General features: G+C 44.2%; 1 protein-coding gene and 5 long non-coding RNA genes across 13 annotated transcripts; 3 read left to right on the top strand and 3 right to left on the bottom strand.

The window, feature by feature from the left end:
• Window positions 1-37,524: 37,524 nt before the first annotated feature.
• On the top strand, window positions 37,525-47,468 carry LOC122237605. The gene is made up of 3 exons (XR_006216184.1): window positions 37,525-37,793; window positions 45,637-45,986; window positions 47,360-47,468. It is a non-coding gene; the product is annotated as an uncharacterized LOC122237605 (long non-coding RNA).
• A 27,520-nt stretch (window positions 47,469-74,988) lies between these two features.
• Window positions 74,989-191,808, top strand: ENPP6 (ectonucleotide pyrophosphatase/phosphodiesterase 6). Of its 7 annotated transcripts, none has more exons than XR_006216487.1 (9): window positions 74,989-75,259; window positions 129,541-129,720; window positions 159,806-159,917; window positions 169,216-169,357; window positions 169,462-169,596; window positions 170,304-170,483; window positions 173,401-173,538; window positions 178,685-178,787; window positions 180,288-180,679. XR_006216487.1 is itself a non-coding variant. In XM_042982955.1 (9 exons), the coding sequence occupies exons 1-9, from the start codon at window positions 75,019-75,021 to the stop codon at window positions 191,806-191,808; spliced, it is 1,458 nt and encodes a 485-aa protein (XP_042838889.1). In that variant the 5' UTR covers window positions 74,989-75,018. The 7 variants fall into 7 exon arrangements, 5 of the variants coding, with proteins under 5 accessions (XP_042838889.1, XP_015391406.2, XP_042838892.1 ...); XR_006216488.1 differs by having other exon boundaries at window positions 180,374-180,678; XM_042982955.1 differs by lacking the exons at window positions 178,685-178,787; window positions 180,288-180,679 and adding exons at window positions 186,907-187,030; window positions 191,603-191,808.
• On the bottom strand, window positions 125,282-127,039 carry LOC122237839. The gene is made up of 2 exons (XR_006216492.1): window positions 126,624-127,039; window positions 125,282-125,446 (listed from the first exon to the last, which is right to left on the bottom strand). It is a non-coding gene; the product is annotated as an uncharacterized LOC122237839 (long non-coding RNA).
• Window positions 163,122-164,239, bottom strand: LOC122237837. The gene is made up of 2 exons (XR_006216489.1): window positions 163,516-164,239; window positions 163,122-163,326 (listed from the first exon to the last, which is right to left on the bottom strand). It is a non-coding gene; the product is annotated as an uncharacterized LOC122237837 (long non-coding RNA).
• On the bottom strand, window positions 185,261-191,608 carry LOC122237838. 2 transcript variants are annotated; one of them, XR_006216490.1, is made up of 4 exons: window positions 190,783-191,608; window positions 188,085-188,547; window positions 186,729-187,613; window positions 185,261-185,603 (listed from the first exon to the last, which is right to left on the bottom strand). It is a non-coding gene; the product is annotated as an uncharacterized LOC122237838 (long non-coding RNA). The 2 variants fall into 2 exon arrangements; XR_006216491.1 differs by having other exon boundaries at window positions 191,197-191,608.
• Window positions 191,809-250,170: 58,362 nt separating the features above from the next.
• Window positions 250,171-252,252, top strand: LOC122237836. The gene is made up of 3 exons (XR_006216486.1): window positions 250,171-250,458; window positions 250,559-250,805; window positions 251,495-252,252. It is a non-coding gene; the product is annotated as an uncharacterized LOC122237836 (long non-coding RNA).
• The last annotated feature ends 10,502 nt before the right edge of the window (window positions 252,253-262,754 follow it).

The following is a 262,754-nucleotide window of genomic DNA, read 5'->3' as shown; positions in this document are numbered from 1 at the left end:
TGAATTTTGAGAATTCTTTATATGTTCTGGATATAAGCCCTTTTTCAGATATGTGCTTTGAAAATATTTTCTCCTAGCTTGTGACTTGTCTGTTTTAATAGCATCTTTTGAAGAGCAGGTGTTTTACATTTTGATGAAGTTAAAGTTAATCAATTTGTTTTGAATGCATCGTGTTTATGGTGGTATATGTAAGAGATCTAACCCAAGGTCACAAATATTTCCTTCTAGAAGTTTTATAGTTTTAGGTTTTCCATTTAGTTGTATGATCCATAGTTTTTGTATATTGTGCAAGGTATGGATTGAGCTTTTTGTGTATGGATTACCAGTTGCATTGGCATCATTTGTTGAGATGACACAGTAGAAAATTAGGAAAGACTCATTCTCCATTTACTTGCTTTTGCATCTTTGTAAAACATTGATTCTCCATTCATGTGTGGGTCTCCTGTCCCCTGTCTCAACTTTTTCTTATGCTCCCTCACTTTATTTGTCTATCTTCATGCCAAAACTATTCTTTCTCAATGACTGTACCTTTATAGTAAGCTTTGTGATCTAGTCATATTAATCCCCTTCTTTTTAAATTCAGCTCTTTAAAAAAAAACCAAAAAACTTGTTTTGGCTATTCTAGGTCTTTTACATTTCCATAAAAATTTTAGAATCATGGGGATGCAAGCTGGTGCAGCCACTCTGGAAAATAGTATGGAGGTTTCTCAAAAAACTAAAAATAGAACTACCCTACGACCTAGCAATTGCACTACTAGGCATTTATCCATGGGATACAGGTGTGCCGTTTCGAAGGGACACATGCACCCCCATGTTTATAGCAGCACTATCGACAATAGCCAAAGTATGGAAAGAGCCCAAATGTCCATCGATGGATGAATGGATAAAGAAGATGTGGCATATATACATAATGGAGTATTACTCAGCAATCAAAAAGAATGAAATCTTGCCATTTGCAACTATGTGGATGGAACTGGAGGGTATTATGCTAAGTGAAATGAGTCAGAGAAAGACAAAAATCATATGACTTCACTCATATGAGGACTTTAGGAGACAAAACAGATGAACATAAGGGAAGGGAAACAAAAATAATAGGGAGGGGGACAAAACAGAAGAGACTCATAAATATGGAGAACAAACTGAGGGTTTCTGGAGGGGCTGTGGGAGGGGGGATGGGCTAAATGGGTAAGGGGCACTAAGGAATCTACCCTGAAATCACTGTTGCACTATATGCAACTAATTTAGATGTAAATTTTAAAAAATAAAAATTTTAGAATCAGCTTATTACTTTCCACACACATACAAACGTGCTGAGACTGATTGGAATTGCACTGGAGAGGTCAATTTCAGGGAGAATGCTCATCTTAACAATGTTGGATCAGTCCTCTTTCTAAGAACATGGTATATATCTCCTTAGTTGTTTAGACCTTCTTTAGTTTCTGTCTGCAGTATTTTATAGTTTTCAGTGGACAGATATTTTAGTTGTGTGAGATTTATTCTTAAATATTTCTGATCTTATTTTCAAAGGTGTTTTTTTCTTATAATTTCCATTTCAATGGTTTGTTGTTAGTATGTAGAAATACAATATCCATTCTTGTTAAAACAAAAAAAACAAACAAAAAAACCCAAAACTCTTAGCAAACTAGGATTACCTATTTAAGGCAATAGGGAAGGATTTTTATTGGGCTCTCATGCCAATCCAGGCAATGCTATCCGTGTGCTTTTAGCTACGTACCTCACACTGATACCTGCCTACCACATCCTGTTCAACAGAAAGGAATGTCTTTTTATCCTTTGAGAAAACATCCTTTTTGTTCTCAGTGAACATCTTCTCAAATAATAAGTCGGATTGAGAAATGAACAAAATGTGGTGTATACACATGCCATGGAATATTATCCAGCCATAAAAAGGAATAAAGTTGTAAATAAAAAGGAATAAAGGCTACAACATGGAGGGACCTTGAAAACATGTCGCCAAGTGAAAGAAGCCAGTCACAAAAGGACAAAAACCGTATGATTCTGCTTATGTAGGGTACCTGGAATAGACACATTCTTAGAGACAGTAAGTAAATCAGAAATTACTAGGGGCCTTACTGTTTAATGGGTACAGAGTTTGAAATGATGACAAAAGTCTTGGCAATGGTGGTGTTGGTGGTACAACCTTGTGAATGCACTTAATGCCACGGTATTGTAAACTTAACAATGGTTAAAATGGTAAATTTTATGTTGTGTGTATTTTACCTTGATATAAACATACCAAAATGAAAATAAAATACTGGATGCCTTGGGCCATCGAATTCCATGCAGGGCCCTTTGCTGAAAGAACAGACAAGACTATGTTTCCAAAGCTTTTCCATCCCAGATCACTTGCAAACTTCCTCTTTTAGCTGGACATCCCCTCCCCAACCATTTCTACTGACCTTACCACTCAGCTTCTAGTCTCAAACCCACCAGTGAAACTTTCTAGAATGACAGAAAGACTGGGGAATGGGTTTATTTGAAGCCATCATTTTTTGGTTTTAATCAAAAATTTTTAAATATTTTAAGAGCAAAATTGCTATATAAAGTAAGCTAAAATATAACTGCGACTTTAGGGGAACTTCATTACACATGGTATCGATTCCCAGCATGTGATCGGCCTGTTTTTATTCTCCTTTGCTCTTCTCTCAGAAAGTAAGAATAAAATGGCCTTGCTTAAATATAACAACCTAACCTCTTGTTACTTCCTTGTATTAGATGGGTTTCTAAAATCTACCTGGAGGTCTCTCAAGCTGGCTCTGTGGCTAGGATGCTTAGAGAATGGTTGTGTTCTTTATAACCACTCATATAAGGTTTGCTTTTTACGTTTCAGGAGGCAGAAAATCCCTTAAAGATTTTCTTTGTAAATAAGACCTTTTACATAGAACTGATTATATATTTCACCTAAGATGGGGAAGCTTTTGCCCAAGAGCAGTGTGCAGGGCTTGAACCTGACTCAAGGTCACCAATTAACCCATTTTTTTTTAACGTTTATTTATTATTGAGAGACAGAGAGAGACAGAGCGTGAGCATGGGAAGGGGCAGAGAGGGGGGAGACACAGAATCCGAAGCAGGCCCCAGGCTCTGAGCAGTCAGCACAGAGCCCAACGCGGGGCTCGAACCCACAAACTGCGAGATCACGACCTGAACCCAAGTGGGATGCTTAACCGACTGAGCCACCTAGGTGCCCCTCAATTAACCCATGTTTGAGAAGAACCTATGTATAATAAGAAGAAATGAATGTGGAACTGGCTGTTAACAGATGCTGATAGTTACTTTTATGTGTCCAACGTTATTCTGGATATTTCTGTGAGGGTGTTTTTGGATGTGATTAACATTGCCCTCCATGGTGTGGGTGGGCCTCATCCAAACAGTTGAAGGCCCAAACAGGACAAAAGCTGACCTCCCCCAGGCGAGAGGGAGTTCTACAGCCGACTGCTTTGGGGCTTGAACTGCATTGGCTCCTTCCCGAGTATCCAGCCTACTGGCTCACCTGCAGATTTGGGTTTGCCAGCCTCCATAGTCCCGTGGGGGTAATTCCATTGGATAAAATTCTTTCTCTGTATACACATATCCTTTTGGTTCTGCTTCTCTGGAGAATCCTGACTAAAACACAGATCTAGGCCTGAGTCCTCTGCTATATATTTGCTGAATAATTTTAGTAAGTCAGTTCACCTCTCTGAGCCTGAATTTCTTCATCTATAAAGTGAGATGTTTATATTACGTTGAAGTGTCCTGGAGAGACCGTATCCACATCACGTGACGTAGCATGGGCACTGAACAAAGGGTAGCTTTTAAGTGGGAACACTACGAACTTGAAACTAAAGAAACCATTTCTCCTCCCCTTAAGGAGCTTATACCCCTTTGCAGGAAACAGAAATAACAATGGGGGTGCTGTGTGCCAATACCAAATCAGTAGTGTTACCTGTTCAGGCTCTTGGGTATGAAGAAAACCAAGCACCCCACCCCCAAATGTGCCACCTTGGCGTAAGGATTGTCTTGAGCTAAAGGAAATTAGCTCTCTCCCCTCTCCCAGTCTAAAAGCAGAACATAAATTTCCATTTATAAAGGCGTGTCTCTTGCCCTATCAAGACAAGAACTCCAGAGAACTCTGAGCCCCAGAGGTGACTCTTATTTGCATGACAAACCTTTCTGAACAACACTATTTACTTTTCCTTCCCTTAACTTCCCATAAGTTACCGCCAGAAACCCCCAACTCCTTTTCCTTTGTCTCGCCTAAAATGATATGTGTGTATGTATACATATATACACACATATATACATATATACACACATATATACATACATACGTATACATGTGTGCGCATATGCCTCAAATACTAATTCCCTCCTTGAATCATGTCTCTTTGCGAACTCCAGTGCATTCTGATATAACGAAATCTGTTCTTGTTTTTTTTTTTTTTTTCTTGTTAATCTGTCTTCTGTCAACTTTATTTGCAGGTCCTCCAGCTATTGAATGTGGGAAGGTAGAGAAAAAGAAAGGTTTATCTCCCCTATCGTATCATTCAAAATATAGGAGATTTTGTGATTAAGGCTTGACCCCCTGAACAGATATTACCAATCTCCAGTCTTAAACCTATTCTTCTCCTCTTGAATTGATGGTATATCGACTTAGAGAAAATAATAACAAAGATATTTAGATGAGTAACACTGGCAGCTAATTAGGTAGAATAGCTGGAAAAGTCTATTTAAGAGCAAAATAGTCCAAAAAAAAAAAGTAAAGGGATCCATAATCATAGGTGGATTATAGTCAGTTTATTTTTGTTAGATGTTGAAATTAGATCTGTTGAGTTATATATTGTCTGAGCTTCAGTTTTGCTCATCTATAAAATTCGGTTAGTGGTATAGGGGGAATGCAGCGAAAGTTCGAGTCCTTGAATAATGGAAAGACAAATGGTTGACAGTCACGGAGTCAAAAACTTTACCAAACCCCAGGCTAGGTGGTCCCAAGGCAAAGACAAGTGGAATTAACAGAGAATCATATTTTATTTTTATTTTTTAGGTTGATTTATTTAAGTAATCTCTACACCCAAGGTTGCAGTCATACCCATGACCCTGAGATCAAGAGTCTCATGCTTTTCCAACTGAGCCAGCCAGGTGCCCCGAGAATTGCGTTTTAATGACAGAGATGACAGGGTAAATGGAGAAAGGAGATTGATTCTGGAAAAATGGAAAGAACATCAGAAATACTGGGAACCTCCTGATTCTGAGGGCCTGTTCAAGAATTTAATCTTCAAAATACTTTCCCAACCTCATTTTTAGTGAAGGAAGTTATATTAAAAAGAGTAATATGGAGAACTTGTGCCTCTATGAACCAGAATAAGTCTAGTTTCTACAACACTCAGGGTGACCAGTTGGTCGAGGCAAAGGAACGTGGAGACTCCTGATGTCAGTGACCTAGGGCTACTACAACTGGCCGTCCTGACCTTAAGAGGATTCTAGGTGAGCCCAGAAGACAAGATATTTTGTCAGACCCAAGTTCAACCATGTGGCCCTCATGGAGTATATAACATACTGTTTGTTGATCAGGCCAGTACCCAAGGAGGAGTCAGCTGTGTGCATGCCTCCGTGCAGGGATTCTCCAACGTCCAGTTTACAGATGAACACAGAAGGGGCCATGGAAGCCTGCAGAGTATGCGTTCCTTTTCTGCTCTTTTCCTGCACAGGTGCCAATGCATCAAAAGTGAGAGCAAAGGGGAAGCCTGTGTTTTGATTAGGTGCCGAGCAATATTTGCACTCTGATTCCTGTCCTAGACTACAGAGAAAGGGATTCTACAAACTTTTATTTGGAGAGGGGATTTCTTGTTACTCCCTAAATTCCTAACTTCAGCTCAGCTATCCCATCAGTACAGAGGGGTTTTCTTCACTGAGTCATAAAGATAACCTCCAGGCTGTCTCCAGAGGTAAGAGGAAGTTGCCTTATATTAACATTTTTAACGTATTTTTAAGAAGTACAATTCATTTAACAAAAATTTAATACACATCAATTCTTTATGTTTATTGCTATTAATTTTTGCAGAGGAAAAAAAAGGTCCCAACCCTCAAAGATTTTATAACTGGGAATCAAACATAAAATTAACTAAGGCTATACACAAAGTACACTTATATTATTGATTTTAATAAAGGAGCACTAACCTTCATGGAGGATCTCCTGTGTTCCCGGTACTGGCATAGAAACTTTCATTTACCCCTCTGATTAGGCTGCCCACCTCAGTGAGAGATACTATCTGCATTTAACAAAAGAAAGCTCTAGGCTCAGAATGGTTAAGGAACTAGGTCCTCCCACCCAGAGTTTTGATTCAAATTCCAGGAATCGTTCCACTACATCAAACGTGATGATAAATATCACAAGCTTTTATCAAGAATGATCACTGGATTTTGCTGTGTCCAAAAGCACACCATTTCCTTGGCTTCCCTGAACAGCCCCACTCCCAGCTGGACAAGTACAAGGCCTTATAAGTACAACTCGTCTGCATTCCATTGGCATAAATTCCTATCACATAGCCTTTTCCCTTCCCTATTTCCCATCCTCTGGCTTTTAAAGAGGTAGTTGCCCTTCAAGGAATTTTTTTTTTTTTTTTTTTTTTGCCACTAACAAAGCAAAGGCCCTTTCTGAAAACTTTGCTGTCCAGTAACACCTCTGTGGAATCATTCAACACATGACAATTTTGTGTGACCATATGTTCCTGTTGGTTTTGTTCTCGGAGTGGTCACAAAGCTAAGTGCAAGGCCAGGAGCGAAAAAGAAGTTAAACTGATGGTATGACTTTCTATCAGCTTTCTCTGCTGTTTTGTGGTGGGTGAGCCCTCACACATCACATATACGTACACACCTTTATGTGATATTTATAAGTGCATCTGAGAAGAATGGAAGTTTCACGTTGACCAGTTAAGGTAGACCATGACTTGGCCATTCTAAATGTCACGCAGATAATGCCCAAAAGAGCTCATCCCTAAATCACATGTTGGCTCTCAATTGATCATTTTGTTAACGTTAAGATTAGACAGGAAATGTTGTTTTTAGAGAGTCTGGAATTTTAATAAGTCTAAAGACTCCTGATGGTCTTATTTATTTTATTTGCAGGGTTCCCCAAAGGAATTTCACGGCGCACTCCACAGCCAGAAGTAAGCATCTTCTTACTTAGCAAAACAAAAGTTGATGGACACAGATGGAGAGTCCCACCCTGGTGTACCCGTGGTACAAAGATGTGAGATTGGGAACAAAGAAAGAAGCGGACCACAATGGGTGGCAGCACGTACCGATATTAAAAGGACCAGCAAATAGTGCAAAAGTAAGTTTGAGCGGGGAGGTTTTCTGTGCCTTTTGAAATGATGTAAAAAGAACACTGGAATCAGGCCAGAGGGGAGAAACGGTAGCCTCAAGGGGCTTTTGCTGGCTGCAGGACACCAGCCTGGTATCCTAGTATCATTCAAAAGCTGAACTGATTCATCCACACACATGAACATACAAACAGGAACACACACATTTAAAAAAAATGGTTCCTGGAGTGGCAGCGTGTCCTCTTTTAATTCACCCCTAGCTCAATGCCATTTAGTTAGTTTTATTACTCCTTCTAATAAACGGGCTGGGGAGGTTTGCTATGAAAGGGTTTAATGGTGAAGAACCAATATGCAAGGTCCTAGAAATATAACAACACCTGTTACAACAAAGGTCCTTAACAATACGTGCCTGCTTTCTAGAGCTTTGGGGGGAACTCGTTAAACTAAGGGACACAGACATTCGTATGTGGGCTTATGTGCCTCTGAACTTCATTACCAGGTGCTTTGTTACAATGAAAGCAAGTCTCAGACTGAATTTGGCCATAAAATAAACATTTGGAAGCCAGCAGGCATGAAAAAGTTGTACAACCAGTTCTGTAAACTCAGTGAAGTACAGTTCTCTGTCCTACTGGCTCTCAGACAAATTCCTTGCATAACAGACTCGCTTAAGGCAGATGTGACAACATTCTAACAGCAAGATTTAGCTCCACGTTCAGTCAGAGTCAGGTGAGAGAAACTTCCTACAAAGCTGTGGATACAGATCGGTTTCAAATCCTAAAACAGAGATTGCATTGGGAAGGGCATGCATTATCAACTGTTCTGTTGATACTTGTTCGTTTTGTTTTTGGGTTGTTTGTTGTTGTTGTTTGTTTTGTTTTTAAGTAGGCTCCGTGCCTAGCTCAGAGCTCAACGCGGGGCTTGAACTCATGACCTTGAGATCAAGACCTGAGCTGATATCAAGATTCAGACTCTTAGCTGACTGAGCCACCCAGGCGCCCCGATAATACCCTGTTTTAAGTAAGGTCAGGAGTGTCTGATACAGTATTTTCAACAAACTCATGTATCTTGAACATCATTAATGCCACCAATGACCATTACTTCTAAGATCCATTATGCTAAACAACAAAGCCGTTGGTTCTTATGGGGAGTGGAGACAGGGGAAGTGCTTTCTAGCAGCCTCTAGAGCATCTGATACTCCTTCAAATTCCAACAAACGTTCCCCGGAGTGTGTATTCATCCTCTGATAGAGTCTTTCAACATTACCTGCACCTGCACCAGAGACTGATCCCACACTGCCTATGCTGAAGTCCTTTGAGGGTCATTGCAGACGTTATAGCATTTCTGTTAAGACATTTTATTGTTTCTAATCAGAGCCCAGTCAGGGGATGGGGGACACAGACCTACAACTGGGCTCTGGACTTAAGAGAGCCCTCTCTCTCCTGTCTCCGTGGTCTGTAGTCTTGGACAGAATCTGCCTGTAGACAAACAGGCCTGTCTCCTCACACCTATGCCTTGGATCAGCCCTATTTCAAAGGTGATGCATTAAGAGCTTAGAGCTTGGGGGGCGCCTGGGTGGCGCAGTCGGTTAAGCGTCCGACTTCAGCCAGGTCACGATCTTGCGGTCCGTGAGTTCGAGCCCCGCGTCAGGCTCTGGGCTGATGGCTCAGAGCCTGGAGCCTGCTTCCGATTCTGTGTCTCCCTCTCTCTCTGCCCCTCCCCCGTTCATGCTCTGTCTCTCTCTGTCCCAAAAATAAATAAAACACGTTGAAAAAAAAAAAAAAATTTAAAAAAAGAGCTTAGAGCTTGGTTCCTTCACCGGCTCATCAGTGCAATCTGCCCACGGAAGTGATTTTTTGCCTCAAGTAATTCATTTGAATTCCAACATTTTCTTTCCGAAACTCTTACATGACCTGATGTTTTATGATTTGCTAGGAAAGTGCCACAGGGTCAGCTCTGTTAACACCAGCCAAAACCCCATCATAAATACTACACTCAGTGGCCTTTGGCAAAGACACTCTTCTTGACCAAACTTTAGCCAGGCCCCTCTGAGCCCTCTTTCTCAATGGGCCTCACCAGTGGGCCCTGTCTTTGGCCTTCCTAGACCAGTTGTAGCAAGAATCCTAAGTCACTTTAGTGACTTCCCCCACCCTTGATATCTGACCAGCCTGGTCTGCTGTCAGCAAGAATCCTAAGTCAATTTAGCAAGAATCCCCTACCTGTAATGTCTCCTCTTAGTAATTTTCTTGTCTTTTCTTTCTTTCTCTTTCAGACTCTTTCCTTTTTTCTTTTTCTTCCTTCTTTCTTTCTTTTCTCTTTCCTTTTCTTCCTTCCTTCCTCTTTCTTTCTTTCTTTCTTTCTTTCTTTCTTTCTTTCTTTCTTTCTTTCTTTCTTCTTTTTCTTCCTTTCTATTTATTTTTGAGAGCGAGAGGGTGCAAGTGATTGAGGGGCAGAGAGACAGAGAGAATCCCATGACAGAGAGAGAGAGAGGGAGGCAGGCTCACCTGGGGCTTGTGTTTTACCCAGAGCTAGGTTTGGGCTCACCCGAAGTGGGATTCCAACTCACAAAACTGTGAGATCATTACCTGAACTGAAGTTGGACACTCAACCAACTGAGCCCTCCAGGCGCCTCCTGATCCTTTTTCTACAGGAACTTCTCAGTCAGCTGAACCTCCCCTTCATAAATCCCTCCTGACTGTATGTTTCACCGCCACTGTGCTAATGTCTCACTGGCATGATTTTACTCGGGATAATTTGGAACTGTGGTGGCTCCCCGGACTGACTAATCTAAGACCTCTCCCTTCACATCACTTCCATTCCTCCTTCCTCTTTGTACCACTTTTGATCTTCCCTTAGCTCCCTTGAATCCTTTCATGTATCCTCCTTTAAGTCCCCTGCCTCCTTCATCCTTCTGTCCACCTTGACAGACTTTTCCTTTCCTGTTCCAGCCCCTCAGTTCCCACAGTCACTTGAACTTGAGGCCCCCTGTCCCCAGGCAGGGGCTTTCAAGGAATTTAAGGACTCCCAGAAGCAACTACATATCAGGGCAAAAGAAAATCTTAATAAAAGTTTCCTCCACAGATATTGGTGGAAAGCCTTAGCCCTCATATTAAACAGGTAACCTTGGGGGTGAGTGGGTGGCTCAGTAGGTTAAGTGTCTGAGTCTTGATTTCTGCTCAGGTCACGATCTCATGGTTCGTGAGTTCAAGCCCAGCATTGGGCTCTGTGCTTGGGATTCTCTCTCTCCCTCTGTTTCCGCCCCTCCCCTGTTCTCTCTCTCTCTCAAAATAAATAAGTAAACATTAAAAAGAAGTTTTTAAGGGGCGCCTGGGTGGCTCAGTAGGTTGAATGGCCGACTTTGGCTCAGGTCATGATTGCATGGTTTGAACCCTGCATCGGGCTCTTTGATGACACCTCAGAGCCTGGAGCCTGCTTCAGATTCTGTCTCCCTCTCATTTTGCCCCTCTCCTGCTTAAGCTCCATCTCTCTCTCTCTCTCTCTCTCTCTCTCAAAAATAAATAAACATATAAAAATTTTAATAAAATTTTTTTTAAATAAACAGGTAACCTAGGGCAATAGGGAATGATTTCCTTATTTCCAGATTAATTAATTTCCTGAGTGCCCAGGGCTTCAACTTTTCCCCGTATCCTGGAGAAATCACATTCTCTATGTCCTAAATTTTGTGTCATGAGAAAATGCTCACCTGATAACATGTTTGCAGCTGATTATATTTTGGGGTCCATGAATTTTTAAAAATGTTTATGTATTTATTTTGAGAGAAAGAGAGAGAAAGATTGAGAGAGAGAGAGAGCAAGTGAGCAAGCTGGGGAGGGGCACAGGGAGGGGGAGAGAATCCCAAGCAGACTCCTAGCTGTCAATGCAGAGCCCTAAGTGGGGCTTGAACCCAAGAACCATGAGATCATGACCTGAGCTGAAATTGAGAGTTGGAAGCTTAACCGACTAAGCCTCCCAGATGCCCCAGGGAACATGAATTTTTTTAAATAAAATTTCTACACAAATGATTATTCATTCTTTAAAAATCAGGTAATGGGGCACCTGGGTGGCTCAGTTGGTTAAGCTTCAACTCTTGATTTCAGCTCAGGTCATGATTTTAGGTTCAAGCCCCACTTGGGCTCTATGCTGACAGCAAGGAGTCTGCTTGGGATTCTCTCTCTCTCTCTCTCTCTCTCTCTGCCCCTCCCCATCTCTCTCTCTCAAAATAAATACACTTAAATAAAAAAAGATAAAACTATTTAAAGCTTTAAAACACCTATGCAGAGAATTCATTCTAGAAGAAAATGTGTATTCTAGTTCCAAGATATGGATTCTTACAGTTCTCTGGAAGTCTGATTACATGAACTGCCTTCTCCCTCTGATTTTGTTTTATCTTTAATTACAGCCTCCAACACCCTCTTCATCATTCATTCATTAACAAACATGGCAGAATTAATTATTATTTGATCAATAATTATAATTATTTTAATAAGCATATTGCAAGTGATTATTAAGTAACTAATAATATGATTAAAGTTAATGAAAAATAATTATCTGTAATAATTATAAGCAACCACTTAGTATTTAATAATGAAATAAAAAATTAATTTTTGCCTTCTTTATTCAGGATTCTCTAAAAGGTCTCCCAATAGATATTACTGCTTTGCCGGTTGGCCTTATTTTCTTGGCAACCCATGAAACTAGACTTTTAACCCCGGAAACATTTATCAGACTTGAGAGACACAATGCGGACACAAAGAATGAACGTCTCAGGAGGCTGTGCATGCCAGCTTGGCACGTATGTAATCATTATAAATCATCTCACAGAAATTTCCATGCATTCTCAGTACTAGTTGATAACTAACTTTATATGAGAATTTACAATGGAGTTTTTTGCTAGTGTTAGGTCGTTTGAGCCTCACACGGGATAGGGAGAGCAGACAGGTGAGGAAAGTGAGCTGTAGAGAATGTAAATTGCAGAGGAGATTGAACTCCAATCTTCACCCCGTAAATCCCACATGTTTCCTGCTATTCTGAGGAGTCCGTTTCTATTGCACTGGAGAGTATGGCTTCAAGAAGGAGCAGGGCACAGGGCTTTGCCACACTTCGCCGAATTAGCTGACGAAAGTTCTTCAGGGCGAAGAAGCCAATAGCACACGCAGCCCTCCGTTCACATGAAAGCTTGGATATCCTCAGCCACGGCAGAACTACGTTTCTAATTGAACAGCGAGGGTCCCACATCACGCACATGAGTGTCTAGGACAAATGGCTGGGTTCTGTCACTGGAGGTGATTATCCGGTTTTAGTCCAGAAATTAAAAATGATGTCATGGTCCAACCGGGCACACCTGGTCTTCCACATGGACGGGCTTGCCGGTTGTGAGTTATTGTGAAGGGGCGGGTCCTCAAACGGGTCTTCAGAATTCAGAAAGGGGGCCTCTGGCAGGTAAGACAAAGAATCCTGAGGCTTTTCTGAGCCTGGCTTCTTGGGTCTGAAATTGGAGGAACCAAGAAATGCTTTAAAGGATTCTAGGTGGTAGGAGTTCAGTAAGACCCCAGGGTCTGGAGGGCAGCTTGCTACTTGTACCCTGGAGATCACGGTGGTGTATCTCCTACTTCAGGATATTCGGAATTCTCCGTGCGTTCACAGAGAGCTGCCATCCCGTTCCATTAAGACATTCCAGTTCAACGGTTCCGTGTTGTGTTAGCTGTGTAAAGCGGGGAGGTTGGGTGGGTGAAGAAACAGGGAGGGAGGGTATTAGCAGAAGTGCCATATGCCTATCCTCGTGCCAGGCTGTTAAATAAGGGTGAGGCGATGGTCCCTAAAGCCCGGGCTTGCGGTCAGCAGACCTCAGGGAGCAAACCTGTGGCAGAGGGTCTGCTGCCCTTTCTCAGTCAGCATCGGAGAAGACATGGGATTTCCCAAAGCCGGCACCTTTTGGTGGTTCTGTTACTCTTTCGAGGCCAAGCAAGACAGACACGCTGTGCACCCATGTAAACAGAAGGTAACGAGTTCTTCTTTTTCTCATGGCCTCTTTCATGCCCACAGCAGGCCGAATGTTCTAGCCTTATGGGAACCACCTCCCCTCCCCCCCACCATCTTTGATTATCAGGGTCTGAATTTTTAGCCTTTGTTACTGTGGGCTGCACTTTGCAGTGTCTTCAAACACCGGGATACACGACATGAGGTCAATAGGTGCGAAATCTTCAGTCTTTGGTTGTTTTGAAATAACTTCATAGGAAAAATTCTGGAGAACTGACCCCTTAAAAATCACGAGGAGACGTTTCCTGAGAGATCAGGCTTAAATTGTTCTTTGGGGCAGCCTGCTCCCACTTAACGGGGCCCTCACCATTAACCAGATGGAACTGTGCACTGTCCTGGGGGCTCTGTCTTTGCCCCCTTTTGGCGGCACTGATGGAAGACGGTACAAAGAGAGAAGCAACGATTCTTGGCTCCGTAAGGACTTAGAGCAAGTTGCACCGAGACCTGCACTCTTGCCTGGACTGTAAGTGGCTGGGTCTTCCTCCCTCACAGTTGTAGCGTTCTCTGTGCAGTTGTTCCTAAGGGCTGGAAAGCCGATGGCGGCCCTCTGCGAGAAGGACAAGCAGACAGGATCACCACCCCATGCCGGAGGACTGGATGTCACCAGAATGGGCTTTGGCCCGGCACTCCCCAGATCGGATTCCTGGGGTCCACTGAGTAAGCATGATCCCACCAACTCTAATGCCTGTAGGGACCAGGCAACAATAGAAATTGTTAACAAGAGACCGGGTGGGATTCTGGCAGATTGGAGAACATGGGTCCCTTGGGAGGGAACAGCCGCTTCCGAGCTGGAGCTGGTTGCTGACCCGCAGTTAGAGGGGCCGAGAGCGTTGCTATGTCTTCTTATCTGAGATGAGATGGAAATCTTGATTGTTTTTTCATGTGAAATATCTCAGCTGGAATACTGATAGCAGTTCAGGTTTTTAAAAACCGCTTTGTAAGTTTATGACATTGAAGTTGAGGGTCTGTTGTCTCAACACTCTGCTGCCATACATCATCTACATATTTGTCCCTGACAACGCTAATAACATTGACCTGTAGGGCTCCAACTCTCCCTCTTCCTTCCTTTCCATCTCCCGGGGCTCAGAATACATGGCTTGCTGAATTCCCCTGAGCATCCTGTGAGGTGGGCAGGGGGGGAGAGGCTTCAACAGCTTTCTGCGGCAAAGCGGGTCCCCAGGGCCCGATGAGGGCACCCCTAGCCCTCCTAGGAGGTGGCCCTCTGGGCATGGGACAAAGCCTCCCACTGCTGCAAGGCAAGCCCTGCTGGGGTGACACAGGACATGTGGAGTCCACTGCATCAGTAACGACACTGTCCGGAGGTCTACAAGAGGAAGTGAAAGGAAAGCCCATCAAAACCCATCCAGAAGAGCAGGGAAATTCCATGTAGCCAGGGTCTACCCACACCACTGGTGGCAGCCGGGCTCCGCAGAGAGCCCCAGCTCTGTAGCTATCTTGCAGGGCCTCTGTGCACGGGCTGCCTTAATGTGCTGATGCGAATGTCAATACCGGCCCCTGTCGTAATCTAAAGGTCAGCAGATGTGTCCTCTGGCATGTGGGGCCTGCAGGGGCGCTAGGACTGGAAACACCTGCAGTGCTGAGGCTGTGCCCATCCAGGTGGCTTCTGTGGGGCCCCAGGCTGGGCTGGAACAGTGTTGGAGAAGCCCTCTGCTGATGGTTGCGGGCCCCGCCAGCGGGCTCTCCTCCCCTGCCCTGCAGGATGAGTGGTGTTAGCCAGCTTTCCCTCCTGTCCTGAGCACGGTGTTCAGGGCAACCACGTGTCCTCTGAGAGGTGATAGAAATAATGAGAACAAGACGACAGGCCCAAAATAGACTTTGCTTTGATCAGACCCCATATGTGCGTCATGCCGTGAAGGGAATGGCCCGGGATCTGGAGCCTCTCCGCTGCCTCCTGTCCCCTTTGGGGAATGGTTTCTCTGGGGAACCTTATTCTTTCAGGATCCTGTCTGCCCGCCGATTCTCCCCGATGGTCTTTATGGCCTGGTGCAATTTGGCTTTAATACACCAGAGAAACATGAATGGGAACAGAAACACAACACAGATGTCCACAGCCTCTTCCCCTGTGTCACAGAACTACGTATGTGCTTTGAGCTAGTGGTTTTGAGGAATGATGAAAAACATGTGGTTTTACCCCAACTTCCAAGAATTAGAGGCAGATTCTAGGAGGGTGGGGACTGCCTGAACTTAAAAATAGTAGCACAACACATCTGGTGAGGGGATATTACTGCCCATTAAAAGGACAAAATAGGAGTTGGTCTGTGGGGTAGTGCATATACGTTCCCAGCTTTCCCGGTGAGGCCCAGCCCTGGGGGTGCTGCCTTCCCTTGACGTTGAGGACTGATAAAGAATTCCTCCCATTTCTAATGTTCACAGAGAACAGTGAACCTCCTGGTGGTGAGCCATATCTCCCTGGAATGTATCCTCACTTTGCCAGAGAGAAGTTTCTAGAACTAAGCCTGACCATGCACGTTACTCCCCGTTTAAATGCACTCTTTGGTTCTCAGACTCAGCAGGTTGTACCAGACCCCTGATGTTCAGGCTCCCGCTTATCTCAGAGGTCCACATATAGTCCATGTTTTCTCTTGCTGTTTGGTTTCGTTCTGTTCCAATTCTCTTTCTCCGCTTGACTAACTCTTACTTCAAGATTCAGGTTATGGGAGATTTCTGGGATGACTGCCCAGCACTGCCCACCCTATCTGAGTTAAGGGCTTGGCACTCGCATAGCCCAACCGCCCATGTGTCTGACCTGGCATTAAGCATGCACTTTGAACGGTCTTTCTCATTCTCTTGTGTTTTCCATCGCATTATGCGACCTTCAAGTGCGGGGAAGCACATCTCCTCTTTGTTCTCCTGAGTACAGGTTTTTCTACCAGTAAAAATGTATGGAGCTCTCCTTACGCCTTAGTTGCTATGCTAAGCTCTACGGATGCGGTGGCAACAAACAAACAAAAAACATACAGGAATAAAGACATGATTGCCCCCCTGTATTAGTTTCCTAGGGCTGCCAGCCCTAGGGTTTCCATCCCTAGGGGTAGCCCACGGGAGAGAATCGTGGCTGGCTTTTGTGACTATTAGCTCAATCTTCACCCACTTCACTTCAAGCTCAACCCACAGACTGGGTGGCTTACGCAACAGAAATGTATTGTCTCACAGGTGTCCGCGGGGAGTAACGTGACTGGCATCAGCCTGCAGGAAGCTCACAGTCTGGGAGGAAAGCCAGACCTGCGAGCCAATCAGTAATACTGAATGACAATGGCCACACTACACACCGGAGCGGGGGCTCGGGAAGCACAGAAGCCAGTCCTCTGGGAAGCGCTGAGCAAAAAGGGAGCAAGAGTGAGAGAGGGGGCCGGTTGGGAGAAAAGCTGCTGAGTGGATTTGGCTGAAGTCCTTCTGCCTTGAGCAGAGAGGGCCCCCAGGGGAAGTGGCTCTAGATCTTTGTACAAAGGAGTTAAGAGGCTGGGACCGCACCTACCCAGCTGGGTGTACTCTTTGGCTTTTTTTTTTTGGTTGAAACGTAGAATTCATGTTTTTGTTGTTGTTCCTGGTGAGGGGATGTGGAAGAAGATTGAGCTAATAGTCACAAAAGCCAGCCAGGATTCTCTCCTGTGGGCTACCCCTAGGGATGGAAACCTGGAGGGACTCTGTTCCCAGACACAAGGTTGTAAACAAGTGAATAGAATAGAAATAATGGCAGGGGGTGTAAGAGGAGGAGAGAAGGTGACTGGAGAAGATTAGGAGGAAACAGGGGTTGGGACTGATTGCCTGAGGGAGCATATACCTCCCTGTGGAGTCCCAGGAAGGTCACCCCATGAGGAGGTGGGGTGTGACCAGGGGAGACACAAGAAGTCTGCCTAGGACTGAACACTTAGTGGATTGCACAACCTTCAGAGTGGAATGATGCTTCTTTGTGGCACGGGGGTGGGTGCATTTGCTTTTCCAGTCACCTGTCGGGCTTGGGTGCCAGCCAGAGAAGGGACCATGAGGGCTGACTCCCTGTATGTGGTTAGGAACCCTATTCAGAGTCTTTTTTTCTCACCTGTTGTTTTCCTAAACCTCATATCAGCCCCGTGAGATAGGTGTGGCCGGGATTATTGACTCTGCTGCAGGTGAGAAAACAGAGAGGCTAGGCCAGTGGCCAAGGACAACCAGGGGTGATGGAGCTGCTCCTACATCCAGGCTGTCCTCTCCTTGACCTCTTTCCCCCCAGGGGCTCACTCCTATTCCAGTCACGGTCAAGGAGACGGAGTGCCTAATCTTTTTGCAAACCGTGGAAACAGGATTGATTAAACTGGCAATAACTTTCCACTATACCCTAGGAAAACAAAATACAGAGAGCACCAAGTCTAATGGGCGGTTGTACGCAATGGAATACTTAGAAACGGCGGAATGGAGGCCCCCGGGTGGCTCAGTGGGTTAAGTGTCTGACTCTTGGTTTCGGCTCAGGTCATGAGCTCAGTTTCATGAGTTCAAGCCCCGTGTCAGGCGCCGCGCTGGTGACCTGAAGCCCGCTTGGGCTTCTCTGTCTCTCTGCCTCGCTCTCTGCCCCTCCCCGATCCACACGGTCTCTGTCTCTCTCAAAATAAATACATAAACTTAAAAAAAAAACAAAACAGTGGAATGGATGTACACGCGACAGCACGGTTGGATTTTACGAAGGCAGTGCTGAGTGAAAAGGGTAAGAAATGGCAGGAGGTACAGGACGCAGTTGGCTTTAGGTCAATTAAAGATACATGCCTACACCCACAACTTTCTTTAAATGGGCACAAACAAAAACTCATAATCAAACGCATTTCAATGGTTATCTATGGGGAAGTAAGCAGTAAAAGCTAATAAATAACCAAAGGAAAGACCTTGTCTGGACCGATAATGGCAACGTGTCATGAATTCTATATCCTCAACCTCTGTAGCCAGAGATACGAAACCCGCCAACAAATAAACAAAACCAAGACAGACCCCTCAAAAATACCGCAAAGATGTATGAACTGTGAACTTCAGCTTTGCTAAAGCCTTACGCTTTGTGGGCAGTGAGTGAAGGAGGAGGTGGGGGGGACGGGAGGGGGTGGCAGGCAAACCAGTGCCTTTCCTTCTGTGCATTCACTTCACAGAACTAACTGTTCCCGGCGTCTCCTCAATGAAATGACTTATAACATCCATCCATCCACCCCTCCCTGCATCCATTCGCCCATCCCAAACGTTTATCCAGTGTTCCTAAATGGAAGAGCCTCTGCTTTGCCCTGCAAGGGACAAAGAGGTAAGGAAATCGGATCTTCCCTGGAGAAGTGTTTTATCCGGTTTAAGTATAAGACGTCAGGGACTATGTGAATTTGGATTTTAAAACGTGCCTATACAGAGAGCTTGTAAAAATAGTACTAAAAAATCTCATTTTGGTCCACTTCCCTTAGTTACAATATAGAAGCCAGGGAGAGAGAACTCATACTTGGGATGAGATAAGTCACGTTGCTGATTTTACGATGGAAACCCCAAAGCCACTGAAAATTGTCTGCCTCTAAATGAAAGGTTAACCTTAAAAACAAAACAAAACAAAACTATTCATTGATTTATTTCACTGTGATGCCAGTTAGGGTTCTGAGCATTTTCAGTCAGGTATGAATGTATGAGGAAGGTAACTAGATTATGCCCATCTTTACAGACAGAAAACTGAGGGTGACACTGAGTAATTTACTCAAGGTCACACAGTGATGAAAAAGGGATTTGAGCCCAGGTAATTTAAAATCAAAAGTATTTTTATCCCTTACATCAGGAGGCAGTGACTTTTTTTTTTTTTTTTTTTTTTTTTCTATTTAAAGCTAGATAGTAAATACTTTAGGCTTAGGGTCACAAGTCTGTGTTGACTACTCAGCTCTGCTCTTGTACTGCAACTGAATGGGCATGACTGTGGCCAGGGTAGTCATGCTGCCTGCATTCTTTCTGGGCGGACTTTCTCACGTCCTCACAGGTATGCTCTCATTAGTGTTCCAACAAGGTCTCCAGGGGGAGTGTCTGCACGCCTCTGGAAAGCTCTCTCTGAAGGCACCAGCTGTTCTGTCCTGGAGCTCAGAATCCCATTGCTCTGCTCCAGGCAGGGGCACTGCTGGCCTCAGAATGCACATTGTATTTAACACATTGCATAGATTGTTTTAAATCAACTCTTTCAGACTACAGACTTAGCTTTTCTTCAAGCCAAGGACAATTTCCCTCCACTTTAACGGTTACTTCTTCTCCATGGACACCTTTTCCTTGTACTGGAAATTCTAACAGAGGATCACAATCCCTTATCTAAAGTATCTTTGTGTTTTTGCTTTGTTGTGTGTGTGTGTGTGTGTGTGTGTGTGTGTGCGCCTTTTGAAAAATAAATTTCCAGGGGCACCTGGGTGGCTCCATTGGTTAAGCGTCTGACTCTTGATTTTGGCTCAGGTCATGATCTCACAGTTCATAGGACTGAGCCCCAAGTTGTGTTCTGTGCTGACAGCATGGAGCCTGCTTGGGATTCTCTTGCTCTCACTCTCACTCTCGCTCTCTCCTTCTCCCTCTGCCCCTCCCCCTTTCATGCCCGCGCACGCACGCTCTCTCAAAATAAATAAACATTAAGTAAATAAATAAATAAATTTCCAGCCAACACATTTATTGGAAAAACATAACCTGAAATGAGGTGAGACTACTTTTAGTTACTAAAAAATACTAGTGTGAGGGGCGCCTGGGTGGCTCAGGTCATGATCTCATGGTTTTGTGGGTTCAAGCCAGCCAGCCAGCCCAGCTGTCGGGCTCCGTGATGTCAGCACAGAGCCTGCCTGGGATTCTCTCTCTCCCTCTCTCTCTGCCTGTCCCCAACTTGTGCTATCTCTGTCTCTCTCTCAAAAAAATACATAGACTTAAAAAAATTAAAAAAAAATACTAGTGTGTGAATATTCCATATATTTTGGTGCTGAAAATGTTTGATTTCTGAGTACTTCCCATATCCTTCTGGGGATATTATATAGTATGTACTATAACTATATAAATGTATGTAATGTAAAATGTACGTAAGAAATATATGTAATGAACATAAAAACAGAAATACATAGATACGTACAAATATATATAATATTCAGTGTTATTTCTAAAAGCTGAAACAATCTAAATTCCCAAACTTCTTCTGGCTTCGATGTTTTCAGATAAGAGACTGTAAATCCGTAATCATATGTCTACTCTCCTGGATCTACCCTCAAAGCTAGCTTTTTCCTCAGTATTCCTCAGTCTTTGCATTTTTTCTCTAAGTTTTCATCTCTTCCTCAAGTGACTGAGCCACCCAGGGGTCCCTCCACATTTTGAATGAACATTACCATGCTCGATAATAAAAGCCACTGTTTATAGAAAATTGTATTAGTTCCCTCCTGCTGCTGTGATAAATTGCCACAAACTTAGTAGCTTAAAACAACACAATTTTATTATCTTATAGTGGTCCCAGAGGTCAGGTGTGTGTTGTGGGAATAAAATCACGGTGTTGGCCAGGTTAGTTCCCTCTGGAGACTCCAGGGTGAGTCCCTCCCTTTCCTCTTCCAGCTTCTAGAAGCTGTCGGCATTCCTTGGCTTGTGGCCACATGGCTTCAGTCTCTGCCTCCATGGTCACATCACTTTCTGCTACTACTCATTCTGATCTCCTACCTCTCAGGTAAGGGTCCTTGGGATTGCACCAGGCCAGCCTAGAGAATTCAAGATAACTGCCCCATTTTAAGGGTCTTGGTGTAATTACCCCTTTAGCCATGCAGGGTAACAGTCACAGATTCCAGAGATTAGGACGTAGACATCCCAATCAACCACCAAATGCAACTGTATTCCATACATGATGCTCATTGCTCACTGACATATAGATAATGTCACAACACCCTGTAGTGTAAGTGTGACAGTCAACATAAGTGTTACATTCAGTTTGCAGGTGAGAAAACTGAGACTCAGAGATATTAAATAACAGGTGTCACACACTCTCTAAGGGGTAGAGACAGAATTCAAAGCCAAATCTGCGCTGTCAATATCTTAATAGCTGTCCATATCCCCATTTGAGAGATGAAAACCAACCATCATTGAGAACAGCCCTACACAGGTCAGGGAAGCATCAGTGACTTTATGAAATCTTCTCCCTGTTTGCACAATTCTTGCAAGTAATCCAGAAATCCGGGCCAGTATGAATAATCAATCTTCACTTCATGAGAAGAAGCGTCTCTCCAAGGCCGAGAGCATAGACATGACTATAGAACACAGTGGAACTCAGGACAGAAAATCACCACAGCGTTGAAGGAAGGAGATCTCCTCCGCTTTTCCATCTGGGGAAATACTGACGGAGTTGCGGAGGGGTTCTCTTGGTGCACCGAGTACATCCTGTAATGTCCGTGGAAAGAGCGTGGCTACGTGTCTCCATGTGTTTTGCAGTCATTCCTGTCTTCCGGTCTCAAGGACATAAGCACAGTCATTTAGTTAACTACCGGAGCCACAGACTCCCTTTTCTTTGGTAAACACTGCTGTGAGGTCTTTCTGCTTCCTTTTTGCAGCCATAGTAACCGTTGTTGGGTAATCCAGGGTTGCTAGACTCCTCAACTGGAGGGAGATTTTTTTTTAAAACCTAATGTCATATCCAGGCAGGACAAACAAGAAAGGTCCTTTTAACCATACTGGTCTCCTTTATAGCTATGGTGTTTTAGAAGAATTTTATATGCTCTAATATGCCTCTTCGTACTACGTGGGAAAGTGTAATTCACACACAGGTATCGGTCTCAATTCTGAGAATAAGTGGAAAAATAATGATTGGAGCTATTACACGTAAAATGCTTATTAGGCCAGGATCTAGTTAATCCTCACACCTGCCTTAAAGTGGGTACTAACATGACTGCCATTTTACAGAGGACAGAGTTGACGTTTAGCAGTTTGAGCCCCGCGTCAAAGCTGTGTATCGGCCAAGCTGAGGTTGGGGTTTGAACCCACAGCAGATGATTCCAGGCTAGAGTCAGGGCTGTAAAAGGAGCTCGCTAGTGCACCTTAGGTCTAGTTTACAGACCGTCTGCCATTTGTGTGCATTCCATTACCAACTAGTTTTCTAGTTCTAGAGAGAACACCATGGATAGGTTCTTCAACTCCTCATTGAGTGAGGTTTTCCCTAGAAAATACGGCCCTTCAAGAAACAAGTAAAATCAAGGCAAACTTTCTCTAATGGGGAGAAAGGGAGGATTAACTGCCAAAAGAGGGAAAAGTAAAGGGCTACAGGTCCCCCCCAGCTGGATGTGGCGGCCACATGTTCCAGCCCGTGTGACAGCAGGGACAGCCCTGGGGCCGTAAGCCGTCCCGGCTCCTCTGAAGAGTGGCCAGGCATTTGGGACCTGGGACCACCCGGCACACGTCACCTATCGATCCTTCAACAGTGAGCATCTGGAGTCTCATCACACTCAAACACAGTCTGCTGCTTTATCATGACACGATCTCAGCCACCTTTATATGTAAGGAGACAATATGGAGAATGAAGGAGGGCAGTCTTCTAAAAAGTTGTATTTATTTGTTTGAGGGGCTCTAATCTCCCAAGTGGACTTTCCCAGAGGCACCCGTCCACGGCAGAATGTTATTATACTGTAAGGAATTTACACTATTATTTATGGTTTTTATTACATTATTAGGAATTTATATTATTATATCGGTATATTAATGCATATTATATATTAAGAATATTATTTTTATTGAACTATCCTAAGCTTACTGAGTCCTCAGACATAGGTTAATATTCTTAAGGTCTGTAAAGAGTTCTTATAAATCCGTGCAGAAATAAAGAGGATTGACCCGACACAAAAATGGGAGAAATAAATAAGCCATTCACGCAAAAAGAGATATAAAATGCCCCAAATTATAAGTAGACAACCTTAACTCTCTCTCTCTTTTTTTTAGTGTTTATTTATTTTAAGAGAGAGAGAGAGAGATTGACAGTGAGACTGGGGGAGGGGCAGAGGGAGAGAGAGAAGGAATCTTAGGCTCCACACTCAGCACAGAGCCTGATGTGGGGCTTGATCCTATGACCCTGGGATCATGACCTGAGCTAAAATCAAGAGTCAGATGCTCAACCGACTGAGCCACCCAGGCACCCTGACATGCTCTTAATGAAAGCAACTTAAACTAAATAAGATGCTATATTTCCCTACCAAATTGTCAAAGAGAACAAAAACAACAGATTTAGAATTCTGTGCTATAGACCGTATGAAAAAACAGAGTTGATAGACTCTGTGATGAGAGTATACATTTGGTTCAATTATCACAGAAGGGCATTTGGGGATAAAAACAACCTTTAAAGGGACAGCATCACACATACATCAATACACAGGTACAGAAGATAGCTACAGAAATATAGACACGTACACACACGTGCACACACACACACACATACACACACACTGCATATGCTTTGACCTGGCAATGAAAGTTTGAGGAATGTGAGCAAAAATGGCCAATACACTTGACAAGATCCTTAATCTCACTAGAAATCGGGAAAATGCATATAAAACACAGTAAGATACCATGTTTAATCAGAGCGGCAACAACCCAAAGTTTTCTCAGATAAAGCGTGGGTCGGGTTGTGCACCACATACGCCCTCACTGGGTCTCTGGAGGGAGTGCTACCGTGCCGCCACGCCAGTGGGCAATTTGACGCTATCTGCACAAACAAGGCATGTGCCTCCTCGACCACCTAACAGTCCTACTGTTCTGAATCTCCTCAGAGAAACATGTGCACGTGTGTTTGAGGAAAAGATCTAACGTAGCGCTGCTGGTCTTGGCAAAAAAACTAGAAAGAGTCCAAATACCCAACAACACGGCAATAGTTCAGTAAACAGTGGTTTGTCTTTATTATGGGACCCTACACAGCAGTTACGGAGAGGGATGCTGATCGCCATGTGCTATCGCGGAAGCATCTGCAAGATACTCTGTCCAGTGAACAGAGACAGCATGAGAGCATCTGTGTACCACCCCCCGCCTCACAAATAATAATACCATGCAGCACCATATACTTTACGTGGAAATATATGTAAGCACATTGAAAAAGTGAAGGGTAGGCACCAACCAATAACAGTCGTTATCTCTGTAAGAGTGGTGGTGACTAGATGGGTCATTAATGGGGACTTTAGTCATATCTGTAATGTTTTACGTTGTTGCCAACAGTGTGTATTCATTTATTACGTGTGTGTTCTAAAACTGTTTAAAAATGGGGCGCCTGGGTGACTCAGCTGGTTACGCGACAGGTCATGATCTCGAGGTTTTTGAGTTCGAGCCCCGCATAGGGCACTGTGGGGATGGCTCAGAGCCTGGAGCCTGCTTCGGATTCTGTGTCTCCCTCTCTCTCTGCCCCACCCCTGCTTGCACTCTGGCTCTCTGTCTTTCAAAAATGAATAAACATTAAAAAAGTGTTTTAAAAAACGATTGCAAAGATTTTGTGACACTAATACTTATCAAGGTGTTAGTTGTGAAAATGTGGGACTGGCCAAAATGTCCAGCAGCAAGGAATACATCATAAGACGCCTCGTGACGTGTTATAACACAAGCATCAAAGTAATATTGGAAGTCTATTAAATAGTGGAGAGGAGATGTTCACAACAACATCAAGGAGAAAAGGCAGAATACCAAATAGTGTGTACATTATTAAATACCTGTCAACTGATGGGCCCAGAGCGGAGATGTCAGATTCCAAAATGTGAGTGGGCTAGCCAAAAAGCTTTTTAAAGGCTAATACCAAAGTCAAACAACCTCAGTGATTGCAACGATGGTCCTGCTCAGATGGCAGAACTATGGAGGCCAGAGAACTTGAGGAAGAAGGCTTGGCAAGGCAGCTAAGCGGAAAGCAGAAGCGAGCAGGGTGCTAATGGAGAGGCTGAGGGTCGGATCTGTCTCACCTCACACTGGAGCTGGCTCAGCTCTACCCGGAGCCCTCGCTGGTTCGGTCGAGCCTATGGTCGGTCTGGTCTCTTCCCTGTAGCTGCTTCAGCAGGGACTCTGTCAGAACAAGGGCGATGGCCTCCTCCAGCCAGAAGGTCTTTGCAGACTACAGTGTGATCCCCAACTGCACGGGGCACCTCTGATTTGCTGGATAGTGAACATGTATTCCAGGCTTAGCTCATTTCATTTCCCGTAAAGAGCACAGAGCACCAGGCCACATTCTGGGGGCAACGCTAGGTAGTTACTACCCGCAAGTCCCTTTTTCTTTGGCTAATGCAGGAACTGGCTCATAGTCATGAAAGCACATGGCATGCCACATAAAGTAGTGAGTCTCCCTTGAAAGTCAAGATGAATGTTAGAAAATTAAGTGAGAGTTAGAAACCCTTTAATGGAATAGCTCGATTTTACATTATGGACAAGGAACAGAGAGAAGGAAGAAAGAGGAAGAGAGAGAAGAAAATGACCAGAGGGTTCCATATTCACAAGTGACAACGTTGTTATTTCTAAGTAACTTCCTGCCCCCGGCAGCACCAGAACCTGAGTGAATTCATGCCCTTTCTCCAGGTGGAGGGTGGGAAGAACAGTAAAATAAGATATGAACTAAGATAAGACAACGGGATAAAGAGTCTAATTTGAAAACCCAGAGAGAAAATAATCTGGTTCCTAGGTCCTAGGTGGTTGTAATTAAAACAAAACAAGTTATCAGCCAAACAGATCGAAATCTCTACCTGAGCTTGGGGGCAGAGAAGCAGAAGAATAAGAGGGGGAGAGACAAGGAAAAAGCATTTCTGATCCTGGAGGTGAAAGTCGGGCACCTGGGAATGATTCCAGGAACCGTGAGCCCGAGGTCAACTCATTTGTTTCACTGTTCATTTCTCCTCTACTCTGTTTGTGTTCAACTCCCTTTGGTTCCCCTGCTTTCACACCTGCACGTTGTAGTTGCTCTTAGGGAAGGGGACGAACAATCCAGAATCCCTCATTTGTTTTATGACAAGGGGTCCCTGGCACGGGAAGGGGCAGATGGGGTGGGAGAGTCGCTGTTTCCCCACGCGCCCAGCAGAACCGCAGACGGTCAGGGTCAGGGGGAAGAGCTGGTGGGGCCCGCCGGCCAGCTTCAGAGATCTGAGCACCAGTTGTCTCCTGCGCTCAAGCTGGCAAACCTATTTAGAAGCTTTCCTGGGTGAGATGTCAGTGGATTTAAACTACACCCTTTCTCAGAGAATAGGTCTGTGCTTTTGAGCAATACTGACACCCAGTGTTTGAAATTTCAGGACTGAAAGGGAAATAAAAACGTGCCGTGAGGGGAAGAACAGATCCTAAACAGAACAGCTGTCATCTGTTGAAAAGTGGCTTCTCGTAAAGCAACGGAGGTTCAGAAAGGTGCATCGTGCCGGGCTGGCCCAGCCTCTGCCTCCACACCAGGCCTGTTCCACTCCAAAGTGAGCGTGGGCACCACTGTGAATTCGGGGGTGTGTGTGGGGGGGATCCTTTAATTTGTAGAAAAGATTATTCAAAGACGATTTGGTTTTAAAAATCAATATTCGACCTACAGAAGTTACAAACTTTAAAGACTATGCTAGTTCTTAGGTTTTAAGTTCAACTTCCAAAACTTACTCTTTTATTTAGAATTAAAATACATTCTCAGTCATAGATACTCTTTGGGAATGTCTGTCAATTAGCAACTGAAAAACTTAAGAACAAACCTGAATATTAAAAAATAAAATGAGAAAAATCCACTTAAAATGTTTAAGGGGGCTAACTGAGATTGTCATGGGACCTCTTCAAACATTGTAATTTCTTTTATAAACTTATTATAGTCGGGTATCTTTTTGACCATATCTGAATGAAAAGTTTCCCCAAATACTTTAGATAACTTTTTAAAATCAGATAAAACAAACCTATAAATAAGGCAGTTTAAGTTGCTGAAATGACCCAATATTGTTTTCCCAACTTAAAAAAATTATGTCATTATTTTTTAAATCATAAGTGTAGGGGCACCCGGGTGGCTCAGTCGGTTAAGCGTCCAACTTCGGCTCAGGTCCTGATTTCATGGCTTGTGGGTTCGAGCCCCATGTCGGGCTCTGTGCTGACAGCTCGGAGCCTGGAGCCTGCTTCGCATTCTGTTTCCCCCTCTCTCTACCCTCCCCCGCTCGTGCTCTGTCTCTCTCAAAAATAAATTAACATTGAAAGAAATCATCAAGTGTAAAAAACTCAAAACTCATTTAAATAAAACTTTGTGAGTATAGTTGACACGCACCGTTTCATTAGTTTCAGGGGTACAACATAGTGATTCTACAACTCTCGATCTTACGCTGCGCTCACAAGTGTAGTTACCATCTGTCACATACAACATTAGTACATACCCCTGGCTGTATTCCCTGTGCTATACTTTTCATCTCTGTGACTTATTCATTCCACGCTGGAAGCCAGTGTCTCCCTCTCCCCTCCACCCATTTTGCTCAACGGCCCACCCCTCAGGCAACCATCATTTTGTTCTCTGTGTTTATAGGTCTGATTCCTCTTCAAAAACGCGTTTTAAGTTGGAATCACAAGGCCCAATAGTCAGACCCTTCAATAGGGCAAATTATCTTTCACGCGATCAGTACATTAAATTCCAAGCAAACAGATTATCCTGTAACACAATACAATAGTATGAATAATGAGTTTGATTTACGTATTAATCCAAATTTTCTTGGTGTTAGAAAACACTTACCCTGTAAAGAAACCATCGTGTCAACCCAATCCAAGTCCATTCTGCTTCCTATGTTGATACTCCAAGGTTACTTGTCAGCCCACTGGGCCACAGTCCTGATCCTAACTTATGGCATTGACGGCACACGGGAGAGTGATTTAGAGGCACCATTCCATTAAGTCCATGCCTTTCAAATGGTCTGGTCTAGTAGTCCACACCTCTGGGATTGAGACATTTGGTTATTTTTCCTTCTGAACCCCCAATGAAATTGGAGATGACTTCTTTTTCTGCTATAGTTGGATTTACATTTATTTCATTCCCTTGTGTACCACCCTCAACTAATTTATGACACCATGATTACTTACCACTTAGAATTTTTATTTTAAGCTTACTGAAAGTCCTCTCTTGGACTTGTTTTTGAGAGAGAGAGAGAGAGAGAGAGAGCAAGAGAGACAGAGTACGAGTGGGGGAGGGCAGAGGGAGAGGGAGACACAGAATCTGAAGCAGGTGCCAGGCTCTGAGCTGTCAACACAGAGCCTGACGGGGGCTCGAGTTCATAGACTGGGAGATCATGACCTCAGTCGAAGTTGGATGTTTAACCGACTGACCCATCCAGGTGTCCCTTAATTATATTTTGAATATTAATCACCTTGTACATAGCCTAAAAAAGAAAGTAAATGTAGAACAAGCTGGTGAAGGCATTCCAAAAACTTCTTTATATTCAGAGCCTCTTTTTTTTTTGGAAAGTTTATTTTTGAGAGAGACAGAGACAGCGTGTGAGCAGGGTAGGGGCAGAGTGAGAGGGAAAGAGACAGAGTCTCAAGTAGGCTCCGCACGCACTGTCAGTGGAGAGCCCAATGCTGGAGTTGAACTCATGCAACTGTGAGATCATGACCTGAGCCAACATCAAGAATCTTTTTTTTTTTTAATTTTTTTTAAATGTTTACTCATTTTTGAGAGAGAGACAGAGCAGAGACAGAGCATGAGCGGGGGAAGGGCAGAGAGAAAGTGGGAGACACAGAATGTGAAGCCGGCTCCAGGCTCCGAACTGTCAGCATAGAGCCTGACGTGGGGCTCGAACTCATGGACCGCGAGATCATGACCTAAGCCGAAGTCGGATGCGTAACCGACTGAGCCACCCAGGCGCCCTCAGAGCCTAACTCTTTTGAATCACTTTTCCATTTAGCTGTTGATGTGTGCACATTTCAAAAAGTTAAAAAAAACAAGATTCTCATGCAACTACAGAATAAACAACTGTCAAAGCTTAACACCTGGTTTGGAGAATTACAGGAACAAAGGCTTTTTGAGCATTGGAAAAATATGTTGGAGTGTCTCAACTATACTCAAATTTTTAAAAATAATGAAACTGGAAAAAAAAAAAGAAAAAATATGTTGGAATAAGCTGGCTAGGTTAGAAACAAAGCTGATTAATGTCCTACAGGGTAATAAAATATACTTTCGAGATATCTTTTCTAACGGACAAAGGTCATTTGGATCTCTACCAGACAAAACGTATGAGTTAACATGTAACTCCACAAAACACAAACTTTTACCCAGTAGTAGACAGCAAGTCAAACAAAAGTGCTTCGCATTAGAAAACGAAGTGACCTACATGACATTAAACATGAGCGATGCAGCGATTTCTTAAAATAATCCACTGAAGAACCAAAACCATTGGTCTGACTCTTAAGCTGGCTTTACAGTTACGCAGCCTTGGCTAGTTTTCCTTTCCTCCTTCAGAAATGTTGCTGAACACAACTGTCTGACTCACCACTTCCTCCGCCTCCTCTTCACAGTAATTAGATTCCTACAGTTGAAAGTGTATTAGATTATTTCTAGGACTTTCCTCCAAGTCACTCCAAGTTTTGCTGTTGACTCTCATGTTCTATCATTTTTAGGCGATGGTAACTGTATCATGACTGCTACTTGGTGGACGATGATCGTGAGATGCTGTTGATTTTAAGGTGTTCTCAGTTTCAGAGATGTCAAATGATGGGGAAGAAACATGTGTCTTAGAGTTGATGAAATATGGCGTATCATAGAGTAGCTGAAGGATTAGACTGAAAGACTAGTCTATTGTGTAGCATATATGGGAGACAAATGTATGAACAATACATTTTTGGTTTTTCATAACTCTGTAAATGTCAGTTTTCCTTTCCCTCTCCCCAGTATAAAGTTTAAGTGACATATCACAGGTACATCTTCCTCCTACAGGGAGGAATGCGGGGCACCAGAGAAGAGTTTGGTCTTGGAGGGATTCCCCAATGGCCAACTTCTATAGACCGTGGGTCTCCCTTTATGTTTAGCTTTGGGGCCACATGTGATAGGGCAGGAGGAAGGTTCTGAGGTCTAACTGCTGTCGCGAGGTCATGAAAGTGTCCTTGAGAGTCTATACAAGGTAAGGCAACTTGTATCACAGTGTTCTTAGTTTTGGGGGTAATAATACTTCTATTGACACCCCAACACTTGCCAAGATCTCATTTGCTGTGCGATAGAGCTCATGGGTGCCTCCCAATCTTCATGTCATGGCACACATAGCAAATGCTAACATGTACGCAGTCATTGGGGTCAATGGAGACGCGTCTCCAGACTGGAAGTGACTGGGTTGGGGGGCGGTGGCAGCTGCCCAGCCTTACCTGACCTCCTGAAGGCTGAGGGTACTGTGACTGTACTCTGTGACCTGCTGCTCTCTCCTAACTTGGAACCTGGCATTGGTCACGGGCCTGGGAGTGGGCCAGGAGCAAAAGCCTTAAAATGAGAAATAAAGCAGGTTATGCTCTCACAGAAGAAGAGTATAATTTCTGTCTACTGCAAAAAATGAGTAACCAATCTTTCAGGTTTACTAGTCAGAATTCAACAGTAGCATGGTCACAAAACTACTGACGGATATAGCAAATGTTTCTACTTCTCTCTGGCTGATCTGATTTTCCTCATGAGCCCGTACCCACCATGGAAAAACAAACTAGACTATGTTTAGAATGATCTGGGGGGAACTCAGTCTGTTTGCAATAACATAAACTGTCCCCGTTTTTAAAAAAATGCTCAGTCCCTTTAGCAGAGATGCTCAGGCTTTCAGTTTCCACTGCCCTCCCTGGCTTCTCTCCAAGATGATACCTATATTCTGAACAGAGTGACCATTAGAATTCATCCTTCAAATGAGACACTTTTTTTTTTTTTCATTTTTACAAACACATGCCTGGGGGGGGGGGGGCGGGCGTGTCTGGGTGGCTCAGTTGGTTAAGCGCCTGACTATCGATTTCAGCTCAGGTCATGATCTCACCATTCGGGAGTTTGAACCCTGCACCGGGCTCTGTGCTGGCGATGCAGAGCCTGTTTGGGATCCTCTCTCTTCCTCTCTCTCTGCCCCTCCCCCCACCCCATGCTTTCTCTCTCTCTCTCTCAAAATAAATAAATATTTAAAAAAACATGCCTGGTACAAGCAGCCATGCATATGAAAACAGTGCAATGCTTTCCATGTCTCCGCCCAGTCCCCAGGTAACTACTGTAAACAGTGTCCTACACGTGCTGTCTGCAGATGCATAGGCACAAAGATGCCTTAGACATACAGGTGACTTATATTCCTCACTAATAAATGGAATCACTATAAGCACTTTATAATGTTTATTTTACAACGATTCATGTCAATCAATTTACAGCTTGAGAGAAGGTGAGCACTATTAATAACTATGCCATGACAACAGGCGTGAATTGTCAAGGTTGTTCACCTGGTTACGGAAGAGGCCTACGGCTCGTACGACCTCATGGCGGAGCAACCCGCTGGGTTCATTTTGTGTCCACCATTTACACACCAGACTATAGCAACAGGTGACTGGGTTGGACGGCTTTCTGCCTCGGTCCCCCTGAGGGGCTGCTGTTCTCATCCAGCCCTTTGGGGGTGAGGTGCTACAGCCCCCGTGGGAGTCTGGGGACCTGGCCATTTTTTGTGATCTTGAGGTCTAGAGTCCCAAGGCTTTGCTGGAGTGATCCCAGATCCCGGAGAGCTGATGGCTTTCTCAGCATGGCTGTGTTTCCTTCTTGGAACGCCTGGGACTATTGGCACTCCAGTATGCCACGTGCAGGCCCAGGACATCCAGAAGCCCTGCCTTGGGTTTATCTTTCACCCATTTGCCATTACTGTGCCATTTTGGATGTGGTGTTGAGCTGAAGGCTGGTGTTCTCTGAGGACCTGAAACTTCCCCTTCCAGAGAAATGGACTATCAATCTTGGGGTTCCAGGTTCCCTTCAGTGATCTGGGTGTTTCTAATGCTCCTCTCTTCCTGCTCAAGCAGGTCCTTAGACAGGAGGCGAGCCAAGACCCAGAGTCTGTCTTCCTTAATCTATCTCCTTCCTTTCCTCCTGCAGCCCCTCAGTTCCAGAAGGGATAGGCTCTGGGCTTTCCAGTTCGTTCATGTCACAGCATCCTTCTGTCTAAGAATTACAGCCTAACCAGCTTATCTGTCATCAAAGGACAGGGGGATTTTTCTCTACCTGTGTGGAAAAATGATCTGAGTCATCTAATTGGGTTTTTGACCTGTTAAAAACTTGAGAAAAATAGCTCTCCCAATAGAAATCTGCTTTCAGATGGACTACCTTACTGCAGACACAAGCAAAACTCTCATTTAATGGTCAATGTTGAGCAAAGATGTCATGGTTATGGAAGATATCTGCTTTTCCCCCCAAAGCCCTCAACCCATGTTGCTAAAGGGTAGGAGGCATGAGTAGTTATTATACAGAAATGGTAACACAAGCCTGGGTATTGTCCAGGCCTGCCACACTCTTTGACTATTTTATGGGTGACTCATTGCCCCTGGTCTCAGGGCAGAGACAGAAGGCAAGAAAAGTGAGAAAGGGGGCTCCCACCACCCACATAACCACTATCATTCCTGCTCATCAAAACAAGAGTCTAAAACAGTTGCTGGAAAGTACCTTGAATGATCCCTCATAGAAACAAGAGCAGAATAAAGTCTGTACAATAAATGCTGGGCACCAAACAAACATTCTCCCACCAATTGTCCTGTTTGTGTCCTCCCTGTACCTTGCTTCTTCCACTAGCCAAGCTTTAGGTCTCATTTCCCCTGGATTCTTCTCTTTCTCCCAGGGTTTAAGAGAACCAAGTCCTGTTCCCAGAGCTTCTGGACAGTGCTCCTGGAACACTCAAGGAGGGAACGGCAAGGCAAGGGGCTAGGCAGAGGGTGGAAGAAGCACAGGATTTGGTCCAGGTCTGAATCGCAGTTCAGCAGACATGTAACTTGCTGCACTTTACTTAATCTGAGCCTCAGTTTCTGCATCTGTAAAATGGGAATGCTATTATCAACTTAGTGGGCTGTTGTGGGAAATAAATATTCTCATGGATATGCCATCAGTTCTCTGTTGGAGAGACATATTGTATGAACAATCAAAGCATGCCTCAAACTGTGCAGCTGTCCACAGGAGCCACAGCTGGGCTCTGGGGGACACAGTGATGGCCTTTTTTCTTTTTTTAAATGTTTATTATTTTAGAGAGACAGAGCATGAGCAGGGGAGGGGCAGAGAGAGAGGGAGACACAGAATCTGAAGCAGGCTCCAGGCTCTGAGCGGTCAGCACAGAGCCCGACATGGGGCTCGAACCCACGAACCACGAGATCATGACCTGAACAGAAGTCGGACCCTTAACCGACTGAGCCACCCAGGCGCCCCAAGTGATGGCCTTTTTTTGCTGACTTTTTCCTGGCCACTGCCTGTAGGGTTTCAGAAACAGAGTTTAAATTAATTTCTGGGAGAAAAATTTTAATATGTAATTTCATATACATATTTAAAATATTTAATGGATGTGAGAAGCAACATGTTCAGCTGCCAAGAGCTCAGGACCATGAGTTCAAAAGCCAAGAAGTGTGAGTTCAAAAGTCAATGCAACAATAAAAATAATATTAATAATTTCACTGCAGCATTTCCAGGGGTATTATAGAAAAAAAAAAAATGAGGTTATCTAAACCCCGCCACTCAAAGTGAGGTCTAAGGATCAGGAACTTTGGCCATCATCTGGGAGCTAATTAGAAATGCAGAATCCTGGGCCCCACCCCAGAACTACTGAATTAGAATCTGCATTTTACCAGGATCTACAGAGGATTTCCAATGCACATTATCTAATGTGCATCTATCCAATGCACTGATCTAAAAGCCCTTGAGAAATTAATGCATTTCTGTGATGAAAGGTCACAGATTTATATTCCTCCTTAAGTAAAATAGCATCTCTTGAGAAGATGTCATTACAGGTGCAGTTAGATTCATATAGGACAGGGGTGCCTTGGTGGCTCAGTTGGTTAAGTGTCCGACTTCCGGCTCAGGTCATGATCTCACAGTTCGTGAGTTCAAGTCCAGCTGCATCAGGCTCTCTGCTGTCAGTACCGAGCCTGCTTCAGAGCCTCTGTATCCCTCTCTCTCTGCCCCCGTCACCTTGCCCCCACTCACATTCTCTCTCTCTCTCTCTCAAAAATAAAATAAACATTAAAAGAGAGATTCATATATGACAGAGACAAGTACAGGAAGACCTTCCCCTCTTCTTCCTCCCTTTTAGTACTAATGTGTAGGGTTGCAGAAATGAAAAAGCTTAGTGCTAAGGCAAAGAGAGGTTCTCTTGGGTGGGAAAGAAGAGCTCACAAGTGTGGGAAGGGAGAGAAAAAGATGAAAAAATTTGACAAAGCAGCTTCTGGGATTACTGTAATTTAATAAAGTTTTGCTGAGATGGGTGATGACTTTTCCCTCACTGCTTTTGGAGTCAAATTCTCCCTACTTCTTCTGGAATACTCCAGGACTCACATATCCTCGTTCCATAATTCAACTTCTTATGTCACCATTGTTTGCCCAGCATCGTACCAGGAAAACATAAATAATGTAAATTGTTCAAATATTATTTTACAGTTTAAAGGTACTTTAGATGTCCTAACTCCAAAAAACTCACATTACAGATGAACATCCTTCTTTAGTCTAGAGACTCAAAGTACTGGCCCAAATTCATAAAGAAGAGCCTGGCTCACATGCTGGGATATGTTCTCAACACTCATCACAAACTAAAGACAACAAAATCTGAGACACCTGACTCTTCTTCTGAAAACTTAAAAGCATTCGGTACACTGGGTCTTGTGCACAGCTCGGGAGGAAACCCTGAGCCATCTGGAAATCACCCGACTCCCATGGAAACTCCCAGTTGACACCCCATTCGTAGATACATGAAGTGGTTTTGGAGAGGGGGCAGCTAAGACTGAGCAAAGAAGCCAGCCCTGAACAATTCCTCCCCTGCAAGGTGGCCAAGAGCCCAGGAACGTGGCTTCCTTCCTCACCAGAGTCTGCTTCTTCCCCAGGGGTGGGTGCTGACCCCCACCGGGGCTGCTCCAACAGCACCAAAGCATGGTGGCCCTGGTTCCCAGCAATGTCCCCTTTCCCGGCAGCACCCAATTCTTGGGCTCTAAGAAGTGTGCTTTCTCCCAATCCCCTTCATAAACTTCTACGTCAGATGTGAAAGAGTAGGGCTTGGGTGCACTCTTTCAGTAGCCTGAACACCCATCTGGCCCAAACACTTTTTTATTTCATGCCACAGCCCAACTCTAGGCAGCTGTTATTTTTTGTCCTGGAAATGTGAAGTATAAACCCAGGAGGAAGGGCAGAGGAAGGGGCAAGTGGGGGGCAAGGGGGAGTGACTGCTGAGACTAGTGTTGGGGTTGGGACAGGGGGGACAGCAGCCAGGGTGGGGGGCAGGGGAGTATTAACAGTGACAATCACTGGGGGGGGGACGCAGCTCTGTTTGCCACAACTGACTAGTGTCAAAGGTGAACAGAGCTGGACACTAAAGTGGTAAAGACAGATTTTAATCGGTAGTACACCATCGTCATAGGGAAAAGCCCAGTGTGGACTGAACTCAACTTTGGTACAGAAATAGCCGAGCATTTTAAAGGAACGAGGCAACACGGAGGGGGCTGAGCGGGGTTCAACAGAGGCAGGGAAGTGAAAAATAACAAAAAGTGAGAAGTGCGGGTTGGTGCATGTGAAGCCCATCTGGGTTTGTCAACTGGAATTTATCAAAGTTGGGCCCCTACCCTTCCACAGAGAAGGGGGAACGAGAGCCCCACCTTCAAGTGTTGGCTTGGGAAACAGTAAATTCTTTTGGTGGCCTTGAGCTTTCTCAGACAAGCACTTTAAGCGGGGGCTTAGGCTCATCCTAGGGATGTGGCCTTGAGCCGTTAGAAACTATTTTGGTGTTTTGTTCAGGTCTTTATAGGCCAAGGTTGAGGCCTAGTTGAGAAGTGGGCTCAGGGGAGCCTGGCTAGTTTGGCCAAGTTGTCTGTCACTGGCTTGTGGTGGTTCCCTTTCATGTTGAATATCTTCAACAGTAGTTTTTAAACCAGCATTCCTTTTGATTCTGGGGGGGGGGGGGTGGCCTCACTCAACACATACAGCTGATATTTAGGGTTGTGCTGTGCTGGGCACTGACCACATGATATCTCCTCCCCGCGGGAGCATTTGGGGGAGTGACCGCCCACTTTCAGCCCATCCCCGGACGCGCCACATGCGGAGGACACCGGCCAACTCAGAGGGGCCACGGAAACAGCGCAGCTTTGGCACTGGAACTGGGTCGGAATCCCGATTCTGCCATCCGCGGTCAAGCTTCCGTTCCCTCACTTCTAAAATGAGGGAAGGGCCTCTCTCCCTTTGGGCCGCTGGATTAGATGGAGCCATTCTGTAAAGTGGGTAGCATCTAATGAACATTCAATAATGCTCATTCCTTTCCTTCTCTTTTAGAAAGAAAGTTCAGAAAAGTGCCTGATTCAATAAACAGGCTAAAGACCAAAATGCCCCTTGTAAGTGGGTTGTAACTCAGAAACAAAAATACATTATATTTACATTTCCAAGAGCGCTCACAAACACTCATTTGTGCTATAGTTCCCTACATATTTAAAACAAAGGGTGCATGAGCAAAACACATTTTTACCCAGCTGTTTCGATGTGCAAGGTGTGCACAACTGAGACAGGTCTTTCCCGAAGTAAGCCTGTGGTGAAGACTTCGCGGAGCGCAAAGCCGAAGCACTGTGCCTAACTCTTGTCACCCTCACCTGGAGTTGTCTGCAGAAAAGAACACATTTTCTTGCCAGGCAGACTGCGGGTTCACATCCTGGGTCCTCCATTCAATAACGTGTGGTGTGGGCGAGTCATTTGATTTAGCTAAACCTCAGTCCCCTGATCTGCGAAAGGGGCTAACCACAGCATGTGACCCCGAGGGTTCTTCGGGGGATCCGATGAGCAAACGCACGGTTAAGTGCTTCGTGGAGTGTCTGCTCGGGGACCATCACTGGACCCTGCGCCCCTTCGGCGTGTGCATCTCGGGGCTGCAGAAGCGCCTACACGGTAGCGGCTCCGGGCACATTTGCAGAACAAATCCACCCTGCGATGGAGAGGAAGAGGACTCCTCCGGCCAGTACGACAGCCGCGCTTTACAGCATCCACCCTTTACAGTAGCCATATTTTACGACAGCCACGCCTGATGACTTTCACTAGAGAGGGCGGGACGTGGGTCTCGGCTGAGCGGTTTCAGCATGTGGAATAAGCGTGGAGCCAGGAGGAAGAAGCCGTGTAGTCCAGTAGTGTTCCCAGGCCTGTGTGCAGATTCTGTCCGGAAACCCACGCCCAAGGCCGCGTGGGCTCCCAGGTCTCCGAGCTTGCCTCTGGGCTTAGCTGGCCGTGCTCAGAAGCGGGTCGTCCTCGAAAATAGAGATTCGCAAAGGAAGTTTTCATCTCGGTGGAGACCTATTGTTGGAGGAAGGGTGAGATTCTAGAAAATCGTTACTTATTGTTGATATCCCTGTGAGGCATCCAGAAAGCAGGGGGCTTCGGCCTGTAACCCTGGTGGGTTATAAAAATGCGATGACAACGCTCTTAGCTTCCTAGTGCGTTCGTTCATTCGTGCACCAAAGAGGACACCCACTGTGTGCCTGGCACAGTCCTAGATACAGCAGGCACAGCAGGGAACAAGGCAGAAAGAAACCCTGCCTGCCCTCAGGGGGTTGACATTCTGGCATGCACCTGTTTGGCAGAAATAATTCCAGAATATGAGGGTCAGGAAAGAATCAACGGGGCGAAGAGGAAAATAAAAAGGAGTAGAACAGCGGAAGGGGGAGACAGATGAAGGAACCCATGTCAGGGCCTGGAGGAATCCGCCACGCTTCTTCAGGGTGCCGCTGGTGTTGCCATGGTTACCGGTCCGGAAGGGCCGTAGGTGATGTTGAAAGTGCATCTCTTATTTTTGTGACATTTATATGTGGCAGTCGCAGAGCCTCTGCGTGGGTTGACTAAAACCCACTAGTGACTATCCAGTGCTGAGGAAATGACCCAGAAATTCTCAGCCTTCAGTTTGCTCCTCAGTTTTCTCTTGGGTATATCTACCAAAAATCCAGCTATCTTACACAAAGAGCAGTAAGGACTTCTTTGGACTCTGTGGTGACTGTATCAGAATACTGCTGCACAGCTGTCAAGTAGGCTCTATGTACTTAGGAAGCAGGGAATCCAGAGGTGGAAGGAGGCTGAAGGTCTGGGAAAATCTGAAACATGGGCATTGCTAGGACAGGCATCGGTGAGATACCACGATAAGATGCCCAAGTTGGCCCGAAGCCTTGAATTAGTGGGGATTAGATGCCCAAAGGTCCTGAGCAGGGCATGGCTACATGTGACAATGGTTGATTTACCCACTGTGCCATTTTTCCAGGAGTCCGCTCTACCCACCTGACGTCACAGGATTCCCCATGCCAGGCACAGAGCACCAGATGGGCTCCCATCTCCTCTCTCCCAACGTGTAAACTGACTTCTGGAATTCTCTTGGGACTGGAAAGGCCCTCCCTCCTTCCAGCATGGGAGAGCCAAGCCAGTGAGAAGGAGCTCAACCCAAGCTGCTACCCTTCCCTGCCGCCTCCCCTGTCCCCCCCTGGGTGTGCCGCATGTCCTCCCAGATCCAGCAGCCATCACGCCTGGCCTCACAGCATTTGCAGCACCTGAGCTGTTCTGGTGCAACTGTTGGAAAAGAAAAGCATCCTTTTTCTCTGATTTCGATCAAGACCATTAGGAATTTTTTTCTAAAGATTGTTCCATAGAACGAGAAGAAAAAGAGCCATAAAATTCAGGAGCTTAGAAGTGAGTGAGCATATGCCTCTCTGACAAGCATCTAAATTCTCTTCCCAGGCTGAGTTGGGCTCAGGTCACAGTCCCCAGGCCGTTGGAAACTAGACTAAGCTCTTTGCCTTTTCAAGTGAATTTAGCTGGCACCAACTGGACTTCTTTTTCTTTCAGAACCTGCCTGGAAAGTTAGAGGGATGGGAATGGGGCAGTCTTGGGGCTACGCTGTGGTTTCCATCTTCCTTTGCCCTGGTTCTGTCTGTTGGATGAGGACAGCTTGGCTCTGCCCGATTTGCCCTTCCTATTCAGAGCAGGGACTTCTGCCCTGCCACCCACTCTCACCCCCAACCCCACCCAGAATGACTGATAGCTAGATGATAGGAGACATAGCAGCTGTTTGAATACTCCTAGTAGTGATTCAGTAGAGACCTTGGAGAGAGAAGGGGGCATTGCTGGACTGGGGTCCTTAAGTAGATAAGAGGTCATGGGGTCTAGAATGCACACGAGTGAAGCACACGAGTGAAGAAGACAGGAATGTGAAGAGGGAAGGCCCGGCTGGCTGGCATGTGTTTGTAGAGGTTTTATTCTTCTAGCTTCTAGTCATGCAGTGAAATGATAAGCCTTGTCATGGGCTCGTGATGGTGGTGGAGGAGGTGTGAAGTCAGAGTGGGAGACTGGCCGCATTAGGAAAATGGCACAGAAAATACTCACTTGAGATTTATGGTCATGAATTAAGAGGGCCAGTCAGTGTGGCTTTGGGACTTCCTCCAGGCACATTGAGCTCCACAGTATGTGGAGAGCTGGATTTAAATAGGGTTGTCGTTTCGCCAAGTGAGTGACAGAGCAAAAGAAGGTGGAGGGAGCCGGAAGTTTATGCAAAGGAGGGACGGTGATGGTTTCCCATGGGATTGAAGTCTGTAGCGGGGAGGGCAGATGGACAGCCGGGTATGAAGGACAGTATAGAGAGGGCAGGACCAGTGGGTTGAAGGACCTGATGGGGTCAAGGGATTATGAGTCTGGGTTCTAGAGAGAGTAGGGAGGAAAGATCAGAGTGGTGGTCCATGAGTGGGCCAGACGGATTGAGGTTATGGAGGAGTGTCAGTTATTAGAAATGGTGTGGTTGTGCCTCAGGGTATGATCATGAAAGTGGCTGAGGCAGGTCAGGGAGCATGATCATTAGAGAAATAAGTTCCACGAACTGAGAAGACTGGTTTGGTAGAATCATCTAAATCATTGGTGGGCAAACTATGGCCCCTGGCCAAATCCAGCCTGCTCCCCAGTTTTAAAACAAAGTTTTATTGGCCAGATGCACCCATTCATCTATGTATTTTATATAACTGCTTAGCCAAAAACAATTCCTATCTGGCCCTTTGCAGGGAAGGTTTGCCCGCTTCTGATCTAAGTGGATATTGAATTCCCCACTGTTTACAATTTTAAGAGAACAAGCAATGTTCTACAACCAAAATTTAAACCAATGTAGTTTCCTATAAAAAATACTCATGGTGTGATGGTTCTAAGCCAATTGCCCTTGAAACTATGAACATGAACTTTTCAGTATTCCAGAAAAGCTCTTTGCCCTTCTTTATAAGCAGATACTCAGTTCAATTTTATAATGACAGGATACAGAATAAAGTTAAACCCATTTAACTTGAATGATATGCTAACAGTTCTGTCCATATTCACTAAAGTATCACCCTATTTCAATTATAAGATGAGGGAGAAGCTGTCTGCTCTGTTTAGCTGATTAAGGAATAAAGTGCTTTTAATTTTCATTTCTGTATTGGCTGTGAGTTCTGGTTGTGTGATATCTTTCCAACCGGGTCAATTCTGTACCTAATTAAATACTGTGAGGCCAACATATAAATGTTCTGTCCTCTCAGAGCACCTGTGCTCCAGAAGAGAAGGAACTTGTAGTTCTTTAGAGAGATCTTCCCTGGCTATTCCATCTAAGTAGGTCTCTTCCCTGCCCCATGTCTAAACCATCACCCTATTCATTTTCTTCAAAACAATTGTGCAATTATGCACCAAAACAAGTCAGAGTATTTTCACTTACTGTCAAAAATTTCACTCACGTTTCCTGATTCTTGTCAATAAGTGGGATTTTAGATAACATTTTTATTAGCAGTATGTTTTTTTCATTGTATAACTTTTCTTTGATGTATAACGTACATACTCATTTGCTCTTAATTTTGAAAGTATATTTGAGGTGCCTGGGTGGCTCAATTGAGTGTCTGACTCTTGGTTTCAGCTCAGGTCATGATCTCAGGATCCTGGGGTCTGTGCTGAGCATGGAGCCTGCTTAAGATTAATTCTCTCTCTCTCTCTCTCTCTTAAATAAAATTAAAAAATTAAAAAAAGAAAATATATTTAATACATCCTTTCAGACTTATTTCTATGATTGAATTTAAAATGTTCCTATTCCTTCCGTAGCATAACTTCTCCATTTTTGAGTTATCCCTTTTTAGACAGGGGGATGAGTGATTTTTCTATGGGTACCATTTTGTTAGCCCTTGCAGATGTGACAATACCTTTTTGTCCTTTTCTCTTATGAGTAGCAATATTAGCTTGTTGTAGAATTCTTGAGTTGTACTTGCTATGATGTTGTTCTACGGCCTTCTGGGAATTCCTGTTATGGAACAAAAGTCCAAAGCCACACTGATTTCACATTTTTCTCTACAGATAACTTTGAACTTTTATTTATTTTGTAAATTCAGGCATTTCTCAAGGAAATGTCCAGCAGCTGTACTCTTAATTTTCCTTGGAAAAGGATGAACTTTTACATTTTTAGAGTTGGGTATTGTTTGTTTCAGGAAAATATCCCTTTATCTTCATCATTTTCATTCAATTGCTGTGGTTTCTCCTTTAGAAATACCAGTCATCCAGAAAAGAGTTTTGTATTCTCAGTCATCTTTCTTATCTTTTTGATCTCTGCTGCTCCCTTTTCCTCTGCATCCCAGGAGTTTGCCCTCTGCCTCTTTTTTTTTTTTAATTTTCTTTTAATGTTTATTTTTGAGAGAGAGAGAGAGCGCAAGTGGGAGAGAGGGTCAGAGAGAGAGGGCGACACAGAATTGGAAGCAGGCTCCAGGCTCTGAGCTGTCAGCACAGAGCCCGACATGGGGCTTGAACTCACTAACTGTGAGATCATGATCTGAGCCGAAGTCAGACTTTTAACCGACTGAGCTACCCAGGCGCCCCTGCCCTCTGCCTCTTTAAACTGCCCATTCGTCTCCCTCCTACTGTCCATCATTACTTCAGTTCCAGGCACTGTTATCTCTTCCCTGAGTTGAGACCCTCTATCTTTTTGCTTCCTCTGTGGTCTCTAGTCCATTCTCTATGCAGTAGTAATTAATATATGTATTTAAATATATATGTATATATGTATGTATGTACGCAGATAAATACACATACACACACACACACACACACACACACACACACACACACACATATACATATGTATTGACACGCAGTAACTTTGTTTCATATTTAAAATCCAAAATGGTTTTCCTGGCAGTAAAGGTCCTATGTGACTGACCGGTGTTGTGTTTCCAAATTGATCTTGTACTGTTCACCACGCACACTGCTCTTTTTTAGGTTCCTCAAGCAGGCAGAATCCTTTTTTCACCTTACAGCAAGCTGCTTTCTACTTTCTCTGCCAGTAATGTTCTTTACTTGCTCTTCTCAAAGCTGGCTCAGAGTAAACACCACCCCGTTCCAGGAGCCTTCCCTGATGCCTTTATCTAAGTAGGTGCCCCCCGTTATTCCCTAAATCAGCGCCCTTTTGGTTTTCTGCATAGCAGTTATCACATGTTAAATTATTTGTTTATTATTTTATTGTCTGTGAATCTCATCAAAGTATAAGTTGCAGCAAAAGCAGGTTACGTCTGTTTCTCCTATCTCTGGGCTCTCCACTCCTAACACAGTGCTCGGCTTATGTTGGGTTCATAATTATCTGTGGAAAGTATTAGTTTATCTTGTATCACTCCATTTTCATCTCCACTTATTCTTTATGGTTTTTGTTTTTTTTTTTTTTTGCTTTTGCTAAATAGAGGTAATATCTTTTTATGTCCTATAGAGGATGCCAGTTTGTTGAATCTTGTGGATTCTGCTGTAGCTTACTTATTATTTTTAGGGCTATTATTCTACTGGATCATCAAGATGAATTCCCTTTCCTATTTTCTGTTGCTTTTTACAATTAGCTCCCCATTGTAGGGTTCCTACCCCCCGTATTTACTCATCCTTGAACGTGGTGGCATCTGTATACAGTTGGTGTCTGTTAAGAGAGAGCAAGCTGATTGTGTGTGGTCACATCTGCTTGTGTGCAGTCTCATTCTCTGAGCGCTGGCCAGAGGGACATCACAAGCTCCTGTTCCCAGTTCCCGGCTGATGTTCACCCCGAGAAGTTCTGTTTTACCACATCTCCAGCTCCTCCTAGCTGATTGGTTCTCTGATACTGTATTTGGAATCCAAGAAGTGCCTGGAAAACTTAGGTGCCTCTATCCTGCTAAACAGGTTTCTTTCCCACTCTTCTATTACTTAGTGAACTTTACTTGTGGGGACTGTTTTTCCTCCAGTGTGATGAGCTACCCTCGGTTCCTCCTCCTTTCTGCACGGTTTGGTGTTTTCTCAGTTCCTATGTCTGAATGGACCGAGACTAAAAGAAGCATGGGATGGGCAGTGGAATCACCAAGAACTCATTATCTCAAAGAGTAGCACCTGTGTGCCTCTCTGGTTGTTTCAGAGTTCGGATCCGCAGTCCTGTGGAGACATATGGGAATGGCTTCTGACCTTTTTCAGTGGCCTCAGTCTCCAGAAGTGAAACCCTGGATAAGTATGCCTTGACAAGGAGCATGTCAGTAGGCGTTTTCCCCGCCCAGCTCCCTCTGCCCTGTAGCTAATGGAGTCTGTCTGAATCTTCCATGAGGTTGTCTGTCAAGCCTGGTTTTGGTGAGGGTGTGTGATTTTGCTTTTTGTTTTCTCCTGGGAGGCTGAGAAAAGTTGCATTTTAGGGCTGCTGATCAGATCTCATGAAAACCTCCCAATTTATTATTTTCTTATGTTTCACGCTGAGATGATTTTCCTCAAAGCAGCATAAATAAGGAAGGAGTACTAAATATATGCTTTTTTCACCCCTCAATCTGTATGTTAAAACTAGCACTAAAGGGAATTACAAGAAGATTGTTATATTTTCATATTTGGTTGGGACTATTTAAAGCCTTTCTTCCTCGTAGGTACAATAGACTCTTGTTTTTGTTTTTTTGTTTTTTGCTTTCTGCCCTAATTCAGCAAGGAACATCAGCCAATGCCTATTTCTCTTTAAATTTAATCCCTCCCATTCTTTTCTATTTTCACCTCTATGTGAACAGATACGCACTAGGGAAACATAGAATTAAATACCTTGAATGGGTCAATAAAAAGGCTTTTCTGTGTGTTCAGGGTTTTCGGTGATTATTACAGGGAAAACAGCCAGAGAAATTACAAAGTATGTATCTAGCACTCAGCAACAGAGAAAATTTCAAATATGTATTTTAAAATATTTTATTATATAAAATATATTTAGCACAGTACATATAAATATATAGATATCTTATGTATAATTGGGGTTACAAAGTAGGTATTTATCACTCAACAGCAGAAAGAATTTTAAATATATAACATATGCAATTATATAGAATGCAGTAAACATATATTTTGTATATTAAAACACATTTAAATATATCTGAATATAATTACACATAAATATATATTAAGTATATTTTACATTGTATTTACATAATATAAAATATATATTTCATATGTTAGAATACATTTTAAATATATATTTAAAATCCTCTGTTGCCGAGATAAATACATGTTTTGTAACTTCTCTGTTCAGGTTTATTTTACACACACACACACACACACACACACACATCCATTGTATTTACTTTTAAGACAGTAATCGAGGGACCAAAAGGTTTAGCTCATGGGGGCACTACAGACTATAGACTTTAGATTGGCATAAAATCTGGACGGGAACCAGTGGATTTGGTGAGCAAATCCTTGCACTAAGCTGATATTTTCAACCATTTGAGCTGAAAGCCAGTTCATAGCTCAAAGATTAAGGCTTTATTTTGAAAATAGAGCTCCGCCTAGTGGTCATTCGTAGGCTGACTTTAAAGTTGAGTTCTAGGAACTTGCCAGTTTCAGGGGAACATCTACCAATTTGTCTTCTTTCTGCTTTGAATTTCTGTCCCTCTGCTTGAGGTAGATTTCAGCTTCTATTCACCCCCTGGATCAGGATCCCTTGTGATTTATTCTTCCAGCTGGATGATGATGACACACCCTTCCTAGAAAGTGATCAGATAGGATGAAGGAGCAGGGTTCACTTTGGCTGCTGTTTGATGGTTACAGAGGCAGCTGGAGGCTGGCGGTGGGAAGAACCCTGGGCTAAGACCCCCAGGACACCCAGGTCTTGGTCCTGGCTCTATCATTCACTGGTACACTTGTTTCCCACTGCAGGGCTCGGAGCCTTTATCTCTGTAACCAGAGGCCGAAGGAAGACTACTCTTCAGGGCATCATCCACTTCCAAGATTCTGTGGTCCTGGAGAGTGTTTCAGAAGGAAGGGGGATGTTAGATCCGGCACCTGGCGTTTCTCAGAGGGAAACTTCCTCCACAAGTTTGGCCCTTTCTGAAGTAGCGTCATGTGGCTGACCTGGGGCCTAGGGAGAAGAAAATCCAAGCACAAGCTGCGTGGACAGCTCCAGGCACTTCAGTCGGGGGGTGTCCACATCCTCCTCAGAGGGATTCTGCTGATGGAAGAGTTCTTGGAAGAGGTAGCCAAAGAAGATGAAACGGTTTTTAAGATGGGTAAGAACAAATGAGAGACTGTAGTTTAAATATATCAAATTAACAAGGGGCGCCTGGGTGGCTCAGTCGGTTGAGCATCTGACTTTAGCTCAGGTCATGGTCTCACGGCCGGTGAGTTCGAGCCCCGCATTGGGCTCCGTGCTGACAGCTCGGAGCCTGGAGCCTGTTTCGGATTCTATGTCTCCCTCTCTCTCTGCCCCTTTCAGGCTCATGCTCTCTCTGTCTCCGAAAAATGAATAAACCTTAAAAAAAAAATATATATATATATCAAATTAACAAATTAAAAAATTTTTTTGCTTGGTGTAGGTAAGGGTACTGTAAGATGACCAAGCTGATGGGAGTATAAACTGGTTGACCTTTGTCTGTGTGGTTTGGGCACATCAAGAGCTTTAGAAAATGATCATTATCCTCAATCTGCCATTATGTTAGAGAAAAACTAGAAACAACCTAAGGGTTTAGCTTTAGGGAGGAGGTTGAATAGTGAGGCCTCCAGTTCTCTTAGTACTTGTTTTTCCATGGAGCCTTTCTTCAAGTGGAGTATTACATGAAAGTCTCAAATGCACAAGGATTGATTCAAGTGGGGAAGGGGGTTCTGTTTCAGTCCCCCACCTGGAGGGGAGGACCCAGTCAGTCCCTACTCTCCAGGGTGACAGCCATGGCCAATGTAGGACTCCACGGCATAGCGCAAAGCCACCCACCCACTCAATCAGTCACGGGATATTGATCGCATTTCCCTCCAACGGGTGGAATTCTGGATGATTCTTTCCCCTATCATTTTACTTTTCTTTACTAGACAAATTTTTCATCATGGTCTTTTTTTTTTTTTTTGCCACTAGATATTTATGTTAAGATATTAAAAATGATGTCAGTTTATTATTTTACAGCTGTATGTATAATTGTCATAGGAACTATGTGTCAACCTGGCCAACATATTCTTTATTCTCGGCCGATCTTCGGGCTTATTAGGGAAACCTGAACAAACAGAAAAGCAGTGTTAAAAAATAAAAGCCACTCATAATCCCACCACCTAGAGAAAACTACCATTAGTATTTTTAGTGTATTTTCTTCCCGATTTTTTTCTGTGTGATAGGTGTGTGCCTATATATGTATTATTAAATACATAATAAATATAGTATGTATCTTATATATGGCATTTTATTCATTATAAAGTTTTACACCCTATTTATTTTTGTAAACATTAGATATTCCTAAAACATTTTGGAAACATCCCGTTTAATGGTTTCTCAATATTCAATTCTGTTGACAAAATATAATTTTATAACCAATGTTTTTATTATGATAGTACTCATGTGAACATATTGTATGTAAATCTTTTCCATATATCTAATTTCTTCCTTAAATTGGATTCCTAGAGAGAAGATTACTGGGCCAAAGATTATGAACGTTCCCCAGGCTGAAGAAGCATATGGCTCAATTTCCCTCCCATCAGTGATTATGACACAATGCTTAAAAAAAGTCTTCTCCAAAGTAAGTGACCAAGTGACCTTTATTTTGGTAGTGATTGATTGAGGATTAGAAATACATGTGCTATGTAGCCTGTTCATTAGGGGATAAGTCTATTTATTTAGACAATAATTATAAACCTACTAGATTTACATTTAAATGTTTTTTTATTTGTTTCAAATTGAGCTAGAAGCTGTTGAATGTTAAGGAGTCCTTTTGTCAGTTTACAGTCCATTAACGTGACACAGTTAAAGCAAATTACTGGTTTGATGTTTTGCATTACTAGCCTCAGCTAAAGCAAAGACCGACAGCATTCAGTTTTGGACTGAGAATGAAGGCACGAGCGAGCAAGCCCACAACCCCCCACACTTAGCGAATGCAGTCTTCTGCTTCACAGAACGCCTTGCTGGCCGCCCTGTTTTCTGGGGCATTCTCAGAAGCTAGCCTCTCCCGTTGTTCCACGTCTGAGGGTGCAGGCTCGGGCACACGGAGGCCCCGTTCAGCTGAGACTGAGTCCTTCTCTTGTATCCCCAGTGTCTCCTTGTTGATGGAGCGTTTCCTCTCGGTTGAGGGCTGGCATGACAAGGTCCTTACACCTGAGCACTCAGACATCACATGATGGGAGTGAGTCGTGGTTCACATAAAAACCTATATATTCTTAGTTTTTAGAAAGAGACTTAGTAGGAACTTTTCAAGGACAGGAATCCTCCAAACCTAGTACAGTGTCTGACCTGGAGGACAGGCTCCGTAGAAAAATTGTTGAACTGAGAACTGGGAATGTAAAGATGGGTAATGGTATGGGAGTATTATATATGGAACATTATTCATTTGTCTAGAATAATTCTAAAATAGGGGTGCCTGGGTGGCTCAGTCGGTTAAGCGTCTGACTCCAGCTCAGGTCACGATCTCACAGTTGGTGGGTTCGAGCCCCGCGTCGGGCTCTGTGCTGATGGCTCAGAGCCTGGAGCCTGCTTTGGATTCTGGGTCTCCCTCTCCCTCTGCCCCTCCCCCGCTCATGCTCTGTCTCTCTCTCAAAAATAAATAATAAACGTTAAAAAAATATCTCAAATTGGCGCGCCTGGGTGGCTCAGTCGGTTAAGCGTCCGGCTTCAGCTCAGGTCATGATCTCACAGTCCGTGAGTTCGAGCCCCACGTCGGGCTCTGTGTTGACAGCTCAGAGCCTGGAGCCTGCTTCGGATTCTGTGTCTCCCTCTCTCTCTGCCCCTCCCCTGCTCATGCTCTGCCTCTGTCTCAAAAATAAATAAAAACATTAAAAAAAAACCTCAAATAATTGGAAAAACTAACTTGGAGAACATTAAGCTTTTAGTCTAGAATAGTGGGGATTTTTTTTTTTTTTATTTTGAACCTCCTGAAGTATTCATATCTTTGCTCTGTCCTAATCATGAACAGGAAATTTCAAAACATAACAAAGACCCAGTTCTTGCTTCTCCCATGTTCCTGTGTGACCTATAACTGCACCTCTGTCGGCTGTATTTACTGATGCCACTACTTTTAAATGTTAGTAACATTTAAACAGCATAACAGCGATAGTGTCTTACGTTTGTAGTGTCTTACGTTTGTAGTTTCCAAGGATTCCCTCATGTATGTTACCTCATTTAATTCTCAATTAATTAATTCATTAAAGCATCTCAAATTAATGAAAGCACAAGATTGTGCATTAAGTATTAGTGCTGTTGCTATTTCTAGCTAAAGAAGTGGTATTGTGAGAGATTGAAGACCTTACTTACCTAAGTGTCCAAGTTGGGAGTCACTTTTCCCTGTACTACAAAGCCTCTAGAAATGTGAAATAAAGTTGGTTTTGTAAGTACAGCATCAGATTGTTCCCAGGCACAGGGAAGTTGTCAGAACATTTACTCCCTGGTTGTAAAAAGTCGAGAAATGGCACACCCAGAAAATTACATGAGTTCATTTAGCTCACAGGGGCAGCGTCTCCTAAGTTGTCCTTGAGCCCCACCCCCGCATCTGTTCATCAGTGAGGAACGGTTTAAAAGTTGCAGGGTCCACATAACCCAGATCCCAGGTCATGGATTGGGAGGCAGAGCCTCTCCCGTGGACCTTTCCTTTCTCCCTCTGCCTGGCTGGTCCCTAATATCATAATGTGACAGTCACCAGCATTGCAGCTATGGAGGGACGGTTGGAAATATTCTCCTAAAGGTAGGGCAGGGCTGTGATACCTTGCTGGACTTGGGCACTGTCTTAGTGGCACGCCTAGGCTGGCTCGTACTGGCAGCAAGCAATGAGTCTGCTGCTTAATGTTTCTGTAGTTTCTGGAGCCAGGTGTCAGATACAGCTGCTGTTAAATAATGCAGATTTGGACAATGTTGTCATCCCTGTAACTATATGAATATGGCTGGCACTATTGCAATCATAGCACTGAAGCTGAGAGTGTAATATGTACAAGAAAGAGAAATAGTTCAATGGTGGGTCACCTATTATATTTAATTACAATAAATTTATAGGGAAGAGAATGAGCAGTTTTCTGTTAGCAATTGAGCGGGAAAACAGTGCAACTCCATTGGTCAAATCGTGGTCGAACCTGTAGGTTGGCTAAGAATATAAGATTTTGGCAAAAACCAACAAAAGCATTCTTTGAGAATTAATTGGACAGATGGAATTTTCAACAAAGTGTAGTGTATATTACTATTTGTAGATTGCATATTACACATCCTTTGTATCAGATGTACATATGTTGTGTTATATCAGATATACACATATCAGACATACGCATATTATCTATACATATCCACACATGTATCTATATTGAGACCTGCTTTTAAACATTGATCAGCACATCACTGCTTTTGAGAATGAAAGGAAGTGCTAGTAATACAGATGTTGGAACAACAGGTGAATCAGGACTGTCCCCCCCCCCCCCCCCCCCCGCCCCAACAAAAATTTCCTAGGTTTTACACTGACTCTCTCCAGGCTGGCTTATTTTTTTAACAAACCTCCCCATCCAGAGGCTCTGCATGATCCCTCCAAAAAGGCTTTTTCTCAAACCACTTCTGGTGCTTATAGAAAAGCTATAGGAGAGTGTCTTAATATCTGGTGAACCTTAATTTTCTTACTGCAAAATAGGCCTAATGGCACCACCTCACAGGATTATAAAGGTATAAATAGTACATGTCAAGTGCTTTTATATGTTTGGCACAAAATAGAGGCTCGATGAATGGTATTATTTTTCTTATCACTCCTACTTCTTCTATTATGATTATTACTATTCTTTCTATTATGATTATTACTATTCTTGTTTGATGCTCCTGCCTCAGACTCCATGTTTTGGAAATACTTCCTTTCCCTAAAGCCTCTGGGATTTGGTGATTCTGACCCCTCTAACCCACACTATAAGCTGAGGACTGCGTCCCCCTTCCCGTACCCAGCCCTAACTCGTGGGGTGGTGGTTGCATAGAGGGGTAACCTGTGGTCACTCTCCTCATTGTCTATGAGGAGCTCTGATACTTAGTGCTGGGCCTCAGGAGACAGCTGTGGGTCCCCAGCCTGTGCCTTCCCTGAGCTACGTGATCCAGGTGTACCCAAGTTCAGCCAGTCAGACTATCTCAGCCCTGGTCCAAGTGGTCGGTCCTGAGGGCCTACCTGTGCAAGCCCGGCCAATAAGAATGCCTCCCTGGACTTCGTGAATTGGAATGAAGGGAGGATCGCAGCACTGATTGGGAACAGGAGGCCCGGGAGCTGCCCAAGACAGGTTACTTACCTAGAAGAGCCAGTGGGAGAGTCTAAAGCCAACGTCAGAGTGAAGTAGACTTGAGAGATGGTGGGAGGGTCCTGCTGGGACAGTTGTCTCTGAGGCCTAGCTGCTTCCTGTTCCCCTCTGGAGGGAGACGGCTATCTCCATGCCTCTCGAGGGTGGTCTCCACTTCACCTGAGCTCATTCAAGCCAGCTTTCCTTTGCTTGCAGCAGCAACAAAACTTCCTTTTTTTTTTTAAAGTTTATTTATTTATTTATTTTTATTTTATTTATTTATTATTTTTTTTTTAAATTTTTTTTTTTTAACATTTATTTATTTTTGAGACAGAGAGAGACAGAGCATGAACAGGGGAGGGGCAGAGAGAGAGGGAGACACAGAATCAGAAGCAGGCTCCAGGCTCCGAGCTGTCAGCACAGAGCCCGACGCGGGGCTCGAACTCACGGACCATGAGATCGTGACCTGAGCCGAAGTCGGACGCTTAACCGACCGAGCCACCCAGGCGCCCCTATTTATTTATTTTTAGAGAGAGAAAGAGAAGGAGGGAGGGGGAGAGAATCCCAAGCAGGCTCCTTGCTGTCAGAGCAGAGACTGTTGTGGAGCTCGAACTAATGAACTGTGAGATCGTGACCTGAGCTGGAATCAAGGGTCAGGCACTTAACCGACTGAGCCACCCAGCTGCCTCACAACAACAAAACTTGTAATTACTATTTCTGGAGTCCCAAGCTCCAAGGAGGGGAAATCAGATACTCTCTGCCCCTGCTCTCTGCAGAATAGGTCCCCATTTAAGGATGGGGCCACCTCTGAATGTTTTATATCAAGTGCTCAAGACAAGCCCAGCGCTTACCCCAGACAGAAGGAATGGGACACTAGTCCCATTCCCCAGTGGAACCTGGCTCTAGAGGGCTGCTGTGCCCTGGGTGGATCAGAAGCAACTCCTGTGACGTTCTTGCTTGGTCCCTGGATGTGAGCTTCCAGAAGCCCATGTGAACGACAGACTGATTGCACTGCTTTGCTCTGGAGTGGACATACAGTGTTTAATTCAGGGGGAACATGTGGCCCACGTCTGGGGTAGGCATTGCCAGTCAATCATAGCACTCTACGGTCAGGCTTGGGTGCGCCCACGAAGCCACTTCGGCTTCTGAAAGTCAAAAGTTATTACCCAGGGAAGGGGACAGTCTACTTGAAAGTTGCCCGTGAAAGGGGCTGGGCAGTAGGAATGTACAGCTGGGCTTATGGAGCAGCCTGGGTTTCCATAGAAACAAGATGCAGTCGCCTCAAGCCCACGAGTAAACTTTTCCCCACTGATTTTAAGCCTGGAATGAAGCCGGCAAAGGATATTTACCGACCGTGCAGGCAGAGTGAGATCTCAACCGCAAAGCCCTCAAAAAAGACGGCTAAAAGCAAATGGCAGAGGCTCCTCACAAAAACCATGCTGGAGCCCCAGCCCCTGCCTCATGTGCGGCTGTCGTGGTGCATAGGCCAGCTTGGGAAATAAAAGTTTCTGTAACTCATTCTGGGAACCTCCCACCCTTAAGAAACCCTTAATCAGCACAACGGTGGTGATTTGGCATCTTGGAGTTTAGTGAAATACAGTACCACACTTCGCAGGCCCAAAGCCTCCAACTTATTGGGGACTTAGTTAAGGAAGCCCAAGGTGTAATGCTGTTCTAGGGGGAAGGTTCAGCCGGAAGGCTGCCGTGCACAGTGGCCACAAACTTCGTCCCCTACTTCAGAGCCTTCGGTCCCCAGCAGCCTGTCTGGATGCAGGGCACTTGTGCTCACACTTTCCCTCGGGCAGCTTGTGTGAACTTGTGAGCCTGTGGTGGCTACCTTCCTGTGGGCTCAGGAGAAGCTGAAGGAAAGCCCTTTGTGGGGGGTGTGACTAGGGATAATGTGGAAGAACATCCACTGTTTTCTCCCCTTTTCCTCCTCACAGCAGGGAGCAGGGGTGCCCATCCAGCTAAATGGCTAGAAAAGACTTCTACCAGAAGCCCCAGCTCTTGCTCTGATGCAAGTCCGCATGGAACAGACAGAATTGCAGAAACAAAAGTATTGGTGTTACTTTATCAACCACTTGAAAAGCTGAGAACTCTAGTTCCATAGAATTTGTAGAGCTGAACGGGACCAACGAGGTTTTTTAGTCCAACCCCCTCATTCTAAGAGAAGACACCTATGGAGCTTGCTAATGTGCTCACCTCCTGGCCAGCCTTAGGGAGAATGTCAGGACCATCCCATCTCAATGTGGGAAGGAGCACTGAATAAGTGTCCTCTTTGGGGGGGTCCATGTTCTCATACCTGAATCTCAGTCAGATTTGAGTCTTCGGAGCCCATGGTACAAGGCTTAGCAGCAGGTCATTTCTGAATAGATAAATTCAAGGTCTGACGGTATTTCGCATTTCCTCCAGGAAAGAAGTTAGGGCATGTATCAGTTTCCCTTTGCTGCTGTAACAAGTTACTACCAATTTAGGGGTTTAAAACTTATACACATTTATTATCTTACAGTTTTAGATGTCAGAAATCTAAAATCTCACAGGGCTGAAGTCAAGGTGTTGGCAAGGCTGTATTCATTTCTGGAGACTCTCGGGGGGAATCCATTTCCTTGATCTTTCCAGCTTCTGGTTCCTTGACCCGTGCCCTCTTCCTCCCTCTTCAAAGCCAGAGACATTGCCTCAGGTTCTTCTAGTTCTCACAACACATCACTCTAACCTCTTTTCTATTCCCTCTCTCACATTCAAGGACCCTTATAATTTCATTGTCCAGGAAATTCCCCCTAGCAGCTTTTTAAAAACGTTTGTTTATTTATTTTGAGAGAAAGAGAGTGTGTGTGAGCAGGGGAGGCTTAGAGAGAGAGAGAGAGAGAGAGAGAGAGAGAGAGAGAGAGAGAGAAAGAGAGAATCTTAAGCAGGTTTCCTGCTGTCAGTGCAGAGCCCTGCACGGTGCTTGATCTCACGAATCCTGAGATCATGACCTGAGCTGAAATCAAGAGTCGGATGCTTTACCGACTGAGCCACCCAGGTGCCCCTCCCTAGCAACTTTAATTCCATCCACTACATTAATTCCACTTGGCCACGGAACCTACCTTACATATAGGTTCCAGGAATTAGAACAAGGACATCTTTGGGGGAGCCATTATTCTGTCTACCCCAGTGCAACCCCACTTTGTCAGGAGCAGTCCCTACAACCATAGTCTTGACCTCTGAAGATTTGAAGGTTCTTGGTTTCAACTATTTGCAAATGATAGTGAGAGTCTGCGACATATAATCATTTGCCATTTTACTTCTATGCTACTGTGCCAAAGCCACTGTCTCACCATCGAGTGAGCCTAACCTGCCTCCCAGCTGCAACATCACAACATTCCCCTGTTGATTTTATTTAATGAGCTCAGGTTAGTTCCCCTAATGACCCTTTGAAAATTGATATTATCATTCCGGGATTTATGGTGAATATGCTTATAAAATTAAATGCGATAACGATATTTCCAAATTCAAGGATTATTTACACATTCTCCACAAGAATGTAAAGGTGTTGTGTTCTTAGTGGACCCAGGCTGCGTTACGGCCCGAGTCTTTTTTAAGAAAAATCTTTGGCCACTAGAGGGAGACAACTCTTTGAAGAACTGAAGCCATTTCTCATGTCTGTGGGTGTAGATGGATGAAAACACTGTTTATATTTAAAAACGGTATCCAGGGCTGACCTACCAGGTGGACAATGAAGGGGAAATTCCCACAGTCATCCCTAGTACAGGCCTCAGTGATCAGCATTCGCCATCATCCCCTTGGCTCCCTCTTCCATAGTCACCCATACTCTCCTAAGGCAAGGGTCCTTTTTACTTACGCACTGGCAGCTTAAAATTTAAAAAAATTTTCTGTCTCTTCTCCCTGAAGGGAAACTTTGTGGACAGAATGTCCAATAAATTGTCAGAACTTACACTTACAGGGGCGCCTGGGTGGCTCAGTCGGTTAAGCATCAGACTCTTGGTTTCAGCTCAGATCATGTTCCCAGGGTCATGGGATCAAGCCTCACATCAGGCTCTTCGCTGACAGTGCTTGGGATTCTCTCTCTCCTCTCCTCCCCTTCCCAGCTTGTGCTTATGAGCTCTCTCTCTGTCTCTCAAAATAAGTTTTTTTGTTTGTTTTTGTTTTGTTTTTAAAGAACTTACACTATGTAAAGGCATCGAATCTCAAAGATTTCAAGTCTACAAGTGCTGTCATGTAGGGTCTAAAATAGTGGCCACTGCTCACCCAGACAAGCCCTGTTGCAACATTGCGTCATCTGACGATGTTGTTCTGAAATGGGAACCAAGTACATTTTCCCTGTTAGAGAGTTCTGAGTTCCCTTACTTGAGATTTGCTCCTGACATCTCATAGTTTAAAAAACGCAACTTCTGTAATAAGGAGGTTGCTTTCTGTGGGTTAAATGGCTACTATGGTCATCACATGAGCCCATTTGAGGCACTATGGAGAAATATCAGGCACAGAGATCAGAGAGTCATGTCAGAAATATAGTGACTGCAGATAGGACCCGGTAGGAATGAAACAGAATGACTTTAGCCCAAAGCTCCCTGTGATGGATTTCAGGCACTTGAGGGTTTATTAGATAATAATACATGCTTTCCTTCCCTCTCTCTCACACGTATACACAGAGATTTTTGATTCATTCCTGGAAGCATTGTTGCAAGACCACTCTTAGTGATAGGGATGTGCCATGTTGCTAATGTGTTTGAGGAGGTAGAAGGGCCTCAATTGTGATTGTAAATTTATAACAAATCTTTGAGAAGCCAGTCCTGTTATTTTTAGCCATGCCTTAGAAATAGAAAACAGGGTAGATAAATGTAAAAATATATGAGGATCAAAGGCATTGCAAACAAAATGTATATTCTTTTAAAATATTGGCTATATGGAAACAGTATCTAAGTGTGAGGCCCATCTCTTTGTCATAACAAAGAGATGCCAAAATAGAATGGTTTAAACAAAATAGAAGATAATTCTTCTTTTTCTCATTAACCTTCAAAGGGTTGGGGATGGCCGACTGGCCTTGCTTCACAAGATCATTTAGGAATTCAGGCTGGTGGGACTTTTCAGCTATGGAGCTCTTCTCTCTGGATCCACTGTGGCTGTTCCTTTCTCCTTCCATGGGAAGGTGGAAAGAAGAAGTGCAGAGTGAACAGTTTTGCCTTCAAGGAGATGTAACTTCTACTTATACCCCAAATCTAGTCACCTGGCCTCTCTTGCCTGCAATGGAGGCTGGGAAAGAGGGTCTCTAGCTAGGGAGGCACTATGCTTGCTAAAACTTTGAAGAAGAGGAGACCAGACGTCAGGGGACAGTTGAGTAGCTCCAGCTCCAGTCAACGTTTCTAGCTACGAATTTCCTCATGCCCACCCTTCTTCACACGGAGAAGAAATACACCTGTCCCCAAAGGGAAACAAACCAGAGTGCCATCCAATTCATGGTCCAGGAATTGCGGGTGATGGAGAGTCCTTTGAACAGGTCCAACTGGGTCTCCTTGTGGTCCAACAACCGAAAGACAAGTTGTCTGCCTGCCTACCTCCCCCGTGGTGGAGTAGGAACAAGACCACCACAGTACAGACTCCCATTGGATATGGCAGAAGGGAAACACACAGCAGCCATTGTATGTGGCCTTCAGGTCCTGCAGGGAGGGTTTGCACAGAGTAATCTCGCTGTCGTGATGTGCAGTGAGTTCTGTGATCAGCCCACCTGGCAACACCAGCTCTCCTCTGGGAGAAACTCCCTTGGCCACCATCCTCTCTGGCTCCAGTTCTTTCTCTGGAAGGTTCCTTCTTGTCTACTTTCCTTTTTGGCCACATTTGAAGCAGGTGTGACAAGTCTTCCCTTTTTTAGGCTGTATGGTGCTCACCACCCAATTCCTGTCTGTACATTTTCAAGGGCCTGTGGAATGATTTATGGGTTTGAATTGTCACAGGCTTTTGCCAGGTTTGTGGTTTCTTTGGCAGTATAATTCTTTTAAAAATATAAAAAGATGTCAATCTGTTTTAGTCTGTCAATGTCATGAACAAGTAACCACAGTCAAGGATCTTGACTGACATGTAATTATTTTACCTGCAGATGCTGGTCTTTAAATCATTGTCCTCAGAGCTCAGTTCATTTATTTCTCTTGCTACCAAGTAGCACTTACCTTGAGACCATCCAAAAAAAACAAACAAACAAAAAAAAACAAAAAAAAACCAACAAAAAAAAACAACTGAGCTTGAGTGGGGAGACACCCCCACTTAATTGCCTCTACCCCCCAAACTCATTGCTAGTAAGATGACATTGCTTCTAGGCCTTGTTGTGAACAGAACTATCAGTTTAAAAAATAATAATATATAAGGATTTTTATTGTCTTTTTCAAATTTTATATAGCATGGATTTTTAGCATCTTTGCTTCTGTTATAGTGTCTATTTTCTATCTGACCTCTATTATTTAATTTCTGGTATTATTATAACCTAATTTTTCCTTTTTCAGGTGGCACATAATATTACATTAGTTTCAGGGGTCTAGCATAGTGATCCGACAAGTCTATAAGTTTAGTATAGACTTTTTTTACTGTGTTTCACTGTGTTTTACTTTGTTCACCACCGGTAAGAACCAAATATTCTTGAGTCGATTTTGGTAGGTTACAAGTTTCTAAAAATGTGGCAGTTTTCTCTGTTTTCAACTTTATTGACATTAAGTTGTTCAGGACATCTTGTTTAGGTTTTGATCACTACAGGATCTGTACTTCTGTCTCTCTTTCCATTTCTATTATTGCCTAATTGTGTACATGCTCTCTTTCCCTCTCTTTTTTATTGAGCTTGCCAACTTTTGGTTTTGTTGATCTGTTTTGTGTTCATTTCTATTTCTTTAATTTTGGCTCTTTTTATTTCTTTGTTCTTGCTTTTGCTGGGGTTATTCTGTTCTAGTTCTAATTTCTCAGGTTGGGTACTTAGAGTATTCATTTTTAAACCTTCTTATTTTATAATATAAATATTTAAAGTTATAAATTTCCCTATAACTACTATTTTAGCTGCATCTGCACGTTTTATCATGTAGTATCAATATTATCATTCCAAGCTGAACATTTTATAATTCTCATAATGATTTCTTCTTTATTCATGAATTATTCAACATTTTCTTTGTGGCTAGACATGTGTAATCCGGAGTGTTATCATTAGAAAAATAATTAGAAAGTTATCTTTTTACTGTTGATTTAAAATGTAATTAGGTTGTGGCCAGATAATATGGGCTGTGTGGTATCAGATTGTGAGATTTGTTGAGTAAGTTTTTTTTGGCCCATTTTGCACAGATGTTCCACGTGTGCTTGGAAAGAATATGAATTCTCTGCTTGTTTGGTGCAGTGTTAAGTATGTGTCCATTAGGTGATTCCTGTTGACTATGCTATTCAAACATCCATCCTTAATGATTTTGAACCGTCAGTTATTTGGAGAGGTATTTTGGAATCTCCCATTGTAGAGTAGATTTTTAAATTTCTCATCGTTCTGTTAGTTATTTATATTTTTGCAGACTATATTATAAGTTATTAGAAGTTTGGCATTGATCTGTTTTCCTGGCAAACTAAATTTTTTTATTATGCAGCTTCTCTTCTCTAGTGATTTTTCCTTAAACTCTATTTTGTCTGGTTTTAATATAGCTACATCTGTTGACTTTTGTCTAGAATCTAGGTACTACCTTTTTATTTTCAACATTACTATAGCCTTATATTTTAACTGATATTCTTATAATTGGCATACAGTTATTTATTTATTCATTTATGTATGTATTTATTTATTTAAATTCAAGTTAGTTAACATGTAGTGTAGTATTGGTTTCAGGAGGAGAATTCACCGATTCATCACTTACATGTAACACCCAGTGCTCATCCCAACAAGCACCGTCCTGTCCTTAATGCCTGTCACCCATTTAGCTCATCTACCCACCCACCCTCCCCTCCAGCAACCCTCAATCTGTTCTCTGTATTTAAGAGTCTCTTACAGGGTGCCTGCGTGGCTCAGTCGGTTAAGTGTCTGACTCTTGATTTCAGCTTAGGCCGTGATCTCACGGTTCATGGGTTTGAGCCCCACATCGGGTTCCATGCTGATAGTGTGGAGCCTGCTCGGGATACTCTCTCTCCCTCTCTCTCTGCCCCTCCCCTGCTTGCTCTCTCTGTCCAAATAAATAAATAAACTTAATTTTTTTTTTAAAAAGTCTCTTATGATTTGCCTTACTCTCTTTTTATTTTACTTATCCTTCCCTTCCTCTATGTTCATCTATTTTGTTTCTTAAATTCCACATGAGTGAAATCATACGATATATGTCTTTCTCTAACTTATTTCACTTAGCACAATACACTCTAGTTCCATCCATGTTGTTGCAAATGGCAAGATTTCATTCTTTTTGATCACCAAGTAATATTCCATTGTATGTATATACCACATCTTCTTTATCCATTCATCAGTCGATGGACATTTGGGTTCTTCCCAAAATAATTTGGCTATTGTTGATAGTGCTGCTATAAACATTGGGGTATATGTGCCCCTTTGAATCAGCATTTTCATATCCTCTGGATAAATACCTAGTAGTGCAATTGCTGGGTCATAGGGTAGTTCTATTTTTAACTTTTGGAGGAACCTCCAAACCGTTTTCCAGAGTGACTGTGCCAGTTTGCATTCCTACCAACAGTGCAAAAGTATTGCCCTTTCTCCGCATCTTCACCAACATCTGTTGTTTCCTGAGTTGTTAATTTTAGCCATTCTTACAGGTGTGAGGCAGTATCTCCCTGTGGTTTTGATTTGTATTTCCCTGATGATGAGTGATGTTGAGCATTTTTTCATGTGTCTGTTAGCAACCTGGATGTCTTCTTTGAAAAAGTGTCTATTCATGTCTTCTGCCTGTTTCTTCACTGGATTATTTGTTTTTTGGGTGTTGAATTTGATAAGTTCTTTATAGATTTTGGATACTAATCCCTTATCCGGTATGTCATTCGCATACATCTTCTCCCATTGCGTTGATTGCCTTTTAGTTTTGTTGATTATTTCCTTCGCTGTGCAGAAGGATTTCAAGCTATATTACAAAGCTGTAGTCATCAAGACAGTATGGTACTGGCACAAAAACAGACCCAGTGATCAATGGAGCAGAAGAGAGAACTCAGAAATGGACCCATAAATGTACGGCCAACTAATCTTTGACAGAGCAGGAAAGGATATCCAATGGAAAAAAGACAGCTTCTTCAACAAATGGTGTTGGGAAAACTGGGATGACGACATGTGGAAGAATGAAACTGGCCCACTTTCTTACACCATACACAAAAACAAATTCAAGATGGATGAAAAACCTAAATGTAAGACAGGAAACCATCAAAATCCTAGAAGAGAACACAGGCAGAAACCTCTTTGATCTTGGCCAAAGCAACTTCTTGCTAGACATATCCCTGGAGGCGAGGGAAACAAAAGCAAAAATGAGCTATTGGGACCTCATCAAGATGGCATATAGTTATATTTTTAAAATCCAATTTGATAACCTTTGCTTTTAAAGGGAGAATTTAGTCCTAGCATTGGTCGTAAGTAATAGTCCACCTGGATTATTCTGTCACCATGTTTTCTTGCCCATGATGTTCTTATTGTTCAACATTTTTCTGTTGTTTTCTTTCCCTTTTCTTGTTTTGGATTGGTTATTTTCCCTCACTTTCCCCTCTCTCCTACTAGCTTACACTTATATATTTTAAATCCATACTTACAAAATTTAATATGACACACCCAGTTGAAAAGAAAACCAAACAAGGGTGTCTGGGTGGCTCAGTCAATTAAGTGTCCAACTCTTGGCTTCGGCTCAGATCATGATCTCATGGTTTGTGAGTTCGAGCCCCGTATCAGAATCTGTGCTGGCAGCATGGAGCCTGCTTAGGATTCTCTCTCTCTCTGCCCCTCCCCTGTTTGTGCTGTCTCTGTCTGTCTCAAAATAAATAAATAAACTTAAAAAATATTTTGTTAAAAAGGGAACCAAAGACATGGCCTTAGGTCTTCTTCAATTGATATATAATTGTTAAATTTATTTCTAATTTTGACCCCATGAGATCTTGCTATCAATACTGTTTTCTCTACCAAATTCTTTTGATTTAGGCACATATTCATTATTTCTTTTTCATTCCTTCTCACATCTTAAACCTGATTGGGCAACTTGCCCCATGTCTAAAGCACATCCTTTAGAGTTTCCTTTGATGAGAGTCTGTGAGGCAAACTCTCAGTCTTTAGTTGCCTGCAAATACTTTCCCAGAAGTGACAACCGTCAACAGCCTCTCATTATGAGCAAAAGCTCTCGTTATTGAAAGTTATTTCCCCTGATTTTAGGTTGATCGTTATTTTTTATTTGGTACCTTGATGACGTTGCTCCATTGTCTTCTGGCTTCTGTTGTTGCTGTCAGGAAGTACTTTGTTATTCTCCTTTCTGTTTGATTGGGTAATCTCTCCTTTTTACTGTGTCTGCTTTGTAACATGTCTTTGGTGCTCTGTAACTTCACTATGATCTGCCTACATGTCTATTACTCTCTTCTGCCCTTGGCTTTATGGAGGTGTAATTGACAAATAAAAACTGTATGCATTTAAAGTGTACCACGTGATGTTTTGAGATGGGTGAACATTGTGAATTGATTACCACAATCAAGCTGGTTAGCATATCCATCACATCGCGTAATAATCATGTTTGTGTGTGTGTATGGTGAAAACACTTAAGATCTATTCTCTTAACAAATTTCAGGTATACGATACAGTACTAGTAACTACAGTCACCACGCGGTACATTAGATCTTCAAAACTTACTCATCCTGTGTAACTGAAAGTTTCTTGCCTTTGACCAACATCTCCCCATATTCCCCACCCCTTAGTCCCCACCAACCCCTGTTCTACTCTTTGCTTTTATGAATTCAACTTTTTTTAGATTCCACATGTAACTGAGGTCATGCAGTATTTGTCCTTCTATGTCTGGTTTATTTCATTTAGCATAATGCCCTCTGGGTTTATCCATAAGTATTGCTTTTTATTTACCTGTTTGGAACCTACTTGGCATCGTCAGTCAGAAGGCTGTTGACAGGGGGCGCCTGGGTGGCCTGGTCGGTTAAGCCTCTGACTTCGGCTCAGGTCACGATCTCCTGGTTCATGAGTTCGAGCCCCGCGTCGGGCTCTGTGCTGACAGCTCAGGGCCCGGAGCCTGCTTTGGATTCTGTGTCTCCCTCTCTCTCTGCCCCTCCCCCGCTCATGCTCGCGCGCGCGCGCTCTCTCTCTCTCTCTCTCTCAAAAGTAAATAAATGTTGGAGCACCTGGGTGGCTCAGTTGGTTCAGCATCCGACTTCAGCTCAGGTCATGATCTCATGGTTTGTGGGTTCGAGCCTATGTCGGGCTCTGTGCTGACAGCTCAGGGCCCGGAGCCTGCTTTGGATTCTGTGTCTCCCTCTCTCTCTGCCCCTCCCCCATTCACACTCTCTCTCTCTGTCCCTCAAAAATAAATAAACATTAAAAAAAATTAAAAAAAGTAAATAAATGTAAAAGAAAAATTAAAAAAAAAAGAAGGCTGTTGACAGTTGTCACTTCTGGGAAAGTCGCCATAGTTATCTCTTCAAACATTACCCTGTCCCGTTTCCTCCTTGACCTTAGGAATTCTGCTTAAATGTTTGGTTTCCTCCAAGTCTCCTAACCATTCTTTCATATTTCCTTTCTTTTCTTCTTTCTGTGCTGCGTTCTGAATATTTTTTTCAGCTCTCTTTTCCAGCTCATTAGTGCATTATTTAGCTTTGTCTAATCTTTCATAAAACTTCCTCTAAGTTTGGAATTGTGTTTATTTTACATTTCAGTTGTGGAATTTCTATTTGGTTCTTTTTCATGTCTGCTTCTGTTATAAATCTTTTCTTACTCCCTGCTTATATTTTTCATCCCCTTTTATTTCTTAAGCATGTCAAATGTGTTTATTTTGTATTGTGTAGCTGATAATTCCAATATCTGATTTTTCTGTTTGTTGTTTCTGCTGCCTTCCAGCCAAAAGCTTGGTTTCCTTGAGGGGTGTGTGTGTGTGTGTGTGTGTGTATAGTGTGTTTACTCTAGGTTCTATTCCTGGAATAGGTGGGAATTCCTTGGGTTTCAAGTTCAAGGTGAATTTCTTCAGGGAGGATTAGCATTTACTAATTCCAGGTACCCGTGGGCACTATCAGCTTGGGGTAATTTGAAGCCACATTCTTTGCCTGGCAGTTGCTTCGGATTCTGTGTCTCCCTCTGTAATAGTGTAAATTGGGATGCAAACTCATGTAGGGGCTAGATTGTCATTAAGAATTATCATGGACTTTTCACCCACCAGAATTTCAAGAAAGGCAGTTTTCCTTTCTTGTTTTCTCAGAGTGGTGGCGATGGTTTATTTTGTTTTGTTTTTAATGATGGTCTTTCATCTGTTGCTTAGATTCCCATCTTTATGATTCTGTTAGATTCCACTTCATCTTTATCTGGCCTAGGATTTGTCTCTTGTTCCCTGCTGGGAGTGGCACTTTAAAAAGCAGATGTCCAAAGCTAATTTTGCATTCTGACCAGTCTGTCTTCTTGTGTTTACTTGGTTTTAGGCCCCAGTGAAGCTTTTCTTTCTTGTGACATTATTAATGCATTTTACAAATATCTTAAAGAAATCACTTTGTTTTTGTTTTTGTTTTTGTTTTAGTTGCTTTCATCGAGCAGGTCAGTCCTGGTATATAGTCCATCATGTTCCTAGAAATGACAGCCCATCAGGTTCTTTAAAAGTTTTACTTATTTAGGGGCACCTGGGTGGCTCAGTCAGTTGAGCGTCTAGCTTCGGCTCAGGTCATGATCTCGTGGTTCACGAGTTCAAGCCCCGTGTCGGGCTCTGTGCTGACAGCTCAGAGCCTGGACTCTGCTTCGGATTCTGTGTCTCCCTCTCTCTGCCCCTCCCCTGCTCATGCTCTGTCTTTCTCTCTCAAAAATAAATATAAAAAACATTTAAAAAGATAAATAGAAGTTCTACTTTTTTTTAATTTTTAAAAATGTTTTTAAAATTTATTTTTGACAGAGAGACAGAGTGTGAGCAGGGGAGGGGCAGAGAGAGATGGAAACACAGACTCTGAAGCAGACTCCAGGCTCTGAGGTGTCAGCACAGAGCCCGACACAGGGCTGGAACTCGTGAACCATGAGATCATGACCTGAGCTGAAGTTGGCCACCCAACCGACTGAGCCGCTCAGGCACCCCTCTACTTACTTCTGTAACCAAATTTGAAATTCATCTTCTGTCACAGGCAGCATACATTGGGTTGGAATATCCATTCTCTGTGAAATATAGATCTAGCTCTTATGTAACATAAAGAAGTGCTGCCCAAATTTTGCATAATGATAGCATTTGGTGTTCAAAATAGTCTCTGTTTTTAACAATATGAACTCTGCAATAAATGCATAGATGCAGATTGCTTCAATCCGTGTATATCTTCAGAGAAGAGCTCCCGAAAGCTGGACATTTTGGGTCAGACCCTTCAAATAAAGGGAGAGCTTAGGTCAAACCAAGCCTAAGACCTTCTGACTGGATAAACATAGGCCTAGAGAGCATACCCCTAGGTGATCTGAGCCACTTCTGGCACCACTTGAACTGGTTCAGGCAGCTACTTAATTAACATTCTTTAAAGTTTCTCAATGAGTTTCTCAAAAAGTTAAAAATAGAACTACCCTATGATCCAGCAATGGCACTATTAGGTATTTGCCCAAAGAATACAAAAATTCGAAGAGGTATATGTACCCCGATATTTATGGCAGCATTATCAATAACCAAACTATGGAAAAAGCCCAAGTGTCCCATCAACTGATGAATGATAAAGAAGAAGTAGTATATATATCCAATGGAATATTACTCAACCGTCAAAAAGAATGAAATCTTGCCATTTGCAACAGTGTGAATGGAGCTACAGTATATCATGCTAAGCAAAATAAGTCAGTCAGAGAAAGGCAAATACCATATGATTTCACTCATATGTGGACTTTAAGAAACAAAACAGATGAGCATATGGGAAAGTGAAAAAGAGAGAGAGAGGGAAACAAGCTGTAAGGGATGATTTTATTTATTTATTTTTTTTAAAGTGGGCTTCATGCCCAGCACAGAGCCTAACGAGGGGCTTGAACTCATGACCCGGAGGATCAAGACCTGGGCTGGGATCGAGAGTTGGATGCTTAACTAGCTGAGCCACCCACGCACCCTGGGAGACTCTTAATGATAGAGAACACACTGAGGGTTGATAGAGGGAGGTGGGTGTGGGATGGACTAAATGAGTGATGAATACTAAGGAGGGCACTTGTTACGATGAGCACTGGGTGTTGTATGCGAGTGATGAATCACCGAATTCTGCTCCTGAAACCGATACTGCGCTGTATGTTAACTAACTAGAATTTAAATAAGAAAGAACATTTCTCCAGGAAGGAAACTGGAAACTTCTTTCTGGACCCCACTAGTCAGACACTGGACTGGAAAGAGGTACTTTGTGTGACTTGGCAGCTAGTAGCCTTAGTGGTGGTTGTTGGTACAAAGATCAGAGTCCCACTCCGATCCCCTTATGAGAACGGGGTTCGTTGGAAGGAGACCATGGACTAGAAATGGAGCTGACAAGGATCCAAGGCAGAAGTAGGACTGGAGACATCCTGTTTCTCTTTTACGGATATACAGTATCTTCCACATCTATTTCTGCTTCTCTCTCTTCATTTGCTCCTCTCTTCCATCTTGATTCCGCTGCTCATTTATGGTTTCTTCTTCTTCTTCATGGCTTCAGCTTACATATGTCTCTGACACCAATCCAAGTGGCAGTTTCCAGAGGAAGGAAACTTATGGCCATGTTCATGGTATCCTATGAGGCCTACACAAGCTGTTAGATTAGTTGCCATTGAGTCAAGGGCCCACCCTTGACCAATAAGCTGTGGTTAGGTCACGGGACAGAGTCAACTGACACAAAAATGATTGACATAAAGGCCACCCTCCAGTAGAGGCTAGGGACTGGTCAAGGCTATGTAGAAGAGAATTCTTAGAAGGGGCGTGGTCTGTCCAAGAGAGGACAAAAGTCTTTTGCTGAGATTTAAACTAATATCCTGCAGAGCAAAGGTAAGCAAAGGTAGTTGGTGATTATATCTTTATTGACAATCACATACATGTTTGTGGCTTTCCAAATTAGCAACTCATTCCTCCCTCATGCTTGTTTCTAGGCACTTTTACCTTCTATAGCTTCTCATGGCATTGAGCATTTTATTAGGACATAGGGATGGCCTGTCCTTTCTATCTTTCTAACAATGCTCTACACTGACAAGGCCTCGCCAAGCCCCACAGACTGAGAGCAGAGTATGTATCCTTACCTAATAACACTTAGAGTTTTCTCCAAAACGTCAAGTTTATGTCCCTATCCATAATTCTGGAGTTCACAAAGTTCTGAAAACTTAAAGATTTTGATAACTTACTCAGGGAAAATCCTGATCTTACCTGAACTTGGTGGAATATATTCACCTTAATATAATGTGAAGCTACTTATGGTTTTTATTTATTTATCCCCCTTCGCATGAATGTATATACATTTTTCTTTCTCTTTGTCTTCTTTTGGCTGGGGAGACAGCGTGAGTGAGAAGGAGGGGCAGAGGGAGAGAGAGAGAGAGAGAGAGAGAGAGAGAGAGAGAGAGAGAATCTTAATCTTAAGCAGGCTCCATGCTCAGTGAGGAGCCCCACATGAGGCTCGATCCCACGACCCTGAGATCATGACATGAGTCGAAATCAACAGTTGGACGAGCAACTGACTGAGCCACCCAGGAGCCCCTACATTTTCTATAGAAATGTTAACAGACTTGGTTATTGAGTGATGCTGGAGATGCTGCAGGTATTTATATAACATACTCTATACGCCCCATGTTACCTTTTCAAATCAGAAGAACACCACAATTTCAAAACATAGCTGGCCCCAAGAGTTTTAAATAAGGGATTGTGGACCTGACCCAGTAAAAGCAGGTAATAAATATATGACAGACAAATAAACAATAAAAGGGAGTGGAGTGGAAGGAGACACAGACTAAATAAAGTGGAAATCTAAAAAGCATTAATATGGGAGATAACCCTGCCTTTATTTAGCTTTGCGTTCCTGTCGGCCAAGTCCCATTACCCAGTCGACACTCACCTCTTTCTTCTCCAAAATGAGGAAATTACAGTTGGATTATTTCTGCAGTCCCTTCTAGTTTATAGCCCTGTAATTCCGTGGTCCTAATTCCTTTTTTCAAAGCAGTCCTTCCCATCTGGCCACAGCCAAGAAGATGTGGCAACTTTTTGTCAAGGCATTTTCAGTCACATGCTACTGTATTGTCCCTTCGTATTCCACATGGTTAATGTAAACTCAAACATACTCACTGCTGTGACTAACCATTTTTCCAGTTTTCTTAACAACAACAACAACAACACTGAGCAGTTTCAATCGGCTTTAAGTGAGTGTTTACATTCGACTGTTGCATCATTATTAAATGATTCATTTTACTTCCCTCTGCATACATGATGATTTCTATTTATCCAGCAAAGACGTAAAGACGGAACATTAGGTCATTTGTACAAGAGTATTTGAGCCAGGACTCAGAACTGCTCATTCTTGATGGGTGTGCTGAGATCACTTCCCTAGTTCTATTTTGAAGATAAAGTTCCTTTGTTACCTTGGATCATGGTTTGAATTAGGTTAACTTCTCTCTTTTTTTTTTTCTGATTTATATGACGAGGTGATTGCTTAAAGATGGCAATTCCTCTACAGTACCGATCTTGACAAATGGTACCACTCTGTCATCTAAGGCAGAACTTGGGATTCATCCAGGACCCTTCCCTCTCCCTTACCACCCACATGTTCAATTAATCACCAAGACCTGCTGATTTTTTTGAAAAAAAGTTATGTTTCTGGCCTACAGAAAATCCAAGAGCATAATATAAATGACACCCACGTACCAACCTTCAGGTTTGTGAAACTGTAGCATTTTGTCACAAATATATACACTGCAGGGTTTGTTTGTTTGTTTGTTTTTGGTTTATTTTTTGAATAAATAGAACATCACAGCCCCAAGTCAGAACCCCCAGCGTCGTTCTCTCTGATTTCATTCTTCTGTCTTCTTTCCAGGGGAAACTTCAGTCCTGATTTTGGTATTTTCAAATCCCCTGATATTGGTGCTGTTATATATTGTGCTGCATGTTTTAATATTAATATTTTATACTGTTGGTATCCACCTGCAGTCTGTTTTTCCCATTCAACGTTGTTGAGCTCTATCCAACAACTAGACGTCTAAGTCTCCAGTCATCCCCCCTTACCTGCAGGAGATACGTTCCAGAACCAGCCACAGACAGTTCTGAACCCTGTGTGTACTAAGTTCTATCCTATACATACACACCTCTGATGAAGTTTAATTTATAAGTTAGGTGCAGTGAGAGATTAACAACAATAATAACGAAGTAGAACACTGATATGCTAGAATAAAAGCATATGTGACTATGGTCCCTCTCTTTCTCAAAATATCTTATTGTCCTGTATCATCCTCCTTCCCGTGATGCTGGGGGATGGCAGGATGCCTGCATGGTGGGATGAAGCAAGGTGAGTGATGTGGGTGTTGTGACACAGCGTTAGGCCAGGCTACCGCTGACCTTCTGACACCGTCAGAAGGAGGACCATCTGCATCCCGAGCACGGGTGACCACAGCTAACACATCTCGGAACGCAAGGCTGCAGATGGGTTCCAGGAGGGAACCACTGTGGTTCATTCCTTTGAACAGCTGTGGAATGTCCTGTTATACGAATATTGACATCACTTGCTCCTACCCTTGTTAGTGGACATTTGGATGGTTTCCGATTTTTTTTTTTTACCATTACTGACACTGCTGCAAGAAATATCTGTGTACCTTTATCCTCGTACAAACAGACACGTGAGCGTGTCTCCAGGGCTCGGAGGGATATAGCACCAGTGTTCGCGCGCTAGAGTCGAACAGCGCAGTGATCTCTCTTACACGCTTTTTTGGTTGCAGGGTTACAAGCTTTCTCTTATTGAAACCAGTCAAACAAATCTTTTGATGCTATGGAAAATCTTTTTTGCCTGTTTCTGTAAGGAGACTTAGGCATGTTACCACGCCAGGATGCAGAGTCAGCGTAGACGGACTGGTAGTAGTCTGCGTGTATTTGAGGTAACCTTCCCTCCCAGCTTCTAAACAAAGGGCAGCTGTTACTCTGTTGTTTTGTGTTGTCAAAAAACACTTTTCTCTTCCTGAGATTCCTGTTATTGATGACTAGGTTCCTAGTTTCAACTTAATTTTTTTAATTTTTAATTTTGAAAAGGTTTTAGACTTACCGAAAAGTTACAAAAGTAACGCAGAGTGTTCCCATAAGCCTTCACCTAACTTCCCGGAAAGTTAGCATCGTGTGTACCCAGAGTACAGTTATGCGAACTAACATTCGTACAACACTGTTACCTAAAGGACTTAATTTGGATGTTCCAATTTCCCCTTCATGTCTTTTTCTGCTCCAGGAGCCCATCCAGACCCCCATGTCATGTTGCATTTAGTTGTCATGTTGCCTCAACCACCTCTAATTTGTGATTGTGTTGGTCTTCCCTCGTTTGTCATGACCTTGACATTCTTAAGGAATACTTGACAATTATCCTGTAATCTGGGTTTGTCTGGTGTTTTGCTCATGATTAGACTGGAGCTTTGGATTTTTGGAAAGAATACCACAGAGCAAAGTATCTATCTGATCTTATGACAGGGGTACATGATGTCCACACGATATCACTGGTAATGTTAACCTTCATCACTTTGGGTAATGTCCTCTCTGGCACATTTCTCCACTGCAAAGTTATTTTTCCCTTTTCTTACTCTATTCTTTGGAAGTGAGTTTCTAGGTCTGGCCTAACTTTGATCAAGTTCCACCCCCGGACTGAGGTTATCAATGTGTATTATGTGGAATCCTTTTGTAACAAACATTTGTCATTTCTCTCTTGTTCGTTTGTTTATTTATTTAGTTAGTTAGTTATACATACTATTTATTTATTTGTTTGTTTATACTGGTATGGATTTATACGTTTATTTTATACTTTGGGTTAATATGCCAATATTGCACTGCTTAGTGTATGATTCAGATTATTCTGGCTTTGGTCATTGGGAACCCTTTCAGGTTGGCTCCTGTGTCCCTTTGACGTGCCCCATCCTTTCCTTCTTTTGAACACTTCCTTACTTTCTCCCACTAAGTTTAGCCTCCGTCAGTGGATGTTGCCTGTGACATTTATTTCCTTAGTATTATGGTGGTAATTTTCTATTTCATTTGCTCAGTTTAATCAAGGTAAATGAAAGATACTCAGGATTTATTCTCTTTTCTTTCACAAAGGCTTTGATTCTTCTTCCTAATTTCAAAAATTGAATTTTTTTCCGTCCAAAATACAAGACTATAAAAGACACCTGGACTTGAATTTCAATTCTGATGCTTCAGGCTATTTGACATTAGGGTTCTTTGAACCTCGATTTCCTTTGTATCTGAGAGGTGTAAATACCTACCTTACAAAATTATCAAAAGGTCTTAATGAATTAATGTGTTTAGCGTTCTTAATATCAAGGCGGGTGGGTATTGTCATTCTTGCTTCTACCCACACTGTTACTGTCTCCACACGGCTTCCAGAGCCTGCTTTCTAGACTGCAAACCTGGTAATGACATGACCTTGCTCACGGTCACCCACTGCTGCTTGTCATTGTCAGCATTGTTTCCCAAGCCTGGCTTTTGACCAAAAATCAGTTGAGGAACCTTAAAAGCTACATATTAATAACCCAGTCTTACTGACTGGAATTTTGGTGGGATGGGTTCAACCCTGTCTGTACTCTAGAGAGTGAGACCGGGCGTCCACCACAGTAGCTATGAGTCTGGGACTCTGTCCGAAGGCTGATAGTGGTTCCCGCTCGGTGACTGCTAACAGGAGTAAAGAGAGGGTCCCTGATCCTCACCTTGAAACAGCAGGTTGTGCCAAAGCATGAGCTGAGGGCTCAGACTAATAGTTTCTAGATATTCCACTCATATTCTTGCTTAGTTATCTGCCTTTTGTAGAGGGAGTATGTTCCTGGAGACCTTTTGCATTTAAAAAGTGGACAAAGACTACTTTTCTGGTAGGAACAAATAGAATATTGTTGTATGCACTTTCTTTAATACCACCTTTGACTCCTTTTCACCTTTAACGGTCATACTTTCCAGAATGTTCTCTGTCTCTCTCTCTCTGATTCAAAACACATATATATTACAAAATGATTACCACAATAAGGTTAGTTAACACCTCTATCACCTTACATAATTACCCTTGTGTGTGTGTGTGTGATGATAACATTGAAGATGTACATTCTCAACAGCTTTCGAGTATACAAGTAATTATAGTCACCGTATTCGTACATTAGATCCTGGAACTTACTCATCTCTTCTCATAACTGGAAATCTGTACCCTCGGACCAACATCTCACCGTTTCCCCCACCTGCCAGCCCCCAGCAACCATCACTCTACTGTTTCTATGATTTTGGGTTTTTTTAGATTCCACATACAAGTGAGAATGTACAGTTGTTTGTCTTTCTCTGTCTGACTTATTTTGCTTAGCATGATGTCCTCAAGGTCCATCCATGTTGGATGGTTGCAAATGGCAAGATTTCCTTCTTTCTCATGGCTGAATAATATTCTATTGTATATGTATATATTATGTATACATACCATGTCTTCTTTATCCTTTCATCCATTGATGGACACTTCCATATCTCGGCTATTGTAAATAATACTGCAGTGAGCGTGAGGGTACAGCTGTCTCTTTGAGACAGTGATTTTATCTCCTCCCCCACATCCTCACCCACACTTGTTATTTTTCATCTTTTCGATGCTAGCCATTCTAACAGGTGTGAGGTGATATCTCCCTGTGGTTTTGATTTGCATGCCCCTGATGATTAGTGATCATTGAGCATCTTTTAATGTGCCTGTTAGCCATCTGTTTGTCCTCTTTGGAAAAATGTCTATTCAGATCCTTAGCTGGAAAGGACCTTAAAGTTTTTGTCCCTTTTCAGAGGAGAAAACTAAAGCATGGAAAGGCCAGCTCCCCCAGAATCACACAATTGCTTAATGCCAGAATCCAGGCCACGGAATCATGTCTTCTTTCTGAAAGCCTCGGTCTCTTTTCTTCCATATCACCTGTCTCTCTCCGTGGAGGTGAGGCACCAGAGTACTGACAGATCTGGGCAGCATACTCCTGAGAACTCATGCATGTCACTAGCAACTACACAAAGCTTTCAACACAAAGGTGGTTCTAAATTCTAGAGGAGATTTTTCATTTTTCTGTATTGTCTGTGTTCAACCCCTGTGGACGATGACCATACAGCCTTGTCAATCTTTGAAAAACAAGTACCAAGCAGTTCTGTTAAGTATTAGGTGTTGATAGACACCTCCAGTAATCTCATCCAGATAACAGACATGTAAGACTTTGGACCATAAGACTTTGGGCAGTTAATATTAACCACACTTTCTCATCTATTGCCTTTTACCTTTTATTTCCAACCTTTTCCAGACCAGAACGTAGAAGACTAGGAGGAGTCCTACTGTAGGCAATGCTGGGATTTCCTTAGTTTGAATTCCATCCCATGTGTTTGTTTCTTTCTTCCTATGTGGGTATGTTTATTTAAGATGCTTATTTCCAATAAATTATTGACCTAGAACTTTAGAGAAACTGTCTAAACATTATCGTAAAGCAATAAGATCATCGTAAAACAATATAGGACACATCAGCAGTGTCCCCGCCCAGATACCTCACAGCACTGTCCGTGGAGCCTTGGGATCCTCTGGGGATCTGTGAACACTCAGGGAGCCATATTTTGGGTTGTGTCTCCTAATGGCGGCCCAGGAATGCGGATGCCCCATTTATATTCATCTTGACAATTTGGAGTCCTTAACCTTTCCCCAAGTGAGCCCCGGGGCCACCCCAAGGCAAATCACATGGGCTGACACTACTACATCCCCCCCCCGCCCCCCCCCGCCCCCCCCCCCCCCCCCAGTCCACAACCCTGGAACTGCTCAGGAACTGACAGCGCATCTAACTGTGTCTGCTGCTTCCTTGGACCCTTGGACCCTTGGACCGGAGGAAAGTCTCTTTAATGTGTGTCATCACTGCCTGCACAGACCATCAGCTCATCAGTACCTTTCCCCTTTCTTTTCTCTCTCCTTCCTTTTTTCCCCCCTCTCTTCTGTCTTTCCTGCCTGCCCACCTTCCCTCCCTCCTCCATCTCCTTTCTCTCTTTATTTCCCTTCCCTTCTCTTCTCTTCCCTTCCCTTCCCTTCCCTTCCCTTCCCTTCCCTTCCCTTCTTCTTTGTTCTGTTTAGAATAACAGTAATAACCCACAGCTCAAAGAAATAAGAATAACATTATGTTTTCAAACTAACAAACATTAAGAAAAATCTCCCCTGGTGTTCTTTTTTTTTTTAATTGTAAAAATCACTGCTTTTGTTGGAAAAATGAAGTCGGAGCCTTGTCTAAGTCAGCTGAAGCGGGAATGGTAATTGGGCCGATGTGTTTCCTCTTTTGCTGCGCAGTTTAGAAATGATCTCGTGACTCTACACGCAGTAGTACAGGAGAAGAGAAGGCACAGGCCGAGGGCAGGGGTGGGGGAGGCGTTTTAGAACTGACCGAGATCCGAGATCCGGGTGGCTGGTGGCTGGCTACCGTAGGTCCCTGTAAAGCTTTGCCCTGGGCCTTGCAGCCGAATCTGAGCAGTGTTGTAATGCTAATAAGAGCTAGCACTTGTTAAGCTCTTGCTATGGGCTAAGCACATTTAATAAGCCTTTCCATTTAATTTTCTGCCGAGTGAAAGACCCACCCTGGGGAACCCCGGCAATCTGGATGGAGGCCTAGCCCACCTGCGCCTTGCAGCCCTTCCCTGACCTCCTGGCCAGCTTCCGAGTCCCTCCTCTGCCCAGTCCTCCTTGTCATGAAGCCCACGTGGTTATATCTGCTTCTCCATCGCGGACTCTGGTCCTCCTGCTCTCTATCTCATGGCTGCTGTCTTGGGGCAGGGCTACCTCGGACCCATGTGATAGTAGCGGCTCCCTGTTGTTCAACTCTGGAACTTTTTCTCTAGTTCCACAGCTCTGCTGAGCGCCACCTCCTCCTGCATATGGGTTTGAACACCAACAACTTGAAGAATACAACAATAAGCACTTTTTTATAGATGCATAGGAAAAAGGTGGCTGAGACATTCACAAGTAATTTGTTTCTAAATGCTTGCGTGACAGAGGCACTGCTGAGAAGTTCACAAATATGCCCACCTAATTTTATCATCTCTTGTTTATATACCGAATTAGGAGGTTCGTGTTCCTAAACTGTAAGCAAAAAGGGCAGTAGGAGAGTTTAAGTGGGGCAGAGACGTGGGATAGCAGCAAATTAAAAGATTGTTCTTCTCCTTGGTTCCACCCTTTGGTTAGCCCAACTGCAAAGTTAGTGTTGACTTCTGTCATCTTCTAAAATTCTACCTATCTGTGGGTGCTTGTATTTCTGGAACACTCACCCAAAACAATAATGTTGCCTTCTCTTCCCCGGTGTTTATTCTGGGTCGTTTGGGAGACCCAAAGGAGTTAGTCTCTGGTCTTTCTAGTAAAGGGTGAGCATAGATGTTTTTTAAAGGGGGTGCTGTACCTTTAAATTCTGAAAGTGAACTTGGCTCAGGAAGGCCAGCAGTCAAGGTCCAGCCCCTAGAAGAGAGAATAGCTACAGATTCTCCATCCTCAGTCTTTGCAAGGGGACGGCTGTGCCAGCCGAGCGGGCAGGCTCCTGGCAGCATGGCAGCGAAGCTCGGGGCCCTCCTGCTGGTCCTCGCGCTCAGCCTGGTGCGGCCAGCCTCGGCTGGCCGGAAGCTCCTGGTGTTTCTGCTGGATGGTTTTCGCTCGGACTACATCAGTGATGAGGCCCTGGAGTCTTTGCCCGGTTTCAAAGAGATTGTGAGCAGGGGAGTGAAAGTGGATTACTTGACCCCAGACTTTCCCAGTCTCTCTTACCCCAATTACTACACCCTAATGACTGGTGAGTACTGTGTCCTCTTCTGGCTGGTGGAGCTCGGGGGGCGGGGGGGCAGGGAGCTGGAGTCCAACAGGGAACGGTTAGCTCCTGGCATTAATGTCTTATTTAAATGTTCAGGTTTCCCTGGTCTTTTGGGACACCAAAGTTCTTGGCTGAGACTTTTTTTTTTGTTTCCACAGTAGTGTGGTTCTCCAAAAGTTACCCCAAGGACCTGTTTTGGATTCTCCATGTGGAGAACAGAGAACCACATGAATAGAGGATTTTAAAAGTAGTTGTTTGTTTTACAAACAAAAATTCTGGTTAACTCCGTACTTTCTAAGTTCAGGCTAAAAAGTCAACAGGTCCTTGTGTGTTTGTACCAAATTCCTTCTGTCCCTTTGCTTTGCAGTCATCTGTCATCCTGGAGGTATTTTAGCTTGTTTGTCATTGTGCTAGACTCTGAAAACTATACGTGGCGTTCCAGGATTACTGGGAGAGAATTTTTAGGTTGTACATTGAAGTATTACTTAGCAATGCCGCTGGCCCCTCTTTTGTCTTCTTGGACCAGGTAAAATGACGTGGGGAAGAAAAAAAATGTTACTTAGTTGAGATTCCCACCTTTAACTTTTAGTATGTGTTAAAACAAAACAAAAGAAAACAACCCTAGTCAACCCAGAGTGCGCTTGGGTTTGGGAAAGCTGATTTTTGCCTAATTGGTCTTCATCTGGGACAGCCAGAACGCCCAATGTGATTCCACAAACTTGATCCTCTATGAGTGCAGTGGAACATACTTTCTGTTCACACAGTTGGATTCCCAGCCTCCAGTTTGTTTTTTAGCTAATCTTTGTAAGGGCCAGCGAGAGGCTCTCAGAAAGAATTTAGCAAACTGTCCAGGGAGGCTGTTAAGAATGCACTGTGATTGCTGCTTATGCAGGATTTAGCTATATGCTCTGAGCACAGGGAGAACTCTATAAATCATGTTCATGGGAAGGGGATGAGAACTCTTGTATCTCACTATGGATCTCCATGCAGCGGCAAACCCAAAGGAGTCTGGAAGACAAACTGATATCTCTGACTTCATGCGCGGGTCCTGGATGCATGTGTATATAAAAATGCCATAAAATTAAGGTGGGAAGATACTTTGGAGAGTTAGAAATGAAAGCATGGGGAGAAAAAAAAACCCAGATGACACACAAGCAAGGAATTTATTTGCTTATTTTTAATCCCCCCCCCGCCCCCGCCACAAATAACCAGCAAGTGTAAGATAAAAAGGATGAACAGAAGTCCTCTCGTCCTTGCTTGGCATGTGTCTCCCCTCGCAGGGAGTAGGTCCGCAGGCTGCTGGGTCACACATAGATGTTATTGTGTGCCACAGCCCGACCTCAGTTCTGTGCAGGGAGGCTCCCGCATGCAGGCCACCCCCACTCCCGTTGTCCTTCAGAGACTTGCTGGGAGGCCCAATTCATAAACTGCCACGTGCAGTTTTCTCAATCTGAGTGGAAAATGAACAAAATCCATTTGAGAAAGCCAGCCTCCAGTGAGTAAAAGGGGACCGTTACAGCCTCCCCAGAGAAACCAAGCCAAGGACATGGCCTTTTGTTTGTCAGACCCACAGTCCTGATATTGGCACGGGGAATAATGGTCGCGGGGCCTCAGTCACGCAGAGGCGAACCTTCTTTTCAAGCTTGGGGTGTTTCCACTTGTCCAGTCGTGACAGAAGAGCCCTTCCCGTGGTGGGATGGGCAGTGCCCGTTGGCGTTTGGCAAAATTCTCACCTTCAGTCTCCCCCGAGGAAGCCACAAGGGCTCCATACACATTACGCTTACAAAGTTTTAGATGTTGAATGCATTATTTCATTTGAAAGCCTACTCGATGCTTACACTGGCTTTCCCACTTTTATAGAAGTGATATCGTACACAGAACGTGTCTAGCAAGGCCCATGTTCACGTGCACATGTCTCTGGGTTTGATTTGTCTTGTACCTACCGGGTGAACGTGATGGCTTAGAGAAGGCACCTCTGGGAGGTGCCAGGCCATGAAGCTGGTATCATCTCCAGCGCCCTGGAAGCGACTCGTGGCTACATTTAGATTACTCCTCCCAATATCATGCTTATTGTCCCACCTGATGTTGAAAAATTCCTCTCTTTTCATTTAAGGAAGGATATATCCATTGGGAGTTGTACTTAAACATATGGTTTGAGCATTTGAGCATTTTATGAATCAACAAAAGAAGTATGCTGGATCCTTTTGGTACTAAAAGATATGCTGTTATAAGGTTCATCAGCATTCATAAGAGAGACTATGATCTCACTTCATTACATAAATTACTGCCCATAAGACATAAAGCCCTTGGTGTTCTTATTTTTGCATAATGAGGAATATTAGGGTATTGGCCTTGGAGCTGGAAAAAGTTGGTTGGAGTCCTCTTGGGGCAACTTCAGGCAACCCACTGCACTGCCCTGAGCCTGTTTCCTCGGCTTCCAGGTCCGAGTCAGGTCAGGATCTCAGGGACTGCCAGATGCAGACATGCATAGGGAATTAGCCAAAGTTAAGACTGGCACCTCTTGGGAGGTCTGACTGTAAGAAATTAAGCAAATGACTAAAACTCTGTAGAGAGGAGAATTTTTTGTGAAGCCACACGGATGGTGATGGGGCATGAAAAGTCACGGGATTTGTAAGCAATCTGGGAAATCATCTAGCCCAGTCACTGACACGAAGCTGCCGTGGCTGATTTTTTTCTCCTTCAAAATATATCTGCATCAGGACAAATGTGAACAACATTCAATAGTATCAGGAAGACCCATCAAGCCATTGATTGCAGGAGATACACAGAATCTTAAAACAGGGCCTTTCATCCAGGGAGCCTGCAGTCAGGTTGAGGAGAGACACATCAGGTACCTACTAATATTCCAAAATGCATGCAAAGGGCTTAACTGTTTCCCTCCAGAATTTATGTGTTGAAGTCCAATCCCTGGTAGCTCAGAATGTAAAGTATGTAAAGATACGGTCTTTGAAGAGGCGATTAAGTCGAAATGAGGCTGTTACCGTGGGGCCCTATCCCATCTGACTGATGCCCTCTGAACAGAGGAAGAGACACCAGGAATAAATGTACACAGAGAAAAGGCCATGTGAGGACACAATGAGAAGGCTGCCATCCGCAAGCCAAGGAGAGAGGCCTCACCAGAAACCAAACCTGCTGACACCTTGATCTTGGATTTCCAGCCTCTAGAACTGTTGTTTGGCTGCCCAGTCTGTGATGTTTTGTTATGCAGCCCTAGCAAACGAATACACAAAGGACCAGTGGGTGCTTTTCCTACTATGCGACAGAAGGCCAGAGGGGAGGAGAATTTTCTTTCAGTTGGAGTAGGATGTGAAGCATTTTGAAAGAGGTGGGCTCTGAGCTGGAATAAACAGCCACAAGCACGGCACACATATCATTATATCTTACTCTATGCGTAAGCTCTCTTTCCAAAGAGCTGTGTCTGAGTCAACTTAATCTTGGTTAAGACGCAACCACAGTGTAACTATTCTGCTTTCTGTTTTAATCTCTCTTACTGTGGATCTTTTTGGAAAGCTCTTCTCTGTGAGGCAAATCCACATTGAAGTGAAGTTTAACATAAAATCCATGGAAGAAAAGCAGTGATTTGGTCAATCCAGACCATGGGTAAGAGAAAATGCTGGGTAGTCTTAAGGCAGCATAACTTAGCATCATTTTGTCAAGGCCAATGGCAACATTTGTTTGTAATTCTTGAACACTCCTGATTAAGCACTTGGGGAAAGTAGTCCAGAAATGCTCTGAGTAGCAGGGAAACTGGTCTAGAATTTAATCTTCACTGAACATAATCTACCAAGAGACAAACATATGCTGAAATTAATTTGCTCTGCAATCTGTTATTATCAGTTCAGCATTTAAAAACTAGTAAATAAAGTACAGGGAGGTTGGGCACTTCACTCCAGACACCAAAGATTGTCAGTAGCGGGACCGAGATCAGAGAACAGGCGTCAGGGACCAGATTCTCACACAGCAATTAGCAGGGCCCTGACCCCAGTCCTGGAGTTCTCAGGAAGTTGTGCATAGGACCTGGGACCCAGGGACTGAAGTCTCCTCAAGAGCAGTCCAGGAGGCAATAAGAGCCTCAATAAATGTGCTTTATTGATCTACTGGGATCAAAGCCAAACCAAGGATGTTAACCATTAGCATTGATATTTGTGTCAACATATTTCCTATTGCACTCCTAGAAATTACACAGAAGCAAATTCTCCCCAGATATCAAGGATCCAACATTCTGGAGGAGGAGATGGCAGGTTAAAGCATGCTTTTCCCTGCCTTTGCGAAAATAGCTAATTTAAATCAAAACCGGCCGTCATTTGGACCAACGGAAATTAACGCAGAAAGTACTTGAGAAATCATGTTTTGAGAAAAGCCCACCTCCTCAGTCTTCTGGAGAATTCAGGTTTTACTTGTTGGGCTGCCTGCAGACCCCTGCACACCCACAGCATAAGCAGCGTGGACACGGCCTCCAGGGCTCCCTCTCCTCCCCTTCTCTGAAGATCGGCATCTGCTCAGGGACAGTCACCCCAGCATGTTAGCTTCCCCAGACTGAGATGCTCCTGGAATGCATGATGTCTGGTATGCCCTCGACTTCTCCTCTCATTCTCTCCTGCTCAAAACCCAATCCCACTATTGTTTTCACCAAGGGCCTCCTCGTGGTCAAGGGTCAATCCTCAGGCTTTGATTTCTGGCCCAGGAACAGTGCTTAGCTGGACCATGCTCCTCCTCTGGACGGCTTTCTTGGGTTCCTCTTGTTTTACCCACGGCTCCTTATCCCCTCCGTTGTCCCCTTGGTCCCCTCTGTTGTTCCTCCACCTCTTCCCCACCTCCCTTTCTGCCTCAGCCCGAGTAGGCTGTACTTTCAGAAAGTTGGATGGCAAAGCCTGTCCTCCTCTACCTCCATCCCTGGAGTCTGCACCCTCTGCTGCCCAGAGCTCCCCAACAGCCCCTGCTCCCTCCAACCTCTCTGCCCTACCTTCTGCCTGTCTCCACAGACGACCAGAGTAGTCCTTCTACAGCATGTATCCGATCGTGTCTCTCATCCATTCAGACTCTCCAGGAGACTCTGCTTCCACACTAAGTAAAATCTGAAGTTCTCTGAGAACCCATGTGGCCACCCCGACCCTTTCCAGCCTCGTTCCTGACTCTCTTCTCCACCTGTTCTGGGTACATGGCCACCTCAGGACACTTCAACTTGCCATTTCTTCTGGCTGGAATGCTTTTAACCAGAAAGACCCAAGGTTTGCTCCACTGGTTTTTTTCAGATTTCTTTCCTGAAGTCACTGTAGTGGATCTGCCTTTCTTGCCCTCTAACTGAAGAGCCCACATGATGCCGTCATTCTCTCCTTAATTTTCCATCTCTGCACCATGGTTTATTTATCCTGTCTTCTTCAAATAAAATTTATTATTGTGAAGCAGCATTATAATAATGATTAAGGGGCACCTGGGTGGCTCAGTTGGTTAAGCGTCAGACCTCGGCTCAGGTCACGATCTCACGGTTCATTAGTTCGAGCTCCGCCTGGTGTCTGTGCTGACAGCTCAGAACCTGGAGCCTGCTTCGGATTCTGTGTCTTCCTCTCTCTCTGCCCCTCCCCCTCCCGTGCTCTTTTTCTCTCTCAAAAATAAACATTTAAAAATTATTTAAAAAATGATTAAAACATTCAGAGTTTCAGGGAACTCGTTGATTATTCTTTTGGTTCCAGATACTCCTAAACCAATAAGGAGGAGAAAATACTGAAATTATGCTTTGCTTTAGGAAAGTAATTAACAGCCATTTAGGTGAACTGATTACTATTTGTTTCTAATAGTCTTAGGTATCTCAAAATATGTCTATCCATTCTGTTTTGAATTTTGACTGTAAGGTTGGGGCAGCAAGAGGGTTGAAAGGAGAGTCAGCCATGAAGAGGGGGCTGTGCCGAAGTAGGGAATCCAAGGCCTGGGGTGTTGAGAGGAGATTTAACCAGAACACTAGCCATCAGGAAAGCCCAAGGGAGAACCTAATTCTCGCCAAGATTGCTGAAGCCAAGAAAGCAGAGGCAACAGTGAAGCCTGAACAAGGCAAACGGTTCAGAACCACTAGAACATCTGTAAGAGGACTGGGAAGGCCAAATGTCGTGTGGTCCTGGCTGTCAGACCCTGGGACGGGTCTGGCAGGGCCATCCTTATGTTCTGAGCCCCCCATCCCAGATTGCTTAAGGAGCCAGGCTGTGAACACAGGCATCATGAGTCTCCTTAGATATCTGAAAACAGGAGATAGCACTGTGGGCTGAATTCCACAAATGTGTGTGTTGAAATCCTTACCCCCAATGCCTCATTTGGAGACGAGTGTCTTTAAAAAAGTAATTAAGTTAAAATGCGGTCATTCAGGTGGGCTCTAACCAGTATGACTGATGTCCTTGCAAGAAGAGATCAGGACACAGGCAGGCACAGAGGGAAGGCTATGTGAAGACACAGGGAGAAGACGGCCATCTAAAAGACAAGGAGAGGGGCGCCTGCATGGCTCAGTCGGTTAAGCGTCCGACTCCTGATCTCAGCTCGGATCATGATCTCACGGTTTGTGGGTTCGGGCCCTGCATTGGGCTCTGCACTAATGACGCGGAGCCTGCTTGGGATTCTGTCTTTTCTTCTCTCTGCCCCGCCCTAGCTTGTGCGCTCCCTCTTCTCCCCCCGCCCCTGCCCCCCCTCAAAATAAATGAATAAACTTAAAAAAAAAAAAAGCAGAAGAGAGAAGCCTTTAGGAGAGACCAACTCTGACAATGCCTTGATTTCAGATTTCTGGCCTCCAGAATTGTGAAAAATAAATTTCCGTTTTCTAAGCTACCTAGCCTGTGGTGCTGTGTGATGACAGCTCTTGGAAATAAATACAGATGGGATGGTGACACCAGGCTGCTGACCAGAAGAATGAAGTTATCCTTAGACAGACTTTTTCTATCCCCCACGTGCAGAGAGTTTCCGGTGGGTTCTGCCCCCAAATCGAGGTGGCCATGGTGTGCTGGTGTCCAAGGGCTGCTGTATGGGTTACAACAAACAGGGTGGCTTAAAGCAACAGTTTATTCCTTCACAACCCCGGAGGCTGGTAATCTGAAAGGAGGGTGTTGGCGAGCCTGCGCTCTCCCTAAGGGCTCTAGGGGACAGTCTCTTCCGTGCTTTTCTCTGAGCTTCTGGTGTTTCTAGCAATCCTTGGTGCTCCCTGGCTTGCATATGCATTGATGTGTCACTCTAGTCTCTGCTTCAGTCGTCACATATTGCTCTCCCTGTGTGCCTCTACGTGTGCCTCTTCTCTTCTTCCAAGGACACCGGTTATATTGGATGGGTGCCCACCCTCAGGACCTCGTCTTAACTTGAGTACATCTGTTTCCAGATAAGGTCACACTCACAGGTACCAAGGGATAGGATGTTTTGGGGGAACACAGTTCAACCCGTAAATGCATCATGGGGTGGAAAGAGCTGTCAGTTTGCTGCAGAAGACCTAGTTTCCTCTAGTCTGTCCCCTTTTAACTTTCAGAATTGGAACAGGTTCCTCTGTGTTTTAATATTATCTATCGGTAGAATGGCGAAAGTAAAACTAAGCCAGTAGGCTTGTTGGAGGACAGAAGGAGACACCTAGTGTAAAGCCACCATTACAAAAACTGTACCTGTTACACACTTTAGGACTAAGATTAAGCTAAATTATGTTGTAGTAACAAGCTGTATCAGAGGCTTACAACTAAGGTTTATCTCTCACTCATGAACATGGAGTTTAAGGATTAACTCTGCCCCACTTTCCTCTTCATTTTGAGACTCAGACAGAAAAAGCAACTTCTAGATGAGATGTGCTGTTCGTGTGGCTAAGGGAAAATGGCAGAATGACGTGGTGGTGCTTAAGACCTCTGTTCAAGGTGGCACATGTCACATCCCTCATCCCGTTGGCCAAAGCAAATTATATTGCCAGTAGGTCAAGGGTGCATAATCCTCTGACAGTGGGGGCGGGAATTATCTCGAAAACTGATGCAGTGTATTCCACACACTGAATGGATACTAGTTGGATTTTATAAGAAGCTTGTGGGTCTTACTGAAAAGGAAGGGCATAGAAATAAGTGTCTGCAACTCAGGGGAGGGAAGTATTATTGGCAGTTACAATGGACTTGAACATTTCCAGGGAGAAGGTGGATCTAGAACTAAACATTGAGAGATGAGTGGAAAGATTTTTAGTAGGAGGTGAATCTTGAGCCAGATCTGAAGGAAGAAAAGAAGAAATCTATGAAGACTGTGAGATGTGAGGGCGATAGGCACAAGCAAATCAGAGAAGCACAACCAGGCAGGTGAAGAGGGGCTGAACCCATTCACCACTTGGTTGTGGGTGGAAGGACTAGACAGAGATGATTTGTTAAAAAAAAAAAAAAACAAAAACAAAAACACATGCAGTTGATGGAAAATAATTGGAAGAACCAGTAAACTCCTCCTTTCTTCCTTTTCCACTTCAAATGTTCAAGCATCTCTTCTTCGTGATGGGCTGTTAAGTGAGGAGTTGAATTTGAAGAGCATCCTGGTGGCAAGACTTGCTGGCTGGGCGATGAGAAGGCATGGAGGAACTAAAAGGAAGGGAGCCTGAATCAGCTCCACAGGCAGGAGGTATTCGGAGTCTGGGTCTCCTGTGTGCAGACATCGGGGAAAGTTTGGAGGGCTGTCTATTTGGGGAAGTAAATTTTCACCAGAATAGAGTAGGATTGGAGTAGGATATTCACTTGGAGTTGGCCCTTCAGGGGATCAGAGAAAGTGTCTTAAAGGAGAGTTCCAGAAACATGAAGAATAACCATGGGGGTAAAAGGGAGAAATTGCTCCTGTGGATCCCAGTGGACCCACAGTAAATGGACTCCGTATCTCTCTGCCTTCCCCAAGCCTGGGGAGGATATCTCTGACAGATGCACAGTTAAATCTGTCTTCCCAGCTGCATGAGCTTTGTCTACATCTCATCACTTGCTTCCCGGGGACACTTAACCACATCTTCCCACGTTTCAACTTAAAGCTATGGTATGAGGGTGCTTGGGTGGCTCAGTCGGTTGAGGTCTGACTCGTGATTTCAGCTCAGGTCGTGATCTCACTGTTTGTGGGATTGAGCCCCATGTTGGGCTCTGTGCTGACAGTGCAGAGCTGGTTGCAATTCTCTCTCTCCCTCTCTCTGTGTCCCCCTCCCTCTCAAAAGAAATAAATTAACTTAAAAACAACCTACAGTCTGTATAAGGTGTCCTGATTACACTGCCTGAAGACACAGGCTGGCTAGGTAAAGTAGAGGGCAACAGAAGTGTGCAGAGGACTATTCGGCTCATGCTCACAGAAAAAAGTGTGTTCCAGGAATTCATAAAAATAATCTCTCCTGGCACGTCATTATTTAAGCTCCCATCAGCAGAGCTCTCTGCACCAAAGTGCCACTTTTCAAAAAGTATGTTTCTCTTGGCTTCCATGGTGATGAGAGGGAGTTCTTGTTATATGGCATTCAGCTGCTGGAACGTCACCCCCTGAAAGAAGGGAATGGTTAGGGTAGTGCGTAAAGCTTAAAAATGTGGTGAAAGCTTTTGATTATAATAACAGCAAACCCTTTTCCAGAAGGTTCACCCACACTGAGCCACTGCGGTCTTCAAACCATGGCTGGCCTCCCCCTCCCCTCCCCCGACCCCAGTGTTGATTGATAGGACCATATGCCTCCTGCCAAGGCTTCTGGGAGTTTGGCTGAACCATGCTGCTCTCAATACCTGCTTCATCATGAATGATATGCCAAAAATGGGTTAGAGGACATTTAAAATTATTTCGGAGGGAGCCTGAGTCAGCATGTTAACATTTATTTCAAAGACACTTTAAACATACTCAAGTTTCAGAGTCCCCTTCCATGAATAGGGCCGTTGTGTCCACCATTTCCCAGGCGAGGACCTGGGGCAAGTCTGGGGCTCCTCTGGATCCCGTGTGTAGCATTTGGCTCTTGTTGGATATTGTGCTTCATCATAACCGACTCCTACCTTCAGCCATTTCCACAGCAGGAAAAAAGGGTCTGGCAGACAGGTCACGGAACCATGTGGCCCAGGACTCATTTGGACAAAGGGCTGCTCGGGCTGAGATCACAAACAGACTTTTGGTCGGGGATACTACAGATATTTTACTCTTGATGAAGTCACTTCCCCGGGGGGCCTGGCTTTAAGGGCGAGAGCTTCTGTGGCTGCCAGCTGTACAGCAGGGAGATGAGTGGGGTCACCGTGAGACTGCATGTAAGTGTCTGCAGCAAGGTGTCCCAACCTGGGTGCTGTGGGCCATGAATGTGTTGTGGCTATGCCAGGAGACCAGGTTCCCTGCCCAGTCACCGGGTACGAGCAGCCTTGTGTATTCCTCCCACGTTGCCCAGCGAAAATGCCTGATGTGAAGCAGGTTGGATGGAGAGCACTGGGAGACCAGACAGAGCTCAGAAGGGAGTCAGGGTGGCATATTTCTTCTCCTGAGTGTGCCATGGCCCGCCGGGATGTTGGATAAGTCGTATCACCTTCCTAGTCCTGAGTTCCCACAGCTTTAAGACGACAGACCTGGGGAGAGAGGAGCCCTGGGGTCAGCTGGGCACTTAATGAGCACTGGGTATGTGCTGGGAATGTTCTAAGTGCTGTGTTCTAGGTGCTGGCAATAGTCATGAGGCTCAGAGGAGATTCTCAGGGGCCACGGTGGGGTGGAGGGAAAGGGTGACCTGAGGGGGGGTCTCGATGGCATTCTGCATTCTTCCCCTGTTATGGTCACAGTGAGTCCACTTTGACCTCTTTTCACATTTGAGAAAAGTAGTCTGCAGTTCATTCACCCCTTGAGCTGCTGATGGCCCCTGACAAGGACCCTGACCTGATGGAGGTGGGAGGCAGCAGACGGAGGTCCCCACATCTATGGGTGTAGTGGGTAAGCCACCCACGGAGTTTGCCTGAGGGGTCCCTCGGCCTTGGCTCTTCTTCCGTATTCCACACACAAGTCTAATATGTTAGCCCACTGGCTCTGCAGCATGTCTAGTCTTCCCTGAAAAATTATATGTCTGTATAAGGATTGGCTTTCTCAGGTGGGCTTGGGAAAACATTCTGCCTTAATGGTTGAGGGCAGAAACCTTAAACAAACCATGGGTGTTTGGGAGAAAACCTCAAATATGGGGCTTCTAGTCATTCAGTAGCAGACCATAGGCCCAGCCTAGAAAATGCTTCCCATGCCCTCCAGCCCCTGCCCCTGTAGGGGGTAAAGGTAATGGGAACCTACTCAAGGGTAGCATGTCTGGTCCACCCTCATTGGCCATGCGAATTCCATTTCTAGACTTTGGTATGTTCTCATTTGTAATGGGGGTGGGCCCTCTCTAGGGTATACCCCTGGCCTGCAAAACAACCCACCAAGAGTCCACCAAAGAGGGAAGATGTGAGGCTAGGCCACGTCAGGCCACGAGGGCACTTCAGAGAGGTCACCAGGGTCTACACTCCTGAAAAAGGCCCCTAAGTCACTCACCCTGAGATGTTACCAGAGGCCAGGCCACGTACTGTGTGTGAGTGGTCAGTTATTTTATTTTTAAAGTTTATTTATGTATTTTGGCGGGGGGGGGGGGAGAGAGAGAGAGGGAGAGAAAGAGAATGAGAGAATTCTAAGCAGGCTCTGTAGTGAGGCTCTGATGCAGGGCTCAAACTCACAAAGTGTAAGATCACCACCTGAGCCAAAGTTGGACGCTTAACCAACTGAGCCACCTATGTGCCCCCAAGGGGTCAGTTTTTTTTGAAAAAACTCTTCACACATGTCCTCCCAGTCTCTGGTCACAGGCACTCCAAGGTGTAAAGGCAACCTCTCTCCCACCCTCTATCCAGCCAGGCTCCACCAGGAGGCAGGAGACAACAAGAAGCCTCTGATGGGAGACAGCACCATTCACTGTCATTAGGGCCTAGCCAAGGACTTTTGCCAGTTAGGGGAAAAACAGGTCTTTAAAGACACATAAGAAAGTAGAACCATGGTTCCCTATTAGAGATAGATGAGAGAGAGAAACAAAGATGGGAGAGAGATGTCTTGTTACCTTTTTGAACAATATGATTTCTCTATTAAAAATATTAAATTAAAAATATATCCATATCCAGTGGAGCTTTCTCATCTCTGGTTGAGTAATCAGACATTTTAATTTAACACTAAGCTCCCTGTTTGACTCCAGGCTGCTATAGTAAAGAACCATAGGTTGGGTAGCTTACAAGCAACAGGAATTTATTTCATGCTGTTCTAGGGGCTGGAAGTCTATGATCAGCATGGCAGCCTGGTCTGATTCTGGAGAAGGTACTCTCTGGGTTGCAAATGACCATTTTCTCATTGTACCCTCACATGGCAGAAAGAAAGAAGGTGAGAGAGTTAGCTGGAGTCTGTTTAATAAGGGCTCTAATCCCATTCATGAGGGCTCCGTCCTCATGACCTAAATCACCTCCCAAAGTCCCAGCCTCCTAATGACATCACAGTGGACATCAGACTGCAGTGTAGGAATTTCTCAGGGAGACTAGCATTTGGCCCATTGCACTGCCCTTGTGATTTAGAGAAATGTATTCACATTAAGAGAGTTTTTTAAAAGATGTCTTGCAGCCTAGTGGGCATAAAGCAGTGTTGTGTGGTTTGGTCTGGTTTTCCCAGTCTGTATTGCAGGCTTACAAACAACCACCAGCCGGGGCTCAGGGGACCCATAGTCAAGGCCACTGTCGTCATCCTTCTTTGAACACTGTTGCTGCATGGGAACTGCCATGCATCTCTGAGAACCAGGACTGAGGGCAGTCTGTCAGGCCCCACCTGTGTCTGAAGTCTTTCCATTCCCCAGGTGGGTCCCTCGAGCTGCTCCTGTAGACAAAGCCAGTCCACACAGCAGTCCACCCTGCTGTTGGTCTGCACTTGCTTGAGGGCGGTGGAGTGTGGGCAGTCCCTGCCTCTGGGCCCAGTGCTTGCTCAGAAGAGACACCCGATTCATGTTTGTTGGACCTCGCTGGTTCGGCCGGTACCTGGACTTCTGTCTGACCCCACTGCAGAAGCCTTATGTTATCTATCTTTTCGGTAGACCCTAGAGTTTCGTTGCTGAACCTCACATACTAAGGTTCCACTGTCGTCTAACAAACCACCGGCACATTCCTAGGCCTGCCTTGATCTCGCTGGATTCTGGACTCCTTCTGGCCGCTCTCCATAGGCTTCTCCATTCCCTCCTTTGCCTTCACACTGGATGTGCTTCTCCTCCCCGGGCCCAGAGCAACACCACTGCCACTGTCAGCCTGTCGTCCCGCATTCCCCAGCACCTGGGGCGCCTTTTCGCTGGGCTCTGTGGGTGCATCTGATTCCGCGTTCCCGTTACTCCCAGTCTAGCCCCCTCCCCTGCAGCTTGGCCAGCTGGCCTCGTCCCAGACCAGGACACCCCTCCCTGTACATTCACAGTCCATTTTAGCATGCATTTGTCAGTGTAAAATATAGCATGAAAACTATGTGGAATGAGCTGGGGAATATGTAACAAAACCCACTGTATCCCAATCCAAAATTTCCTCCAGAGGCATTCAGCATTACAAAATGTAAAAAGCAGAAGCAGCCGTAGAAATGCTAGTGCCTTTATCGCCTCACTGCGCAGAACAGGAGACTGAGGCCTAAGCCTCAGACCCAGCTAGAAGAAGAACCTCACCAAGCACAGGTGTCCGAGGCCAGCCTCCCTCAAATTCCCAGGGACAGAAGCCCAGGCGTCCTTTGCACCCCTGCCTGCCAGCTGTCAGTCCGGTTGACGTCCCTGCCTGCATTCCCAGCTTTGCTCTGGGCCTGCCACTCACTCACCACGGGGCTTCCCTGCCTGGGGGACTTTCCCTTTTCTTCCCTCCTTGTTCACATCTCCCAGGAGGTTTCGGCGGAAATGGAAGGAGATTCAGAGAAGATTCGAATCTGTGTAGATTTCATCAAGGGTCTGATCAAGGAGGAGGTGGAACCGCCTGGAAGATGGGAGGTGGTGGTGTTCGGACTCCTCCCCACCATCCTCCCTACTTCCCGGTGCCACGGATGATCGTGGAAGTCTGGCTCCTATTCTTTAAGCTCCTTAAATAATCTCACCAAGTTCTCATGGAACAGATAAGAGAATCACGTTCCAAAGAAATCACTTAGACTGCATCAGCATGTATTGCAACATCTAGCTACAAGCTAAAATAATCAGATAAAAACAAAAATGACTCTATTTACCCAATCCCGACTGCCTGTTTGTTCTTTTGCGATGAGTCGCCAGCTGTGTGGGTGTCTTGAAAATTCACCTCAGGGGTTTCCCTCAGTGGACATCGGACTAGTTCCTACCCTTCAAACACAGGGGATGGTCAGGGGCCTGTTGGCCAGTTGTGAAACCCCTGTTGGAATGGAATTCTGGAGAATGATCTCTTCACCTCTCCCTTGTCACCTCCCTGTTTTTATTGGAGGCCTCCCTGGGAACTGCTAGTCCTTCCCTTTGCTTATACTGCTTATTACTTCTGGAAGGGCTCTTTCATCCTCCCTGGAACCCCCAGGCCTCTGCTCCAGCCCACGTGCCAGCTTCCTTCTCATCTTTCTCTCTCCCGAGCCAAAAGATGTCTCTCTTCTTTTTTATTATTTTTATTATTTTTTAATTGTTTAAGTTATTTATTTATTTATTTATTTTGAGAGAGAGAGAGAGAGAGAGAGAGAGAGAGAGAGAGAGAGAGAGAGAATGAGCAGGGGAAGGGCAGAGAGAGAGAGGGACAGAGGATCCGAAGCAGTCTCCATACTGACAGCAGAGAGCCTGATGTGGGGCTCGAGCTCATGAACGGCGAGGTCATGCCCTGAGCCGAAGCCAAATACTTAACTGACTGAACCACCCAAGCGCCCCAAGATGTCTCCCTTCTTAAAGGCCTTGACCCAGAGATAGTAACCATTCAGAGCTGAATGATGCCTTGAGAACTTACTTTCATTCATATGCTACTCCTCTACCACTTACTGTCTGAACCACGGAATTTGCTAACTGCAACAGCTTTATATGAATATAACCTATGCAAGAATATATCGAACATTTACGATTTTAAATAAGCCACGGTTCTAAATTTCTTTAAAACAATTTGTTTTAAATGTTTATTCATTTTTGAGAGAGAGAGAGAGAGAGAGAGAGCACGTGCGCACAAGTGGGGGAGGGGCAGAGAGAGAAGGAGACACAGAATCTGAAGCAGTGTCCAGGCCCTGAGTTGTCAGCACAGAGCCCGACGCGGGGCTCAAACTCACGAACTATGAGACCATGACCTGGCCGAAGTTGGACACTGAACTAACCGAGTCAGCCAGGCACCGTAGTAAGCTGCTGTTCTAAAGATGGCCGGGACACGGCCTCTGTCTTGGATGAGCGTGCAGTTAACTGGAGCAACCAAATATATGTTGAAATAAGTATAATCACAGGACAGAATAGAACAGGCACAGGGGATACAGAGGCCATTTCTGGAAGTGTGTAGTGAAGAGGAAAGGCTCGCTGGGGTGCTGATATTTAAGTAAAGCCTGAAGGTTTTGGACAGGTTGAAACCTGGAGGAAGGGCCTTGAAGATGGACATTATCACACAAGTCAAGGGACAGATGTGGAAATGAGGGGGAGCATGTGGAGAGCAGGACGGGGTTTTGGGATGATTACTCTGACATTACTGAGCAGTATGAGTCTGGGGGAGGCCATCCAGGTCTGGGGTGAGAATGAGGGGGCCTGGGAGTAAGGTCCGCAGTGCCGGAAGGAACCTGGGTTCGAGGATGTGAGAGGCTCTGTGGAGAGAGAATGGGCAAGACTGGTTGCATGTGGAGGACCAGAGAGAAAAAAAGTCTCAGTATCAGACAAGAATTCAAGCTAGTCTTATGGTAACAATGAATTCATCTGTGTATAAGGTGCATCCAAGTTCACAATCATGAATGTACAAGAAATAGTGCATTTCTTTATTTTCTTTAAAAAAAAATCTAAATCTATGGGTGAATCTGAATACATAATAAGTCAAGTAAGCCATAAACAAAACGACAAATGGGATGTGATTCCACTTACATGAGGTGCCTAGGGTAGTCAAATTCATGAGGCAGGAAGTAGAATGGTGGTTGCAAGGGGCTGGGAAGGATGGGAAGTTAGTGTTTAATGGGAAAGAGTTTTGGTTTGGGATGAGAAGAAGTTCTGGAGGTGGATGGTGGGGATGGTCGCACAAAAGTGAATGTACTTAATGCTGAGCTATACATTTAAAAATGATTAAAATGGTGAACTTTATATTATGTGTATTTAACCACAATTAAAAGAAAAAAACTAATTCTGACTCTGACTCCCATCCCACTGAGCTCAGTGGATTTTCAGTCTCAGTCACTACTGGGTGGTGGGTTGTGAGATGACTTTTCTTCCTCGTCTAGGGTTATGGGCCATGGTCCTGGGCCATATGTGGTCCTGAGGCATTGGGACAGCAGCTCTTGTCATTGGTCTACCCTGGTTCCCACCACTTGCCCACATGTCAATCCATGTGGCTCCAGAGACCAGGCTCTGCTGCTTTGAGCTAGAAAACCTTGTGCCTTGACTCCAGCCTCCCCTGTTGTGCGTCTCTTGGATGTCAGTGGTCTCCATGGAGTTCTGCCACCAAGCAGTACATCATTTTCTGTTCTCACTGGACCAGCAAATCCTTCTTATCTCTCCCTGGTCTGCAGGAAACATTTCCACCAGGACTAGTTTCATGGGTATGTGACCTATGAAGTCACACTGGGCCCCATGCTTATAGGGACCTTGTGCTTGCTTTCATGCTCTACTGTCACCATGTTGAAATTCTTAACAATTTATGAACACAGGATCCCACATTGTCATGTTGTACTAGGTCCTGCAAATTAGGTAGCCCATCCTGTTTGTCTTCCTTGCTTCCCTGAAAGGCATGTATGCCTTCCTTCCTCCTCTCCCCTTCAGAGACATGTATACAGTGTGTTCAAAGCAACTCAGTTTGAGATGATAAAAAGCCCCAGAGGAAGGCGTGTGTCCAGCAAGCAGTATCAGCTATTGTTCCAGAAACACAGACCAACTCCAAGGACAAAAGGGGCCGGATGCCTGCTTGAAACACAATGGAAGGGAATATATAGGAGGAGAACAGACTAGTTAATATTTCAGTAAATATCTCAGTGCAGTATCTAAGTCAGTTGTTTATATTCTCATACGTTGGGCACTTGCAAGATCATCTATCTGGGTGGCGATTTCTTTACTAGTCATGATGGTTTAGAGATAAAGATTTCAGAGTTGTCCTCAGAGAGGTGGGGAATTATGCAAGCATACCAGGCCCCTTGGGAAGATTATGGCAAGAGAAGGAAAAGAGGTCAATTTGAAACCCTTGAGGGACCTTACTTACATTTGGGGAGCATGATGTAGACAAAGAAACACCAAAGAAAACAAGGAAGAAGTACAGACCATTCTAGCAAAGACTCAAAATGAAAATCAGGAGTCAAAGAGGGTCAAAGTAATCAAGGAAAAACTAATTTTTTCAATAGGAGGCAGTCAGTACCATCAAGCAGAAGAATTAAGAAACAAAAGTCATTGTCTTGGGATGCCTTGTACATGGCAGTAGGGTTTGGAGACCACTGGGGAGATGGAGAGGAGGGACAGTGCTTTGTAGGTGAATTCTGCATGGAGGATTTGGGGGCTGACATTTGCCTGTGTCGCTGGGAATGTGGAAGATCTAACTCAGTCTGCATATGCTGACTTACGGATCTGTCTATCTATCTAGATGTGATCTCAGTTGATCTTTTAAAATTATTACTGATGGTTTTGCTGAGGTATACTTTACATACCATAAAATCCATGCATTTATAGCGTATAGTTGAATGATTTTGGTATCTTTACAGGGATGCGCAACTATCACCACCATATAATCTTCGAGTGTTTCCATCACCCCCCAAAAAAACCTCGTACCCTGTGGTTGCTCCTCATTGCCACCTCCAGCAACCACATTAGGCAACCACTGATCTACCTTCTTTCTCTAAAGATTTGCTTTGATCTGGACATTCTATATAAATGGAACCATAGGATGTGTGTGTGTGTGTGTGTGTGTGTGTGTGTGTGTGTGTGTGTGTGTGTGGCTTCTTTCACTAAGCATAATAATGATTTTGAGGTTCATCCGTGTTGTATCAGCACATCATTCCTTTTTACTGGCAAGAAGTATTCTGTTATACAGATAGACCACATTTTGTTTATCCATTCACCAGCTGATGAGCATTTGGGTTGTTTCCACTTGTTGGCTGTTGTGAGTAATGGCGCTGTAGACATTCACGTACAAAGTCTTTGTGTAGACATATGTTGTCATTTCTTCTGAGCAGGTACTTAGGGGTAGGATTGCTGAGTCATATTGTAATTCTATGTGTGACTTTTGGAGAAACGGCCAAACTGTTTTCCAAAGCGGCTGCCTCATTTTCCATTCCCACCAGCAGTGTATGAGGGTTCCCATTTCTCTACATCCTCAGTAACACTTGTCACTGTCTTTTTTCATCGAGGCCATTCTAGTGGGTGTCAAGTGGTATCTCACTGTGGTTTTGATTTGCATTTCCATAATGACTAATTAGTGGCTATTTGATAACTTCTTGGGAAGAATGTCTGTTCAAATTCCATTAGCCATTTTTAAAAACTGGGTTATCTATTATTAGTTGTAGGAGTTCTTTATACATTTTGGCTGTATGTGTCTTAGAGGATATACGATTTGCAAATATTTTTCTCTTAGGAGTCGGACTGTTTTTCCACTTTCTTCTTTTAATGTTTATTTACTTATTTTGAGAGAGAGAGAGAGAAAGAGCGAGCGAGCGAGCATGCTTGGAAGGGGCGGAGAAAGAAGGAGAGAGAATCACAAGCAGGTTCTGCATTGTAAGCACAGAGCCCAGTGCGGGGCTCGATTCCACCAACCGTAAGATCATCACCTGATCTGAAATCAAGAGTCAGGTGCTTAACTGACTGAGCCATCCAGGTGCCCCTTTTCACTTTCTTAATGGAGTGGCTGCAAGTGTAAAAGCATTTAATGAAGTCCTATTCATTGATTTTTTTTAATCACTTGTATTGTGTCATATGTAAGAAATAATTGCTTAAGCCAACATCATGAAGATTACTCCTGTGTTTTGTTCTGTTTTAAAAAATTTTTTTTCAAGTTTATTAGTTTTAAGAGAGAGAGAGAGTGAATGGGACAGGGACAGAGAGGGAGGGGAACAGGAGTTCTGAAGCAGGCTCTGTGTTGACAGCAGAGAGCCCAACATGGGGCTTGAACTCACAAACCATGAGATCATGACCTGAGCCGAAGGCAGAAACTTAACTGACTGAGACACCCAGGCACCCAACCTGTGTTTTCTTGTAAGAATTTTGTACTTTTAGCCCTTACATTTAGGTTTGTGATCCATCTTGAGTTAATTTTTGTGTATAGTGTGAGGTAGTCAGCTCTCTGTTGAGGAGTATTCCTTTCCCACTGAATTTTCCTGACACTTTTGTTGAAAAGCAACTGACCATAAATGTTAGAGTTTATTCCTGGGCTCTCTGTTTTATTCCATATGTCCTTCCTTAAACCAGGACCATACTGTCATGATTACTCAGCTTCGTAGTAAGTTTTGAAATCGGGATGTGTTTTTCTCCTCCACTTTGTGTTTGTTTTTGAAGATCGTTTGGGCTATTTTCAGTCACTTGTATTTCCAAATGAATTTGGGGATGAGCTTAACAACTTCTGAAAAAAGAAAAAAAAAAAAAAAAAGAAAAGAAAAATAAATCCAGCTAGTACTTTGTTAGGGATTGTTTTGAACTTCTAGAACAATTTAGGAAGCGCATCTACCTGAGCAATACATCTTCCAATTCGTAAACATGGGAGGTCTGTCCAGTTATTCGGGTTCCAAACTCTTTCAGTACTATTTTAGAGTTTTCAGTGTCTAAGTCTTGCACTTCTTTTGTTAGCTATTTCTAAGCCCTTTATTCTTTTTGATATTGTTGTGAATAGAGTTATTTTCTTAATTTCATTTTTGTGGTGTATGAAAACATGGTTGGTTTGGGGGTGTTGATCTTGCATGAATTTGTTTCATGCAACTCTGCTGAATTTGTTTATTAGTTCTAATAGTATTTGGAGATTCCATTGTATTCTTTGCATACAAGAATATACAATACCATGTTTATTGCAAACAAAGACAGTTACTCTTTCTTCCTAATCTTGACGCCTTGGATTGATCTTTATAACCACCTTGCGCATTTTTGCCCAAGAGAGAACTTCGGGGTAGAGAGGGTAAGCAGCTTGTCTGAAGTCACCTAGCCAAGGAAGTGAGTAATCAGGACCAGAACAGAGGACTTCTGCCCTCCATCCGTCACTCAGCATTTTCACCACTCCGCTTCTGGTTGGTAGAGAAGACAATGGATGGCCTCTATCTCTACAGCACTCCCATTGTCTTCCAGATTCAGTCAAGCAGGGAGCAGAATGTACATTTCCCAGATGTCTGCAGTATTTGTGTGTCTGTATACCCTGTAGCACTCAGTGCTAGGTGCTTTCCAATACTAAGTCAGTCAATCCTCATAAAACCCTGTACGGTAGGCATAGTTACCCCCATTTTACAGATGAGGAAACCAAGACTGTGAGGTAGTAAAACACTTGCCCAAGATCACAAAGCCCATAAAGAGTAGAACCATTAGTACAAAGTCCTGTGCTCTCCCGTGACATCATGCTACCTCTCCTTTCCTGCTCTCAAAGAAGTGGCTCTTAGGGCAGCTCCGTCCTGTGTGGCCATTTAAGTGTCCGTCCCTCAGACGGGGATCTCGTAGTTGTGTTATGCGCATGGCGTATGCCTGCACACACAGACACCCATAGCGCATGAGTCACTGCCCTTCCAGGCTTCCTCCAGACTAAGCAACCTCATGGGCAACCATGTTTTTAAATCCTCCTTTGTGAGTCTCAATGGACAATGTGAACAATAAACGCTTCTGGGGTTGAGTATAAAAGAGAGGATTCAGCCTCAGACACTTAGCTACTTATCTCAAATGGCCGAGGCCGAACAGTTGTGAGGGATGGTTTAAACAGACCTCTTTTGATAAGACACATCTGGCATCCTGACCCAGACCACCAAGATGCATCTCTGGACTATTGCTTCTAATCACACTTGGTTCTGGGGGCCCGGGAGGCCGTGGCGGCCCCTCAGGGGGGAGGGAGGCCGTGTTGCCCCACATCCCGCTCACGCTCTCCGACACTCGGTAGGAACTCAGTAAATGCCCCTTTGTATCTGTTTTAAAGTTACTTGGAATCCGCTTTATCTTAAACACTGGGCCAGTTTCTCTCTTCCCCATCCCACCCCCGCTCCCAACAGAAAGGGAGGCCCTGTGGCCAGGCTGTCAAGAGGGGCGTTTTCAGTCTCACAGCAGATGAAATACCCCAACAGAAGTGGCAAAGATCGCCTCGGACAGGGCTCTACGGTTCCCTTTGCCCTCTTCTCCCCTCGGCCAGTTCACACCCAACCCAGGACAGGCCCTAGAAATACAAAGCAGAAATGCGTATCATGAAGTATCTTGCAAACTCAAATATTTTCAGAGGCGAGCAGACACCCAACTTAAAACTCTTATGGTTTGCCTTTTCAGTGAATTCCAAGTGGGTGAGTAAGGCAGTGCTGTGGTGATTTAAAACGACTGCTTTTGTATTCCCCAGAGGTCTCAGGTTTGGGAGTTTAAGCCATTTATAACAGAGAATCTGGAAAAGTTCTCAGAAACAGCAGTTCCCTCAGGCGACACGGTGTGAGGTAGAAGGTATCGTGCTTTAGCCCCGCGTCGACTTCCAGGTGGTTTTGTGGTCAGCAGGAGAATAAGAATTTGTTAATAACATGAAATAAAAAGGCAATGCTTGTGCCAAAATAGGATTGCCTTGTATTTTGCTTAGCCATATTTAATATTTTTTCAGTTCATTGCCAGATCCAACCACTTCTCCCCTCACATGAGTCCCTTCCTGTCCGCAGTAATAGCCCGGTGCTGGGCGTTGGCCTAGTCACTTCTCTGTCTCTTGGAGAGATCTGTGTGGAGGGAGCCATGGGCGGGAAGCAAGGTCCTAGTCCGGGCCATGGCACTATCTTGACTTTGTGGCCTCAAAGCCTTTGTGGGTTCAAGTTTTTGTTTTGTTTTGTTTTGTTTTCTAAAGAGAGAGAGAGAGAGAGAGGGAGAGAGAGAGGGAAGGAGAGACTTGAGGGCTCTAAGGAAGTGAATCCCAATGCCCCAGCAAGGTGCTCTTTCTTATCTGTTGTCGGGATCACTTCCGGTGGGCTTCTCCCTAAACTTTCCAACCCTGGCTCCTGCCAAAGGAAAGGTGGTGCTCTTTGACCTTGTGTTCTCTCTTCACTGCCGTCGCTACTGAACCAATCCAGAACTGCAGCTTTGGTTAGCATTTGAAGCCATGTGTCCCTACATTTACTTTCCAAAGCATGAATTTCGTTTTTACACACACCATTCACCCTGTTAAGATTCGGCGTTACGATTTTAAGAAAAGGGAAAATGGCCTGGCTTGAGGTAGGATTTGGGGGATTAGAAACCCAGGCCAGAAATTTCTAGTTAAAATCACATCCTTCACTAGCAATTTCCCAGAGGAATGAAGTTTAATTCTTTTTGGGGAAACATCTAATGGACTCTATCCCCTTCTGATTTCACTGGAATAATCCCAAAGTCGAGTCATGGCGGTGAAAAGAGGGCAGCCAAGGGAAGAAATCCCCCGTGTGACCGTGAGGAACTACTCATTCTCTCAGCCCCCACGTACTTCCCCAGCGCAGCGTGCAGGCTGGCTCGGCACGCAGTGCTGCTGGGTTCCAAGCCTCAGCCCCCGAGACAGCCTGAAAGGCTGAGTGGCCACCCTGGTGGGTCACAGATGGAAAATCCAGGAAATTGAGTTTTGAAAGAATGGCAAATACATTTGTCTGCTGGATCACCTTATCTGTCCTTTTGATTCCTATCAATCTTTCTAGATTGATTTGGTTTCAAGTCCAAGTGATAATAAGGCCAGAGGTTGACTTCTGCATGGCGATCAGTACCTCTTCTATCACAGAAGGGAAAACATGAAATGCTAAAATGGCTTTATCAGTGGGCCCAGGGGATTAAGAGTGAATCTTGTGTTTGCGGTTTGATGGTTTTATTTTAAAACGTCTCCACCATTTAATTGGCAGTGTATTCTGAATCTTTTCTCATCATAATCGCTACTCCTCGGCGCCACATTGTTCATAAGTTTTCAGAGCTCTGGAGCTACATGGCCTCAGTTTTCACATGTGGCTTCTTTTGAACTCTTTTGCATCTTCCATGAGATGTCTGGGGTCCAATGTAGAGGATGCCTAGCGACCAGCAGCAAACACAGAGTGGCAAGACCAAGCTGAAGCTTGTATGGAAGGTTCTCGTCACGTACCTACTAATGACACCAGTAGAGCATGGGTTCCCACCTCTTTAGATAATATCGGGAAGAGCGAAAATGGCTGTGAATAAATGACCTTTTTCACTTGGGGCAAAAACCTCAGACAGTGTTTGATTTTGTTGAATAGAATTGGGTTGGTATTTTAAGAAAATGTTTGCTTTGTAAATCTCGGAATTTAGCTCACAGAAGCCAAGCTCAGTTAACGTTTTCATAAGGAGACACCACTGGGAAAGGCTTCAGGCACAAGGTAAACCAGTGCTTGACTTCTAGAATTAAAATATAAACTCCCGGATAAAAACAAAGACCGCTGGGCTTGTTCAACCCACGGGCCATGTTACATTCTTTCCTGGGATAGTCTCCTATAAAAGCATGTTCCTTTGAATTTTTTTTTTTTTTACATTTATTTATTTTTGAGAGACAGAGAGAGACAGAGCACAAGCGGAGGAGGGGCAGAGAGAGAGGGAGGCGCAGAATCCGAAGCAGGCTCCAGGCTCCAAGCTGTCAGCACAGAGCCTGACGTGGGGCTCGAACCCACAAACCGTGAGATCGTGACCCAAGCTGAAGTCAGCCGCTTAACCGACTGAGCCACCCAGGCACCCCTAAAAGCATGTTCCTTTAAAGTTAGCCTAAAGGAATTTATGACAAGATACCTCTGCTTTGCAAATGATCTATTAGGCTCTAGCATGCAGTCATCAATCTTTTATTTTTATTAAAAAATGTATGCTCCACAACATCAGGGACTTTGTCTTGTTCAGCGCTGTATCCCCACCTTCTGGAAAGTGCCCAACTCATTCATTTATTAATAAATATTCTCAGAGCACTTGCTACGTGGACATAAGAGGTGTTCATCATGCCCTTATCGTTCATTCAGAAAATATCCAGTGCCTTCCATGAGCCCGGAGATACACTCTTCTGAGCACTGGGGACACCCATGAACAAAGCAGGGTGAAGTTTCCACCCTCATGAAACATCTGTCCCTGTGAAGTGCCACAAATAAACCAACAACTAGGTTATAAATAATGCCAGGTGGCAGCGAATCCTCTGGAAAAAGTTAAAGAAGGTTAAGGGCACTGAGAATGATGACGGTGCCATTTTTTACACAGAGTGGTCTGGAAATGCCTGCCTGATAAGACGGAATTTGAGCAGAGACCTACAGAAAGTAAGAGCGCTGGCCACGTAGATATCTGAGGGCAAAGCATTGCAGGCAGAGTGAGTAGCAAGGACGGAAGCTCTGAGGCAGGCACACCCTGGGGATATTGGAGGCAAGTGACGGGGAGAGTGCCAGATGAGGTCTGAAAAGTGACAAATGGTGCGGCAGCCTGCTCAGATTGCCAGATTTTATAGTTAACCCCCAGGCCACCACTGTGTTGGTGCCACAGGTCCACTTCTCACAGGCCAATCCTGACCAATGACTGAGCAAGGCAGGGGTCGGAGGGCAGGCCCATTCTGCTGCTGCTGACTTTGGCTGAAGGCCCCCTCATCAGCCTGGCTCAAATTTCTTAGAATTGTGAGGGCCTTTCTACCCAACCCTTTCCTTGTCCATCTCCGTTCACAAATGTCAGTCCTTCCCAAATAAAGGAGTTTCCTGCCTACTCCCATGTCTTCCCGTATGTCTGTCACAGATGCCTCCCCCGGTATGTTTTATGTGTGTCTAACCTTGGCTCACTGTCCTTCTCAAAGGATCTGAACTGATCCGAGGCCATGTCAGGTCCCTGTGGGTCATGGTGCCTGCAGACTTTGGATCTTATCCCGAGGACAGGGAATACCTGTGGATGGTTTTGAGTAGAGGAACTTTAATTTTAGAAATAATGGAGATTAGCAATCCACTAGGGTCAGAGTAGAAGCAGGGACACTGTTCGGAGGCCTCCACTCAGACCAGGGTTGGGCAAGTAGATGAATGTGGATGTCTGCTCTTCCTAAGTTCACCCAAGACCTTCTAATAGCAAGATCCAGCGACATCTTTCAGAATCTCTGTGGTCTTTTACCTTTTGACCTTGCCCACTTTTTAGAGATTGTCTCTGTTGGCTTCTGAGTTTCCTCTCTCCTCTCAATCTCACCTTCTAGTAACTTCCACTGACCTCTTTTTTGTCAGTTCCTTCACACCGGGGCTCCTCAGAGTATTACTTGTTCCTCTTGTCCTCTCTTCTCATCTCGGTGGTCCGATCCCTCACGCACGTTTGTTGTTCACTCCCATTTGTCACTCCCCCTGCCCCAGACACCCACTAATCTACTTTATGACTTTTTAACTTTGCTTTTTATGGATGTTTCGCATAAATGGAGTCATTCAATATATGGTCTCTTGGGTCCTGCTGCTTTTACTGAGCTGAATAATTTCGAGGTTCATTCACATTGTAGCATGTTTCATGGTTTATTCCTGTTTTTTGTATTGCTGAATAGAATTCCATCCTATGGATAGTTCTCAGATTTTTATAATAAAAAATCTTAAAGCCGAAGAAATACAGAGAGTATTATGGAGTTGGGGAGTATTCATGTGCCTTCATTTGGTTCTCTGTTCACGTTTAGAACGTTTGCTTCATTCTCACTTGAGAAATACCAGTTTCTGTTTTGTTTTGTTTTGTTTTGTTTTTGAACCAGTTGGAAGTAAATTGCCAACATCGTGACACTTCACCCCTAAATAATTCAGCGTGTATAGAATCTTCTCCTATGTAACCATGATTATTTTCACATTTTCTCAATTGCCCCCAAAATATCCTTTATGACTTTTTTGAAATAAAAATTCTAATCAAGATTCAAACAGTACCTTTTGTTGCCATGATTTTTGCTCTCTATAAGACTATTATCCTTGCCTTTTCATCTTGTTTTGCTTGAATTCTCATAATGTTAACGTTCTTGAGAAGCCCAGCCAGTTATCTTATAAGCTGGCTGCATTTTGAATTTGTCTTATTTTTTTTCATGGTTAGATTCAAGTTAAACCTTTTTTGGGGAAGAATACTATTTTTTTTTTTTTAAATCCCAAATCAGGGCAAGGTATCATGTAAATTGGGAGAGGGCAATGTGTTTAAAAGGGTCTGAAGGTGTTGGTATTATTCTAGAAGAAGGTCACAAGTTTTCTCCCTGTGCTGCCCAACACACATGCTGGACCATGTGGCTGTTTGTAGCATTGGTTGGGTTGCTCCCAAAGGCTTCAACCTTGAGGTCCACGGGATGCTTTGTCACTTAGTTTTGCTGTAGATGCTATTTGCCTTTATGGGGGGATTGGGTGACATTCAAAATCTATGCAATCAGGATACTTTTGAGAATGAAAAAGGAGCTAAGAATCATTATTTTGGGACCATGGGCATAAACCATGATGATCTGGGGTAAAACTCTACCAGTGACCAATAATTCTACTCCCAGGTATATACTTTGAAGAGAGGGGTGTTCTGCATTCTCACTATGGTTTGTTTTGATATGAATTTTGGTATTACAATTTAACCTGCTTTTTTTATATGCTGTGATTACCTGAATAAATATTCATGTATTTCATCAGTTGGAAAATTATCAGCCATTATCTCTTATAATATTGATCTTTCTCCAGCCTCTCTATTCTTCCTTCTGGGTCTCTTATTAGATGTAAATTAGAACCTCTCATTCTGTTCTTCTTATCTCTTAGTCCTTGTATTGGTTTCCTAAGGTGGCCATTAAAATATTACCACAAACTAGGTGGCTTTAGCCAACAGAAATTTATTCTCTCACAGCTCTGGAGGCCAGAGTCTAAATCAAGATGTAAGCAGGGTTGGTTCCTTCTAGATGCTTCTGTGGGAAAGTCTGCCTGTGATTCGCTCCTAGCTTCTCGTGCTGCCAGAATCCCTGGGCTTGTAGATTCATCACTGATCCCTGCCATCATCTTCACTTGGACTTCTCATTTGCATGTGTCTGTGTCTTCTTCTCTTTTTAAAAAAAAATTTTTTTATGTCTGTTCACTTTTGACAGAGAGACAGAGCAGGAGTGGGGGAGGGACAGAGAGAGAGGGAGGCACAGAATCCCAAGCAGGCTCCAGGCTCCCAGCTGTCAGCATAGAGCCTGACGCTGGGCTCCAACCCACAGACCGTGAGATCATGACCTGAGCCGAAGTCAGATGCTCAACCGACTGAGCCACCTAGGCGCCCCTCTCCTCTTCTTATGAAGACCTGTGGGTGACCTAGGACGATCTTCTCTCAAGATCCTTAACTTAATTACACGTGTAAAGATCCTTTTCCCAAAAAAGGTCACATCCGCAGGTTCTAGGTAGACATATCTTTTGAGGAGCCACCATTCAAACCCTCTACAGCCTTTCTGTCATATTTTAATCTCTCTTCCTTATATGCTGACTTCTGGGTCATTCAGTTATATCTTCCAATTCACTGTCTTTTCAGCTGTGTTTATTCTGCTAGTAGCTGATCACTAAAATTTTAACTTAAATGGTTCTATTTTTAATGTCCCCAATTCCTGCCTGGTTACTTTTGATAGTCTTTTGTTCCTTGACAGTTTTGATTTTCTTACATTAAACATGTCACAAATCTCATTTTATATGCTAGATATGGTAATCCCAAACTTTGAAGCTCCTGGTGCTAGATTTGAGTTTATTGTTTTTGCTGACTCTCACAAACTGATTAGTTAGTTAAGGTCAGACTAACTGCTGCCCACTTAAACTCCAAAATCTCAGTGGTTTAACATTCTAGATCCTTTTTTTCTTACTTACATCATGTCAAGTTGGTGGACTGAGGTGGGACTTTGTTCTACACAGTCATTAAGGGACCCTGACTGAGGAAGGCTATGCCACATTTGACATGTGACCTCCAAAATCACCCTGGGCATGAACATCCCGCTAGTGGATAGGGAGAGACTGCAGAGAATCACAGGGGTAGTGTCTGTGGACCAGGCCTAGAAGTTTTTACCACTTCTGCCTTCTTCCTGTTGGCCAAAGTGCATTCGTGGCTCCATCTAAACGTAAGGGTGGCTGGAAACTGTCATTGTTGGCTGGGCATTTGCTTCCCAGCAAGAGATACTGGTTGAGAGCTACCTTCCTGTGCCACATGATTTATTTCTCTGTGTTTGGTCTTTTTTTTTTTTTTTTTTTTTTTAAGCTCATATTTGATTGAACTTAGTCTGTAGGAAATCTGAGGACTTAAATTGGAACTTTCCTTGAGAGAAGATGTTCAGTTTCTTCTTCAGGAAAGGAGACATACTACTGATCTGGGACCATCTGTGAGCTTAGCAAAATTTTAAACACTGTGTGTGTGTGTGTGTGTGTGTGTGTGTGTGTGTGTTTGGTATATCTTATCTAGCATCTGGTAATATTGTATATTGTAGTTCTATTGTAGAGGGAGAGCCCTTCAGAGTATCTAACCTGCCCAACTTCCTATCGGTTTTTCCTCATATGCCTGTCAACGGTGGAAAGTATCTGTGCTCATAATATTCACGTTTAATGTCCTCCATTGGCTGTGCGATAGCTGGCAATCTAAAATTAAAAGCTATTCACTTATTTCTACATACTCAATATCTGCCTAATAAAATTGTCTATTCTGGTTACATTCCATTAGTCTGACAATCTAGTCAGTCTAGCGCCAGGAGGAAGCATACCTCTCTCTGTGTGATAATATATACGAGCTTAACACACACATTGTACACACAAATATCGCATCATGTGTCTCTAACACCTTTCTTTCATAGAGCTGTCAAATATCTTCGTATTTATTAACTCGTGCATCCTTAGGATTTCTTAACTTGCTGTTCTCATATGGTTCTCATTGGTGCAAAGGGGTGAGATTCTTTTAGTCCCATTTTAGAGAGGAGAAAGCTGAGCCTCAGGATATAGCTGAAGAGTCTCTCAGGGCCAGATTCTATCCTCTTGCCCACATTTCCCCCACAGGTGACCATCAGGACCTGGGCAGCAAAAATGGTGTGCAGACAGCATGTTTTGAGGTTTTCATAGTCTCTATGTTAATTCTCATCACGAAATTTTCTTAACTGAGTCACCTTGAAAAAGGTTCAGTAAACTCTAACAGGTTTTTCTTTAGGCCCCAGCAGCCGGAGAGTACCCAAGGTAACATTCATCACTCACAGATCACACGTCCGTACAGTTGGTACGTAGAGCTCTGATCCTTAGCAGAGTCCTTCCCCTCCTGCCATTCCAGGCACAAGGAGATGTGCTCCCTGTGGTCCATGGAAAGGCAGCATGGACACCGCTCAGGAGCCATAACCCAAGTGAGATGGCCTCTGTGCATGCTTAGATCTGTCCCTAGTCACCTTGAGTGGGCCACTTTACTTCTCTGGGTTTCCATCTGTTCACCTAGATAAAAAGAAGATGATGATCCATCTACTTCACAGGGTTGGGGTGAGGATTAAAAACATAATACTGGGAATGCACGTTGTATCCTATTTGACATAGACTCCGTTTTTGGTGCCTGTTAGCTGGGATGGTGAGGATGACAGTTGGCACAGCCTTGCTCGGGTGGCCCCGGGGGCTGGCTCTGGAGTCAGACTCCTGGAGTTGGATTCGAACTCTGCCATTTAACAACCACCCAACCTTGGGGTATTGACTCAACCTTTCCTCGTCTGTTCTTGGAGATTCCCATTTCAGAGCTGGCTTTGATTTTCCCAGTGGTGTGAGAAAATGCCCTCCTCTGCAGCGGTAGCCCCAGATGAAGGGCTTTTCTGCCATTTGCCTTTGGCATCAACTCAGTAGTGGTGTTGAAGGGAAGAGAGCAGGGCTATCATGAAACTAATAGCCGCCTTTAATTCGGTGACTGTTATGCAATTCATTTACATGTATCTCTGTCATCCCCTGTGAGAGGAAAAAGGTAACATGTGATTTATAGTCCTCCACTGATTTTGAGGGGGGTGTAGATCCTGGTTTACTCAAGCGGAGACAGGTGTGGGTTTGCAGGTTTGGAAACTGGGACTCGTAACGAGCTGAAGGCCTCTGCCCAAGGTTAAAGAGAGAATAAGAGGCCTGGGGAGCAAGGGGACATATCTGGGTGGGAGGGAGTCAGGAACCCAAACTGAGCAGTATGGGGTCAGGGATGGGAGACAGATGGGTCCTGGGAGGTGCCAGGTGAGAAGAGAGACCGAGAAGAGAGACTAGAGCGGTACATCTGTGTCTCCTGGGGGTTTTGCATAAGTGCTGTGCACAGTGTATTGTTAGGAAATCTTCAGTAAAGGGCACATTGTTTCTTAATGCTTCTGTGGGAGTGGATTATTTCCAGTGAGTGCACAGAAGTGCAAAGTTAGCGGGGTGGGGTGCATGGACTACATTACCTTCATTTCAAAGATGAAGAAACTGGGAGGCCCCCAAGGTGACCAGCCTGGATGATTGGTGGAACTAGACTGCCGCGTGGGGCTCCGTGGACTCCAGGGCCATGCTAAGTGTCACCACCTTTTCCCCTTCATGCCCCCTGGGAAATTCCCATGGCACCTGAGGACAGGAGCAGTAAACTCAAGGGCATGTACTCCATTACAAAATAATATTTTTAAATACTCTTGGGTGCAAATTAAATCTAGATTGGTTCCCATCCTGGCAGGGGAACTTACCCAACTTACTTAACTGTCTGAGCCACAGTTCTCCCATCTGTAAACTATCTGCTCTATAAGGCTAATGTGCAGCTGCGATGAGATAATTCTGGAACTCTCTGAGCACTGTGCTTGGCACACAGTAAAAGCTTCTGTTCTCATATGGTTCTCATTGGTTGTTACTAGGTATGTTGCAGGCATATAATATCTTGTATATTTCATTAGGTTGGCATAGGATTAAAGCATTAAGATCTCTTATATTATTTTGCAATTGATAGGCTGATCGACTGATACCTTTTTTTTTTTTTTTTAAGTATTTAAGGCCTCTTCTAAGAGCTTCCTCTTTCACCATCCAGTAGAGGGGTTCTTTATATCTTGCCCTTTCCTCCTAATTTGTCCTAATTTCGAACTCAATTGTAATTGCACTAGAGTCTGAGCCTCTGTCATCTCCTTTCTTCAGAGTTAAAAGAATTATAAACTGCAGTGTCCCTCAGACTTGACCAACCAATTGTGTCCCTGGGCGGATCTCCAATACTGGGATCGTGTCCTACTGATCTAGTATTCACAGCACCTAACATTGTGTCTTGAAAACAAATACTCCAGAAATGGGTATTTAAACCAGGATGTCTCTAAGACATTCTGTGTATTCCCTCTTTGTGAACCTAGATGGACCTTAGCGATAGCTTTGACCAACAGAGCACGATAGAAATGGTGCTGTGTGACTTCTGGGTCCAGGTCATAAAGATACCAGCTATTTCCGCTTTGCTGTTTCTGGTTTCTCACTCTTGGAACCAGCAGCCACGCTTTTGAAGAAGCCAAGCAGTGATGTGGAAGGGCCACACGTGGCGTGGCAGCTGACAGGCCCAGCTCAGGTCAAAGCCGACATCAATTGCCTTCAAGTATTTCCAGCCCCCAGGTGTCAGTCACCCCCAACCTTTGAACTGCCGCTGCTCATGCCACATAGAGCAGAGGATTTGCCTTTAGAAACCCTACCCAGACTGCAGATTTGTGAGCTGAATAAATCATTGTTGTTTTTAATCACTTAAGGTTTGAGGTCATTTGTTACACAGCAGTTGATAACTGATACATCCACCCACTTGATCAGAAGGGATATGCAGGCCAAACAGAAATTCCAAAAATAACCTGTTTCCAGAAAATTGTTTCACTTAGGAAGGGAGGGATTTTGCAACCTTTTTAAAAGGAATGGGTGTAGGTGATAATCATCAGTGATTGTTGCTAAAATCAGTAGATGAAGGTTGGTGGGAAACTTGATAGTAAATGGATTAGGCTGACACCATCCAAACCCACAGATCCAGCTTATCGAAGAGTTAGATAACCAGACACTATGAGTACACAATGTGAAGTAAGAGCAAATGCCAGTCCCATCTATGTCTTGCCTTAAAAAAACCTGAACCTGAATCTAATCAGACCTCTAGATTGAAATACTAGTTTTCAAGAAATACAGGAGATAAAGGAACATGTTAATAACACCACAAGGATGTGATAGGCAAGATCTGTAATATGTGACATTTTCAGGACAAAACACCCTGTTTTCTCAATTAAAAAAAAAAGAATAAATAATAAATAAAATAGAGGAGAACTCTTGTAGGTTAAAGGAGACTAAAAGCCAAAACCAAAAAATGATATGTGGTTTTGTGTGGACCCTGATTCAAAGAAATCAACTGCACAGGCATTTTTTGAAATAATTGGGGAAAATTGAACATGGGCTGGGTTACAGATGATATTGAAGAATTATCATTTATTTTACTGGGGTGAAACAATAATGCCATTTTTTAAAAAGTTCTTAACATAGGGGTGCCTGGGTGACCCAGACTTTTGAGTGTCTGGCTCTTGATTTTGGCTCAGGTCATGATCCCAGGGTCATGGGATTGCCCCATATCAGGCTCTGTGCTGACAGTGCAGAGCCTGCTTAGGATCCTCTCTGTCCCTCTCTCTCTGCCCCTCCATTGCTTCTCTCTGTCTCTCTCTCTCAAAATAAATTAACATTAAAAAAATTTCTTCAGTATAAGAAATAGGATACAAGTATTTGAGTTAAGATACGATGTCTGGGATTTCCTTTAAAAATATTCCAGTGGGAGAGGGAAACGTAAAACCAAGGCAGAATGTTCTTTTTGTTGTTCATCCTACTGTTTTTGTACATTTGAAAATTTCCATAGAAGAGAGCTTTTAAATTTTATCTAAGGTCTTCAGAAGAGATAAACTTATATTTGGCCCATGAACACTTTTTATTTTTTAAATATAATTTATTGTCAAGTTAGTTAACATACAGTGTGCTCTTGGTTTTGGGGTTAGATTCCCATGATTCATTGCTTACATACAACACCCAGTGCTCATCCCAACAAGTGCCCTCCTCAGTGCCCATCACCCATTTTCCCCTCCCTCAGGCCCCCCCCCCCATCAACCGTCAGTTTGTTCTCTGTATTTAAGAGTCTTTTATGGGTTTGCCTCCCTGTCTGAAACTGTTTTCCCCTTCCCTTCCCCCATGTTCTTCTATTAAGTTTCTCAAATTCCACATATGCGTGAGTGAGCACTTTTTTAGAAAAATTTTTAATGTTATTTATTTTTGAGAGAGAGAGAGAGAGAGAGAAAGAGAGAAAGAGAGAGCAGGGGAGCGTCAGAGAGAGAGGGAGACACAGAATCTGAGGCGGGCTTCAGACTCTGAGCTGTCAGCACAGAGCCCAATGCAGGGCTCGAACTCACAAACCACGAGATCATGACCTGTGCCGAAGTCAGACGCTCAACCGACTGAGCCACCCAGGTGCACCAAGTGAGCACTTTTAAATTTTTTTTTTAACGTTTATTTATTTTTGAGACAGAGAGAGACAGCATGAACGGGGGAGGGGCAGAGAGAGAGGGAGACACAGAATCGGAGGCAGGCTCCAGGCTCTGAGCCATCAGCCCAGAGCCCAACGCGGGGCTCGAACTCACTGACTCACGGACCGCAAGATCTTGACCTGAGCTGAAGTCGGACGCTTAACCGACTGAGCCACCCAGGTGCCCCCCGAGTGAGCACTTTTAACGCAAACTCGACTGTGAGATTGGCCGTGGGTAAGCGGGCTTGGGGGAAGGGGCTAAGCAGCCCTGCTGGGGCCTGGTGCTCAGAGCCCGGCACCACCCAGGTCCAGGGTCTCACTCTAAAGCATCCTGAGGTGGGGCCCTCAATGGCCAGGGCCAGGGCCAGGCGCTGTGGGTTCAGAGTGAGGAGGGCCAAGTGGCCAGAAATGCACACAGAGCCTGTGTGACGACTTCAGGGAGACAATACCTGGAAATGGAAAAGGACCCAGGTGGTGGCAGTCCAAGGCTGCTGCTATAGACACAGAGAAGGCTCTGGTGGCTCCCCCTGCCCAAAGGCACATGGCAGTGGGGCTGGGAGCAGAGCTAAGGATGAAACCCTGCCAGGATTGATGTCCGCCTCCGCTGCTCCCCTCCCGTGGCCCAAACTTGCCTCTATTGCAGCCTGAGTTTCTCCTCCCAAGGAACACGTCTTTACACTGGGAACACTTCTTCCCGGCCTGGCCACCAAAAGGAATGGGTTCTCCTGCACGGGAGTGCAAGGGCAGGTGTCTGATCTGCCCAGCTTGGACCTTGGAGCACCTGTCGCTGCAGTCAGGAGTGGGGTGCTCTAGCCCAGCTTGGGATAGGCGGCCACCTCCTTCCCACTCACTGTAGTCGCACATGTCTGGCCATATAAGCTCCTGCGAGGACCGCGTGTTGTGGGGAGGCGTTTCCCAAGGGCCAGGGGTAGCTGCTCCTGGCAGGACAAAGGGGTGCTGGAGAAGTTAAATGCCCACTGCAGTGACCGTTGCAAATTGGGGTTAAAAACTCCTGACCTGAATTCACCCAAAGAGAAAGGAAGAGGAGGGTGATAAAGGGTAGGATAATAAAATACAGAGTGGAAGCAAAATTCTAAAAAGCAAAGCAAAGCAAAACAAGGAGGATGGGAGGCAGGGTGGGTGAGGACACGGAAGCACAACATGAGAACTAAAATGAGTAATGTTCAGGCAGCGCGATCTCTCCCGGTTCTGCAGATTCGATTTTGCTGTGCCGGCAACTGAAAGGGCTCCCCTGGGTGCATGGCCCCCGCGCCTCTGGCCTCGCTTCCTGCCTTGGCCCAGATTCTTAACATGTTCAGCATCTTCACAAGCAGCTTTAAGAATTCTGGGGTGCCTTCACATCGTGACCTGCAAAACCAAAATGAGAGGCTGGCACAGGCACGAGGCTCTTAGCATCACCCTGGTGTAGCTGTGGGTGGTGGAGTGTTTCATAACCGCCAGCAGAGGGCAGTGTTGGGCCAGGCATTCCCCCGCCCCCCGCCCCGCGCAGGGAAGGTGTTATCTCAGCCGTCATGAGCCCCATGGTTAGTTTCTGAATGTGAGATTTCACCCCTTCCAAACTTTGCAGAGCAAGGCATCTATATGGCAGTGCTTCTTTTCTATTTCTTCTGCCTCAGACTGTGATGTGTATAAGACGAAATAAGACTCTTCTCTACCCAGACTCTTCTCCCTAGAAGCCATTGATAACTGCATGCTGTTTGATAGCATTGCCCTTTATTTTTGTTTACTTTTTTAAATGTTTACTTATTTTTGAGACAGAGAGAGACAGAGTATGAGCAGGGGAGGAGCAGAGGGAGAGTCAGACACAGAATTGGAAGCAGGCTCCAGGTTCTGAGCTGTCAGCACAGAGACTAGGCAGGGCTTGAACTCACGAACTGCCAGATCAGGACCTGAGCGGAAGTCAGACGCTTAACCGACTGAGCCACCCAGGCGCCCCTAGATAGCATTGCCCTTTAAAGGGGGATTTAGGTGGTGTCGTGCATCTACCAAATGCCTACTATGTGCCTACTGGGTGCTAATGTTCTACCTACCCAAATTATTTAACCCTACTAGAAAGTGTGATTATCTGCATTTTTCAGATGAGGAAATGAAGGCTCATTAAAGTTAAGTGACTTGTGGGAGCTCCCCTGGCAGGGGTAAGATCCCAGCTTTGATCTGGTGGGTTCCAAAACGCTTTCCCCTAGGCCACATGCTTCCCATAGGTCCTCAGTTCCTGCCAGTTCTCATCCTGAATGAGCTTCTGTTTTTAACTCACAAAGCTCCTCTGTTCCAGGGGTATCTACTCCTCGACCTGGGACACTATCAGTACATCAAAAAGATACTGCTCACACTTAGCCGAGGGATGAACCGCTCATGTGAGTTACTCTTTCATCAGTAAGGCAAACTCTTTCAACACATTTTATGTATGCTAGGAGCACCTGAGGAAAGTTATATACACAAATCATTAGGTGAGGCATCCAAAGCCTCCCATTTACATGCTGACTGCTAGTGCTCATTGATCAGAGCAGATAAACTATGGCTACAGCGATGATCTAAACTGTTTTTCCTCCCGTGACTTGGGAAGTCGGTCTCACTTCTCTATGGCCATACCTGGCCCAGGGTAGTGAACTTGGACAGACCAACATCATACCTCACACAGCCCAGCAATGACAAACAAAGCTGACCATGTTGACAAAAATGAGTTTTCTTCCAGCTGCTTTCTACCAAAAAAAAAAAAAAAAAAAAAAAAAGGCAACGGTGGGGTGGGACGGGTTTATTTTTATAGACGGGTTGGTCCACACAAGATTGAGCCATTGACACTGCTGGTTACCTCACACCCCTGAACAGCTGAATTTGATATTCTTTACCAGTTTCTGGAATTAACGGTCGATCCAATAATATTTTGATATCTGGTCCTTGGCATCAGAGGTCACCCATTGGTCATCCCGGATTCTACACCAGTTGAAAAGCTGGATTGGAGGATGTGGGCTAGATCCAAGAACTAAATGTACCTTTGTTGTTGTTTTGTTTTGTTTTGTTTTTGTTTTTGTCTTTACTGAGTTGAACTCTCCTTCCTTACCCCCCCACCCCTGCCCCAGTCACCCCCGCCCCAACTGGAGAGCTGGAGAAACCTGATGCCCTGGCAAGAACTCCTGTCCCGGGTAAGAGGAGGGAATGCAAACAGGGGCCTCACGCTGCCTGTAGGCAGACAGTGTGAGAGGGGACTCGAGCCTGTCTTATGCCAGAGTAACCACCCCATTAGATGCGACCGATCTAATGTCACCGGGTGGGGAGACACGGAGGGCTTTATCACTAGAGAGAGGGTGGCTTCAGGATAGAGGCATTGGCTGAATTTCACTCACACATGGAAGAGTGCGAGCCAGGAATGAGAAGTTTCTCCCTCCAAACACCTGCCATCTTTAGAAGTCCCTGCAAGTACTCACTAAAATGGGAATGTACCTCAAAAGAGGTTCCGTCTTAATGCGGTAATTAATTCAGGCTTATTTCCAGCTTCGCACGGAGGTGAGGATAGATTTAATTGTTTGGAAATTTCTTTGAGCTTTGATAAAAAAATAGGTTTCCAAAAATTAAAAAAAAAATGTTTAAAATAAAGGCTCCAAAACGTACATTTTTGTCCTTACACAGGAAAAAAAAATTTCTTTTCCTGTATTCTAGTTGTTAAATAATTGCACCAAGCTAGTATGTGCCAGAAAAACAAAACTGCGTTGTTGTTTTTTTTTTTGAGTCCAGTGACCTCAAAACTATGAGTGTGAATGTCTCTAATAAAAACTATCTCTCCTTTTTAACGTTTGGGGTTATTTTTGTTGCAATCCCTACATTTCACACCATAATCAAATCAAAGCCTGTTATCTTGGTCTTGCAATATCTGTGACTCAGACTCTAATCATGACTGTGTCTAGCACATATATCAGTAGATACATTTAAAAAATGTGCAAATGTTGAGCTCTTCTTTTAACTTGATCTTGCATATTTCATTTGAAGCCCCTTCTTTAACATACCAAATTCTGTCTTAGAACAAGTTAAGAAAATAAGATGTATTTCCCAACGGAAGTTATCCTTAAAACAAGTTTCAACTTGTAAGGTGCTTTGAGGAATACATTGTTAATTCTTTCAAGTTTCTTGGGTATCAGGTAGTTTTTTGAAAGTTCACCCATCTAAATAGGGTCTAAACTATTCTCTAGAGCCTCCATATGCGTAAGGAGAGGTGCTGAGAGGTGCCTAATAGTGGAAAAGTCTGCATCATAACATTCTCAGGCTGCCTGGTTCTGAGTCAGGTATATAGTTACTTCTTGGAGCCACATCAATTTGAGGTGATGTATATACATTCAGTCTTTAAAATGTACCCATTAACTTGAGACCCCCAGATTTCAGACCTTTGGGAGCCTCTCTTTTCACAGCTGGACTTTTTCCAGAGGGGGAGGGAATGCATGATCCCTCTCTGCTTTGTGAGTATCTGTTGTCGGGCAGCATTCCCTTCTTTAGAGATATTTATGATAATGTTTATGCATGATAGTCGATTATAAAAGACAGCAGCGTCTGGCCTTCTGGAGATCCGTGCACCTCCATGTGGCTACCTTGGTGAGACTCTCAGAAGCCGGCCTGGATTATGAGGCAATTTCTGTTAAAACAACCAAGTCCTGGTAGGCTGGTAAGCAACCTCGTGGCTGGAGGGGAGCGGCTGCTGGGAAGCATGAGGGCACTGAATCAGCGGGGCCTGGCTTTGAACTGGGGCTCTGCCCTCTCACCAGCTGTGCTCCTACTTTGAGCCTTAGTTCTCCACCTGCGAATGAGGATAATAGTAGCCATCCCTTAGAGCTATGTGGGAGACTAAGATGAAAACATAAAGCACCTCATTCCAGATACACAGGAGGTGGCCCAGAACTGGCAACTAGTCTCATTACTAAGCTGATCAGTCTTATTGCTGCATTTATTACCTGTCAAATGTTCAGACCTTTGGCCTTCAGGTGCTGAGCGCTCCTGAGTCTAACTTGGCCTCTAGCCCACCCATGCATTGCCCCCATTAAAGTGTTTCCTGAATAGGCTGACCCCTGCAGCCTTATACCTGGACCGACTGGGGCCCCTGAAGCCATCCTGTGTTTGAGGGTGGAAGCTTTCCAGATTGCATAATAGCAAGCACAGCAGCAGCAGAAGCACCCTTCTCATGGACTTATTAAGTGCTGCGGATCGTACCGAGTGCTAGTTCATACGCTGGTGAACTAGCGTTAGTAGATTGTACTGATTAAGGGCGAGGACTCTGGGTCCAGGCTTCCTGAGTTGAATCCTGGCTCCACTACACTTGCTGGTGAGAGACTTCAGGAAAATTACCTCCCTGGGCCTCAGTGAATTCACCTATCAAGTGGGGTAACAATAGTACTTATCGCCTAAGTTACTGCCAGGATTAAAGGCTGTATAAGTTTCCTAGAGTGCTATAACAAAGCACCACACTCTGGGTGCCTTAGAGGAGCGTGAATTGGAAATCAAGGTGTTGGCAGGGCCACACTCGCTCTAAAAGCTCCAAGGGAGGATTCTTCCTTGCCTCTTCTAGCTTCTGGTAGCTCTTGGTGCTCCTTGGCTTGTAGACAGCCATCTTCTCCCCGTGTGTTCACAGCATCTTCTGTCTGTGTGTGTCTGAGTCCAGACTTCCCCTTAGGCCAACCCAATGACTTAATTAAAAAAATTTTTTTTAGGGGCGCCTGGGTGGCTCAGTCGGTTGAGCGTCCGACTTCAGCTCAGGTCACGATCTCGCGGTCCGTGAGTTCGAGCCCCATGTCAGGCTCTGGGCTGATGGCTCAGAGCCTGGAGCCTGCTTCCGATTCTGTGTCTCCCTCTCTCTCTGCCCCTCCCCCATTCATGCTCTGTCTCTCTCTGTCTCAAAACATAAATAAATGTTAAAAAAAAAATTAAAAAAAAATTTTTTTAGTGTTTATTTTTGAGAGAGAGAGAGAGAGAGAGAGAGAGAGAGCATGAGCAGGGGAGGGGTAGAGAGAGAGAGGGAGACACAGAATCTGAAGCAGGCTCCAGGCACTGAGCTGTCAGCACAGGTGCCCCTGACTCCATTTTAATTAGATGATTCTCTATAAAGACCCTATTTCCAAATAAGGTCACAGTTTGAGGTATTAGGGGTCAGAACTTGAGCATATCTTTTGTGGGAGGACACAGTTCAACCCATAACATATGAACTTAGAACAATACTTGGAACATAGCAAGCATTGTATATGTGTTGACAGTTTTTATCTTTAATACCACAATCCAGCCAGGGAAGTACTGTTTTTCCCATTTTAGAGATGGAAAAGTGAGGCTCTAGGAAGTTACGGATTAGCCTCAACTTCCACAGCTAGAAAGGGGGAAGACCCCTTAACCCAGACTCTGGTCTGTGTGAGTGACCACACGCTTGTCATCTTTCTGCTGTACCCATCATTTCCCAGAGGCGGACAGACTTCCCACAGCCTGGTTCAGTGTGCCTCTCATACACGGTTGTGACACAGACTTCCAGTGGGTGGCCCCAGAGGACTGCCCGCAACTCTGGACTCAGCCTCACGAGTGCTGCCTCTGGGTGAAAATGTGTATGTTTTAAAACAATCATTTCCCAGATCTGTATTAGTATTTTGTAATCTGTATTTATATCGCCACGTTTCAACTAAATTGATGTGCCTAAAATGTAACTTCATTTTTCACTTTTCAATGAGCTGTGTTTTTTAAAAAAATTTTTAACATTTATTTATTTATTTTCGAGAGAGTGAGAGAGAGACAAAGCACAAGCAGGGGAGGGGCAGAGAGAGGAGGGAGACACAGAACCCGAAGCTGACTCCAGGCTCTGAGCTGTCAGAACAGAGCCCAATGTGGGGCTCGAACCCATGAACCATAAGATCATGGCCTGAGCTGAAGTCGAACACTCAACCAGCTGAGCCACTCAGGTGCCCCGAGCTCGGTTTTTTTAATGTTTATTTATTTTTGAGAGAGAGAGAGAGAGAGAGAGAGAGAGAGAGAGAGAGAGAGAGAGAGAGAAGAGGAAGAAGAAGAAGAAGAAGAAGAAGAAGAAGAAGAAGAAGAAGAAGAAGAAGCTGCAGCAGCAGAGGGGTAGAGAGAAGGGGGAACAGAGGATCCAAAGCGGGCTCTGTGCTGTCTGTGCTGACAGCAGAAAGCCTGATGCAGGGCTCGAACTCACGAACCATGAGGTCATGACCTGAGCCAAAGTCAGACGCTTAACCTAAGACTGAGCCACCCAGGCGCCCCTCAGTGAGCTGTTTGAACATTGATTAGACATGGCCACACTCGTCTAATGAAAACACACATGGACCCCAGAAAAGTACAACGAATGACTTTAGAAATTCAAGATTAATATCACTTTGTAAAGATGATTATACATCAGAATTAAGAAAGCTTTTGTATAATAGAGAAATTCCTCTTTTGGTTCCTCATTGGCTGTGGAACCTGTGTGTTTTGTAAAGTAATAGGCTATATGGTTGTTTTCTGCATTGTATTTATAGACATAAGTAAATGGTTAAAAAAAACACAAAAAAACCAAGAGGTCCCCCTCCTGAAATCAGCATAAATGTATGTTCCAGAATACAAATATGACCACTAACTCTATTGTAGTCATGAAGAGTGAAGAGCAAAGAACATTCTGTTGACAGACAGGTAATCAGAGTTCAAGTTGCTTTTGTTCCCTTTGCGCCTACACCCATGCACCACTTATTAGCACTGTGACCTTGAGCAAAATATTCACCCCTTACACACCTAATGCATACCTAACACAGAGAGTTATTCCTTTCCTCTGAATTTGCAGGTAGAGGATTAGATCAAGAGGCCACCTGTGACCGTATGGTCCCTTTTCTAAGCTATACGTGGAACCATAAGCACTCACAAGGCCCTGTGGTGATAACATCAGACTCAGGTGGTCCCTAATATTTAGTTAAGGGCCTACTCGAGTGGTCAATGTGATTTTCTTTTCTTTATTTTTCATTTTATTTTAAGATTTATTCTTATTTTTTAAAATTTAAATTCAAGTTAGTTAACATACCGTGTAGTCTTGGCTTCAGGAGTAGAACCCAGTGATTCATCTCTTAACATGTAACATCCAGTGCTCATCCTGAAAAGTGCCCTCCCTAATGCCATCGCCCATTTAGCCCCCCCCCCGCCATCCAACACTTCTCCAGCAACCCTCAATTTATTTTCTGTATGTAAGAGTCGCTTATGGTTTGTCTCCCTTTCTGTTTTTTATCTTATATTTCCTTCCCTTCCCCTATGTTCACCTGTCAGTCAGAGAAAGATAACAATGTGATTTTTTACCAAAAAAAAAAATCTGTCTCATGGTTTCCCTTTGCTGCTGTGCTGGGTCTTCTCTGTTTGTGTTTTTGTCTGACTCTACCTCCTCTAGTGCTCCTGGGACCCCAGGAGGCTGAACTTCTGGATGGCCTCAGCTGGACAGAGGGAGGAGATTGAAGTCACGAGAGTGGTCCTGATACCCCTGCTCAGTGCTGGCCTCGCTCCTCTCCTCCTTGCTCAAGCCTGGGTGGGGGTGGGGGTGGGGGTGCTGGCTCCCCGCTACAGTAATCTTGGGTTGCTTCACCGTCTCCGGTTGGTTCTCCCGAACCCTGGCCACCCCTTTGTAAATAGTCCCTCTTCGGGGGCCTGTACCATCTGTTCATTGTGCCGGGACCTTGACTGAGTCAAGCCATGACCACCTTGAGTTGTACCAGCACATCGTGTGATTAAGAGCATCTCGCCCTGTGAGGAAAGTGAACACAGAGTGATAGTGAAATTCTGCATCTGACCTAAGAAGTATCCCCTCTCATCTCTTCATCATTTTGTGCTTGCCATCACCTCGGTGTGCATGAAAAGTCCTCCCTAGCTTTCAAATCCCAGCTGCTCTAGAAGCTTGCCCTGACTCCTCCAGGCCGACTTGGCCTGCCCTCATCCCTCCATTCCTGCTGGGCTCCACGGGTACCTCCTTTCGCGCTTCTCAGGCTTCACTGTTACTGCGAAACAGCAACAAAGAAAGGACGCCTCAGCGTGACGGTTGAGGGTTGCCAGGTAAAATATAGCATACGCAGTTACATTTGAATTTTAGGTAAACAACAAATAATGCTTTAGCACAAGTCTGTTCCATGGGGTTTTGGGGACGTACTTACAGTAAAAAAAAAAAAAATCATTGTTGTGTGAAATTCAAATTTAACTGGGAGCCTTCCGTCTTTGTCTTTTTTTTCTTTTTTTCCCCCTAAAATAAACCTGGCAACTCTAACTACAATGGCCTTCTAAAGTGGGTGTCTCCTGTTTAAAGAAACTTTTCTCTTCTCTTTTCTTTTCTTTTCTTTTCTTTTCTTTTCTTTTCTTTTCTTTTCTTTTCTTTTCTTTTCCTTCCTTCCTTCCAGCGTTCTATGAGCTAATGAGCCTGCAAATTTGGGAGTTGAGCAGGAGCTCTGGAGGGCTGAATTGCTTTTGAGAAAACTGAAGTCTGGAGAGAAATGTGGCCGGTAGGTGCTGTGGAGCAGAGGGTGGAGAAGAGGCGAATCAATGAGGTGGACAAGGCTGGGACCTTTATAGTGAGGGGACCGAGGAGGAAGCCTGGGTGGGGGAGCTGAGCGGGCTTAGGAGAACTTTGTGTCTGGTGCTCAGTTTGAAGTTCTGCACATTGTTCTCCAGCCCCCACCCCCACTCCCCTGAATCCCCAGTAAAGTTCACCCCCTTGTGAATATTTTGTGTGTGGGGTTTCTTTGTAGAAATGTAACACAATGCACTAAGAGGCTGAGCTCCATTTCTGGGGTGTTACGTATTATGGAAGCAGGCGTCTCGAGGTCGAGGTGCCTGCAGTTATGTGGGGCTCCTGGGAATTTGCAAGAATCTTGGTGGAGATAGGGTTGGAACAAACCATGTGGAGAGCTCAAGAGAAAGGAGGTTCCAGCTGATCTCTAGATTACATTTGATTCTCTACCCTAACAATAACAACATAAGTTCATGTTAACAGCGCTTACTGTGCTGTGTGTGTGTGTGTGTATACACACACACACATATGTATGTGTGTGTACATATGTCCATGTATACACAAACACACCCCTCGCTTTGTTCAGTTTGAGTAAACACAAAACTCCAGTTTCTACAGTTTAGTTAAATAATACCAGCTTCCCAGAAAGAGGATTCTAACTTGAGTTGCCCCCTATATTAACTAAAATAAATATGGCAACCTTAACTGTAGCTCTCGTAACATAAAGTGTAATTCACTCTTGGCTCCTCGGTCCACAAATCACTAGGTAAATAACAAATGTGCACCATGATCAGTGACCAATCGTATCACCTCTTTCAAAGTCTGTTGGTAATTGGTTGTTGGACATGTTGCTTAGTTCGTGCACAGACAGCAAAACATATCACTATTTTGCCTCCTCGCCTGCCGGTATAATTATAAACCCACATAATTTGACTTTAAATTAAATGCGACAGGTCACCCTGGTTCTCTTCCACCCTTGAATGAAGATGTGAACATTTCCTTTTGACTACAAAAACATTTTCAATAATCCAGCAAATCGATCAAGGAGCCATTTCAACTTTTAAAAACCTATTTTCTTAGACAAAGCTTTTGACCAGCCTATTGATGCTACAGTGGGAGATCATGAAGTTTCTTTAGCTAAGCTTTGGAAGAAATATGACCTAAAACATGCAGCTGAAAGCATCCAAGCACGATGGAAGCAAGTAACGTGAGTGCAACATGGCAGGAATGTCCTGAATTGTGCAAATGACTCTGCAGGATCTGAATCAAAAGTCGTTGGAGTCCTAGAGGAAATAGTTGATCGCGGGGATATTGACACCAGCATCACTGGGACCTGTCGCTGTGCAGCCAGAGGAACTTACTGAAGGTGAACTTACTGACATAAATGAAGAAAGCAGTTGTAATGAAGAGGTTGAAGCTGTCCTGACGTGACACCAGCAAAAATTTTCCCATTAAAAGAATTCTCAGAGATATTTCATAACATGGAAACTCAAAGGATAAAATGTTTGAAGCCGATCCAAACTGAAAGGGTAGGACAGGGGCGCATGGGTGGCTCAGTCGGGTAAGCGTCTGACTCTTGATTTTGGCTCAGGTCATGATCACAGTTTATGAGTTGGAGCCCTACATCGGGCTCTGCGCTGGCAATCCTGCTTGGGATTCTCTCTCTCCCTCTCTCTCTGCTCCACACTCTCTCAAAACAAATAAATAAACTTAAAAAAAAGGGTAGGACAATTTGCTAAGGCAAGGAAAATATGCTCACTTGTATTGTGTTATATCTTGGGAAGAAGCAGCCAAACAGTGTTCAAAACATTCTGATAAGTTTTTTGTATTTACAAAGACATAAGACTCTTTGGCTGTCGATATTTCTAATGTTTTAAATTGCAATGTGCTAGGAAGTATTAATTTTACCATTTTCTTCATTTCCCTATCGTTATTACTTACAGTAATAGTTTTTAATATTTTAAAAAAATTGTAACATTTAAATACATTAAATTTAAAAATTTTTAAATATTTTAAAAATAAATATTTAAATATTTTAAAAAAATTTAAAGGCCATGGAACAATTATAATTTTTCCCACTGATTATTAGGATAGTTTTGCATGGTTTAAGCTTGCATAGTCATTTTTAAGAATTTTAATTCCAGTTAATTAACATGCAGTGTTCTATTAGTCTCGGGTGTATGATATAGTGACTCAACAATTCTATACATTATTCAGTGCCCATCATGCTAAGTGTTTTTTTAATCCCCTTCACCTATTTCATCCCCACCCCTGTAACCATATGTTTATTAAGAGTGGTTTTTTGTTTGTGTCTTTTTTTCTTTGTTCATTTGCTTGTTTCTTAAATTCCACATATGAGTGAAATCATATGGCTTTTGTCTTTCTCTGATTGACTTATTTTGGTTAACATTATTATACCCTCTACATCTGTCCATGTTGTTGCAAATGGCAAGATTTCATTCTTTTTATGGCTGAGTAATATTCCATTGTATACATATCCCACTTCTTCTTTATCTATTCATCAATTGATAGACATTTGGGCTGCTTCCATAGTTTGGCCTTTGTAAATAATGCTGCAATAAACATAGGGGTGCAAGTATTCCTTTGAATTAGTGTTTTCATATTCTTTGGGTAAATACCCAGTAGTGGAATTACTGGATCATATAGTAATTCTATTTTTAATATTTTGAGGAACCTCTATACTGTTTTCCACAGTGGCTGCATCCGTTTGCATTCCCATCAACAATGCACAAGTGTTCCTTTTTCTCCACATCCTCACCAGCAATTGTTGTTTCTTGTCTTTGATTTTAGCCTTTCTGACAGATGTGAGGTGATATCTCATTGTGGTTTTGGTTTGCATTTCCTTGACAACGAGTGATGTTGAACATCTTTTCATGTGTGTGTTGGCCATCTGTCTTTTTCTTTGGAGAAATGTCTATTCATGTCTTCTGCTCATTTTTAATTGGATTATTTGTGTTTTTGGTATTGAGTTGTAGAAGCTCTTTATATATTTTGAATATTAACCCTTTATTGGATATGTCATTTGCAAATATCTTCTCCCATTCAGTACATTGTCTTTTAGATTGTTGCTTGTTTCCTTCACTGTGCAGAAGCTTTTAATTTTGATGTAGTCCCAATAGTTTAATTTTGCTTTTGTTTCCTTTGCCTCAGGAGACATATCTAGAAAAATGTTGCTATGGGTGATGTCAAAGAAATTACTGCCTGTGTTCTCTTCTAGGATTTTTATGGTTTCAGGTCTCACATTTAGGTCCGTAATCTATTCTGATTTTATTTTATGTGTGGTGTAAGAAAGTGCTCCAGTTTCATTCTTTTGCATGTAGCTGTACGGTTTTCCCACGCCATTTGTGGAAGACATTGTCTTTCTCCCATTGCATATTCTTTCCTCCTTTGTTGAAGATTAATTGATCATATAATTAGGGGTATATTTCTAGGCTCTTTATTCTGTTCCTTTGATCTGTGTGTCTGTTTTTGTGTCCGTACCATACTGTTTTGATTATTCAGCTTTGTCGTACATCTTGAAATCTGGGAATGTGATACCTCCAGTTTTGTTTTTCTTTTTCAAGATTGCTTTGGCTATTCAGAGTTTTTCTGTAGTTCCATACAAATTTTGGGATTGTTTGTGCTAGTTCTGTAAAAAATGCTGTTGGTATTTTGACAGGGATTGCGTTAAATGTTTAGACTGCTTTGGGTAGTATGACATTTTAACAATATCTGTTCTTCCAATCCATGAGCATGGGATATCTTTCCATTTGTTTGTGTTGTCTTCCATTTCTTTCATCACTGTTTTATAGTTCTCAGACCTCCTTGGTTAAGTTTATTCCTGGGTATTTTACTCTTTTTTGTGCAATTATAAATGGGATTATTTTCTTAATTTCTCTTTCTGCTACTTCATTATTAGTATATAGAAATACAATGGATTCCTGTATATTAATTTTGTGTCCTGCAACCTTACTGAATTCATTTATCAGTTCTTATAGCATTTTGGTGGAGTCTTTAGGGTCTTCTATATATAGTATCCTGTCATCTGCAAATAGTAGAAGTTTTACTTTTTCCTTACCAGTTTGGATGCTTTTTATTTATTTTTGTTGCCTGATGGCTGTGGCTAGGATTTCCAGTATTATGTTGAATAAAAGTGGGGAGAGTGGACAGCCTTGTCTTGTTCCTGACCTTAGGGGAAAAACTCTCAGTGTTTTACCATTGAGTGTGATGTTAGCTGTGGCTCTTTCATATGTGGCCTTTATTATGTTGAGGTATGTTCCCTCTAAACCTACTTTGATGAGGCTTTTTATCATGTTTGGATGTTGTACTTTGTCAAATGCTTTTTCTGCATCTATTGAAATGCTCATAAGGTTCTTATCCTTTCTTTTATTAATGTTATGTATCACATGGACTGATTTGCAAATATTGAACCACCCTTGTATCCTCGGAATAAATCCCACTTGATAGTGGTGAATAATTTTTTTAATAAATTGTTGAGTTCGGTTTACTAATATTTTGTTGAGGATTTTGCATCTATGTTCATCAGAGATATTGGCCTGTAGTTCTCTTTTTTTGTAGTATCTTTATCTAGTTTGGGTATTAAAGAATGAATATAGAATGATTATGGAAGTGTTTCTTCCATTTCTATTTTTTGGAATAGTTTGAGAATAATAGGTATTAACTCTTCTTAAATGTTTGGTAGAATTAATCTGTGAAGCTAGCTGGTCCAGGACTTTTGTTTGTTGGGAGTTTTTTGATTACTGATTGCTGGTAATTTGTTCAAATTTTCTGTTTCTTCCTGATTCAGTTTTGGAAGGTTATATGTTTCAAGGAATTTATCCCTTTCTTTTAGGTTGTCCAATTTGTTGATTTATAGTTTTTATAATATTCTTTTATAATCCTTTGTATTTCTGTGGTATGGGTTATTCCTCCTCTTTCATTTCTGATTTTGTTTATTTGATTCCCCCCTCCCTTTTTTGATGAGTCTTGCTTAAGGCTTATCAATTTTGTTGATCTTTTTAAAGAACCAGCTCCTGATTTCATTAATCTCTTCTACTGATTATTTTAGTTTCTATTTCATCTATTTCTGCTCTAATCATTATTGTTTTCTTCCTTCTACTGGTTTTGGGTTTTGTTTGGTCTTCTTTTTCTAGCTCCTATAGATATAAATTAGGTTGTTTATTTGAGATTTTTCTTACTTCTTAAGGTAGACCTGTATTGCTATAAACTTCCCTCTTAGAACAGCTTTTGCTGCATTCCAAAGATTTTGGATCATTGTGTTTTCATTTCCATTTGTCTCCATGTATTTTTTGATTTTCTTTTTGATTTCTTGGTTGACCCATTCATTGTTTAGTAGAATGTTATTTAACCTCCCTGCATTTGTGTTCTTTCCAGAGTTTTTCTTGTGGTTGATTTCTAGTTTCATAGCATCGTGATTCAATCTTTCTGAATTTGTTGAGACTTGTTTTGTGGCCTAATCTGTGATCTGTTCTGGAGAATGTTCTATGTGCACTGGAAAAAAAAATATGTAGGGGCACCTGGGTGGCTCAGTTGGTTAAACGTCCAACTTCAGCTCAGGTCATGATCTCACAATTCGTGAGTTCAAGCCCCACATTGGGCTCTGTGCTGACAGCTCAGAGCCTGGAGCCTGCTTCGGATTTTGTGTCTCCCTCTCTCTCTGCTCCTCCCCTGCTTGCACTCTGTCACTGTCTCAAAACTGAATAAACCTTAAAAAAATTTTTTTAAATGTGTATTCTTCTGTTTTAGGATGAAATGTTCTGAATATATTTGTTAGATCCATCTGATCCGATGTGTCATTCAAAGCCACTGTTTCCTTGTTGATTTCCTATTTGGATGGTCCATCCATTGATGTGAGTGGGGTGTTGAAGTCCACTATTATTATTGTATTACTGTCAATTACTTTCTTTATGTTTATTATTAGCACTTTATATATTTGGGTCCTGCATTGTTGGGTGCATAAATATTTATAATTGTTATATCTTTTTGTTGGATTTTTTCCCTTCATGATTATATAGTGTCCTTCTTTGTTTCTTGTTGCAGTTTTTGTTTTAAAGTCCATTTTGACCATTTGGTATAAGTATTGCTACCTCAGCTCTTTTCACTTCCATTTCCTTGATAAATGCTTTTCCATCCCTTAACATTCAATCTGCATATGCCTTCAGGTCTTAAATGGATCTCTTGTAGGCAGAAAATAGATGGGTCTTGCATTTTTATCCATTTTGTCACCCCATGTCTTTTGACTGGAGCACTTAGTACATTTACATTCAAAGTAATATTGATAGGTATGTACTTTATTGCCATTTTGTTACTTGTCTTATGGTTGTTTCCATAGTTCTTCTCTGTTCCTTTCTTCTCTTGCTCTCTTCTCTCACAGTTTGTTGACTTTCTTTAGTGATATACTTGAATTCATTTCTCTTTGTTTTTGTGCATGGTCATTTTTATGGTCCTGCACTACCTTGCAAAGGGAGAATTACATATCTATATGTATCTATCACCATAATTATTATCATGCCCATTAGATAAGAAAATTGATAAGAAAATTGATGCCTCAGAGAGTCAAAGCTACTTGTCCAAAGTCATACAGATAGTAAATAGTAGAGTTTGAATTTACACCTATGCAATCTGCCTCCAAGACTTGCCCCCTTAACCATTATGCCACACTGTTGCCCCCACCAAGCTATGAGCCCTTCAAATACAGAGGCCATAATTTGTGATCTTTAAATGCCTGGCATGTAAACATTTGATGTGGCGTGAATGAAAAAAAAATGAAATAAGAAACTATAAAAGGAATTAACATTTACTGTTTGAAAATAATGAGAAAACATTAAGACTGCTTGAAGATGAAGTCGTAGCAACAACCTTATAGATGTCCTTCAGTTATAGATAAAATGGACAGATCCACAGCTATCTCATTTGATGTGAAGGCCAGCCATTTCTGGGATGTCTGGGAACATATAACAGGTGCAGAGGATTATTCGGGTATTTGCCAAGAAACTTCTGGTGATGGTCATTATGTCAGAACACACTTGACTGAGACTTTGAGGAATAAAAAATGAAGGTTTCCTATCCTGCTCCTTTCATACAACAGTTCTAGGTGTGGAAACTGTTCCACGAGTATCCTCTGAGACAGGCAGGCAGTAGACCCCATGTTTGCCACTGGCCTGAGTAGCCACTAGCTGCTCCCAGTTAAATGCAGCAGCTCTTAAACTGAGGTGACATCTATGGATGGGCTTCAAGAGTTCACAAGTCCTTCAGGTAGCAGGTTGATTGCCACATTTTGTGTTAATAAGTTTATAAACTTTTGGGTCTTAGAGATAAAGGAGGAGAAAAGAGAAAAACATTCAACTGTATTTGGAAATTTTTCTACCAGGAGCTGCCCTCATTTTCACAGTGAGTAATACACCTTCTGGAACAAATTTTAGAGCCCTACTTAGCTGTCACTTGGGATGAGCAGCAGTAGACCTTCTTTACACCATACCCGAAAACCACCTGAGATTTGAGATTTGTGGTTTGTGTCCATGTCAGGAAAGTTTCTGTTGAAGTCTTGAGGAAAGGGTCCAAATAATGAAACTATAGCAAAGCTCTGTTTGGAAAGCCCAAACCAGAGGAAAACCAAGGAGAGTTGCAGATGTATAAAAATAGATGTGGGTCAGACAGAAATATGGAGATGAGAGCTTGTGGGCTGCAGAAGCCAGTACATTGTGTTTTGTTCTGTTCTGTTTTTATAGCCACCACATTTGCCCAGGCAATGAAAACAAAAGAGCGAGAGAGAGACAGGGTAGGTAAGGAAACCAGCTTGAGTAAGAGCGGACTCATACTGTTACAAGCACAGACTGCCAGCCTTAATATATTCATGGGAAGAAAATCAGCTCATCTGGGAGAGAAGATTCAGAGCAGACATGAGATGGGAACATACAGCCTCCTGCTGACTTCCCAGAACAAAGGGATGCCCCTGGGGACTAGCACAGCATCTATGATTGAGCCTTTGAAGAATACACCTTCTCGTTTTAACTCAAGGCCCTAAATCCACCCAAAGAATAAAACCTACTTTCTAAACAGAGGTCCGAGGATAACCTCCTTGTTGAAAGATCTCCACTGTTAACAGAAACCCATTAACTCACGTAGGGAGAACTGCTGGTCCCCGGATCTTCCTTAGGTGCCCTTCACTCATAGGAAGTGAGCAAACACCTCTGTTCCAGCACATCACTCCCAGCCTTTGGAGAAATGTTGACTTCCATGGGTCCAAGTTTCCTTTAGAATGGATGAACCACTCTGGGCCAGCCTAGACCAACCAGTGTGCTAGATGGGAGCAGGAACCAAAGGCATCCTTGGGGTCCTTGTCTTAAAGATGCCTCCCTAAAGAATGCTTTAATTATAAAGTTATTGGAGCTCCCTTGAATGAGTGGGCACCACTGATTCGACTGGTGTGTAAAAGGAGTACCAAGGCTAATGCTACATCCCATGTAATGGGGAGGAGAGAATATCCAACATGAAAAAAGCTAAAGGACTCAGATAACCACAGGAAACAAGATATCATCATTTGAAAATTTGAAATATGCCAGAACTGTGTTACCTGCACACATAGATTCCGTCTCTCCTCAGTGAGGCGCTATACATGTTTCCAAAGAAACGTGTGTAAGAGGTAGAGAATTTAATGTAACAGACATTCTCTAGAAGAATGTTCTCTCTCTGTCTATCCATCTCTGTGTCTCTCCTGCACAGACACCTTCCACCATCCGTCACATGGCAGCTCTATAATCCACAGGAGGCTCCTTATAAATTTTTACCCGGAAAGCAAAAGAAGGCAAGAGAGTTTCCACCCTTTACGGTCTAGACGGTTGAATGAGAGTGTTAAAAAAAAAGAAAAATATTTTACCAAATGATATTGTGGCATTTCTGAGATATACGATAGAGGTTATAAGTACTTTTAAACATTATTTTTTTGTTGCTTCATCCTTCTCTGCAAGTAACACCTAGTGGAAACTGAATCACATGAGGCCCCTGCTTAGATTCGGGTTTCAGGCATTTCTTCTAAAATAGTCAAAACAGTTCCAAACAAAAGCAGAGATTCCTACACCCCTCCCACTTGGTACCTGTCCCCATTATTCCCATACCTGATATCCCTAGCTTTCGCAGCCCTTTCCTGTGATTCATCTAGAAACTTCTCTTGGTTTCCTGACTTCAGTAACACTTTTGACACCCCTTTCCAATTTTGCACCCTTGCTCAGTGTCTGTGACACCAGCTCCAGATGAGATACCCCTGCCCTTAGGAGGGCATTAGAGGACATCTACAGGGGAAGACCAGAAAGGACACACTTCCCAATGAATATTGTCACGATTATCTTGCCTTGTGAAAAGGATAAGTGGGCATTAGTAGGATAATAAAAAATGTTTTAGGTACAGGATGCAAGTTTTGGGTGAAGAAAGCAGGTAAGAAATTATACTCGTGAGAGGGTTTCTCTTGATATTATTAAACTTTGATACACTAAAAACAAAAAAAGTAACGTGGTTAACCGATAATGCTCCTACTTTTAATGAGTTAGAACATACTAGGAATTATCCTCAGCAAAAGAGTGGGTGAGAATCCTTATGAGTCTTAAGTTGGCAGTTTGGTCCCCTTCTTAGTCCGGGCCCAAGGAAGCCTGTCTCTTTTATGCAAAAGGACCTCTGTTGAGTATTACATACAAGGCATTGGAGGATGGGGACCACATGAATTTATTTTGAATGTCTAAGCTTATCACAATGCAGAGCCCATAGGAACCCTGACTAAATGTTAGTTGAAGGAATAACTAACCGTTGGAGAAATTGCTTAACCACTGGAGAAATCTTAACCATTGGAGAAGTTGCTCAAAGTTTTTTACTTTATTTTTTAATTTTATCAGTCCACATGTGAAAGTTTTGGTCAGGGTCAAAAATCTAACTCTGTAGCCTTGGGTAAAAACCATTTTGTCTGGATCTCTGGGCTTTAAATTCAAAGCATGATTTGTAGAAGGCCTGGGTTTCTGTGATGAAGTAAAAGGTTTTCCTTTATAATATTTTGGGTCTCCAAATTTTCAAAATTGTATTTTATGGTTGCTCCTTGCTTTCATTCAAAAACAGTGTGTGTGTGTGTGTGTGTGTGTGTGTGTGTGTGTGTGTGTGGTGGGGTGGGGTGGGGTGGGGTAGGGGTGCTCGGGAAGAAAGAACAACAGCAAACAAACAAAAAAATCCACTTGGATTAAGCGTAGTTAGTGAGCTCGGTGAAGCATATTTCATCGTGATGCCAAATGACGCTCCTGAAATTGCAGCAGTTTCTGATGCACTTGCCAATGTTTGTGTTATTTTTACTTTAAAGATGTAGCAGATTGCTCCAAAATAAATAATTTAAGCCTAACGTTTCAAAAGAGTCCAAGCGCTTGCGTCTTTCACTTCTGGCTTCTCTTCTGGGACTAAGCCGTGCCCAACAGAAGCAATCCTCATTTCTATATAACACTCCATTTGGAGGGTTGTTTTCTTGCTTTGTTTTCCAAAGTTGAATCTATTTTTCACCATTCTGTTCCAAATGTCGTAGATCCTATCAGTGCTCTGTGCTGAAGCGATAACTCCTCTTATCCAGGGAAACAAGGGAATAAACCCCCCAGCATCTAGATTCGTGACTGTGTGGGAGCAGAGCTTCGGAGGGGTGCTCTGGGGTGAAAAGCTAATCCAAGCCCTATGGGAATCTACAATTTTCATACTGATTCATATTTAGATTTCAAGCTGTGAACAATGGGTCAATTTGTGCACACAGTGTCCTCAGTGTAATTTAAAATAGCTTGGCAAGTTAACTTCACAAAAAATGAACCCATCCTCAATTATTAGACTACTCATTGGATTGTCCTTGTGGTACAGTCTAAGAGAGAAGAAATATCTATGATGAAAAAATCAAAAGAAAATCTTCATGCTGTTCTGTACTTAACTAAATGTGCATGAATGGCTTTTATAAACAGAAAAGAGAAAATGGCTTTTATAAAAAGACCAGAACAATAAACTGACAGCCTTGTGTTCTCATTAACATAGGCCGCCATTGTGAGGTCCATCAGATGATTGGAAACTACATGTGGGACCCCAACACCAACAAGTCATTTGACATTGGTGTCAACAGAGACAGCCTGATGCCTCTCTGGTGGAATGGATCAGAACCTCTGTGGGTCACTCTGACCAAGGCCAAAAGGAAGGTCTACATGTACTACTGGCCAGGTGAGTGTGTTGGCCTCCAGGCCCCTCTAGCCTTCCAAATCTCAAACACCATGGAGTCTCTGAAGACAAACGACGTAATTGTCATGTTCTAAGACCAAGCCAAGGTTTGGAAAGTGGGAACACTACAAGAAATATGTTTTATGGGCATGGTTTTTAAACTTTTGTTTTGAGCTCTCTAGCATTGGACCAGACACCACGCCATTTCCTGATTTCCTTGGTTCAGCAGTACTGCTGCAGTATATCCTGCTTTTTCATGTGCAAAATTGTGGATATACAAAAGAGGTAAATTAGGTGTTGCTTCTCTGCTTTACAAAAGAATCTGGCATACTGTTTCTATGGATTTTGAGCTCCCCTACAATGCTGAAAACAGGACTCAAAGCTCTTCCAACTTTTGGGTACTATAGTAAATGAAGTCTCTCTGCATTTATATTCCTCCTGTACATAGTAGATCAATGAGAAACTAAATTACTTTACTTACTGCAGTGAGGTAAGTCATTGTGCAAACTACCCTGACTCCTGTGAGAAGTCTTCAGAATACTCTTGTCTTGGCAGTCAAAACCCTTTCACTACGGATGAGAGGATTCAGTGATAATAAAATAATCAACTTACAGGTGTCTTCCCATTGGTGGGATTCGTTCTTTAGGTGAGTGGGCAAATAGACCTTCCTATGTATGTGGCTGTAGATGCTTTTTTTTCCCGAATTCTTAATGGTGTTACACTGCTGATTGCCATCATGGAAGAAGATATCAGGGGAGGCCTGGAAGAAATAAAGGGATTAATGGGGAGAGACAGCTAGGGGAGCTCACTGGCAGCAGCCTGATAAAACTGTGAGAGCACGGTGGGTTGTGGGAGACCATGGCAGGTGGAGGTGGGGGAGGACGGAGAGAAGGATGAGTAAGCCGAGGCTGAACCGCAGATGGCCCACATTGAGGGCGTGGGCCTTCAGCAGGAGTTTGGAGAACGCTGGTTGGAGGTGGTCACATGGAGAGCTGCTCGGGGCACTCAAGACTGTGCCAACTCTTAGAGGAGCATAGCACACAGACAGATGGAGACTGTGGAAAGCAGACCCACAGCCGAGCTGGGGTAAGCGCCCGGAAAGCTGCCACAGAGCAGAGACTAGCATCCGTAGGTGAGCCCGTGAAGGCCAGAGCAGACCGCATGAATCCAAACTGGGCATGAGAACCGGTATACACAGGATGGCTCTGCTGGCAGATGGAATTTCAGGGGAGTACTGGAGTTTCTTCAGAAGACACCTGGGATTCTGCCCATAGCAGCTACTCAGCTGACACGAGAAGAAGCTTTCAAGCAAGGGAAGGGTTTACGAGGACTTTATTACCTTAAATGGAGACCCAGCTTTTCTCAGAGTTGGACATGAGATGAAGGAAAGAAGTCAGTGCCTCAGCCAAGCTAATCAGAGTTGCTAGAGGATCCAAGCTCACGGGTCAGTCCAATGTGATGAGGTCTCAAGCCAGAAGACGCACTTTGAGGTCATTCTTGGAAATAATTATCAACAAATAAAAGGGCCCACATGCATAGGCCTAGGAGAGGGAACAGACTGGGCATGCAGCCTTAGGGGCCACCTTCCACAATCTAAGGACAATCAAGATACATGTCGCGCCACTGCCGGAAGGGCCATCTTCCATGGTACCTGGTTAATTTAACTTCCTATGTCTTGGAACTTGAGCTTTTCATATGCTCTGAAGAGCACATCCCGCATAATCTCTCCCCAGCCCCTCCACACGGTGGCCTTTCAGGTAGCCATGTCTGGCAATGCACATGAAGATGGGGACATGTCCTGAAGGGAGACAGGACCTCTCTCTGCAGCCTTGAAGAGCATTATTCTCATCCTGGGGAATCTGGCCCCTTCATGCTAATAAACAACTTGAAGTTGTATATCCCTGAATATCAAAAAAAAAAAAAAATCTCAAAGCTAACTTGCACGTAAAACGTCGTGTTGCTCCTTCAAAACAGCTCCTTAAGGGCAAGAAAGGGCCAATCACTTCCTTTGATTCATGGTTCAACAGCTAATATGATGTGACAAATATGCCTTAAGATCAGTTTATAGTGTTAACTATTAGGAGGAAAGAAGCTAAAAAGAAAGGCTCCTAGAATTTTCTCAGCAACCCAAATGAAGATTAGCTAAAGATATAGCCGTGTCGAAGCCTTGACAGAAATTGGATGTAAAGTCTCTTGTTTTTCAGACACTGTCCGGTCCTTCTAAGCCGGAAACCCAAATAAAGGCTCTCTGAGAGCTAGGTGTTTCTGAAGGGCTCTTTCTCGCACCCTCCATTCTTCCCGGCCGACCGCCGAGGGATTAATGGTCACTGCCATCATTTCTCCCTCCACCTTGGTCCTCTCCAGCCCCTCCACAGCTAATAGCCCCATGAGTGTTCATTTGTCTCTGCGAGATTAAGTGAAGTGCAATGGCGTTTCTTCTAAACGTGACTTGATTTTATTTTTCTTCTCAAATCCTCCTCTTCCTTCTCCACTTCCCACAGGACATTGTACAGACCTCTGGATGAGGCCTGGAAAATCTTCATGCCTCCAGTGAGCTGTGTTGTGACACTTTGAGTCTCTCCATGAAGTCAATATTTAGAAGAGCAATTTAGAAATGGCAGCAGTTCAAGCTTTCCTGTCAGGTAGATAAAGCAGCAGACGGAAAAATTCATCAGTGATGAAGAGTCCAAAATAGCCCACCTCAAGTCTCAAAGGAATTTAATATTGTAAACAGACCCTTTATTGCCCCACCCAGTGATGCCATTGAGTTGTGCAGGGAGAAGTGCACCATGGGAAATGATCCCGGGCCCTAAATCAAACATCTCTTTGGGAAGCCCAAAGAGATCATCCAGGAACTGCATAGCTGGGGCCTAGTAATGTTCTGGAAAGGACAGGAGCTGAGCATGTGTCGTTCACTAACTGTATCCCCTACTCCATCCCTCTAGTTTGAGATCAAAGAAATTTTATTGGGGGAAAAGGAAGAGGCTCCAATAGTCACTTCATATTAAGGGGAACCCAAAGCAGAGAAGGATTGAGGAGGAGGAGAAATGAGGTGAAAATGGCAGGATAAGTAAGATACCGTATGGAAACTGAGTTTGAGCTCCTTGGACAGTCAGTGCTGCCATACGTAGTGGCAGTGGTTTTGAAGTTTGTTCTTATGGCTCTCATGAAATACAAAAAAGGAACAAAAATTAGCAACTTTTTAGGAGTCTATGGCTAAGACTCTTTGGAGTGTTTGAAGACTCTAAGCTCTACGTCATTTATCATGCGTTTTGCAGTGTTAACTCCCTACGGTCAAGCACTCATGGGGACTTGAGAGCAATCATTCATATGGCCCTGGGCAGTGTTGGGTGTAGGTCTGGGCTCTTCCTGTCCTGTACAGGTGTTCAGATAAACAGAGTACCTTCTGTGTGGGGAAGGACACATTTCCACCTGGCCTTCCCTTCCCTACTTGCCAAAGGTGGGCTGCGTGGGGGCTTTATGGGTGGGTATCTGACTCAGCTCCTGTTGACTTTCAGTTGTTACAAGCAAGGCGATTTCATCTGCAGGGGTAAAGAGACCCGTATCGACTATGGATGGAGGATTGGGGATTATTCACAGCATCTTTCCCTTTCCTGTTGGGCTGAACTTAGATACGTACATGGCACAGGGAAAATTAGGGGCCCAGCATCAATTCTACAAATGTGTGAGTTAACATTATATATGGCTCAGTTCTTTGACTCTATGAACAGGACTCCAAATTACTGGATAAAAACTGAATTTTTTTTTCAGAAAATACTTGACATTTAAATGCAAGGGATTCAGAGTCTCACTAAATTTTCCAATAATATCACCAATTTGGCATTACACTTTAAGATGTATGTAAGTTTGGAACCCAGAGAGGCCTTAGTATGTAGTTTGCTGATTCCTACACTTGTAAATCAAGACCACATTAGGAAAATGACCAAAACTATGGATCCCCTTTGCAGAAAAACACACCCGTGCATACCACACTGATAATTTTGTGCTCATGCAACCCAAGTGACAATGATAAGAACTGGTAAGTGGTCTTTGACATAGCAACACGTGCACATCTAATCTATATCTAATTGATTTGATTTTTTTCATGTGATAGAAACATATGTTAACCATTACCACAGTACCAAGTGAAATCTGGGGCCCTGTAATTAATCTTGTCTGGCCAGGGCGGGCTTGGGTCACAATCCCGTAAGGCTCTTCGGGTTGAATTCACCTTGAGTCATTTCCTTTGTCTGTCGTAACTTTGGTAAGGTCTGCATCACTGATGTTTCTGTCTGTGTCAGCAAGAAAAAGATTACGAATTCTCATTTCAAGTCGGAGGTTGTCTTAAGAAGTGATCTTCAAAAGCATCCTGCAGGGTTCCTAGGCGTCAACCACTTCTGCTGCAGAGAAACTGAAGAGGTGGTGTCTCTCTGGACCGCTGCCCGCAGGAGCAATTCCTCCAGTTCTCATAGCTGTCCAGCCGCATCCAGTCTCCTTCTGCAGGCTGGCGTCTCGGCCAAAAGGGCTCGTAGTTTCTCAGCAGCATCCATTATGGTAATTAGAGAGCCTGAAAGAGACATCCAGGGATGAACTTCTATTCATCACAAGTCGTGGCAAATCTGCTTCTTCATAAAACATCTTAAAAGGGTGTGACTCCAGGCCCTGGAATCAGCTCTTAGGAGACAACTATGAGGAAAACCAGATACAGGCTCTCCTTACTCCATCCTCCCCTCCCTCCAAGAACTCACCGTCCCGTGGAGGAGACAGATGATAATCTTATACTTGGCCAAGTAAATGCGTATAAAAACCCACTTGTTAAAAGCGTAATAGTGAAGAGTGTATTGCACTGTGACATCATCTAATAAGAGAGGGTGACACCTTGGGTAAGTTGGGGGATCGATGGGAAGGAGCATGCAGGCTGCGGGAGCAGCAGTGTGAAGGTCTAGAAGGGACGGGAGAAGCGTGGCAGGCCCAAGAAATGGACAGGGAGGATGGGTGTGCCGTGGATGAGGTGGAGAGAAGGCTAGGCCAGGCCCGCTTCTATGGGCCAGGCTGGAGAATTTATTCCCACCCTGAGAGGAATAAGAAGGCACTGGAAGGCTTTAAGGAGGAAGGCAGCAGTGTCATCCTTGCATTCTGACAAGACCACTCTGCCTGCTACGTGGAGAATGGAATGTGGCACCCAGAGTGGATGGAATAGTCTGGAAGCTATTGTGTGGACCTCGGAAGGAGGTGAGAATACCTTGGGCTAGCGTTACAGAGGTGGTGAGAAATGGGATGCCTGGGGACACATTTAGGAATTAAAATCACCAGGACCCGGTGATGAATTGGACTCGGGATTGAGCAGTGACAGGCATGACCCCTGCTTCTGGCTAACAGAACTGTAGGGATGGCAAGTCTTCACTTCAATGGGGGAAACTGAAGGAGCAGTGATTTGGGGGCAGAGGCCTTGGGTTGACGCTGAGACATGTGCAGTGGGCACATCTAGAGCTCAGGGAAGAGAAGCTGGAGGCACAGAGGTGTGGTTCGGGGTGGAGGCATCAGGGGTCATTGACGCTGTGGGCCTTCTGGAAGCTTACCCAGGGAGAGAGCAGGGTGAGGAGAGGAGAGGGTCCCAGACACAGCCTTGAGGAAGTTAATGATAAAATGGAGGTGGGCCTGAAAAATAAACAAAGGAGTAGCTTGAGAAGCAAGAGAAAAAACAGGAGTTGTGAAATGTCTAATAAAGAACAGTGAGGGGGCCCGGTCAGGCATCGGACTTTGGCTCAGGTCATGATCTCGTGGTTCGTGAGTTCGAGTTCCTCATTGGCCTCGCTGCTGTCAGCACAGAGCGCACTTCGGATCCTCTGTCCCCCTCTGTCTGCCCCTTCCCCCTTGCACACTCTCTCTCAAAAAGAAATCTTAAAAAAAAAAAAAGAAAGAAAAAGAATGGTGATATTCCTTTTAAAAGGTGCCTAATAAGGGACTTGATCTCGTCTGAGAAGGCAGGGAAAGGTGTCACTGAGCGAGTGACTCCAGCTGAAATCTGTTGGCACATGGAATACAATGGCTTCAAGATGGGAATGGCCATCGTCGGTGCTCACTTTGGAGGCATGATAAGTGGCCTGCAAAGAGAGCATCCAGGTTTATTATCGGGGATGTCCCTGGCAAGCTCTGGACTCTGAAGAGTTTAATCTCCTTTAACATTTTCTGATTTAGACTAATAATAATAATGACTAATAATGCAAGGTGTTCTTTAATTTCTATCTACTGTGAGAGAGTCCTGATCTCAATAGTGACGATGATTTTACGATTATGATACTTCATCTGGAATTGGTTTTGAAGAAAACAAAACATACAAATAATAAAATTTGCCACGAGTTTTCCCACAAAGACAATTTTCAGTTAAACAGGAAAAGAGTTATGAAAAAAAAAAAGCCCAACACCTCTTTTTTCTGGTTAGTGGCTGCTTCGAATGCCATTGAGGAGTTGGTACGTTCTAATGAGAAATGGGGCCTATTTCCTCGGGTTGGAAGGCAGACAGGAAGTCGGTAGTTACCATACACCAGGGATGTTGGGATTATAATAGACGTAGGGTATTGAATGATCACGTAGGCCAGATCTCTAGGAGCATTTGAGGCAGAGGAAAGGATTGCATGCTGTGGTTCAAAGGCAAAGCAAGCAAGGGCATGTCGTCCTTGCAGATCTGCAGAGCAGAACAAGGTTGCAGCTGATTGACTAAGGTGGGTGTGAAGAGGTAGAAAACCAGCACTGGCCAGATCTTTAAGTACCTTATATGCTATGTAAGGCAATTTGAGTCTAAGGGACTATTAATAAGTTAGGATCAATGGCAGACAGATAAGCCCCCAAGTGTCAGTGGCTTAACCCAGTAGTTTACTCTTTGCCCACAGAAAGTCCACAATGAGTGTTCCTGATCAGCCATTGACTCACCAAATAACCATGCAGACACTGCCGGGGACTGAAATATGACACCCCCCCCCCCATTTTGTATCTTGGATACAATCCCCAGTGTGATGGTATTTGGGGGTGGGACCTTGGGGAGGCAATTAGGTTTAGCTGAAGTCATGAGGATAGGGTTTCCGTGCTGGGGTTAGTGCCCTTACAGGAAGAAGAAGAGACCAGGGCCTCTCTCAGCCACACAGTAAGAAGGTGACCATGTACAAACCAGGAGGAGGTGCCTCACCAGACACCAAATCTCCTAACACCTCGATCTTGAAGTTCCCATCTCCAGGAACTATGAGAAAACGTTTGTTGGCTAAACCACCCAGTCAATGGTATTTTGTTACATCAGCCCAAATGCACTAAAGCAGAAAGGAAGAGGGAAGATGAAAAAGACGATCAGGAAGAAAAGAAACATGAGAGACAGACATTACCCCAACATTTGTTAGACCAAGTGAGGAGGCAAACAGGCCAGAAGGCAAGCCTTCAGATTAACTGCAAATCAGAACAAGGGCGAGGGATTTTCAGGGCTCCCGTTGCTGCCGTCATTGGGACTTGTGAAGTGCGGGCGCTCATCCTCAGAGCACTTACCCTCCTTCTCCCGGGGGCTCAGGGCTGCCCGCCATACTCCACCTGGCCTGGCCTCCCAAGCGACACACCAGCCTCAAGGCTCCCTAAGCCTTCTCTGACTCACCCTGTGTCCCACCTGTCAGTGTCCCTGCTGCCAGCTGATCCCATCCAGAGATTTCAATGAAGGCTAATGATGGGGCATCTCAAGGCAGACAGCATTTTATTCTAACATCCCCCGGTGCCTTGCTAATTTGAAGCAATGACTAATATGGGAATTGTAGCCTACAGGCTAGGAGCCAGTGAGGAAGAAAGTTTTGTTCTGTGGGATCAGAATTGCTGACCTCTCTCCGGGCTGATTTTGGCATTCTGCCAGCTCCAGAGCTTGTTCAGGGTCAAGGTTAATTCCCGCTGAGAGCTCCTTCTGGCCCAGAGCTGATGCTGGCACATCAGGAGGCTCAGAAGCTCTGCAGGGCCTCACCACCTCTGTTTGCTTTCTGTATTAGTCTGGGCGCCGAACTCCCATCTCAGGCTGTCTGGGCAGGCTTGGCCTCCCTGGGGGTGGGGGGGTGGGGTGGGGAGAGCCTTCTTCCTGCCACGGTCTCATTAGAGAACTTGAGGGGAAAAGCTGCCTCCCCTCCCATTCAGGGCGATGTCTGGGTCCAGGTTCTTTCCACATTTAGTTCTTTCCACGCTCACCCGAAACACCAGCACCAGTGACCCTCTCTGCTCCCTGTTTGCATCCTCCTTTCCTGCACGTTAAGAGGCAAATTTATTGTTTTTAAGTTTATTTATGTATCTTGAGAACAAGAGCAAGCGTGTACAAGTAGAAGAGGGGCAGAGGAAGAGAGAGAATCCCAAGGAGGCTCCGTGCTCAGTTTAGAGCCCACAAAGGGCTGGATCCCATGGCTCTGGGATCATGACCTGAGCCAAAATCAAGAGTTGGATGCTTAACTGAGTGAGCCATCCAGTTCCCCAGAGGTAAATTTATTTTGTAAGTTTCTGCCCTTGTTTCTCCCTCCTTAGGAGAGATTCTTCCCTCTGGATACAGGTAAGAATCACATGAGGCTATTATAAAACACCAGTGCCCAGGCTGCCCTCTCACGGGTTCCAGCATAACTGGTTTGGGGTGAGGGCCCTGCATCAGTGTTCTTGCGAGTTACCCCCCACCCCATTGGTTCTGCTGTGCAGCTGGGTGAGAACTGCAGCCCAAACATACTTGGCCACTTGCCTGGTGCCTGTGACCCAATGTGTCGTCTCTGGCCCCTGTCACAGCCCAGAGGCTAGTTAAACTGTTGTGGGAATGCTCTTTCTCTGCCCCGGTCACTGCTGGGGAACCCCCCAGGGCCACTCTCCTCCGGCACGTTTGAAACCAAGGCACCTTAGCCTTCTCTGATGCCGACAAGGAAAAGAAACATGTGGGCCGGACACCTAAAGTGAAGTCGGCACGTCACACACATACTTTTATTTAACTGTCGGAACAATCGTGAGAAGTTACTCCTCTTATGCCCACTGTACAATGGAGGAGGGCTGGCTCAGTCAGTTGAGTGTCTGACTTCAGCTCAGGTCATGGTCTCGTAGTTCACGGGTTCTCATCGGGCTCTGTGCTGACAGCTCAGAGCCTGGAGCCTGCTTCGGATTCTGTCTCCTTCTCTCTGCCCCTGCCCCGCTTTCTCTCTCTCTCTCTCTCTCTCTCTCTCTCTCTCTCTCTCTCAAAAATAAGTAAGCATTAAAAAAATTAAAAATAAAATAAATAAAAAGGGATCTTCAGTTTGGACCCATTTTAATTCACCTGGAGGAAGCCCTCAGATCTAGGTCATTCTTAGCCCAAAATCAAGCTGCAAGGTCACATCAAGAATTCAAACATACATTTGCAGCAAACACCATGGAGTGAAACACAAGCCCTATTTTGAATCACTAAGAGAATTGTGGGACAGGTCGTCAGGTCAGTAAGGAACAGGAGGGGAGTGTTTTCAGGAAAGGGGTAGATAGAGGGGGCTGACCACTGGGTCATCAGAGAAAGGGCGGACAGAGCCCGACTGTTTGGTGCTTCAGGGCTGGAGGCAGAAACCAGGGACAGGGTTAGCCATACACAGGACCACGTGCAGAGAAAGAGGCTAACACTGGGCCATGTGGCCACTGGACTGGCCCCAGGCTGTTGGCCCAAGGATTGCCGAGAAGTGGTTTTGCAGAGCCCACACACACAGCACTCAGTCCTGGTCCCAGATGCTCCTAGGAGTGGCTCAGAACCACCTCAGAGGTTGGGGAGACCCATGTTCCTCCAGATACATGGGGAGAAAGGGTGGTTTGTAAGACTTGAAGATCACAGCTTGGATTTGGGGGTCGGAGGGATGAGAGGTCCTCGGATAGGTGCTAGAGTTCTAGCAAACTCGCGGACAGGGCTGAGCTGTGCAGTAAAGGGCTTGTCAGCATCTTGCATCCTAGGTAGGTCCAGTCTGCTGCGATCTAAATGCCAGGAAAGTGCCTGTTCAGAGGAGGAGACTTTGTTTGGGAATGCCATGTGCTGCAGAAGTCAGATGGCTTCCTTTGGGGGGATCGTGATGTCACTGTAGTCATGTAATCATTGCAATATTTAGATCATCTTGAAGCCTGTGTCCCAGACCCAGAGCTGATAGTTTATATGAGGGGGTCCCAGGGGTGTCGTTCCAGTAGTGGTCATTCATTCCTCACCTGATCCCACTTGGGAGGAGTGCAGTCCTTGACCCTGGGCCAGAGATTTTCCCCATCTAAAGCTAACTAACAGATGCAGAGATTAAAGCTCCACCTCTGGCTTCATTATGCCTTGCTGTGGTTTCACCACCGCCTTCCTAACACGCAGACTCAGCTTGGGTTAGGCATACATTCCTTCTCACCTTGGTTTCCCATTAGTCACTTTTTATGCCCAGTGAGTCATTTTCAGTTGAGTTTTTGGAATCTTCTCTAATGGATGAGTTGTTTCTCATCTCATTTGTCTCCTGGGCTTGCTCTCTACCCCTGCACACAAAACCAGCCCACCGTCCTCTCCCTACATCAGAAGAGAATGGCCACCAGAGGTCTCCTAGCTCTGTGGGCCAGGCCAACTCTGGGCACAGGGTCTCTGAGATCAAAGGCCATGCTTTCCCTAAGGACTTGTTCCCACAAGTTCCTGTGCCTCAGATGTATTTTCCTGGAAAAGGTTACATGTTTCTAAGAGAGTTAATTGGCTTAGCTGTTTTAATAAGCTCTCTTGAGACATGTATTCGACAGTTGTACACCTGCCTCCTATCACATAAAATGCAGCTCACAAGGGTTATTGTTACAGTATGTGTCAAAGTTGGCAAAAGGAGCTGCACTTAGAAGGCGAGACCCACGCTCTTGGAAGTTGGAGAAATGTGATTTTTTTTATGGGCTCAACTTGGTGGTCCTTGGAGAGAGTTGCCAGGAAGCAAGGATCATTCTGGAAAGCAGTGTGTGTTGTAGAAATGTACCACGGCCAGGAGAGATGATTACTAGCTGGCAGGGAGACCCTGGGACATTCACTTCTCCCATCTGAGACCCTTGTTTTCTTTGTAAAATTAAAGGGGTTTGATGTACGCCTGCCACGGACGGCTCTGAAAGCCCTGGGCTGTGCTAGGATGCCACATCCGGGGGACATCACTCACATTCTAGACATCGTGACTTGCATATTAATTTGACAACGTTTTGGGCCATGGCAGTCAAGTGTGATCGTGACAAAATAGGTATATTCAAATAAGTTGCTGTTGGATGGCAGTTAAGTGTTTTTAAAAAGAAATGCCTTTTTAAAGAAATCAAGCATGGGCTTAGTGGTGGCCCTCTTTGCCCTTTAAGTTCCCTTCAACTCTGTATTTTCTACTCAGGATGTTTTTATTAGGTTGTAGAAGGAGATTCTCACCCAGCCTGAGGTGGGAATATCCAGCAGGAAGGTGGAGTCTAGGCAGAGATAAGATGAAGTCCTAGAAAATGAACCCTAATTAAGGGCAATTCCTTTCAAAGGTCCCTGGGAACAGTGAGGAAACAAGATGGAGTAAAGCCAAAACATGCCCTCAGAGCATTTGTGAAACCAAAATCTTACTCCATAGCTCCCGGTTGATCTTTCAGACTGTGAGATCCAGGCCATTGCCTTTGTTTCCCTGCATCCCAATGCAGAGATCCAGAAATCCTGCTTTCCTCAGTCACGCTGAGGCGACCTGCAGTGACTTCGGTTGCCCAGATTCCATGCTCCCCCTGAAGCCATGGAAGTGGACTGGAGGAAGCAGACTCAGAGCTGGAGCAAAGTACCCACGTTCACAAATTGAGCACGTGATCGATCCGGAAAGGGCCCATAGACTCCTGATCAGAGAACCATCTCGTGGGATCCACACAGCACCCCCCACCACCAGTCTGCTGATTTCCATCCGATAAAGACTAACGAAAACAAAACAAAGTACCTACACTACTTCACCTAGGAATAATGAGCCTTGCTCTCCTGAAACCTACAAGCGTCACCAATTTCACGTTACATACACTGCATTGTGGCTGTCCTTTCTTGCTAGCGGTTTCCTTTGCCAGTCGTTTATTCATTCTGGGTTATGAGATTAGAAGTAGGGTGAATGTGTCTGCCTTTTGAGATCTCACCAAGAAGAGACCATTCTGGATGGAGAGGGCAGAAGGATTACACTTGTCCCTGTTTCTGTCCACCTGGGTGCTAGTTTAATCCCTTCTCAGGGGCACATGAAGGTACATAGCTTCTATCGAAATGTACTGTGTTTGCAGGACTTGGATTCAGGGTATCTCTGATGGGTTGAGCTATGATCCTTTCACCCCATCATTTGGCTCTCTCATTACCTGAACAGATAGCAAATTGTAATGCCCCATTTGCTCTGCTTATGACAGTTCTTCCTCTCCCTCTGCTCACAGAGCTTCAGTTGTGGGGCAACCCAAAAGAGAATAAATTATACAACCGTCAGTCATACTCCCCGCACCGCTTTATGCCCAGCTGCTTTCAGAACATTACAGTTTCCTTAGAGCAGAGCTACTGCTGCCTGGTTTCCTAGTTCAGGGTTCTTCACGTCAGGTTCCTAGGGGTTTACAAGGACAAGGTTGCTTTTAAGGAAATCAGTTCTAAGATCCTAAACTTCCAAGTGCATTGAAAATACTGGCTTGATGAAAAACATGCCCTTTCCATACTTTACCTAAGAAAGGAATATCCCTCAGCCATCCAGAACCTTACTAAGGTGCATTGCTCTGGCACATGAAAACCTCCAGGTACCAGATAAAGGGACAGTTCAAAATATGGGTGTCGGTGTTGAGAAAGTGAATACATCTAGTGATAAAACAATAAAACTTAAAAAAAATCAAGTATTTTCCTCTGCGTGCTTTAAAATTATTTAGGAAAAACTTAATTGAGTTGTCAGATGAGACGTTATTTCAAAATTCATGATGGTAGGTCACTATCATGGGTACAACAAACTATGTCTATTTCCATCTACTTATTTACGTGAACAACTCTCTTAGTACTTCGACTTAACAAATGAGAATAGAATGGATTCTGAACTTGTCTTATTCTAGAGATCAGTCATATTCATCCATGGATATATAAATTGATTTTTTAAAAGCATCCCTATTCCTTTCATTGTGAGGTGCATTTCTAATAAAATGGAACTTTTTATGTTTAAAAACTATTTATTGAAATTTGGTGTTTCACTTGGCACGATGACAGGCTGAGTTGCATTTGAAATAACTCTTATCTCCAGCAGTGATTAGAAAAGCCGCTGGACTGTGGGTGTATGTGTACGTGCATAATGTATCAGACACATATCAAGACCTAGAGAAGGAGGTATATCTGGCAATTGGTACCATGTCTCCTCTCTAGTGAAATACTGATCTCAAAAGCAGTTGAGAGGCTAGTAAACGGAACTGAGCTTTTGACAGATTCACAGGATGAGGGATGTGACAAAAATTGGAGTTCATAGCCCACCAAGGAGAAGAGACATAGTAAATGTCCCAGAACTTTAGTTGGACGATAAAAGGCAACAGTTCAGCAATAAGAATGAGCTAGACATGGGCAAGGGTGTAGACTTTTTGAGGACTGAAGCTTTCATAAAGACAGAGTTGAGGTTTGAATCATCTTTACCCACTGTGGATTGAAATGGTCTGCCCATAGCCTAGGTGGCCATCACAAGCAAAGCATTTACTCTCTAGAAGAAGATGACAACATATGGAGGGTCAAGTAAATTAATAATAGTAATAATAATAATGATAATAATAACAACATTTGGATTAAAAATCCATAGAGAATTAAAATATATGACAACAAAAAAACACAGAAGGCGGGAGAAATGTAAATTCAAAGTATTCAAATGTCTTTGTATTTTCTGGGAAGTTACAGAAGTACAAATTTGTATTAGACTTCAATAAATCAATATTCCCATTTTTTGGTCATATTTAGGGCCCTATGCCAGGAAGAGATTAATTAAAATGTATAAATAGTGGGGCACCTGAGTGGCTCAGTCAGTTAAGTGTCTGACTCTAGATTTTGACTCAGGTCATGATCTCATAGTTTGTGAGAAAAAGCCCCACATCAGGCTCTGCACTGACAGCAGAGTCTGCTTGGGATTCTCTCTCTCCCTCTCTCTGTGTTCTTCCCCCACTCACCCTCTCACTCTCAAAATAAATAAACAAATATATATATATATATATATATATATATATATATATATATAGCAAGCTAATAAAGGCAGAGAAATCAAACAACGATAATCCATACTTAGTCGAAAAGAAATCAAGAAAGGGGAGAAAAACTATCAAATGTATAGTGAATACATGACAGTTAGTTAGATGGCTGATTGAAACACAAAGATATCAGTAAATACATTACATGTAAAAGTTTACTTTTTTACTAATATTTTACAATTCCAATTACTCTGAGTTTTTCTGGTTACATAAAGTTCAAAAGCAGGTGAAACTAAGCCACAATGTTAGAATAGTGTTTACACTTGGGAGAATAAGGACAAGAAGGTGCCGGTGTGTGACAGTAATGTTCTGTCTCCTGGTCCGTGTGCTGGTTACACAGCTGCATTCGCTTCATAGGAATTCGTTGACCTGTATAATTATGATTTTTTTCATTTTTTGTCTATGTGAAACTTTAGATATTTACATTAAAAAAACTACCATCAGACAAGACAAAAACCAAAACTGATATATGCTGCTTATAACAGACCTACATTAAATGTAAGTTTGTGGAAGAGTTGAAAGTAATAGCATTTTTAAAAGATGAGTTTAAAAAACTAACCAAGAGAGAGCTGGTGCATCTATACTACTATGAGTCAACGTAGACTAAAAACCTAGACTATCTTTATTTTATTTTAATGTTCATTTATTTTTGAGAGAGAGAGAGAGAGTGTAAGCAGGGGAGGGGCAGAGAGAGGGAGACCCAGAATCCGAAGCAGGCTCCAGGCCTTAAGCTGTCCCCACAGAGCCTGATGCAAGACTGGAACTCATGAACCATGAGATCTTGACCTGAGCTAAAGCCGGATGCTTAACTGACTGAGCCACCCAGGCTCCTCTAGACTATTTTTTTTTATTTTTATTTTTTTAACGATTATTTATTTTTGAGACAGAGAGAGACAGAGCATGAATGGGGGAGGGGCAGAGAGAGAGGGAGACACAGAATCGGAAACAGGCTCCAGGCTCTGAGCTGTCAGCCCAGAGCCCGACGCGGGGCTGGAACTCACGGACCGTGAGATCATGACCTGAGCCGAAGTCGGACGCTTAACCGACCAAGCCACCCAGGCACCCCTAGACTATTTTTTAAATAAAGAACACGTCAGGGGACCCCTGGGTGGCTCAGTCAGTTAAGCGTCCGACTTCAGCTCAGGTCATGATCTCAGTTTGTGAGTTTGAGCCCTGCGTCGGGCTCTGTGCTGAGAACTCAGAGCCTGGAGCCTCCTTCGGGTTCTGTGTCTCCCTCTCTCTCTGCCCCTCCCTCACTCGTGCTCTGTCTCTCTGTCTCTCAAAAAATGGATAAACATTAAAAAAAAAAAACTAAAAAAAAAATAAAGGACACGTCATGTTGATATAAGGCTCAATCCACCAGGAAACTGTAACAGTTCTAAATTGTAATGCTACTAATTGTACAGTCTCAAAATAAATATAGCAAAAATTGACAGAACCAAAGGAGAATTGGTAAATTCATGATATTAAAAGATTTTAAGACCTCTTTTTCAGTAACTGATAAAATAAGAGAACAAAAAATTAGAAGGGTATAGAAAATTTATACAACAAATTGACATATTTACCTACTTGATATATTACCAGAACACTGCACCCGACAACTGATGAATACACATTATTCTCAAGTGCACATGGAACATTTGTAAAAAATGACCATATGTTAGTCATAAAGCATTTCTCAACAAATCGGAAAAGTGTGAAATCATACAGAATGTGTTCTCTAACTACAGTATAATTAAAGTATAGTCAATAACAGAAAGAAAATTTTAAATCTTCATATATTTGGAAAACAATCAGAGACTTCTAAATAATTCATGATTCGGAGAAGAAGGTACTGTGGAAATATATAGGAAATACCTTGAATGGAAGGTTAGTGAAAATACTGCATATAATGTAGCAGGATAAATGGAATGCAACTAAACTCATGCCTTAAAGGAAATTAATACTCGTATATGCATGTATTAGATAAAAATATTGCCTGAAAATCAGTAGTCTAAGTTTCCATCTCAAAGAAAATTAAATTCCATCACATGGAGAAAAAGAAATAAGAGCAGGAGTGAAGTAGAAACCAAACATACAAGAGAGAGAATTGATAAAGCCACATTTGTTCTTATAAGAAAAACCTAATAATACCCTCCAGTTCCATTATGCTAAGTGAAATTAGTCAGAGAAAGACAAAAATCGTATGACTTCACTCATATGAGGACTTTAAGAGGCAAAACAGATGAACATAAGGGAAGGGAAACAAAAACAGTATAAAAACAGGGATGGGGACAAAACAGAAGAGACTCATAAATATGAAGAAAAAACTGAGGGTTACTGGAGGGGTTGTGGGAGGGGGGATGGGCTAAATGGGTAAGGGGCACTAAGGAATCTACTCCTGAAATCATTGTTGCACTATATGCTAACTAATTGGGATGTAAATTAAAAAAATGTTTTTAATTAAATTAAAAACTAATAAAATGTATGAAATCTTGACAAGGCTTATCAAGAAATAAAAAGAGGAGACAAAATAACCAGTAATAAAATGGAAAAGGGGGCATCAACTTAGAACCTACAGACATTAAAAAGCCAGTAAAATAATGTTATGAAAAATGTTATGCCGATGTATTTGAAAATGTAAATGAAATAGACAGATTGCTGGAGAAAAATTACCAAAACTGACAAAAAGAAATTGAAAGTTGGAATACTTCTATATCTATTTTTAAGTTAAATCTTTAAAAACCTTCCTTAGCAGAATGCCCCAGTATTAGATGCTTCCACTAGTGAAGTTTTCAAACATGTAAGGGAAAAGTAACACCAATCTTACACAAACTCTTTCAGAGAATATATAATGATAAATCACATCCATAACAAAGTCAGCATAAGCTTGATACTAAAATGTGGCAAGGATATTAAAAGAAAGTCAAGGGGCGCCTGAGTGACTCAATTAGTTGAGTCTGACGCTTGATTTTGGCTCAGGTCATGAGTTAATGGTTCATGAGATCAGGCCCCATGACCAGCTCATGCTGACAACATGGAACCTGTTTAGGATTCTCTCTCCCCCCCCCCACCTCAAAATAAATAAACTTAAAAAAAATTTTTAAGTCAAATTACAGGATAACCTTTTTCAGGAACATAGATATAAAAATTCTAAACAAGAAATTTATACACTGAATCAATCAATACATAAATAGAATAATACATGTCAAGCAAATTGGGTTTATTACAGGAATAACAGATAGGTTTAATATTTTAAAATCTCTCAATGTTATTCACAGCAGCAGCAGAATAAAAGTAAAAAAACACATTTGATCATCTCAGTAGATAAATAAAAACTGTTTGATAAATATCAACAATTCATAAAAAATTCTTAGTAAACTGAACTGGAATTTATTAGAATAAACCTGGGAAACTAGTAAAATACCTCCTTAATCTGATCAAGACTATCTACCAAAAACCTTATAGCAAAGATCATAGTTGCTGGTAAATGAGTTCAGTAATGAGATAAGGATGCCTTCTACCATGACTTCTATTCAAAATTATATTTAGAGGCCCAATCCAGTTAGGAGATGTGGTGGGGAGGTCAGGGGTAAAAGTTTTAAAACAAAAAGAAAAAGAAATTGTAATTATTCACAGATGACTGCTGCTGCAAAAATCCAAAAGCACTCACTTTTAGAGTTAATGAGATAAGTCTTTTGATATAAGGTCAATATTTAAAAATTATTGTATTTATATATGTTAGGGAAAAAAAATTACAAAATGCCATTTAAAAGCCAATATCATTTCCAATAGAATCAAAAACACAAAAAATAAAGGAATGAATCTAACAAAAATGGCTTGAGAACTTTACATAGAAAATTATTTAGAAAAATATAAAAAGACCTTAAAAAGTGGAGGAATATGTTATGTAAATGAATTGGAAGCCTTAATATGATATCAGTTTTCCCAAAGTTGATCTATAGATTCAGTGTAGTTGCCATCAAAATTCTAACAGTTTGTGTGTATGCATTTGTGTGAATTGACAGGTCAATTCTGAAATTTATATGGAAATGCAGAATCAGGAATAGCAAAAACAATCTTAAGTCAGATGAACAATACTGGAGGATTTACTCTATTAAATATAGACATTTAAAACTATAAAAATGAACACAAAATGGTATTTACTTGAGTAGACAAATAGACTAAAGGCTAGATATTCTTGAAACAGCCCCACAAATATACAGTCAATACCTGATTTATGACAAGGGAGACACTTTAGAGAAGTAACAAAAAATGATCTTTTCAACAAATTTTGAAAGATCTATTGAATATGTACATATATATTCATATACATATATATCCAGACTCCTATCTAACACTATCCATTAAATTAATTCTAGGTAATTCCAGGTGGATTTTAGATCTAACTGTAAAATGTAAAACATAAAACTTCTAGAAGAAAACATAAGTGAATATCCTCATGGCCTTGGGTAAGAAAAGTATTCCTTAAACAGGAAAAAAATAGCATAACAGGGTATTCCAGTGGTCACTAAACGTAGGTAAAGTTACTCAACATCATTGTTTTTTAGAAAAATGCAAACTAAAACTGCAATGAGATAACTCTGCGTAACTGCCAAAATGGAAAATGGTTAATTAAAAAAACCTGACAAATCCAAGTGGTGACACGGATGGGGCAACCGGAAGTCTCATAATGAGCTGATGGGAGCCAACTAATAAAAGAGCTTTGAAAAACTCTTTGGCATTCATACCCCAAATCTAGCAATTCTACTCATACACGTATTCCAACAGAAATGCAGGCCTAAGTGCATCAAAGAACATGCACATGAATGTTTATAATTTTTTAAAACTGGATAGGGAGACAATAGAATTTTTGTGTCCTAATCTGTATATTAGAAGGACTGTATATATATAGTCCTGATCTGTAAATTGGAAGTTATCAGTAAAAAATTCATTGTTTGGTTTCCTGTTACAAAAAATAACATATTTATTTTAATAAACTTGGTTCAGTTCAGTAAACAATAATAATTTAATGTCAACCACAATCCTTCTGAATGAGTCAGGAATTGTCTGCTGTAAGTAATAGAAAATCTAGCTAACTGAACAATGGACACACACATGGGAATTCATTTGTATCATGTTACAAGAAATACTTTGTGTGGTTCATCTGCTTAACCTCATTTTAATTATTTATTTTAATGTTTATTTGTTTTGAGAGAGAGAGAGAGAGAGAGAATGCATGCAAGTGGGGGAGGGGCAGAGAGCTAGGGAAAGAGAATCCTAAGCAGGCTCTGCACTGTCAGCCCAGAACCCAACTTGGGGCTTGAACTCATGAACTATGAGATCATGACCCAAGCTGAAATCAAGAGTCAGATGCTTAACCGACTAAGCTACCGAGGCACCCCAACAACCTCATTTAAAAAACCCAGGATTGTTATATCCTTTGGCTACATTTTCGCATATTTACTTTTTAACGAAATACATGTTGCCTCATAGTTTCAAGATGGCTTCTGTGACTCAAGGATTGTGTCATCACAACCTGCATTCCAAACTGAAAAAGACAGAGGCAGTGCCAGCAAAGCACTTTATCTTTCATCTGGAAGCAAAGCTTCCCACCCTCAGCTCCTCAGCAGATCTCAGTTTTCTGAGATACTGGTCACATGACCATTCCTAGCCACAAAGGGCTCTGGGGAAATAAGAAGGCTTTCCTCCTTCTACCGTAAAGTGATGGAAAGCGAGAAAGGAGTTCAGAATGACTTCAATTAGCCCACAAAAGTCTACCAAACCAGCCACCAAATTTACCTTTTCTTATACTCAATTTATTTTCTTATTTTAATTTCCCACATTCATATTACATTCATTGCCTCTCTTTTTTTGGACACAAATACGCTTTAAATATTTTCAAAAATGAGATCATCCATTTACATACTATTTACTAGCCTTTCACCTAAAATATTATGCTAGTAAATACAAATGACATAATGATTTTAATGCCTGCATGGTACTTCATTATATGGATATACCATAATTTGACCACATCTCTACTTTCAAATATTTAAATTGCTTTATTTATTTATTTTTAATTTTTTTTTTTTACATTTATTTATTTTTGAGAGACAGAGACAGAACACGAGTGGGGGGAGGGACAGAGAGAGAGAGAAGGAGACACAGAATCTGAAGCAGGCTCCAGGCTCCGAGCTGTCAGCACAGACCCTGACGCGGGGCTCGAACTCACAAACTGTGAGATCATGACCTGAGCCGAAGTCAGACACTTAACCAACTGAGCCACCCAGGCGCCCCTAAATTGCTTTTTAACTTATATTATAAATAACAGCATAATATAGATGCTTATATATACAACTTTCTTAGAATATGTTCCAAGAAGTGGTTTGGTAGGCGAAGCATGCATACAATAAATATTGTGTGAATATTGCCTAACAAACTTCTTCTCAAAGGACAGGAGGGATTCAGGAATACTCAGGTACATGGCTCATATCTTGTGTTTTCCAAACACAAGTCTTGATCCATAGTGAACAGTAAAATCAATTTATGGATTGCTAATCAGTATTAAAAAAAAAAACCACCTAGAATAGAATAGAACAAGAAAGTATTAGTGTGCGTTGTTCATAGTTGGGTGAAACTTCTGTTTCTGCCGTGAGTCTGTTTTTTGTACTGTATCATGAAGAAATATGAGTATTTTGCCACAAGTTGCAAACAAAAAGTTTTAAAAATGTTCCCATAGATGAACCCTTCACGCATGCCTTCTGATTTGTAGTACTCCTTATTTATTTCTATTTCTTGTTAATTGCCTTGCTAAGAAGTTTTCTAACAGTAATAAATTGCAGCGGTGACGGCAACATTCCTGATCTGCTTCTGACCTAAATGAAAACGCATCCCATGAAGCTTTGAAATGTAGAATTTTCACTGTGGTTAATATCTAGCGTGAAGGTTCAGTGAAGGTTTCATTTCCTCTTTATGTCAAGTTACATAAGGCTTTTCTTTTTCATTCACAAGGAGTTGGATTTATTTTTAGTTAACTGTTATGATTAATTCCTAATTTCATTACCTCTGGTCAGATAATATGCATGGTGGCCTATAAAATTTCTGCTGTTTGGAAATTATTGAGATTTTCTTTGCGGACCAAAATACAGTCAGTTTTTCTGTTAGGTTTGATAATAATGAATATTCTACAACAAGAAAATAAAATTTTCATTGTCTGTTGAATCCAGCTTATTGATATTAACATTCAAATCTTCTATGTCTTTATATAGCTATATCTTAGATATCATTTATTCTTTCTTGAGCTGTCATTGAAATCTTCAACCAAGATTTCAATTTTGCACTTTATTTTCCCAAGACTAGTTACTGTGTGTGTGTTGTGTATATTAATGATATATAAACAATCATGCCCATTCTTTTTTATGTTTATTTATTTTTTATTGAGATATCATTGACATGTAAAATTTCGAGTTTCAGGTATACAACAGAATGATTTGATACATATATAGTGAAATGATTATCACAATCAGTCTAGCTAACATCCATCACCACACATAGTTACAAATTATATTTTTCTTATGGGAACTTTTATGATCTCCCCTCTTAACAAACATACATTCTTTTTTTTTTTTTTTAAGTTTGTTTATTTTGAGAGAGAGAGAGTGAGAGAGGTTGTACCTGTGAGCTGGGGAAGGGCACACAGAGAAAGGGAGATAACCGCTTGAGCCATCCAGGGGCCCCAAGCATACACATTCTTAACTGTTAATGAAGATTTGTAGCTATTTCAGGGTTTTGAGACCTACCTTTGGGGTGTTAATTTTTGGGTTGGGGGTTGGGTTTTGTTCACTCTTTTATATCTAACCTTTCTGTGCCATTTTATTTCAAGTGTAAATTTTTAAGTAGTTTATAGTTGGATTTTGTTTCTTGCTTCAATCTTCACAATCTTTCAGAGTTTAATCCATTCGGGGCACCTGGGTGGCTCAGTCAGTTAAACTTTCGACTTCAGCTCGGGTCATGATCTCATGGTTCGTGGGTTCGGGCCCCACATTGGGCTCTGCCCTGACAAGTTGGAGCCTGGAGCCTGCTTCAGATTCTGTGTCTCCCTCTCTCTCTGACCCTTCCCTGCTTGCACTCTCTCTCTCTCAAAAATAAATAAACATTACAAAAATTTTTTAAAAAGTGTTTATCCATTCACATTTATTTTGAAGCTAATATATTTGTTTTTCTCTTTTATTATGCTTTCTGTATTAGTGCTTCCTGGATATTTCCTTTTTTAAATCTTTTTCATGTTTCATCTATTTTGATATTAGATTATTTTTATATGCTTCTTTTTTATTCCTTTAGTGATTTGGAAGTTATGCACATACAACTTCCAACCTTTTTTTAAAATGTTTTATTTATTTTTGAGAGAGAGAGGAGAGAGAGAGGAGGGGCAGAGAGAGAGGGAAACACAGAATCCGAAGAAGGCTCCACGCTCTGAGCTGTCAGCACAGAGCCCAAAGTGGGGTTTGAACTCATAAACCACGATATTATGACCTGAGCCAAAGTTGGATGCTTCACAAACTGAGCCACCCAGGTGCCCCCAGCTTCCAAGCTTTATATTCCAATCTTTAGATCAGTGTCTAGAATGAAACATTATAAATTGCCCGTCCCTTCCTTCCAACAACAATGAAAATGCTTTGCCTTCCTTCCCTGGAACTCTCCCCCAATTTTTGTTGACATAATTTAGAACTTTAGATCCAGATTATTACATTAACTTAAAAAAATATGCACTTCCTTTTCCAATAAAATATTTTCATATAGCTACATTAGTAAATATTTATTACTTAGATTTAACTGTATTTTGCCATTTCATTGTTTACTGCTATTTATTTTAAAACCACATCTTCATTCTTGAAGAATTTCATTCTATTGAAATTTAAACTGTACGTGGTCCCTTCAAGCAGAAAGGGATCAAATGTGACTCAGGGTGTTATGTTAGCCTAAAATTTACAACATTATGAAGTATTAAGATATAAATGTTTATTTATTTATTTTGACTTATTTCTCAGCAAGCTTCAGTAAATCTTAATAATAAGGAAAGCATGGAACCACAAAAGATCCTGAATAGCCAAAGTAATTTTGAAGAAGAAGACCAAAGCAGGAGGCATCACAATCCCAGACTTTAGCCTCTAGTACAAAGCTGTAATCATCAAGACAGCATGGTGTTGGCACAAAAACAGACACATAGACCAATGGAATAGAACAGAGACTCCAGAATTGGACACACAAAAGTATGGCCAACTAATCTTTGACAAAGCAGGAAAGAATATCCAGTGGAAAAAGTCTCTTTAACAAATGGTGCTGGGAGAACTGGACAGCAACATGCAGAAGAGTGAAACTAGACCACTTTCTTATACCATTCACAAAAATAAACTCAAAATGGATAAAGGACCTGAGTGTGAGACAGGAAACCATCAAAACCCTAGAGGAGAAAGCAGGAAAAGACCTCAGTGACCTTAGCTGCAGCAATTTCTTACTTGATAAAATAAGTACTTTACTTAATAAAAATTCCCTTCCCAAAGGCAAGGGAATTAAAAGCCAAAATGAACTATTGGGACCTCATGAAGATAAAAACCTTCTGCACTGCAAAGGAAACAATCAACAAAACTAAAAGGCAACCAACGGAATGAGAAAAGATCTTTGTAAATGACATATCAGACAAAGGGCTAGTATCCAAAATCTATAAAGAACTCACCAAACTCCACACCCGAAAAACAAATAATCCAGTGAAGAAATGGGCAGAAAACATGAATAGACAGTTTTCTAAAGAAGACATCCAGATGGGCCGACAGGCACATGAAAAGATGCTCAACGTCGCTCCTCATCAGGGAAATAACAAATCAAAATCACACTGAAATACCACCACGCCAGTCAGAGTGGCTAAAATAAACAAAGCAGGAGACTATAGATGCTGGAGACGATGTGGAACCCTCTTGCACTGTTGGTGGGAATGCAAACTGGTGCTGCCGCTCTGGAAAACAGTGTGGAGGTTCCTCAAAAAATTAAAAATAGATCTACTCTATGACCCAGCAATAGCACTGCTAGGAATTGACCCAAGGGATACAGGGGTGCTGATGCATAGGGGCACTTGTACCCCAATGTTTATAGCAGCACTTTCACCAATAGCCAAATTATGGAAAGGGCCTAAATGTCCATCAACTGACGAATGGATAAAGAAATTGTGGTTTATATACACAATGGAGTACTACGTGGCAATGAGAAAGAATGAAATATGGCCCTTTGTAGCAACGTGGATGGAAATGGAGAGTGTTATGCTAAGTGAAATAAGTCATACAGAGAATGACTTATGTTTTCACTCTTATGTGGACCCCGAGAAACTTAACAGAAGACCATGGGGGAGGGGAAGGAAAAAAAAAGGTTAGAGAGGGAGGGAGCCAAAACATAAGAGACTCTTAAAAACTGAGAGTGTACTGAGGGTTGATGGGGGGTGGGAGGGAGGGGAGGGTGAGTGATGGGTATTGAGGAGGGCACCTGTTGGGATGAGCACTGGGTGTTGTATGGAAACCAATTTGACAATAAATTTCTTATTTAAAAAAATAAATAAATAAATAAATAAATTTTAAAAAACAATAAGGAAAGCATAATTTCTGTCCTTGTATGTGTGAAATTGCCAGATACCATTTTAAACTAATACCTAAAGCTTCAGAGTCATATAAAACTAGATTCAAATGTTAGCTCTCTCTCACACTTGCCCTGTGCCAGCGGGCAACTCTCTTTACTTTTCTGACTCAGTTCCTTGTGTGTAAACTGGAGGCCCTATCAGCTTACAGGGTTCGTAAGGTTTACACCAACTAAAGTACGTTAACACTGGTACATAGCAGCCAGTCCATAATAGATTTTTATTATTATTAATCTTTGTCCAATACCATCTTTATTCAGCACTGTTCACATCTCAATATAATATTATGCACAATAAAGTTACTCCATTAAGATGTATCATTACTTTAATTTTTTAGATGTAACTTACATACAATAAAATAGGCAGATCATAAAACTACAGTTTGGTGCACTTTCAAACTTGCGTGCCTGTGTAACGACCACCCAAATCAAGATAAAAAAAATGTTTCCAGGGGCGCCTGGGTGGCTCAGTCGGTTGAGCATCCGGCTTCAGCTCAGGTCATGATCTCACGGTCTGTGAGTTCGAGCCCCGCATCGGGCTCCGTGCTGACAGCTCAGAGCCTGGAGCCTGTTTCGGATTCTCTGTCTCCCTCTCTCTCTGACCCTCCCCCATTCATGCTCTGTCTCTCTCTGTCTCAAAAATAAATAAACGTTAAAAAAATTAAAAAAAAAAAAAATGTTTCCATAGTCATTCCTCCTTCTAGCCAACCACTCCCCATCCCCAGAAGCAAATGTTTCCTGATTTGTATTGTCATAGATTTGTTTTGTCTGTTCTCAGGCTTCATGTAAGTGGAATCACACCATACATACTCTTTCGTGTCTGCCTTCTTTCATTCATTGTAAGATTTTTGAGTTACACTCCCTGTGTGGCATGTATCAGTGGTGTATTGCTTTTCACTGTTGAGTAGTATTTCGTAGCAGAAATATATCAAAAAGTGTTTTCCATTCTCCTGTTATGTATATTTGGGTTATTTCCAGTTTGGAGTTATTATAACTAATGCTACTATGAACATTTTCATACAATTTTTTTAATATTTATTTTTGAGAGAGAGAGAGAGAGAGAGAGAGAGGGTGGGGTAGGGACAAGAGAGAGAGGGGAACAGCGGATTCAAAGTGGTCTCTGTGCTGACAGCAGACAGCCCAATGTGGGGCTCAAACTCACTAATGGTGAGATCATGACCTAAACCAAAGTTGGATGCTTAACCGACTGAGCCACCAGGCGCCCCTGTACAAGTCGTTTTGTGGACATATGTTTTCATTCCTCTTATGTAAATTCCTAGGGGGCGAAATTGCTGGTTCATTGGGTAATGTATATTTGACTTTATAGGAAACTGGTGAACAAGTGTATAAAGTGGCTGTATCATTTTACTCTCCCGGCAGAAAATTATAAAACTTCCAGTTGCTCATCTCCAGTTGATATTTTATAAACATTTATTTTGATGTATAACTGTATCAGCTGCTTATACTTATTGTTGCATGGTATAAATTTTTTCCAGCCCTTTCTTTTTAACCAGTGTATTTATATTTAAATTTTTTTTTCTCTTACAGATTGTATATATTTGGGTCTTAATTTTTAATCCAGTCGGACCATCTCTGCCTTTTAAACAAAGTGTTTAATTCAATTACATTTGATGTGATTATTGATACGGTTGGGTTTAAGCCTACCATGTTTGCATTATTTTTAATTTGTCTTAACTGTTTTTATTTCTGTTGTTCATTTCCTGTATTCTTTTCCATTAATTGAATACTTATAGAATTTTATTGTATTTTCTCAATTGATTCCAGATTTTATTGTTTTTTTTTTCTAATGGTTCCTCTACCAACATGCATCCTTAACTTATTCATGTTCTACCTTGAAATACTATTGTGTTACTTCACAATGAAAATAGAGTTGTTTTTTTTTAAATTTTTTTTAATGTTTATTTATTTTTGAGACAGAGAGAGAGATAGAGTATGAACGGGGGAGGGTCAGAGAGAGAGGGAGACACAGAATCTGAAACAGGCTCCAGGCTCTGAGCTGTCAGCACAGAGCCCGACTCGAGGCTCGAACTCACTGGCCGCGAGATCATGACCTGAGCCGAAGTCGGACACTCAACCGACTGAGCCACTCAGGCGCCCCGAAAATAGAGTTTTTAAATTTTATAATGCCATTGGTCCACTTATACACTCTTTGTATTCTTATTGTCATCTATTTTACTTAAACATATATTGTAAACCCCGTAATATATTGTTTTTAATTTTGCTTTATATAGTCAATAATCTCTTAAAGAAATTTCTTTTATGTTTACCCTTTCTGGCCAACATTTGTGACATCTATAGATCTGGTTCTGTTGAATATTTTTCTCTTAATTAGGACACACATTTTACTGCTTCTTAGTACATCTCATGCTTGTTTTATTATATGCCAAGCATTGTGTGAGAAAGAACAATAGCAAATGATATTTTCCCTGAAAAAGTTCGTGCCTCTTCCTATGTCAGGCCTTTAGAGTGGAGGCTAAGTCATTCTAATCTGTAGTTGAGCTGGATCTGGGCGTTTTTGAAGCTTTAGATTTAATTTGCCACTAGTTACAAGTGTCACGAGGGAAGATAAGGATTATCTCTTTAGCAGGCTTTGGAATTTGTCCAGTGTATAGCTCTCTGTTCTTTACATAGAAAGTTTATGTTGCCTACTTTTTTTTTTTAACATTTAAATGTTTCTTTATTTCTGAGAGAGCGAGCACAAGCAGGGGAGGAGCAAAGAGAGAAAGAGAACATAAGTGGGGGAGGGGCAGAGAAGGAGACAGAATCGGAAGCAGGCTCCAGGCTCTGAGCCATCAGCAAAGAGCCCCACGCGGGGCTCAAACACAGGAACTATGAGATCATGACCTGAGCCGAAGTCGGGCACTTAACCGACTGAGCCACCCAGTGTCCCAATGCTGCCTACTTTTTGAATCACTGAGTTCTTTTTCTCTCCAGCATTGTCCTCAGCTTTCTGCAGCTTGGAGCTCTCTCCACCCGGATGTTCTGTCTTTAGCCTTTGATGAGCTGTTCTTTGCACTTGATGAAGGGTTTGTGTACTTGGAGGGAGTTTCTCTCAGGTCTCCTGTCCTACCCTTGGCCTTTGGTAGATGCTGCTATGGTTCTGGACTAAGTTAAAATTCATTGTAATTTTTAAGAATAAAAAATAAAAATAAAAAACAGACCTACTTTTCCATATATTCTATCTTTACTATAGAATTCTACATGTAACTAATCAATAAAAAGTTGTCTGTATCCTCCTTTAACTTAAAGCAAGTGTCAGTTTCTCAGGTGAACTATAATACTACACCAATGTCGAGTCTAGATTCATTTTAATCCAATAAAATGATTGATAATATTAACAAACATAATTCTTATTGATTATACAAAAATGCTTATTGTTTAATATTAATGTGTGAACACAAAAACGTGTGCAGTTTTTTATCTGCCAAAACCATGATCAAAATTCCATTACTTGCAAACTCATAACACCCATGTATTAGATGTGCCAGAAGCAGGTACCTGACCACACTGTATAAGGCTGTTACAGCTTTGAAGGGTAGGTGGTGTCTAATTTGCTTCTGAGTGCTGACACTGAGCACATAGCAGGTACAAACAATGGCCCTCGCACATTGTTGAATAAACAGCTTTGAGAGAACAATAGACACTAACAAATAGCCTTCAACAGATGAAACACAGATATCTGAAGGGCTATGACCAGTTAAGATCCCACTGGCTTTTCTTTCTTGAACTTTTTTCAAGAACCCGTGGACAGGATTTACTCTTGTAAATCCAGGAGTTAGCTTATTCACCTTACTCAACAATGAAGGGGAGCTGTAACCAACCATCAGATATACCCAGGAGTGGGGTTATTGCCTGACAGAGACAGTCCTTTCCCCAACACTCCCAACTTGTCCCACTTTTACTTACCTCTACCTTGAAAATCATTTTCCCTGGGCTACAAGAATGTTCACCATCTTGTCTCTGGACACCCCTTGTCTGGAACTTTCTTTTGCATACAGGTCTCCACGCATACCTTACTGTTATTCATCTCTGAACTTTTGCCTCTGCTACTCTCTTTGCTTGGGATGTCCCTTTCTTCCCTACCTCCATCCCCGGACACACTGGCCAAATGGGACCGAGCCCAACCTGGAGATTCAAGGAAGGCTTCCAGGAAGAAATAATCCCTGAAGTAAATGCCCTGCACCAGCAAGTGTATGTCATTTTAGACTTCACAAATTACGCTGTTTTCCTGTATGCCTCCTCCCGCTAGACTCTGGGATGCTCCAGGATGGAGACGCTGACTGACCCATTTTTGTTTCTGCTATGTGTTTCTGAACCAGAAACACAAACGAGAGCACATGTGCGCTCTGTGTTTCTGACCAGTTCAGAGTAGGTACCCAATAGTACTCAACTAAAACTGAGGCTGGCTCATCCCTCTCCTGCCCTGTATTTTGATAATAAGGTTCATGTCTCTCTCTCAGAGCAGCTACTTCTATTTGTCCCAGGGACCGGGGCAATGAAGCTAAGGCCATCGCAGCTTCCAACGTCTGAATGCCCTTAATCCTTTTACTTCATTTTGGAAGAGGCAAGGTCATGTCTCAGAATCCTTGCTTTGACCTACTGATTTTTAGGCCTTGCTAATTTAGTGCAGTATCTATCTCTAAGTCCAGTTGGACTAGTGAAGTATTTATTTTATTATTCCTGGAATAATCAGATACTACCTACAACTTGACTCTAGAATGGACAAAGACACGCTAGAAGGCTTAGTAGTTATGAAAAACCTATAGAAAATTTTAATTAAGACCTTTCTGTGTACTAATTAACTTTTTGTTTCAAGTCGGGAAAGACAAACATTAATGAAATTTTACTAGTCCTTGTCATGGGACACGAGTGTTGGGAATGCATTTTGAGACCCTCTGCTCCAGTTAAACAAAATTTAACTATAATTTTATAATTTTATTTATATATATATTTATTTATATATTTATTTATATATATATATATATATGTGTGTGTGTGTGTGTGTGTGTGTGTGTGTATATATATATATATATATATACATATACACCAACTGTCAACAATAGTTTCTTCTATTTCATGAAAATGAACAAAATTTATATTTTGACTAATGGTGTTTGCTTCCTGAAATAGGCTCATAACCCTACATTAATTATTGAAGAAGGTAACCATTTGCCATCTTTTTCCTTCTTAGGCTGTGAGGTTGAGATTCTTGGTGTCAGACCTACTTACTGCCTAGAATATAAAAATGTCCCAACGGATATCAATTTTGCCAATGCAGTGAGCGATGCTCTTGACTCCTTCAAGTAAGTGTCCCAAAGTCTTAGTCATACCATTGTTCTTCATGGTTTTCAGGACTGGTAATGAATGCTAAAGTGAATTAAGAAGGTTTGGCATGGGTGGAATAATGTCTTAGAAACGTGGTGAGCCTCTTGCATGGTGAGTGTTAATTACTACCAGAGAATAATTGTGAGTGAGTCATTTCAGGTAGGGGCACTCCATGTAAATGTTGAATTGGGAGCAAGAAAGTCCCCGAGGGTTTGGGACTTTCTTTTTTATGTTGATGGACAAGAGAGAAGCAAAATGAATGTCAACATCTCTCTAATTAAGATTTAAGGGACTACTTGTATTTCAGAAAATATCAATAATTATTTGGCCAAAAGGAAGGATCTGTGGTGGGATAAATTTGGAAAAATTGCCTACTCTACCCTCTTCTTGGTAATGTATGAAACACATTAGCATATTAGCACATAGAACCTTTTCTTCCGCTCCCACATGGAACAATGACACAGAACTTTAAAAGTGTAGAAATAAGTAATGTTGTCCTGAATAGCACATAAGAGTCCGTCAGAGAAAGGGCAGGCACCGTCAGAGAAGGGGCACCTGGGTGGCTCAATGGGTTAAGCATCCTACTCTTGATTTCAGCTCAGGTCATGATCTCATGATTCGTGAGTTTGAGCCCTGCATTGAACTCTGCGCTGACAGCACGGAGCCTGCTTGGGATTCTCTCTCTCCCTTTCTCTGCCCCTCCCCTGCTCAGGCGCTCTCTTTCTCTCTCTCTCTCTCTCTCTCTCTCTCTCTCTCTCTCTCTCTCTCTCTCTCTCAAAAATAAATAAATAAACTTAAAAAAAAGAAAAGAAACTGATCAACAGGAAAGGTCAGGAGAAAGCTTCAAGTCAGTCTCAGAAGCTACTAGAAGTGAAAGTCAACTTCACTTCTACTTGAAAATCAGCAACCAAGGGGGTCTACTTGAGAAATCAGCAACCAAGAGGCTAAAGATGCTGGGGGCTCTTGGACTTCTAGGGTTGGATTTGAGATCCCCTTGGCTGTTGAATGAGTCTCCTGGGTGGGATCAAGGCAGAGGGCCCGTAGTAATCAGCGTGGAGACCAGGGAGGGACGTTTATTCTCCCAGGAGGAAGAGCCAGGTTCCAAGCTTGCAGACCCCGCGAGCCAGCATATCCTAGGTGCTGTGTACAGCTCACTGGCACTAACTCCATGAATTGGCCCAGAGCTGAGATTGCCCAGGTGTAGAGTTGACCGATCAGGAATCCCATTCTTGCCATCACCACCTAACCATGGCAGAGAGGAGCAGTCACCCCCACGGAACTACACGGGGAGAAAACAACACCCCTGCCTTCGTTGCTTCTTCGAATAATTCCACGTCCGTGAAACCCGTCAAGACGGTCTTTTGAGGCACAGGAAGTTCCAAGCTCTGACAGGTTGGAGAGGAAATCGGTTTGAAATGCTTTAAAACTGAGATGTAACAAGTTTAAAAGTTTAGATTTTTTTTCTGGAGGGAAGAGGGAAAGGGCAGGGTCTGGGAACTTTAAATAAATATTATGAAATGTTAAATAAATATTCTTCAACATATGGCTTATAAATCATATGTGTTATATGATTCTGCCTCCTACCTACTCTGCTTTCTTTCCCTTGCCCACAAGGGCTGGAAACCACACACATGATGAACTGGAATATCGAGTTGCAACCCAGTTTGTGCAAAGCCGAACAGCACCACCCGCCCAGCGGCTGAGCGGAGCTAGAACTCTGGAACAGCTCTGTGTCTATACCGTGCTATTTCCAACACATCCGAAATGCTAGCCACGCCCCACCCACCCCTCACAGCCTGTTGCTGTGCTGAATGTGAACATGCGAAGACCTCCAAATAACCCAACACTCTATACGGGAGCGTAATCTTTTACACATTCGTTTTGCTTTGACAGCTGAATGGTCCCAACTGCATACAACCCAGTGACTCACAGGTAGAGAGTCGCACAGTCACGAGAGACTCAGATTAGCCCCGGCCTGCAAGCTGGCCCCTCAAGCAAAGTGTCTTGTCCCGAGGCACACCAGAATGCAGGACGAGTCGGTCCTGCACTCTGTTTCCCAGAGAAGTTTCTGTTCCTATTTCTCTGTTTCTAGAGAAGTTTTTCTTTTCTTCTTTTCAGGCAACATGACAAAGCCATGGAATGCTGGGGAGTAACATCATTACCTTAGAGCACAGCATTTAGAGAGGGGAAAGATGGGGGTGGGGAGGTTGTGTGTGTGTGTGTGTGTGTGTGTGTGTGTGTGTGTATGTGTGTTTAGCAAAGGCACTGGGCTCCCCTAGAGACAAGAGGCTGCAAAGAACTGGAGTCTAGGAAAGTGGCCCCAGGCTCAGCCTCTACCTGGTGTGACCTGCTGCTACCACATTGCTCATCTTGGCACCACTCACACCGTAGTCCGCGTAAATGGCCTTGAGCTGCAGGGGGTGGCATTCGCATAGTCTATAATGTGAAGGGTGCTTCTGGAGTTGGGCAGTGGAGGCCCGGGCAGGATGGACTCAGGCCAGTGCGGTTTTCTTGTGGGTTCTTCACACTGCCAAAGTTAACAGGGCCACCAGAAACCCTCCTGGGAATAGTGGTTGGAAAGGTGGAGATCCACAACTTCTAAAACTAGTCAGGGCTTGAAATGAGAGGGGGCGGGAAGAGAAGAAAAATAATATTCCAGACGTTGCTTATTGCCTGTGGAAGGCAGTGAGATGATTTAGGCTCTCTCGCAAAGAAAAAGAAGGTGCCTCCTTCAGCCAACCTGTGCGTTTTGAGAATGTGTCTCGTTACTTTCTTACAAAGTAGACTAAAGGAGTGACATTTGTGGACCAGTAGTTGTCCAGCCTGGAACAGTCTGGAACAGTTAAGACCATCTTGCGTGTAGCAGCTTATTCATAGAAGAGTGTGACTCAAAGGAATTATGAATTTCTCATGGTATGTGTGTTTAGGCAAAGATGTATTATTATTTACCTTTCCATCAGCCCCCAGAGAAGGAGTAGGTTTAGGCTCCCTAGCTCACCTCTTGGTTTCTGCTCAGTTCTATCTCAAATTCCTAGCTATAATTGGAAGAGTACTTAGAGTTCTCACACGTAAGTGTGCAAACACAGGCACACACGTTTCTCCTGATCAGCACTGCTGGTAGAGTGCCTTCGTCTTCTCTGCTGTTTAGTCTGAGAAGCAGAAAGAAAGGGATACAAGATAGATAGGCGTTCACAGAAGGCGGTTAATTAAGATGGACCCAGGGACAGCATTTCAGCAAAGGGTCCCGCTCAGCCAAGAAGCAGCATGTTTCTGTAGGAAGGGCTAATCCAACTTCCGTGCTTGACCTGGGCGTTGCCATCCAGTGCTCATGAGGCTCTAGGGATCCAAGTCGTATCCGTGGGAGACGCCACCTTAGCACCTGGAGAACTTCCAGTGTGGAGGAAAAGAGAAGAAGAGGATTATTTGTCCTCAACAGCCAACTGCTAGCACTGTGTCAAAGGGCTCATTGCCATCGGCCCATTTTGCCACCTCTACTGTGTTACGTAGATGTCGTTCTCCCCCCGCCCCCCCCCCCCCCCTTAAGAGGAGGCCAGTGACTCTCCCAGAGTTACGCACCTCGCCCCGGGGTCGCACACAGCTAGCAGGTGGTGGAGCCCGAGCCCAGTTCTTGATGAGAAGTGCCTGAACGCTTCGGAGTCGACTTCACAGCTGTCCTCCTGGTCTACACCCTTACCTGCAAGGTGCGCTGAAACCGCATCAGATGGAGAGGATGTAGGGGGTGGTCCCCTTGCAAGCCACCCCTGCGTGACTGCGCCGGGCCTGGGGCTCGCGAAGGCCTGAGGCGGGGTGGCGGCCTCGGCCTTCTGTTCGCCATGTGACACGTTCAGCAGCACGCAGCCCCCATCACGAGGGACTTCTGCACCACGCACCGCACCTGGGGCCTGCGAGGCCGCACCCCTGCCCCGCAGCCACCACAGGAAGCGGTTTGTGACCGCATCACTGAATCCATGGCGGAAGCTCTCATGGCGGCACAGGCACGCTCCCGCGGACAGAAAAGAGGGGCGTGAAGAGCTCGTCCAGGGGGCAGGGGGCAGGGCAGCACCGTGTGAGCCCTGGCAGCCGGAGGCGGCCTTGACGGCTCCCGGGCTGGTCCCGGCAGACTGCCTGATGCGGCCTCTCCGAAGGGCTGGTCAAGCGACAACCGGGCCGTGGGAGCGGTGCACGCGGCTGCCGCCCGTTGTCAAGCTCCAGGCTGTGCAAGACAGCTCCAAGGGAATCCTTTGGGGATCCCGGGACCTCAGTGCCTGCTGGTGCCTAGAAAGGAGCGGACGGATGACCAGATGTTCTTTCCGCAGGCCACCAGGCGGCTGGTCCACATGTCCCGGCCTTCGGCCCTCCTCCTCGTGGACTCTGAGGGAAGGGGCTCAGCACACAGGGAAAAGCCATCCGGGGGCATCTGGAAGGAAGAGAGGCATTTCTCGCCCTTTGGCCAGGCGTCAAGCACTTTACAAACCTCAGCTCATTTAAAACTCGGTGCAGCCCTTTGTGGAGGTTTTTCACATGGCAAACTGAAGCTTGCAGATGCTTTTGCTTTTCTTCTGAGACCTCCAGGTTAGCGAGGTTCACATCTTTGAACCCAGATTTGTCTAATTCCAATTCCCTATCAAAGTATAATTTTCAAACCTAAGCCTCTGTCATGTGCTCAGTACATACGAATGCGAGAATTATGCCAGAGTTCAAATTACTTTATTGCTGAGGGAATCAGGAGATGACAGGGCTGGTTAACTGCAGAATATGAGAAACGCACACACTCGAAGAAAATGAATGATGGAGGGTGATGGGATGTGATTATCGTTAGATGCAGAAATGCTTAATAACTTAGAGGACAGTCCAACCATGATCTTTGGGACTGTTTTCTCCATCAGGCAAATGGAACCTTCATCTTGCTGCTTTCCTACAGGTTAACAGCTAAGTTTACACAGTCCGGGCTCTAGTTGGTCATAAAGTCTGGTGACCTGTAAGCAAGTTTACTAGACCCCATTCTTGTAGGACACAGGAAAGACAGGTAGCTGGCTTGGGGGGCCTAATTTCTAAGTTTTGGATCATTTTTCTTAACTGTTGATAACTCCAACCATTCCTTTGAATTGCCCCCCCCCCACCCCTGTTTCTGTCTCCCTGATTCTTCTCTTTCCAACTCACTTCAGTAAGGAAAATGGATGTGAGATTATGAACTTTTACACGGAGGAGAGATCTGGACAGCATCCTGAGATGATAGGGGATCTGAGTGTCCCTGAAACTCCAAGGCTGGGAGCCCCTTGCAGTTCTCAAGTACTGGGCTGACAGCCACATGTCCTTTTGGCTCCGTTCCTGGACCCCTGAGCTGTAAATTATAAATGGCCAACAACAGGTCTGCAGGCATTTCCAACCATCACTCCTCACCCAACTGCTCCGTTACAAATGAGCCGACCTGTGATGGAGACCAGATCCATGTGGAAAACAGCTGGCGACCAAGAATTTGTCCGCTAAACTCCAAACAGGCGAGAGCTCTCAGCCCTTGAAGACCCAGGACCCTAATGAATTGATGAAACTCCAACCTAGAAATCTTTCCCAAAGGCACATTTATAATCCCTGAATTGCCAGCATCCCCAATCCGGTGTTCCTGGCACCTGGGGTTGACAGCTCCCTGACACAAAGCCATCAGCTACATCTGTGATACTTGCCGGCTTTCTGGTCACATACTGATTTGTGAATCCGGTGAAAAGCCTGAAAGAAACAAGCCAAGTAGCTGCGGTATTAAGGGAGAGATCCAAAATGCAGTGACCTCAAAGCATTCCGTTGAACTTTAATGCAACGGTCAACCTCGTTTGTGAAATTTCCCCCACCACGCAAGCCACACCTTGGAAGTGTGTCCACTTGAACACAGGATATACGGCATGAATCTGCACATTTGGGAAGCTACAGATGCAAGAGCATAAAGCAGCTAAAGGCTGAGGCTCAGCTGAGGGAATGACTTTATGGAAGTTTCCATTCTGTTCATTATTTCATCAGTATAACGAACACAGGCCTCAAACAAGTTTAGGGATGTGTATGAAAATGCCATTACCTAGTGAGAACTTCCACCCACTGCCCACACACTTATGGGACCCTGAAGTGACTTTTAAAAAAATGTTGTTTTTTTTTACCGTTTACTTACTTTTGAAAGAGAGAGAGAGAGAGAGAGACAAAGCACAAGCCGGGGAGGGGCAGAGAGAGAGGGACACAGAATCTGAAACAGGTTCCAGGCTCTGAGCGGTCAGCACAGAGCCCGACGCGGGGCTTGAGCCCACGAACCACTAGATCATGACCTGAGCCGAGGTCAGACGTTTAAGTTATTGAGCCACCCAGGCGCCCCCGAAGTGAGTTTCTGTTCTCTGCTGTCTATAGATGGATTAGTCGTTCACACATTAGCGAGTCTGAATAATGATAATATCACTTGTGAAAAACACCTAACCCAATCCCCATTGTGGAGGAGCATGGTAATGGTATTTGTTAAAGAAGGTCCAGTTTGCTTTGTTCTAAAAAGAGAAAACAACACTTAACTAACAATTTCGCTTAACTTGAAACCAATTTGCCCTCAAAATCATAAATGAAATGCTCCTGAGGGCACGTAGTAGCCCGGGACGGCATCATTAAAGAGCGTGCCCTCTTGGCAAGTATGACCATAATGAAGGAAGACGCCAGGCAGAGCATCCTCTGAAAACTGCCCCCCAGGGCGGCGAACGGAGGAGATGCAGACTTCCAAAAGGCCAGGCTGGTAGAATGTTCTGTCCTTGGAGGCGGAAGGCTCACATTTCCATTACTAGCTATGTCTCTGTGAGGCCTTGAGTAAGTTCTAGAATCCTTCCTGGCCTATCTCCTCATCTGCAAAATGTGCAAAGACTTTTCTGTAGGGACGTTCTGCACAGAATTCAGGGGCACACCGACCCACAGGCGCGCAGGGCCGTAGCTCAAGAAGGGACTCGGTTTCACAGTGCTGCCTCACACTCGGCTGTCCTGGGGTTGGCGAGATTCTTACACGAGAATAAGGACCATTTCCACAAGAAGTCTGAGCAGCACTCTGCCCCATTGGCACAGGCTGTCGAAGTCTTCCAGAGTCCTCGGTGGTTGTGGTCAGGGTCTTGGCGTCAGCCCGGTGTGGGTTCGAGTCCTGGCCCCGTCTTCCACTGGCTGTGTGATGCGGGCGACTGTATGGAGCCCTCTGTTCGGCGTATTCCTCTCCGAAGGGTTGCTGTGAGGGTTAACTAACACAATGCAGGAAAAGCCTTGAACGTAGTGCCGCAGAGCAACTGCCATTTCTTGAGCACCTACTGTTCGTAGACGTCCAGCTGGCAGTTACAGAGCGCCTCCTGAATGCCAGAGACAGTAGGCTAGAACTGAGCCACGGGGCGGGATGACTGGCCACCCCCCTGAAAGAACTTCACAGCTCAGAAAGGGAGAAGGAACATCGACATATAGCACAGCATGGAACAGCCTCCCCAGGAGATGAGCCCGGAGCGCTACGGGAGCACCTGGAGGGCCGCCCAGCTGAGCCTGGGGCATCGGAGCCAGCTTCCCGGAAGGGACGACATCTCGTCCGAGGCCTGGCAGGTGGGCAGGAGCCGTGTAACTCCGGTGGTGCAGACCATGCTCTCCGACTTCCGACGGGATTTTCCCTCCTCCGTGGATTGCAAGACCCGCGACACGGCTGGCTCTGAGGACACACCTTCTCCCGCTCATGTTTCCAAGTGTTGGGGCAGCCACATCAGGAGGCACCGTGCCAGCTCATTTGTGCGGGTGCATTTAAAGTACGGTTTTTCAACAGACACAAGGCAACCCACCAAGAGTATTATCAGCCCCTGTAAGGTCTAAGGAAAAGAATTCGCTTTAATTTCTTTCGCATTTGCTTCCACTTTTGCCAGTTTCGATTACCGCCCACCGCCACCACCATCATCATCATCATTGGCAACGAAGATTGTTGTTCTGTTCAGCTGCTTCGGGGCACTTGTAGGCAAAGCCCGAGCTGGGGAGGGAGAGGTGGCAGAAGGCACTGGGTGGAGGAGGGAGTGCATTCCCTGGCATTTTCTCTCCTCCCTGACTCCATAGGCCTCCGACTCCAATTTGGATCACTAGTTCCTGGTCATTCTTAGCCCAGCATCAAGGGCTCGGATAATTGGTACTCTGTCATTATTACTATTATCAGCACTCTGGCCAAGACGGTTTTTCCAGAATCAGCATCTTCCTGGGACCCACAGAAGTGTGGTCATTGTTAGAATTCACTCTATATCCACACTGGAGCTGACCCTTCATAGGGTAAATGTCCCTACAGGGTAAGTGGCTACCGATGTCAGGCCCTGAACACTAACCTGTTTGCATCCCACAGGGTTGCCCTATAAACCTTGTTCTTATTCTTGCCAGTCAGTTAAACACACAGTCTGGTGTTATATGCAGACATTTCCCTAAAGTCTAGCAATAATCGAACAGTCATTTATTTATTTATTTATTTATTTATTTTTAAATGTTTGTTTTGAGAGAGAGAGAGAGAGCGCGCACGTGAGCTGGGGGGTGGGAGGCAGAGAGAGAGGGAGAGAAAGAATCCTAAGCAGGTTCCACACTCAGACAGAGCCCCATGCGGGGCTGAGATCAGGACCTGAGCTGAGAGTTGAACACCCAGGCTCCCCTGGAAGGAACAGTCATTGTTTAAATGATTGCCTCTAGTTGTTCTGATCTTCCAATGGCAGCAGGTGGTGGGGCGGAGCTATGAGAACTGTCCCCTTCCTGTTACCACACCTTCCAGCTCCTGGGGCGTGGTGAGCAATGCCACAGCAGCCCGGAGGGGAGACAACCCACAGACGTGCTGACTGTTGCGCTGAGGTGCTCAGGACTGGCCTGTGTGTTTTGTTTTGTTTTTTAACGTTTATTCATTTTTGAGAGGCAGAGAGAGAGCACGAATGGGGGAGGGGCAGAGACAGAAGGAGACAGAATCCGAAGCGGGCTCCAGGCTCCGAGCTGTCAGCACAGAGCCCGACGCGGGGCTCGAACTCACGGACCGCGAGATCGTGACCTGAGCCCAAGTCGGACGCTTAACCGACTGAGCCACCCAGGCGCCCCATGGCATGTCTCGATGCAGTAACTGTGTCTCTCCCTTGGAGATCACCTCGTTCATTCTAAGGTGTCGGCTTTGCCGGGTCCACAGGTCAGGGTTTGGGGGATACACCAGTGTCGCCGCTGCTGGGCGAAGGGGGAGGAAGCTGGTGGGCGTCCCCCTTGACTTCACCTCTCTCCCCCTGCTCCCTCCAGGAGTGGCCGGGCCGACCTGGCAGCCATCTATTATGAGCGCATCGATGTGGAAGGCCACCACTACGGCCCCTCCTCACCGCAGAGGAAAGACGCCCTGAAGGCCGTAGACAGCATCCTGAGGCACATGACCAAGTGGATCCAGGTAAGGCCGAACCGGGCCCACTAGGCCGGTCTTCCCTCTCGCCACTTTCTTTCTGTTTGCTTGGCTGTCATAGCCCTCAGCATCTTCCTTCTTACTGTTGTTAGCTGGCGAGGCCGGCACAAGGCTGCGACGGGTCTCTTTTCTTCACACGACCCCTCTTCAGACACCAAGAGATCCCTTGTTTCACCGCCAGGCCCGCAGGACTGGAACGACCAGATTTGCATTATTACCTGGAGCTGGTGAGATGGCCCAGTCCTTTATCAGACCTAACAGGCCTGGTAACCGGGTTCAAGTGGGCATGGAAAACAGACCTGGGTTCTGTGCCTGATTCTGCCACCCCCTTGCTGGATGACTTTAAGCAAGGTATTATTTGTTAAAACCTTCTGAGCTTTATTTTCCACATTTGTAAAAATGGGTAAGTGACAGTCCCCACAGTACCACACAAGCTTGTTGAAAGAGCCAAAAGGAAATGAAAACAGAAAGGGTACCTGGAGAGGCAAAAGCCCAGTAGGAGTGGGGAGCGTGCTCTCACAGTCCCCCTCCTCAAAGTGCTTCTGTGGTGATTCTGAACTGCCCTCATCAGGGCAGACAAGTACACGATTCAGTTTACAACTGAGGACCTCTCCTTTCCCCTGTAACTTATCCTTTCCCCTGTAACTTACAGTTTAGAACACTTCTTTAGGGGCGGCCTGGGTGGCTCAGTTGGTTAAGCATCTGACTCTTGATCTCGTATCAGGTCTGGATCTCAAGTTCATGGGCTCATGGGATCGAAACCCGGTGTCAGGCTCTGTGCTTGGGATTCTCTCTCCCGCCCTCTCCCCCCCCCCCCCCAATAAATAAATAAACTTTAAAAAGCCCACTTCTTTACACGATTTCCGGAGTGAGAGCGTCCTCGGCCTTTCCGTGGGCCGAGGGCGCTGTCCTGACGGCCTTTGTCCGCCCACAGGAGCTGGAGCTGCAGGACAACCTGGACGTTATCATCTTCTCGGACCATGGGATGACTGACATTTTCTGGATGGACAGAGTGATCGAGCTGGACAAGTACGTGAGCCTGAGCGACCTGCAGCGAGTGAAGGACCGAGGGCCCGTCGTGAGCCTCTGGCCAGCCCCTGGGAAGCACTCCGAGGCAAGGAAGCGCCGGCCGTGGGCGGAAGGGGGGGGGGGGGCGTGGGCGGAAGGACGGGCGGGTCCCACGAGGGGAAGGGAGAGCTCCACGCCCTTCTTCACCGTCGCTCTGGGCCCCACCTTCGCCCCGTGGCCCTCGTGCTGAGGTAGAGCCGAGCCAGGAGCTGGGCCTCCGGTGGCCGTGCCACTCACTTGACCTCTGCCCAGTGGCTCGCCCTCCTGCGTCTGCCTTCTCTGAAGCGGGCACGATGGCACGTGCCGCACGCCACGTCGGTGGAAATTCAAGGAGGCGAGGGGGGTGTGCAGTGCTTAGCGCGTTAAGCCCTCCGCCCTCCGCCGGGGCTGTTTTATGACCGGCCAAGCCGCAGCACTTCCCAGGCCACCCTGGGGGACAGCGGATGCGTGCAGAGAACGCTCTTTCTCTGGAACAAAGCTGCCAGTCTGATCTGTTTTCACCAGGGACGTGGACATAAGGATGTGATGAACGAGCAGAGGCCGAGGCCCTGTGTGCCACGGGTCAGCTCCTTATCCAAGGAGCCACACCGCTTGGGTGCAAATCCCAGCCCTGGCGCGGACTGCTGTCCCGCGGCCCCCCTGACCTGGCCCCGCTGCTGCCTCTGTGCCCGGGCCCATGGTGGTGTCGTCACAGCCGCCTCCCGGGCTGCTGCGAAACACACGGAAGCAGGCTGCACCCACCCCAGGGACGACGTACATGTCCCTTGTTACGGCGATCACCATCGCGAGGGGTCGTTCTCAGGGGGGCGTGTTGAGGCCCCACAGCGTGCTCCCCACAGGCACGGCCCTCCAGGAGCTCAGCACCCAGAGAGGACTGGACCTCTCCTTACCCTGCTCCGCAGTCATTATCTGGCAGTTCTTGCTAAATCACGACGAGAAAGTGAGGAGCAAGCGGAACCGTTGGCCGACCGCTTCGCCCCACGTCGCCCTAGTCCCCTTATGTGTACGCGTTGGGGCTTCTGCCCGCTCCCAGGGAGAACTTCCTGCTCTGGACCCGGCAGCGGATCTCCTCCTCCGGGGAGGCTGGGGCCGCTGCCGGTGGAGGTGCCAGGAACAGGCATTGGGCGGCCCGGTGCCTCCGCCCACGGCAGGGACGTACTCGGCGACGGACGGTCGTCGGTATCGATGGAGCACTTCGCACAGCGGGCCGGGGTCTCTCCTCCGGGCCCCGTGGCCCCCTGCCACATACACGCCCACGATCTGTCTGTCTGGGGGTTGCCAACACCGTCCCCAACAACGCCACCCCCCTCCAGCCTTGTCCCGTTTCCTAGGTGGACGCCCCGTTTTGTCAAGTTCCGTGCGCAGGGGGCGGAGGTGCCGAGCCGGTTTGCCGTGTCCGCACGAGCTCCCTCGGTCTGAAGCTGTGACGCGTGCTCCACACACTGGCAGGTCCCACAGTAAACGGCTTCTTGCGAGGAAGTTCTGCTTTCTTGGCAAGGAAGAGCATCCGTAGCTCCCATCTGGCGCCCAGGGACGCGCCGCCCCCAGAACGCTTGCGCGCCGGCAGCTTGCGGGCCGGGAACAGCTTCTTCCAGCGCGGCGTTCGAGCCAGGCGGTGCGAGCCGCCTGAAGCAGTTGGTGGGTCGTTTGCGAGTGGGGGCTGTGTTTGGGTGACGGCTTGTCACGTGACGGACACAACAGTTTGCGAGTTCTGCTGTATGTCATCAGATTTTTCGCTTATCCCAAATCTGTGTGCAAACGCATCCGCTTTCCTTAAGAACCGTGGCTTTTCTCCCGTAGGAAGTCAAGTGGGGTCATCAGAAACCCTCTGCTAAACAGCCTGAAGGCTAATTATACTCCAGATTTGCGTTGATAAACTCAATTCTATGTTCAGTTCTGCCCAGGAATATATGCCCGACTTGGCAAAGGGCCAACAAGTCCGGCTCAACCAGTTGATTTGGATGTTGGCCATAAGCGTTTCAGCTGCTGCTAAATATTGGAAATAAGTACAGAGTTTACACCCTCATCATGAAATGAGTAGCGTAGTGAATGGCAGACAATCACTAGAACTTTCAAGATTCAGGTGGAGGTAAGACGTGCTCTAGGTCAAGTCAAAGAACAAATCCTCTTTCTTTGATCTTAGTGGTATTTAACATCAAGCAGACCAACTCCTCACTTGCCTTTTAATTTTACTATAGAGTTTTGGACATACACAAGTTTTGTAATTTGTGTATTAACTATTGAGTAGACAAATTATTATAAAATTATTATAAAATATCAGAGTATAAAGGGGCATCTTATGTTCACATGACCACTGCTCATGGTATCTCCTGTATGTCTTCCCAAACCCCATCACCCTTTTTTTGCCCCCTCGGAGGAAACTACTCTCTTAAATTATAAGGTATCATTTCCTTAATTCTCTCTATGGTTTTACCATAGATGTCTTTAGTTTTATAATTATTCGGAGTTCAGGTAATAATAACAGTCCTGTCTGTATTCGTCTGCAGCTTGCTTTCTTTTCTCAAACTGAGATCCCCGAGACGTCTCCAGGTGTTCTATGTAGCTACAATCCATCCATCTTCGTTGCTGTATAGTATTCCACTGCAGACCCCCACCTCCATTCATTTTCTCCCTTCTGCTGTCGCTGGGCATTTGGGCCGTTCCAGTCTGCAGCATAAATCCCTCTTCCTGTCTACAGGTGCACAATTATGAAGCATTGTCACTAGATCTCTAGAGCTAACTTGGCAGGTGGGGGGTATGTGATCTTCAGCCTTACTAAATAAAGTCACCTTGTTTTCTGAGACGGACAGAAGTTTCTCATTTTTATGCAGTCAGACCTGTCAGGTGTTTTGGTAATTTCTTTCTCCAGTCTATAAAGTTCTCCCTCTCCCCCAGGTCCAGTAAATACTCACATGGAGTTAAGAGAGAGAATGCAAAACTGGCCATTCTTGTTATCTTTGCAGGTATATAACAAGCTGAGAGCAGTGGAACACATGACCGTCTACGAGAAAGAAGCCATACCCAGCAGGTTCTATTACAAGAAAGGGAAATTCGTCTCTCCTTTGACCTTAGTGGCTGATGAAGGGTGGTTCATAACTGAGGTAATTATAAAATTATGGCACTATGTTCACTAGACAAATTCTATCAAACAGCTGACGGTAAATAATTACTCAGCTTTTGCACTTAAAATGTTTTGTTTTCACTTAAGTGTCCTTCATGGCATTACTTTAGAGACTCCAAAGTCTTGGTCAGGTGACTTTGTGGACATAAACCGTAGACTTGGCCCCAGAGGCACATTTAGACTTCCTGGCTCCAGACTTGCTATATTTTAACAAACTAGCCTTAACTCGATTACCCAGGCTTGCACTGTAACCTATTCGGTTTAAAGCAGAATGATTACCGTGAACCAAAGCAATCGCTTTAGGGTGATGAAGACCAAGGAGGGGCTCAGCTTTGCTTTCTCCTTGAAGGGAAATGTTCGGCAAACAAAACCCCACAGATCCAGGTCCCCAGTTGGCCCACTTGATTTTACCGAGGAGCTGACCTTGCCTTTGGGGTCCAAGCTCTGATTGCCTCGTGCACGAATGACGTCAGCAGTTCCTGCTCGCTGGCCTGGACTGCAAGCTCTCCAGGCTCGGGGATCAGCTTCTGATCTCGGGCCAGTGTGGGAAGGCTCTGGCCTTCAGGGAAACCAAGGTCAAGACATGTCTAGAATCCGTTCGTGAAGAGGGTGTGCGTGGGTTACCACAGACATTGAGTTTGAGGATGGCTGGCAGACAGCCCAGACTGCAGGGCAAAAGAGAACGGCAGGTGTTGGCACATGGGAGCCGTTGGTTGACATCAGGGAAGTATGAGGACGCACGACTAGAGTTATCTGCCGGAGAGAGGGCAGGCGGTGATCAGCAGAAACACTGGTCAGGCAAATGGGTGGAGGTCTAGGGACCTAGGTGTGCGAAAATGGGGGTTCCCTGGCATGAAAATCGGTGACTCAGGAGGACTGAGTCATTCCTGTGTGCTCTCAAAGAGAAGCATCTGGTCACCGAGGAAACAAAACAGACCCAGTTAGAGATGTCAGTCTGCACGGTCCTGAGGCCAAGCTGGGCTGTCTAATCACACTTTGGCTTCCACACCATGTGATTGTAGAAGTTTCCAACAAGGTCCCTCTACCTCCTCCTGCTCCCCTCCTCTGGGAACCAAAATGCTTCTTTCTTCACTTTATCACGCCGTTTGACATTTACCTGGAGCGCGATTCTTCTAGGCTCCTGGCATTTTCATTTGTAATGATTTTCTCGCAGCTTTGCATTGAACAGACATGCAGCCAATTGGGTCAGCTGGGTGGGTGCCTGCACGACTTTATTCCGTAAAGCCAACTTGGCAAGCCACTCACAAGAGCTTACAGTTTGAAACTCTCTCAATTTAGGAAATTCTGGTGGAATTACTGAGTTTCTCAAACAAAGAGATGATGACGGTCCATCTGGTTATCTGTCACACGTGTCTTTGCATGATTATTTGCATCTGTTGTTTACCTTCTCATAGTTAGCTGAAGGCAAGGGCACTGAGAAGCTGGCTCATGGTAGGGAGGGATTACCGAGGTGATCTGGAGTAATTTACGGGAAGACAGTCTTAGTGGGAAGAGTGGGGAGGCCGGAGACACTGCCCAACTGCCGAGGTACCGTCTCAGTTCCAATGGGGGAGGCCCTGAGCCCCTCCAGTAGGGTAGGATGGGCAACAGTGAAACTGCTCTAGCTGTAAGTGCTTTCTAGAAGGTGCGCATCGTGGCAGTAGCACATCCAGCAGGGAGATGCACGTTGCTTCAGTGAGTGACTAAAACATAGCGATGGGGGGACCTGGAGGTATCGGCACGATGCTCTTGGTTATAAGCCACAGTCCGCTTGAATAACTGTGCCTTAACTAGTAAAGACTTCCTACCTCACATAACGGGAAGTCTGGAGGTAGGCGGTTCTAGGGTTGGCTCATCCAGCAGCTCAATCACGTCCATCATATCAAGGCCCCGAGTCAGCTCTTCTGTGGTTCTTTTGGCTTTCCCTTCAGGGTCACAAGACGGCTGCCGCAGCCCCGAGCATCACATCCCTGCAGGTTCTCCCAAAGCAGGAAAGAAGGGGTGTAGCTTCTCGTATGTCTCCTACTTTTATTAGGGAGCAAAAAATACATCCCAGAATCAGGGGCAGATACTGGTTTCATGGGACTCTCACAGTTATAAAATTTGGGGGGGGGTGTCTCTCTTTAAGAAAAGAATACATAATTATAAATATAAAATTAGGTGTAGGGACTTGGAAGAAACCCACGAGAGTGAGAAGCCTTGATGCATAAGCTTCTTTAACTGCACTGTACATCCGCTTCTGCCCAGACCCCACTAGCAAGCCTCCCCCTGGGTCTCATCCATCAACTCAGCAGCGTGGCTAGAAAATTCCTGCCTTGAGTCCGCTTTGGTCCTGAGATCTAACATACGCTGTAGCGTGGACCAGGGCACCACAGTCGCAAGACAGAAGTGATACAGAGGCTCTGGAATGAGGCACACGAGTCCCTGAAACTTAGATCACAAGGAAGAGGAGGTGAGAGGAGAATGAGGACAAACTTGGTGACTAGCTGGCGGTGGCCCGCTCACAAAGCCCGGTGACAAATCTGATGCGGCCTCATCACCGCCTCCCCGACCTCCCAACACCCCTCCCCTCTGCGCTGAGGGTCCAGGTATCTGCTCTTCTGCAGGAAGCCAGTCAAATCACGTGTCTTCTGAGGGCGAGCCACATGGTAATTATGCACCATATTGCATACTGTGTTACATTATATTATATTTTGTACATATCACATGATTACACACATACGCATACATATGTTTGTGTAAATCAGAACTAAATCAGTTAACAGGGGCCGCCCAGTGTTTCACTGTATGCTTTTAAGAAGTGGGGGAAGAAGCCACAAGAACAGAAAGGAAGAATGCTGAACGATGGACAATCGCTTGAAAACCTTTTTGAAAAATATAGAATTATTTCCAAAAGGAAATTTGAGATGATTTTTTAAATATTTTGAAGCAGAGAGTTTTTTTGTTTTGTTTTGTTTTTTAAGAATGAAATCAGAAGTAAGATAAACAGGATGTGAAAAAATAAGATTCTGGAAAGATTAGTGTTGACCCACCAAATACAGGGACCATCACTGTTAACTCACCCAGCTTTAATTAGTACTGACCGGTGCTATTAAAAGGAATCGACGTTGACCACGCCTGGTTCACTAGAAACTTTACAATGACTCCTCCCCCACAGTTTCAAGGACACGAATACAGTCATTGCACCTTTTGCAGGTAATAAACCCATGAAGAAACATTTCTTCTTAAAATTTTGGTCAACAACAATAATAACAGTTATCCTGAATGAAGTACCTCCTGGCTACTGCGTCTGTCCCTCCCGATGAGTCTGCGTAGAGGATATTGTTGGTCCTGAAAGTAACGCACCACAACGTAACGTGGGACACTAACGTCACTCTAGCTTCCTAGCAGCCAGCTCAGAGATGGTGGCACACTCAGTTACCTTAGTGTGACTTACAGTGTCTGTGAGTAACATAAAACCATGAAATGTTTCCCTGGCAAATCATGGTCGTCCCTGAGTCCTGAAAGAAATTAGGTGTCTTTCAGTGACTCCTTTTTGTACCTCAGTTTCCTAGATTGAATGAATGCCTTCATTTTACTCCCCTCCTTGAATTTATGGATTTTTGTCCCAAGACTCACAGGTGAAAATTAGAATTTCTGATTCTCCCTTGATAGAACATAGGGTTTTATCTCTTTGTTTTCTGAAAAACCCTAAAGACGCATGTCCGTCCGTTTCCCTGCTGTCTTAGACGTTCTTCTGTTACACCTTTCTGTTGTTCGTTATGCTTCCTTGACTGCAGAGAATCGAAAAACTCCATTCTGTATCTTTGCTCCTGCTCAGAGCTGGGCTGTCGCTCTCCCCACGTGGTAAAAGAACGTTGTGTTTTGCTCCGTCACCTGCACGGCAGTGCGGGGCACAGGTGATGACGTTTCTGAGCTAAACCCCACTTGGCGTCTGCAGCAGGACCAGCTTCTCAGCCCGGAAAGCCGTCTCCCGGGCTCTGGGTGTGGATAGCAGAGGAGTCTTTTTTCTGGTTTAGACACGATTAGAAAAACAGCTGAGTCAGGACGATTTGGTGCTGGTTGGGGCCAATAAAATAGAGCCGCATCTCCCCATCCTGCCTGTCTTTGGCCGCCGTGCCGCAACATGCAAGACTTGGCTTCCCTGGCGACACCGCCCCTCCCGTGTAAACACCAACTTTTTGCTACCGATGTGAGCCTTGCAGACTCTAAGGCAGCTGCTCTAACGGGAAGACTTAACTGAGCTCATTTTTTTAACGGTCACTTAGAGAGCTGTCACTGAAAAAGATAAAGACGGGGAAACAGATTTAATTTGTCACCTAGAATTGCACAATTACCCCGTGTGACTGCTGTTGCCGCCGCCGAAAAAGCAAGCTCCCTGGCCAGTGGCTCCCCGCAGCTTGCTTCTGCTCCTGCATTCTTCAATATCTGGACTGGATTTCCGACTACAGCCAGTCCTTTCCCCGGCTCTCCTCCTGCAAGGGCGGCAGAGGACTAAACGCGAAGAGGAGGAAAATCCAGGCCGCCTGCCGAGGTCCAGCCCTGGGCTGTCACACCTGCCAGGCTCCTTTCTTCAAGAGCTTCCTAACTGATGTCCCCACCCCCTCTGCTCCCTAAGACCTGGTCACTGTCCCCTGGAAACCTCTTGGCTTGTGCTTGCCAGGGGTCAAAGGCCATAACCCTTCAGGAACCCCCCCCCCCCCCACTGTCCAGTCCCCAGGTTTCACTCACCCACGCTCCACCCCCCTCTGTCCTCCAGGGGGCGCCCGCACGCAACGGATTTGGTCAGACAGGGTCGTCCCACTGCCTTCAGGAGGCAGGTCCAGTGATGCTGCATGTCCTTGGCATATGGGAACGTCAGGAACAACACGGGAAAAGGCAAAGCGGGGAGGTACTGAGGGTAGTTTCCGCCGAACTCAAGTGCATCCTTCCACCCTCCGCGTCCGTTCCTCCGTCCACATGCAGCTTTGCCCCGCTATCCGGAAGCGGAGCGTTCCTGTGACAGCTTCCGTAAGCAGAAACGGAGCAAAGCAAAGAAGCAATTACCATTAATTTATTTGGAAAAACTTATGAGCTTTCCCAGGCCCCCCCAAAATGACCTCTCTCAGGCTTTTCTGATACCTTAGGTCACCTCTTGCTAATGGACGCACAAAGCAAATCGACACGAAGCCCAGATGCTCACAGGAGGGGTTCAAAGCTCTGGTGGTTTCCAGGGAAGGAGCTGTTCAGGTACGCGCTGCCTCTGTAAAGGCTTACTGCAAAACCGATGCTGAACACTGTGTTCACTTTCCGTCTTTTTTTTTTTTTTTCTTCCCAAAACAAATCCTCCTTGAATATCTTTCAGTCAGCAAAAGCAGGTTATTAATGCAGCTCTTTTCGTAAAAGAAAAGTTGTGTAACTCGAACTTACAAAAAGCAGAGGATACCTGTACCTAAAAGATCAGCCTGTGCTCGGCAGGCCCCGGTAGCATCAGTCAGAGCCCCTGGGGTGCCCTCTCCTCCTTGACTCCCACCTGTCCGTAAGCTCAGACACCAGCTGTCCCGTGAAACACCCGGCTCCCCCCTAACTTCCTCCAGCGTGGAATTCTCATAAAAGCCGGACTCTCTCCCCTGCCTGCTACATTCATTTGTCTGCTTTCGGACTCTTCCTTCCTGGAGTATAAGCTCCTCACAGGCAGGCCTGTGGCGTCCTCACCTCCCTTTTCCTCCATGGAACCCGGTACATGACAGAGGCTCAGTACGTGTTTGTGGAATATGAATTGACAGATGAATTACTAAATACGAAGACCGTTGATTCCGGGCTGCTTATCAACAGGCTGTTCACTTCTTAGGTAACCAAGTAAGCAGAGAGGAAGGCTGAGTCAGGAAAGCCTTTCCTTTTCGCTCTTTATTAGCTGCCCCAGGAGAGACTTCAACAGGGAAAGAGCGTTTAAACCAGTGATGGCTGTTCTGCTGGCTTCAGCTAGCCCACAGCTGGAGCCCAAGTGTGGGACACAGCAGCTCTCGCCGACCCCTCCCCTTCAGGGCTAAGTCCTGTGGCCTGTCCTGGACAGCGTCCACCTCATGCCATGGTGCTCAGAAAGGGGGGGCGGCCCCAGCCTGGTGAGGGACCGTAAAACATGGCACTTCGTTGCCGATCTTCTGGACTCACTCCTGTCCGCGTGGAGAGAAATACAGGTAATCCGGGCCCGAGTGTCTAAGGGAGGCCAAGATTTGTCTCCAGAGGAAAGATTTATTTTGAAAACTGGCAAAGGATGTGAAATGCCAGGTTCAATTCTAAGGTCTTCGGTCGAATGGCAGTTAGGCACGGCCCCAAAATATGTTGGGAAATCAAGACAATCTGGAAAACGTGGTTTCTGAGTTTTAGTGGCAGCTAAGAGTGGTGTTGTCCAGGCCCGACTAATTGGGCTTCAGGAAGTCGGCTGTCGAGCGCCGGGAGCTGCTTACTTTCTGGTGGGGATTCGGGTCGTCTGGGGGCACACGCACACCCTCCTCACCCTTGGCACACTTCAGTAAACACGGCCCTGGGGGGAAAGGAAAGGAAAAAAGGAGCCCGATCCGCTCTGTGCTGTCCACCCCTTCCCTGTCCTCCAGGGAATTCTGCTTCTCTTGATCCCTGCTGGTTTTGCTCCCTGACATTTTCTGTTCAAAGGATTAGGCTGGGTGTGGCAACAGGGCTTCCCAGGGTCAGAGCAGGGCCCGGGGCCTGAGCAATTAAATTCTGTTTTAGGAAGAGGCAGCCTCCTAAGATGCAGGGAGAGAAACTGGTAGGGAGACCTCTTTGCACTGCTGTGTTCCCGACCACCACTCCCACAGGCCTCCAAGGACTCAGGCCAACAGGAAGCCTCTTGGGAGAGCCACGGGGGAAACCCAAGAAACGGGTCCATAGTGGAAACCGTCACTCAGAGTTAACCCTAGCAACGAAACCACCCGAGCCAGCCAACCTGCTGTCGCTGCCACAAGAGTTTTAAGTGAAGCCGCCCCTGACTTGGACACCATTGGGTGCCTCTTTCAGCCTGAGATGATGTCAGAAGTTTCTAGTCTTTTCTGGCACATGGGAGGTTCCTCTTACAATTGGATAATAAACATAAAGTAGATTTATGTTTATTAAGCCATTCACACACTTCGGATAGGTGTTCACATTTTACTTATTTTCATCTGACCAGATTTCAGTTGTGTTCCCCCAGAGCCCCGGAGATTCAGTGAGGTGCCTCATCGGGGAGAAACTTGGGTGTCCAACCCCGCTTCACTGGAAGAATTACACTTTTAGCGGTTGAGAGGAGGGGTGGTAGTCAAAAAGTTTAAACACCGGTACCTCACAGGCCCCGACCAATGAGACTGGATGCCGGATGAAATCAGCCGGTAAGGCCCCACTGGTTCCTGCAGTCCTCTGTGAGCAGATTGCGTGACTGATTCTTTTCGCCCTGAGACCCTGCATTCCCTCCAGGAGGGGGGCCCTAGGCTGCTAGGCTCAGAGGGCCTGAGACACAGACTCGGACCTCAGCATGGTAATCCAGTATAAACAAGAAGTGTCCTTAGAAAGGAACGGGTAATTTAACGTAGCACAAGACAGGTGCCGGGAGAATGGGTTTCCAGACCTGACTATGTGTCCCAACCACGTGGGGAGAGATTATTAAATAGAGATATTCCCTGCCTCACCCTGACCTACTGAATGCAAATACCCCAAAGTAGGTCCCCACAGAAGCTCAGGGCGGTCTCTGCAGAGCCAGGCTTGGGATCCAGCAGTGTAGACAGTGAGCGCTCCCAAGTTTCAAGGTAGGAGGGTCCACTGTGGCCTCCAGTGGGGGAAGACTGGACAGGAAGTCAAACAGAGCAGGAGGAGCCGACAAGGCCCTCAAATGGTCCCCTGGCCTTGGGGGAAATCTTCTGCGTCCTCTGCCTCCCCACACAGTCGTTTTGGGGTGCATGGCAAGAGCTAGGGCCCAGATGCTGTCCCAGCAGCTGGTGGCCCTCCTGCCTCCTTAGGAGTATTTTTCTGTGTGGTTTAGCAACCATTTTCTGGTCTATACCGAGGGGAAGTCGGAAGGAAGAGGTGAGAGGTATACACGCTAACGTATTCCGAAAATGCAACGATAAAACACGAGTAAATGCCTTGAGATTTTGCCAAAGCAAGTACCTTGGCCATGTGCAAACAGAAGCTAATGATACAGATTGTCCAGGCTGCTCCTTGCTTCTTCTTGTCCTTCTATCCCTCCTTCTACCTTCACCCTCATTCCCAACCCTACCCCCATTTCTGATTGTGCTCCCTGTACCTCCCAGCTCAGCACCATAAAGGACTGAACTCGCCATGAAATGGCAAATTCAGAGATGCCTCCGGGCGTGTGTTGAACAAATTTCATTAACTGGTTTGCTGATTTGGGAGTAAACAGTGCACATTACTTTTTTTTTTTTTTTTTTCTTTTTTAATTCTAAGGATGATTGAGACAAAGATGTAGTCTAGAGACTATAACTCTTATCTCATAAACACTCCCCTGGCTTCCCGAATTCAAGCAAGCTGATGACAGGCATTTTCACGGTGAGCCGGCAGCAGAGTGCAGGCGCCCAAATAAAAGAATACAAGTCTGCAAACATAATAACCATTTCTCCCGGTGTTTCCCCATGTGGGGCTACTTCTGGTGCCTTCCTGTTAGAAATGATTAACTAGTTTAATGGCTCATCAAAGAGGGTCCCCTCCCTGCTCCCTACCCATGTATAGAGGAGGGGTCCCGTAAAGCTCTGGAATGTTCTGAACAAATCACACATAGTGAAGATTTTATTTAAATTTCCAAGATGGTGTTCACTGTAGAACGGCCAGCATATGTCGGTTTGCCGAGGACCATCCTGGTTTTAAAACTGAAAGTCTTGGGGTGTCTGGGTGGCTCCGTCGGTGAAGCATCAGACTCTTGGTTTTGGCTCAGGTCACGATCTCACGGTTCACGGGTTCGAATGCCCTGTCTGTCTCCGTGTGGACAGTGGGGAGCCTACTTGGGATTCTCTCTCCCTCGTTCTCTGCCCCTCCCCTGCTTGCACGCTCTCTCTCTCCAGATAAATACATTAAAAAGTAAATAAGTAAATGAAAGTCTGGCAGCCCTGGTGCTGGGCGAACTGCAATGACTGGCACAAGCTGTCAGCACTGAGAGCAGAGAACTCCGGGTCCTCTCTCCTCCTCGCTCCTGCCAACACTTCTCCCGTGGCCGCTTCCCTCTCCTGCTCCTCCCATCACAGGCTGTCTGAGCTCTCCCAGCCGGCGACCACGGCCTTCCCGGAGCTCCCGGGGGGGGGGGGGGGGGGGGGGACGGGACAGGGCGGGGGGGCGTGTGGCCGTGCTCCCACGGGAACCCCGCGCCCACACTGTCAGAGCCACCCGTGGCCGTCACCGAGGCTCCTCCGCTACACGCACCCCGCGCCCCCACGGACAGGAGTCCCAGGGCGGGCTCCTCCTGCCTCCGCTCAGGCCAAAGGCGCCCCGGGGCCGGATCCGCCTCACCGCCTGTCCCTGTAGGCGCGGGCATGGGGACAGAAGCCGTAGCCACTCTCCTTTCCTCGCTGAAGACAAGCTCCTTCAGGTGAAGGAAGGCGTTTCACCCAAAAGCCTAGCAGGGTGGCCGGAGCTCCCCGCCCGTCTGTCGAATTGCAGGACAGAACGAACAGCCTTTTAAGTCACTGCCTTCTCCCACGTGCGTGGGGACAGGGACGTGCCCACCCTTCCCTGCGGCTCCCCTCGCCAACAGTACCCTGTTCCTCCGTGGCCTTCGTAGAGTGGATTTCCTCCCTCACCTGTTCATTAGGGGGAACTACCCTGTCCGGGCGGGCGCCTTATTTGGGCCCTCCCGCCACCCGCTGCCGTGGGACCGGTGTTCCCCGCAGCCCTGGGAATGGGCTGCCCACCCTGCCCTGGGCCCAGCTCCCTTAGTGACCCAAACTTAGCAGTGTGCCCCTCCTCCTTCCACACGGACACACACACACACACACACACACCCCACTCCTCTACCCCTGTCTCAGCTTTGACCAGGTCTGGAGGGCCTGGGCACCTCCCCAGGACGTCACTAGGTGGTACTATGTGGCAGTCCCTGGGCCTGGTAGAGTCAGGATGAGGTCAGCTCTCCTCAAGCAGGACCTTGAGGACGTGCAGCCTGGGGGTTTCTGCTCTGGAGGCGCAGAGGCCCGTGACACGCATTTGTCAGCGTGACCTCATATGTATGCCTCTAGGATGAGGAAGTGGAACAGAGACAGGGAACAGAGACAGGGAAAGCCACCAGGGAAGGGAAGGGAGAAGATCATCCACATGCCATTTTGAAGTCAAGGCCGCGTGCGGAGTGTAATCCGTCCCGTCACTTAGGGGACATGGTCAGCTTCTCTCATAAGCTGCCAGTTTGTTCTTACTTTTTCAAATCGGTAAGAAGAGGTGTTTCACTGGACAACTTTGTCACTTTAATAAAGAAGAACGCACTCAACCTGTGATCAGACAGAGCCCCAGTGACCTTCAGGCCAAGGCTTTCGCTGTATGTTTGTACTTGTGCAATTTGGACTGGAATATTCTGAAGTCAGGTGATGGGTCTGCATCTCCCTTTCATCGGTCCCTTGGTCATGGGGCACACATGTCCTGCGGGGGTCATCAACCATGACGTCCTTAGTAACGAAATGTGCTACCCAGGGCTGCAGGAATCACTGCCTGGTAGCCTGACGGGGAAGCGACACCTCACTCACGTCAGCTGACGGAGCTACGCTGGACGTGCTGCGGTCGTCGCTGCAGACCAAGAACAAACAGCACAACAGCTTAGAAGTGCACAAGTTAATAAAAACATTCCCATGGAAAAATACAAGCTACAGCTGGAGAAGGAGGCGGAGGGGTGATGGAAATTCAGGAAACGGAGAGTCAGTGATCTAGTGTGATTTGGAAAGCGGTCATGCCAGGGAGCGATTGATGGGGTGAGACTGGATGTGTGCGCAGGGCGGTATGACAGCTAAATAGGCAGAGGGGACTTCGGGGCTCGCAGCCATCACTGTCCGGCCGCACAGGACCAGAGCGCCTCGCCCCGCAGCCAGCGACATCTGGCGACCATCCTGCGGCTACTTACTGAGCATCTATTATGTGTCAGGCATGTGGCACAGTCATGACCTCCTCCCAGAACTCTGTGAGGCAGGTATTATCACATCCAGCAGGGAGCCTGAAGCTGAGAAAAGTAGCTCGCCCAGGGTCACGGAGGCAGAACGTTGGCAAACTGGAATCCCCTTTTAAAACCTCTTTTCTATACTTTGGCCACTACTCGGTGAAGAGGCAAGGGACAGGGGCCACCTCCTTGTCAGTGCCGGCGGGAGCACCGCCGCGGTCTCTGGCTGTGGGGTGGTGGGAGAGGCACAAGGACCAGGAGACAGATGACCTGGGTTTGATCCCAGCCCTGCCTCTCAACAGCTGTGTGACTTTAAGAGTGACCCTTACCCTCTCTGTGCCTTAGTTCCTTCAACTCTACGGTGGGGAAAATGACATCATCCAACACCGGGATGTGGCGACAATGAAGTGAATGTCACTTGATTAAACAGATGGTACTGTTACAGGTCTTTAATTTTTTTTTAACGTTTATTTCTGGGAGAGGGTGCGGAGCAGGGGAGGGGCAGAGAGAGAGGGAGACACAGAATCCGGGGCAGGCTCCAGGCTCCGAGCTGTCCGCACAGAGCCCGATGCGGGGCTCAAGCCCACAAACCTCAAGATCACGACCTGAACTGAAGTCAGATCCTCAACCAACCGAGCCACGCAGGCGCCCCCAAGAGGGTACTATCACCAGTCTGACGCACCAACCTATAAATTGCTGGTACTGTTGGGTCCAAGCGTCCTTCGTGACCAGTCGGTCTACTTCCTGCATCTGCAATGTCTGTGGTATCGAACCCTGTTCCACGGAAGGCGACTGGAATATCAGGAAAGAATGTTTAGTCTGCAGTGGAGGGCTAGGGTTCTGTCCCGCTGGCCGCAGCCTCCTCAGGCCCCACGGAACCTTCTTTAAGCCGTTGTCTCACAAGTAAGCGTCTGTGGTCCAAGAAAATTTGAGTTCTGAAGGGAAGAAGGGTGACAGACAAGTGATGGCTCTGGAGCCCATCCCAGATGAAGACTGTTGGAGGAAACGTAAGAGCCCTGGCTAAGAGGAACGGAAGTGTCATCTTCAAGTGTTTGAGGGGAGGGGGTGAATTTATCCCAAGTTGCTCCCAAGGGTGGAGCTAGAAAAACAGAAAGATGGGGGTGGTGTGTGGGGTGGAAAGGCCTCTGGGTTTTGTCAGGTTTGCTAGAGAAATGAGGTGATTAGATTAGACTCTGTATTTTCCAGCAATTCTCTGACAGCAGTCGGATGTCCTGCAATTCAGCCCAGTCCTGACACTGTCTGGGGTTGGAGCGGCCCCCTGCACCAGGGGGCTCAGTCCCACCGGGCCGCCCCCTCTTCGCACCCCACACGCCCCCCGGGGCCCTAGATCCCCGGGCCACCATACTTACGTGCGATTGGCAGGTTCTCACAGCCCTTTTCAGGTTTGATAATTGAGTGGAATGAATCACAGAGCTCAGAAATGTGCTCTGTTTATGATTAGTTTCAGTACAGAGGATACAACTCAGGAACAGCCAATCGGAAGAGAGGCATGGGGCCGAGTCTGGGGGGGGTGAGGCATGAGGCCTCCATGCTCTCTTTGGGGTCACTGCCCTCCCAGCACATCAATTTGTTCAATTACCCAGAAGCCCCCTAGGCCACAGCCCTCCAGGGTTTTTACACAGGTTTCTCGGCACAGGCACGTGTGACCATCGTTGGCCACAAGCCTGAATGCAGCCTTAGCGCGCAGGGGACGGGCTGAAATTTTTAACCCCCCCATCACGTGGTTGGTTCCTCCAGTGACCTCCTGAAGCTGCCCAGCCCCCCACCGCAGTGAGCCATCCCATTACTATGTACTCGGCTATAGGAGAAAGGGACTCATTATGAATTCCTGTCACTCGGGACATGCCCAGGGTTTTGGGAGTTCTGGGTCAGGAACATGGGACCAAAGCCAAATATACCTTTTACTATACCACAGATACACTTTAACATCCCTTCCGTCTCTAACATGATATATTTAGTGGCTCTAAAACTGATCACAAGGTACAGTTCAGCTCCGTGTAAGAAAATACTTTTATAACTAGAGCTCTCTGGCAATTTACCTGCGTGCCTCCAATGGTCTGAGCTACCTGGAGAAGGAAGTGATCCAGCTGAGGCTGGATGACCCCAGTGGAGAATGTTGAGAAGGAAATCCCCACACTGGGTGGTAGTCTGGGCCAGACGCTCACTCATCATGATGGTTGGGACAAAGGGTAATGTAACTGCTTTGCTTGGTTTCAGAATCGAGAGTCACTTCCATTTTGGATGAACAGCACTGGCAGGAGAGAAGGCTGGCAGCATGGGTGGCACGGCTATGACAATGAACTCATGGACATGAGGGGCATCTTCCTGGCCTTTGGACCCGGTAGGCAAGAGCTGACCAAATTCTTTTAGTTCTCCGTTCCCAAGGAAGTGTCTCCAGTAGGGGCTGATAGAACAGTAAAGGCTGAAGCGATTTCTTTATGGACCCTCTTTATGAGCAAAGCTGAGCAAACCCAGCTGGTCTCCATGAAACATCTTTTGCTGGCTTGCTTTCAAATGCTTCTTAGGTTTGGCAAATGTGGCCAAATACTTTTCCTTGTAAATTTTAAATCTTGAGTGCAGTGAAGAAAATGTATTCCACATGTTTGTCATTCGTTTTTTACTTAATTCATCAAAACGTTATTTCACAGTTATCTGATGTCCAGGAAAGCTTATCAGACACCAGGTTGCTGACAGCTGTTGAGTCTCAGAGTTGATGTGATCACTTCACAGGGTCTGAGCCTTCCAGGGTTCCTCCCTGTCTAGAGCACCCACCCCTGTGGGGGTCATTCGGTTTAGGGCCCAACCAGAAGCTGGGATGTGCTCAAGGCCAGGCTAGGAAATGACCTTGAGACTGACTTTGAGAATGAGCCAGAATGACTTTCTCTTCCTTGATGTCTCTTCCTTGACCAGATAAATTCCTAGGGCTGGAAGAGAGGGGAGATGGAGAGGGTCTATTTGGTCATTTGCTTTAACTGACAGAGGACTGTAAATTCACATTTGGGGAAAGTTTATCACACACTCTGGAGATCATACTACGACCCAAACATCCCCTTCTTTCTTAAAACAAAACAAAACAAAACAAAACAAAACAAAACAAAAAGCAGAGGGAGAGAAGCATTCTACAGCCATCAGCCATCAGTTGACTGGCTCATAAGCTAGTCTTTCTTACTACTGTCCACTTTCCTTATTAAATATAATAAACCTACCCTGGTATCATATTCCAAATGCTGTTTTCTAGATATAGATCAGAATGTTTCAGCCCATGAAAGTCCACGCTTCCCTTTCAAATTATAGGTTAGAGGTGTTGCCTAGAAGGTCTGCTCTTCTTCTTGTAGCAAGACGAAGATGTTATGTCAACCCAACTCATTTCATCTGCCTTGGGCCACTCTACTTACCACAAAAGAGAACGATGAGACATCAGTTTCTACATCCGTCACAGGAGCCCCTGGCCTCCTGACCTTAGGGAACACATCGGTCCAGATCCTTTCCCACATGTGACCCAAGTTCCCACATCCTGAAGCATCAGAACTAGGAGCAGCAAACATTCATAGAGGGCCAACTGGGTTCACGACATTGGCCTAAAAGAGTTCAGAGCATGCCCATGCAGGTTGCCATCAACCAGTGGTAGCTGGTGGGTGTTCTGGTCGGCCAAGCCTCACGTCAGATGTAACCTCTTATACGAAATTCAACATTAATTCTCTAAAAAGCTTGAAAACATAGCAAATGAGGGATGGAGCCTTAAGGACTTGGTTGAGGTCAACTGTTAGATTAGGTTGGAGACATTCCAGGGTCATAGCCTTTATACAGGAGAACATTAAACATCAGGGCTTTCATTCAAAAGCATCTCCTTCTTCTTCCCTAGAAGACAGAAATAAGATCGGGAATGCAAAAGCAGTTGTCAGTTGAAGGAGTGTTTATAAGCAAGGGTCTCAGGCATATTTTAAAGCAGAAGCAAATCTAGCCTCAAACCAAAATTTTAAAACAAAGTACTCAAAGCTGCATTAGCTTAAAGTTAAATTCAGTGGGGAGAGTTTGTCCATCAACAAAGGCCTCCATCATATGCTCCTTTAAAACTAAAAGCCTAAGTCTTTTATAGACAGATAGATGACCCTGATGAAAATGGACTGGGCCAATTGCAAAAATGTTTCCAGGCAGATACAGCCTTGAGAGCCGCCCGCAAACCATCACGTTTCTGGCTCCAATTCTCATGAAAGATTGAACAGCTTTACACACTGTTTACTCAGAAGAAAATTTAAGACTGAGGCCTTTAATAGCTATCTAGCTGCACATTGAGATAGAGGTACATCCCTCCTGATTAATTGTATGCGCTTCTCGCTTAGGGAGGAAGCTGGGCATCATTGCGGCTGCCCAGATTCAGCTTTAGAAGTCAGTAAGTCTGGTCCAGCAAAAAGAAAAGGAAATAATTCTGGAAGATAGCCTCTCTCTGGTTAATCCCAGTTTTCTAATTTGAACAACCTAATCTTGCCCCGGAGAGCTCCACGTTTCAAGATAAGACAGCAGGAGTGTGATTCAGTGAGCTGCCCGTGAGCTAGCAAGCCTCACCCGGAAAGCAGCCCCAAGGTGGCCAGGCGTGGCGTGGGCCTGCAGAACCTCTGTCTTCAGGAGAAACAGTTTTAGTATCAACAAAATTTAAATTCTTGGGACTACCTTGGATTCCCAGTCCAGGTTCAAAGTGCCACCTTGAGTTAGTGGAGCTTGGCCCCCGCGTCCTCCCCAGCTGGATCTGGTTTTGCTATTTCGGAATTTTCTAGAAGCTCTCACGCTAGCCTAGATCATCTCTTCATCGGGTCCAAAGTCCCAGCACTGCAGAATAGGAAGCCATGAACCAGATGGAATGGAAAAGAAAACCCAATACTCCTTCCTGCTTATGTGCATAGGATTTAATTTTGTACTTTTGATGTAAAAAGGTAATCTTTTCTAATATTTGTCAGTAGAGCTTGATCTCAGTTTTTCCTGCCACGTGTTAAAGATGCGGATGTTTGGAAAGGGAAGGCTAGGGAAAGAGAAGTTGGGTCTACTGATGTCTGCCACCCACACACGTGGAAAGGATACGGGTACCATGCGGTGGGGCAGTGTGGCCATCACATCCAGGCCCCTGGCAAGCCGGAAGGAGGGAGTTGTTTCCACATCACTGGGACAACCTTTCCATTGATTTCTCATACTTCAGCTGATTCTTCTCTGGGGACGTCTGACCAGACACCTACCTGTAATTGCCTTGATACTAAGAAGGGCTGGGATTCTGGGGCAGTCCTGATCCTGGAGCCTCTGGATTTTAACTAGTTTTTACCAGGAGGTGATGCTACCTTATCCCTTATCCTTTCTGCCCCCAAAGTAAAGTGAACTCTCCAAGTAATGTACTGGGTGCTTATTTTCAATCCATAGCTTGCCCTTGCCGGGTGTTTACTCTACATGTTTACCAATAGTAACGACTACCATTTATTTAGCATACAGAACGTTCCTGGAACAATGGTTTACATACCATTTCCACACCCATTTCCAGAGCTTCTCCAGCTAGTAAGTGGCTGTGGGCTGACTGTAGAGCCTATTAACCTTATATACCAAAGTCAACATTAATTCTCCCAAGTGAGCAAAAGCCATCACAGGGGAAGTTGCCCTGGCTCTAGCATACTCTGTGGCAGAGTTTTCTGAATAGAACTTCTTTCTGTATCTGTAATTTCAGGGTTAACATAAGAGCAGGATTTGCTGTTGGCACTTCTGGACTATGTTGCCATTGGTGTTTGTTCGCTTTTTAAATAAAGTATGTGGGATCCTTTTAGCACAGCAATTATAAAGAACTATTTTCTAAGGTAGCAAACTTGGCTTCACAGCCCCTGTACTACCCATTTCTTTTCCAAGTCTTGCGTGGTTTAAAAGCTCATGCAGAGAGGCCTTTACTGATGGATGAAATCTCCTTCTTGAATTCAACATCAGTGTAGCTCTGGTTTGGGGCCCAAAAGGGAAACTGCTCTGTACATTACTGAACTCATATGCTTACTGTTTGAACATTCAGCATCCTGTTTGCCTCCTGTGGAGGAGAAGGTGCACTCTCCACTGAAATCCCTCTGTACTTACCATGCTGCGAAGGGCCAGCCCTACCCTTCACATTCCCGTGTCCCTGCTGGAGTTTGATGCCGCCTCTGGGTGGAAGCACAATACTCTTCTCCACTAGTGCTCTCGGAGGCTTCGCGTGGGTCCCGAACCCCAATACCAGTTTGCTTGCTTTCCACTCAGCTAAGGTATTTTATCTGCCGGGGAAAGGCTCCCACGGAATGTTGAGTTGATCTTCCGAGCTTTTTAAGAAACCATTGCTTAAGAAACTGTTGCTTCTGAGTTAGCTAGCACAGAGGAAACCGTACAGTTTCACATTCCATTAAGCCCTGGGACCTCAGTGGGACAGGAAAATGAGAAACAAAAATTCTTGAGTGGCTATGGGGCCCCCTGTCCAACCAGTCCCTGCTAGATAGATGTTCTGGAAGATAAGCATACCGTGTAATTGGGTTTGGGGAGCTCAGCAAGACAGTCAACCTTCTGCGACCACACCTGCTCTCCAGTGCTCTGCAGAAATGAGCAGCAAAAATGGAGATGCCCCGCTGCCCCCCCGGGATGGCTCTTGTCAGAAAGGCACCACAGTTATGCACAAGGACAGTCTGCTGACTTGTCTTTTAAAGAAACTCATCTCCATGAGCCATAGGAAGCAGCATCCTCTTGTAAGCTCTACCCCTTCCACATCTCCTTCCAAGGTCACAGTGACTTGGCCACGCCCCATTGGCAGAGCTGATTTCCGGTCCCAAAGCTGCCTGGAGCCTGAGTGTCATTCCTCCGTATTGTGACTCAGCCCCTTTCTGCCCAGGGAGCGGCTGTGACCACCTGTTTGCTTGCCTTTCTCTTTCAGATTTCAAATCCAACTTCAGAGCCGCTCCAATCAGGTCCGTGGATGTCTACAACATCATGTGCAACGTGGCAGGCATTGCTCCCCTGCCCAACAATGGGTCCTGGTCCAGGGTGATGTGCATGCTGAAGGGAGAGGCTGACTCAGCTCCGTCTGTCCGGCCGAGCAGCTGTGTTCTGGTCTTGATTCTACTCCGACTGTGTGCATAGACGCTGCTATCGTTGTCCCCAAACGCTCGGCCAAGTGTGCTCCACGGTGCAATGGTTTTCATTTTCTATTTGAATAACAGCTTCATTAACACAATCGAGGCCACAAAAATTGTAAATATACTGCTCTTGGATGATTCCATACATAAAAGTCCCTACTTCTTAAAAAAAAAATTTTTTTCTTTAATGTTAATTTTTGAGAGAGAGATCGTGAGCAGGGGAGGGGCAGAGAGAGGGAGACACAGAATCCAAAGCAGGTTTTGGCTGTCAGCACAGAGCCCGACACGGGGCTGGAACCCACAAACCGCGGGATACGGCCTGAGCCGAAACAAAGAATTGGACGCTTAACTGAGCCACCTAGGTGCCCCAAAAGTCCCTACTTCCTTAAAAAAACCACCCAAAACCCCAAGAGATATTTCTTCTGGAGATAAGGAAAACCCCAGCTTTTCACTGGCTCAACGGTCTGTCCCTTTCTGCACTGTTCTCATGCAGCTACTCGGATGAAGTGAGCAGGAGCCTGCCCCCGCGGCAGACAGTGGATATTGCATGGAGTCTTGGACCTTCCTGTGTCCTGCCTTGCACAAAGCAGGGCCTTGTCTGTGTCGTGTCCACACCCAGGAGCCATCCTTGGGGTCTATGGCCACAATCCTGTACTGCTTCTTCCATCCCAGAAAAAGGAAATCCCCATAAAATCAATAGCTGTCTTCTGTTTGTGACTCTTTTTCATTCTATGCCAAGTCCCGGGGAGGGCATATCTTAGCTTGGATCGCCAATCAAAATTACTAAGGATTGAAGAACTCATAGAACAAGGTGGAAGATGTGGGTGCCCTCCCAACGTCTTGAGTGCACAAAAACGTCTCCCTCGCCTTGAGGAGGAAAGCCTGCTGTAGCCCTGGGCTTCTGTGAGATTTCTCCCAGTCTGTCACAACATGGAGACTTGCACATGGCAGGCCCTGCATATGTGGGTGGCCTGATGGATCACCTGCCAGGCTCTGGATCCCCAGAGCGTTGGCTGCAGCAGTACCTGACACATCATCACAGTCTGATACAGTCATTACGCATCTTGCTGACGACCTGTGGACATGTTTGCAGAAATCTCGGTTCACTACTTGGAATGGTAGCACATTAAGCATAAGTTCTATGCACAGTAGTTCTGGAGCAAGTCTGGTTGAGCACCAGCAAAGTGGACCCCGAGTGACCCAGAATCCTGAGGAAAATCCCAAGCTGGGGTAGGGACCCAAGCTGGGACCAAATCCCAGTCACTAACCAATTAGCCATTTAATCAGGAAACAGTTTGGTCAAAGTGCCACCTCAGGGGCCTACGTTCTTCGGAAACTCCTAAGAAGAGCCACTGGGCCTGAGTTGAAATGTTCTTAGTCTTCTAGATTTGCTGTAGGAAATCTTGTGAGACAAAGGATCGATGCGCTTTCAAATGACTGGAGTCACGTGCACATATGATTGCATTAACAGTGAATTGGGGCACATCTACAAAAGAGACTTCTGTCCGGGAGAGACCGCACATCGAGTCTCAGGATGATGAAGCCCTTATATATATATAGTGTTTGCCTTGAGAAGTGAGTGTCAACACTCACTGTGATTCGAGAAGGCTGGCAGCATCTCTGTGCCTGGAACCACCAGAGCAAAAGATCACTACTTACCATCACAAAAGATGTCTGAGGATTGACGTAATGTGTTTTAAAAGTGCCAGCAAGCCATCGAATCAATTAGAAAGAAGGCAAATCGGCCTTTGTTATATGGCTGAAAGTAAATTGGTGCTTTCAGAACATTGGCAGTGGCTGTTGAAACAGGCATCCGTTGTTCAAAAGTTTCCTTTCTCCTGAAAGGATGGCGATCTAATGAACTGAGTGACGCCCACCTTCCTGAAGGAGGGATCCCTAAAAGATAGATATGCCTAGAAGATTAAGTTAAAAGTGGGTCATCATAATCAAGAGAGTGAAAACATGTACACAGTCTTAACACTTGCCTTTCCTGCTCTACCGTTATTCCCCTCACTTATCCTTAAATTCTTCAAGTTGCAGAATAAAACTTCAGTTATTTGCCTGACAAAGTGTAGTTAATAAATAATCTTGAATAGATGAATGAGAGTAAGATACTTTTGGAGTCGTGAGTGTTGGTGAATAATAAAGAAATTTCACTAAATGGAGAAAAAAACTTTTCCCCAAAATAATGCATACATTTTAGTGGCTTAATTATTTGGCTACAATTTTTTCCCTTTGATTTTTCTTTTAAAGTTACATTATTTTCCCCAGGAAAATTCTTTCTCAAAATGTGTTTTGTTCCATCAGAGTAAAATCTGAGTACATATAGACACTTTTCTCCTGGATTATGTTGCTACTTCACTGCTCATTCCAGGGGGAAGATAAGTGGATGGACGTGAAAATACCGAAGGTAAATGAAAGGAAGGGTCCTTACATTAAAGAGGAGATGAATGGCTACTTTCCCTGCCCAATTTCTAATCTGCAGAACCCAATTCAATTAAGTTCTGAAGAACTAAGCATAAATTAGAACAGGCTCAGGGAATTCTTTCTAGCCGTGAAGAGTCCTGATCATAGAGCCCCAACTCTTTTTACTTTTAAAGAGAATTTGGTAATCCACATGGCATCATGGCCATTTGCAAACTTCCCGGGGTTGTAAGCATCATCTGGCCTACTTCCAGAAATGCAGGTTCAGGGGATCCGGGTGGGGCCTCAGCACTTAGAGGTCACAGTGACGTAAGGTCTGGATCGACTTACAGAGAGCTGGGTTCTGTTTTGACCTTGGTAGACCTGAGACTCCTGACAGCAATTTCAGAATCCGCCAGTTTCTCCAGAGGCCATCGGACTGGCATCGGCTACCGGTCCCAGCTGGGTCAAGCTTCCAGCTGTCTCTAAACCACAGCAATTCTGCAAGTCCCTGGGGAGAGAGGCACCCCAGGGGGCAAATTTGGCTTCTCCACACCCCATTCCGGTGACTCTAAGATTCCCAAGAGTGCTGTCAAACAAACTCACTGTTCAAGACGTGGCGATTTCATGAATTTTCTAAGAAAGTTTTTGCATTTCTGTAAATATCAAGAGATGTCCAAATGTGACTGTGTGTTTAATCTTTTTAAGCAATTTGTGATAGACCAAAGTCAGCTCTTGTAAACTACTTGCTAGAAAGGAGGGAGTTGTAGCCTTGGCAGACTGGTTATTATAAAACATGGGAAACTTGGTCTCAGGTGCATGCTATGAAAAATACGCTCATGTGCGTGTTGTTTTGAAATCGTAAAATATCACCTAGTACAGTTCTCAAATGTTTAATAAATGTTCCATAAATACGTTTTGAATGAAAAAAAGAATAAATCTCATTAAAGAGACTTGCTTACACCTCAGATATTCTTTGTCTGTAGTTCCACAAATTAAAAGAATGTTTCGTTTTTGGTTTGCTATCATTTCTTATCACCCAACTGAAAATATAATTATACTTCATTCCATGGATTAAACATATTCCATCTCAGGTGTATGAATTTGGTGATGGACAGAAGGAAGGAAGGAAGAAAGGAAGGAAGGAAAGATGGGAGGAAGGGAGGGAGAGGAAGGAAGCAGGGAGATTAGATTTTGAATGTATCAAACATATTTACTTTTAGAATAATAGCTTTATCAAGATTTAATTTATATACCATATAATCTATCCACTTAAAGTGTACAATTCAATGGCTTTAGTCACAGTTGTGCAACCATCACCCCAATCAATTTGAGGACATTTTTATAACCCCAAAAGAACTCCATATCCACAAGTGCACCAGCGGTCAGTCCCCATTTCCTGCCCTCACCCTGCCTCAGGCAACCGCTGAATTACATTCTGTCTCAGCCGATTTGCCTATTCCAGATAATTCATTAAAATGGAATAGCAATATGTTGTCTTTTGCGGCTGGCTTCTTTCACTCAACAAAGTGTTTTCAGCATTCTAGCATGAAGCAGTCCTTCATTCTTTTTATTTCCAGATAATACTCCATTGTATGGAGTGGCTACATTTTGTCCATTTAGTTGATGGACGTTTGTTTTTTCTCACTTTTGGGATAGTATGAATATGGGTGCTCTGAACATTCATGTACGAGTTATTGTGGACCTTGCATTTATTTGGGGAAGATACCTGGAGTAGAATTGCAGGGCCACATGGTAACCTTATATTAAACTTTTGAGGAATTACCAGACCATTTTCCAAGTTGGCTGTGCCATTTTGCATTCCCACCAGCAGTGTGTGAGGGTCTCTCCACACCCTCACCAACACCTGTGATCATGTCTTTTTTTCATTATAGCCATCCTAGCACACATGAGATCTCATTGTGGTTTTGATTTGCATTCTCTAATGATGAATAATGTTGGGAATCTTTTCATGCTCCCATTGGCCATTTACCTATCCTCGTGAATAAGTGTTCAAATCCTTTGCCCCCTTTTTAAACTGGATTTTTGCCTTTTATTATTAAGTTGTGAGAATTTTTTATATATTCTGGATGCAATCCCTTATCCGATATATGTTTGGCAAAAACCGTTTTTTTTTTTTTTCCCATCCCCTGTGTGTCCTTTTCAGTTTTTGATAGTATCCTTTGTGGCACAAGTTTTTCATTTTGACAAAGTCTGATCAATTTTTTTCTGTCAGTCGTGCTTTTGTGTCATTAGAAGGCTTTGCCTAACTCAAGATTATGAAGATTTACTCCTCCAATATATCCCAAGAGTGTTACAGTTTTAACTTACACTTAGGTTCTATGACCCACTTTGGGTTAATTTTTTGTGCATGGTGTGAGGACGTGATGCTATCACATTCTTTTGCCTGTGGATTTCCAGTTGTCCCCGAATTGTTTGTTGCAAAGCATGCTGATTTTTCAGAGAAATGTGAAAATGATTCTGTTGGACATAAACACCTAAAACAATAACACTCCAGAAACGTGAATTTTTTTGTACTTCAGATTACACAACACCGGACGTGTAACACAGTGCTGTTTCCTCACCCTCCCCTTGACCAGGTTAGGCCCCTGCTCTATATGCTCCCTCCACACTAGCTACACGTAACCCCCCTGTGGTTCTGTCATATACTAACAAAAATTCTAATCACATAAATAAAGTTGTTGTTTAATACTGTTTTTCTCACCGGAATTTCCACTGAGAAAGGTGGTGACAGTGTCTCTTATTCACCTAGCAAAATGCCTGGCATGCAATAGGTATTCGATGGATATCTGCTGAATGCACAAATGACTTGGCCTTTTATTGTGTTTTCTTCTCATTTTCATAACTGCCCCCACCACTCCTCTCTTCCCCCCCCCCCCCCCCCAAATCACAAACACCTGTTAAAGTTCCTGCTTCACCATTTTAATCTCACCTCCGGTCTTCTTATCTAACCCATTTTTCCTAAGTAATTACTTACCTTGGTTTTCCTTTAGTACTGAGAAATGTACCTCATGATTATCTTTATTTCTATTTCCTTGAATTCATACATATTCTATTCTGCATTTTTTTTTTTGCAAGCTAAATATGGGAACAATTACATTTTTCTCTGTCTCATTAGATTATAGTTTTCTTAGAAGCAGAGAGCTTCCCTCTCTTCCTCCTGTCCTTTGGAATGTAAGGATTTGAGGGGACCCTAATCATTGGCATCCCTGCCTTCTAATTAATTTTGTATCTAATTGAAGTGGACCCAGGGTTTGGTAGACGGAGAGTGAAGCGTCACCTTTATTACAATAAAGCTCATAGGGCCGCCTGGCTGGCCCAGTCGGCAGAGAATACGACTCTTGATCTCGGGGTGGGGAGTTCAGGCCCCACGTTGGCCATAGAGTTCACTTAAAAAACAAAAGCCCACAGCCCCCACAACGAAGCTGATGGTTATGGACAACGTGGCTTATGACGCCACCCCTCCGAGTCACACACATGGGCCCACCGACGCCCCGTACCCGTGAGTGCCCTGCGGCCTGCAGGAAGGGACGCAAGTGGTGTGTCAAGTCTGAAGGCGCAAAGACTGATGGACGGCAGCGCCGGAGGTAATTCCCTGAGCGCTAAATACGGTTTCCTCTCTGCGCCGTCCAGCGCTCACTGGCCCACAACTAGCTCTTAGGGGGCATCGCTGCGGCGGTTCCAAAGGTCACCGAAGAGATTCAGGAGGCCTCGGTGTGGCCTGACTCCTGCGGAGGCCACATGTAAATGCCTGTAACTTGGCCCTCAGCCCTCAGAAAGGAGCTCCAGGCAGCTCACTGCAGTTTGCCTCCGCCTGAGCCCCCTGGCCTCGTGGCCTGGCCCGGCAGCCCACTGTGCTCGGACTTGGGGCACCTCAAGTGGGGTTCACATTTTTGCCGGGAGCCCTTGTAGATAAGGTGTAGTTCTATGAAATAAGGTTCTCCCAGTTGTGAGTCTTAACTCTTGGCAAAAGAATGATTAATTTTCATTCCTAAAAAAAAAAAAACAAAACTTTTTAGTCCCGTAATTGCCAACGGAGTTTGTTACCCCCTTGGCAAGTTTAAAACACAAATAATTTCATCAGGGCAGAGCCCAGGCCTGGCTTATTCCCCTCTGCATATCTAGATCCTGGAACAGGGTCAGGCGCATAGTAGGCTCCCAAACATTTGAAGAATGGATGAGTCTAATTTTTTTAAAGAGCATGCCGACTATGTGGTACAATTATTTGACGTTCTAGAGCTGCCCTGGGGACAACCTGCCGGTGTAGAAGGAGTCCCTCGAGAGAAAGTTCAAGCTGCTAGAGAGAACAGTAGCACACACCACATCCTTTGTTATGCATGAATTGCCCGCTCCCTGCCAAAAAAAAAAAAATGTCCAAGCCCTAATCCCTGGCACCTATGAACACGACCTTACTTGGAAATAATTTTATGAATGTGATCGAGAAAGGTGAGGTCACACTGGACTATGGTAGGTGCTACTCCAATGACTGGTGTCCTTACAGGAGAGAAATTTAGATCCAGAGACACGGGGAAGAAGGCCACATGGCAGTGGAGGCAGAGACCAGGGTGACGCACGTACCAGCCACGCATCACCAAGCACTTCTGGCAACCACTAGAAGCCGGAAGAGGCAAGGAAGCAGCCTCCTCTAGAGCCTTCAGACGGAATGTGGCCTTGCTGCCACCCTGATTTCAGATTACCAGCCTCCACAACCGTGACACTGCATTTCTGTTGTTTGAAGCTACCTAATTTATGTTAATGGGTTGCAGCAGTCACAGGAAACTAATACACCTTTCATATTGCCTTTGGGGTGAGTCTAGCTCAACTAAGATTTCTTGAGCCCCTCTTTCACACCAGTACTGTGAACATTTTGGGGACACGTAGAAGGAAAAATACTGTTACTGTCCTCACTGAACTTACACCATAGTCATTTCATTCCTTCCACTTTTGAGCAGAGTTGAATTCTCGGTTCTGTGGAACAAAATGTTTCGGTTGCTACAGGCAATGCATGGAGAGGGTCTCAGAGAAAACAGGAGTAACACCGCGAAAGAAAGCATCTGCTCTAGAGCAGCAGAGCTGGGGACAGGAAGCTCACTCGTGCTCCTCATGGAACTTCGTCCATTGCCTCCTTTGGTCGGGACCTCGCTCTTGGCCACTGGATGCCCCCTCCGATCTGCTCTCTGCCTTCTGTGTGTAAGTATCCCTCGGCAATAGCAAGGCTGATCACGTTACTCATCTGGTGACAAACCACCCTGGTGTCTTTCATTCCTATAGACTTAAATTCCAAATTCGGCTTCCAAACCACTTCTAGGGTTTGACTTCCCCCCACATCTATGTTCCATATCAGAGCTCAGCTGATCACCGTGACCGTGCCATTCTCAACTCTCTGACATGGGCCCCATGTCTGGCACACACCTTCATGCTCTCTGTCTAGTGAACTTATACTTACCCTTCATGGCCTGGATTCTGTGTGAGGCCTTCATACTTTCATATTCCTTTATCGCTTCTTTTATTACAAAGCAAGTCACACTACAGTGTAATAATTTCTTTGCAAGTGTTCTCCGACCAGGGTGTAAGCTAAGCAGAGTGGCAGGGTTGGGTTGTCTCATTTTTTGGAGTCTTCCGACAAAGTCTGGAGCAGTGACGAAGTCAACCACAAGACAGTTGATAAATGGTGAATGAATGAATGAATGAATGAATGAAGTGAAGAGGTTAGGACACTCTAGTCAGAAGATCTCTGAGTTCGGACAGAACTTCTCAAAGCAGGGAGGGATTGGAAAAGCCAGGTGCAGGAACGTTTTGTGGAAAGGAACGGGGTTTGACAAATGACTAGCTGTGTGACACGGGACCCAGAGGGCAGGAGTTTCTCTTTCAGCATTTCAGCAGGCCCCCTCTTTAGCCATGAGCAAGAGAAGTGGAACAGATGGGAAGAAAGAAAGAAGATAAATTAGCTCTGTCTTCACCACGTTTGATTTGACTTTTCAACAAGACTACCACACTCTTGTACTGTCATTTCCCGAAGCTTGGAGGAGACAACAGAAGGGAGTTTAGAGCCTCAGACGCCCAAGATGTAGCATATGGAGGGAGAGGAAGAATCGCAATCACCGTGTCCTCCTTCCCACGCCTTCTGAATCCTGTCTGCCTTTGCTCCTGAGAAATGGGCAGTGGGTGGCAGGGGGAGGTGGGGAAGAGCTTTCTGAGGGAGGAAGAGTGGTGTTTAGGAAATCCCCTTCCTGGGACAACCCTGTTTACACTTCTCTCTCCTGTCTTTCTGCTGCTTAGGATAAGGGCAGTCTGGCCTCAGAGTGACATCAGGGGGACAAGGAGGAGCTGAACTTCTGCCACATCCCAGAACAAGCTGGTTCCCAGAAGCCACCTCCACTTGCACAGTTGGTGACAAGGGCCAGAGGGACAGGGCTGGGGTGGGGAGGGTAGGGGAAAGGGTAGGAAAAAGGAGACAAGGAAGCCATTTTGCCTGCTCTCTTTTTTTAAATGTTTGTTTTTGAGAGAGAGAGAGAGAGAAAGCTTATGTGTGAGCTGGGGAGGGGCAGAGAAAGGAAGACAGAAGATCTGAATCGGGCTCCATGACAGTTGACAGCAGAGAACCTGATATGTGGCTCGAACTCATGGACCATGAGATCATGACCTGAGCTAAAGTCGGATGATTCACTGAGCCACCCAGGCGCCCCCCACTTTGCCTGCTCTTAAATCAAAGGAGCAGAAGGGAATTCTGGAAGCTTATCAGAGTTCAGACCACAGTCCATTCCAACAAAGTAAGAGGTATTTGGGGGTCAAAGCCCCAGTGAGTAATAAACATTACTTCCCCGGACCATCCCTGGGGATCTGCATGAAGCTGTAGGTGGCTCGTGGAGGATTTGAGCATTCCAGGGTCCAGGCTGCTCTCTATGTCTGAAACCCTAAAACCGGCACCAGGGTGGTGCCTGGTATTACGACACGCATTTCACACACGCTATCTCTTGTTTATGGAGGCAACCGAAAAGCCTGGAGAGTGAGTGACTTTCCCGAGGTCACACAGCTAGGAAAGACAGATCCAGGTCAGCAGGGCTCTGGGGGAGGACGCTGGCTCAGCCTGCCCTAACCCCTCCGGTCTCCGTCAGCACTCTCTCAAGCCCCCACCCCAGAAGCACGCAAGCAGGGCAAAGCAGGGAGCCTGTCTTGCGAAGGGCTCAGACATTCTCTTAGGAACCCCCCTGCACAAGCTGACACCCCATCATCTCTCACACGGTCTCTAGAGCTGCCACCCGTGACCCCAGAGCCCCCAGCACACGGCCTCTACAAGCTCCCGAGGAGGAATACTATGTTTATGTAGGTGCATCGTGTTGTAAGCTTGACAAATTCAAGTTTTTAATTTGGGGCACTGGTTCTCAATCCTGGCTAACCCAGAATTACCTGAGGAAATGATTTCAAAGTACTCGCATTCTGATGCAAATGTATGGAGGGGGCCCAGGTGCTGGTATTCTGTCAAAATCTCACCAAGTGATTCTAACGTTGAACAAGGAATGAAAAATACCCAAGAGGAAGAAAAAAAATGTGATAAAAGAAGAAAAATGTGAGTAGAAATTAGGCCCTTTTAAGAATCCTAAGGGAGCATGGATGGCTTGCATAGTTTTACTGTTAGAGTTCATCCAGATTAGGAAATTCATCGTATTCCGCCATGTTACAAAAAATACCTCTCAGCGCTCTGGCACTTCTTCAGTACTTTATAATAAAGATCAAAGTAAAAGAAAATAGAATCAGCGAGAAAATGGCTTCGGGTCTGACCCAGACCACGGCGAGGATGAGCACTGTGCCCTACAGAGGGCCAGAGTTCCTTTACAGCCTCCTACGGGTTACTTGCAACTCAACTTCATCAGAAACACCCACCGGCCACACAGGAAACCGCCCCACTGCTGGAGCCCGGACACAGCGTCTGCGAGAGTAGAGACAGACAAGCAAGAGGCCTTGTTTGGGGGCCCAAATACGGCGTGCTGTGGAGGCTGGACTTTAATCTGTCTTTGGTAGAAACTGTCTCACCTGGTTTACTCGTCAGTTTGAACTAAGAAAATCAAATCTAGCGATTAAACGAACACGGATGGACTATAGTAAGTCCGGCAGGGACCAGGCATCTTAGCATTGGGAGACCCATTTAGAGTCCATAAAATGTTCTGTGCAAATACTCAGCGAAGGGATTTTGTATCTTGAAAGGTCAGACCCATTACTCTCTAGAAAAAGGCCATCTACTGGGTGCTCTCAGGCGCCAGCCCAGGGCCACTGGCGTCATGGAGCTGCTCTTACCAGGAGTCCAGAGAGGACGGGAAGGGCCAACAGAGCCATGGAGAACACATCTGAGAGGCTTTGAAGGTCCCCGCATAAGCCACACGTGTGCCTGGTGTGACAGAACATAAGCATCCTCCGTGTGGGATGTCCCTGCTCCAGCCGAAGGCCACCACTCCCAGCAAGTATAGTAGTGAAATGTTAGTCCTCAAATCTTTGGACTCTGGTTGCGTGATGGGAGGGGGCGTCCCCTTCTGGCCCCATGGTTCCATTTTATTTTTTTAATTAATTATTTTTATTTTAAAATATAATTTATTATCAAATTGGTTTCCATACAACATCCAGTGCTCATCCCAACAAGTGCTCTCCTCCCTGCCCATCACCTACTTTCCCCTCTGCCCCACCCCCCATCTACCCTTAGTTTGTTCTCAGTCCTTAAGAGTCTCTTATGGTTTGCCTCCCTCCCTCTCTGTAACTTTTTTTTTCCCCCTTCCCCTCCCCAATGGTCTTCTGTTAAGTTTCTCAAGATCCATATATGAATGAAAACATATGGTATCTGTCTTTCTCTGCCTGGCTTATTTCACTTGGCATAATACCCTCCAGTTCCATCCAGGTTGCTGCAAATGGCCCGATTTCTCATTGCCAAGTAGTATTCCATTGCATATATAAACCACATCTTCTTTATCCATTCCCATGGTTCCATTTTAAACGAGGTTTCCTTCTTCAGTTTCACAATATTGATCCTTAATTATTTCCCAATGGTCTTTCCCATGTGTCATACATGAACATGAGCAGCCATTTCTGTGACAACATGGTATCTGTTCTACCAAAAACTCCACATCCTGTAAAGCTGTGCCCTAAATGTCACAGGACTTATGGAAAAAGATGTTGAAGATGACTTCTTAAAACCTGTGCAACTTTATAATCAGAGCAGTAACAAAAGCAATAATTGGTACTTTCACTAAAAATCCAGGTAGGTGGCTCAATAAGGCTGGAAGCTGCTTAAAAGATGTGAAAAAGAGGGGCGCCTGGGTGGCGCAGTCGGTTAAGCGTCCGACTTCAGCCAGGTCACGATCTCGCAGTCCGTGAGTTCGAGCCCCGCGTCAGGCTCTGGGCTGATGGCTCGGAGCCTGGAGCCTGTTTCCGATTCTGTGTCTCCCTCTCTCTCTGCCCCTCCCCTGTTCATGCTCTGTCTCTCTCTGTCCCAAAAATAAATAAAAAACGTTGAAAAAAAATTAAAAAAAAAAAAAAAAAGATGTGAAAAAGAAATGGTGGCTCATGGCTGGGCACTGGAGTTCTGAGCACATTTAATATTTTCCTTAAAGTTGAGAAGGATTCTGAGAAGATGATATGGCAGATGATGACAGTTTGCTTTTTAAAATCTTCCTGAATCCTTACTTTAACAGGTCAGGGCAGCTGGCCCGCAAAACCAGCAACCGTATGGCAACATTTACAACACAATGAGGTTACAAAATATCTTCAAAACCCCAAGATTCAAGTGGATGGGGACAAAGTACCAATGCCTCTGGGGCCTGCATCATGTCAGTGTTTGTGAGGGAAGAGGCAGAGAGAAGCAATGGAGCATCTGATGGACATAAGAACAAGGTCAAAATAGTCAGTGTGTGTTCCTGAAAAGCAGAAAGTGTCAATTGGAAGTCAACAGCTGAAATTGAGTGAACTCTGGCCAATCCAACAGAAGGAGGGAGGGAGGGATGTGTATCTACTATGAACCCTCGAAGCTGATAAACAGGGCTCACTTCTAGGATAAGACCCCAAACTGAGGATCTGCTGGAAGTTCAATCAGAATCCAGCAAGAGAAGAGAGAGGAGGGAAAGAGAAGGTCTAGATAAGCAGGACAGGAAAAAAAGAGCCAGGAATTCCAAGAGAGCAAGCCTCCATAGTTTTGAACAAGAAGATACTGTATAAAATTTGAAAAACTATCCTGAACCACAGCTCCTTCTAAAGTGTAGAAAAACCAATTTCACATAAAAATGTGAGAAATACTGAAGTCAAATCCCATACTAGGTTACTATTTTTGAAGTGAGAGCAGAAATTACAGTGCAACAATGAAAACATGCTAGAAAGGACTGATCACAAAACAGATCAAAACCATTACTTACTATTTCAAGATGAATTAAAATAGATGAAGAAAACAATGTAAGATATGGAAGAACAACATACATCAAATTATAAAAACTAAGAAAGGATTGAACTCAATAAAGAATAAGAGATAAAGAAAAAACATTTCAGAACTGAAATCTGAACTAGAGGGAACAAGAAGTTAATACAATAGGTAATATCTTAGGAGAAAGAGAAAGTTAAAAGGGGAACATTACAAAAATCAAAATTAAATTAAGAGATTAAAAGATTCAAGAGAAAGTGACAAATACTGGAGACAGGTAAAGAACATCTAATATACAGTAATGGGAATCAAAGGAGAAAATGAAAGCAGAGGAATGGAACAAATATTAAAACTATAAAACAAATGAAGAAAAGAAAGTGAAGGAAAAACTGACACCAGACTGAAGGAACACTCTGCACACCTGAGAATATCAACCAGAACTGCTAATATCAAAACCAGAAATTACTGGATTTTAAGAACCCCCCCAAAAAAATGCTTTGGGAATCTAAGCAAAATGAGGAAGTAATTTATGATGAAAAGACTTTTCAAACACAAAATCCATGGCAGAAGAAAACGGACTAATATGTTTATGACACGAACAGAAAGGACACATGAGCCAAAGGTTTTATATCCAGCACAACTGACTTTCAAGTATGAACGGTTCCAACTGTTATCAACATGAACAAATTTAGGCAGTATACTGAGCCCATGAGTCTTTCCTGATGAATCCATCAGAGAACATGCTTCAGACAACTGACAAGAAGCAGGGAAACTCAGGCCTGGGAACGAACACTGATAACAGTTACTATCCACCAGGGGAGAGAGTGAAGCATGCCGTGGTGATGTGCTTTGACAGTGTAGGCATGGAATAATGGTTTTCAAATAGGTAGATGGGGAGAGAATATGCTCCCAAATTAACTATTATGAACCATCTTGTTGGTGGTGGGAATATCTGGAATGCTATTCTGAGACTATTGTGTAAGTAATGGAGCTTTAAGGTACAAGAGTCAATATGGGATGTTCTAACTCTATCATTCCTGTATCACTGACAACCAGGATTCTCAGTGTGGAAGAATGGAGATGAGGATATAACCTAGGGAAGTTAAATGAAACCTCTATGTCCTGAATTCGAATTTGAATTATCAGTAACAAGTCTTAGGGAATTTATCTTTAACTATATTTTTTTCTAGCCCTATCCACTAAAAAGACAGTAGCAATTACATATCCAGTACATTCTTAGTATATAGGTTGTGGTTTCTAAAATACCACTTCCCACTAAATCAAACCAGTATTTCTTTAAGAAAAAGCTGGTTTCATGTCATCTCAAATATGTACCAGAAAAAAAAGGTAAGGAAAAACCTAAAGAAAACACACCAAAATATTAGTGGTTGTTTCTGGGGGTTGTAGGTGATTTTAATTTTCTTCTTTATGCTTTCTGCATTTTAAAAGTTTTCTATGATGAACCTATGGTTGAAAAAAAAAATTTGACCTCCAAAATAAAAAGACAGTGAACAAAATTATGTTATGAGAACATACATATAAAAATAAAATAAATATTATTAAAGTAGATGTTTTGAAAGAAGATCATCAGGCAGCCAAAGGACAGCCATTGAGAATCTTTTTTAAGGGAGCCCTTTCCTGAGGTAGTATACACACATTTGTCTCTCTTGACACAAAGATTCCTTAAGTCTACTGGCAGAGATGCCCTGGGACCACGTTATGAAATGGGCAGGCCACGGATGCCCATGCGAGACTCCGCCCTCTCCCAGAGCCTGCTGCAACCCTGACTTACAACGTTCCGTCTGCTCTGTAGGGAGCAAGAGAATGTAGGCAAGGCAAGACATCGGCTTTCGTTCTAAGTGCTTATCACTTGGTTCCTGGGAATTGGGGTCTATAGATAATTTCCTTCCAGAAGACATAGAATTTTAAATAAATACGAAATGGAAGAATGCACCTCCAACCTGAAGTCTCCCAACATAGACATAAAATACTCCTACTGGGGCAGGAAGTTGGCACACAGTGTGTCTTTGGTAGAACCTTTTTATTAGATGTGTTTCCTAGTAGGATTCAATGACCACAGAAGACATCAGTGGTCAGGGAAGCGAGGGCACAGGAACGGTTGCCAAAGAGAGAAGTGATTCAGTCATTTACTTTAGATCCCACTTTCTTGGCCAATCGGCTACCAGATGCCTCGACTTCCCTCCTGCAAAATGAAGGCCATCTGGCTTGTTATTCATTTTGCAGGGCTGCAGTGAAGGTTATGAGAAGGTGTCTATAAATACCTTCAAAGTCCTGGGTAAACTGGTTGTATAAGCATAAGGCATTGCACACGCACAGCTATCTCGGCCTGCACAAAAATAGAGGAAGTTCAAAAGGGGGGTTCAAGTCTTAAAAATACACCACAGTGCGGGTTCTCGGCTGTAGCAGGTGTTATTTAGGTCAGCGGATGCAACTGGCTGAGAGCACGGCAACGACAAAGTACAGGACAGAGACTGATCAGCAGCCTTCGGAGCAGCTCTGTTTTCCTGGGATGTGTATGCACGTGAGTTGTCCCATGGCCTGAAGGGAGGAAGCCAGAAGTTCCTGGAGAAGATGGCATATGCCATTCCAGGGGCTGTGCTCGTGTTCTCAACACTCAGGGTGTATGAGAATCACCTGGTGATTTTGAGAAATGGCAAACTCCCAAGTCTTACCTCTAGAAAGTTATCACCGGGTGGTCTGGAGATTGCTCAGGAATCTGCCCTTGAATACCCCAGCTCTAACGCATCCCAAACTTTGAGAATCACCGGTCCAAATTTTACAGTCTGAAGGTTTATAGGAAACGGACACATCACTGTCTGGAGGCAGAGGCGGGCCCGGCCTCTCCAAATTCTAACTTCCGTTCTAAATTTTGCTTCAGAGTGGACAGTGGAGAGAACAAGGGAAGTACTATTTTCTGGGGCAGACTCCACACCACTATTGAACACAGTCACTTGTGTACCCAGAGTGGCAAATGGCAGCTGGCTGAGGTGATGCAGTCAGTTGGGGCAGATAAATGTTGTACACTCATGCTGTCTGATATGGTGTCCACCAGCCATATATGTCTACTGAGCACTTAAAACGTGCCGAGATTTAAAGTAAGTATGCAAAAAGGAAAGAATATAAAATATTTAATTAATATCTTTCTGTTGATTATATGTTAAAATGATGTTTTGGAAATACTGTATTAAATAAAATGCTAAAGTAATTCCACTTGTTTCTTTTTCCTTTTCTAAATGAGATTACTAGAAGTTTTTAAATTATTTATGTGACCCCCATTATATTTCTGTTGGACAGTATTGTTTTAGGTGAGTACGGCACCTGGGTTTTAATTTATGGAATTCCTTGATCTTGGAGCGTGCTCCTTCTGGGTAGTACTGGTGAGCCGAGAGTCCCTTCGTCACTGCTATCTTAGCAAGGTGGCTAAATTGTAATGGCCCCTCAAGAGAAAAGAGGAGATGGGCCCAACCCAGCTCATTCACTAGTCCAAAAAGCCTGCCAGACATAAATACTCCCACAATATGGAGAATCAAAGGGTATAAGTCAATTAATAACTGAAAAGGTAATAGAAACCCCAACAATGTCCAAAACTTGTGATCACAGGGTGCTATAGAGTAACACGTTCTCCTGGTGCCCTGCTCTTGCCCTATTCCCACAGGGAAGGGAAACAGAGATGGGGTGAGGAAGCTGGTACCTCAGTTCTAGAGAGGCAAGAACAAATGGGGGCCATCTCACTTTCTCCTGCAGTAGACCTTGTACCTGATACAAGCTTATCCAGTCCTATCTGCAGTGACTTGAGAATACACTTTGCAAGAGTACTTTTTAAATTTAAAGTAAGTTATTACATTCTTATTCAGTTGTTTATTTTTTATCACTGGCCCAGATGCCAATAAAGATATGATTAAAGCACTTCCAAATTCTTGTCAAATAACAGAACAAGCAGAGAGCAATTTGTAGGTTATTTGGGAGCACAACAAATTTTACACCTAGAGAAAAGTGTAAGAAAAAGAGATTCTCACCTTGTTAACTAAACTAGAACTGAAAATAAAGATTCAGATGTGTCCTGCCTTCCTGCCTTCCTGGCTGCTTTGGGTGCCATGTCGCCCAAAAATTCCAAAAAGATTCTAACAGCTTTCTGGTGAGCTCATTTGAACTCCTCTTACTGTGCCTTCTGTCCTAGAGGTTTGAGAGACACCGCCACCCCCTGACAAGGTCTCTGCTTGAATCACAAGATGCTGGGGGTCATCCAAACCTAAGTCTCAAGTCAGGGGCCCTGACGAATTCATCAAGTAACCCAGGACTGTGACCGGCAAGAGCTTCAGTTCATAGCGAACCACCACCACCACCACCACCAAAATAAAACACACACACACACACACACACACACACACACACAAACAAAACCCTTAACTTTTCAAAATGCAAAGTTCATAGCGTCTTGTCAGGCCTTTGCTTCAGGTGTGACCTCATTCACCCAGCAGAAGGAACTGGCCCAGACTAGAAATGACAGTAAATCATGGAGAGGGAAACTGTACTTTCCCCCACTCAAGTCAGCTGGTTCACGGGACGGCATTCTGGGGGATCCATGGCATCTTAGTCTGCTTGCACTGAGTTCTCCTAAGTTGAAGGTGGCGACCTGGTGTGAGCAGTGGTGTGTCCGAGGAGCCACAGACACGCTTCTTACTCACATACTCCAGGTGCTAACGGGTTATTCCTCAGCCGTGCAGGTCAGAGGCCAAAGGGTCTCCCAATTCCGCCATTTTCGTTTCACTTGTGGATTTTCTGACAGGAAATGAGAATTTGGTTGATAATTACCAGGCACACAGATAAGGTTTCCTCATTAAAGTCTCATAAAACCATGCAAATAAATCATTGCAAGTGGAGAGAGAAAGAAAATCTTCTGTTTAGACTCTTCCATGACCATTTAGGCCAATTATTTTTCCTCTGCCAGCCTAGTGATTTGATTTTCAGCAAGCATAGGGCTTGATAATCAGAGGAAAGAATTTAGAGACCTCACAGAACTTTTCTGATTTCAAGTTAATGGCTTGGTATGTCAAGGCCAGGCCAGGCCTGGCAGAATAAATTATGGAAGCACAGCTGAAGAAACACAGCAGAGGAAACCCATGTAATACATGTCTGCAGATATGATATAAACATAAATAAATACTATAATCTCGAGGAAATCCAAGGGGTCCATTTTGCCTGTCCTGGAGATCAAAGCTGTTAGGGTCACAGGAGCATTGACAGTCCCAAAGGAGACTCCACTAGAAATGGGAAGAGACCACCCTTCCCCACTCCCCCTGTGAGGGTATTTCTTCCTTCTCTGAGCTTTCCAGCCAGGACCTAAGGAGCCCCGTGTGGTTCAGTTTCTCCCAGGAGCTCCTCCTCGGGCATTTGCCGACTCAGCCACAAACCCGGGTCCTTTCTGATGTTTTTACTGCAATTTCTCTGGTCCCAAGTCCTGGCTTTGCAAATATTTTGCTTTCTCCAGAGTCAGTCTGATCAGCCGATCAGAACAACGGTGTTACTGGGTCAATGTAGGTTAGCAATGGCCTTCAAGGTTTAACCCAGGGTTCCTGAAAAGTATCTGGCCCCTTGGTATGTTAAGACTTCCCAGTGGAGCTGGTGCCTGCAGCCCGCTTCCTGATCAGAATGCCCTGGGAGGGGGGGGGGGGGCACAAATGCGCTCTGAAGTCAGTTACTAATTTCAGACTAAATGACTCTAGATTATTCACAAACCAAGTTATTAAAATGAAGAGACACGGGGCAGGTAGCCAGGTGGCAGGGTGAACAACCGACGTGCTTTGTCCAGGACTTCCGGGTTTTGTGGAGCTCGGACTTTCAGTGCCCAAACCAGACAAGCCTGGACTAGCTGGTCATCCTCCTGAGTGGACCAGGGACATTAAGTGAAACCCCACACAGTGCTCATTTCATCCTAAGAGACTGGAGCATTTCTTAGCGATTGACAAGTATCAACTATAAAGATTCTGACTGAAGTCTATGAGCCTACTTCCTCGCCTTCAGTGGAAGTATACCGTGTGCACGAAGCTCTGACTGAAAGGCCCATGTGCCTCCAAATGACTCTGTGACTACAAGTTACTGTCTTGTTCCACCCAGGCTGCCATAACAAGATGCCAGACTGGGTGGCTTAGACAACAGGCTGGGAAGTCCAAGATCAAGATGCTGGCCAATCTGGTTTCTGGTGAGGGCTCTCCTCCTGGCTGCAGATGGCAGCCTTCTCATGGTGTCCTCACATGACCTTTCCTCTGCGTGCGCAGACAGAGAGACGGAAAGCAAGTTCTCTGGCGCCACTTCCCATAGAGACATTAACCCAATCAGATCTTCTTTGACCTCAAGTACTTCCTTAGAGCCTCCATTTCCAAACACAGCCACACGGGGGGATGGGGCTTCAACATATAAGCTGGGGAGACGTGAGCATTTGGTCCCTAATAGTTATGTCACTCAAGTAGAGGAAGTGACCAATTTCAAATCCCCATTCTTAAAAATCCGCTGAGAAAATGCACATGACAGCTTTTGGGAGACCGGAATGCCCTGGACAAGCTGCTCATACTGTGATGGCTGATGATGGTGATGGAGCACGAGGATGGGGTTTCCTATCTTCCACTGAAAACGCCCATGTCACCTTGTCCAAGTTTCTAAGTGTGCTTACTGATCGACGCTTTTTGTATGCCGCTTGTCAGCCGCCACCTGTGCCTTCAGGTGACCCCCGGAGCAGCGTCCCCCAGACCCAAACCTGCCTCCACGTGTTCCACCCTTGCTCCCCTCTGCCTCCATGCTCGGGGCTGCAGCCAGAGAGTGGGTTGGTGGAGAGAGAAGACTCTGCAGTCAGGATCAGGACCGCGCTCCCCTTTTGCTACCCGGCGGCTCCTGCCAAGTGCAGCGTCCTGCACAGCTGACACTCGCAGCCCAGAAAGTCCGTTTCCATAGAACTGTGGAAAGCCTCCAGTGACCCAGCTAACTTTAATCAGTTCCCTCTCAGTCTCACTTGAGAGGGAGGTGATCCTATTTTCCTCCCTTTTCAGAAGTTCTAATGTGCTATGCCCAAGTGCTAGATGCAAGAAGCTTTTTTCACTGAAGGCCTCTGCAGGTGTCACCAAGTATAGTGAGAAGGACCATGGGCGTCATCTCTCCGTCATCTGGATCTGCCTTGTTACTTTTCATCTGTAGCTGAAAACATCCAGGCAAAAATATATTCCTAAATCTAAGCGTCAAGAGCCCAGAGTGAGTCCCTCACTTCCTTGAATTTTCATGCAAATGGCAGTGAGACGATCTTCATAGGCTTTGAAGCTATAGCTTTGGGGCTTCCGTTACCTGTCACGTATTAAATAGATTCCCTCCCTTGGTTGAAGGTTGTGTGCAACACCGTAGAGGAACAATCTGTGCTGATCACAAGGAGCTTAATTAGGCAGATGAAGGGCCCTTGAGGAATATGCCACCCATTGTAGGGAATGTGAGGTGAATGACTACGTGAAGTCATCTATTGTCCTATTGACTGTACTACCTCCTCCTGCACTCCTAGTCTTGTTGATACTGGCTACGATTTCATGACTCATGAAACTGGGAAGAGCTTTAAATAAGAATTCGAGCAGACAGAAACCGTTGGCTACCCATGGAAAGGGGTCTGGCATTCTGGCAGGAACTGAGGTTCTCTGTGAACGCGGGTCGTGCCCTAGGCACACCGCTGCAGCGGCAGGAGATTTTTCAGCACACACGACCTTGGAATACGTTCGCCTATATCCCACCCACCACACCGCTGCACAGACAGTGAGGCCATTCAAACCTTCAAGGCTGGCTGTGTCTGCACAAAACATCCACTTGGTTACCTAAGCAGCACAGTTTAGTCATAGAACAAGAGTTTTGAAAACTTAAAAAAGTCAGGAAGGGGGACAAGAAGAGCAACCTTACAGTGGTGAAACCCAAGAAACGCTACTTTCGCCAGGCAACCAAGGTCAAGATCAACAGTCATATATTACGTTGAAATGTACCCTTAACATGATGTGATGAGAATAACACATATGTGGCCATCCTTTCAAAAGCCTATGACCTCAGTCTAATCACGAGAAAAACACCAAATTCCAATAATGGGACATCCTACAGTAGGCTTGACCCATACTCCTCAAAACTGTCAAGGTCATCAAAAACAAGGATAGTCTGAGAAACTGCCACAGTTGGTGGGGGGGGGGGGGGGGGGGGCGGGGGAGCCTAAGGAGACAAGACATCTAGATGTACAGCAGGATCCTAGATGCGATTCCAGAACAGAAAGTGGACATTAGGTAAAAACTCAGGAAATCTGAATAAACTATAAACTTCAGTTAATAACAATTAATTGATGTTGGTTCGTTGATTGTGATAAAGACATCATACCAATGTAAGACATTTTAATAAGGGAAACTGTGTGAAGGGCATGAGGGTAGCATATTCCTATATACTTTGTACTAACCATCTGTATTATCTGCTTAATCTTCCTGTAAATCCAAAACTGTTCTAAAAATAAAGTATAATAATAATAACAACAACAACAAAGCATATAAAGGCAGTGGTGCTAGTTTGCTAAGATGAAGGGATGCATTAAGAATAAATAAAATACTTATTTTTTTACTTACTGTACCCCAGTGGACCTTGAAGGCATTATGCTAAAAGAAAGAAATCAGATAGAAAAAGACAAATACTATTATATAACCTCATTTACATGTGGAATCTAAAAAAGAAAAAAAAAAACAAGCAAACAAATTCACAGTTACAGAGAACAGATTCAATTGGTTGTTGCCAGAGGTGGGGAGTTGGGGGGAGGCAAGATGGGTGATGGGGGTCAAAGGGTACAGACTTCCAGTTAGAAGATAAATAAATCCTGGGGATGTAATGTACAACATGGTGGGGGGAAGAAAAGAATAAATAAAATACCACCACACCCTCAATATAGAAGTTGACTAAGGAGTGGCCCCTTAATCATCTTACTAAGTTTAATGTTTCTCACTTGACTTAATGTGCAAAACAGTGCTTTAAAATAATTAACAAAGTCAGACACAAAGGTTTCATGTTATCTGATTCCATTCACCCCTAATTTCCAAAGCAGGGAAGTCGGCAGATAAAAGAAGCAGACCAGTGGTTGCCAGGGGCCAAGGGGACGGAGGAATGGGGACTGACTGCTGCCAGGCGTGGGCTTCCTTTTAAGGTGATGAAGATGAAAATGTTCCGGAACAGGCTAGCGGTGATGGCTGCACAACACTGTGAGTGTACTAAATGCCACTGAATTGTTCACTTTAAAATCATCCATTTTATGTTTAAGCGAATTTTAACTCAATCAAAAATAATTAATGATAACAAAAAATGTAATAATTTTAAAATAAAAAATTTTAAAGAAAATTAGTATGATAATAGAACAGTGAGATATAAATACTCTGCTTTTTATTTATATGCTACTTTTTTGTCAGAATTATGTTCATTTAGCATTACTGTAAAACTGTAAATAACCAGATAGAATGAAAGTCATTTTCATCTGGGAAAAAGAAGTCAGGAAGCACTTATAAGTCAAAAAGGGGGTCTGAGAGGCACCTGGGTGGCTCAGTTGGTTGAGCATCTGACTCTTGATTTCAGCTCAGGTCACGATCCCAGGGTGGTGGGATCAAGCCCCGTGAGCCTGCTTCAAGACTCTCTCTCTCCCTCTCCCTCTGTCCCTCCCCTGCTTGCGTGTACACACACACTCTCTCGAAATATAAAATTAAAAATTAAAAAAAAAGGCAGGGGGCACCTGGGTGGCTCAGTCGGTTGAGTGTCCAACTTCGGCTCAGGTCATGATCTCAGTTTGTGGGTTCCAGCCCCGCATCGGGCTCTGTGCCGATGGCTTAGAGCCTGGAGCCTGCCTCGGATTCCGTCTCCCTCTGTCTCTCTGCCCCTCCCCTGCTTGTGCTCTCTTTCTCTCAAAAATAAATATTTAAAAAATTTTTAAAAAGGAGGGGTGGTGGATTCTGAGCTTAGGGCAAGGTTTCTGTCTGGATGCTGTCAGCCCGAGGATGGGCCAGAATTCCCAGACGCGGCACTGTCATTCAGTGATGGGGGGGGGGGGGTCTTCAGCAATGACATGAAGGTTCATGGTTCTCACCATCTCTGTTTATAAACTGAGTAAAGAGAGCCAAGGTGAACATGAATACACTCTGCCAGGAAGAAAATCCAAGTGTTCTCAAGCAAAATGTGAGATCGCCGTCGTGTGTGAGTGTCGGCAGGGGTGGCAGAGAGGAGCCGCGTAGCTGGTTGCGGTGGTGATGGCCTCCTGCACGCCCGGCAGGGATGGTTCTGCATCCAGCAGGGCTCGTGCGTGTCTCCAGGGGCTCAGGCTGTGACAGCCGGGCCGGGGGGGGGGGGGGCGGCAGTCCTCAGAAGGACAAGCCAGGATCAAATGTAATCTTAGGTCTGGTCTCTGGGGTTCCCCTTCCCTTTCCAGCGGCCCCTCCAGACCTGCAGGCTGCAGAGGAAGGCGTGTGCGGCCCGCTCGGGACAACTAAGGACCGCAGTGTGTGCGAGGCTTAGGGTACAGAGCTGGGTGCTCAAGAGACTGCAATTTCACCCCTCCCTGCTCCTCAGCGCCCTGTGCTGGCCAGCTGATGCTGGAAGGACCCCAGGGGGAAGGTCACTTGATCCCCACCGGCCTGCCGCCAGCACGTGGCAGGAGGGAGCTCTCCTTCCTCACACAGGTGCTCGTTGCCCCCCTTCCCGGCCCCCCACAGGACCGTTCTAGGGGGACGTGCCAAACACCCCCCAGATTCTCTTCCATTCTAGAGAGTTACTATCCCATCTGTCATTGAGGTCTAAAGCACCGCCACGCCCCCCAACTAATGGCCTCTATTACCTGACTCAGAGCTCCCCCTTCTGTCACTCCATCTAAGCACCAGCACTGCAACTGGGAAAGGTTCAGGTCAAGAAATGTAAAATCTTCAGCACCCTCAGCAGTGATGAGATAACAGAAAGCATGGCAGAAACTGAGTCTGGCACCTATTTACAAAACTGAGCAAGGAGTATTTATAACCCACCTTCTGAAATGTGCCGCAGATACAATGGAAGTAAGAAAATACGCCACCCCCATGCCTTCACACAATTTCCCTTGTTATTAAGTCTTGGAAAATGTAAGAAAACATAAGTAAGAAAACGTCGGCCCTTTAAAGTAACTATAAAAAAAATAAATCTCAAACATATAATATGCCTTTCTTGCAATGCAAGAGAGCGTAACAGGGTGGCATCTTCTAAATGTGGCCACTCAGACATTTGTTCATTCATTTATTCAACGAACGTGTGTCAAAGGTTTAAGTTGTGCAGGATTAAGGAAGTAGTGGGAATCCGAGGTCAGGGTCTCCCTGCGTCCCTGGAGCGACTTAACCAGGGAACACAAGAAGCAAAGAACTAGAGCAGACCACAAATGACCCGTGACGACGTGTACTCACAATGCTGTGAGATCACGGAAGAGAAGGATCGAGTCCTCCCATGGGGGTAAAGGAATGTTCCTGGGAGAAGGGACCCCACAGCTGAGCCCAGAGGAATCTAATCAGGCCCAAGGGGGGGGGGGGTCAATGCAACACCCAGGCCGTGGGAACAGGCAATACCAGCAGCAAACGAAGACCTGAGCAGAGCCAGTTCCAAGGGACCTCAGGCAGCTCTGTCCTGTGGCCCTGCAGATCTGTCTTCAGTGTCCAGAGAGGAGTGTGGCGCTCATATGGCAGAGTGAGACTTGGTTCAGACCCCAACCCTGCCACTGCTCTGCCCTCCCCATTCCCACACCCCCCAGCCTCTCCCTGCACACACGTCTTGGTGTAACCGCTGTACCTCTTCGAATCAAGAGGTCTCAGCAGCACACCAAGGTCCCAAAGCCAGCAGTCAGCAAAGAAGGCAGCTTCCCAGGGTTCGGCTGACGTCTCAGAGGAAAACTCCACCCCCTCCTTCTGGGTCTTCAAGCTTCACCCGGGGAACTTCCTGTGCACTTTTTAACCCCTGCTCCTTAGGTCACTACCTTTCCTTGGCAGTGTGCTTACTGGGAAAACCCGAAGTGAGAAAAACAGGGACAGTGTAGAGAGGCCCCTTTTTTACGAAGCTGAATAGATTCGGTTTAAAAATCTGCCCTCAATTCTGACAGCACAGGCTTCCCCTTCTGGGAGGAGGTATGCAGCGTTACGTGTCCCTTATTACATAAAATGACTGTAGGACGAGAGTTTTTAAATGCCTTTTCATGACAAAATCATAATTTGGCAGCTTCTGCCAAGTTTTCAGTTTTTACTTTGGACTCTTATTAGCTGGTGAAGTCTCAGAGTCTGGGGATCACTGCACTGGTCCCCTGGAACTACAGTCATGCGCTGTTCTTCAGTTTTCTCCCTTTCCTTGGGCAAAAGCAGACTAGGCCTCCGAGTATGTCGTGAGGTTCTAGAGATGCACTCGCATGGAGGTTTGCCGGGACAGCAAAGGTGACACTACAGTAACGAAGTAAGCCTAAAACCTTAAAGGCTTAATGCAAAAACAGGCTTACTCTTACCTCTTCCTCACGTTACACGCCCAACGTGGGTCGGCGGAGGGCCCGACCCTGCGTGATCACTCAGGGACCCAGGCTGGAGCTGCACCTCTGAAGACAACAAGAAACGTGAAGAGAAGCCTGGGCGGCCCGCCGGGGGCTGTGACAGCCGTGCCTAGAAGTGATGAACCTCCCTTCTACCCAAAGCTCTTTAGTCAGGCACATAGCCCCAGTCTAAGAACAGGAGAGGATTTTCAGTATCCACTAAATGTTTCTGCCAAACCGGGACTGTACTGGGGAAAACAGGCTGATCAAGCAAATAAGGACAAGACTGCAAAGCGTTCCGGTTCCCAGGTGAAGGTGTTAGTACCCTACCCTACAGGCACCAAAGAGGCACAAGGGAAAGACTAATACTTAAAAAAAAATTTTTTTTAATGTTTATTTATTTATTTATTTATTATTATTTTTTTTTAATGTTTATTTTTGAAAGAGAGAGAGGGAGGGACGGAGCATGAGGGGGGAGGGGCAGAGAGAGAGGGAGACACAGAATCCAAAACAGGCTCCAGGCTCTGAGCTGTCAACACAGAGCCTGACGCGGGGCTGAAACCCATGAACTGTTGAGATCATGACCCAAGTGGGACGCCTAACTGACTGAGCCACCCAAATGCCCCGGGAAAGACCAATATTTAAAGTGTTGCTGTAGAGAATTTAAGCCAATCCCAGCAGTAAAGATGGATTTTGAGAAGGCACAGAGTGAGGAGGACCAGTTTAGAGGCTGCTGTAACAGTCTTGGCATTTGGGAATAAGAGCTGTGTTAGTGTCGTAGAAGGGGAGTGAAAAGTAGAGACAAATATCACATTTTCTGAAGAAGATGAATTACACGGAATGTCGGGATTGGAAATCCAGATTCTGGAGTCAAGAAGTGATGTGTGAAACCATGAGAGCCTGCCAAGGGAGAGGGGAGAGGGGTCCAGGCACAGTTTCCCTGCCCCTCGGCAAGCAAGCAGGGGTGACGGAGAGCAGGAGGTCGGCTCCCGTGAGGGAGGCGCGCTCTGAGAAGGCAAGATTTAGATCTGGGCATTCTCTTTTTTAGAAATTCCATATAAATCTAAGGATGAAAAATAAGGAGACTGAAAATTAAAGGCAAGATTTTTATTTCTGTATAAATTTGGGGCTTTCCGTATTTTCGAACTTAACCTGAAACGAAGATATGTTACCTTTATAATAAGGTTAGAAAGTCCTGGTGTTAGTTTTTACAAAGAAGAAAAAAAAAGTCAAGTTAAAGACAAGTTTCCATCTCCATCAATTGTAAAACCAGTCATTCTTCCCTGAAAATCACACACATTTTAGTCCTGTAACTCCCATCCTGGCACACATCTCCCACCCATGGGAACTGGATATGATGGGTTTGCACGAGTGAATGCATCATAACAGACACACACAGAGACATAAACACACACAGCATTGTTATGGGAAATTCAATGATTCTGTCAGTCTTTATCAAATCACTCTCTGACCCATAAAGTGAATTAGATTTACTATTTAGAACAGAAAGCATCGCATCCACTGTACGGTCAGAGAAATTTTCCTTATCTAGTCCTTCCAAACTCTCTCCTCAGGCCACCCACCTCTGATCTTTATTTCATGAAGCTACTCTCTACATGCCAAGTGCAAAATATGAGCTATGAGGCACAAGACAAGTGTAACCCATTCAGAATATAAATGAACAAGCAAAATTCTCTTACTGCCATTAAAAAAAAAAAAAAAAAAGCTCAAAGTATGTACTATACTGGTATAGTTAAGAGCCCTGTCTTCATATACGAAGGATGACACCCTATTAAAAACAGTGTTTTGCTTCATGTTTGACATTCTCAATCCATGGATCACTTTGGCAGTCTCTGATATCAACACCTAGGATAACCATAAGTGATTTAAAAAAAAATCCTAGAGCAACCCGGCAGAGTGGTGAAAAATACTGACTTTGGATATAATTGGATCAGAACGTAAAACCTGCTTCTGTCACTCAGTCATGAGTGACTTTGGGCAAGTCACTGAGTTCTCTGTGTCTCTGTTGCCTAACCTGTGAAATGTCAACAATGACTCCCACTGCATAGGACTCCTGCAACTATTGAAAAGAGATAAGTATGTTAAGTGCTTAGACCCATGCCTCTCACAGAATGAGCCCTCCAAGGATGAGGGGTCCTCCTCAAAGTTTCCTTATAGATGAGAAAATGAAGCCCCAAAGTTTCAGTGACAGGATAGGGCTCGGCACAGGCAAAGCTACCCCCGTAGGACCCTGATCCCTGAAGCTCCTGATGTGTGCTGGGAGATGCCCGCTGCTAAAAAGCAGAACATACTCAGGTTCTGTCAGTCTTGGACATCTGGGGTGAGGATGCACAGTGAGCCTGCAGAGACCAGGGCACCACGAGTAGCACACGGCCAAGACCTCAGCCAGCTCTGGCAGAGAAGCCAAAGAGGAAGACAGCTGTGGAGATGCCCCCAGTAGTCCCCTCGGTGGGATTTGTCCCTTGCTCCGGGCACTAGGGCTCTATCACACCGGGCTTCGGCCATTCCAAGGCCAAGGCTGAATAGCCAACTCTTCTTCCTGCCTCGACTTAGCCAAGGCTTCCACTGCCTAGGGCTTTGCTCACTGCCTTTGTTCTACTTCTCTAAACTTCCCAGGGGCTAGAGAATTGGCATGCACCAAAGGCATCTTATACGTATCTAAAGCATACTCATTATCTGAGAATTGCAATATGTCTCTTTTTTCATGGTGGAGGAGGTGCAGGGCCATGGCCAAAATGTTTCTGAAGCAACTGACCTTCAATGAAAGTCTGAAATATTCAGATCCACACCACAGAAGTACAAAGGAAACTACTATAAGCAGTTACATACCAACAAACTAGACAACGTGGAAGAAATGGATAAATTCCTAGAAACATACAATCTACCAAGACTCATACCAAGAATCATAAAGAAACAGAAACTCAGAACAGGCCAATTACTAGTAAGGAGATTAAATCAGGAATCAAAAACCTCCAGGGGCACCTGGGTGGCTCAGTCAGTTAAACATCCGACCCTCGAACTTAGCTCAGGTCGTGATGTCAGGGTCATGAGATCAAGCCCTACATCAGGCTCCATGCTGGGTGTGGAGCCCGCTTAAGATTCTCTCTCTGCCCCTCCCTTGCATGCTCTCTCTCTCTCGTTCTCTCTCTCCCAAAACAAGCAAACAAACCCTCCCAACAGACAAAAAAGTCTAGTACCAGATGGCTTCACTGGTGAATTCTCCCCAACAGTTACAGAAAAATTAGTACCAATCCTTCTCAAATTCTTCCAAAATATAGAAGAGGAAGGAATACTTCCAAACTCATTTTACAAGGCATTACCCTAACACAAAAACCAGACAAGGACACTATTGCAGGCCATATGCCTGATGAACACAGATGCAAAATTTCTCAACAAAGTATTTTCAAACTGAACTCAACAATACCTTAAAATGATCATACACTATAATCAAGTGGGATTTATTTCAGGGATGCCAGAATGCATCAACATCCCCAAATCAATCAACGTGATAAACCACATTAACAAAATGAAAGATCAAAATCATATGATCATCTCAATAGATACAGAAAAAGCATGTGACAAAATTCAACATCCTTTCATGATAAAAACTCTCAATAAAGTGGGTACAGGCATACCTCAGCATAATAAAGGTCATGTAAAACAAGCCCGTAGTTAACATCTTACTCAGCGACCAAACACTGAAAACTTTTCCTGTAAGATCAAAAACAAGACATGGGTGTCCACTCTCACCACTTTTATTCAACACAGAACTGGAAGTTCTAGCCAGGGTAATTAGGCAAGAAAAAGAAATAAAAGTCAAGAGGTAAACTGTCTCTCTTTACAGATGACATAATATTGCATATAGAAAAATCTAAAGGCTCCATGAAAAAAACTGTTAGAACTAACAAATGATTTCAGTAAAGTTGCAGGACACAAAAATCAGTTGCATATCTATATACCAACAATGAACTATCAGGAAGACAAATTAAGAAAACAATCTCAGGGGCACTTGAGTGGCTCAGTCACTTAAGTACTGACACTTGGGGCATCTGGGTGGCTCAGTCGGTTGGGCGACTGACTTCGGCTCAGGTCATGATCTTGCAGTCTGTGAGTTCAAGCCCCACATCGGGCTCTGTGCTGACAGCTCAGAGCCTGGAGCCTGTTTCAGATTCTGTGTCTCCCTCTCTCTCTGACCCTCCCCTGTTCATGCCCTCTCTCTGTCTCAAAAATAAATAAACGTAAAAAAAAAATTAAAAAAAAAAGTACTGACTCTTGATTTTGGCTCAGGTCATGATCTCACGGTTCATGAGTTCAAGCCCTGCATCGGGCTCTGCACTAACAGTGCAGAGCCTGCTTGGGATTCTCTCTCCTCCTCTCTGCCCCTCCCCTGTTCATGCTCTCTTTCTCTCAAAATGAATCAAGAAACATTAAAAAAAAAGTTTAAGAAATAGAAAAAATAAAACAATCTCATTTACAATAGAATCAAAAAGAATAAAATACTTGGGAGTAAATGTAACTAAGGTGGTGAAAGATGTATATACACTGAAAACTACAAGACACTGATGAGACACGAAAAGAAACACAAATAAATGGAAAAATATTCTGTGTTCATGGATTAGAAAACGTAATACTGTTAAAATGTTCATACTTCCCAAAGCAATCTATGGGTCCGGTGCAATCCCTATCAAAATTCTAATGGCATTTTTCATAGCAATTTTTTTTAAAAATCCTAAAATTTGTATGGAATCACAGAAAACCCCAAATAACCAAAGCAATCTTATGAAGGAACAAAGCTAGAGACATCACATTTCCTGATCTCAAACTGTATTACAAAGCCATGGTAATCAAATCACTGTAGTATTGGCATAAAAACAGATATATCAATTAATGGAACAATACAGAGACCTCAGAAATAAACCCATGAATATATTGTCAATTCATTTTCGACAAAAGAGCCATGAATATACAATTGGGAAAAGATGGTCTCTTCAGTAAAGGGACAGTCACATGCAAAAGAATGAAACTGGACCCCTATCTTACGCCATACACAAAAAGGATTAAAGACTTTAACATAAGACCAGAAACCATAAAATTCCTAAAAGAAAAAAGAGAGTAAGCTCCTTGACATTGGTCTTGGCAATGATTTTTTGTTTGTTTGTTTGTTTTGAAACGAAAAGCAAAGTCAACAAAAGCAACAATAAACAACTGGGACTACATCAAACGAAAAAGCTTCAGCACAACCAAGGAAACCATTAACAAAATGTAAAGGCAGCCTATGGAAAGGGAGGAAATATTTGCAAATCATATATATGATAAAGGGTTAATATCCAAAGTATACAAGGAAGCCATACAACTCAATAGCAAAAAAAAAAAAAAAAGCAACCCAATTTAAAAATGGGAAACAAACCTAAATAGACATTTACTCGAAGACATACAAATGGCCAACAAATACATGTAAAGGTGCTACCACCACCACCTCAGGGGAATGCAAATCAAAACCAGGAAATGCAAATCACACCTGTTAGGATGTCTATTATCAAAAAGACAAAAGAGAATAAATGCTGGCGAGGATAGAGGGAAAAGGGAACCCTTGTACACTGTTGGTGAGAATGTAAATTGGTACAGTCACCTGAAGGGTTCTCAAGAAATTCAAAACAGAACTTCCATGTCAGCAGCAACCCCACTTCTGGACCGTCCAAAGGAAAGGCAAACAGCATCTCAAAGAGACACCTGTCCTCCTATGTTCACGACAGCATTATTTACAATATCTAAGAAATGGAAACAACCTAAGTGTACATGGACAGATGAACAGATAAAGAAAATAGACACACACACCACAGAATATTATTCAGCCTTAAAAAAGAAGGAAATTCTGTAATTTGCAAAAACATGGGATGACCATGGTGGATGTTAATGAAATCAGCCAGAGAGAGAAAGACAATTACCACACGACATCACTTATAAGTGGAATTTGGAAGGAAGGAAGGAAGGAAGGAAGGAAGGAAGGAAGGAAGGAAGGAAGGATTAACTTGTGGAAACAGAGTAGAAAAGTGGTTTCCAAGGGCTGGGTGTGGGGGAAACAGGGAGAGGCTGGTAAAACGGTACTAACTTTCAGTAGTTAGATGAATAGGATATGAGGGTCTAATGTATGATATGGTGACTACAGTTGCTAACATTACATTATATAATTGAAATTCGCTAAGAGAGAACTTAAGTGTTCTCACCAAAAAAAAAGTGAGGTGATGGATACATTCATGAACTCAGTGGCGGGGGGTGGGGTGGAATCCTCTCACAACATACACAGATGTCAAATCTTTACATGGTACACTTCCTCTTACAATTTTATTTGTCAATTATACCTGAATAAACTTGGAAAAATTTTCAGATCCTTATTTATTCCTCTATTTGAGAACATTAATTTGGACTATTCTGAAGTTGGCCACTGATTTCTCTGATCTGGTAACAAACAACTGTATATGCAGGTGATCAGAAAAAGAGCAACTCCTCTATTTCAAATTCTGTCTAAAATAAACCACCCACTGATTTTTTTTTTCAGTAGGAAACGTGATGGACTGGAAATTTCTCTAACATAAAATAATAGTAATTATATGATTCCAGGAAGCGAGCAATACCACTTGGGAATTTTGAAACAGTTTTCCATTCTACCAGTCCTCACTGATTTCCTTTGACTATCTCCAAAGACATTTGATTTTTTTAGTTTCAAGTATATTCCATGTAAACTTATATGCAATAAACTGAGTCAGAGAGGATCTGTAATCCAATGAAAATCCGTATGGGCAATCGCAAAAGGCAGGAATCGGGATGTGACTTAACAGGGGAACGTGGAATCGGTGGAGAAAGACTGCACACTAAAGTTGGACAGGCAGGCGCTCAATGAATATTCCACAAATACGGCTGGGACACGCACAGTCCAGAACTCAGGAAAAAAGGTAAGACCAAGTCACCAGGGACTGGAAAGCTTGATGGGGCACAAGGCACATAGTGAGACAGAGAATGGGGGGCAGAGATCCAGTCAGAAGAGGTACGCAGGCAGCTCCCTGCAGGCCCGGGCTCCGGGTGTCCCTCCCTCACCCAGACACAACCTCTCCTAAACCATTCACTTGCCCTGCCTCTCAGTTCTTTGCCCACCAAGCAACCTGCTGGTGGTTTAGTTAAATTCTCAGGTCAAATTCCAACCACAAAGGAAATAGGGGCAGCATAAGCATTCTGATCCCCAGAAAAAAAGAAGTATTTGGGAAGCGCTGAAAAATGTTAACTGTGAAACAACTTTAGAATCAGTACTGAGAAATCTCTATCTCCTCCATGTTGTTTCTTCTCATACTCCATCCAGAATGCCTATTGATTTCAAAAGTAGCTATGAGCTTCGGGAAACAATTTGTAGGAAGACTCATGACAACAAAATATCTGAGTCTCGACTCCAAAAACTGCTCTCCTTTTAAACACTTGGTGCATCTGATTTCCTCCATGACATAATCTCTCTTAATCCCATTTAAAATCACAGTTCTGTTTGCTTTTCAAGAACTGGGTAAAATAAACATTTCAGAAGACATGACTGTATATCAGCTTTGGCTACCCTGCTTCTTGACAGAATTGCTTCACTGCCTAGCATGGTATGGCCTTCTAACCACAGAATCCTCTGTAGCAGTGCATTAGACACACAGGAAGTAAGACATGCATCACAGTCCATATATGTGAAGTGTAACATTTAGAAAGTCACTGCTCCGGCCCTGAACAATGTTAATTACCTTGCTCCTGGCATGGAAAATACTAAAATGACCCGCACAATGAGGATGTCAAACTGTCTTTCTTAATCCAACACCTGCACTGGAAATGCTAGGAATCCATGACACTTACAATTAAATACCTAAGATTACCAAACACAAGTTCAGGCAGGGCTAATTTAGAAATTATTGTCAAGACTCACTGAGAACAGTCATAATTTAGAAGGGAAAGAAAAGTTTAAAAGAGAAAAAAATCTCACAGAGGGACTATGTCCATGGTTTCCCCATTTGGAAACTGAACTGAAAGCAGAGACATTTCCTCTATTTAGACTAAGACTCAAAAAGGTTAAAAGACACTGTGATTAAGAAGCATCTGTGGTACTGAGCCATTTCCAGAGAAGACTGCTATTTCTATGAAGGAGGAGGAGGAAAATCTAAATACTTGATCTCCTTTCTTTCCTATGTCTTGGCAAAGAACAAAGAGTTCACCTCTAACATCTTGCGTCAAAGTGGAGTTTTTGCTTGACTCGTGTTGACTTTTTCCCCCCACGTGGAATAGAATCAAGGCAGGAAGTAGTAAAAGATGAAAGTATATCCAAAGTCATCCTTTATAAGAGAAAAAAAGAAAAGAAAAGAAAGAAAAAAAAACTCACACTTTTTATCTCTTATAGAAGACACTTTTTCTTCAATCCCTTACCTGGCTATGTGAAAATTCTGTGACCTGTTTCAGGAGATTGTCTATAGGAAATATTAGTGATCAGAATATGGGCAAGTAAGGGAGTTTTGAACAAGATATGACTGATGTAAGCCAAAGTACGGCAGCGAAAGGGAAGATTAATTTAAGAACATTGCATGCAGCATAATGACAAACTAAAACCTGGCCAAGATCAGATAAATTTTCTTAGGAGAGGAAAAAAAAACCAAACAAACCCGTGTATGAAATCATAAAGTTGAGTTTTCAGTTCAGTAGCTCATGTTTGGACAGTGGCAAGTTCAGGCTCATTACGAAGGTGGGTGTGGTGCTGAAGTGAGGTGGGTGAAGGGGGATTAGAACATGAAACCACTTGGCATCTGTTAACCAATGACAGTTCCATAAAGGTCTAGGAAAACAAACAGGCTGAGGGAGGCATGACAGGTGTGAGAGGCCAGCCTTGTTTCTGAGAGTTTTACACACAAAATCCCAACAAGGAAACACAAAACTGGACCCACCTGCTCTCCTTAGAGGCCTTCTTCACCGAAGAGGCGACCGGACTTGCAACACACGAAGGTTGGGGTCCTGGCAGCCAAGCAGCTACCTCCCCACGATAAACCATTAAAATGTAGTTGCTACTTGTCTCTGACATTCCTGTGACCACTTTAAAGACACAATCTCTTGGTTTTGCTCCTCAGATTACCAGCTCAAATATCATAAACGCAGAGCGTACCTGGGTGGCACCGCAGAGCGCAGGGTTAGTTTCTTGGGCGGCCCCAGCTGTCTCTACTGGAGCTGCCTTCATGACGTTTCCTTCCTCTCTGCCTCCAAACGTGTCGGGGATCTGCATACGACACCCGCAATGGAGGTGACACGGTCATAGTGTGTGCACGGGATCTTGTGTGGGCCCCGGGCCCCTTTCTGCAGGTGCAGGGGGAGCGCTCCTCTGGAGGAGTCATTCTGGGGGGTCAGTCATCAGGGGAGGGAGCCCATCTTCCAACTCCGAAGCTGGAATTTGGAGAGACAGCCTCAGGTCTGACAGAGAAAGGGGCCCCGGTTCTCTGGGCCAGGGGTCTTGGGGATGAGCACGCTCTCTGAAAGCAAGCCAAGAGCTGGACCTCAAGAACCCGGGCAAGGCGGGTTGTGCCAGGTCTTTGGAGCTGGAAAGTAATCAGGTCAGCCTTTGAAACGAGGGCTGTTCTAATGCTCACATGTACTTTGCTTTCTTTTCCATCGGCTTCACTTTTTGACAGTGTTTGAAGGGCCCCAGCCTGCTGTGGCTGTATTAGAAGGGACACAGAGAAGGCAATGGTGTCCAGGCTCGGACAAGGACTTTTAAGTATGCGCAACACGGCTCCGGGGCCAGGCACGGCAGCAGAGCTCAGTGAGATAAGAGAACTCCAGCAGAAGTTAAATCCTTTGCGAAGGAGGCCCAGCTATCCCTCTCTGCACTGAGATTCTCCTTCTGGGACCAGAAGCCTTGATTCTGGATTTGGGATTCTGATTCTTGGTTCTGGATTTTGTTTTATGAGGGAAGTGGTGATCTTCCGTTTCAGGCTCTTTCCCTGACCTCCTAACAAAACCTGCTCCTAAGGGGGGAAAAATCAGAACTACTTATTGAGCAAACACGTATTTAAGGCTTACTGGGTACCAGGCTCCGGGTAACGTTCTGGAGGCTACAACACAGTGGTACTTCAGTCCTGCCCTCAGGGAGCTGAGACTCTCACCGGTGAGTGCTACCTCCCCAAGCTAGTTCTAGTCTAAGACTTATCTCTGATTGTAAATGAAAACATTTTATCCTTCCTTATGGCAATAACTGATATCAGCAGCAGTTTGGGGCCAGTTTTCTGGACCTTTAGGTCTTTGCAAGGCCAATTTTGGGTGCAGATCCTAGCTGACCATATTCTTGTTCACTGCTCTGCAACCCTGATCAAATGACAGTGTTTAGCACATTACTAGGTGACTTGATCTGTTTACCTGTGAGTAATTAACAGGCAGAAACTTGCTGCACCCCACCTGCCAAGCTCTTAACTGTACCAAGTTTAAATCTCCTAACAACTGTAACAATATCTTGCTCACTAACAAATTTAAATTAACACAGCGTACACAACAGATTGGGGTAATAAATTACATTACATTACAACGACTTTCCTAGCCTATGGTAAGATAAATATGCCAGGAAAGTCTTATTCTGAAAGACTAAGCTAAAAAGTAATGGTTTCCCTCCAGCACTCCCTCTGAAAGGCAACACACAGACTGGAAGAAAAAGAAGAACTTGAAAATAAAACACAAAGGTATCATCACTATAGATACACATGGAAAACCAGGAAATCCCATCCTCCTATGGGGAGGAAGTCTAAACTTCCACGTCTTCTGTGAAAGCCTTCCTATCTTTCTTACAACACCAGGGCTCTTTTGGCCTCAGGCTCAATGCCCAAGCCACAGATATTTCAGTGCTTACAAAATACTGTAAAGTTAAAAGAAAAATTAACTGCCCTAAAAATACAAAAATAAGGCCACATAACTGAAATTAATTCAGGCTCAACTATATATCTATTAATGCTAGTTGCTAATACAATACAAAGTACCAGACGGGGGTGGGGGGCAGGCGGGGGACTTGAACAACAGAAGTGCATCTCCTTGCAGTTCTGGAGGTGGGAAGTCTGAGACTGAGGGGTCAGTAGGGTGTTTCTCCTGAGGCCTCTCTCCTTAGCTTACAGATGGTCGTCTTCTCTTTGTGTCCCCACCACCATTTTCTCTGTGTGTCTTTGTGTCCTGATCTTTCCTTTTCCTAAGGACACCAGTCACGTTGAGTTATGACCCAACCATATGACCTCATTTTACCTTAATTACCTCTTTAAAGGCCCTGCCTCCAAAAACAGTCACATACTGAGGTCCTGGGGTTTGGAGCTTCAACATATGAACCTTGAGGATACATGCTTCAGTCCGTGATATTTATAAAGTACATTATGTCCATATGATTATGAAATCTAGAATTCACCAATGTTTTTATTTACTTGAAAAAGTTTGTAGGCTAAAAGTTCTTAGTTCATAAGAATTCTTGGGTGTTCCCAATGATTCCTTAAAAATTATGCGCAACTTGGGGTACCTGGGTGGCTGTCGGTTAAGCTTCTGACTTTGGCTCAGGTCACGATCTCACTGCTTGTGAGTTCGAGCCCCGCCTAGGGCTCTGTGCTGACACCTCCGAGCCTGGAGCCTGCTTCAGATTCCGTGTCTCCCTCTCTCTCTGCCCCTCCCCAACTCGTGTTTGTGCACGCGCGTACGCATGCTCTCCCTCTCTCTCTCAAAAATAAATAAACATTAAAAATTATTCTCAACCATAAATTAGATAAATTACTTGCAGGTAAACGTTCACGGAAGTGATGACTGCTTCGGTCTCCCAGCAGTCTCTCTACTCGTACCCTTGACCCTCTATGGTCTATTCTCAACACAGCAGCCAGAGGAGTCCATGTAAATATAAGTCAGGCCATGTGAAAGCCCAGAATGCTTTCCACTCCCTCGGTAGAAGCCGAGGCCCCAAACCGAGCAACCCAGCCTGTAATGTTCTGGCTTCCCGCTCCCTTTCAAGCGCATCTGTAGCCCGAGCGCCCCCTCGTCCCCTGGCCCTGTCACGTGGACCTCCTCGCAGTTCTTCGGTTTTGGGGTGCTCTTGCCTTGACAATTCCCAGCCCCTAGATGGAACACGCTGGACTCCCTGACCCCCTTCCAGTCTCGGCTCAGCTCTAACCTTCACTAAAAGGCTCATCTCCACCAGCACGTGGAGACTGTCTGCATCCCCTCCTTGCACGTTCCAGATCTCCCTACCCCAATCTGCTCTTCCTTCCTCTTCCCACCTCTACCATGCCATCTGCTTATTTTGCCCATCAGCAGTGCTGCTCCCACCCGCCCACTGCCTGCTCAACGGAGGCCCCATGTTTTCCTAACCAGTGTATCCCGCTTACCTGGACTCTGGTCTGCCACGCGGTCGGCGCTTAAGAAGTATCTGTTGAATGAATGAGTAGATCAGTGAATGAAAAGCACCAAATTCTTTTCAACAATACATCAGAAAGTGGTGTTTAACGTAGGATATGGAGGTTTTATGTTTTTTTTTTTAAATAAAACTTTTACGAATCCTAACAAGCCAGTGTATCATTTTCTGATCTCTAAGACAACCAATCCTTTTCCTCCATCTTAATAACTCCAGGGTTCATGTCTTTCCCTTAGGACCTGGTTATTTTCTGGACAATTTCTAAAAGAAAACAACTTTCCACAAAAATCCCCTTCTGGAGCCGGACAGCCTGGATTTGTACCCTGGCTTCGTTTTCCTCATGTGCACGATGTAACAGTAGCTCTCCCATGTGGCCACGTGAGGATTAAAGGAATTAATTAATGCCAAGTTCCTAGAACAGTGCCAGGCATAAATAAGAACTATCTAAGTCTTAGCTACTTTTCTTCTCAATATTATTGAATCACACAGAAACTGGTTTGTGAAATATACACTGTATTACCTTAACTTGGTTTTAAATTGTATTGACCAATTTAACCAAGAAATAAAGCAAAAACAGAAATAAAAATTCTGTCTATGTGTATCACACAAACTAATTGAACAGGTTTTCAGCAAATGTGAAATGATCTGACTTAAATATAGCCTCCGTGGCATGGTAAAAATTCGCTTTGGAAAAACGCCAAAGGAAACTTCAAAACGACAGGCAGTCTTTGTCCAGACCAGCAGAGACCCAGCGTAACAAAAGTCGCCTTGAACTGAAAATTAAGAGAGACGTGCTACAAATATTAAGATGCCACTGACAGAGAAAATCGGACACATTTTGAACCTAAGCCTTAAACTGCAAACCGCAAGGGCAAACACTCCTAAGTGTGGACGCTGAGTTCCTTTCTAGCTACTTTTCACGTGAGTAACTCCACGCAGGCTGATTCAGGTGAGAGAGAACGACCTGTTCAATAATGGCTAGTGTTCCCACAAAGCAACTCCGGGGAGATCATGTAGCAGGTAAAAGTAAATCAGTCCCTTTGGCAGGGGAAAAAAGTGAAATTATTCATTCAACGTGAAGTCTGAGGAGACTTAAGGAAAATTGGTGAAGCACGGGCTTTTGGGATATGAGGTCAACTCACAAGTAGGGGAGAGATTTATAACAGAATTTTAAAATTATAAGTGACTTTAAAGATGATTATTTTGCAGTTGAGAAAAATTAAGAAATGGAGAGGTTAAGTCCATAGCAAAAAGAAAAAAAAAATCTCTCTTGAGAGACCCTATAATGTAAGGATGATAAAAGATTAAAAACATATTATATACCTATGATGTCAAAGTGAGTAGCAAGGGGCTATCTGCAGATAAGTGATTTCAACACAATTCTGCGAGGTGTAAGCCTGTGGAAAAGTGGTAAAGGGAGCAGGTGAGGTGGAGGGAGGCTCAGTGGAGCTGGTGCTCCCTCAGGGACAGGCGCAGTGGAGCTGGTGCTCCCGGGGGGGGGGGGAGGCACGGTGTAGCTGGTGCTCCCTTGGGGGGGGCGCAGTGGAGCTGGTGCTCCCTTAGGGGGAGGGGGAGTGGATCTCAATGCTCCCTCAGGGGCAGGCACAGTGGAGCTGGTGCTCCCTCAGGGGCAGGTGCCTCAAACAGAGAGGCTGCTTGCCCCGCAGAACTCCTCAGAAGCTTAGGGCTTGGAGACTCCAGCGCGGCAAAAGCAGGAGTGAAACTTGAAGCTGAGAACAAGTGGATTCTTTAAAGATAAGTAAATTAAGCAATCACTGTCCCTAGCCTCTCACACAGAATGCTATTGCCGAAGCATTCCAAAGCTGACAGATGAGGTTCCTTTTTTAGAAAAGCAAGTGGCCACCTCCACATTCTGGCTTTGGTGGACTCCCAGGACGACAGCTGCCTCCTTGCCTGATGGCCCGAAAACAAAACCTTACCCAAATATACAAAGCTCCCAAGCTACATTTAGAATCTTACTCTTAAATATTAATGGTCAACCTGGGAGCAATAAAAAAGTTTGAAAAAGAGAGTTTATGATAAGCAGACAGAAAACATGATCCCCAAAGGAAGGGATAATGTGGGGAGTAGGAAAGAACTAAATAAACACAAAAACTCTGGCATTCTCCAAGAAATTGAAGAATTATATCACGTCTATAAAATGAAAGCAGGATGTTTTGATAAAGGGATGGGTATGAAACAAGATAAAAATTCTTACAAATTAAAAATACAAGACCCAAGAGGAAATAAATCAATAGGGTAATTGGAAGAAGGATTAAGAAAATCTCCTAAAAAATAAAACTGATTGACAAAGAGATGGTATGAGAAAAATAATAAGAAACTAAGAGAAATAATACATGATATCCTGTGTCTAACAAATAGGGGTTTGGGGAGGAAAGACTACCAAAAATGGAGGGGTGAAAATCAGCAAAGATATAATACAGGAAAATTTATGAGTTGAAAAATAAAAGTCTCCATGTTTAAAAAGCGTACTTTAATAAATGAACAAACGAAGAAATGCAAAAAGAGTTGCATCTGGCACATAATGAAATTTCAGAATGCTATGAGAATAATGAAAAGGATCTAACGACTCTTGAGAGAAAAATCAAGTAATGTACAAAATATGAAACATCAGAAGCAACACTGCAGGCGAGGGTTAAGTATATTTAATCTGGATTTAGGCAAATAATCAGTTTTCAGGTTGAAGCATAGACACTTTCAGACACAACAATCTGGCGTTACTTGGAGGTATGCTAAAGTTAAACAGAGAACTGAAAAAGAAAAGGCAAGGGGAAACAGAGGTTGAGTCAAGGTGCAGAGGGAGGTAGGTTAAGGAAATGTCCATGTAGTAGAGAAATTAACCTAGCTGGGACCAGGAGTATCAGAGCTGTGAAGGAAAAGGTTTTTTTGGAGAATATGGGGCACAACAGAACACTTAACATTTGAGAGCATTTGAAAACCTTGAGAACATAATAAAGGCATGCAATGCAAAATAATAACGAGAAACTCAAGGATAAACAAAAGGTCATATACAAAAAGAAATCTCACATGCGACTTTGTGACTATAAAAATTGTAGTAAAATGCACATAACATAAAATTCATCATTTTAACCATAAAACACTGGAATTTGGTATATTCACAAAGTGTACAAGGCATCACCTGAACCTACAGCTGATCCTTGAACAACCCAGGTTTAAATTGTGTGGGTTCACTTACATGTGGATTCTTTTCAACAAATACAGTACAGTACTGTAAATGTATTTTCTCTCATGATTTTCTTAACAACATTTTCTTTTCTCTAGTTGACTTTATTATAAGGATACAGTAGAAATACATAGAACATGTAAAACATGTGTTAATCTACTGTTAATGTTATCCATAAGGCTTCTGGTCAACAGAGACTATTAGTAGTTAAGTTTTGGGGGAGTCAAAAGTTATACACTAATTTCCAACTGTGCAGGGGATCAGAATTCCTAACCCCTGCATTGTTCAAGGGTCAATTGTAGGTCAAGAATTTTTTCAGCACCCTAACAGAAAACCCCATTCTCATTAAGTAATCACCCCCAGCTCCCTTCCTCCCAGTCCCTGGCAACCACTTTTCTGCTTTCTGTCTCTATGGATTTGCCTATTCTTGGTATTTCACATAAATTGAATCATACAATATATGGCTTTTTATGTATGACTTCCTTCACTTAGCATAATGTTTTTTTTACTTTTATTTTTTTAATATGAAATTTATTGTCAAATCAGTTTCCATACAACACCCAGTCCTCATCCCAACATGTGCCCTCCTCAGTGCCCATCACCCACTTTCCCCTCCCTCCCACCCCCCCCCCCCAATCAACCCTGAGTTTATTCTCAGTTTTTAAGAGTCTCTTATGGTTTGCCTCCTTCCCTCTCTGTAACTTTTTTTCTTCCCTTTCCCTCCCCCATGGTCTTCTGTTAAGTTCGTCAGGATCCACATAAGAGTGAAAACATATGGTATCTGTGTTTCTCTGTAGGACTTATTCCACTTAGCATAACACTCTCCAGTTCCATCCTCCATGTTGCTACAAAAGGCCATAGTATTTCATTTCATTCTTTCAAAGTTCATCCACTTTGTGTTGATGCTTTGGTACTTCATTTCTTTTTCTGGCTCAATAGTATTCCATTGTATGGAAACACTGTATCTGTTTAAACCTGAGGGCCATTTGGGTTGTTTCCACTGTTTGGCTACTGTGAAGACTCCTACTATGTACAAGTTTCTGTTCGAGTCCCTGCTTTCAATTCTGTGGGGGTATATACCCAGGAATGCAATTGCTAGATCATAATGGTAATTCTATGTTTAACTTTTTTGAGTATCTGCCAGGACATTTTTCAAAGTGGTTACACAATTTTCCATTCCCACTTACGAAGGACAAGGGTTCCGATTTCTTCACATCTTTGTCAACACTTGCTATTTTCCATTTTTAAAATAATAGTCACCCTAATGAATTTCAAGTAATTTCTCATTGTGGTTTTGATTTTCATTTCCCTAATGACAAGTGATGTTGAGTGTCTTTTTCATGTACTTATTGGCCATTTGTACATCTTCTTTGGAAAAATGTCTATTCTAGTTGTCTATCCATCTTTGAACTGGGTTGTTTGGATTTTTGTTGTTGAGTTGTAAGAGTTCTTTATATATTATGCACATTAATTTTTATCATATATATGATTTGCAAATATTTTCTCCAATTCTGTGGGCTATCTTATTCTATTAATACAGTTCTTTAGTGCACAATTGTTTTTAATGTTGATAAAGTCCAATTTACCTATTTTTTCTTTTGTTACTTGTTATTTTGCTGTCGTATCTAAGAAAGCATTGCCAAATCCAGTGTGCTGAAGATTTCCCGATTTCTTCTAAGAATTCTATAGTTTTAGTTCTTACATTTGGGTCTTTGATCCATTTTGAGTTAATTTTTGTACAAGGTGTTAGGTAAGGGTCCAATTTCATTCTTTTGCATATGGATATACATTTGTTGAAAAGACTATTCCTTCCTCCATTAAATAGTGATGGTGCCTTGTCAAAAATCAACTGACTATAGATGTATGGATTTATTTCCAGGATCTCAATTCTGTTCTATTGATGTCTATTCTTATGCCGACACCAAACTTTTCTGATTACTGTAGCTCTGTAGTAAATTTTGAAGTCAGACTGTTTGAGTTCCCTAACTTTGTTCTTTTTCAATATTGTTTTTTCTATTCAGGACCCATTGTCATGTTATATAAATTTTAGGATCAGCTTTTCCACTTCTGAAAAAGGGGGGTGGGGTACATTGTGATTTTGATAGGGATTGTTCTGAATCTTTCCATAAGAAAGTATATGTTGCTGTGGCTGGGTGGAGTGTTCTGTGTATGTCTGTTAGGTCAGTTGGCTTATAGTGTTGCTCAAGTGACTCTGTGACTTTGTATGAACAATAATTACATATTCATAACAATGAAAACACTTGCACAGGTACACTCCAGCCTGGCCTGTAGCCTGAGCCTGTTGATCAATCCTCCTGAGAAATTCTACAAGAGACAAGTGGCAAGGGTAGGCACACAGCTGACCACAGATGAGTGAAGCAAAGTTAGAGCAAAAGATTAAATAACAGACAACAGAAATTGAGTTGGGAGTTGTATACATCAAAACCCCCTCCAGCAACAGTCACTGAAAGAACATTAAGTAGAACAGAGAGAAACCCACTCATCCAAAACTCAAAATTACATAGCTTACTCTCTGTTTGAGAATGAATAAACAGAAAATAACCAACATAGTTTCTATGGAAAATAAATGTGGAACGCTAGGGACAGAATGTGATTTTTAATGATACTGGAGAAAAAGAATTTATTACAGGAACCAGAAAAACAGCGGGCCCTTCGAATGGAATTAGAAGAGTAAACAGGATGAATTAGAACAACAAAAGAAAGACCTGACGACAAGATAAGCTGCAAGAACAAGCTGAAAATAAAGTGGAAATGAATAGATACAAGCCATAACTTCAAAATTATAATTACAATTGTAGAGTTAAAATCTGAATTGGAGTCAGTAAAGAGAAATGTTTTACTAACACCCGCCTATCTTCTCTTAACCTGTTTCCATTTCCTCCTTGGCACACAGGGACATTTCCTGTCCCGTCCCGTCCCCCCCCCCCCCCCCCTCCCGCAGACATGGCCTTGTGACTGAGTTCCGGCCGGGAAAACATGGACTGAAGAGATACTCACTACTTCCGGGTCAGGCCCATAGAGACTTCCTCCATACTCTCTCTTTCTCTATTTGCCAATCAGATGCTGAGGATCTAGCAAAGAACTCTTGAGATCCTAGCGGTCCCGCGCCTCTGAGATGAATGGAGGCTGAACTCCCTAAAGCACTACTTGTGAAAAACTTTCCCTCTATTCAGAAACAGGTATTTTTTTTTTTTTTTTACTTTAGTTGAGTGAAACATAAACATCACTTTTTTTGTTTTTTGCTTAAATAAGTTGACTTAAAAAAAATAAACATCTATTATGCTAAACTGCTGAGATCTGGGTAGCATTACACTAATTAACACAAAATGGTATTGTGGAAAACCAAAGCATTGATACGGAGGACAAAGGTAAGGCATTCTCTCAGACTGCAGAGAAAAAGAAAAAAGAGGTAGTATATATAAAAGATGATGGATAGTCAGGACAAAAAACAAAGATCCCAGCATTTGTATATTAGAAAGAATATTCTTTTTTATAAGTTTTGATTTATTTTGAGAGATAAATAGAGTATTTTTCAAAAGGCTGAATCAAATAATCAGTTATCAAAGATATAATTAAATAAAAATTTCTGGAGTAAAAATTAAGCTGAGCGTAGAATTTGAAAAAGGTCACTATATTTCAAGCATAACTAATAAGATACTGACACCAGGGAGCCTGGGTGGGGGGGGGGTGGGGGGTGGGGCTCAGCCCGTCGGGCATCTGACTCTTGGTTTGGGCCTCAGGCCATGATCTGCACGGACATCGCAGAGCCTGCTTGGGATTCGCTTCCTCCTCTCCCCTCTGCCCCTATCCTCCTCGCTCTCTCTCTCTCTTAAAATAAATAAATAAACATTTTGGGGCGCCTGGGTGGCTCAGTCGGTTGAGCATCCGACTTCGGCTCAGGTCACGATCTCGCGGTCCCTGAGTTCAAGCCCCGCATGGGGCTCTGTGCTGACAGCTCAGAGCCTGGAGCCTGTTTCGGATTCTGTGTCTCCCTCTCTCTCTGCCCCTCCCCCGTTCATGCTCTGTCTCTCTCTGTCTCAAATATAAATAAACGTTAAAAAAAAATTTAAAAATAAATAAATAAATAAACAAACAAACATTTTAAAAAACATTTTTTAAGAGACCCCTGGGTGGCTCAGTCGATTAAGCGCCTGACTTAGGCTCTGGTCACGATCTAGCGGTTAGTGAATTCGAGCCCCGCCTCCGGCTCTGTGCTGACAGCTCGGAGCCCGGAGCCTGCTTCGGATTCTGTGTCTCCCTCTCTCTCTCTGCCCCTCCCCCACTCACACTCTGTCTCTCTCTCTCTCTCTCTCTCAGAACTAAACATGAAAAAATTAAACACTGTTTAATTAAAAAAAAGATACTGACGTCTATGAAGAGATGTATGTTTGAGAAAAATCGCAATCGGTCAGTTCCAAGTCTCCCCCCTACACTCTTCCCGGAAAAAAAAGAAAAAAATCAAGTACAGCAAAGGGAAAACACATGCTAAAAAGGGCATCATTAGATCACCTGACGAAACTGGACTATGGACGCTTATGATAGATTAAAAAATGCTTACAGTGTTAAGTTACTTAAGTTGAAAATAGAGTCGCCCTCGTCTTAGGCGATTTGATGAAGTAGTTCGGGGTAAAAGGCGTATAACTTACCCACGGGAGCTTCGGGGAAAAGGTGCGTGCGCGCGCCTATGCTTGTCTGCGCACATGCTTGCACGTGTGCGTCTGTGCGCGTCTGTGCATGCGTGCTGCGTGCATCTGCGCGCCTGCGTGTGCGCATTATGCGGAAAGAGATTGAGAACAAAGAGAGATGGGACCAAACGTCAGAGAGGGGTGAATCTGCCCTAAAGGTATTTGGGTGTTCTTTTTACTAATCTTATTCTTGCAGCTTTTTTCTGAGTCTGAAATACTAAAAAAAAAAAAAAAAAAAAAGGAAAGAAAGAAAAAAAAAGTATTTGTAAGAGCGGTCCAACAAAACAATTCTAAACCTATTTGGGTATAAGAGAGACAATCCTTCAAAAGAGATCAAAACTCAAACTGGACCAGCAAACTGGATTGAGATTTTGGGAGGAGTTACATTAGGTATCAGAAGAAATGAAGTAAGAATTATAAATACATTATATAAATTATATAAATAAGAATTTATGTAAATTATATAAAAGAATTATATAAATTAAATAAATATAATTGTATAAATTATATTGTACTTGTGGCATAAGATTTTTATCCTTTGTCAAGAAGTTATTTTTCTTTTGTGAAGGCATCAGAAAAACTGTCTTGTACACTCAGGAACTCAGAAAACATGTCATCTATGTGTCCTTCTTAAAAACTTATCTGATGATGCATTACAATAGGCTCAAAGATCATTATAATTCCAGTTCTAGCGCCAGTGAGATCTGAATAAAAAGAACTGGCCGTTGGTCATTAAAACCAATGAATGATATTCAACAATATTCAGTATTCAAAAAATCATTGTAATTAAGTAACTGTAAATGAATTTAGGTATTTCAGAGTTAAGACTATACACGGTGTAAAACAATGTCAGAAGCCACAAGCTGGATTTTTATTAACAGAATCTGGAGAATTGGTGAGGGAGAATATGGTAGGAGGGGAAATATGGGCTAATTTGCTCATTTTATATTTGGGGCAATCAGGAAAATGCATAATGTTGATTAATGTTCGGTGATTGGTGGAAAGTAAGTTGAGCAACAGAAACACTGAACTGTACGTGTGACAGCAAATCACACAGTTCTGGTGACATGAGCAGTTGCTAGCCTTGAGCGGGATCAGAGCCAGGAAAAGCCCTTATGCTAGTCAGGGTACAGAGAAGTGGGTACTGTTGCTAGAACCTTCTGGTTCCAGAGACACAGGCGCAGCAAGAGGTTGTTGGGGCCATATTGCAGGTTTCCGTGGGAGCATCAGAAGGGAAGCACTTTTAAGATTTATGAGCAAAGCCAGGTCTCCAACAAATAATTCTTCTCTTTTTGAGAGTAGCAACCCCTGGCTTGTCACTGGGCTCTGGAGGAGACAACTGACCATGGGACACCAGGTGACCGGATACCAGATACGTGCCATTCGTGAACTGGGTGTTATCTGACCCACTGGGCCATAAAATTGGAAATTCCAACAAGTGCGCAACTATTACAGAAAAATGATTTATTGGTCTACACGGGCCCCTACCGAACAGTTCCTGAAGGCACAAATAAAGCCCACCAGCCAAGTCACTTGTGCCCAGCATGTGTACCTTGGCAACCTCACCTGTACCCAGTGCTTCATGGCAGATTCCCAATGACCGCCTGACTAAATTCAGGCCGGATTTAGATGGCCCTGAACCATATCCCCACGATGGACTATCGCAGTGATTATGGTCCTCTTTAGGGGTAGCCCTGAACACTGGGGAAAGGAAACCATCCCAGCGGGCAGCACTTGGCCTATAAGAGGAACTGGCCTGGAGTAAGGCCCCACATCGATCCATGGAGTGGCTGATGGTGGCCATATGGTCAGAGATAATCCCAAGGTTAAAAACAAACAAAACAAACCCACAACTGTGTATAGTTTTAGGCTGATTTCACTAAATATGATTATATGCAGTGGTAAAATTAAAACTATGTATATCATAATGTTAATTTTATGGGTGGTTTTTATTTTCTTCCGTATATTTTCCTAGGTATTTTTCAATGAGTATGTGTTATTTTTATAAACGGGCAAAAAAGTAAATATCGTTTTAAAAAGAAGCTTTCTTGGGGTGCCTGGCTTGGTTGGTTAAGCATCTGACTTTGGCTCAGGTCATGATCTCATAGTTCATGGGTTCGAGCCCTGCCTCAGGCTGTGTGCTGATAGCTCCAAGCCTGGAGCCTGCTTCGGGTTCTATATCTCCTTCTCTCTCTGCCCCTCCCCTGCTCACACTCTATCTCTCCCTCTCTCAAAGATACGTAAGCATTAAAAAAAATTTTTTTTTTTTTTTAAAAACTTTCTTAGGGCTTGGCTTCGTAGACATTCAGCATGGTTTGTATTATTTTGCTCTGGAGTCTGTCTTCCGTAAGAAACACTGTGGTTAGTCTGTGACCACGTTCCATTTTGCCCCTTTGTGAATCTGCTTTGGCATGCTATGTACCAAAGACAGTGGAATCGTGATCTTTATAACTGAATCAGTCATATAAATAGAATTCAGAGTGAGCAGCTTTCTGTTGATCTAAAAGTACGTGAAACAGTGTGGCATCACTGAGAGATCAAGGCTTTGGGGTAAGACTGGCTGACATTTGATTCCCAACCCTTGCTGTTTATTAGCCATATGTCTTTGGACAATACAACTGACCTCCAAGTACAGATTTCCTCTTCTTGAAAAGGAGAGGATGCCAACCACCTTATTCTATCCCCATAGAGTGATCAAAATAATTGCAAGTGGCAAGTTACGTAAGCTGTCTATCTACCAGTACTGAGCTCAGGCTCTTCATACTTTCTGTGCATGCAGGTGTGGTAAGGGAGCGTGGGTGGGGGGAATGGAACAAGGAACAGGGCTCAATTTTTCCACGCTCCAAAATGCTGCTTACTTTCATCAGCAAGAAAGGGAGTGGAAAGTCTCAATTTACCCTCTGCCCAACTGCCTATGATGAAGTTGTGAGCACAGGTGGGCCAGCTGAAAGGGAGGGACGAGGAGAATCCTGATATGTCCCCCACTTCTCCCTCAGAGCATGACTCCTCCAAATACGAGTGTGAATGGGTCTCCAGTCACCATCGACTCCCACGGTTAGATGGGAAACCGCAAAAGAGGCACGTTGTGTGTATAGATTTATAAGATTGTGAGGCAAGTCTACTCCAGCGGGAGCAACCGGGAGGCACTCTAGCAAGGGATTTGCTTTCCCCTCTGTTCTCTAGTTTGGGAAATGCCTTGAGAAAGATCAATTCCAGCACATCCCAGGTGGCTGAAGCTTAAGAGCAATAAAAGAGACAGCTTTGCAGTTAGATAGAAAAGAATTTTCTAAACTCTGTAGCCACAAGAAGGTCCTCTAGTTCATCTCTGATCCCGTCCATGTTCTCCCATGAGGCCTGTGGAATCCAATATATAATCCGATATATATACCACATCTTCTTTATCCATTCATCCATCGATGGTCATTTGGGCTCTTTCCATACTTTGGCTGTTGTCAATAGTGCTGCTATAAACATTGGGGTGCATGTGCCCCTTCGAAACAGAATACTTGTATCCCTTGGATAAATACCTAATAGTGCAATTGCTGGGTCACAGGGTAGTTCTATTTTTAATTTTTTTAAGAAGCTAGGGAGGTTCAATTATTATTAAGTTCACTTTCCCAGGGCACCTGGGTGGCTCAGTCGGTTGAGCATCAGGTCATGATCTCACAGTTCCTGAATTTGAGCTCTGCATTGGGCTGGCTGATGTCAGCGCAGAGCCTTCTTCCAATCCTCTGGGTCCCTCTCTCTCTGCCCCTCCCCCGCTCTCTCTCAAAAATAAATAATCATTTGAAAAAAAAAAAAACAGGAAAGAAAAAAAAGTTTACTTTCCCTAAGGCAGCTGATGACTTTCTGGAATTTTGTGAGGAGCTCTGTTAGCTGTCCCTATGATTTTAAGGCAACAAGGGATAAAGCAAATAGGAAGGGATCAACCACAACTCTTAGCACCAAAATAGAATTGCAGGAGTCTCGGCCTTGAGGAAAGCTACAAAATGGCCAAAGGACCATTGCCCTAAGATGTTGTTCATCCCACGGTCCACTCCACACTTGTACGTAATGTCCGAGTTTGCCACATCTAGATTATCTCCAACTAACCAACATCTGGAGCCCTCAGTGCCAGGTATGGTGACTGCAATATGGGGCAAGTTATTCTGTAAAGTGAGGTCATTAGTCAACGCTCAAACCTTCTAAATCCCTTAGAAAAGAAAGAAAAAGATGAGTGTGTATAAGTGCATGAGAGAGAGGGGTGGGGGGAGAGAAAGAAGAAGAAAGAGAGAAGGAGAAGGGAGGGAGGGAGGAAAGCGAGAAAGGAAGGAAGGAGGAAAAAAGAGCAAAAGAGAAAGAACAAGAAAGTACATAGGTCTTTCTTGTTGGTTTCCCTGATGTAATCTATTATGTCTGGGAATGACAGTCCTGCAGAAACATCTGGGACTCATCATCTGCCTTCTGCTGCACCAGAGAAGAGATGATTTCTGGATAGTAATCTAACATGGGGGCACTCTAGAAGCCTACCAAAGGGAACAGCAGGCTTTTCTATATTTATTGTGCCAAATGAGAGAATTTAGAGATTTGAGGGAAAGTTTTCATTGCAATGTCAAGGTGGGAGTCTTTAAGACTCTCCCACCCAGATAAGCACAAGCTCCATCTGTTCCAGGGAAGATGCAGACCGTGGAAAACAAGCTCGCATTCTTTGTTTTGCACATACACTGGAAAGAATAGATACAATTTCAAGGACTTTTGAGACATCAGTCAGCTGGGCGAAGAACAAAGTCTCATTTTCTACACTTAGTGGAGCCTTTTATAACTGAGATTCTCTTCTGCAGATATTGATAATTATTAATAGTTTTAAAAGAATCACCTACAGGAAAGACAAACATTCAGTTAACCTCTAGCGGAAACCATTTGGTTCAAGTAGAAAACCGTAGTCTGGAACTGACAATGGCTTTCCTAGCATGGTTCGTTTGGAGTTCACTTCCACTCAACAGGTCTTGGGAAGATTCTGAAATTATTTCTGTGATGCCTCAATTTCCTTTTACAAGGAAGAAAGCTGCAAGAGAACGGTCAATGTATAAACAGATGATTAATAACCAGGAAAGACATCAGCATAATTACTAGGAACAATCACATTTGCTCCCTGCATGGATAGAAAAGATGGTTTTAAGTTGAGAGGCAGCTAAAAGAAGCTAGTCTTTTCTTTTGAATGATGTTAAAAAATGAAATACAGAATTTTTAAAAAGCAGTCATTTGCTTATCGCCAAGAAATTCATGTGATGCTTATTTTATTTTATTAGTGTTTTATTCTTGAGAGAGAGAGAGACAGACAGACAAAGCACAAGCAGGAGAGGAGCAGAGAGAGAGGGAGACACAGAATCTGAAGCAGGCTCCAGGCTCCGAGCTGTCAGCACAGAGCCCGACGCGGAGCTTGAACTCACAAACCATGAGATCATGACCTGAGCCAAAGTCGGACGCTTAACCGACTGAGCCACCCAGGCGCCCCATGTGACGATTATTTTAAATTAGGAAGAAAAAGGTTTCCAGGTTTTAGTTAAAAACTGTAACTGTTTATTGGGGGCACAGGACCACAGGTCTCCTTTTACTGAAACATATGACATATACCCAGCTATTTAACCTTTAACAGTGAAAAACAGAACACTCCTTCTGAGTTCTAGAATTCAATGGGAATCTAAACATTTCCCCCCAATATTCTTTTATTACAGACAATTTCTGGTTCAGTGAAAGTGCACTGCGTTACAAGACAACCTTTGAAACACCAGGGAGAAATATTTTTTAAAGTATTTATCATCCTATGGGGTTTTAATTTTCTGCTGACTGTTACAACTTGAGAATAGAGGGCCTCACTCTAGTGGGGAGAAAGCTATTTATGAATAGTTTGTGATTTGGAGCAGCTGCTCTCCACTCTATATCATCCTTTTTTTGATAACCGCATTTTCCCAAAAAGCTACCACTAATAAGCAGGTGCATACTAAAACCAACTGCAGCAAAGCTGTTACCTTGAAAGAAAGATGTCAAATAAAAAGCTCCTCCACGTTTAAGGATCCTTGAGTTTCTTCATTATAGGAGAATAATAAATCTGGAAACCTGTTGCATCTTGGGAATCTAATGTTACTCAGAGAGAATACTGTCAAGAGGTTTCTATGCAGCTTTCACTCTGGGCTAAAATGAAAAACATCTTATGCGAGAGGTTGCACCCTCGTGGGAATTAGAAATGCTTTCATTCCACCCATACAAATAGGATGAAAATATCTGGGTTGTATTGTAAATGTTTCCCTACCTAGCTGAGATGGAATCTCACTGGCATTGTGCTTGGGTGCTTGAGAACGGGAACGTGGAAACAATTATGAATTTGAATATACTGTTCCTGGCCATCCAGATGAAAGAGATATATAAGCAAAATAGTTTCTCTCAAAATATTTATGATGAGAAATGACTAATCCCCTTTCCATGGTATACTTGTGGAGTTGAAAAGGTCACAATATCCTTTCTCATCATACTGTTTTATTAAAACTTAATTAGGAGATGTGTGATACCCTTAGCTGCTAAAGACTCCATCAATAGGCAGGATAATTTCCCAGATTACACCCTGGAACCCAGCCCTTGAATGCGAGTAGTAGAGGAATGGATACAGTTGCAAAGGTACCAAATGAAAGTGACCTTTAAATGTGTTAGGGAATAAATTCTATGGTAACCGCAGGCGGGAGTATAAATGGGCATGGCAAATAGTGAAGGGAAATTCGACAATATATTTTAAAAGCCTTAAGCATACATACAGCTTTTGACCTAGGTATTTTAATTCCAGGAAACATTCAGATTTCTTCACGGATATTCGCTGCAGCCTAAAAATTCAACATCAGGAAAGTGTTTAAAGAAATGTCCAACAATGAGGAACAGAAGGAAAATGATTCAAGGAAAGAACCATCACGTAGACATTCGGAGCGACGTGGAAGAAGAAAATGGGAGTCGTGACAAACCTTCACGATGACTGTGGGAAAAAGGCAAGTTACAAAGGAGTTTGGATTGTACAGTTCCCATTTTGCTTTTTAAAAAAATATATATATAAAATGTTAAAAGGAAATGCAGTATATAAAAATAATACTTGTGATCATCTTTGGGTGATATGCTGCTTAACTTTTTTTTTGAGAAACAGAATACGTACAAGCAAGTGGGGGAGGGGGGAGAGAGAGAGAGAGAGAGAGAGAGAGAGAGAGAGAGAGAGAGAGAGATTGAGAATCTTAAGCAGGCTCCACGCTGAGCATGGAGCTCAGCATGGGGCTTGATTCCATGACCCTGAGATCATGACCTGAGCTGAAGTTAAGAGTTGGACGCTTAACCCATTGACCCACCCAGGTGCCCCAATGCTTGATTCTTCTTTGCTTCTTTTTCTGCTCTCCTGTAATTTTCAGGATAACAAACATATATTAGCCTTTAATCAAAAAATAAGAATAAATGTTAATATCAACGAGGCATAACAAACAGACCAGACATTCCAAGTGTTTATCTATTCCCCACGTACGAATAGCTCCCCAGTTCTTCACGCATTTGGTCTAACACTGCACCTGTATTTACTGCATGTACGTGTGAGTGCACATATGTGTGATGGGGCCTCTCAGCCACGTACAATACAGCAGCAAGATGGTACAGGGGTCTGTAGTTCAATGGCAGGACTAGAGATGGTTCTGGATAGATTTGTGGTATAAGCCTAATTCTAATTTTACTCAAGTTATTTTTTAAAGATACAAATATGTTCTATCCAAATCCTTTTTCAAATTTCAGTTGTTTAAAAAATTACTGATAACTGTGCCCCCCCCCAAAGAATGTATCAATACCAAGCTCTAAGATTTCGCTTAGAAGCTTCTTGAAAGAATGGACCTCTATTTCATAGGCTCTTCATTTAGCTATTTAAGGTTTGAATCAAAACAACAACTGAGTGCCAGGTGACCATGATGGATATGAGACTTTGTCAAGGTCATGCAAATGCTTACATCCCCCCTACTACTCCTAGGCATGCATTCGCTTGTTCGTTCATTCACTCATTCATTCATAAACATGCGTCTGCTTCAGCACAGAAATTGCAAAGAGGACTAAGAGACAGAGCTCCCACCCCCTTCTACTCCCCACCAGTAAGAAGCTCCTTACAGACTGATGGGGCAGAAAGACACATAAGCAGGCTATTGTGAGATTACATAGAAGGTCATGATCACCAGCATCCTCCCATTGTACTTTCTTTTATAATATAAATGCTTTTGGAAAGGAGAAGTTTTCTAGATAGGTATTGGCTTTCTTCCTGAGTATGAGAGACAAGGCTGTAAGACACTGATGGACAGAAACAGAAAAGTGGCTTAAGACAAATTCACCTGCTTCCTATGTTGCCAAGGGGCAGGCTTGGGAATGGCTTTCTCCTCTAAAGAGGCATTCATAATGGTGAATGTGACACTGAATCCAGAAGCAGTGGCTCCAGGGGATCTGTGTTGGTGGAGAGGATGTGCCATGGGCTGGCATGTTATTTGTATGTAGTGGAAATCTTTGTATCTCCAGAGAGTCCTTGGAAGACCCAAGGATGAGGCTTTCAGTTTAAATAGGATTCTTGTAATTGTAAGAAGGAATTTTTTCAATCATATTTTATGTCTTTGGAAAATGTTAGTTGTTATATAAGGTATCTCAATAGAATGCTCTTCAGCTTGGCAGTGATGTAACTTCATGTTTGGCTTTTTAGAACTATGTCTGAGGGGAAGAAGGTAGAAAAAAAATTCCCTGATTCCTAATGGCCATTTTTAGAAGTTACCACAAAACTTGAAGACTTCTTTTGGGGGGGCTGGGGAAGGGCAGGTTACAAGGGAAACAGACTCAGTCTTAGGGAGTTTTTTCAAAATACCCATACCTGGGCACCACGCTGGACTTGAGTGAATCACAATCCTGAGTGGATAGGGTCTCCTTGGGGGCCCAGCAGGGATCCTTTGAGAGAGTTTCTCCAGGAACCTAATTGATGCCACCCATTCACTGCTGAGAACAGTTGCTCTGGACGTTCTGGATGGTGACTGATAGTCCACAGGAAATAAGCTGTCGATTGGAAAGAAAATGTTACACTCAAAGACCAGGAGCAGAACATTTGGTCAAGTGGAAGATGAGGACCTCGTGACGAGCAGCTCGTTGATTTATCTGACACATATTCACGGAGGACTGAGTATGGGCCAGGCGCCGTGTTAGACTCTCTCTGCAGGTGCAAGGAAGACCAAGAGAGCCTCAGTCCTGGTCGTCCCAGAGCTCACTGTCACAGGAAGAGTGACGCCAGGAGGTGGAGTGGCTGCTGTGCTGTGCCACCTGCTCGCCCTGCGAACGAGGGACTCTGCTGCCGGGGCGGTGCTGTCACTCAGGCCACAGATGGGCTCTCCTCCAGAATTGCCTGAGCTGGAAAGCCCACTCCGCCCCGGCACCCTGCCCTCCTGGGGCGGCCTGCCTCCAGTGGCCGACAGCCGTGGGAGCGTCAGGAGACCAGACCACTCTGCAGGGTCACCCAGGTTGGGAGCTTCCTCGGGGGTCCGCCCAGGAACTGGCTGGAACCGTGTCACAGCTGCGAAAGGAGAAAAGACCAGGCATTCATAACCGGAGCCGGCCCGGCGCTCACAGCTGGGCCACGTTATTCTCCTGTTGGACATAAACAACTTCACAGAATAAAATCGAACAAGATGATGCAAGCCCTCTCCAGAGTTTCATTTGAGCATAAAGATGGTCACTGTGCCACTCAAACAGTAACAGATTTTCCCGTCACCCCTTCTTGGCCGGAATGAGTGGCTGCTACTCGATTACCAGTTACAACCTTGTCCTCATCCTACTCTTCCCTCGCCAGGGGTAAGATTTATGGAGACACCCATCACAGACAGGCTGCCATTTTGTTTTCTAGATTGCACTGGCAGCGTCCAATCTAGAGAGGACCTTCGGTCTTCTCCCACCCCACCTACCTGAAGCCCAAATGCTACCTGAGCTTCTTTCTAACACTCGTACTGAGGGGCCCGTGGTTCCCCACAGTGTGCGTCTCGCTCTCTGCAGTGAGTGATGGACTCGATCTGTGGAACTTCAGGTATGTTCCTGGTGGACTTCAGCTGAAGAGAATTGACACAGCCCAACCTCTCGTTGGCCAGCTCGTTTCTCTCCCTTCTTTTCTCATGGGGCCTGAGCCCAAGGGCATTCCCTCCAATATAGATCTTCATCTCAGAGTCTCCATCACAGGAAAACCTACCCAGGGACAAGAAATAACCCCTGACCCTGAGAAGGAAGTGTCGGAGCCAGGGGGACCCATAGAAGAGTGCCAGGGTCTGCAAGGCAGGCAAGCTTCTTGCAGTCCAGATCAGTGAAACCTGAAGATTGAGTAGTGAGTGGGTGCCATGATGGGGTGGTGGGGGAAGAAGAGGCTCAGAAATGATCTGGAGGCCGCAAGGAGCCCAACGAAAGGTTCTGGCTGGGACACTGGCAGGTGGGAATGGGAGGGAAAGGTGGGGACCAGGTCAGGAGGCACCTCACAAGCCCTAGGAAAGAGTTGGATCTGATTCAACTAATTTTGGCCAACGGAAGGATTGAAGTAGGGGAGTAACAGACTTGTATTCTGGGTTCAGAACAGAATTTGGTATTGAACCATTTCACATCAAACAAAAGATCATGGCATCTTTACATTAAGGACTAGGATAATGGTAACTCAGCACAAAATGACGGGTTCTTCAGAAGTCTTAAAAATACATTTGACTTTTTCTCTACCCGAGTGCAAGTGTATTATTTGTGAATGATACTTTGAAACCTACCAAGAGATCTGCAAGTGGGTTTGACCGTCAGAAGCAGTGACCACGTCGGCACTGAGGAGGAGGAATGGTCTTTTGGCATCACACCATTGCACCGGCACAGACACGCCATCCTGCCAGGCTCTGGGAGGTGGCATGATCAAAAGACCTTCCCAACTTCAGGGCCATTATAATCCAGCTGGGGGCACACAGTGTGTACATGGGAAAGGGAAGAAAAGCAAAGAACGCAAGAGTGTTCAAATGACTGGAGGGGCCAAGACAGGGCTTCCTGTGCAAAGGTAGACTTGAGACCATAATTGGAAGCAAAGATATGTGGTGGCCCCATCTGTAAACACGGGCATAAAGAATAGCACATGACAAACGTCCACTGTGGCACCTTCCCGTGATGGGTTTTAATGTTCTGTAGCCAAATCATGTTTGAAAATTTATATGTAATGTTAGTTCCCCTTCCCCCGCATACACTCATAGCATTCATGATAATAAACATGAAGTCTAAAGGCAGATGAATTACATATACTGTCTTGCAAATGTATCTTTGCCACTCCTGCTTTTAACATGCCTGGAATACTCTTCAGGCCACTCTGTCCTTACATTCATTAAAGGTCCAGCTTAAATCCTGATTGTAAGAATCCATCTGCCAGGGTTACCTGGGTGGCTCAGTTGGTTAGGCATCCATCTTTTGACTTTGGCTTGGGTCATGATCTCATGGTTCATGGGTTCGAGCCCCACATTGGGCTCCTCGAACCTGCTTGGGATTCTCCTTCTCTCCCTTTCTCTCTACCCTACCCCTACTTGTGCTCTCTCCCTCCCTCTCTCTTTCCCTCTCTCTATCTCTCTCTCTCTCTCTCTCCCAAAATAAATAAACTTGAAAACAAAAAAAAGAACCCGTCTGCCAGAATAGTACAACAGCAGGGCGCAGTCTCCTCTGAACCTGCATGATAACACAGCACTGGGTTTGTTCCTTGTCCACTGTGTGTGGTTTTCCTGGGTCTCATGGAATCATAATCCTCACAGATGCCATTGTGAGGGGAGAAGGCAGAATCTGTCCCCATTTTTCTAGCAGACCATGATGCTGGACCTCAGAGGTCAGATGAGTGAAGCCGGCTGCCGAACCCCACAGCTGGTGAGCAGGAGGGGTGGTTCTGGGACCCGGAGCTGCTCCGGGTGGGTATGCTCTCCCATGCTATTGCGAACATCGTGCAACCTGGTTGCATTGCTGCTTTTCCAGGTGTAAGGGTGACCTTGGGTTCTGAACCCCCTAGAAGACGATGATCATGTCTTTCACTTTGTGCTTCTAGAACCCCCTGGGATGCCGCGCCGCTAAGATGAAAGCAATGAACATTTGCTGCTTGAAATACCTGCTGTATCAAAATTGACATTCAAATGATATTACAGTACATGCAGGTGTATTTGTGTTTAACCTTTCTTCTGAGTTAGGTTCCTTCCTCAAACGGTGTGTTACTAATTTCTGAATTTAGAGAAGCAGTATTCAGGGCACTACTAAATTTAAACTTCATTCATTCAGCTAGCTTTGCAAAACCCAGTCTATCACAACAAAACAAAAATAGTCTACAACAATGGGCCCTAAATTTGAGAATGCATCCCCTTTAATGGACAGCCTTCGGTGGGGGGTAGTATTTTTTAAAGTCTATGACTTACATAGATTTACTACAAATTATGATACAGCTTAATCAAGCAGTACACACATTGACAGTCACTGGATTTCCAGGCACAGTAAGAACGGTCTCAAGATTCCCACTTAGGTTCTGAGGAAGAATGAGTTCATTGTGACAAATCATTTGGGACGAACGTTTAAGTTCTAAAGTAACGAGTAAGGAGAGCAAACCGAGCCTCCAGCTTATAATGGCTACACAGGGTTCCTTTGTCTCCCCTTCCGTATGGCTTCTACTCGGTGCCCAAACAACCCTTCCCTTTAATCCTAGTTTTTTCCCCTCTTAACTTTACCTTGTAATGGAGAAATTTTGGATTGCACTTTAGTGAGACCAGGAGAACATTTTTGCTCTGGAAAGCGAGAAGCACATCGAGCTGCAGCTTGAAAAATTAACAAGCCTTCTTATAAAGAGAAATCTGCAGTTTAGCACCCGTCCAAGGTGAGGTGGCCAGGAAGGAAGTATTAACACAGATGAGGCCTGCCCTTTACTATATTCTTAAACATTGTTCTGACCTTCAAATAATTTGTGCTTATTGAAGGAAAACTGGAACATACAGAGAACTAAAGGGTGTATATTCCTAGAGGCAAGACCTTCAAGCGTGGATCTGGAAGATACTATGCAACACCATGTCTCCCCAAAGTGAGAACTTGACTTTGTGGTCATTCGGTTCACCCTGACCCAAACCACACCCCAGGACAGGGCTCCAGTCCTGGTTTCTGAACCCTGGTGTCCAGAGGAAAACATTGCAAACATTTCTGCTGCAGACACCATCCCCAACACTGCAGGTAAACTAGAGCTTGGGAGACTTTTAGTGTTATGTCAAGCCAGGACAAGACTTTTTTTTTTTTTTCCAGCTAACCTGAGTATCTGGAAGTAATAGCAAGTAGTTTGTTAGTAGAACTCCCTGGTCAAGCTTTTAAACTACCCACAGTACAGCTACTAAATGAGTTAGCCATAGCTAGGGACACCGTTGTGGGAAGATAAGGAAAAGGTTATCAAGAAAGCAAAACCAAGGACTTGTTTTAAAAGCGTGTGAGGGGGAAAGGGGAGAGAAATGAGAACATTAAAATGAAAAATTAGCTGTAGTCAAAATCTCACAGATGGCAGAAAGGGAAGGAGCAGGAGATCGGGGGAAGAAATGATAAGAAACAGAAAGAAAAACGTGGCTAAGATCAGGAAAAAACTCAAAATCAAGACAGGAAATAAATTTTTCGTTAGACTTCTATGGAAAGTTTGCATAAACAATAGCTGTCTTTAGATTGAAGATACGGCTAAAAGGAAACATATTGTGGACGATGGTCATAAATACTCCCACCGCTTTGTGCAGAAACACAACCTTAGAGCCACGGAGACACGAGCAGACTACACGCTCACAGAGCAAGGTCTGTCCTTTCACACACAGCAGTGGCTTCCTCTGCCCCGCAGATTCAGTGGCTCTTGACCACCTCTCGTAACTCCTCTCCCTTCTTTGCAGGCACCAAGTAGGAACACCACAGCCCTGGGGTCACAGCCCTGGACCGGAGGGGCGGGCTCCCACAGCGTATTCGATCACCAGAAGGGACAAAAGCCGTCCACTCGGCTTTTCATCTCTTCACAGCTTTTTGACATTTCCAAAGCCACACCTTACTTGCTGGTTTTCTTTTGTGAGAGAGAAGACACACAGGCTGAGCACCACAGCCAGCGAGCACGTTTCCAGAAGGCTGCCTAGGTTCGAGGCGGGCGGGAGCAAAGTGCTCAACGTTTCTGAAATCCCTCTGGGCGTGTCACGTGGAGCCCACTGCTGGCACAGCCGAGCCTGCTGAAGCTCTCAGAGCTCTTCAGGGCCACTGAGGAAAAAAATGACCAGAGGAGGTAGCATAAAAGCGGCATAAATTGTTCAGCTGAGGTCATGGTCGTGGGCAGGAGTCTGAGGTCCTGACGTTAAGACAAAAATTGAGAACACGTGGTTGGGAAAGATGAATGTCGTACTTACTGTAAGGAAGGGAAAGAAGCCATATTTTGTCAGGGCCTGGGAGTGGAAAGGGGTGTTCAGAGGAGCACTTGTGAGAGAGAAGGTATTTGATCTGCACCTTGAGATGTGGTTACGATTTAGATATGCAGAGACCGGAAATGGAGAGAAGGAAGCAGGGGCCTACAAACACGTGGCCTGCCACCACTGAGCCAGCATACCACTTTCCCTCCAAGTATTGACCATGTGATACGAGCAGAAATACACATTAAATATTATTAGTATTGGCTTCTTCCCCCGTGCACCTTAAAATTTTTATAACAGTCCCATCAGACCAAATAAGACCGGTAAGTTTGTGATCGTCCCTGTTCTGTCACATTAAGTAAGCCACTTACCTAGGATAAGTGGAGAGAACTTTCCACCTTTTTTTTTTTTTTTTACTTCCATGTTCATCATCCACAATTACCTAATCAGTTTTGTAAAATTCAGTAGATGAAGTGCTCTCCATGTATACTGCAGTTGAACAATTGAGTAAATAATGTGTTGGGAGCGAGGTTTCTCACTGCTGGAGTAGGGGGTTACAGATAAGCAGGAGGCTACAGTGATCCAGCTAGTAACGGATTAGAGTTGGATACATCAATAGGAACCCACATTTAGCTTACCAGAGATACAGATGGTTGCAGATGGAAATATTTCTAGACACCCATATACACAGGTTAGCACACACACTTATATCTCCATACTCTGTCAGCTGAGAGGTCCTGGAAATAATGGTTCCCCCGCAGCAGTGGGAATGCCTACTACTAGATCTTGGTTTCTAATACCATCCAGTAAAAGAAACCAGAGCTCCCTGGAGAAGTGGCTGATTCCAAGTCTGGGGCAGTACATACGGAATAAGCCTAGAGCCTTACAGTGCCAGAAAGTTAGGAAGTGCCAGAAAGTTAGAAAGTTAGGAAACCAAGTAAACGATCAACGGCAATAATGGGGGTATGTCAAATGAGCCCACCGAAACAGCAATCAGTAGCATATGGTGGACACATTTGAGTAATAACATAAAGTAGTAATGGAGGGTAGCCCAAAGTATAAAGTAAATATCCATGCATCCATACTGATGGCAGTAGATGATTGAAGAAGTAAATTGGGGAAGAAGAGACAAATCTGTACGGAAGAGTCCCAAGCAATCTATTTAGATACTCTGCCCTCAGAGATGGAGTATTTAAGTCCTTGTTCCTTAAGTGTGAGCTGAGTATACTGACTTTCTTCCCAAGAGTACAGTGTGGAAGCTGAAAAGAATAACTTCGCATTGCAGACACCTGATGAACATCACCTCGAGCGAGGTGATCGATGTTAACGTCAACAGTGATAAGTCACATTGATGGTATTTACTCTTGATCCGGTATGAGGAGAATGGCACTTTCCCTCTGTGACCCCCTCATCCCAATCACACACAACTCCATCCTGACCGTGAGAAAAGCAGAGGACATACCCGAAGTGAGGGACCTTGTGCAAAATTCCTGATCCACACCCTTCACAACTGTCCAGGTCATCAAAAACAGAGGAAGTCTCAGAAACTCAGACCAGAGGAGACTAAAGACACACAGTGACTACATGTAATGTGGTATCCTGGTTGGGCTCCTGGAGCAGAAAAATGACTGTAGGGACAAACTGAGGGAATCTGAATCAAGTACTGCTTTAGTTAACAATAACATCAATATCGGTTCGTTAATTGCAAGCACTGTACCATATAATGTAAGATGTTAATGGTACGGGACACTGGGTACAGGGTACACAGGAACTCTTTGTATCACTGTCATAGTAATTCTGTAATTCTAAAGCTGTTCTAAGATGTTTGCGTTAAAAACACAGTGGAAGTGTTTTGCTCTCAGTAGGCTCTCTACAAAATATTCTGGCTGCTGAAATCTTTAGGGAAGCGAAAGCATTAGTAGATCTCCCAATTAATTGGCTAGAGCAAAAGTCAATTGTAAAAGATAATGTCTATCATACCCATTTGCCTGACTTCTGAGGCCAGCTGGTAGCCCCTACTCCACCCAATTTGGTCCCTTTTAAAGACTGAAGGAGACATGGGAGGACACTAACTGTAAAAATGGAATCTTCTGTTTCCAAGGCCATCGCTCTATCCCTGGGAATCCCGGTACCTTCTGCATCTGAATACTGATCTCTTGACATTCAACACAGAAGTCTTACAAACTGCTATCAAATAACATAGGAAGGGAAAAAGGAAAAAAACACAAAACCCTGTCATCTCCAATCCGTTTAGTATTTGTTAACCTGTCGCATGTCTTGTCAACAGTAACAGACAACAGGAAGCCACACTGGGCAGGACAGACCACTGATACCTTCACAATCTAACTGGATGGCGAGTGGGGATGTTACCTTAATGGAAGATAACTGAGACTGAGGTTTTCCATACTAGAAACCACTGACCTATTATTAATTTTTTAAAGTATTTATTTATTATTTATTATTGAGACAGAGTAAGACAGAGCATGAGCATGGGAAGGGCAGACAGAGGAGGAGAAACAGAACCCGAAGCAGGCTCCAGGCTCTGAGCTGTCAGCACAGAGCCCGACGCGGGGCTAGAACCCACCAACTGGGAGATCATGACCTGAGCCGAAGTCGGACGCCCAACCGACGGAGCCACCCAGGTGCCCCTGACCTATTATTAATTTTAAAGGAAGTGATTTTCAGGGGGGTTCCACCCTCCCCAATATAGGGTATAGTGAAGAATGGCAGGTGCTGGCTTGAAGCATAGCTGTAAAAATATAATTTCCCAAGATAATAAATTCTCAACACACATCATTAAAAGGGAGTCACACAGAAGTCAAACTATATCCTCTTGCATGACATCTTTTTTTTTTCATTGCCATTTATAGACTATACAGAGATCTTTGGTCTAATGCATTATCATCTATCTATCTATCTATCTATCTATCGATCATCCATCTCTCATATCCGGAAGTTGCCAGTGATTTAGCAGACCTTTGATGAATCAGCTGGTGGCAGATTTCTATCCAAGTGTTGGAGAACCAAAAGCTTTTAGTGCAAAGGTGTGTGGAAGTGAGGTTGAGGGATGACAGAGGCCTGTGGATCCAAGGAGGGTAGGGCAATATAAATACGAAATTTAACATACTAGTTATCAATTGTCACTACATGCAGATTATGTATGTAACATTATATATTATATACTATAATGCATACATCTTGTATCTATAGTATATTTAGTATATATTATGTAAATATATATAATTAATATATAGCAAAATTTCAAAATATAAAAATAATTATATACTTCCATATAAATAATTGAGACCAGGAAGGAGTCCAAACATTAGACAAGAAAGCCTAACTACAAACAAGCAAACAAATAAAAACTCTTGGTTAAACATAGAGAAAAGAGTAACAAAGTAAAATAAACCCAAGGAAACAGGAAAGAAAAACAATGCACGGAGCTTCACAACAAAGGAAGAGAAACAGGGAGACATGGAAGATTGACCTCAGAGGAACGTGCTGGGTGGAATTGGGGGCTGCCTAAGAAACCATCCAAAGGGTCACCTGGATAGGCCAAGGCTGGTTTGAAGTCCAGCCTTCACTCCCCGTGAGCCACAGACACCAGCCCCAAAGTCCTGGATCTGAGGAGGGAAGAATTTGCTCTTCATTGAACATCAGCAGTTACTGTTCTTTCCTTGTAATTCCACATTAGCATCTCTGACCTGACCTCTCTTATCTAATGCATTGTATCTGCCTCTTGCTCTTGACATGGCACTTCTAATGCCATTCTTTTAACAAGGTTCACCAGAAAAGCCCGCTCAGCCTATCTGGAGTGCAGGTGCCTTGATTTTTCTTGGAATTGCTGTCTGGTGCTATGTGGCCTCTAAATATTCATCACACACACTTATTCCATGTGTTACATGATTAACTATTTGCTTTACAGGAGAAGTCTGGAGCCACTGGGCCCAAACAGGGGGAATATCATGAAATCCAAGTATCCCCACAGTAGGGATATGATTTCACAGTTAAATAAATTATTAAAGTCAGGTGAATACCTTCTTTTTATGATTCAGTGGCTCTCGATTTCACAGCTGTAACAGGGCAGGAGGCACGTATTAAGTACCCTGCTTGGCTTTTCTTTATGGAGGGAAAAAAAAATCCCACCACTCTAAACACTTAAAAATAAGTTAAAGCCATACCATTTCCTTTGGAAAGAAAAGATTTTTATGAACTGTGACCATTCTCTCAAAGGAGTCAGAATCCTGCCTTCCATCTTCTGAAGTCACATTTCCTCCATGTGTCTGGTTCACTGGATCGCTCTGAAGGGAACACGCCATCACCTTTATTGTTCCGGTATTGTAAGCTCGTGCTAACTTCGTGCTTGAAGAAGGGGGTGTCTGAATAGAGACAGTTCAAACTATTCGCAAACTAAAACAGGACCTGTTCTTCAAAGTGGTCACCTTGGGTTCCCCACACTTACCCAAATGACTCTGTCATCGGAGGTCTGCTTTGGGTAATTGCCTTTACAAGAAAATCAGGCTCAACGTTATAGCTTCCGATTGTTTTTGACTAACACTGCTGTTGCCGAACTTCATCGTTTGCTTGAGGGAGGATTACTTTTGGTTTGAAAAAAGGGAGTCCTTTCTCCAAGGACAAAGATTTACCACTGTGGACAGCCAAAAGAGTGGTAGGTTCTGGAGGAGTTGCAAACTTGTACAAGCACCTTCCAGGAATATGTGAATAGACGCTGGGTGCTCATGGGGGAGGGGATCACGTTTATTTGGGGACAGAAGTTGTGATTTGAGGGCCGACAAAACAAACCATCCACACCGCTTTCTGATTTCACAGAAGACATAATCCTTTGTGTCTCTAAGCCTAACTCTTAAATTTGAATAGCTGGCCAAAAATGTGTCTTTTTCAACATTCCTGGAAAAAGATTCTGATTAGATATTTCTGTGTTCAGTTGTTTTCATTCAAAAGCTCTAATCACTAAGACTGTGCAATAAAAATTTTGCTACGAACTCCTGTTAATTGAGAGCAATAAATTGGTCTCACCTATTTTCGCTCAAGTACCAAAAAAAATCCACTTAGACATATAACCAAATGTTATTTAATATCTTAAAAAGTAACACAATCCAAAATGGATATTTCACACAACACTACATAAACAACATGAACACAATATTACCATATGGAGGGACTTTCAAATATAGACTTACAAAAATCCCTGTGCTTTTTTTTCCTTTTAAGTTATTATACTAAGCATGACAAGTCAATCATCATTTACAATATGGCACACCGGCACGATAAAAACCATGTTACAAATGTGCTGTCATAAATCAGTAACATTAGGGAAGACATTTCATGAACTGTAATTATTTCATATGAAATACTATACAATATAAACAGAACATCCATCTTGGATGACCTTTACAGCAACCAGAGACCAAGTAATTTAAAGTTTTTTTTTTTTTTCAGTGCAAACACATTTTATTCAAGGCAGTCTTGGCTGCAAAACTCCTTTCTAACATACAGTAAATCCCACTTGCACTTCTTAATTCATTTACCCTAATGCAATAGTCACATTCAGTCACTCAGAGAAAGATACCTGCAGAATTATGATCCCTTTAAACTTAATGTTGAAATTTAATTCTCTTCTAGAAAGTAGTATCTATGTCAACTACTCTAAGGACCTTAATTTGTAGCTGTCAATACTTACATGAAGGTGACCCTAGGGCAGCTCTAGTCCTAACCCATCATGTGTGCACAGTACCACACGCTGTTTTGCGCTTCCGGTGTGGAAACCGTGGCGGTGTATCGGTATCTAGGAGGGGGAACGGGAAGGAGGCAGGGAGGCAGGACCTCCGAGGAAAGGCAGGCAAGCAGCTGCGGAGTGTGGACTTCATGAATTTTCCGTAAATGCAGAGGACTGACCCTGGAGGAGTTCTCAGATCTCAGATTTGGTACCTCTTTTTGGTGGGAGCAAGGAATGGGGTGCCAAGGTCAGCCTTTGGACAGGGAGGCGTAGGCACTGTATGTGGACAGGCCAAGCCTCTAGCCTTACGTTTGCTTCCAGGGTCACTGCTGCCTCACTCGTGAAACTCCCCCTTCCCTCGTTGGCAGGGTGTGTGTGCGTGTGTGCGTATGTGTGTTCACATCTGCAGCCAACAATGAGCAATTAAAGCCCTATAACTGATAATATACAATCATAAGAAAGTTTAGTCCCCCATGAGCCTCGTAGAATTCTCTACCTTGCAAATCAGCAACTGTAAGTCATAGAACAACTGTGAAAACACAGGCTTATGTGTTGGAGGAGCAATCACTGGGGACTCTCTCTCTGGGATGCTGCTAAAAAAGACGCAGAGATTAACTCAATCAGGGACATGCCAATGCCTATTTTCAACACACTGGGAAATTTAACCATGAAATTTTTCGTATATATAATTTATGAAATGTCTCCTAAATAAAAATCTATGGGAAAATATTAGATGTATCAATACTGTAGAACCTTCTGGGAGAATGACGGAGTGACAGCCGATTGTTTTATCTTATTTGGCAAAGATCAGACTGATCGTAATCTCCTTCCTGCCCATATTTTATTAACCCAAAGCAAAACAGTGGTTTCCTTGCTTTTGCATTCGTCCTTCCTGTGTCTTGGCTTCCCTGAGCCTAAACACGTGCAGAAGCATGTCTCGAGAACAGAAGAGAAAGAAGAGAATGGGCAGGACAGTACTGGGCGGGGTGGGGGAGGAGGGCGGGGAGGGACAGGAAAAGACGGGATCACTTCTGCTTGGGGTCTGCTGTCGCCTGACAGCATGCTTCCGGCTGGGTCTGTGCCTGGCCCGTGGCAATGGAGAAGGTCCCCAGCAAGGATCTGATATCTCCTAGTTTGAGAAAACACTTAGAACTAGATCAGCTCCCTCAGAAATCCAGATTCTTACAGGTAGGACTCAATACGTTGTACTGAATTTCTGTTGTGCTAAAAGTAGCACTGTGAAGAGTACTTGATAAAGTTTTAAATTACGATTTCTGTTTCAGCACCTTCCACTGCCAGGAGCACATGTTCCTGAAAGATGGTATTTTAGCACAGGAATCAAAGAAGCCCAAGATGAAACTGTAAACTAGGGTGTATGTCTGGGATCTGCCTCTGACCACAATGGCATTGGGTGGATTTTGTAAAATTCCAAACACCCTGAACTTTTTGAATGAAAATGGACAAAAGTGTACAGTTGTATTTGTTTTCTTTGACTTTATTAGCACACATCAGAAAAAATAGCATTATATTTAGTGATTTCTCATGATGGTCTATCAGACAGTTAGAAAATAGGTCACTGGTAGCTGCCACTGAGTTTCTGGGTAATCTTAAGTCACTCCTTCTGTTTGTCCATTTCAAGTATGGGTGTTACAGACAGGACCTGCTTTGTTAATTGAATGCTTTGGAAGCACTTTAAGATCCCAAAATGAACGGGCAAAGTCATGATAGTTTGTTGTTGGCTTTTAATCAAGCTCCAAATGCTGCCCATGTTATAAATGGTGAGACTTTTCAAAATAGGTTCACTATTGTATAGTGAGCAAGACGCCTATAATTTAAGTTAAAAACTTTATTTTCAAGTACACTTGGTGGCAATACGTGGTTTGTCCTGGGTAGGGTTTTACAGAGCTGTGCCAACCTAAAAAAAAAAAACAAAAAAAAAACAAAAAACGCACAATGCTTTTCTTTTCATCAAACAGGGTTTTTTCTTCCCCATGGCGATTGCGATATAATTTAAATTTACATCTTCGAACCACTGGCTGGGCTCTAAGAAAGGGAGACTTGGGAACAGCTGGTGTTCAGATCATCGTTACTTCAGCTTAACTTTCAATTTATGCTTCCTGAACTTGAGCTTCACAACATCAGAGAAGCAGTAATTTGGTATTTTTATCCTGCTTGGTCCCCATTCAGCTCTTCTGTTAGTTTTCTCTATTTGATGGCACCCCCCTTTTCATATGCTCATTAAGGTCCCCTGAGATGTGCAAAATATAGAAAATGGAATACAAATTATTTAGCACACGTGGTGAGTACACAGCACTGCTCTTTTAATTAAAATGAAGTTTGGGCTCGATATGGTAGCGTGTGCGTGAAGGCAGCGAGGCCCAAAGTACTTCAAAGCCGGCACGGTCCACATATCTGGTGTGACTTCTACTGAAAACCTAGAATTCAAATTGGATTCTTTCAGGAGTAGAGAGCTGGCTAAATTATGTGTACCAATCGGCTCTTTGCCAGAGAGAACTCTTGGCAGGAATGGGGTGGGTGGGGTAGGGTGGGGTGGGGTGGAAAGACAAGAAATTTCAACTTCGTTTCGTTCCTAACAAAATCAAGTGTGCTTTTGTGGGATAGAGAGGAGAGACAGGTTTACATCTGAAAGCGAAATAATGCCGTAAAACAAAACCACGGCCATGAAAAAGTCACGAGCCCACACGGGCAGCCACTGACACACACACAGAACGCCATGGCCGAATGTTCACGAAAGTTTTCAACTTTGCTTTTCTAACAATACACTTGAACACACTGCTGCCGCTTCATCAAATTTATGGAGGTAGTTCTATGTAAAAATAAAAATTACCATAAAGTAATATGCTGTATCATAATAATACATACGTGTGCAAAATGCCGACAGATGGGTTGACCCTTGAAAGTTGAACGCTACGCAGAGATTCAACCAGATTCAGTTTTGTAAACCTTCCAGCTAAGAAACTCTAAGCGAAGACTGGATAAGCAGCCATGTAACACAAAGCTATCAGCGCAGGGGAGGAAACGGGTGCTGGCAACGTTGGTGCGGGCCGAGCGTTTGGTCACTGAGAAGCTCGCCGTTGACCATCTCGGGTCACATCTGTAACATGCTTCCTGCCGCCTCACTCCTCCCCCATCCAAGAATCCTGATTAGATTCAGACAGGGATATTTCCACACGGAATGTCTGCTTCCATCGTACGGTCTTTAAAGCCCATCTTTTCTACGCTAATGGCTCCAGGTCTAAGGGAGTTTCTGGTTGTTTTTAAAATCATGTACCCCGTAGCATCAGGCTAATGGTATACACGTTTTATTTGAATAACATCTTCTGTAAACCTATTTCTTGTGAACTATTGATAAAGTCATATTTTAAAGCTTCTCTTAAAGGGTAATGCTTTCCTTTCCTGTCCACACAGCATTTGATTATAATAATGGCCATTTTCAGAGGATCAACTAGAGGCTGATGTATTGTTTCAATGGTTACGTTATTTATGAACTGATGGTATGATTCAGCGCTTGAGAGCAGGTTTTTTGGGGGAAAAAAAAACCCAAAACGAATTTAGACAGAAGAATTTAGTATCCGTATGGTATACACCTCCCCAAGGAAATAGACTCTGTGTATAGTCTATTAGATACATTATCATTCCTTCCGGACATATTTAAGCCATGAGACAAATAGTTCATTTCTGGGCAATCAGGACATGCCTTGGAAGAAATAAGGCATGAGATTCAAAGCCAACTGACCTAAGCATTTTAGTGGTATAGGGGCTTACCAAGAAACGTGCTGACGTTTCACTATAGGCATAAAAAAAAGGAATCTAAGCTTGATGAGTCCAGTTTGACTCAATGCAACTTGCAAATATCTGAAAACGCATGAGGGAGTATCCATATGTTTCAAGAATCAGTCCAACTATGTCTAGGACTGCGTTCCTTAAACAGATCCCTAGGGATTGAACCTAATACTGAAGCAGAAATGTGTCACACATTTTTATGCCAATTACTGAAGTCCGAGGCGGAAAGACTTTAGATTTATTTTTGGGTATGTATTTTACGGTCTGTGGCTCCAAACATCACGTGCCACTAAACTAAATAAAACGTTTTGCCAGACTTTACTTGTGTCATATGTAACCCTTCTGCAAATACCTGTTCAGTATCTACCATGGTTCTCAATAAAATGGGGGAACTTGGAAGTGTCTCTTCTCTGTAAAGTGGAAGCCCGATTATTTGTATTCCTTTGCTGCTTAGAGCCTTCTCCGTATTCAACATGACATTGTAAACCAAAGCAAAACGTTAACAAACCACTCTGAAATAAGTTGGGCTAATAACTATACATCCGCCTAAAAACACCTCCTGAAATTGGTTACAAAGTATCTGTAAACATCACTCTGGCATAGTTCATGTATGCATAATTGTCATTCTGATAGATTTTTGGGGGGAGTACAAGTTCGGATTATACCATACTTGCAGAATGAGCACATCCTGTTGGTAAGTACATGGGCACATGTATAGTTCTAATCAAAAATTACTTTTTAAAGTTTTCTCTATAGATATCTTTCCAGGAATAAAAGGCCTGAAGTTCAACTCTCCCTAAATTTGCTCTTTCCTATAACCACTAAAAATGATCTCCCATAGCCTAATTTAGGCATTCTATTTAAAACTACATAAAATAGATTAATGTCCTTCCATTAGAAAGAATAACATCCCCAGGCCATACTCTTCATTTGTATCACAAAGAACATTTTGCTTTTAAACAAACTAATTATCGTTATCTATTATGGTAAGATAGGATCATCATAAGTATCACAAGGAGGAAATTATCTTCCTTAAATATTGGATTAACACCAGTTAAGAGTCCACATTTCCCTCTTCCATCACTCAGTGCTGTGCCCCAGCCCGGCTGGGGATCCCCTTCCTTCGTCCACTTCAGAATCAAAGGCCTATATTCCTGTTTGTGATTATGGAAGGTTAAAAACTCAGACGAGCATCTGTTACACTTAAAAACAAAATCC

Source organism: Panthera tigris, chromosome B1 (genome assembly GCF_018350195.1).
Source record: "Panthera tigris isolate Pti1 chromosome B1, P.tigris_Pti1_mat1.1, whole genome shotgun sequence".
NCBI classification, from domain to species: Eukaryota; Metazoa; Chordata; class Mammalia; order Carnivora; family Felidae; genus Panthera; species Panthera tigris.
Note: the sequence above shows the minus strand (reverse complement) of the source record. Positions and strands in the feature narration are given on the sequence as shown.

Excerpts from the sequence above, each read along its gene's own strand:
- ENPP6 (XM_042982955.1), top strand. The coding sequence starts at position 75,019 with ATGGCAGCGAAGCTCGGGGCCCTCCTGCTGGTCCTCGCGCTCAGCCTG. Across the intron at positions 169,597-170,303 it reads TGCATTATTACCTGGAGCTG|GAGCTGGAGCTGCAGGACAA; the intron begins GTGAGATGGCCC and ends GTCCGCCCACAG. Across the intron at positions 173,539-186,906 it reads AAGGGTGGTTCATAACTGAG|AATCGAGAGTCACTTCCATT; the intron begins GTAATTATAAAA and ends GCTTGGTTTCAG.